Below are 264,466 nucleotides of genomic sequence, written 5' to 3'. Positions count from 1 at the left end.
CTAACAGCTGTAACAAAGATCTGCTGCTGGTTTTGTCCTATCTGTGTAGTAACTCATTGTATTTGTCCCTGCAGTATCACACAGTTGTTCAGTGGAGATGGTTGAGCTGTTCACTGTAAATAATGTTGGTTAACAATGCAGCCCCTTTTGGGTTAATAAATTAGGCTCAAACCACTCCTGAGCCTCTTTGATTGGTTTCTTGCAAGTCTGCAGTGAAGAGTTGGAACAAATCACTTTCCACAGTCTGCTCACTTTGAATATTTCTTCTTATTTTATTGAGCTGTAAAAATATATATATATAATAGCCAAATCCTGAAAATGCCCATCTTAACTCCTGTCACCTCATCCGGTCCTTGAAAATCATAATGGGATGCATGAGATGAAACACATCGGAAAATTAAACGTCATTGCTTAAAGGGGCAGAGGGCCCTGGTCAGCACCAGGCTAGGGAGTTAGTCCCCCTCCTTCGTGCTGGAGTTGCTGTTGGCGCTTGGGCTTTCTCCTAGGCTGAGGTTGCTGGCCGGAGCGGCGAGCTCACCTGCTACGCGATCCAGGAGGCTGCCGCAGCCCAGCCGATACCTGAGGCCGTGGCCTTGCCCTTCCGTGCACGCTGTGGCTCCGAGACTCTCTGACCTGTGGTTTTGCACAGTTGCAGCCAGAGGTAGTTAAAGCCTTCCTGAGGTCTGGTGAGCAAAGAGCAGCTTTGTGGCACGGAGCAATGATCAAGAAAACAGGCTGCGAGGAAGCGGCTGGGGTCCTTGGAGAGACGTCTCTGTGCATCCATGTGCGGACCTGTGACTCTGGGTGGGTCGTGTGGTTGCCCCGTGTGTTGGTTCCTTACCTGTGCGGTGGCGTAGTTACTCTGCCCTCCGTCCAGAGGGTTGTTGAGAAAGTAAATGCATTACGGGCTGGGAGGAGAGCAGGTGTAAAAGCGCAACAGAGCAACGCGGAGAAAGCTGGCTCCTGCATGAGGTGGAGAGGGCTGGGATGCGAGGGGAAGAGAGGCAGGCTGGGGCTGCCGACTTGCTCCCACACCAGCAGCCTTTGATGCGGGCCCGCTTCTGACAACGACGTTGAGGAGGAGACTGCACCAAGGTGCCTGCTTTCGTACAGGCAGCTCTGAGAGTTTGTGTGCAGAGACCAAGCCAGAGCATGCTGGCAAATCCAGCTCTTCCCCCAGCACGGCTTCTCGCTAGGGCTCTGCCCGGATTTCCCAGCAGAGAGCAGCAGAGCCTCATAGCTGCTCGCAGGGGCTCCGAGTGCATCCTCCAAGACCTTCTTGCAGTGCTTGCCTCCACAAAACACAGCAGTAAACCTTCACGGAGCTCGCAGGCGCATGTCAGACCTGTCAAGAGCATTGGTGTGGGCAAACAGAAAACGCGTGCTCGCAATCCCGAAGTTTTGGTGCTTTCCTGAAAACAGAGGCGTTTGCAGAGAACAGAGAGACCTTTCTTGAGGGGGGTGCTCTCCAGGTTGTCGTTGTGCACAGTGCCAAAAGGGAGTGCCTCAAGTATGGCTTCAGAAGGTGGGGAGATACCTGTAGCACGTTAAGCAAACCCCTTTCACAGATGACTGGCATGGACTAGGTAACCCCTTGAAGTCTCCTTCAGCCCCATCTTTGGCAATGCAGGAAAGAAACGTGCTATTAGCTTCTGTGTTTGGAAATATTTGCTTTGGGAACCTGTTTAGCCTACTTTAGATTTAACCCTTTCTATTAAAAATAAAGTTTCAGCTGTCTCTTTCTTGTTCCGTCCTCACTTTACAATGTTATTATGAATGTTACTGGTGATAAAAATGAATGAAAAATGTGAGACACTGCTTCTTTGCCAAGGTGTCAAAACTAATTAATCTGTGTCTAATTTAGAGAATGTTCTCCAGGAAAACGAGACTTTGTCCCCCGTTTGGAAACTTACCTGCTCTTCCTCGGGGATTTAAAGAAGCAAGATTTGGGATTATACTGGAAGGTCCTCAGTGATATTAACTGAGCCAGTTTCTGTCATTCCTTAATTGTCCCATTCTAATTCCTGAAGCTATCATGGTTTTATACTTTCCCTTGGGAAATAATCATAGACCTTCTGGGAGGCCAAACCCTTGTGAGGGACAAGGCTTCAGTTTTGTCTCACCGTCACGTGGCACCAGAGGGAGGGGATGCTCTGTTCTGACTGAAGTCCACAGTGAACCTTCATCCCATCCTCTCCCCATCAGCTGTGAAATCCCTGAAGGAAGGGAGAGTCCAGGTGTGATGTTCACCTGAGGGAGTGGTGCCTGTGGAGGATGCTGGGGATAAGGATAGCAGCTGGGTAGTGGGAAGACACAGGGTTGCCTCTTCACTCCACCCTGCGAACGCTGCCTTATTGCTGTGCTCCCCCCTGCTGTGAACCCATCTTTTGCCATGGGACAGGGAGGCAGGTGTGGTACAGGACAGGCTTTGGAAGGCAAATGTATCGCGCAGTGACAGCAAGACCCTGGATAACCCTGTCGGTAGGTCCCTCTTGAAGAGGCTGTAATCCACGAGTGGTTGTGAGTGGCTTTCTGCATTCCTCCAAGCCTTGTGGCCGGAGTGCCCCCTCCATCCTCGCTTCGCCACACCCCCTCATTTGGCCCGTATGCCAAGCTAATTTAAAATGTGATGCAAACCACCTCAGCCCTGGGGTCACTGAGCTGGTCTCCACAGCCTCCTGCCACTCACGCTACGTAGAATCTGTCCTTTATTCATGCAAATGATGCTTCGTCTCTGAATCATAGCTGTACATGGGAAAGGTGCAATTAGCTGCTGCAAGGAGCTGGGCCCGTCTGCCTTGCCTTGTTTAACAGAGGCTTTAATTAAAGACCCCCTGATGCTAGAAAGCCACATTAATTATTCATTTGAAAACATTTACATAGAGTCCCCCGTTTCCCTTCTTCAATAAATTATCAACTTCACGTCTCCATAATTCATCGAAATGACTAAAAATACATTGTCTCAGCCTCCATCACCTCCCTCCTCACTCTGGCTTTGTCTGTTCCAACTGTGATGGGTTCAGTATCTTAATGTGAAGGTCTCCTACTGCTCTTAAGTAAAAAGGGGGGATGGTGGAAAAGGGGGAGTGGGAGAGAGAAAGATTTGTCCCTGCATGGGAGTCATGCAGATGGCAGCAATTTTTCTGTTTTTCTTTCCCACACAACTGGCATGATCCTGAGGTTTGAAGAAGCTCACCGACTATTTCTAATGGGGAAAAATCCACTGAGGGGAGGAGAAAAGACGTTTCCAGGGGCAAAAGAGGCCTGGGTTTAGATAATTTCTATGCTCAGCTGCAGATATCCTGTGTGACCCAGAGCCCAGCAGTTAATCTCCCTGGATCACCTCTATACCCCCCACTGTAAACCTGGCCGGCAGTTTCCTACCTGCCTGGTAGAGGGATGCTGCTTTACTAATTATAAGCTATTCCAATATAGGTGTTTTAAAGAGGAAAAAAGCAGACAAGCTTCGGCAGAGGGAGAAGTTCTGCAGCAATTCACAACAAAGATGTCACTGCCGGCACAACTGAGGGAAAATTCACTGCAAATAGTTTTCTCCAACACATTTCACTTTGTGATAAAGTGAACTGTCACATGAGAGAGGAAAAAACCAGTCCTCTGAGGGCTTGTTTACATGGGGAGTTAAGACAAATTAGTGTGAAGTGTGAGTTAATGCGCAGAAGTCGAAGTGCATTAAACCTCTGCGTGGGTGCTCTGATACAGAAGGAAAATGGCCTCAGTTCACTATGGTGACAATTAAACAAAAGCAAAGCAAGGTCACTTTATCCCCGAATATCCATGCAGGGCTTAACATGCTTTAATTCATGTGCATTCATTTCACATCTTTGGTTAATTTACCTTAACTTTCATGAATGTCCTAACCTGCAGGGCTTGGACAAGTGCGTACTCCACCTGACTCTGAATAACTACTCTTCTCTGCAGAACCAGGAGCGCTCTGGTGCCTACAGAAATCAGACCTGATGTGCTTTCCTGGGAGCAGAGGGAGCCAGTGGCTAGGAAGGGGTGATCTTCTAAGATGGTGGGTGGAAGGGGGCAGGATGGACACTGGCAAATTTCTTAGGATGTGGTCAAAGAGGGCATTAGAGCATGATCCAGGAAAAGAGAGCGCTGACTCCAGAGGAGTTTGCCCACTGACTTTTAAAGACAGGGGTTCAATGTTTTCAGAAGGAAATAGGTTTCTATGTTTGGACCTGAGCACATATAGGGTCTGGAACTAAGACTAAAAATGGGGTTGAACTGATTACAAAGAGAGTGATAGACTTATCTGAAGCATTACGCTGTTGACTTCTGTGTTTTTTTCCCTTCCCTTGCCCTTGTTGCTGTTTTAGATGGACTGTCTTGGCTCAGCAGTGAATAGCATGGTGACAAAACCCTTGTCTGGCCATGAGAATGTGCCTAAATCTTGGGCACTGCTCTCTTGGAGCTGAGAGACTAGAAACTCTTCCCACATCCAGTTCCTGGAAGGCAGTCCACTGAGGTCTTTTTAAATATGAAGATGCTAGCTCTGGTTCAAGCTGTTTCTCATAAATTGGTGGAGGCTGAAGGGACATAGGAGGGAAGTACAGCCATACTCTGCTCTTCACCAAATACATGTTCCTGAAAGGTGTGAACAATTCTACAGTCCTTACTGTAGAATTAATGTAATGGAGAGGAATGTGTGTGGGGACATATGAAATACACAAATTTACATACACAGGAGCAGTAACTGTGGCATAGAGGACAGAGAGGGAGAAATAGGATTGTCAGCTGGAGGAGGTGCTGGCTTTTCAGAGGCTGACTTTTGGAAATGGGTCACTGTTTGAAAGGTCTCGTCTGCTTCACCATGAATGGCATGGAGTAGTACACTCTAGTTTGTTAGCCCCAGCCCAGCTCTTGAATTAAGAGTAGATTTTAGCTTGGTGTGCTGTTAGCTGTGGGTGTAACCTCTTCCCACTAACCTTTTCCTTGGAGACTGGAGGTACCATTTCATAGGATGTGCTGGAAAAGAACACCAATAGAGGTCATTCTGCTACTCAGGATATCTCTAGAGGATGCTAGGTAGCACTGAACTCAAAGCTTTCTAGCATTCAAACGAGTCAGATACTTAGGATTAAATTTACTAAGATATAAATATCATCTATTGCTTACCAATTAAATTATAGTTCAGACTATGTTATTAAGGGATCTGAATTAACATTCTTCTGGATTAAGAGAAACACATCTTTGCAGGCATTAGGAAAAAGCTCCCATCCTTCTCTTCCATCTAAGCAAATTGGATTAAAATTTTACACAGTGAAGTTTTTTAGCACTTTATACTGTCTATGGAGACCCCTTAAAAATTGTCCAGGCTGTGGCTTCCATCCAGATGTACGTAAGTATCAGTCTTTAGATACCTCACTCACAGTCCAGTGTTTACTGTTAAATTTGTATTATTGGCCTTAACATGCTTTGAAGTAATCGGTGCTGTGCCTCCTGGGGGATAGGACAATATGTAATTGGCTTAAACAGAAGGAAGGTCTAGTTAGACATTAAGAAGCCTTTGCTAATGGTACAGCAATAAAGCACAGGAATAAATGGCTCAGGGCCTTCTGCCTGTAGAGAAGTTTGGATGAACACACTGAAATGATATTGTCTTCTCCCAGAAGGAAAGCAGAGATCATTCTTTGCGGTTTCTTTCAACTTTACTTTCTATGATTCTGCATATGCCCGCAAAGTTTGCTTGCCAAAAGTGGCAGTAGCAGCATTTTCATTGCCACTGCATTTTCATTGAAAATGCTACCCCGTCAGTGCCCCAAAGGAAGAACAGGCTGAAATAACAGAATGCCAATGAGAGCATCCTTTCTTTCCAAGCTGGCAGGAGCAAGCCATTTTGGGAGGTGATGAACATCTCCCATAACCCATGCTCCAGCTTCCTTGGTTGAGCCAAATTGTCTTCCTGACTTGTCAAACAGGAGAAGTGTTACCACTGTAATTAGAAACATTAAAGCAATCAAAATGAGCATACAAGCATAATTAAGGCGCTATTGGTTTATGTCCCCTGCAGGCATTCTTTTAGAATAAATGACTTTTTGGTTTAATTTAAGCCTCTTCCAAAACATCACTAAAACAAAGGGGGAAAGGAATTTCTATCCATATATTTGCCAGTAAAACTACTTAGTTTTCAATCTCATAACCTAGTTTACAGCAGTAAAATTTCCCCACACTGACAAAATCTAGAGGGTATTGCTGAATAAAGAGTGTAGCTTTAAAAGAAAAAGTTGGATCTGGACAACAAGAATCAAAAAGGTGCAAGAGAGACTTCCCTGGCTCTGGATCAAGTCCTTCATAAAAGAGGAATCAGCTCTGCTGTGCCAGTGTCGGACATGATGTTATGAAAGTGCCTTCTTTCCCTGTGAAGGAAAGGTACACAGAATAATTAACAAGGCTGGAAGACTTTTTCCAACCTGGGTGGGTGGAAAAAGGGGAGAGGAAAATCAGGAACATCTAGTGAGTATTGGGGAGCTGCAACTCTTCTGCCCCTCTGTAAGACAGGAGTAGGGTTGCACTATGGAAGAGGTTGAGCCCCACTCATAGAGCTCACTGGGTTGAGCCTCGGAGAAGTAGATGTTCAGCTCTGACTTTCTGAGGCTGAGCGTCTGCAGAAAGTAGCCACAGCCTGTCTGCCTTGGGAAAGATGGGCTCAGCGCTGTGTGTGCACACATCTGGGGTGGTGGTTTGGGTGGTGACAAAGAAGCACACCTGCCACCTGTTAGAAAAGTGCTGCTTCTTGGCTCCTCGTTCTGCCAGAGGAGTACTTTTGCTTGTGAGCCTTGTAGTTATGATGGCCGATTAAGCCCAAGAAAAGATGCTCAGGGTTACCCACGGGCCAAGGCAGAGTTGCCATACAGTGGGTTGTCAAAGAGTGAGTATAGGCACATGCCAAAAATACACATCTTCTGACCTGGCTGCCTTCAGCTCACAGGAAGGTTGAACGACTGGAGAAAGGGCAAATGGACTTTATTTGAGGTTGATGTTAACCTCCCCACTGATGGGAGGTCAGGGTGTCTGCTGAGTATTCCCAGTGGTCTGGGAAGAAGCCTCAAATTTGACCATCTCTAACAGGGATTTGAGGCTACAATATGTTCTCACAGATGTCTTCCTCAGGGCCAGTCTTCTCTGTTTCGTTGTACTGAGGGTCTTCGATTTATCGTCTGATGAGATCCCGCACAAATACTCAGTCTGACTGGTACAGGCCTGTCGTAGTTTAACCCCAGCCACCAACTAAGCACCACGCAGCCCCTCACTCACTCCTCTCCCCCACCCCCTGTGGGATGGGGAGGAGAATCGAAAAAAAGTAAAACTCATGGGCTGAGATAAGAACAGTTTAATAATTGAAATAAGATATAATAATAATAGTAATAGTAATAATAATAATAATAATGGTAATGAAAAGGAAGATAACAAAAAAGAGGGAAACAAAACCCAAGAAAAAACAAGTGATGCACAATGCAATTGCTCACCACCTGCTGACTGATGCCCAGCCGGTCCCCGAGCAGCGATCCACCCCTCCCGGCCAACTCCCCCCAGTTTATATACTGACCATGACGTTCTATGGTATGGAATATCCCTTTGGCTAGTTTGGGTCAGCTGTCCTGGCTATGCTTCCTCCTAGCTTCTTGTGCACCTCCTCACTGGCAGAGCATGGGAAACTGAAAAATCCTTGACTTGGGATAAGCGCTACTTAGCAACAACTAAAACATCAGTGTGTTATCAACATTGTTCTCGTACTAAATCCAAAACACAGCACTGCACCAGCTACTACGAAGAGAGTAAACTCTGTCCCAGCCAAAACCAGGACAAGGCCAGAAACAATACAGAGCCAGCTGTTGGTGGTGCAGATGGGAGGACATGGGCACTTCCTTTGAGGACCTGCCTTTCCAGCAGGCCCCCGTTAGCACCGTAGGGTCACTGCCCCACTCATGGCTATTCCAGACTCAGCTGTTTGCCCACAAGCCAGAAGAGTGACAGCTCCACAGTCGGCATCTCCCACCGCCGGTGCCCTGACTTACTCAGCTGCTGTGAACTGCTGACTAAACTCGTCACACGTGTTCCTTCACTCGAATAACATGACGAAGAACAGGTACTGCTGGGTACTGCTGCAGCTTGCTGGTCCTAGCACTGCCCTCACAGGTGAAAAGTGCGATCCATCAGGATCTGAATGTCCTGGACAGCTGAGAAGAGATGGGCAGCCTAAGCCATGGAGGTAGATAACAGACACTGACTCTGAGTTTTCATTATAGTTCTTCATGCTAACAATAAGTCATGGTAAGAGTCAATGGGTGTACCCTCCCTCCCCAAAACTGACTCAGCAAGAGGTTCGGGGATGCAAGGGTAACTTTTTGGCTCAGATTCGATCATGCACGTGAAGGTGAGAACTGTGGAGATCACAGCTGCCTTTGCTCTCTCTAGCTCTGGCTAGGATCTGCAGCCTTAGAGTGACTGGAGCGAGCAGCTCCCTTACCCCAAAGCCTTGCCCTGTTAGTGAGGCTGCTGCTTCCCCTGGTTGCCTGGCTTAGGACTGCTGCAGCTCCTGGCCAGGGAAGGAAGCACAGGAGAACTCTTATGCTGGAGGATCTCCTGCAGCACCTCTGCAGAAGGGCACAAACACCACTCCTCTACCTCACTTGTTCTGGTTTTGTCCCCTGTCCCCATTGAGTGTTGCCACAGCTGATGTGCCATCTGTACAGAACAGACTGACAGCTCTTTCTCTCGCCCCACAACCTCTGCGGAGGAAAAGGGCTGGTGACTGGCTGTGACAGACGTGCAAAAGGACAAGGTGAACGTCACAGGCAGCACCAAGAAAATCCATCCAAAACCCTGCTCCATATGGGGAAGCACAGTTCCAGCTGTTCAGCCTTCAGAGTAAGCTGGCTTTGAAGCTGCTGCTACCCTGGCTTTAATGCTAGGCAAGCACAGACCCATCAGAGCTGGTGAATAGGGGGAAAGCAGCAGGGGTAGCAGCATCACACTGGTACAAGGAATCTCGTGATGCTATTGCTCCCCATGATTATGCTGTTAACAGCCAAGCAGGGTGGAGTTTAATGAGCAAAGGTAGATGAGAAAAGGAAAACAACCAAGACAAATGATGTTTAAATGTGATGGCTCATTAAACAAAAGCTCTCTGCTATGTTTCTTTCCTTGATGGCAACAAAAGGGACAATGGCCATAAGTAAGAGGCAACCCACTGACAATAGGAAGGATTTATAGAAAGTAATACGCTTAATTTAGCAGCTCTAGCACCAATGAGCAGAGATATTTTGCATCAAGTAACTCAAGTGAAGGGGTTTGCAATGTCTTTGCATGAGGCAGAGAGCTCTTCTCAGCCCAAACCCTAGGAGCTTGTCACTGTTTGAATATCAAGGACCAGTCCTGCTTTCCTGCACATCTGAACTCCTGCTGTCTCCAGCAGATGTTTTGGAATGCAGAAGTCAGTGCAGTGCAGGCCGCGGGTCTCATACTGATGCATCCACAATGCTGTCTGGGCTGGCTTACTGATGCTTGCTTGTGGGGCTTTGATCCTGACCAGATCCTGTAGTTTTTACTGAACTGTAGGCCTTAACAGACTTTGAGAAGTTATCCTAATCAATCCCCCTCCAAAAGGCAGGAGCAGCTTCACCGGTGTCCTTCCTGCCAGCTGTATAACCTGTTCCCAAAGCATCTGAGTGGTAGAGGCTCTGCACCCCCCAAACTGAGCAACTATTCCAGTGTTTCATTGTCATTATCCACCTTGTCAGTATATTGTCCTATCCAGCCAGGATATGGAGGACAGATTATTTCCTCCCTCTTCGCCGAAGCCTTAGTATTGATTTTGTAATAGACTGCCTTTCAGCTTTCCAACAACATGCGAGAAAAGATCTCCATAATGTTAATCTATCTTACAAGGCAGATGGCTACTCTGCATTTATATAAATCATGAAACTGGATGTGATCTTCTGCCTGAAAAAAAAGATGCAATCTGTCATACTGAAGTTTCTATTGTGTTATTTATGAGAATGGTAAAGGCAATAATCTTCAGACATAAAATACCTGATCCCTGAGGAACTTCCACCAGTAAGCTCTTGAGCTGAGAAGGTGGCCCTGCAATCCAGCAGGAGTGGAGGATGGGGCCCTGGACTTCTTTGCCAGTTCAGAATTTGTCAGGAATGAGAAAGACTGAGTACATGATTACTTCTGATGTTAGGACATCTTGGATGGCAAGAGAATAATATCTTTACTGCTCTTTTCTTGTTTTCTGCATGGGTAACCTAGCCTTATCAGAAATTACGTTGTCCAGGACTGGAAAATTTAGCCACTTAGATGCTGTAGAAAGTATGCTGCTAGCTCTCTCCATAAGAAAAAAATCTTAGGAGCAGATGCAGAAATATCAGATTTAAACACCCTATTCATTGGCCTTTTTGAAGGTCAGGCACCAAGGAACTAACCCAGATTCTAGGATTCCCACTGAAACAGTGGTGCACAGCAGCAGTGGCACAGGCCCTTTTGTCGGCTGTGTTCTGCACGTGACATCGTAAACCACAGTAAAACAAATAACTTCGTTCTAACTGCTGCAACAGAAGATCTTCTGTCTCCCAAACATCATTTGATCCAAGAGGGATTGAACTGACTTGAAAGCAGCTTTCATCAACACCCTCTCTGTTCGAAGTGAGGAGCTTGCACCGCTGGAACTGCCTATTCACAAAGCTGATGGGAAGACAGCCAGCAAAATACAGCATCCATATGGAAAGTGCTTATTGGTTGAGAGATGGCAACTCTGTGGACAGGAGAAATGTTGCTGAGACAACTTATCTACAGTGAGGAGTTTAAACATCCAGTTCTCACTTCCGTACCACTGTATCTCCTGTTTAGTGGATGTCAAAATGTTGCAGTTGAGCAACATCTCATTTTGTGCATACAAATCAATGGTCTGATTGATTGCCCTCAGACTGATTTTTGTTCAAAATTGCTGAAGCCCCATTACCTGGATGACATGAGTCAGAGAAATTAGTCTCACTGATTATGATGTTATAAAGCAACCTGAGTCTGCAAAAGAATAACCTACGTATTTGATATCAGGGCACGCTATGTTTGCAATTGACACTTTGAAGGCAGATACCTAATGTTAGTCAGAGCAACCTACAAGAAAAACAGGACACAATGGTAAGGCAAGACCAGCTGGACATGCAGTGACTGAAGCATGTTTCACCTTGGCTTCTGGCAGTGAGTGAATTTCCAAAACTTCTTACTGACAGCAGGATTTAGCTCCAACTCCATTGCTTAAATGTGGGTGTGTGGAAAGCTATGACATTGCAGTCAGCAGAGATCCAGTCAATGCAGGTGGTACAGTTTGGAGAGCTATGCCGCTCTTGCAGAAGTAGACACAGTTGGTGGGCTGAATGGCTCTCCAGACTCTGCAGCCTGCATTGACTTGGTTTTTGTTGGCTGTAAGCAGACATTTGGCCCCTAGTTCACATGTAGGTACCTACAGTCCAGACAACTGCTTCTCACACTGGCTGTAAGTGCACACAGTTTGACACGCCTGAGCTGCAAACCTCACCTTGGTGTGTGCCTTGTCAGTGAGTAACAGTAGCAAGCTCCTGTAAAAAGAAGTGGTTACCAAAGCATAATCTCCGATTCCCTGGGAATATCAGCTTAGTATTTAAGACCAGTCCTTCCACGTCATTTCACACCATGAGGATGTAGAAAGTATCTGGAAACTGAGTCCTGAGCTGGAATGTCTTCTGAATGGTGTGTTCACAAAACATTCAGTCCCAGAAGTCAAGAATATATAAATACATATTTCTCTCAAACTTTTCACCCACCTTGTCTATCTTATAAATTACTTCTTCTCCTGCTTTTGCTCTGATGGATTTCCTAGAGCTTTCTTAATTCTTTCCAGGTGGCGTCTCTCCAGTTTCACATCTACCGATGACCACATTTTCTTCCTGCATCTATTGAAAGCAATAACCACTGTATCTGTTCCAAAACACCTCCCCACGGACAGACCCAGGGGGCTTCTGATGACAAACAACAATTTGATGCTCATTCATGTTATGCTGACATGTAAACCCACCGAGGATGACCAGAACAAATGGGACCTGACTGTCCTCATAATTTCCTCGAGTGCCTTGTGGGAGGCAGAACATGCTCTTGCCAACGACCTCTGAGACTGCAGTATAAAAATAACCTAAAGCATTTAAAAAGCAACAAGAGGGGAAGGATGCATTTTATGTCAATTCAGTCAAAAAGTCCTCAGAATTAGTTGCCTGAAGTGTTTGGGAAAGCTGACAAAGTATAATAGCACAGAGACTATTTTCTTGCTTCTCAGCAAAGACAGCATTAATCGTCTGGGCTTAATATAGCCTTCCACATGGCAACTGGGTGCAAAATTACGGCTGGTATTAGAAAACCACTTACCATGTGGACAGGCTTAAAGTGCAATAAGCTGAGGGGTGCAGATGCAGATGGAGTATGCCTAAGGACATACAGTGACCTTGAGAATTATATGCTGTGTCTCCAGAGACATAGTGCCTCTTCATTATGGACCCTGACAGAGATGGAGCTCTTCATCAGTGGTGGGGCAAGGAAGGACTTGGATTTGGTGTCAGGCTTGAATTTTGTGATCCGGGTATATCTAGAGATGTCTGAGCACAAGAGATTTACCGGAAATTGGTTGTATACACCATTTTAATATCTGTATGCATAATACATAGACCAATATACATCAGGATTGTGCCACGGAGAGAATCCACAGCTCTGAGTGTCTGCAAGAACATCATATATAGAAAAAACACAGACCTGTAAGCATCTCCATCCTTTTCTATACCCAGCCTGGCTTGATTGGTGTACCTTCTGCCAAATAGCTACAATTATTTTGATAGAAAGGGAGCAGAAATGTGGCTGGATATCTCATCTTAGACTTTAACTTAGCTTTTGAAGAATGCAAAGTACAACAAATAAGGTCAAACCCTTTAACATCCTGTATTGTAACATCTGTACAACACAGCTTAGAGGTTGTTGTTCTAGTATTACTACCTAGTAAAGTGGGCTCAATTGCTCAGTGCTTATGTAACGCTCTTTTTTCTGTACATCAGTTGTGCTTCAATCCTGTTTTTCTCTCAGTAGATTTTCTCAAAAGTTATTAATAAACAGTTTTGACTAAGAAGTTACAGGTTTTGCAGTGAATTCTTTGACGTTCTCTCTATAGTTAGCCTCCTTGGTTATGCAGCGATCTCCCTCTGTGATCTCTAATGAGAGGATTAATTTTAAGAGCATGATAATAAATACATTGTTGGTGAAGTCTTTTGGACAAATATAAATCTTTGCTAAAATTAGGAGACATTCAGCCTAGCATTTCCTCGGTTATCCAGATACTGACATACAACGACATCATGCAGAGTGAGTCAAGCAGAAGGCTGATTCATGGATCAGGATTTTTGATAATCAACCAACACTAGTATTTAGGTAATTATATCTGTACAGGATGTTATGACATGGCTATCCTATATGTAGTGCCAGTTAGACACAGAGACAGCTTCTTTTTATTACTAAAATATACCTTTCCTGCCTTAAAACATTACGACAATCGTGGGAATTTCTCTTATTACTGAGCCACCTGCCGCCTTGGTGAAAGTGACAGGGCTCAACTTGTGTGAATTAATGCTGAGCTGGAAGCACAGAGGAGACTGCCTACGGCTCCTCGTCTGACTGCTGGAAGGATGAAAGGTTTGGCAGCAGGGCTGGAATTGAGAGAAGCGACTAAAAAGAAGGAGAAGTGAGAACATCCCAGGCATTTCTAATGGTCATCTCTGGTGTTAGTGACCAAACTGAGTGCCACCGAGACCCGCTAAGCTGAGGGGCTGATCCACGTCTCCCCTTCCAGCTGGGAAAGGGGCCCCAGGGAAATGGCTGGATACTGTGCCACCACTTGACTATTGCAGCTATCAGGAGGTATGAGCATCCTTTACCGCTGCACAAGCTCTTGTGCAAACCCCTCCCCTGGCTACAGTCAGGAAGGGAGAGTTGACTTCAGGAGAAGCAGCTGCTATGCACTTAACGTCTTGTGTTGTCACCACCAGCTGTGTTGGTTGTTAGTTATATTGGGGATCTACTTTCCTTCCCAGCCTGAGACTGGGAAGCATAGCTGTGCTTCTCAGCGCTAGGCCACTGTTTGGGCTGTGCATGGAGGGTCAACCCTGTTTCCAGAGCACAGACATGCATCAATCTCTGACCCTCTCACTGGGAATCTTCCAACAAACTCTGTCCCATGTTCAGATTTGGGGAGAAGTGGCCTTAATTGCCTGCTAGACCTTTGATGCACACATTGCAAAAACTAGTGGAGCCTGTCTGAAGGGCTAAATAACAAGGCACAAGGTGCTTGCTCTCAGGCTGGAGTGCCGTAGCCATGCTGGTGTTCATCTGAACCCTGCCAGTTCAAGGCTGCTCACTGTGCTCCTTCCGCTGGAAGATGTCTCACCGTTCCTGCTTCCTTCTCCCTTTTCCCCTCACCATGCCAGGAAAGGTTCCTTGGCTTTTAGGTGGGGGCACATCACGGCAGATGTGTGTTCTCCTTTGAGACTCGCCCACTGTTTGGCTTAATTAATCCTGACACGTTGCAGTTGCTGTTACGGAAGAAATGTCAAGAGAAATTAGACCAGCTGGTAGCATGAAAACCAGGGAAGCCAGGACTGCGTGCTGCCTCGCTTTCCTGGAGAAGTTTGATTTGCTTTCCCGTGGGGGCAATGGGGGACTGGACGGCTGTGAGCAGAACAGGCTGACCTGTGTCACCTGCTCTTGGCACAGTCCTCTTGCACTGAGATCCACCAAGGGGACAGCGAGGAACCGTTCCCCAAACAAGCCTAGCAGGAGATCTAGCCAGCAGCAACCTGCGTGGCTGGGCTTTCCTGAGAGCTAGGACAGCCCTGGGATTTGGCTTGGCTGGGGTCCCGGTACCCTGAAGCATAAGGCTGCGAGGAGCTCTGGAGCTTAGCTGAGCTCCTCGGGGAGGAGAGAAGCAGTGCTGAGTTACTTCTTTATCTGCTTTTATTCTATCATCTATGAGCATCTTCAGCTGCTGTTTCTCACTACTTCCTTCACCTTTATATCTACTGACTTGAATGATTTCATATACCAGTCAATTTTGTTGGATTTATCAGCAACGTTCATGCTTTTTTTTCTTAAAGCAAACAACCTTCATATTTTGACCATCGCATCTGAGCTCTTTCCTTTCTGCAGTGATCTGATTTAATAAAATGAGAAGCTAGTGTAATAATACACAATGCAGCTGCACAATGCGGATACATTGTAAATACATATTTCCCCCTATATGAACATCTCCTCCTCTGTGCTCTCCTGTGGGACATCTAGCTTGTAAGTCTGCAGATGCCACAAGCCTGGAATAGAATTGCACTTACAGAGACCTGACTTTGACACTTAAATATCACCCAAAGTTCAGGAGCGTATTTTGTGCTGTTTGTCTTGGGGATGCAAGCAAGTAAAATTTTGCTTCTACTTGATGCATTGGCAAAAAAAGCTCTTTGTTCTACCACAGCCAGGTACTTACTTGCCAGAGGGATGTTACTCATATGTAAATATTAAGAACAAGACCTTGCCATGGCATGGTATCTCTGGCTTGCCAACCTCAGAAGTAAGTTTGGCTTCTAGTAGTGTAGAAGGAATGTATTTCTTCTGTTTTGAACACACAGACTGCGCGCCCTGTTACAGGCGTTAGAGGCCTTGCTCCTGATGTCTGCACTGCGCTTCTCTGGGACTCCTCAAGGGAGTGGACCATGAGCTGCATTCCACCAAGAAGCAGAGAAGAGACCAGGGACTCAGAGAGAAGTGTGGAGAGGAGGAAGAAGGATGGTTTTGTGAGGGCCATGCCACTCCACAGGGGACAAAGGCCTGTCTGCAGCAGAGGCGCTGGCTTTGGTAGCTGTGATGGCAGTAGCTGTGATGGCAGTAGCTGCTCTGCACTGTCAGGCCTCTTCGCACTGCGCCAGCGAGCTCCAGGCCCTAGGGCTGCTCAGAGGTCGGTCTAGGCACAGGATTACCCAGGGCAGGAGGTTATAAGAGGCAGCAAGACAGTCATGGTCTCTTGCCCACTATACCTATGTGTGCAGAAGAAAGCTGGGCTATTGCTGGCCAGTGACAGCCCCTCTAATCTGTGGCAATCAGTGCATCCTGGTTTCTATGTGTCAGCCAAAGCTCACCTCACCCCTGTGAGAGCAGTCCCATGGTCTTGTGCATTGTGTCCCTGATCCCTGTCCCACTCCATGTTCCTCAAAAGATCACAGCATTGCTTATTCTCCCTCTGTTGTGGTCAGGGCAAAGAGAGGTGCTCTGTTGTGCTGTAGAAGACCTGGTTTGTGGGGACAAGCCCTCCTCTCTCACTTTGGGCTTGATGGGAACCTTACTGCACACATCCAAGGTGTAAGAGGGCAAAGGGAATGGGATATGGGGGCTATGAGAAACATGGCTCAGGTACCAGTCCCTGATCCCGCATCCATTCATTTCCCCCTTCACTCTACTCTCTTCCAGAGGTGCTGCTCTGCTAGATTGAATGTCATCAGGCTGCACAAAACACTTGCTGTCTGTGGTCACAGCAGGTCTGCCTGTCCTATGGGTGATGAGTTTCCAATGATTTTATAGAAGGAGACCTGAACCTGGTAGGCATCACTGCTCCCTGGATCCTAACGTCCATTTCCTTGCTGGGAGAGCTTCAGGAGCTGTGAGCATGGGGACCAGCCTCATAGACCTGTGTGAAGGGGTGTGTTTGTGTGGTGCTGATCATGCTGCGTGAGGTGGGAATGCACCTCTGCCTGTGTCTGTCTGTACACATCAGGCCACTGCCTGAGCCAGGGCTGCCTTGTGCTGCCCTGCCTGGGAGAGGTGCACACACCAGGGCTGCCATGCAAGACGGCTGCTTTGCTATGTTTTTTCACAGATCAGGTGTATTTCACTGACCAAAACTGCCCATGACTTAGAAAGGGGCTGCGCTAGACTAGAGCTGCCAATTTAAGGCATTTTAACACAAGCGCACACAGAGCCCCTTGGTGCTCTCCACCTGGGCTCCTTCTTGTGTATCAGAGTATTTTCCATCCAAGCAGGTGAGATGCACAAATCCTGGGAGCTCAGGAGCCTTTCTGTGCACTCAGAGCTATCTCAGGGCTTCTCAGCCATATCAGCAAGATTGACTGCTTCAGGGCGGAAGGACTGAGGCTAGGCCAGGACTTCTGGGAGGAGCTGCTGTTGGTGGACCATTGGAAGTGTTCCTCTTCTCGTGTCCTGCATGTCTACAAGTCCGTGTCCTACAAGTCCTCTGCCTGCTTGAGCACAGCAGTAGCCAGCCTGGCTCAATCATTTGGCTTAGGTGAAGCAGGCAGTGGGGTCATTGTCCCATACTTTGCATCCCTTGGTCTAGCCTACTTGGCTGAAGAGCTGGGCGCTGCACCTGATGGAAGCCCTCCTCCTTCACTGCTGTTGGGTTGGGCACAGCAGGCTACTGCTGCAAGTGGTGTGGGCTGCATTGGCATCCAAACAGGTTTTGGTCGGGGGGTGATGCCAGTTGCCTTTACCCTAAACCTCCACAGGCGAGCGGAGGTAGCTGTACTGATGGAAAAGGTGGCTGCCCCAGCTCACTGGCGCTGCTGCCCTGTTGGAAGTTGCCAGTCCTGCACAATCTGCTGGGGAAGCTGTGCAAGTTTCGTTCCCTCATCCAAGTTGTGCAAAATCCTCAAGCTTAGCTCACGTCAACCATTTTGAGGGCTTCAACTAATCTGTTTTTTTTTTTTCCATGGCTCAATTTGGGAAGGTTCCTGTGAACTGGTCTCCCAGCAGTGCTGTGTAAGCCCTCCATCCTCGCAGGGGCAGCGACAGTAAGCTGAGGCACATCTGCTTTTCCACTGGCATGGCTGAACCTGAGAGAAGGCCCCTGTCCATCGCCTGAGGCCTTTCTCGCTCACAGCCTTGCCCTGGGTTAGTTAAAGCGGCGCAATCTCCTCCCTGAGCTCTCTCATGTCAGTATGAAAGTGGCTTACATCTGCTTTTTAATTCATAATTTCCTTACAGACTTAACTTGGATCATCATAAGCTGTTTCCAATCCTATAGAGTGCGAGCGAAGGCGGGGGGCCTTCAACTAAATGCATGTAACACCAGCACAATTTTATGGGTGGGCAAGCTCCGAGCAACATGACTGAAGGCATGTGAATATTCACAGCCATTAAAGTCAAAATAAATACAGTGCGGATGGCCTAATAGATTCAAACAGTGAATGCAGTAGCAGGAACTGCTGTCAGTGTCCATGAGCAAAGAAAGACAAAGTTCATTCAAAGAAAAAAAAAAGTATATTCACTCTGCATTATTCACCCAACCACAGCTTCTCCTCAGGGGGACCAAGCTGTTAATGGCTGGAGCGGGGGAAGGCAAAGCAAAAAGTGCAACAGAAATGGCAATAGAAACCAAGCATTTTTTCATGTTTCACCTATTGGGGCTAAACTATTAAACGTGTTTGCTCAGGGTGGGAGGTTGTGGTCTCTCTGAGACGTAGAGCCCTCAGGCAGGAACAATGACACACAGAGATACCCCTGAGACTTTCCACATTGGCTCTGAAGGATGCTGCAAGGATGTTTTTTTGCTGGACCTGCTTGAAGGAAGGAGAGACACACACACACGCACCCCCCTTCACTGTGGGACTGCAAGGTAGTATGAATGGAAGGACTAGCACCTGGCTGAGTTGGGAGGGAAGACCTACTGATGGTTGTCCTGTCCTTATACCCATTCTCTTGAATAAACCACTAGAAGTTAGGTATCATTAGTGTCTCAACAAATTACGATAAGGTTTGGGGACCAGCTCCTCTGAGTGCTTTAGTAAACCTGGACCTTATTAGACATCTTCCAGAAAGTCAGCAGAGTCTTTGCACATTTGCTTCAATGTTATTAATTTACAAGGGTTACTCAATTAGGAGAGTCCGCTAACTTGTAAAACTTTACTTATTTACACGGTTTCTTGGAGAGGGGTTTACTCAAAGCATGATGATGATCAGCTTAGGCATTACAAATCCTCTTGCTGCTTTTGTCAACAGGCAGCCTGAGAGCATTAATCAGAGAGATGCACACTTCCCGGTGGTCGCTTCGCTCCAGCTTCCCGCTGCTGGGCACGGCCCTTCGAGGCACCGGCTTCCCCCCAAGTCTGGAGGAGCTCTGCACACCGGCATTAGCTCTTCCCAAGGCTGGAAACCCCATTTGAAAGGCAGCAGCAAATCAGAATGTTTCTCATGACCCCCTTTTTAGGCAACAGGCAAGACAAGGCTGTCTTTACCTCAAAAGCAAAGCACTCTCCCTAAAGCGTGCATTTCAGCTCAAGGCAATTTTCTCGCACCATACGTGTCTCTACTGCATGAAGGTTCAGCAGGGCAAGATGCGGGGTATGCTTGGGCTTCAAAGCACGCTCCGAATCACTTTCCAAACAAGTGAAAAATTGCAGTTCAAATTACTCCTGCAGAGAAGGGAAATGGAGCACAGGGTGAGGAGGACTGGGAGTGTTGTGACCTCCAAGCCCTCAAGACTGTCTTGATCACCTTAAGGGGTGTCCCAAATGCTCCTTGTTTGTCTAGGAGCCTCCAAGTGATTTCAGTCCAAGCCAGTTATGCAGCTCTGTGTTATTCACATGGTAAATGCGGTAGGTAAATGCTGCTGATCTGCTACTCCTGGGAGGTGCTGGTATACATTAATGGTATGAGGAACTTGGCATGATTTCTGGCCCAGCCCGAGGTGTTATTTATCCCTGTGTCACTGCTGCAAGTGAGATTTAACAAAGAGGAATTTCTCATTCCTGCTAATTACTGAGATTTTGCTCTGGGCACTTGGTGAATCCTCATCTCCCTGGTGTGCAGACACTGTTGGTGCATGAAGCGCAAAGCTTGAACCCACCCTGCAGACTGGGACAAGTCCTTCTTCCACGGTGGATTCACTGAGACGGTGCTGGCGAAGGTGAATCCATCCACTAGCTGGTTTGGGCAAGAAAGCCACTATCTCAGGCAGTGAGAAATAAGGGTAGCATCCAGCTGCCCAAACAGTCAGATATTAGACACATAGAGGGTTTGACACGGGTTGTGTAGAAGTGAATTATTGCTCCTTTTGACCCTTTGTCCAGTGTCTGCCTGTCTGGCTACTTGGACTTCTTTATGTGTTATTCAGAGCATTATACTGTGTATTGACATGTGCCTTCTTTGAAAGCTGCTGGGAGAGGATAACCCACGGGCTTCTTACATGGAAAATGCCAATAATGAAATCGGATGCAGCAGGTTCTTCCTTCACTAAGAACTCCATGGTTTCACAAACATCTTGAGACTGTGTCGGTAGCCTTTGCTGCCTTGAAGGGGTTTGCTTCTTGAAGCAAATTGATTTCTCCTCAGAGTCAACATGAAAGCAAAGTTTTTCAGCCCTGACTGTTCTACAGGTGCCTGTGCAAGATCTAATATATGTGTTAATGTGCATGCAAGGATGTTGCTAGGAAACTTGTGAGAGCTAAATGAGGCAATGCTGTTAAGAGGCAAGCAACAGGGCCTCAAAAATCTCCCTTTGCAGTCTTGCTGATGTTCATTATTATATAAACAGGGCCAACTGTGAAGCTAGCTTGGCTCATCCCCTGGTGTCAGTGGGCCTGCTTAAGTAGCAGCAAAAAAAGGCTTGGCTTGGCTTTTGTGGTGGGGTTTTGATGTTGTTCCATCCCAGATAAGCTTCACTACACCATCTGCTTCTGGAAAGGGGTAGGTAAGTGCCTTCTCTCTGGATTAGCTGGTGGGGACTCTGCTCTGCCTTATTTCACTGCACCTATTTGGCACTCACTGGTAACCAATTTGAACCAGCCTGTTGCAGACCTGTCTGAGCCCCAAGTTGGGGCAGTGCTTTCCCAGTCACCCTGAAAATGTTCTGTAGTGTCTAGAGCACTGACGGAAGTGACTTTTTGCCACTACTTTTGTCTGTCTCCAGTGGGCCTTTTAGAGTTTAATTCAGCTCAGAGGTGATCTTGAATGAGAGATTTTCCTCCCCTCTTTGTGGTCTAAGAGGCCTACAGAGCCCAAGGGATGCAAAGTTAGTAGGGACTGCTAGTATCTTCCATTTGGAAGAGGCCAAAAAACTTTTGGCTCAGGTTGCCTGTGGGTACACTTAATACATGATCTTCCCAAGTTAACTCCTCTTGCCTTCTCCTCCTAAAGCCATATTATTTCTGTAACAAGCGTTGCTCTTCCTGCCATTACTGACCCCAAGAAGCAACCCCTTTTGCTTCTCGCAAAGGCTTAGGGAGTGCTGAGCTTGCCTGCTTTTGGAGAAATGTTGTGTATGTCATGTGTTTTCCAACCACTGTAGAAGTTAGGGCTGGCAATGCTGGCTTGCTCCCAGCTGAAGCTGTGACATTCTGCTACTTTAGCTTCTTTTCTAACTTCTTCAGTACATAATACTTCCCTTCATGTCATCACTTGTTGCATTTCTTTTTTTTCGAAACAGCTAGGAAAAAAAAATCACACCAAACAAATTAACTAAACTCCAGCAATAAAGATTTTCTCTGGATATAAGCATTTGTTCTCTCAGCTAAGAGTGACCTGCAGGTGCCTGCTGTCAGCTGGAGAGGGAAAGTCTTTGCTGTGGTGGGATGTGTGGATGGGAGCAAGTTGCGTGCCAGATAAGCTTTTTTGGAATGAGTTGGGGATGGAGTTGTTCCTCATGTGTCCTGAAGTACATCTTCTTTATGTGGCTCATCCTGAAGGAGCCCTGATGATAACTTTTTAGCCCATTGCATGCCAACTGCTATTGCCAGAAAACCCACGGGAATAATTTAGTGAGCTTAAAATGTTTGTTAGAGGAATTCTCTCCTCCTTGGCTCCCTAGTGTTCAGATCCAGAGATTTATTTTTTTTAATCTTGAAGGGTTTGCATGCCTAAAAGATTGCCTGACTTTTTTCCATCTCTTAGCTGATCTAATAAAAATTAATTCCTTTCCCTACAAACTTTGTCTCAGCTACAGCCTAAAGCCTTCACAACTACAACAATACTACTACTGTGAACAAAGTTGCCTCCATTTCAATGAATCCAACTGTGCAGAACTCAAAAGGAATTAGCTGTGCAACCATTTAAAAATGACTCAAATGCATTTCTATGCACAAAAAGTCATAGCATTAAAATCTCGAGTCTTTTCAGGACATGTGTCCCCTTTGTGCAGCTGGGAATTGCCCTTCCCTAATAGCATGAAGCTCCCATTTCTATCCCTTCATGACCATCAGACACTAAAGATGAGAGGTTTTTTGTTGTACAGGGTTTTTATGCCTAGAAAAGCATCACTCGCCCAAGGCTGAATCTGAATCTTGTCTGTCCTGAGTGGGGATAGTTTGGGGAGAAATGCCTTTGAAACTGAGGAGTTATTTGTAACACTAGAATACATCTCACTGAAGATGGATTAATGGGTAGAGTACAGCTGAGCTGGTGAAAGGTACATGATTAATTCAGTTTTGACAGGACAGTATCATTTATAGCCTGGATCACACCTCCAATTAGGCATATCACATTCTTTATTTCTACAGCTGTAGTGTCTAGGAATACCATACCCGAATGTCAGTCGTAGCGTGCTTGGTGCTGTACAAACAGAAATAAAGATACAATGTGAGAGAGAGAGCACGCACCTGAAAAACGTTGAGACTATTTTGGAAGGCAATGCTGCTTACTAGTGAAATATAGACTATTGAAGCTTTCATGCTTAATGAATTCCTGACTATTTCCATAAATGTCCTAGTTTTTGTCTTTGCAGCCATTTCCTCGTGGAGGCCAAGTTTGATTCCAAGGAGAAATAAGCTGAGGAAGGCTATTTAAGGGGGCAGGAGAAGCATTGCAAAGGTGGATGTCTGGTGATGCTGTGGATGATGTGGGTTTTGGGTGCCAGGGTCACCAGAGGTTGAAGTTTTGCTCATGAGGGTTGTGTGGGTTCCTGCCTTCTGGTGGGCTGAAACTGTAACACAGGGCTATAGAAAAGAAGGGGAATTTGCCTGTAAAGGAAGCAGTCTGTCCCAGGCAGAAATGGGTCACTGTGCCTCATTATAGGCATGACCAAGGCGATGAGGAAAGATAGGTAGGCTGGAGCTCCTGGTTCCTGTAAGGGCGTTAGCTGCCCTTGCTGTGGGCCCATCTCTCAACATCAAGCAGCCTAGGGAAAGCAGGCTTAAACCGAACTGCTGCCCCTTTACACTGCGGGGAAAGACCCCCCCGCCAAATGATTGCGAAGTGGATGTCAGTCAAAACCCCATGTTGCTGTCGCTGCACTGAAGACCTTGCTGTTATACCTCTACCTGTAGGACTTGCGAGGCTGTTTTAGGAGCTCTGCCGTGCACCGCTGCGTCACACCTTGGGGCTACTGTTCACTGCACAGCTTGTGCTCCCTTTGTTAGTGATTTAGGAAGTATCGCTGCATAAATCAATATGCAGGGAAATAACTTAGCATCTCTGCCTGGTGTCTGTTTTCCTGTAGTCTTCCCCAGTATTTCAGACTGGATCAGTAATGAGCAAAGAGCTATATTTGTGTGGAAGTGAGATGCCAGCTCATTAAGGATTCATTTATTGGGCTGCAGGCCAAGGCATATTCTGGCCCTTGATTGCATGTTACTCGCTGCATTTACTTAATCCAATGGGGAAGGTTTTAAATTTTCAATCCAACAACATGAATGCATCGTTGCACAGTCCTCTGATTTTCTTACTAGCAACATATGAGTAATGAGGAATGGGGCTAAGGAGGAAAGAATCAACAGTGTTCTTTGTCTGAGGAGGGTCAAGATCTGCTCTATGGCTCTGGGCTCCTTCTGGTACAGGTAAGATAAGGACTGTGCTCTTGTCTTCACTACATCAAGATCTATTTTATGAGACACTTCTGAAAAATCTGGTTTGTAGCTGCTTGCCTTTGCCTTCCTAGAGAAAGCCAGCTGCTTTGTTCTCTTTTGGGAGAAGGATTCATCCTTGGAGATGACACCTCCTGGAAACCATTATAGAACATAGTATCCCTGGTAACTGGAGCTGATATTTCTATACTCAGAAGAAATCTGTGCCATCTTAAACTGGGAGTTGAATGGATGGGCGAGGATAACTTCAGAAAAAGCTGCCCTGAGCCACTGGGGGTAGGATTGGGGTCCATGCGAGGTGTCCAAATGTAACCTTACGCACAAGTGTAAACCCAGTCCAAAATTCAGTAGTACCTGCATCGTCTTTCAAATGGTGGTATGTCCAGGGAGGTCGCTTAGACCTTTCCTGTCCTACATACATTTTAAATTGTTAAACTATATTAGTGCAGATACCACTCTGAGAAAACTTGAGTTGGTTAGCATGCCCTGCTATCAGTATGAGCTTGCTGTTCTCTACTGATTAAATCAGATTGAGATCAAGTACTGTTGCAGTGATGTAGAGGCTTTGATTCACTACCACATGTGAAAACAAGGAGAAGCTGAGGAAACTGGGCTTCTTCAGCCTGGAGAAGAGCAGAGTCAGGGGAACAAACACCTGTCTTCCAAATGCATATGTGGAAGTCATCAAGAAGATGGAGGCAGGCCCTTTTTGCTGAGGGTAATTAATCACTGGAATAGTTAGCTCAGAGAAGTTGTGGAGTCTGTGTCCTTGGAGGTTTTGAAGAACTGACTGGTCAAAGCCCCAAGCAACTTAGTCTGAATTGAATGTTGACCCTGCTGAAATTGTTAATTTGCTAATTGTTTTTTGAAGTAAATTTTTTTTTAAAATTACTTTTTTTGCTCAAATTAGTTGCCTCATAGACAACAATTTTAATTCAAAGCTTTAAGAAAAAAAACTTTCAAACCTTTTCTGTATTTGAGAAGCTCAAACTGAAATCTTTTGACAAAAAGATGCAATATGAAGAAAAACACTTCTGGTAAAAAAATCAGTCGAAAAACTTGGATCTGGTCTATACTCAGTTTTAGATGTGTCTAGACAGAGTGAATAATAACACTGGAGGCGGTAACTAGGACTTCTCAGAATTATTTCATATTCATATTCCGGTTGCACCCAAGGGCCCACTGGTAATGAAGCCCCCCATAAGTTGGTCCAGCACATGCCTTTGAAGAACATGCAGATGAAGAAAAAAGTGAATTTATTATTAAGGGCTTAATTTAGCTAAATTGAGTTGAGTCCGTGCTACCAAACTGAAAACTCCAATTGGTTTCCTAAAAGTCTGATCCTCCGTAGTTCTCCATCTGGGTTTGAAGAACGGTGTGTTTCCCCCAGCAGAACATGCTCTCTCTGGCTGGCCAGCACTCAACTCCTATCTTTTCGGGAGCCCTCTGTTTTCAAAAGGACAGCCTCAGTGGAGGTCACACGCTCCCTGCTCCTCATACTGATAACGGTATAGAGAAATGCAGGGATGGTGTGATAACAGAGACCTTGAAAGAGAGGACAGAAGATGCAGTGCAGAGGAGAACAGGCATGGGGTGACGAGAAAAGAGGTGCAGGATACCAGTGTAGACCCCAGCTCTATAAACAGCTCACCAGTGATCAGATAAAGAAATGCAGACATGAGAGCTGGGCCAAACCAGTATTAAAGAGAAAAAAGAAAAAAATCCAATATATGTAAAAGTTCTCCATGTGTAGTAAATTTGGATGCGGTGTGGACTTCCAGACCAAGGAAGGAGGAGTGAGATGTGAAATGTTGCTAGAAAATGTATAAACTCAGCTCCATATGGACCTTAGATGGAGGAGGAAGAATACATCAGCATTGTGCTCCTCCCTGCAAAGAGAAAGATGGGATGTTTGCCAGGAAGCGTGGAAAACAATTTCAACTGTGTTATTACTCAGACTTTTCCCAGATAATAGTCTTTCTTTATTTTTTCCTCTAATAATTAGATCTAGGCAAATAATATTTCTTTGATTAGACTGTTAAGATTTCAATTATACTGATAGTAAATTCTTCGGTTTGCATATAAGTTGTGTTTCTGTATTGTCTATAGCAAGAATTTGAGTGCAACAGTGGCACTCAGCAGGTGAGTGATAGCCATGAAAAAATAAAAAAGAAACAATGACCAGAAGAGGTAATAACTTCCTTGGGCTCAGCTTTGTGCCCTCTGGCATGAGACATTCTCCTGCCCTTCCAACTTGCAGTACTCCATGAAACCAAGCTCCTCTTGTGATGTTTTCTGGAGAAACCAGCAAGTGAGCGATACCACAGGCTGCCGCCAACCGCAAGTCAGATGGCACTAGGGCAATATGTCAGATGCAGTTTTCCTCTAAGGCTGGGGGCAAGCAGACATTTAAATTACTGCCTCTGCTAGTCCAGTCCTGAACTCAGGGCTCTACCTGCTGCATCTTTATTTCCTTTCTCTTAACGTGAGAGGGACCCTGTTACGATTCCTGGAGACTTGGCTTCTGTGTGCAGTGGCTATGCTCAGTCTTGGCTGTGCTGCAGCAACAGCTACAACACTCAGAAGTGCTTTTGTCGGTGTGACCCATTCTGTCCCAGACCGTTTTGCTAAGATAAGCAAGAAGTAAGGCAACTGGTGTAGTGGGTTTTGTACTGCTGAGCGAGTCACCTTGCTGAGACTGCTGCTCTCATTTCTCATACTGTAACTGTATTGTTGTTGAAAGCATTCATTGCCATTCACCTTTAGGAGTTTAATTTGCATAATCGTTTTTCTTGCAAGGCTTCAGAATTGGCTGATCTGGACTCTCCACTTCAAAATATCTTAACTGTGCTTTTCAATATGCACACAATGCTGTGAGCTAGAACAAAACGATCTTGTTGTGTTACCATAGAGACATCCAGGGTCTAAGAAGGGTTCCTGCTTGAAATTGGACTGTTAAAGGGACAAGGGGCTGTTAAAATTTGATGGAGGGCTTAATCCTTGACCAGGCACTGGTATAAATCAGTGCCATCAGGGTGAAATGAACTGGCAGTCCCAATGTAGTGCTTTACAGACAGCACTCTTCAGTCCAGCTGGCCCGAAGGGGCTGTCGTCTTGGTAGATTCAGAGGGAAAAAAAAAAAAAAAAAAAAAAAAGAGGTGGAGGGAGGGGGGAAAGATCCAGCAAATTCACTTGAAAATGTTAAATCACTTTACGCTTTTCCTTCATTTCCCCCCCTTCTTTTGATTTGAGTGCTAATTAAGAGGCTTTCCTTTGCACTTAGATGACTCAACTTTGCTTTTTAAGCATACGTTTTTTAAGCACCACTAAATGAAGGCAGGGGTGAGAGAAGGTGCAGGGCTGACAACTCTGCTCTGGAGACTGAAGTCCTATGTTCACAATTAAAGGCAAATAGCGGGACTATAGCTGCTTTCCTGTGACCTGGAAAAAACATGATTTGGACTGAGAGGACACTACCTTCTATGAGCCTGTTGAGTTTTTAGTGTTGGTGCTGTAATTGCCAGCTATAATGATCATTTTGTGCAATGGAGGGAGAAAAAAAATGTCTTGCTGTATACATAAAGGGAAGCAAAAATTGGTTAGGAGTAGATTCAGCAACAAGACCTTCTGGCAGTTGGCATTGTCTTTGCTTCAGACTACAGTGTCTGGGCTACCTATGTGAGCGTCAAAAGGGTGCTTACAAATCCTACTTGCCAACTTATTTAAAAACCCTAGTGCAAAATGGAGAGAGGCTGTACTCTGCCCCATGTTAGTTAATTGACATGGACCCTGGAATTATAATCCCTAAATGGGCATTTGAAAGAGCATTGGTGAACATGTTTTGGAAATTCACCTTTTGTCATTGTGTGACTGTGGTGGGAGATGCAAATCTGCCTTGTGTTATACGTGGAGTTATTCCTCTCCCCCCAAGCAGTGGCTGCTGATTCAGGCTCTTGGGACGTCCTGGCTCTGGAATCTGGTGAGGGCAGAGTTTAGTCCTTCCCGCTGTCCTTAAGTCAGCCCTGATGACTTCTTCCTCTGGCTTAAATCCTGGCCCTGATGAACTCACCTGACAACTGTTTCATTATGTAGTGAGCATGGTAAGGTCTCTAAGAAAAGACAGTTCTGCTCTCTGTCTCTTCACTGTGAGACAAACCCTTTCTGGCCCAGGCTAACATGAATTACGCACACCCTGCCCTGCATAGGAAGCCATGGCATGTTGTGCCAAAGCAGTACGTTCAGCAGAGCTGAATTTGTGCATGTCCAAGATGCTATTAACTCCTCAGGTTCCATGTACTCTGACAACTACCACTAAGCAACGGCAGGCAATACTGTCAGTAATAGCTTGGAAACTTGCATTCCTGTCAGCAGTGATTTACAGGGTGGTTTAGACTCCTTCCAGAACAGGTGAAAGGAAGATCAGCTGGCATGGGCTCAGGGCCACTTCCCAGCAGCACTGCAAATGCCGATACAAGGAGAGATTTGAGTCTGAAGTGGAGCATGGGCAACTAGAAATGTTAACCAGCAGGTCGTGTCAAAGTGCAAGCTTATGTTTTGTTCTTATATTACTTTATTCTTATGTTGCTTCTAAACAGAAGACTTCATTTGTTGCCACATGGCTGCCTAGATTTTGGAGGAGTCACCCTTGGGACATGGTTGGCTCCCTGTGTTGGAGGATCGTCAGACCCAGAAGATGCTGAGCACTTGTCCCATGAAAGCACTGACAGACAGGGGTGAGGTTAATGCTCTCCAAAATTTAACAGTCACTTCAGTGTGGTGGTAATAAGTAGCATCATGCTTTATAGGTGGGAAACCTTGTCCAATTGACCTTTAGGCCAGTAATACATAACCCCCCCCATCACTGCATGGGCAACCTGTATCTCATCTATGGATACACTGCACTGTGGATACCAAAGATCTGAGCTCTCTCCTGCCTCAGTCCAACAGAGATGCTTTGCTCAGCTGCAGAGTAATGTAGACAATATTGTGGTCCCTGAGCCAAGCAACCCTCCTGAATAGGGAGCAGCCATGAGGGTGCTACAGAGATACCTGCATTGCTCTATGGGCTTGGCAAAGTTGGCGTTTGCTGAACGTGGAAGTCTTTGTCCTGTGTTCTCCAGACTGTCCTATATATCTCCAGGGTTTTCACCATTACCTGGGATGTCTCTGGTCTCTCTAGATAACTTACTGCATTAAAAGTTATTTCTGCAAGTTATTGATGCAGGCACCATTAGTGACACCAAAATTAATCCGAGTGGCCATATGTCCACTGGCACAAGGATTTTAGCCTCTTGTTTTCCTGGACTCTTTATTCATTTTTAGTCCTCATAAGAAAAAGCAAGTAAGTGGCTGAAAAACATTATGTGTGGTTACTAGTTGCCAATGAACATCAAACAGTTAGGAAATGCAGAAAGCTGCAATATCTTTTATTAGACCAGTGGATGTAATAAGGAAAAAACAGATGAGTTTTCAAGCGTGGAAGCCCTTCTTCAGGTCAATGCGCCCAAAAGCATGTTGGTATTTTTCAGCTACATCAGCTGGTCTAGTAAAAGTTATTGCTTCTCTGTAGAAGTTATTGCGTCTCACATATCTTTAGACAGTCACAGCCACAGCAACACTGCTACTAAACAAGATTCTTGAAGACCCATTTTGTATCACAACTGCAGGAATATGTCCACATGAGTCTTAACTTTAGTGTATTTCTTCTCAATTTTGTCATCTATTTATTTTCTGTCACAGCTGTGTGTAATAAATTCTTTCAGCAGTTCTGGAAAAAAAATGGAAGAGTGATTGATTTCCATTTTCTGAGCTTTATGGGGTGTGCTACTTAGAAGACTTGTCATTACCACCATTTGCTGGTGTTTAGTGGAAGATTTAATTCACCTACTGTAATGATTTGGGGAAATCTGTCGATGTACAATTTAGAAAGTTATTATGTAAATGGCAGCACTATGAAATGCTTTTATGTGGATGCAGCATCCACTGTTTGCTAACAGGGGTGGTAGCGTGTGTCTGACAGGGTACAATGGACAGTTGTTAACCACAGCAAGAACAGCGTGTCCAAAGAAAAGATTTAGTTGAAGCCTTGGGGAGCAATTTGTTCCAAACATGTCTGCGTGGACTGGGTTTAGGGGAGTGGAGTGAGAAAGAGATGAAGGATTTCAAAATGTTGAATAAAAAGCTTTGATTTTGTAGACATACACTGAAACAGAGGGGGGCTCTGGGCAGGAGGAGGGGAGAGAGAGGAGAGGATTTTGTAGCTGAGGAGGTTTGCTGCTTTTACTGTGGGAGCAGCCAAGGAAAACTCAGAAGATGTAGAAAAGATGGAGAGACTTGACAAGATTGTGGATTAGCTCAAAGCGCATTGGGATGCTCCAGGGTGGTCAGAAATCACAGGGGTGGGGTGCATAGAAATGCATGTATTCCCTGTGCTACCGAGGAAAGGAGCACCTTGCAGTGCACTAAGCAAAGTCGGTGTGTCGCAGGTACTACGTGCCTGTGATGAAGAAAGCAGACAAACCAGCGTGTCCACGAGGGTGGAAACGTCTAGGGAAAGCAGTGCCTCAGCCCAGCTCCTGGGTGCTTGCGAAGCTTGGCTGTATGGCTCCCTTCCCATGAAGTGGGGACAGGCAGGGAGCGGCTGCTCTCGAGGTGCGGGTCAAAGTGGTCTTGGAGAAAGAAACAGCACGGTGGCCTACTTCAGTGCCGAGAAGTTTGAAAGTACGCCTAATCCGCCCGGGTTTCCATGGACACATCCGCCTCTGCCATCTGGCATCGAAGGAGTGCGGAAATTTGCGTGTTATTTCGGGGCTGGTTTCACTCAGATATTCCCAAGGTCTCGCTATGTGGCCGACATGCAAGCAGAGGTCATTGCTGTGGCAGGGATCAGGTTATCCTGACTGGCACACGGGCAGCGCTTGCCCAAAAGCCTACGTTGGACTGCACCTGACTCTGGATAGTGAGGGCAGATGAGAGTAAACTAGTAAATATCCAGCTCTCCCAGGCCTGAGGCTCCTGCTGATTCTAGTATGCAGGCTTTCAGAAACACAAACCTTGGTACTTGGGAGAGTATTCCCACATAACCATCCCTGTGGCCAGGAGAAAAAAAAATCTGGGATAGATGAGTTGACAGGAGTATTACTGTTTCTTCTTCTGGTTAGAGACATCTGTTTTGTGTACACAGGTGTTCAGCAAAATAAATCTAGGGGTTTGTTTTAATTTTTTTTATTGAAAAGGTACAGAGATAGTTAATTGGGTGTATCTCTGAAGGTCTGTCATATTTCTTCTCAGATAGGATTAAAACAGTTCAATCTGCAAACTCTATTTCCTCTGTCAAAAGAAGATAACCAATTCCACAGACTGAAGTTATTAATGATCAACTGAGTGAATTTTATCCATCTCTTTATATCTTGCAAGGACACTTCACTGAAGCTGATTTTGATCAATTTGTAAGCAATGTCACCCTCAATAAATTCACATCTGACAATAGATAACCCAGTAACAAGCTGGGAGACAGCAAAGGTGATGTAAGACTTGGCATCTATTGCAGCTCTTGAACCCAGCTGCATCCCCACTGGTTTTTTTTAGAGCCACGTTAAGGGAAAAGAAAAAAACATCATCATCATCTTGGAAAAAAGCCTTCTTTTCAAATTTGATTCAGAAAGATGTTTTTCCCTGAGACATGAGAATTGCATTACTTATCATAATTCTTTCAAAAGAAAAAGCAGGTGGGAGTGGTTTCATTTTTCTCTTTCTGTCCTTGCCCAGCCTAGCACGTGAAGTCTTGGCAAATATCTTGGCCATTCAGTTTAAGGATCCCATGTCTGTTCTTGTGAGCAATGTAACACAACTGAGGACTGCAGTGGTCATCTGCCAGCATCTGATGCTTGGGGTATTGCAAACTTATCTCCTCTATCTATGACGTGCTATTCCATCAGTGCCAAGGAAGAGGTATAGACACTCACTGGTGGGAAAATAGGCTGCTGGAACAGCAAATATGTCTGCTCGTAGCTCTAGCATCCAACCAGCTGGACTGTGCTGCACTCACTGAATAAATGGTTGGCATAAGCCTCATATTTTGGGGAAGGCTCAAGGGCAACTCAAGAAGAAATTCAGAGTTCCAGGAACAATATCTCCTCATCCACGTCCTTTCTGTACAAACTGCAAGCTATTTTTGGAAGTGGTGGTAAGGTGGAGAGGGAGCCAGGGTGAGAGGACTGACGGGTGCATCTGAAGATTATTATTCCCTGTGGCTGCTCCATCCTTCTGGAGCATGGCCACAGATCGTTCTTGCAATTGCTGCAAGAAGCAGCTAAAGTCACTTGCTGCGTCACTGTGTTATGCAGGTATGACATAGTATCTGCTGTGGTGACCAGATCCTAAAGGTGATTAAAATACTCCCTGCTCCTACCAGTGTGGGTCAGAAGAGAGTCATTTGGGTCCATTTTGGGCAGAAGTGCTTTCTCTGACCACCAGGCTCTTGATTCACATTACGCTCACTGCGCTCTTTAGGGAGCACATTAATTCAGCCACTGTACAGGGCGAACTGATCCTCGCTGTTTACCTGCCAGCTGATGCACAGCAGGATGCAAGGAACAGTCCAAGGCGAGCTGGGATGGCATTTGCCAAATGCGGTGTGTCCTTATACTAAAAAACACACTTCCATTAGGTCAAGAGAGCTTCCAAGTCTTGGCAGATCAGGAAAGCAGTGCGGCAGCCCTAGGGAGAATATGAAATTTTTCTTTTTTTACTTGATTTGTCTTTGCATCTTTTCATCCCCAGAAGTTACCTGAAGGAGTAAGGGTAGTGGCAGGCCACTGTGCCCAACGTGCTCTGTGCTCTCTGCCCTTGACTTTGGTGAAGGAGGTTATGTTTGGCAAGAAACATTCATGGGCTTTCATTGTAGTTAGGAGCGTAGACATACCCATTGCATTCTTCCAGGTGGTCACTGTATGTACCCACAAGGATGGAGGTCTCCTGGAGCTGCTTCTGATCAATAAGAACGTCGTGTTCCTCTACCCTTTTTCTAGATGAAAAATACAGCAGGTCAGCTGAAGGAAAGAGAAGCAGTCTGAGGGAGTCCGAGAAAACTTCAGTCCCCATATTGCCGGAGAATGAGGGAAACAGCTGGGCTACGACTCTCCCTTTGGTGCTTTTCTGAAGTGTTATGCTTCAGCTGCTTGAGACTTTGCCAAGAGCTGGCTCCTTAATGGAGCAAAACTATCTCTTAGCCCGCCTGCCCGTGGCGGGGCTGGAGTGGAGTGTGTTTTGCAAGAGCACTAGACCTATGAGACTGTCCACGTTGTCAGGTTTGATGCCTGAGGACACGCAGCAGGCACTTGACAGACCTGGAAAGGGACTGGGGCTACATCCCCTGCATCACCGTGTGGTGCCTTCTCACCCCATTGTACCACCACTCATTGAATGAAATCCCAGCCCATGTGGGAGTCAGCAGGAGTTCTGCTGCCTGATAAGGGCAAGTCAACCATTGCTCCTCATAATTAGAGTTAGTGTTTTTTTTCCAGAACCAAGAAAATCAGTAAACCTGCACTGCTGGTGTGACATTTTTATGTAGTCCTCTGGTAGAAGGGTGCCAAAGCCTGATGCTGGGCAAGGCAGAGTTTAACCTAGGCTGGTTAGATGGTAGCTAGTTTCCCCACTTACTGTTTCCATGGGCACCAACTTACCTTTTTCATGTTGCTTAAAGTAATTTCTGTTCTGCTACCCCAGATGCTTTTCCTTGTCATCTTCACTCCCAGGTGCAGCTCCCCCCTTCTCAGTGGGAGTGCAGCCACGTAAAGGGTCAGTGCAGCTTTTGAGGCAACTGAGGAGGCAGAAACCTGAGAGGTGCTGAGCGACAGGGTAGGCTGGGCATGGGGACACTCCCGGGGCCTCTGGCTGGGAAGGAGGTAGGGAGAAGCTTCACAAGGTGGATTGGCTGCCTGCAGGATGCAAAGGCTGCACAGCTGTGCTTTGGTGGGGAGGGAACTTTGGGTAGGGGAATGAAGCAATCATACATTTTGCAGAATTGTTAGAAGATTTTCCTAGCCAAACCACATATTTTCACAAAGCAAAACTAACATGGTCAGACTTGGACAAGGAGCTGGCCATGTGCAAGGAGCTGGTCTGTGCGAGCTCTCTGCTTTGGTCCTTTCCCCGGATGACCACCCTAAATTTGTAAAGGGCTCCTTTCCTCCCTTCCCACCCTCTATGTGCACACTTTGTGTCTAGTGTGCTGGATTTTGATTGATTGATTGATTTTTCTGTGTAGCCTTAAGGACTGCAATTACTTAAGCTCATGACCCTAAATGACACAACTTGTTGGCGATTCTTGTGTTGCATAGTATTGAGGGGCCCTAACTCCAAGAACTGCCTTACTCCCTTCAGAGATATCTTGGTCTGATTTTCAGGTGTGCTGAACACTCCTGTCTCCCGCTCTCTTGAATAGCGGCGTTAGGGTGGCTCATACCTTTGAACAAGAAGCCAGCAATGTTTATACTGTGCGCTGCAGCAGTGCCCGGTCCCATGCAGCCCATCCCAAATAATTTGCTGCGTGCTGACACTCTCTTCTTCCATGCGGCTGTAGGCAGGCCCCGGAGAGAAGAAGCCCCCACGCTGCCGCGATGATCCGGAGAAGCCGTGGGGGTGCAATCTCCAGCCTGTACCGGACTGCAACTCCTCCTCACCCTGGCCCGTGTAGCATCCCTACGGATGCAGCGGCACCGGGTTGGCGGGGGCAGGGGCGGCGGGGGGGGGAACCCCCCAATTTGTGGGTGGCCCGCGCAGAGAAGGAGGGTGGTGGGATGTGCCGCTGTGTGCTGGGACGGGACGCGCCGGGGCTGACAGCCGCAGCCCGGCGGGTTGCGGGGGCGGTTCGGGGCCGCCAGGCTGCGCTCTCGGGCCGGCGGCCGCGCCTGCCGCCCTCCCCGGGCGACCGGGGCTTGGGGCACGGCGGAGCCTCGCCGCGAGCGGGCGGTCCCGGGACGGCGGCGGCGGCACCATCACCACCATCACCACCACCACCACCACCGGCACCTGCGGCTGCGGGGAAAGGCAGGGCTCGGCGGCCCGCTCTGCGCTCTTCGCCCGGCCCGGCATGACGCGGCGGCGCCCCGGTGGCGGCGGGAGGTGGGTGCCGGTAGCCCTGGCCGCGCTCCTGGCCCTGCGAGGTGAGTGCTGCACGGGTGGAGCCGGGCGCGGTACCCACGGACGGGGCATCGCCGTGGGGTGGGCGCCGGGGATGGGGCGGGCGGGTTCCCCGCCCGCCCCATCCCCGGCGCCCACCCCACGGCGATGCCCCGTCCGCCGAGCCGGTGGGGAAGTTTTGGTTGCGGTCCCGCCGGTGATGCTCGGAAATGCGGCGGCGGGTGAGTGCTTTTGCAGGCAGGCGTGGGGAAGGAGCGCTGCTCCGGTCGGCTCCTTTTGCTGCCTCCCCTGCACCATCCTTCTTACTATTATTATATATATATATTTTTTTTTTCTTACGGTGCTGTAAAACTTGCTTTAAACTGGGCTTCACATCATGTCCAGTTGTCTGGGCCTAGCCCCTTGATAAGCTCACCTGGGTGGAAAACTCTGGTCTATCCTTTAGGCCCTGAGGCAGCAGGGAACTTTCTGCAGAGATGGTGACAGGCTGCCCGGAGACCTCTGTGTCCCCCGGGGGTCTTCCCCCGGCCTCCTCTGCCTCCTCCTTCCAGGCACATGGCAGGCTCCTTCAGCTCTAAGATAAGTGCCTGCACCTGGGGATATGGAGGCACCCAGACCACTCCATCACCTCCCGCCCCCAGAAGCCCTTCCGAAATAAGATGCGTGCCCTGGTCCTCTGTGTGGAGAGGGAACAAATTGCATGTGACAGATGCTACTCACATCACTTGGTGCGTTGCTGGAGAGTGCTAGGAGATGCTATGATAAGGGCAACAGAAGAAACTACAAAATGTTCAAACTCATCTGTTGATCATGTGGCAATGCCTTCTTTCAAGTAATAGCAAACTTTAGAGCCAGCCTGCTCAGTTATGTTTTACTGAGGTCTACAAGGTAATTTTCTTAAGGTCTGCTCATTTATGCAGAGGTCCACTAAGTAGTTTTGCAGAGGTCTGCTCAGCAGTGAGCAGTGCACAGCTCTGCTGAGCCAGCTGGGCACTGCTGCTGACCACCTTTGCGGCTGGGAAACCTGCTGCAAGTGATCCCTGAGAGAGCGGGAGGACAGTAAGAAATGATGGGCTCTCCCACAAGAATACCAGAGATGTCTCAGCAAGGTCTGGATGAAACTTCCTCACAGTCTGGATCTGGATGGAGTCTGCTGCTTGGGTAGCAGTGCCTGGCTCTCACTGCCCTGCGAGGCGCAGCAGGCCATTCTTCTCTGCCTAGGACCCACCGAGAAGCAAGTGCTGTGATGGACAAGGTGAACTTTTCATGAATGCCTCAGCCCCAAAGGCTCCCTGAGCCCCGTCCTCAGAAAACATTTGGGAGTCTGAGTTGCGTGCATTAAATGGAAGTCACACCTGCTGACTTCAAAGAGATGAATTATGGAAAAAAAAAAGGTTTATTAGCGTTTAATTGAAAGAAATAATCTCGGCTGTTTCACACTTCATGCTATTTGTTTACTTTTTTAACTTTTTCCAGTTTGGAAAGTGAGTTGAATGACTTTCAGGTTCTCAATGCCACAATTTTTTGTCTGTAGACATTGCAAAGGTGTAACTGTCTAGAAAGTTACTGTGCCTACTGCAGTTGGAGGTATACAAGCGATGAAGTGTTTCTGTTATGTGATGTCCCTGCAAAAACATATAACAGTAACCAGATTTAAGGTTAAAATTAAAGGGGCGTTTAATTATCTCTTTAGGCAAAAAGATTGACTCAATATTTAATTTTCTTTTTTTGGATGAGGGCATGTGGGGACAATGACAATGGAGACAACTAGGCACAGAAACACACCTTTCCATGAAATATTTATCTGCAATAGTGTAATGCTTTTTCTTGCATTTTCCTTTAAAGCTTAAAGATTACCTGAATGAACCACCTGTGTCTCAAGCTTGTTTTTTTTTTTTTTCTTTTTGTCTTAGGAAAAGTCTTTAGAAGACGATGGTAGATGAAAACAGCTGTGGTACACGGTTACTTCTGTGTCACACAGTATGGCCATATTTTCAGTAGTTCTTGAATTTGAAAAGAAAACCCTGATAAGGTATAAGGAACAGACATACACTCATAAAAGCTGAAATAAAATTGGGAGAGATTTTTCTAAACAACATCTGCAGAAGATCAGTAAGTGTATTTCTGCTCTGGGTTGCCAAGTCTGGTTAGGAAGAATGAATTTTTTCCTTTTTGAGTCTTTAGATTAGTTCAGAGGATAGAGAAGAAAAACAACGGGGTCATATGTGAAGTGATACCTAAATGAAAGGCGAAAGGTTTAGAAGTTAAAGGATCAGAAACTGTAAGAGTGTATAATCAGAAAAACTGTAAGAGTGTATAATCGGAAGAAATACTTAATGTCAAACAAATGAAAAATGGTGGGGAAAAAAGGTCCCTGGAGGTCATTTCGTCATTCTCACACTTTATGCCTATGATAAAATACAGTCGGACTTTGTAGTGAAATGTCAATCAAGTATTATAGTCGCATTTTCTGACATTGCTATTCTACAAATTGCAAAACAATGATTCTTTTTAACTGGAGCTAGATGTCTGCTTTCTCTGGGCCTATAATACCCATGTTTAATGCTCCTGGGGCAGGGGCAGCGTCTATGTTTTCCCTCTAAAGCATTACGAGCGTAATAACTTTTGCAGAAATAATATTTTTCAGGCTCCCTAGAGAAGTTTAGGGAAAGATAGGAGGGAATTCTGTTTAGAGCTTTGAAACCAAACCTGTGATTGCAAATCAATCCTGCTATGTAGCCAGAAATAGCATACCGCAAATTGTCAAATGTGTCAGAAATCGCACATCGGGTACAGCTAAACTGCAGAACCAACTTTTTTTTTAACTGCATGGTGTTTGGATCCTGTGACATAGTATTGCAACAGGTGAGATATGAGCATGTTACAGTCTGTTGCAGCTGGATCTTGCAAGATCAGGGTGGGGGGTGTGTGCGTGCATGCCTGGCAGTATTGCATTAGTGCAACAGCTGGTCTGCAACTTTTCACACAGGTTGGTCTTTCCAGTCCTCACCTGAAGTCACCCTCCTGCCAGTCTGAGGTTATCACAACTGAAACTAAGTGTTGCATTTAAGTTTTGGCCTTGTAGCACCCTTGTGCTAGCCCACATATCCTTCCCAGCCCTGCAGCAGGTCCTCAGCCCCAGCAAGAGAGGACTGTGGCAGTCCCTCGCTCTTCCATGCTTATGCATTTTTTTTTGGAACAGATTGCCATTTGTGTCAAGCTGTGTGGTTTTGTGACGTGTAGATAAATCATTTTGCTCGCGACCTGACCTTGGTCCCCAGCGGTAGGCACAGATGCATTAACTACTTCTTGCATCTCTAAAGTGGGCATCCTTCCCTTATTTTGGAAACTGATTCTTTATCTCTGTTTCTTCAGTATTGCCTAAACCCCAATTTTCTTTCGTAAGATTCTCTTCTCTGAGGGATCTCAAAGTGCCTCAAGAACAGCTATATTTAGCTCTCAGTAGTGATATGGATATACAAAGTATGGTATAAACAACTCGTTACGAAACTTAAATAATTTTTCCTGCCTTCACTGGGGAGATGTGTTTTTATTAATATACCAATAATACAGATGGAGAAAGTGAGGCTCAGAGAGGCTTTGTGACTCACTGAAGGTCAGCGGATGCTGGTAGTAGTCTTGAGTGTCTTGGTCCAAACTGTAACCACAGGAGAATGCTTACATTTATGCAGCAGGTTAAGCAATACTGTAGTGGTACTCTTTAGGGATGTTCACTACTAAATTGTGGTGAGTCATCTATATTTAGCAGGATGCTACTATCATTGTGCTTTTTAAGTAAAGTGCTTTTAACGCAGTTTATTTTAAGGAAAAGTGCATGCACTGAAAATCTGTTCTTTGTAGTTTTCTCCTTGTGGAGCATTAATGCTGCCTTCCCTTTTGTAAATGTTCAGAGAGAAATTTAGCTCCTGGTTGTTTAACAGACAGTAGTGTAACAAAGACAGTTCCCTGGTTAATACCACCTTGTGTTTGCACAGTCATTTATGAACATTAACTAATTGAGAGTCTCCAAACTTACTTTGTGAGGGCGGCCAGTTTGATTTATAGCATGGAAAACTGAAGTGTACAGAGATGAAATGATTTGCTTGCTGTCAGGTAGGACATCTGCCCAGACTCTCCTTTAGAGAAGTCACAATTACAGGGTTCCTAGTCATATGCCACCCCACTTTTCTCCCACAAATGTTTTATGTCTTATGCACCAGGGAGAAAGCACAATATTATTAATTATGCACAGTGAACTGTTGTGGTTTTTTTCTTTTCCTTGTATGTTTTCCTCTCTTTGGTTTTGGAGGTCACTTGTGTCCATTCTAGCTTCTGCCTTTTTCTTCATTGCTTGAGCTGGGCTGAGGACAAATGCTCTGTTTCATCAGGATTGAGGAATTTGGCTTCGTTCTGAATGGAAATAGAAGTTAAATGCTTTGATGGTTTTGAAAGGAAATTTTTGAGAGAAATTCCATCTTAGGACAACCAATATTGTGTTTCTTTGTGGAACTGTATTATTATAATACAAGAAAATACCCTAAGCAAAAAAGATATTTTGACGTGAGAAGTCAAAACTTTTCATCCCAAAGATGCTTAAGTTGGATGTTTCTGTATTTCTGACAATTTTCCCCTGTTTTTCTTCTGAAACACAGTTATGATTTTACTAAACATCCCACGTTTGATAAGGTTTGGTTTAGTGGAAGTATCTACAGTAAAAGCCTTAGTGGTTGCTATTTTTTATTTCTACAGGGCATTTAAAAACAACAGTGATAAAAACCAACCTGCAGCAATTGGTGGTATCTGTGCACACTCTCTGTCCATTATTTTTGCCATCTTGACACAGATATGCAAACACCATGTACACGTACGTGGCATTACCCGTGTCCTTTCCTTATTCATCGTGCTGTAGAACACTGTTTGCACCAAAAGAAGCAGAATATGACGTACGAACTAAGACAAGTTTCTATTTAAGAAATACAGCCCTTTTGTTAATCTTTGTTTCCCCTTCTGGAGCAGTCGCTGGAGAAGTCAGAACAGGACTAGCAGATCAAGCTCAGTCTCTTATTACTCGTGCATGTGCAGAGCCAAAGCTCTCCTCCTGGCAGCACAGCAGTACTTGTGCATTTGCATATCTGCATGAAGTTCATTTCAAGTGTAATTTTGGTGTTAGGTTGATGAGATCGCTTACTTAGGGATATAAACTTGTGCATTTTTTTTTTCTCACATCCTCATGAGTCAACCTGGCTCCGAGAACGTGAGCTAGATTGTGTTTCACAAGCATCGGCAGGAGAAAGCCGATGTCTGAACTCCACTCGGTTACATCTGTGCTTCAGTTTTCCTCAAAATGCCAAAGCCAGGATGGGGGTGGGACGACACACTGTTTACAATGTGTGGTGCATTTCTGCAGCAGCCTGTCTAAGCAGCGCTGGGTCAGGTCAGACTGCTGGTCTGCGGCGGCATGGCCAATGCTGGATGCTTCAACGGGGGGTTCCAAAACCCCCACAGTGAGCAATTGGTACCAAACATTTAGCAAAGAGGAGTCTGCTGCCATGGCAGTGCTATAGGTTGCCCTAGGAGGAGGTCAGTGTACATATTGCTCTGGACTTCAAAGCCTACTCAAGCCAATTTTCTCTTAATTTCAGGGGGTGTCCACGCTCCACTTCCTTGCCATAAAATGAACTAAGTTATATGTATTCCTCCTACCAATGCAGAGCGAATAAAATGTCCATCCCCTCTCCTTTCCTCAGGGAAGCCCCCTCCGCTTACAAAGCGACAGATGCAAAACTTCCCCCCTTGCCAGGAGCAAGGCTGAGCTGGGGTAACCGAGCCCCCTCTTGCAGCCTCTTCAGTTATTGGTGGGGTTGGCGTGCAGTCCCACTGGGCACCCGGACCTCAGCCTCCTGAACAGCATGGGCTGTGGGTGGGCTGTCCAGGCTCAGCTCTTCCCCTGCCTGGTGTATTAACGGCGCCTGCCAGGAGCAAGTGGGTTGGTACACCCTCTCTGCATGCCCACTGGGGAGATTACTTCCTAATCCTTGTTAATTAGAAGTTGGCTAATGCCTGGAAGCATGAGGATGTAGTGCTGCTATGCTTTTTTCTCTTCCTCTCCCCCCCCCCCCCCCCATTCTACCTGACATATCTGTGGATGTTCCCAGTATCCTTATAAATGCACAGGCCTCTGTGATTTCTGCTGAGCTCTTGACTTTATGATAACATGGGCTAATCGTTCCTGGTAGTTAATTATGGGCTGTGTTTAGAATAAGCAGAAAAAGTAAAAACTGAAAAGGAAAGGAAAATCATAATAGTTTCCTTATGTCTGGTCACATTTCCTGCTCTTCAGTTGTATTGAACAACCTTTTGTCTTTCTCTTAAATAAACAAACCAAAAACATAGAAGCACCTGTTTCACTTCTTCGTACTCATTTGATAATTTCTTTCTATCTAACTCCTCTCCAGATTAAATTGTCCCAATTTTAACTGTGCTTGACCAGTAAGTGTTACAGACTGGTGAATGATGAAACCTTTCTATGCCTTCTGTATTTTCAGGTGTGCCATCCAGAAGTAACTGCAGCAATTCCAGCTGAGGGTGCACTGTCAGTGTTCACAGTGGCATTTTAATACTTCTAGCATCCTTTTCAGCCTCCGCCTTTAGACATCCTAACAGCTTGCTTGCTTTTTTGACCACCGTTATACATTGAACAGATGTTTTCATTGAGCCGTTCGCAGTGATACCAAGATATTTTCCTCAAGTGATTACATTTGAATTAGAGCCCCACGGTATATGAGTAGTTCAGATTATTCTGTCAAGTTCTTATTACTGTCTGTTTGGTAATGTTGAATTTCTTCTTGCATTATGCTGCCCACTTGCCGAGCTTTGTCAGATCCTTTGGAAGTCTCTCTCAATCTTCTTTTGTCTCAGCCAGCCCAAATCACTTTGCCAGCTCCCTGTCTGTCTTCCAGATATTAAGGAATAGATTAAACCACCCCAGAGCTGGTATGAAACCTGGGGGTAATCCCTTGTAATCAGGGCCAGAGCAAGGGCAGGGGGAGAGGGGCTCCCATGCTTCTGACCCTGGGCACCAAGCAGTGGGGCAGCAGCTCTGGACTCAGCCTGAACCCAGGTGGCATGAACCCCACCTAGGGGGGAGGCAAGGGGGATGGTTTCCCACCCCAGGCAAGCAGGGGACAGGGCTGGCACTGAACTGGCATCCTGCCCAGAATGGTTTAGCAGGTGCACTTTGAAGTGACTGAAAATGAACCACTTAGTCCTGTCCTTTTCCTTCCAAAATTCGAGTGGATTGAAGGGCCACAAGTTCCTCTGAGCAGAGATCAAGCTGGTTTGTCTCCTGTTGTGTGTGTACGTTTAGGGGCTTAGGGAATTTGACCGGTTTAACCAATCCCTGCTGCAACTTCCAGGTTAGCCTGTACCCTCTCTTAGGGAAAACATTGCTAACTTCAAGAAACACCTGACTTAGCAAGAGCTTGCATGTCTTTGCTAGCAGCACAGCCACTTCAGAAATGTCATTCTCCTACTGTTCAGCACTTCTGCACTTGTCCTTTGAATATATTGAAATGATTGTTTGTTTTTTGACTTTTGCAATTTGGCCTTCAATTTTATTCTCAGCCCTCCTAGCTACCGTCTTATGAATCAACTGCTTAGACTGAATGACTTCTTGTTCCTTTTGTTTGACCATACAATGTGCTTTCTTGCTTCTCAGCTGTTTTTTGTTCAGGGGCACCGAGTACCTTTGCAGTGACGATGCTGAGATTGCTTCAACACACCACAATACAGGGTGTAACAACTTTAACTCCCCTGCTTTTGGAGTTAGGCTGTTTTGACCATTTTTGCTTGTAATTGTCTTTTCTAACATTTAAGAGGCATGATGCAAAGTTCTGGTACTGTTTTTCTCACAGGGATGTTAAATTTGATTATGTAGCGGTCACCGTTACTTTGTGACTCAGGTTGCTCTTTGCATCAATTGCAGTGTTTTAGCTTCTGAGTGCCCTGGGACTGGTTGTTCCAAGCCCTACCTGTGCTCTTTAAGACGCTGCAAAATTGTAACCTGCTGTGACACCTAGCTAATTCCTGTTGCTGAAGCCACTGTTTTTCGCTGTTTTCTTTGACTTTGTTGTTCCTTTGCTTTCACTTCACGCTGTGCAGTAGATATTCTCTTCCTGATCAGGAGGCCAGTGGTAAATTCAGGTTGCTGTAGTGAGATTTGGTTTTTAGTTAACTTTTCTCCCTCTTCGGGCTTGGCTATCTAGGTGGGATCTGTGCATTACTCATCTTGCAGTTTGATGTCTCTGCCCTGTTGCCCACACTGGATTTCCAGGCAGGGCATTACTCTGTGATGAATTCTGCAGCTGCGGGCCCACGGGCTACGAAACATGTTGGACACCTTAACCATTGGTTAGCATGGCTATTTCATCCCTTTCCTGCACTGTATAAAGTGGTTATTGCATCATGTCATAGGGAATGGTTCACTGCAGGCTTCAGCATCAAACCTGAAGTGCTCCTTGGAACCTTTTGCTCCAGCTTCACACTGCCTGCTCCGACCTGTGTTCCCATGTGGTCTATCAGCATCAGTCGCACTCTATGAAATGTTTGGTTTTGAAGTGATATCTCAGAAAATACAAGGTCCCTGGGTGCTCCTGCAGGGAATGCTCTGGGTCCCTCCGGCTCCTGTGCATCGCTCGCACTGCTGCCTCTCGCCGCCTGTGCCAGTGAAGGGGGCCTGAACCTCCCTGTGACCCTTGGGGAGGGAGAGAAGGGTGGGTGGCAGACTGTTGTTTTAGTAAAGCCCTGCAAGAGAAGGTGCCAGAGGGCTTCTGCAGGGCACTGCTGGGCTTGTGTGGCTGCTGGGCTGCTTCCATAGCTGAGCGTGTGTTTGAACCTTGCTGTCTGATGAGGTTTGATATCTGAATGTCTCTGTTGGTTGTGGAGCTGCTAGGCTGCAAGCCTGCTTGGCTTTCTGGCTGTGTGTTGGGAGCTAGTGGCTTGAAGAGGTTGAGAGGACCTTGGCTACTTGGCAGAGGGACAGAATAGCCTCAATCTGTCTGCAGAATCATCATGTCCTTGGCTTGTCAAGGGCAGCCCTTCCTTTTGCCCCTGAAACAGCTGGTGTGCCCTGGGCCCCTATTATGGGACTCATCCGCAATCAGCGCCTCCCTCTGCTGCGCTGAAAATGCCTCTGACATAGAGTGTAGGCTTGTGTTTCTCAGCTGCATGGAGTTGCAGCAAGGCTGCATTTTGCTTGTTCTTTGGGGAATGCTTATGTGTTAGTTCTTCAGTAGCTTTTTTGCATAGTTGCATCTGTTCTCGCTGCTCTTGTCCCTATTCCCAGTGGCTGCTTTTTTTTTTTTTTTTTTTTTTTGATAAGACTGCATTTCGGCTGCCACATTGATGGCAGTTGTCTGTTTATCCACAGATTAGGTACAATGCAGGCAGGCTTCCCCCACATACCCTGGTCCCCATCCTCCAGCCCTCTTGCACTAACCCCCCCCTTCACCCTCACTGAGTGCTCCAGCCCTGAGCCAGAGGGCTGAAGTGGAGGGGACTGCTGCAGGTGAAGGCGGGGAGCTGAGGCATCCCACTGCCACCGGCTTGTGTTGCATCCTAATTGCAAATAGCCCTTCCGGCATCAGCAGTTTGTGAGAATAATTGACAGGAGGTGCCGGCGAGGTGCTGAGTCAGAGTGAGGTGCGCTTGCCAAGTCACTGCAGCAGAAGGAGCCCGCTCGCCTTGTGTGGAGGGAAGCCAATGGACAGTGGGTTTCCTAGCTGCCTTTTGGGCCTCTTTCTTTCCTTTTTCTGAGGCTGCAATTCAGCAGCAGCGATGGTATGCATGTAAGGAAGAAGCCAGGCACCGGGGTGTGGGGGGAGCTCTTTTTCTTTTTTCTTTTTTCTTTCTTTTGGCTGTGAGCACTGGGGATTAGGAGATGCGGGCTCCATTCCCACCTGCTGCCACTGGGTCTCTGTGCTACCATTTCCATGCTCTGAGCAAGTAGAAGGGGTAGGAAACACATGTTGGGGGTCAGGGACAAGTGAGTGGCCGTAGTGACAGATTGATGTCTCCTGGGTGAGGAAAAGGAGCATGTGACACCCTCAGCCAGGCAAGGGGGATAGCTTAGCAAGCCAAAAAAGCTGCAAAATAAAATGACTGAAAAGGTGTTTTGTCTTGTCCTTCCTGAGGGTTGCTTCTGCTGCAGTGTCCTACCATTTCTTTAGGGGTTTGAAATGAGTTGTTTGACAAGCAGGAAGATGAGTCCTTGTCCTATATACATCTAGCACCTGATGGACCTCCAGATCAGGCTTGTGAGAGCTTTGCTATTTCCTCCTGACCTTCTTGAGTGTGGCTAGCATCAGTGTTTATACCACAGCTGAATCTGTCCCAGACATCTGGATCCTTTCCTTTTCCTTGCTTCAGGGTGACTTCGGACGTATTTGTCTTTCTCCCCCTCTGTATCACAGGGTACCATTTTCCTGCCTTGGACAAAAGTAGGTAATTGTTTGCACAATGATCTAAATATATGTGTGTCTGATGTGTGCTGCCTTTGTAGGGAGGGTATATTATTTTTGCTTTGAATAACCACTTTGTAGAAGGAGATGAGGAGCGTGAAGAAGGAGGCCCACATATTTTTCAGAACCTTTCATATCTATGCTGCGCTCCACCCACCCACATTTTTAATGCTAATCTTTGCATAATCTTTCTCTCCGTTGACTTACGTAACAGCCATGTTATTTACATCATCATGCAGCTGATGGGGAAACTGAGGCCCAGAGATGGGAAATGCCTTGCCCACGGTCATGCAGGATTCCCATGGCCAGCCTGGGGCTGGAGCCTGCATCTCCTGACAGCCAGCCTGTGCCTTCTCCATGGGAGTGTGCTGCCTGCCTGCTGATCTAGGCAGTAGCCTGCTGAATACTTTCCCTCCTGAGTTTTCATGGCAGTGGCTCCTGGATGGTTATTGATGGTCTTTAAAGAAAATCTGCAGTGACTAAATTGGATGTGGTTTGTTCTCTCATCCTTGCCTTGGCCACCTCCACAATGAAAGTCATGCACGGGACTGCCGCAGAAGTGGCCCTGGGGGCACTGGGGAGGGGATTGTGTGTGCGTAATGTCTGTCCTCCTTGCCTCTGGCTTGCTGCCTGTTCATATGCTGGGTCCAGTCTGTGGTGCTGGTGGCAATCTTAAACCATCTGTGGCTTGAGGACATTTTGGAGGAAGCCTTGCTCCAGTGGGTTCTGCTGCGAGATCAGCAAGGGATAGCTTAGTGCTCAGGCTTGGTTCAAGAGGCCCAGGATGGTCTGCTGCACGACTGGCCTGCCTTCAATTTGTGCTTCTGTGTGAGTTTTGCCATGAATGGTGGAGATGTGCTAGCCAGGGCACTGCTATAGAGAAGAGTGGATCTCATCTTCCTGCATTTTGAAGAGTTGTCTTTGTTGCTCAAGGGAACCTTAGTCTCCATCTGGCTAAATGCAGCCCTTCCTCCTTATCCACTCTCTATGCATGCTGTGGCTTCACTCTGGAAATGGAAAAAAATAGAGCGTTGTCTGTTACAATTGGGACTTTATAAGGTACCTATGGGAATTAAGCACTCAATTCCCTCAGGTTCCTTTTAAACAGCCTGAGCTAATGTGAATTTATGTTGAAAATAAGCAAGGAGAGGAAGCAGTCCTGTCAGCAGTGCCATAGCTATTCTCCCCGTGTTTGATGTAGCAACTGCCGTGGTAAAGCTTATTTAGCTTTTAAGGTCTGTGGGTCAGGAGCTGGGACCGGAATCTTCAAGAGGTCTCCAATGTGAGTGGACCCTATGCCCTTGCCTTCTCTGACCCTGTGCTGAGGGTCTTTTAAAGCACTCATAAGTACTGTGGAAATACTAGTGTGTAATAACACTGTATGTAGCGACTCTGTGCTGTGCTGGGGCTTGATAAACGCACCTGACGTCCACTGGGCCAAGGACTAAGCCTGCTACGAGTCAGTCCAGGATGACGAAGCTCTGCAAAACCAACTTTTCTTTCATTTCCAAGGAGTAAAAATGTGTTTGGATGATAAGGTGTAGCATTTAATTGCAACCTGTTGCCAACAGCAGCGATAGCATTTACTCTGGAGACAACTGGGAGATTATTTTGACAACTGCAAGAACCTTTTTCCACTCTCTTCCTCCATAACCAAATAACCACAGTTTGCATCAGTTTTCCACAAACAGAGAAATTCAGTGACAATTATTATCATTTTAATTAAAAGTAAACAAATATGGTATTAAAAAAACCCCAACTGCTGAGAGACCAAACAAGTAGCGGAGTATGACTGTCACTTAGAACAAGTCAGGACACAAACAAGATGAAAAAGCTGCCTTCATCCTTGGTTATGAGTGAGAACCCTTTCTGGGATTTTGTTTTCATGGCTAAAAAGAATTGTATACTGTATTTTAAGTTTCTTTCTCGAATTTCTTCCTCTGGCCATATAGCCAGTGCACAGCTGGCAGCTTGTCTTGCAGCTGCAGGAGGGGAAAAGCGACTCGGGTGGGGATGCTGCTGACCCTGTGATCCAGTGCAGAGCCAGTGCATCTCAGAGAGCCACTGCCGTCCCCTGCCTGTGATCCGCTCCTAGCTCCCCCTCACCCCTTGGATCTCTAACACATGCCTCCTGCTTCTCTCATCTTTATGAAAATGTTAACTATGTGGCTTGATGGACACAAAAAAATATTCACTCCTCACTGTGAATTTATGTGAAATGGACCCAAATTGTGGGAATCTCATGAATTATCCAACTGTGTAAGATTTCCATTCGTTTTGGTTTTGCTCAGAGAACAGCTTGGATTCTTCTCTCAGATTTGAAGAGTTATTCAGCCTTGGAGCTCAAAATCAAATCACAGTCTAAAATCAGACCAGGTCTCCTCAGCTCAGCTTTTAAAACAGAAACGTATTACACTCAAAGTACATTAAAGACAAAAGGCTGTCTTAATGCAATAATATAACCGGACAGTCAAAATAAAGCAGCACTGGGAAATGCATAAGTTAATGATGCCTCGTTATGTATCCTGTATCTTTTATGGCATGAATTTTGTAGTCTAAGTGGTAGTAAGATTAGAGGTAGGTGAATAATTTATAGCAAATAATTTATTTAATGAATTCCTCTTCCATTTCTATTTGCAAATTGTTTGTGAATATCCTGTGGTTTCTTTGCATTTTACTTATTTGAAATTACTTACTGAGTAGCTTCTACAAATAATATTTGACATACCGCATGCTTATGAGCAGGGTTTTTTTTCTGTTTCCTTTGGTGGGGAGCAGCATTTCAGCTCCAGGTTTGGTTGCCCGGCACTGATACAGAGCAAAAGTTCACGCCATAGCATTTCACTATCCTGACAGCTTAAAGCAATTGTTAAATTAAGCTGTTTCTGAAAGGTATAAAAAATTAGCTATTACTTTTTAATAATTATTCAGTTTATTTATGTGGATAGGCAAGTTCAAATTTCACTTTTGCCAGTGTGTGCTAAAATTGCTTAAAATGTGTTACTTCCTTGTACATTCACATCACTAAATTAGAATAGTTGCAGAAATGAACAGAAAGATATAAGGTCCACAGTCAGCCATGTGCTGTGCATATGCTTGACTTCAGGCATATTCTTGAGTAGATGCATAAGTGATAGAGTGGCAAATGATGAACTTGAGCATATGTTTAAGTGGCTTGCTGAATTAGGGCCCAAAATATAGAACAAAGCAAATTTATCTTTCATGAAAGTGAACATATGAAAGAATTTTGTTTCCTCATCTGCAATTATGGGGTAGTGCATCTTTCAGATGGTGGGGGGGAGGCGATGATATAAATATTGCACTAGCTTGCAGTATTTCTGATTTCATCAAATACAAGACAGTTCATCTGAAGTTTCCCACACGTGTCATTCTGTGCTTTATTTCCCTTAAATATTGGGGGAAATAACATGAAGAATTGAAAAAAACCCCAGCTATTAGTTTTATATACTATTTTATTTATATCTTCATCTTTCAAGATTTCTCAGATTTCAGAATATTTTCCATGTGCTTTTATTGGCTTATCATCTCTCTAAAAAAAAAAGTTAATTCAGAGATATTAAATAATGCTTCACAGAAGTGACCCTCGCAGAAAGGAGAACTTTCTCTGGGTCTGCGGAATAGGTATGAGTTACTTTAGCATCTTAAAGGGCTGTTGTAACAGTATAAACTGGGAAAGGTCTACATTTTTCTGTGCATCTTTTGAAGGCTACACATTGTGGAAAGCAGCTTATGAAGTTATGTGATGTACCATTCAGCTCTGTAATGCAGGTGGTGTTTTCTTGGCCGGCTTGAAAGGCACAGTTAAATAATTAGTTTTGTGGGTTTGTGAACCAGTGAGACCTCATCTCCTTCCCATTTGTGCCTTCAGGCTGACCTGTGTGGAGTCTCTTATGTCTAGTAGAGGGTTGAGCATGGCCTAATCTTTTCCCCTAGCAGTGAGTATCGTCTCACCTGTACCTGCCCACCTAATTTCATGAACCTTACGGAAAGAAAAGTAACATCTTTGAGGCCTTTACTCTTCTGTCAGAGGAAGGATGGGTGCAGGGGCGTCGTGTCCCAAGGAAACAACTGTTTGTGGGCCACGATGCCTATAGGCATATTGAGTGGAGTAGCTAGCAGAAGACCACAGACAACTCAGGCCAGTGTGGTCTGGGAAGCTGGGAAGAGAAAAAGCCATCTCTGGGCGATGAATGATGTGTGGGAAGCAGCCACAGAAGTAGGCAGTGACTTTTGGGTGAGGAAGAGCAACTGTTCCTGCTGACTTGCAAGAGCTAAAATGACCTCTTTGGAGCAGAGACTCAAAGGAGTAAGATGTTGTTTCTCATGCCACAGTGATCAGAAATGCATCCAAGCCATGCTCTGTACCAAAACCCAGACCAGATATATCACAAGGACAAGCCTGCAAAATGTGGTCATCAGTGTCTATGAACTCCTTGTATGCAAGCGACTTACACAATGTACATGAGAGGAGGGCTTTTTCCAAAGGGAAGTTTTTTGACCTCTGGACGCATTTATTGCCCCTTAGGTGATGGCTTAGATCCGAATCTTGCACACATGAAAACCAATGGGGCAGTTTCAGCTCTGTGTGGTTGGGAAGGTGAGGGAACATTTGTCAGGCAGAAGAAAGGAGCGCTGGAGCTGGACTAGCAGTTTGTGCTGCAGGGAGGACTGGTGAGTCCCTGGACTGATGTGTTTCCCCATCTATATTCCTATTTATCAATCTGCACTCCTCGCCCACCTGTCCTCCTCCATGTCCTGCTGTGTGATTCCAGGTCAAGGGCTGGAGAGGACCCTGCAAGGAAAAGCTGGCGGTGGAACTCTGAACTTTGCACTGGAAGTCTTCTCTTCTCTTTGTAGGGCTTTCAGAACATTAATTGCATAAAATTTATCCAGGCTTACTGCTCATCCCCAGCACCTTTAATGACCCCAGCAGTGAACGTTGTGAAATTAAAAAGCAATCACCTATACCAAACAAGATAAACAGCAAATGGTCCAAATGGTCTGCCACGTGTCCTTACACACTACAGGGAAGCCTTTAGCAGCAAAATAAGTAGCACTGCATTAGGTTTACAGGGGCAATGATGGTATATCCTGCAAGGGCTGTGGGCACTCGTATCTATGACAGGAACAGCATCAAGAGACTACTTGAGGCAACTGCATCCTTGTTATTTTGGGACCAGAGCCTGGTCAGCTCAGGAAGGTGGGAGATCAAAGGCCACTTCTGAATTTAGCTTGGGCTCACTTTCATAGAGCCTTGGGATGAAAATGGCAGAACAGGTTAGTTTGAAAAGAAGCGTGGCTATGTCTCCATCCAGTGGCTAGTGCCACTGATGACGAGCTGGCATCCCACAGAAATTCAGCTTTATATGGGGAGATCTCCCAAAACGAGGATGTGGCAGAGAGGAGGCTGCCTTCTTAAAACTTTTACAGAGGTCTAAGATGAGTCTTATCTTGTCTTCTATCTTTCTGTGTTGCTCCCTCTTCAGTGTTACAAACATGGATTTGTTAATAGTAGCAATAAAAAAAATAATAATATAATAATTATTATTAACTGTTTTACGCTCCCTTGAGAAGGATCCTGGTTGTGCCAACTGGTTCTGCAGTGACTCCTATGGGATGGTGCACAGTTTCAAACCTAAATGACTGTGGCCATACATCAGGCTCTCTGTGTGTCTGTCACAGTCAGCCAGGACAAGTCGAAACAGGCAAAAGGAAAGAAAATAGACAAATTTCCGCATCCACAGCAGCTGGAGTGAATGTCAAACAGATGGGCTTTTCCACCCCGATTATCCTAACCTCCTAAATATAGAAATGTGGTTGGGTTTTTTTTCTTCTTTTTTCTCTTCTCCTCCTCTATTTTTTTTAATAAATTTAAATTACCTGAGGGGGTGGTGTTAGCTCATGCTAGGGCAGTGCTAACGAGTGCAAATAGAAGTCATCTGCTGACAGAGTCAGATCACGGCTTCTGCTCAGGACTATTCCCCCCCACCCTGCCCACACACGCTTCTTCCATTGGAAGTGTGGGGACTGATAGGGTCTGAAGCTGTTCTCTCTGTGGGGCTGGAGAATATGTATGTGTGCATGAGCAGGCTTTTATTTCAAATCCTGTCTGTGGTTATGCAGATAAACAGAGTAAATAAGCACCAAAGAAAATGGGTAAGAACTGCATGTCCTCGCCTCCTCCTGCAGATGGTTTGGTAAGTAGATGGGGCAGCTGTACTTCAAGTCACTGGAGGAGTTCGCAGCTATTTTGGTTATCATTGCACAAGCACACTGATAGGTGTGGGGTAGAAAGGTGCAGGGTCTGCTGTTATCCTGTCTCCACTCGTGTTTTTATGCAGCGTGCAGAGAGATCGAAGGGATGACTTCTGGCAGCGGGCTGGCTGGCTGTTCCTGAACACCCTTGTCCTTTTTGTCCTGCAGTGGTTGACACCAGTAAAGCAGCAGCAAGGCAGCTTTTTGTGTGATTTTTGGACTTCTTTTGCTGTACTGAGGACTTGGGTAGGGAAACTCTGCTGGTTTTTTTTTCCAGTGGGGAAACACAGTACCTCAGCAATGCTGTGTTTTCCATTCGTCTTCCAGATTACTTTTCTTCTGCTTTTTCTTGTCCTGGGACTGAATTTCATACCTGTTCTCAGGCTTTTGTTCCCTGACCAGCCATGGGAGCAGGAGGCAGGAGGAGGAGCTGCCTGGAGAATGTGGCAGAGGAGCGTGGAGTGAGCATGTGGCTGTGTGTCTCGCCCCTGCCCTGTTGGTTGCTTGCACCATGGTGGGTGCACATACCTGGGCCTTGCTCTACCTGCCTCTAGGAAGGGAATGACAGGGGCTTGTTTCTGAGGATGCTGGCAGGGAAAAACATTATCTTGGTGCTATATTACTATTACTGCTGTAAGCATGGCCTAAGATGTATAATGAGAATAAAGGTTTGCAGCAAAACTGCCCTGACTTGGGGCCCAGCCAAGCAGAACTGCAATGTTTTCCCCTTGTCATTATGTACAAGCGTGTGTTGTGCTCTGTGGATGTATCTACGCTAGCATCAGTGCAGATATACAAATAGACCATGAATAAGACTTCAGAGACTCTTTGAAGAGATTCTTTATCTTATGGGCTGCTCTCCATGTAAGGATAGTGCATGGTTTATTAAAGCTCCCAGCGCTCATTTTGCTTGTGAGCTCATGCTGTCCTGCAGACAGCCAAACAGTTGCAACCTTAATCCCAGGTGCCAGAGTGCTGTATGTGCCGTTGGCTTCTATAGGATCTGCATCTTCTTTGGAGGTCTCCTACGTGCAGGAGGGGTCGACAACCATTGGAGGAGGCTGGCTGGGGAAGATGTGGAGTTTCCACCACGGAAGAAGGCCTCTACGAATAGGTTCAGCCAGCAGCTGGCAGGGTGACAGAGCTATAGGAAATCCTGCCTTGGGGCAGAAGAATGAAGCAGCTGCTGAGGGTTGCTGCACAGGGAATTGTTACCCCTGGTCTTTTCAGGGTAGAGTGCTTCTCTTGTTACACTGACGTCATTCAGAGTAGCGTTGTCTGGACCATGAAGCACCCAGATGCTATAGATACTGGGTGGCACAGCAAAAGCAAATGCATCTGGAAGCTCCCCTTGGAAACTGTGTGTGTTTGGCATGGTGGGGGTCATTCCACCGATAATAAGCCCTACTGGGGCCATGCTCATGTTTGCACTGTGTTCCCTAGAGCCTGGGTCAGGAGAGGGCTTTGCAGCCTGGGTGCAGCACCAGACCTGAGCTGGCTTCCACGCATTTGCTTAGGACTCAGGATAAGCTCTCCCAGATACTGCGTATAAGGGATCACAGCGGAGAGACCCCTAATTGGCTTTGCAGGAGAGGAGCTTTGGCACGGTTTATTCGCTCTGCTTCACGAGTGGCTGTATCAAACCTGGCTGGCACAGCGCAGGGCCACTCAAGCATCTCTGCGCTGTGCACTTGAGTACTCCTGACCAGCAGCAGCTCAGGGGTGCAGGGACACCCGTGCTGGCTCCGTGTGCTGCCTGCTTGGCAGAGCTGCCTTGCTCAGGCTTCGAGCCACTGCGTGCTTGATCTGCCTCTCGCAGCAGCTTCGCCTCATTCATGCTGTGCAGGGCCAGGGCTAGTCGGCCAGCCGGACCTGCAGTAACCCTCACGGGAGCCACCACCGTATTTCTGCACCAACAGCATGGTTAATCTGCAACCTGGTTAGATCATCTCTGGAGACGATAACAGTATTTTTAGGATTTAAAAAAAAAAAATAATGCTGCAATCAAGGAGGCTGGTTGTGCTGCTTGTGCTGCTTGTGTTTAAGGACACCTAGTATTTTCAGTTATACTTTTCACCTTTTCTTGCCTCAGTTTCATTCTTGATAAATGGGGTTAACAATCCCCCTGATTACAGTTGTTGCCCCCTGAGTAACTGTGATGGTCATTATTGTTATCCTGTCTTTGCTTTGAGATACTTAACCATCTTGCCAGGTTTTAAAAAGATGGGCTGAAACTTTCTGGTCCCCAGATTCTAGCTCAGACTGACTTTGTATGGAAAATTTTAGCCACCTCTGTCCTATTTTTAAGAATAAGATTAGGGGGAAAAATAGGTTCCTGCATGTTTGAAAAAGAAAATGCTTTCTTTTGGATGCTGCCTTTCCACAGTGTTGTGCAGCCAGACCTTGAAACACAGCAGAAGGGTGGTCTGTGTGACACAGGTGTGCTTTCTGCCACCTTTGAGGAAATCTACCTGACTTTGGCTAGGTAAAGAGCCTTTGAAAAATCAAATCTGATTGTCCATGTGCTCAGCAGAAGCACTGTAGAATTTAGCAAGGAAAAAGCCCCTGAGTTTTCATCCCCTTGCAGCTGCTGTGTGTGACAGGGCTGTGCCTTGTGCTCCCCCCTCAGCATGCAGACCATGCTGAGCAGGTACCGGGACAAACCCAGACCTCCCCTGCAGATGCCATGAGCTGAGCTAGGGCTGGTCTCTGGCAGTAGGAGCGGGGTGCAGGTCTGTGTCTCCCTTACCTGCTCAGGGGACTTTCTTTGTCATACTTGGAGGTGACGGAGGAGCAAGCCATCCTGCTCATGTTGAAGGAGAGAGGGAGCTGGTCAGGGAGGTGACCAAGGCAGGGGGTGCCTGGGGACAAAAGAGCATGGTGAGAGTGGGACTGCGCCAAGGGATGGGGGGAGAGGGGAGGAAGTGGAGCCAAATGGGACTGGATGGAGAAGGGGACTCACTGGGTGTGAGCCACATTGATGGGGTGCCCTCCCAAGCCTTCTCTGCTTCAGGCTGTCCCAGCTCTCTCTGCCTCTCCTGTGGGACACAATGGTCGCACAGAGGGATAGAGACTGGGAGTGGGGCTGTGCTTTCCAAGGGACCCCGTGGCCTGATGAGGCTCGGAGGAGAGGGGCAGGATGAGTCTGGGACCAGCTGGGCAAGCAGACCAGCGTCCCATCCCAGAGGAACTGAAAAACCAGAAGAATTTGCTTCTGAAGGGTGTGGGATGCTACACCACTGAGCACCCTAAAAACCTCCACAGGGACTCAGTGATTCTATCTTCTGGCTGGGACTTGAAGGTATACCACAAATAAAAGCTGCAGTCACACATTTAGTGTAAAGTCAGTAAAATAGAGGATTAAATATATGCTCAGTTTCTGTCTATCCTGGAGGTTGAAAGAAGCAGGAACAAACAAAAGTATGTGATATTTTTATTTGTTTGTTTGTTTGCGTACATGGTCAGCTATATTTTAGCAGTGCCAGTGGATATGGTGTCCGGTGCTGTTGCTTTTCTGGCAGCACCTGGGCTGAATACTTGAGCTGTGTTGATACTTGAGTGGTTCGACAGTTTGCTTATAAACTGCCTTGGTGAAGGCTGGTACTCGCACAACGGGGGTTAAAAAGGAGATGAATTAACATGGTAATAACTATTAATAATTGTTATATTAGTAACAATAAATAGCAATGAATTTAAAAAATCCAGAGAGTTTAAATCTCTGCAAAGTAGATTGTTCCTTTTGTCCTTTCCCTGCAGGTATATTAGATTCCTGAAATTTCTCCTGTCACTTCTGTGCTGAGAACTCACTGGTGTGGTGGTCATTCACTGCCTGTTTGAGGTTTGCTGCTGTCCCATTTAACAGGAGAAGAGTTTTGGTGCAGTGACCATCCAGCAAAACATGTTGTGGGACTTCTGCAGTACAAGTATTTCATCATCGTTGCTGGCAGTATGGGCAGAGTCTGTTTCTTCCTTCAGTAAGAAAAATGGGAAGGAAAAGGAGAGAGGTGACTCTTGTGTAAAGTAAATGGCTTCAGCTGATGATTGAAAATGTGGAGAGGCTGGTGGATGTGAAAGGGATAGGCACTGAATTTCCCCAGGAGCTGCACATGGTGGGCAGAATATGTTTGTTAGTCGAGTGGAGGAATTGCACCTGGAGTCTCCGGCAGCAAAGACTGCCAAAAGTGGTGGGTGAGCTCACACATGCCGTGTTACCTGCACTTCTGGTCTCTCCCGCAGCATCTGGGGAAGAGGAGCCACCGAGTGAGGCGGGGACACCGCTTTCCCTGGCAGCGGTCGAAAGATGCTCTTTGGGCATTAGTGCTCTTCCCTGCTTCTGTTTTTATTCGGAAGAGTGGAAGTTGAGGACAGAATGGTCTCTTGGCTGGATGTGATGTGTATTTTGTGAAGGCTGTCTAACCCAGCCTTTTGCAAAGGTGGATGGTGGGACTCCTGCCAGTTCAATTAGGCCAAATAGACCACGCTTGGGTGCCTAAAGCTGGACACCTACATTCATATTGAGGCACATCAGGAACAGTCACTTCCTCTTCGAGGTGATGAGCTGCTTTCTTGGGAGGCTGAGGTTTAGTCCCAAAGCAGGTGCTGAAGATGTTGGGTCCTGCTGAAGACTAGACCTGGAGCCCCTAAGGGGCTGGGGGTCCCTTGCTTTATGACCTCAAAAACATGAAAGAGTTGGTCTGATTTGCATGGAAATGACTTCCACTACCTCAACTTAGGCCTCCAACCTACACTAACTTAGCAGGCTTTTGCTCAGAAGCCCTCGTTCAGAGGCAAGATAGACGGTGGTGTTTTTCAGGGTTTGGACAGAGAGCAATTTGTACAGCATGAGGGGGCAAACAGGAGGAAGACCGAAGTTTCCGGAGCACCTTCCTCCTGCCTCGTGTGGTGCCTGGGTCTGCAGCAGGTCCATTGGAAGTGAGAGGGGAAACTGATCAAACACAGTGCTGATAACAGTCACTGGCATGGTGTTCTCCCTCCATCCCCGCTCCCGCTTCTCCATTGTGGAGAAAAGGCGCTAAGGCCCGTGAAACACATGCTGAGATCACCGCACCTGATCAGCTCCCATGAGCTGGCCTCCTGCTGTTGAGTGGGGTTTGTAAATACTCCTCATTGTGCGGGGAAGCTGTGGGGTTTGGCTGTCCTCATCTGCCCGCTCCTAAGTCTTCGTAGAGACAGGTTCAGTTGCATGAGCATTTGGGAGATGGCTGTTCACTGCATGGGCACTCCTGGGAGCAAGCAAGAAAATTTTCTGTTTAGCTTTCCCGGTCTGTTGCTCTCAGACTGTGTCACGACCCAGCACCCTGTGATAGAGGTTACCAGTCGTAGCCAAAAAAGCTGGTGCAAGCAAACTCTCTCTCTCTCCCCGATGGAAAGCTCGCCCCCCCCACCTCCGGCACCCCCCCCTTAAATCATTCACCAAGTGATTGCGGATCGAGAGTAAATAATTTTCAAACTGATTGTGAATTGAGAGTAAATAATTTCTTAAACCATGTGTTGTGAAGGAATCATGGCTAAAATGGGCACCAGGCATTACCTGGAGAGTAACTGAACCACTTTTTCCTACAAAAACCAATGGCAACAAGAAAGCATACTTCTCTTCCATGCCCTCTGGTCTCCAGGTGTTTTAGCTGTGCGTGAGTCACTATTGAAAGTATGAGGGGGACTGGTGCTGTGAGTAACCCGTAGGTAGTGGCTTTTAATTCCTAGGGGCGATACACATCTGGAGAGAGGTTTCATTGCTCTGCAGAACAGGTTAGTCTTTCCTGACATGGAAGTGTAGCTTTTTAATCAAAGCAATCTCCCTCCTACCTCCGTGAGCCTTGAAAAGATGTATTTTTGTTGTGTCTGTCCATGGCGCTTTGTGCTTTCTCTTAATGGTTTAGAGAAAGGCTTTCTTACCTTCTGGGGAAGTTTGGAGACTGCCAGGTTTCTAGGCAAATGAAGCCTTCCCTGTGTTTCTCCATAGTTTTATTTCCAAGTATGTTCCTGTTGTCTATTAGGTAGTTAAGAAGCAGAGCAAATGAGAAACATTGGGAGCAATTACTTTCTAAAGTGAAGGGTGAAAGTGGGCAGGACACACACACGTTTCATTTGTTCCTTTGATTCCTGCTTTCTACTCTTCCCTTTTGAACACCTTTCCTGTGGATGACGCAGGGGGTTCCTGGCAAGCCCAGTTAAAGACTAAAGTTCAGTGTATCATTTCTTTTTTTCTTGTGGCCTGTGATTGTGTCCTATAATAATTGAACTTCGGAGTAAGTCCCAGCGAATTACTCTGAAACTGCCTCTCTGTTATCCCACTACCAACACTGAAGACAAAAAAAAAAACCAAACTCAACTTTTTGTATTTGCTCCTGCCCGAGAAAGGAATGTGCAAACTGAAGGTCATTTTCAGGCTCTGGTCTTTCCCAGTGCCCTGCCCAGAGAAACTGTGCATGGGAAAGGGGTGCCATTGAGACTGGGGGAAGAGATGTTTCCCTGCCTGGTCAAGACTGATCCAGGATGAAGACTGGGATAAGGAGAGAGATCTGGACCTCAGTTTTTGGGCTCTGTAGGGCAGCCACTGTCTTCCAGGCTGTTGTTGGGGTTGTTCAGCCTGGAGAACAGAAGGCTCCGGGGAGACCTTATAGCAGCCTTCTAGTACCTAAAGGGGGCCTACAAGAAAGCTGGAGAGAGACTTTTTACAACGGCATGTAGTGACAGGACAAGGGGTAATGGCTTTAAACTGAAAGAGGGTAGATTTAGATTAGATGTAAGGAAGAAGTTCTTCACTATGAGGGTGGTGAGGCACTGGGACACGTTGCCCAGAGAGGTTGTGGATGCCCCATCCCTGGAAGTGTTCAAGGCCAGGCTGGATGGGGCTTTGAGCAACCTGGTCTAGTGGAAGGTGTCCCTGCCCATGGCAGGGGGGTTGGAACTAGATGATCTTTAAGGTCCCTTCCAACCCAAACCATTCTATGATTCTACCTAGAATTAATTTAGACTGATAGCACCACAGGGTAGCACAAGCACAGCTGTGAAATTAAAGCCACAGGTCGGCTTGTAGAATTTCCCGTGATTGAAGTCATAATGTCTCCTCTTAATTAATTTAATTCAGGTTTAATTTATTGAGAGCTTGCCTTGATTTATTCCATTGCTGAATTGCTCGCTCGGATGGCTTGTGTGAAGAGCCACTGCGTTTTCTTGCAGCCTGGAAAGGCGTGTTATCATGTAATGATCCAGCACAAGTTACTGATGATACTACCCCCATCCTCTCGCCTTGTTCCACCCCTCCACCAGGGGGGGAAAAAAAAAAGTGAGAAGAAAGGGATGGATTCACAGATTCTGCTGTTTGAAGAAGAGAGAGAAATTTCTTAGGACTTGATAACAATTTTTGCAGGGGGTTATCAGCACATCTCTGCACCAGGTCTGCTACAAGTCCACGGGCACGCGGCCTTACTCCTTGGGGCTGTTATTTCTCCATGTGTAATGTGGGTCGTTTGTGTTTGAGATGTGCTTTTGGGATCACGAGCATGTTAGATGCCCAGCCTTACCGAATTTGCTTCTCACAGGGCAAGAGAGCCAAGCCGTTACACCCAGCACCTCCCTCACCCTCGCCAGGGAGGCTGGATTCCCTTTATACCCCCAAAGGGGTTTTGTTCTCTCCCCTTCCAGCATCCACTTGTGCAATGTGTGTGCTGGAGCATGTCTCCCCCTCCTCCGTCCCCTTTCCCCTTATCCTTTCCCCCATCCGAAGTCTCCCAGCACCCTTGTTGTTGTTCAGAAGAAGCCAGCGATCCTCCTCCTCCTCCTTCTGCCCCTGGCTGGGTGCAAGGCCTTGATTTCCATTTCAATAGCAGGCTTTCTGCTGAGGCTTCCCCACCGCCCAGGCAGGCGAACAAGGAGCCCACTGTTCGCGGACGGGATGTTCAGCCAGCCCTGACGTCCCCGCTGTCCTCAATGGGGCTTTTCAGCCCCCCCGCTGAAGCCCAGGGCGCCGGGCTGGTGGGGGGCAGGCTCCCGGCCCTGGGCAACATGCCACTCATTTTAAGCAGCCCCAGCCTGTCCCCACTTAAAGCTTTGTGGTCTATCAGAGGCTTGTTTGACTCGCAGCTGGTTTTCATGTGGCGCCGAGGTAATAAAAAAGGGAGGGATAAGTCAAACTGGAGTGGCAGCAAGGGATGGGGGATGAGATAGGGTCCTTTGCCAAAGGATTGAATGATGCGGGGGTGCGTGCACAGGGGTGAGCGTGCATTGTGCCCAGGGCTCCTGTCTCGTGAATTCACACTGATGCTTCAGGTCAGAGGCAGACCTGTGCCTCATTGCTGATGTTTTCTTCTAAAAAACACATCCTGCCACGCAGGTAGCTTTCTGTGTTGGTGTTTGTTTCCAGACATGCAGCTGCAGCTCCCAATCTCCAAGATTTCAGGGTAAAGGTAGGACAGAAGAGCAACATCTAACCCCCTGCCTTGGGACCTCTGACCCTGGCTAAACCAAACCCTCCTACCCCATCCTACGATGCTGAGTGTGTCTCCATGCAGGACCCCGCAGCGAGCCCGTTGGGTTTGAAGCACTGGAGTCTCATTACTGCAGCCAGATGCAGATGAAGGCTGACAGCCCCCTCTGCTAATTTTTTTGGAGTTTGCCCTCCAGATGATGCTGGTGCAGGTGTCATGACCAATTGGTCTCCACCATGGAGAAGCTCCTCTGCCCAGCGAGGTGTGGGAGAACTTGGCTACTTCTCCAGCTGCTTTCAGCTTCCAGGAGTTCTTGGTGGCATGAGGAATCCCAACTGGAAAGCCATGAAGGAGCTCCCGACGTTGTGATGTGCCAGGGTGACTGTAGGTGCTGCTTTTCTGAACTGTTTTCCTTGGGTTTTTTTTCTCTGTGGGTAGAGGTAAGGGACTCCAGGTTTGTTTGTGTTTTTCCCCAAATAGTGTCACACCGATGACATTTAAATTCTGCAGAGCAGGCACAGAAGGGGCAGCAGCAGAGCAGGCTTCCCTCTCTGCTGCTGTAGGAAGAGCCAGCTGGAGTGTGGGGACAGTGATGAGGCCAGTCAGACCTCTGCCAAGGCTGGCAGCAAACAAAGCCCACTAAAACTGGTTACAACGTGTTAAATCGCTAGTTCACAGCAGACAAGAATGAGAAACCTTTCTCTTCTGTCAGTATGGGTAAACTGCTGATAAGGAAAGGTAATGCTTGCTTCTGGTCACTTCTTAAAGTTTTAATTTAGCTGCACCTCTTTTTCTCTTTCTTGGTTTTTCCACTGAGTACTTTTCATTTGTCCTCCGCTGACGCCCTCTCATGTGCCGAGCTCTTGCTGTCCTGTTTTCCCCTTGCTAAAGGGGACATTAATTCAAGTGAGCTACACTCCTCTGCAGCATGCAAATGGTGGAGCGTGTGCAGGGGCCCGGAGGTCTTGCCTTCGCCCCCTCTGCCTCCACTCCAGCTCTGGCAGCAAAGTAGGACTGGTGGTGCGAGGGTGGCACTGAATCCTGCAAGCAGTATGGGGCTCATTCAGGTTGGTGGTGGAGGCTTGGAACAGATTGGCAACTGCTTCTCTACTGCCACCAGAAGCACTGGAAATCCAGCATTTCCTATTCCCCAGGCTCTGGGGGTAGGTGCCCTGAGTGACGCTCTTTGGTTACCCCAATGCTCTTGCCATGGAGCCAGCCCGGTGTGAAGGACAGGCTGTTGTGGCTGCCTGCCTGTGCCCAGCCTGCCTGTGCCCATGGGTAAAGGGGCAGAAGGGAGAGTAAGGGACAGACCTACAGAGGTGCGGAGGCTCCTAGCTGCTGTCCTAGCGTCCACTGACTTCGTCAGGAATTAGGCATTGAAATATTCCCGGCACCTGGACATAAACAATTAGCGGAGACTTTGAGCAAACTGGTGGCAGTACCTGGGAGAGGTACCAAGTCACCTTCCCAGCTTGGTGGCATAACTGCAGGATGATTCCTCCTCCTGCAAGCAGTCCTCTGGCTGCCTGTATCAGTGCTGGAAATCTCATTGCACTCTTAGCTTTCATACACCCGTGACTAGTAAGAAGGGCTTTGTTTTTGGGAAGGAGTCTCCCAGTTTGGTCTCAGCATAGAGGAGCGGATTTCCAGTTGTTGATTTGGCAATGTTTCATGTCTGCATGTGTCTTTATGATGGAGGGGCATCACTACACTCTGAGAAGAAGAAGGTGCTGTGGAGTTGTGAAGGATGGTGCCTTTATTTTGATATTTTGGGAGGGGTTATTTGTAATATGAAAGGGTGGAAATTAAAGTGTGTAGAAACTCCCAGTCACATTTTCTTTAGTAGAAGAGCCCTTCTTGCTCTTTCCCGTGAGGAAGAAAAAAGGATTAGAAAACAAACTGAACAAAAAATGTTTACAAATTAGCGTTAGTAGCAGCACGTTTCGAGGAAGCTAAGCACTGGGTGCTGTTTGAGGCTATAGGGGCTGGTGCACTGTTAGGCTCAGCACTTCAATGGAGCTGTGATAGCTGACAGCCCCTGCGGACGTGCCCAGGGAGCACTGTGGCTGCTCAGAGCCCAGCAGTATTAGACCTTATATTAACATTACCAACTGATGAAGTGCAAGGGGCCCAGAGGAAAATAAGTTTCTGAGTCCCACTGGAATTCTCAGGCTCCTATGACAACTATCAGTATGGAAACTTTAGGCAAGTTTTAAAACAGCCAACAGATTGTTGAAATCTTTGTACTTCTATGGGGTGTATTAACTCTGCAGGAGGGGACCTTCTTACCAGATAGCTTTTAAATGCTGCACTCCCTCTTACAGAGTTTATGCTGGTGAAGCCTGTGGAACTTGTTCAGGCTGAGCAGCTCTGGTTATACATAACTGGTAATACGTAACTTAGCTGATCCTTTGTTTTTGTTTAATAGTGGAGGTTGTGGGGAATTCAGGGAGAGAAAAATACAGATGTTTGTGTTACTGTAACATTAATGTCTCAGATGAATAGGTTTCCAAATTGTGACATTTGGGAAATGTCTTCTCTTTATTGCCCTTGGAGAAGATTGTATTTTCAGTATGAATGTTGCTTTGTGTTTTTTTCAAAGACCGTTTTGCTGGATGTTGGGTATGTAAAACGCTGAGATAATGTTACTATGAGAACCTTCAGCATTTCATTTCCCGATTAGGACTGTTTAGCTATGAGACTGTGATGATAGTTCAGCTTTTTGCGTTTCAGTTTTATGAACCAATCTGCACATGGTTATCACCTAGATGACTCACAATTAAGTAAAAGGTAATGCAGAAGTCACCCCCCAGAAAACTCAAACCCAACAGTAGCTCTAAATACTGTATAAAACCCTCTAAATCCAGCCATAAATATGGTCCTGGAAACAGCTCAGTGTTTTCTCTGACAGCTGCATTCTGAGTTCTTAGGACTTTGAATTTGCACTTCCCCTGCTGGGAAGGGAGCACCCTTTCACTAGCATCTCTGTAATTCAGCAGGACACATTCACTAAGAAAGGAAACCCTTCCCAAGAGGAGCAGACTCTTCAGCTGCACAGTGATGCTTCGGCACTTGAACTCAGGTTACTTACTTTTCTCCCTTTTTTAAAATTTTTTTTTTTTTAACTTTTTGTGACATTTGTATCTGATTTGCTCTGTTCTTTGGGGTTTTTTGTCCCTTTTGGACCCATAAAGGAAAAGGGTCCTGGGAACTGTTTGTTTGCCCTCTTTCGCTTTCCCGCGTGACTCGCAGTGACTACCATTGTGAGCGGGCGGCAAGGGGAGAACAAACTGCTTATGCTTGTTAGGATTTCGTGGTTTCGGTAACAGTGTGCCCCTTGTTTTAGATTCAGATATGTTTGTCTGAACAGCCTGGGAAGGAGAGGTGGGTTCCCACTGGCACAGCAGGTGTATTTCTCCAGCAAACCCGGGACCCTGGCAGCAGCTGCAGGCAGGCTGGCTCCCGGCTCACCCTGCCTGCCACGCTGGAGGGGGGACTGAGAAGCTCCGGTGGTCTCACACTTCCAAGTATTCATCAGCAAAGTAAATTATTCCAGTAGAAGCCATTTCCCTCCCCACGGCACCTTCCTGTCTCTTTTGCAGAGAGGATGCCACACTGCTGCATCTCGGCAAGTCTGTGCAGATAACTCACAGCAAGTCGCAGAGAAAATGTCTTCTTTCTGCAGGGGTTTAATTAGGCTGTGAATCACATTAGCGGAGAGGGCATACTTACTGTGCCATACGGTGGACATCACTCAAGCTGGGTGTGAAAGGGCAGGCACCACAGGGTGTGCAGAGAGACTGAGCCATCCTGACTTCGCTCCCCGAGACTTGCATAGGCTGAATAAAACGCAACGCTCGTAGTGGCGCATCTTGTTTGAGGCTGGTCGCAGGATGCGCTGCCAGAACTGTGCAGGACCTCCAGAGACGTGAGTGCTCTGGCAGAGCATCCCTGCAGAGTGGGATGTGGCTTGGGCAGTGTGCACGTGCCTGTGCTGCTGTGTGTACGTGTGTTGTGATCCTGCTCTGCTACTAGGTCAGGCTGTGTTTTAATGGTGTGTGAGGAAATGTGGTATTGGAAAGGTTGCTTTGATGCTGTGAGTGGGCTCCACATTGCCCTCCGAGCCCATGTTGGAAGACAGCTAAGCATTTTGTCATCTGTTCTTTAAATTGGCTCATGGGCAGGGCAGTGGGGATGCTGCGGGGCAGAAAGGGGGGACATTGGCTGAGCTGGGTCTCAGGAAATCTTTTCCTGCTCTTTCCTTTGTCATTCTTCACAAGGACTTAAAATTGGATTATGAAATAGGAAACAGATCCCCCCCAATATGCCATCCTCAAAACCAGTAGTGATTGGAAGGAAGAGAGTATGCATAAAGTTAGAGTGTGCAGGGAAGGGGCTGGGCTGGTTTATTCCGTGCCTGAAGCCTGAGCAAGCAGCTGGTGAGTGAAATCATATACACATGCGCATGTGTGCACACACACAAACATAGAGCTCTGCATTTGTCAGTAACAGTGTAGTAGCATGGCCTCTGTATATGAAAGATCAGGTCTGTGCTAAAGGGGCATCACTCAGGGAGATTCGTGCTTTCATGGACTGCAAAGGAGAAAATCATTGATACGTATTGCTGGAAGACCAAAAAGGTTGCAGAAGCAGAACTAACTGTGCTGTTTAGGCTTCTTTTTTACATTTTTATTTATTAAAATGCTCTAGATGCAGAGGAGCTCTGCTCATTATTTATAAGTGTCGCTACCGCCTTGAAATGGAATCTGCAGGCACTTTGATAAATGTGGTGAAAGCTTGTTTGGTGTCACTGCCACTTCTCTAAAGTGCCTCCTGCATCCTCTGCTGAATTGCTGTTTCATCAGTTTGGACAGCAGCGTTCCTCAGCGAATTGCAGTAAAAGTCTAGTTGCATCATCCCATGCTAATGGAAGGGGAGCAGGAGGGAGTGAGTGCCATGAGTGTCCTGTAAGTGCTAGGCAGAGCCGGGGCAGGAGGAAGGAAACAGCGCTGCTGAGCCCCACTCCCTTGTCCATCCTGGGGAGTTTGGTGGGGTAAAAGCTCCTGTTCAGTATTGCCATGAGCACACTTTTCTTTTGCCCTGTGCTGACAGCTAGGAATGGCATCCCTGTTTGAATCGCCTGTGCCAGAGAGCAGAAATTAAATTGTTCCAGCACCAGCCCCTCCTTCCCATCATCCCAATGCCCATGGTGGGGACAGGCAACTGATGGGCTGTACGTGGGGCTGTCCTGACAGCTGAGTGCAGGGAGCTTTTAAAGGGCTTAAAGAATGCAACTCCCCTGGGATCAGAGAAGACTGAAGTGTTGACATTGAAAAATCTAGTGACCAAAACACAAAGGGAGAAAGTTTGTTTAAAAAAAAAACCAACCACCAACCAAACCAACAAAAAACAATCAACAACAACAACAACAAAGCAACCTCGCAAAACCTTGTCTCCTCCTTTCGGCAGAGGGAGTTGCTCTTAGCTGATCTTGCTAAGCAGAAGCTGCATTTGTGCTGAAGCAGGTGCCTGTCAGGATGATGAGGCAATGGAAAGCTTGTCCTGCAAGAGGAGATTAGAAGAGCTTGGACTGTTTAGCCTGAGGAAAATGGTAGGGAGGGTATGAGAGTGCTCTGTAACTATGTCAGCAGGTAAACAGCATGATAGGGAAGAGCATTTTTAAGGCTAAGGGAAGGTGCTGGCAACAGTACAGGCTCCTATAAATCAGTTGTGGTAATCTAGTCTGGGAATTAAAGCAAAATTTTGAACTGTTAGGTCAGAGAAGTTTGGGAAGAAGCTTCCAAGCAGAGTAACAGGAGCAAAACACCCATGTAGTCTTTAAGATGAGTCTTGATCTGTCTGTGAAAGGGATTATATGACGGGGGCCAGGCTCTGTGTGCTAATAGATTCTGTCCTATGCCACTTCTTATGTTCCTAGTCCCATGTTAACCATGCAGGCTTTATGTATGAGATGTGCCTAAATAGAAATCACAGATGAAACTTTAAGTGGTTTGCAACTTTGAGCTCAATTCTTGTGTGTTCTTTTTTTTTTTTTTTTTTAAAAATGTCTCCTTTCAGGGTGTCCTTTTGACCTGAATATGCCGCAGCAGCATTTCACCCGGTGCCCAGGTTTCCCCTTCCCCCTCCTCGAGCCGTCTCACTTTCGTGCAAGCTGTTTCCACCAATGCGTAGCGCAGCTCAGCACTTTTGGGGGCTGAAAGCTATTTACCAGCTAAGAGGGCAAAAGTACAAAACTATTTTCAGCACCGTGACCCACCTCGGCCAATTGGATTGTGTCTGGCAATCCTATTTGGTGGAGATGGGGTCACGTAACCTGAAATAGTTTCTGCTCTTTGCCTTCACCTCCGGTTCTTGTGCCTACACAGTGACTGGGTTGCGGTGCCTGTGCTCTAATACCTGACCTCCAGAGGGGAGAAGGGCAGTGTGGAGTTTTGGGTTGAAGCTTCCACTCCCCGCCAGAAGGTTGCCCCTGTCTCCCTGCTGATGCCCCATGGAGCGGTGTCCTTGTGCCACGATGTGATGTTGCTCTCTGCCCCGGTGGAGTCAGGCACGGGTGTGTCTAGCTCTGACCTTCAGCTCACTAAGCCTCTGTCCTTCAGGTTTTTGCTTTGCTGAAAATCGGTGGGGCTTGCGAAGTGGCTGGGCATCGAGGAGTGGCTGCTGAGCAGCGTGGAGGAGTGGCATCAGGCTCCACACATTGGGTTACTGGCCTTCCTGGAGCACTTGGGTGCTTACCAAGGAATTACTGACACTTTGACCCCGAACCCCAGCTTATCCTGTGCAGGCCCCAGAACTGCAATGGAAGAAGCTTAAGCTTGCACGCTTTGTCTAGCCATCATGGGAGCTCATCCCTGGCTGTGTGGTGGCTGCTGGGGTGATCTGGCTTGCACCTAGGGTTTTGGTGGGGAGTGGTACCTGGGCATGCCACTGCAGCGTTTCCATTCTTGCCTGCACTCCCACATCCTAATGGTCGTGTGTAGGCGGGGATGGGCAGGAAGGGTTCAGGAGTTAAGTCAGGTAAAGAAAGGACATCAATAATCTCTTACACAGTTCACTTCAAATGTTGAAAGTATTTAAAAGTCCTGAAAAATCTATTGCCTAGATGAAGCCAAGAATGGAAAGGGCTGCTCAGCCCAAACCGTGCGTTTCAGGCAGGATTTGAGGCTCTTGAGTTTTTCTTGGCGCAGTAACTAAACAGTGCACTTGCAGGATCCATTTTTAGCCCAATGTTACTGAAAGGGAAGGACTGTGAAGTTGCACTGTCTGCTTCACCCTTATAGCTTTCTACCTTGTTGGCCAATTTCAGCCCTGTTTGACAGGAGTCTCTAAAATAATGCATTTGCCAGAATTCATCAAAACATACAACCAGATTAAGAAAGGAAACCAAATTAATAACCCCACTGAGGGAAAGAAGATCTGTAATGTGAACTTAGGTAGATTATTAGGCATGAGAAAACCCAAGCCAACAGGCTGCAGGAATCTAGGCTTCAGTCGTGCTACTCAGGGATTCCTTGAGTATTTGGGATGGGGGTGTGCGTGTAAAGCTTAAGGTCTCTCTCTGAGCTTGTACAAGACTACAAAGCAGGAATGTTGCTGAGTTTTGTAGTTACCACTTATAGCTCAGCTCAGCTGAGGCACTTTCTGGCTTTGATTGCTGCAACTTTCAGTCCTTTGATTGACAGAGGGTACCCTGCACGCTGAGCTGGGCTCACACGCCTGCCTTCTCTCTCATCAAAGATGAACAACTGTGGGCTAATCCGCTGGGCACCCTGACGGCAATAAGAGATCCTCTGCCCTCCTTTGAGGGGTAAGATGAGATGCTCCCTCTGGCCCCGGCACAGGTCCCGCAGGTGCTGCTCAGCTCATACCATGGGTTGATGCTGCTTCTGACTTGTGCCTGTGCTCAACGAAGCAATCCCATTTATTTCAAGGCATAAAACTTTGCACGGCAGAGGCATGTTCTCTGGAGGAGTGGGAGGAACAAGAAGGCTGTCTGAGGATAAGGTGTGGTCTGGTATGAAAGACTTTTGCATTTCCCTAGCTAAAGCAGGAACTGGAGTTTGTGCTGTGTCACTAAAACCAGTGTCAGCTCAGGCATGGGACTTTTGTTGCCATGGGTGCTGGACTGGGCTGAGCCTGAGTCTCGATGCTGTGTGTGGTGAGCCTTTGTCTGCCCTGCGATGCAGTAAAACAGTTGGCAAGTGTTGTCAGAAACCAGTGCATGCAGTACTTTGCACTGCTTTAGACAGCGCTTTTCATCATGGGCCATTGCAGATGCTGAGTTAAGCCTGGCAAGAAACCCAGGAGGTAGGTCAAGTATGCTACAAGCTAGGGCAAGCTGGGGGAGCATGTGTAGTCACACTTGTGGAGTCACGGGGTGGGCAGAGGAGGGGCAGACTCCAGGCAATCTCCCTCTCTTTGCAGCACTCAGACTACCGGCGTTCATTGCATGTTGGCTTGGCCACTCCAAGCTGCAGCTTCCTCCTCACCTGCCCCTCTGGCCCATGCAGCAACAGCTGCTGCATGGGAATGAAGCGCTTTTCCTGCTACACTAATATCCAGTGCTGCAAAATTAGGCTGGAGTTTCTCTCTTTCTCGCCCACCCCATTATCCTTGTTCCTCTGTGTCTTTGCAGGGATGACGTGAGGTCTCCCAGAGATATTCAGCAGTGGCATGTGATTTATCATGGTTTCTTTTTCCTGCCTTCTCACAAAGTAAAACCTTTTTCTTGTTTCAGCGTTGGCAACAGTAGGGGCATTGGAGTTGGATCCAGCATGAAGATGAGCAGCCAGCATAAATCCTGAGCGGGTTTTTTGAGTAAATAATACACCCCATTCATCTCACTGTGTCATTTGCACTAGGTGTCTTGGAAACCAGAGCCTCAGTTGGGTAGGAAAGCCTGCACCAACTGGAGATGAAAGGATCTTTCCAGCCTGAGTGCTGGCATCCCTGGAGGGACTTCCTTCTAGGCTTTCTCGGTTTACCTGGACAACACTCATAACCAACAGACTGTCTGTTGGTCATCTGTAGGATCAGAAGGGCATTTCTCCCTCTGATCAGCATGGCAGGATCTTCTGTAATCTGGCTGGTTTTTTTTCCCCTCCTGTGTACTTCGGGGCATGTTCCACTCTTTCAAATTTCTGGGCATTTTTGCCCAATAAATTCCTCCTGATGGTGAAGACGCACAGCAGAGCCTTGCAGGGTGTTAGTGGAGCACTTCATCTGCCCTCCTGTCCCTGGGCACTCTAGTTACAGCCTTGGATCTTCTGCTGTCAGGGGCACAGGGCATCGGGAGGAGGGTGAAGTTACTCTTTGTGGGACCTTTCCGTATCAAAATGTCCATGGCCAGACTGCCAGCAATTGCACGGCGCTACATTTGGTGACCTTGATGGTCTGTTCCAGTCTTTCCTTCCTAGTGACTGGGATGCAATTCATCCGAGGACTGGTGGGATGTTTGCAGTCCATGGTTGATATTGGACCTCCTCGGGGACTGCCGCCGTGTTTTCCTGCATCCTGCTCCAAGTGCAGCCTATGTCCTCGTCCTGCTCAGATCTGTGCACTGCTGGGCTCCCCCTCCCTCCCTCTCTCCCATTTGAATCTTTTTGTTCACTCATTTAGTTCTGAATTGCAGCAGTCAAGGTATAAAAAATTTTTTTTTAAAAATCTATCAATAATCTGGGTTTAGAAACAAGCCTTCAGGGTGTTTAATTAAACCCAGTGTGATGGAGGCAGCCAAAAGGCATGCATGGTGTGTGTGCACACAGAGAGCTGGCCATGGGGGAGCAGCAAGTGTGTATGTGTGGGTGAGAGAGGGAATAAAAGATCTGGTTAAATAGATCCTTTCTATCCATGCTCCAAATATAATGTTCTTAAATGTGTAACCCATGAGAAAACAACAATCCCCTTATGAAATATGCGGAGAGGCTTGTGCCAGGAAAAGGTCAGCAGCCCAGCTTCGCAGGGCTAGCACGGCCGTGGGCTGGGGCAGCAAAGGGTTTGGGAGGGGAAGAGATGTCCAAGCCAACCCTTTCCTGGCACAGGGGCTGGATTTTCCTGCTGGGATCAAGCTGGAAGGCTGACAACTCTCACCTAGTTTGAAAGAGAGACAAAAGGCAGGCCAGGGAGGGGATGTGCAGGCTGTTGCGTTACCTAGGCATTGGCTGCTGGCTGAGAAGACAGGAAAAGTGGAGTGGAAACAAAGCTCTGAGTTTCAACTCCTGTTTCATCCCTGGCTTCCATAACTTCCATGCCTCTTTCCATCATGAACTAATTACTACCTGGATTTCATAAAGAACAGATTTTATTTTGTCCTGAGTTATTTTGGAGGAGAGGAGCAGAGAAACCTGTGTGTGCCAGAAGGAAATACTTCGGTGCTAGTAGATGTGCCTTTTCGTTTTAAATTAATTTTCCTTTTGTCATCTTCACTCCTTGTCCAGTTTTTCTGCTCGTGTTTTTTATTTGCCAAAAATAGTTGGGTTCTGCTTCCCCTTTGCTGCCGTGCAGAGTCCCTCCTCACCTCCCTTCCTCTGCTGCCCCAGTAATGGGACGCACATGTCGGGGTGCCCAGCAGCTTTCCCCAGCGAACGGGCAGAAGCCCTCAAGGATATTTGCCCCTTCTGGGTGGCTGAGGGTGTAAATGGGGTTTGTGCCCCTGTAGCTAAGTGCCCACCGTAGTGGGTCCTGCAGCGAGCGGTTTTCCTGCTGCCGGTGGTACGGGGTGTGGGTGCTACAGCTGCGTGCAAAGCCGGCATCATTCTCACGTGCCTGGCACCCGTTTAAAAACAAAAGGGGGGGGGGCGGAAAAAGGCTTTTTGTTTTCCAACTGAAATAGCTTCGACAAGTCACAGGCACCACGTCCGTAAATGCAACTGTTGTGTGCGGCCCCGCGATGACCGGCTCCGTTGTGCTTGTCCCCACGCGGCTGTCAGGCCCACAGGGGCTCCTCTGAGCCGGGGGTTGGTGAAAGCCAGAAGATGTGGTGGTGGAGAAGAAGCAAAGGATGGCGATCCTTTGCAAATAACCTTGCAGCTGTGAGGGTTGCCGAGCGTGAGGTGTAGCTGCTGCTGCTGAGCTTTTCAGCTGTACGAGAGCAGCGAGCTGTCATGCTTGCAGCACTCACTGAAGTAAAAAGAATATTGCGGAAAGGTGTTACCTAACGATGGTTGCTTTGCAGTCTCTGAAGGCTACAATCCTCTGTCTTCCCTGAAATACAGGATGGTGAAAAGGATTAGGGTGGAAGGGCCCATCTAGCCCACCCGCAGGCAGAGCAGTGCAGCATGTAACTTTGCATTAAGGACTTTCAGCTGCATTTTTGCTGTCAGGCTTGGTGACTGCACTACCTTTCTCTCGCTTTCTAGCAGTCTCTTGACTGCCTGACTGCGTGCAGAGCCATTGCATGTGTTGGGCCATCAGGGGAGTGTGGCTGCTCTGTCAATCTCCTGGTTCAAGCCTTCTGCTGGAGTCGCTGCTCCTCCATGATGCCATTTTTGTGCCACAGCGGGTCATGCAGGTTCTCATCGGCTCTAATTAATGCTCCTGGCAGTGATGACAAGTGGCCCACAGAAGTGTGAATCTAGTTTAAGGAGACTAAGAAGCCAAAAAAAAAAAAGAAAGCCTTCTAATCTGATCATTATGCTCAGGCCAAGGGATCAACAAAATGATCAAGTGAGGATGAGAAACAACTTCTGGCTACTAGATTTTGCATCCCTATCCAGGCCAAGTGCTGAGGGTAACAATTAACGATTGTACCACAGTGAACATCAATCTTGTAACAAGCTCAGATAATACCCTCTGGTGAATTAACAAGAACCACTGATATCTAAGTGCTTTTCAGCTGCACATTGCCAGGAATAAGTTTCAGTTCTGGGGGGCCTGAGTCTCTCCTCAATCTGAGTTTAATTCCCTCCCATCTGCTGTCTGCACTTCCTGACAATCCTCGCCCAAGTAGGGCACGGCGTGTGTTTTGAGGGGAGCGGGGACACGCTGGGCTCTCGGTAGGCTGAAATTTCCCAGGGGGAGGATTTCTGCCGTGTGGGGATATCCAGGGTCTGTTGTAGTCTTCGTGCCCCCGCATATGCAACCAGGTGCTGCCTCAGCTGAAATGTCCTGGGAGCCTCCACAAAGGTGGCTCTGCTGGTAGAACAAAACCGCCTGAGCTGGTGCAGTCTGGAGCATGGGACAAAGGCAGTCTCATTCCCACCGTTGCTGGGAATAATGGGGATAATTATCTCATTATTCCTGCAGCCTCCACAGCTTCCAAAGAAAGAGTAACTGGTGTGCAACAATGCCTCTGCTGTAAATAACGCCCTCAGCACATTCCACTGAAGCAGAAGACAGAGGTATAAAACGCTGTCTGCCCTCAGACCGTGCTCAGATTCACCACTTGGATTTTGGTCCACTGAGCTTTAGGTGGTTTTTTTGAAAGTGGGGGGAGGGAGCACTGTGTGGGCTTTCTAGAGTTTTATTTATTCATTAAATCAAGGGCATGGGTGCATGTTCAGTTTGAAACTGCTTGGAATTGTGCAAGAAGCCTGTGCCACCCCTGTCCTGGATGTGACTGGCAACATCACGGAGTGGGCAGGAAGGGGAACCTGTGTCCTGGCTATGCCAGTGCAAAATTAGGGGGTGCCACTTATTCCTCCTGTACCTGTCAAAATACATATTCATCTGTAGGCCTCAAAAATGTCCCTGAGATCCTTGTTTGGCAGCAGGCAAGACTGGGGGTAGGAAAGGGAGAAGTTTTGCTGAGGTTCGCGCAGCCTGGAGAGAGCCAAGAGCAGAACCAAGTGCCGTGACTCAGGTTTGTTCGCTTTGCCTTGTTTTAAAGGTATCCCATAAAAAGAAAAATATACTCCCATTAGAAGCAGAGATGTTTCTTTTGTCAGATTTCGGCACGTTTCACTGATCCATTGCTGCTTTGTGGAGGTTACTGCAATGCTGCTGAGGACTGTGCCATTATCCATGGGTGTCTGAAATCCCCTGGAGTATGTTTTGGTTCTTTTCTCTACTTGTTATTCATATGAGAAATATCAGGAAGCTGTCTCCGAGGTTTTCCTGGAGGGCTTCTGGGAAGATTGGAAAGGTGTATCATGAATTTTCTTCATCCTTGTCTGAAAATTGCATTGGCTTTCAGGAAAATGTGCTTTCTCACGAGCATTTGTCAGGCAACTGGTTTAAATAAGTGTTAACATAAAGCAGAGGATGAGTTTTCAATGGTTCTTCCAGTTTCCTGGCTCAGGCTTCAGTTCTGTTGCTTGTGATATGACTATTTCATTAGCTCACTGGAGAAGTCTTTGGCAAAAATTAGGAAGCTGAGACCTAATGTTTCTAACGTGTCTTAAAAAGAATTAAAAAAGCAGATGTAAAAAACCCATCCATACATAAATTTTCACCTAAGCCCCAGGCTATTGCAAACTCATAAAAACAAAAATCCAAAGGCCGAAGCATCCTTCTCTTGCAGGCCCGCCGGGAGCAAGGCTGGTGCTAGCTGGCAACGTGACCTTTCTCCGTGCGACCGACTGCTGTGCCCTGGCTGGGCTGAGGGCAGGGGCAGAGCGAGATGGGTGTGGGTGCTTCTGGAGGGGAGCAGAGCAGGCTGCAGGGAGCCGGGGCAGCCCCCACCACTTTGCCCCAGGCTCTGCCACTGACTTGCTGCAAAACTTCGGTGCCTCGTTTTCCAGCAGGTAAAACTGGGAGGGGTGACAGTTGCTTGTGGTGCAGGGAGGCAGTGTGCAAATTAATGGGGGTTGCGCTCATGCCTCTGCAAAGTGCTGGATGGATGTAAAATATCCTTATTCCCCATCCAGTCCCAAACTGAAAGCCCTGTGAGGCTGTGCAGAGGAGGGATGTCTTTTCCTTGCAGCCCATCTGTAAATCTTCCTGCCAGCAGCCTCTGCTGTTCCTGCATTGAGCCAGCATCTCACTCGTACAGCGGGGCTGGCTGGCCCTGGGCGAGTGGCGGCTTACACAGAGGGTGGACCTTTCTGAAATCCTGGCTGTAACCTCAGGAAGTACAGGCTGCAGCCAAGCAATAAGACTTCTCCGTCTTTGCAACACCATCTGTCTCTAACTTTCTGTAATCCTTCAGCTGCTGGATTAGAAATTATCACTGGGCAGGGCTGGACTGAATCCGGAGCAGGGTTCCTCCTTCAAGTGACTCAGGAGAGGAAAGCCTCGCTGAAATGTGATGTCTTCCAGCTCCTCCTCAGGGCCCTACAGGGTCACTACCAGCCCAGCTTGGGGCTTCCTGGAGGGGTAGAGCTGGATTTCTGCTTTGCATCTTGCCATCTTCTTCCCGTGCCATGATGAGGTGTAGAGGGGATGGCACTGAGGGCTGAGCAGGACCAGTGCAGGGAGGGGAGTACAACCACTTGTTTCCCCTCTGGCCTTGGCTTGCCAAACAACATGCTTGATGCTGGTGTGCAAGTGGAGAAGTTCTGGGTCCTGCACTTGCTTGTTATCAGCCTGACTCCTGGGAATCAAAGGAGAAATTGATCTTTCCTGTGCCTTTTTGCAAGACCAAACATTTTGAGGAGGGAGACAAATTGCTTCCTTCCCATGCACCGTTTCCAACATCCATGTTATCGCTGTGACATGCCTACCATTGTCAGATGTTTCCTTGCTACTTAAAACCTCTCCCCCCTTTTTCTAGCACTGATGGTGGTCTTTCTGCAGGGGACACAAAATGGGGCAGCGAGGCTCAGTGCAGAGCGGTTGGTGCACAGCGCTGCCGGTGTTGCCCAGCCGCTGGAGCAGACTTAATGCCTTTGTGCCACCAACACATGCAGGGCTCTGAGATGCAAGAAAGCATCTTTCCTGCTCTCACCCCACTGCTGGTAATGCCAGTTTTAGCAGGGTGAGTGCTGCTAGCTTTTTCTTGACTTTTCCCAGTTGCATCTGGAAGAGGATTTAGGGACCTGTGGCTTAAGTGTCTGTCGGTGACACTGAGGTTATGACACTTGCCTACCCATAGAAGTGCTGCCACACCAAGGGGCACAGCACATGCCTGGGGTCCCTCAGGCTGGAGAAGTCGGCGTGCTGGTTGGGATGGTGGTGAAGGAGGCGGCGAGCCATTTCGGTTGGAGGACCCCAGGGAGATGCCTGGTTCCTCATGCCAGGGCATGAGCCAGCAGTATTGTATAAGGGGCTGGTGCTGCTGTTTATAGGCGTTATTTTAGGATGTGTTTCATTAATGTTGAAATTTGAACCAGAAGAGGAACAGCTCAGTTGGTTGTGTAGTACCAGCAGGAATAACGAGCCATTAAAATGTATCTGGGTGAGCAGAGCTGGGCGCGCGTGCGCACACAGAAGCAGCCGGTCTCAGCAGCGAGAAGGGGTCCTTCGGTAACAGTAATTTTTCTGATAGAAGCTGCACTTTTGTTGCCGCCCCCATGAGGTGCAGCAGGGAAAGGATGACTGCCCGGAGGGTGCTCCTGGGAGGTGGAGCTGTATGTGGTTTCCTTAGGGAAGCGGCGGTTTCTTTTGTGAACCATCCCTCTGTGTGTGTGCACGTTAGTGATGATGAGGTGCCACTCAGTGTCATCCGTCCCTGCCTCCCAAAAGAACCTGCACTACAGAAAGGGAATAAAGAGGGGAAAAAGGGAAGATGAGGAGCAGGGGATTTATAGGCTCACAGGGAGGTGATGTGGGCAATGTCTACATGATACATTGCTGGCAGAAGTAAGCTCCCTTGACCTTCCATCCGAGCCGGTGGATGCAAGCCAGCGCTGCTCTGAAAGCCATGAGACTGCTTCAGTGCAGCACTCAGTATGAGCTAATGTACCTTGCATCTCAGCATGCTAACCACAGCTATGCAGCTTTATCCGCTCAAAGGATGGTCAGGGCTTGCTTCTGTCTGCAATACACCAGGTAAATGTACCCGTGGCTTCACTATGGCATCTTCATATTATAACCCCTGCTTTTCCCAAAGTGCAACTCACCTCCAAGTGCATGTTTAAGGGAAGGATGCTCAGGCTGTCCCCTAAATAAGTAAAATGGCTCTAATATGCACCAGCTGGTCCCATCTCATTCAGATATAATTGTTTAATGTACACGTTGCATGTTAGTCTTAGCTTGGCAACTCAACAGTTATGTTGTAGTTTGATCCTGTGATGAGTTCACACAGGGATCTCAAATATCACAATGCAACATTGCAACATGACCGTTAGTCTTGAACTGTACCTTTAAAAATAGTAGTTAGTCTGAAGCTCCCAATTTCTGTTTCCCTGTAAGGCTGAATATTCCCATGCTGTGGACACCCTTGGTGTCCTAGCAGATGGTCTGCAGAGTGGCAGTGTTTGGGAAGTCACTTGCTACAGTGGTTGGAGGATTAAGCTGAGACGGGGCGGTTTTGCCCTGAGAAATGAACCCCAAAATGGGTAGTTTGGAGAGTCCCTTCAATACATCACAGTTGTTTGCACACAAACATATATTCATCTATTCTCCTCCTGGGATTTGCTGTTTCTGTGGAGGAGAGCAGAGGAAGACTTCTGCAATTTCATTGGAAGCCAGGGAGCTCTTGGGCAGGCAGAGCAGTGTCTGGCATCCCTGTCTCTCTACTGAAGAAGTGGGACAACTGCTAACAGAGATGTGAGGTGTCACTGTCCCTCTTCATCTGAGGGCCGAAAAGCAGTTCACAGGCATTTAAGCTTTACAAAATCCCCCTGCAAGGTGTAGAAGGAATTCTTTACAGATGGAGAAACTGAGACAAAATGCCTTGCTCCTGCTTGATCCATTTATCACTGAAAGAATTGGGGACAAGAGCTAGGACACCTATTCCTAGCCCTGTGCACCGACCACAGGGTCCTCCCTCCCCGTCACCTTGGGAGGGACATAGCCCACACAGTAGTGCTCCTGGGAGGACTTTCAGTGTCTGCTTTGGTCAGGAGACTACTTTGCAAATGCTTTTCCTCCATTCATGCAATGACACATTGTGTCTGACCTTTATTTCTTATGGATATATTGTTTAACTACCCCATTTCAGGTATGCCAGCCTTCAAGACCCATCCATATGTGCCTCCCATTCCCTATCCCTCCCTGCTTTCAATCTATGCCAGTGCACTGATTACTTGAATCACAAAGAAACCCACCTTGTGTGGGCTTTTGTTTATCTTCTAGTGGCTCTGTGCTTCTCTTTCCAGATTGCCTTGCCAGCCATGGGTGCAAAGAAAACCCGTCTGTGGGTGAAGGGAGCAGGTTGGGAATGCCTACCCTCTCGGGGACACGTCTGGTCCTGCATGTTGTGAATGGGAGCTGCTACTCCGTTCTCTCTTCCTCTTCCCTGCAGTGAGCTGACCATCTGCTTACCTTAATAGACTAGAGATTAGCCCAGGAGTTAAGTTATCAACATAATTAACCTAGATTTCTCCTCTATGGCTGAGGCAATTTTTACTTATCTACTGCTCAGGTGATGTTGTGAAATTCAGACGGCTCTCTAGGAACAACAGAAACTGGAGCAAGTGGAGGGGAAGACTTTCAAAGTTTGAAATTACCTGGAAGCCCTCAAGGCACAGACATGAGAGATGATGAAACTTGCACAGGGTCACATATGTTCTCAGCTATGAGAACGGTACTGCAGAGAAGTCTAATATATTATTAATACTGCCTGTTCCTTATGTGGAGGGTTTTTCAGCTCTGTGTCTCAAACCAGGCAAGACTCATTAGCTACATTTTATGGAAATTTGTTCCTGGAACATATGCAGAAAGCTAACAAATTGAAAATATATGACATCCCTGTGTTTCTGCCCAGTGGGCATAGTGCAGAAGACTATTGCAGGTCTACCTGTAGGACACTTCCCAGCCTGTGCCCTGGGTACAAGCAGTTCAGTGACAGGCTATCGTTCGATACTGTGGTCCTGTATGACCAGATACTCTTTTCATTCTGGCTTAGTATGCTAGAGCTAATGTGACTCTAAAGCCATGTGTGGGTGGCTTTTATGCTGCCTTTTCCTTGACAGTAAAAGGTTGCAGTTGCCACTTCAGAGCATCCCTAGCTGCCTTTCCTGCCCTAGATTCAGTCTGTGTTTGTGGATAGTGCTATCGGATGCGTGCACAGGCAGTCTTCCTTGGCAGGGCCAGCGATGGCAAGGCAGTGCCCTAAATTTCAGAGGGCACCAAGTTCCTGCATACGCCCCCTGAGGATCTCCTGCCTGTGGCCATGGCATTCAAGCCATGCATATTTGCTCTGGGCTTAGCTTGCCATGGGTGGAGATAGCTTGCAGAGGCTGTGAGTGTGGGAGCACTGTCTGACCCATCCCTGTGGGCAATTCCCGTGCCACAGGATGTGCCATGCAGAACTGGGGGACGTCTGGCGTGCCGTCAGGCTTCAGAGCTGGCACTCAAACGATCATTGTAATTACCGTCCTGAAAGCTTTTAATCCCTTGCTTAAATAAAACCAACAAATGATAGTGGGAGTAGGAAACTGCAGACGGCTGGAGGACAGTCGTGCCACGAGCAATGAGATGTGTGAATGAACAAACACTCGCATCCTGCCAGAGACACCTAATCTTGCTAATAATGAAATTAGCATGCAGCTTTGGTCAGGTCCCACCCGAACCTCCGTGCTCAGCTCCAAACATCTCATTGTCACAGAGGCAGGCAAGTTAGAAGGAGCTCAAAGAATAACAACAATGATTAGAGTGCTGGAGGGGAGCCGAGGTATGATGAAAGATTAAAGCAACTAAGTGCATTTATCACGGGTAATTGGTGATTAAGAGGGGAAACCTAACTGTTTTCCTGTAATTTCAAGGGTGTGAACTTCAGGGAGAGGAGCTGCTCAGAAGGGTAGCAGGAGGCATATAAGTAGGAGTGATGTGATAAAGCTCAGGGAAAGAAATGTAGGTGGAATATCAAGAAAAGCTCCTAGTAGACATTTTTTGGTCTGGCTTATGAGTGACAATGGTAAGAACATCACTGTTTGGGGCACATATATACAGACAGGAAAATGCTGGAGGAGAGAGCCCATAGTAGTAAATTATTCTGCACAGCCAGGGCTGGACTGCCTGAGACCACACACATGTTTTGTCCCCTTCTCCACATCTTTTTTGATACGAAGAAACAAACAGCACCAGTGCTTCTTGTGATTTTCAGCAGAGACGTGTTGCAAATGTTACATTTTCCAGTAACGCTTTACCCCACACTGTCACTGTTAAATATGTCTGCTGCCAAACTGTAGTGGAGTGTCAGTCCTCATGTCTCTTTGATAAGGCCTGGGAAGGATTTGGTGGACGTTGGCGGCACCACCAGCCCCCAGACTCTGCTGCGAGCAGCTGTCCTCGGTGAAATGGGGGGAGCCCTGGTGGTGCCGAGTTGCTTGGAGATAGAAAAGCCTCAGAGCGTGCCCATGTTGACTTTGTACGTGCTGCTTGGTTTGCACTGCCGAATCGGTGTGCCCATCTTGCTGCTGTGCTTGCACTCTGCCTTTCAATAAGGCTTAAAAATTGCAGACCCGTCCTTTTGGATGGCAGAGCCCCAGTCACAGTGTAGGGAGGTTCTCCCTTATCTCAGGCAGGAGGGATCCGAGTTTTCTTATGAGGGGTTTGTCACCCAGTCTGTGCTGTTGGAGACATTCAGAGGGACCGTGGATTGAGCACAGTGACAGCCATCTAAAACGTTAGTCCTTTGTTGTCCCACGATTGTGCCTGTGCAGAAAAGGCAGCATCACTCTCCTGACAGACAGACGAAATGTCTGCTTGAGTGCTTCTAGTGATGGCCATGCTGCAGCCTTCTTACTAGTTAAAAATATACCCCTCTACCCCTCCCAGTATTAAGCCTGCCTGTACACTGCTGGGGACTGCTTCCCGTATACAGTTGATCCCCTCCGTATGCGTACACATCCCCCCCAGCTGCCTGCATGTTTTCCACAGAGTTTGCAGAGTTTTTGCTGGCAGAAAGCATTGCCTAGAATGGGTTCCCATTGCAAGCATCTCACCTCATTAATCTCCAAAACATAATGCGTTTACCAAGTTTACAGCTGCCTGTGGGAACCTATCTGTAATGCACACAAATTCCTCACCTTGTACCTCATCTGTTCTCCTGCTCCTTTCTACCTTTCTCCCCAAACCTGCATGATGCCCCCCTAAATGCATTCCTGTTTTGCGCACCAGCTGTCCGAAGGCCGTGGCACCAAGTACTAGCGTGGCAAATGCTGTGACGTGGTGCCCGTACTCTGCCACAGCTCTTGCCTGGGGCAGCTGCTCCCCATCTTCATCATCCTAACACAGAGTGACTTGGCTCGAATGCCCCTGCAGTAACCTGCCTGGCCGTAAATTGGATACCTTTACGGCTGAAGGTTTGCCTCTAACATCTTTTTTTAGATTGCCTGTTATAATTCTCTCCTCTGTGAGTGCTTGCAGACACTATTGCAAGTTTTATTTCCAAAGCAGACTGCATTGTAATTAAAAGGCCCCAAAATGAACTCAGCCTAGCAATAACAAAACGTAATAAACTGAGCTCCTAACAAGACTGATAGGAGAGCAGTCAAGCTGCACTTGCCTGGGATGTTTCAGCATCCACATAGACATTTTACCTGACAGAATAATAGCAAGTTTCTTTCAACTGTTATGCTCACCTTCTCTGCTAGGGTCTCACAGCTGCTGTCACCTCGGAAATCACCAACGAAGGGGTGCATCCTTGTCTTTCCAGGGAGGTAACAGCACCAGCTAAGCAATAGAAGCTTTCATCCTGGAAAATTTCCAGACACCTCTAGAGAGGAAAATCCTGCCACTGACAGACACTGACCATAGAACCGAATAATGCAACCAACAGTAACTGCAGGATCGATCCTTTGCCTCCTTCCCACAGGCACGCAACTATGAATGACTGCAGTCTACGACAGAATGCAGAAAATCAGGGTCTGTAGCATGACATTGATGCAGACATCCAAGTTTTGAGTTCTGGTGTCTTGAGGAACTGAAGGTATCTTTCTGTCAAGTAGAGTTATATCAGCTATTTCACAGCCAATACATACTGGCTAGACACTGTAATGTTTGCTTGACTTGCAGCTAGTCTGTTGGGCTGGGAGGCTCCATCTCTCTGTGTTATGGCCCACTTCTGGTGCAGTCTGGTGTTAGTTTGCTTCAGGACATGCAACTGAGCTGCTGGTCCTGGCTCCAGCAATGCTCAATGAACCTCTCAATCAACTGGCCTGGATAAAATTTGGGTGGGTCTTGTTACTGGGTCTTGCCTTCTTTGTCTGGTAAGGTCTAGTGAAAAGCAGCTTGCTTGGCATCATGTCATGGTCATCATGTGTCTACGAGAGAAGGCAGATGGTTGTCTAAAGAGCAAAGGATCCTGGCACCCCACAGAAGTCTAAAGTTCTTGTCCAGGCAAAGGTCAAGACCCTTCCTTGAAGGTATCCCAAATCCACAAGATCTTGTGGGACAGTGGGAGACAGCAGCTTGTTGGCTGACAGATGGTACGGAACAAGAGTAGTCCTCCATCTCTGTGTCCAAGCCCATGTCAACTCAGGGAGTCATCGGCTGCATTCTTTGGTGATGCCAGTCAGGGCAATTGCACAGTGGTGAGGACATGTGTGCCAGCGGGGAGCAACACTGGACTGACTCTGCACCTGGGAACAAACCTGTGCACAGAGACGGTCCTGCTCTTCTTTCCACCTGCTCCCTGCCAGGGGATGAGGCAACTCCTTTGGCTGGGTCCTTCTCGCAGGCAGCTTCAGATACAGGGAGCAGGTCAGTGGCTGCTGTGCGGGTGGCTGGTGTCGGGCTGGAGGGAGGTGGCAGCGCTGGCAGGGGTGCCGGCACCAGGCGGGAGAGTTCTGTTGCAGGACGGTGCAGTTGTGCGAGCGGCTGTCAGTCTCCCAGTATCTCCAGTGGACTTGACAGCTGTGCAAACAGTGCAGGCAAACTTACCCGAGAGGAAGTGACAGTGAGGAAATGGAAGCGTCTGGAAGCATACCAGGGAGTGAAGCCTCATCATAATATACCCTGAGGCCAGATCAGAATTACTTTAGTGCAATGTTACATTATTTTTTTTTCCTCTGCTTTCCTCTCAGGGAGGAGACGCTACAGATCTTGACTGGTATTGCTGGATATGTAAAATGTCATGTTGCACAGTTGAAAGAGATGCTGGCCAAGGGAAATACGAGGCCTGCACAGAAGACCTAGCTTGAATGTGCATTTTCAGGATAGCAGAGCCTTGGCTTTCTGGAGTCAGCCTGTTTTAGAGTTCTCTTAATTTTGCAAAAGGAGCCCAAGTCCATTGGGGCTTCTGCTGGTCACCCACAAAGTCCAGGAAGGAGTTTTCCCTACCCCCTCTTCCCATGTATATTTACATTCGATATTGGAGGGGTGTGTGTGTTGTATTTTCACCAGGATCAGATTTACTTTGGTGTAACAGGGCAGGATGTTGCCCTCTCTTTTTATACAGTCTGGATGCCATGGAAATGTGGTAGACCATGTGGTGACCATGTCTCTCTTCCCCTTTTACCATAGTGGCAGAAAAACAGCATCTGGTCTTGATTTTCACCTTCCCCTGAAAGAGAAGAGAAGAAATGGGAGAAAATAGCACACTGGATGTGTGTGGTGGTGCCACAACTGTCATTAGGAAACCTCTGAGGCCAGCGGGCATCCCTGGCTGGTGGGTCATGTCATGATTGGGGACCGACATTTGCCCGCAGTGAGACTGTGACAACCAAACGCGTTTCAGCTTTTTTTTTTCCTCTGCGTTGCAATCTAAATAAATCTCAGAGAGTGAAAGGCGGTTATGATCGTTTATCATTTGATGAGCTTCAGCTTTGTCTCTGGCAGATACTAATAGAGAAAATGTTGTCATCCAAACCCAAGCAGCCTTCAGATGGAGTTAAATTACAGCACTGCTGAAGAGCGACAGATTTGGGAGAGAAAATAATAACAGGTGGGCAGATTATTAAAATACAATGCATACAATACCTGGAGGGTAAATATAATCAGCTTTGAGATGGCAATGAAATCCGAGGAGCATTTTGAAAGTGGAGAAGGCTGGTATATATGTGCCTTCACAGTGAGGACCCCTGGTTACACAGCTGGAGAGTTGATATCTTTATTTTAGCAACTTGCTTTCCATCATACAGGAGTGCTTCTTGTACCTGATAACTCCCAGGCAGCCTGGATGCATCTTATTTCGCTGTGTTTCACAGTAGGCTTCCTGCAGCATCCCAGAAACCAGAAATGTCTTGCTGCAAAAGCAAGTGCTTTGAGAGGCATTGCGGAGGCTAGCTGAAAGCCAGCCCTGGGTTGCATGGCTTGCCCTGGATCCTATGAACCACCACATGGCTCCGAGCACAAGCAACACCAGTGTTGCCCACCCCTAATCCCGGAGGAGCAGTTCCACAGCTTCTTTGGGTACAGGTGATGTCTCTCTTCTGCTCAAGTGTGCTTTCTTCTCCACCTCATGCACAACCTCACTCTCCCAGTCTCCTGCCCCATGTATCATGCAAGCTTTTTGCTCTGTAAGTCCTGCACACTTTCAGCTGTTTGTTCTACCGTACGTTTACTTCAGAAGGCAGTCTGGGGAAGACATATTCACGCCAATAAAATTGATAAACTGCCAGAGAGAGCGAGATACAGTTTTAGTAACTGGCATAACACTGCATTTGCTGACCTGGCACAGGGAGGGGAAAGGGAAAGGCTGGTGAATTAATTACAGTACTGAGGCAGTGTTGAGGAGAGCCTAGCTTATCTTGGCATGGGTTCAGTTACTCAGCTTGAGATAGGTGTCCAACTGTTATACACCCGAGGAGGTAACAAACACACGAGGTTGAGAGTCAGGGCTGCTCAAGGCATGGGTCTGTGGTTGGTGTAAGCTGTTTTGAGACCATGCTTCAACCCTCTGCCTGCCCATCCATGACTTCCCACCACCTCCCCTGTCCTGGCATTTTGCAATTGCACCCCTGAGCTGACTGTTTAGATAGCTGCACAGTCGCTGAGGCTGAGGTGAAGGAAGCGGTGGCAAGGTGCGGGCAAAGTCGGAACATCAGCAAAGCATGATTTCAGCCTGTTTTGATTCCTGTTGCCAGCTCAAATCCTGGTTCTAGCTCTGCCACTGACCTGGGTGAAGGCAGGTCACCTCTCCACGCCTCAGTGTGGTCTCCTTAGCCGAAGTGCTGCCTTCCTTGTACAGCCATCTGGAGGCACCCGGGGCTGCTTGTGACCATCCTGGAGGGAGGGGGAAAAGGCAAACTGCTGTTGTGGTCAGTATCACCTGTTGCGGTCGGTATCCCCAGATGCTTTCCAGTTGACTGCACAAACCTGGCACCTACCTTGTTTTGCAAAGCTGAAGCTGTCTCTGGAGCACCCCAGCCACGCTATGGTGCCCTGTCCCACTTCCAGGGTTGAAGGAGGAGGAGCAGCGCTCATCACTCAGCGTTGTTGCTTTCTCTCCTGCACCTCATCCTGGGCACCAGCTTGGGGAAAACAAATGGGAGGTTAGTATCTCTGGTGGAGTGTTGAATGAGGTGGCTCCAGTGCTTCCCAGTTTTCTGAGAAATTGCAGAGAAATGCACAGAGCGTGACCGAATTTGCTACCCATAAGAGGCTTGGAGGCTCAGGGGCTCAGCAGCGGGTGCCAGTTCAAAGAGAAAGGCAACATGTTGAACAAAATCTCCAGAGATTTAAAGTCTACTGTGAGTCTAGAAGGAAGAGTGTCCCTTGCAAAAGGTATATTCTCTCCAAAAGTGAAAAATAATTATTACTGTAGTGGTGTGATACTGTTACCCCTCATGTTTACGAATCCTTGTCGCAAAAGGAAAAAGATTTGAATACATTTTGAATACAAGTGGTCTCCTTAGGCATCATCTTATCTGTGATGTATGACTGATAACTTGGCCAGACAAAGGTTATTGCAAGAAATAGACTTGACCTTTTAAGCATACAACAGAGATTTGCAGCAGTAGTGAGCGCTGCACTTTCTAAATGAATGTGTTAGCAGGCAATGAAAGCAGAAGAGTGCATCTAATTAAAAATGTATGTCAAAGAAAATAGATGGAATAAAAAAGGGTAAACAAATATTAGAGAAGATAAATATATTGTCAGAACAGAAGTTAGAGCCAGACAGCACGGAGAGGGAAGGGTCCTACATGGAACAAAAGCAACCATTTTGAGAGCTGTGCTTAGCACTAAATTGCAAAGAAATACAAAAATAAAATGCAATTATGACTATACAGCTGGAGGACAAAGCTATTATGATGATGGTGCAGAGCCATCGGTAACTGTATGACGAGAAAATGCAAAAATCTTTCTGCCATCTGGTCAAGTCTAGTACTTACATAGTTCTCATTGCTAATGGTCCTCACATCAAGTATGTATTGTAAGGCTGCATCCTTAGCAATATTTTAAGGCTGGATCTATAGCAATAGGATGTATGATCAGACATGCAGTCAAATGCACACAAATCTCTAAATTTCTCATCAGCTTTTTAAGAGAGCATTCTGCCTGGTAGACAGTTAAAATACTTTTTTGCTTATCTGCACTTGTCAAAATCTCTTTGGCTTCAAATACCTCTGAACAGAGTCTTCCCTGAGCTTGGCTTGCTGGTTTTGCTGTGCCTCCTCTGTAAAATGAATGTAAGTTATTGAGCAAGTATTGGCTTGCTATTACTCCATGCAGTCAGACCTGTGGAGGGGCAGGGGGGGATTAAGATGGGGAGCATGTCATCACCTGAGCTGGAATTTAGCCATGACACTGGGCTTATCACTTTTAATCTTATAAAAAAAAGGACCACAGGATCTCTAATGGCTAGAAGTGGTCTGGTCCTCAGCTTTACCTCTGGCCTGAAAGCCCGGGTCTCCAACAGCACGGCTCTCCTGTGGGAGAGGCTGCTCTCCCAGCCTGGGCTTGGCAGAGAGAACAACCTGCTGACAACTCACCTTGGGCAGCATTTTATTTTTTCCCATGAAGGTCTCCTTGCTTTGCTATAGGCTTTTGCCTGTTCAGGCTCAGTGAGTATGGGAGCAGAGCCAGTGGGAGGCCTGGCTATATCAGGGCTGTTAAGGAAGGGTGGCTACAAGTTTCTTGTGTTTACAGGGATGATTGCTTTTGACATCTCTTTCGGTGCCTCTCTATTCGGGGAGGGCTGAAGCGAGACGCAATGTCAGAGAAGAGGGGACCGAGTATGGGTTGGAGCAAAGCAGCTCTGTAAACTTGGAGGTGGGATCACCCTTGCTGCTGTCATTAAGAGCTTTGGGGCAGAGCACTGGAGGATTTCAGTCACAGCATCTCTGTGTCTCCCAGTGAGATGCCCATTCACAGCGATGCGATTCCCCAGCATGGTCTGACCTCTGTGGGCCCCACTGAAGAGGGCTGAGGGATGCTCTAGGCTGTGTAAGCACTTTTGATTCAAAGTGATGGTTGCCCAGTGGTAGCTAGCACAAAGGACTACCTGGCATGAAACTCCCCATGGAAAATGCTCTCCGGCCACTGTTGGCTCGGCTATCCTTGGGGGTGCTGTGGAAGGAGGGTGACTGAAGTCATGCATTCAGTCCATGGGGACCTGCCCTTGGCCTCAGCGGGTGCCCCAGACCCCCCGGTATGGCAGGGACGCAGCCACTCTGAAAAGGTCGCTGCCTTCTACTGCTGCGCCAGCAGCTCTGCTGGCTGTGCACCGGGGACGCAGAAGGAAGACAAGCTAACGGTTTCAGTTGACAAGGCTGTCTTAATACCTGTGTAGATCTATAGGCAGAGTTGCCTGAGGAAAGATGAAAAATTAATGGGGACATTTTCACCCTGGCTGGCTCACATGCCATTTTAATCCTGCTGCCAACATGATGGGCGTTTCCGCCTGAGAAGAAGTGTTGAGTGAAATCCAAATCGTTTGACAAGGAGCAAAACCAGCTACTGATGGGGCCTGGGGCAATAGATCAGTTTGTAAACACTCTGCACTTTGAGGAAGGTCTATACACAGGTTTTGCTTCTACGATGGCTCGGGCCAAGGCCTAAGCACCTCTAAAGTGTGGACTGTCTTCAGCAGAAAGCAGTCGCTGCTGCAAATGGGGAGAAATGGGGTGGTGGTGGGGAACAGGCACAGCAAAGTGGGGAAGCCTGTTTTATTCCAGATGATTAAGGCTTGGTCTGTGTGCAGAGCAGCATCCGTGTAATGGAAGGCATGATTTGTTAAAGCGTGCAACTCTTTTGTCGGTTCCTTTGGTTGAAACTTAGCACCTCAATGTTTAGGTGGTAGGTAGCATGCACAGTGACAGCTAACGTGAAGGGAAGTAAGCAAGGGCTGCTGGATTTTAGACAGAAATGCTGTACAATGTGGTGAGCTCAAAACCTGGGATGAAATAGAGAATTAATTACTTCTGGGGAGATGGCAGTGGGATGTATAGGTGCAAGAAAGAGCAAGAATTGGGAAATGAAAGAGTATTCAAGGTTTGTCCAGACCACGTGGTTCAGGTTACAACACCAGCTCCCTGGGATCTCGACCTGGGAGCTGTGGGGTGAGCAACCAGTGAGTGCGCCCCAGGGCTCACGATGAGAAGGGACACGCTGCTCTCCATGTAGTCCTCCAGCAGTCACTGTGTTATCACAACTCATTCTTTGTAAGCCAGGCAAAAGGACTCATCCTCTTTCCAGAGAGATCAAGCCTGAAATGTAAAAATAGTCCGATTTGGACTGGAGCTTAAACCTAAAGTGATTACATGACTTCTATTAGAGCAAAAAGCAAACAAACAAACCCTGTTTCCCTCCGGTGATTACATAACTCACAAATCAGATGAATGGGCAGTCTTCAAAGCTATCGCCAGAGGAAAGCACCTGTACAACTCGAACCCAGCAGCCGCATGCTGCGGGGACTGGTGCTCCGGTGGAGGCTGAGCCTCGGAAGCGTGGCTCTCGCCCTGCGCGTACCTTGCAGCTTACTGCTCCTGCTTTGCAAGGGGATGTGTGCCTTTTCCAGCTATATTACGTGGCCTCATAACCTCTCCCTCAGCGTGGCATTTCTTGTTGCACTGCTGTCTCTGTGCTGCAGGGTATAGAGCTGCTCTGTTGGGCACTTGGGCTTTGGAGGACCGCTAGCCAACTGGTTTTGCCGGTATCTGTGCAGCAGTGCAGGCAGCAGGGAAGCTGTGTATTGTACTGGGAGATGTATGAACAGCAGAAGAGGTTACATTCCCAGATCCTGCCTACACACACAGTGCAACGTAAATAGTTCTGAAGAGCTGCATGGACAGTTGATCTGAATGGCAGACCAGGATTTCACTGCAAAAAACTTCAGTGAAAACTTGTGTAAATCAGTACCTGCTTGGGTCCTGCTATGGAGATTTCCCATAGTACAGGGAAGTTTACTTAAGTGAAGCTTACCTACCCCAAATGATGGTTTTCCTGAATCAACAGCAGTTCAGAGATGGCTGCATGTTGTGGCTTGTGCTCTGGGTGATTTCTCAGGTGCCTTTGTCCTCATTGCACATCATCAGCCAGTCTCTTAGCTGGAAGTTGCTGCTGAGTCTGCTACATGTTTTTGTAAACACTGAGGATGAAGGATATGATCTTTCATCTTTCTGATACGTAGCTTGAGGGCTTTGAATTTTTCCAGGCCTGAAATCCTGCTGGAAAGCTGGCTTGCACAAGGTCATCGTACAGTGGCAGATTTGAGTGCAAATCTCCGAACTCAAGGTCCTCCTGGTCATAGGCTGGCGGTCCAGCAGGTCCCTGGCCCCGACACGTGGTAAGGTGGTGGCAAGGTGGTGGCAGAGGAAGCGAATGATTTCCCATCAGCTTCCTTTGCCTGCTGCTCTGGAAGTGAAGCGTTGATGCAGGAGACAGCATGGCAAAATGTGGTCTTTAAAGGCTGGTCTGGGGAAGATAGGCTTGTAGGGGATAATGGATACATCGGGAGTGTGTAGGTAAGGCACGGAGGTGTTCTCTCGGTAGAGTTATGGGCAGGACCAGGAGGACCCCTTGCCCACACTGCTGAGTAGGTTGGGGTTATCTGCAGCAGTGGAACCAGCACTTAGGTTTTAACCTGGGCCTCTAGCAAGGGCTGAGCTCACATGCCAGGTCCCAAATGTGTGTGTGTGTGAGCCAGGGCAACAGCCATGGAAGAGTTGAGGATAACCCTGCAGTGAAGGTACTTGTTTGGGGGGAGGTAAGGAGCACTGGGCTCTCCTAAGCAGCTGGGCTGCTGAGCCTGAGGCACTGAAATAGGAAGCTGAGTAGTCCAACATGCAGCCTTGTGCTGCTATCCCTTTATAGGATCTCTTTCTTGCACTTCAGCCTCTTGGAGTCGTATCCTCGGGCTGTTTGCTTTGCACAAAGGTTATCAATATTTCACTCCCAAGAAAGGGGTACGACTGTCCCCTGTCTGGGCAGAGTTCACAGTCAGAACTGGGTGGAAACAGGGGCTTGTGCTCCTTTCTGTGAGAGCATTGGCCGTCCTGCCTCCAGCAAAATGGCCGGTGCCTGATACTTTGTAGGAAGGCCCCCCCGCCAGCCCCACTTGCCTACATGTCACAGGACAGACACAGGAGGGCAAAGCTTTCTTCGTCTGCCTTAGAGTGCGTTTTGAAGCAGCCCAAGATATGCAACAGTAAATTACTAAGGAATTTCCTCCGTACATTTGTGTGCGTGCATATATGTATGTGTTGATTTGTGCATGTCATCTTGTCCTGGTTTCGGCTGGGACAGAGTTAACTCTCTCCTTAGTAGCTGGTGCAGTGCTGTGTTTTGGATTTAGTGTGAGAATAACGTTGATAACACACTGATGTTGTAGTTGTTGCTAAGTAGCGCTTATCTTAAGCCAAGGATTTTTCAGTTTCCCATGCCCTGCCAGCAAGCAGGTGTGCAAGAAGCTGGGAGGAAGCATAACCGGGGCAGCTGACCCGAACTAGCCAAAGGGATATTCCATACCATGGAACGTTATGCCCCGTATACAAACAGGGGGGAGTTGGCCAGAAGGGGCGGATCGCGGCTCTGGCATTGGTCAGCAGGTGGTGAGCAATTGCATTGTGCCTCACTGGGGTTTTTTTCCTTTTTTTTTTCCCCCTCTTCTTTTTTTTTTTGTTATATTTGTTTTCATTACTATTATTATTATTATTATTATTATATTTCATTATTATTATTGTTAGTATTATATTTTACTTTAGTTATTAAACTGTTCTTATCTCAACCCACGAGTTTTACCTTCTTTCCCGATTCTCCTCCCCATCCCACTGGGAGCAGGGGCGGCGGAGTGAGGGAGCGGCTGCGTGGTGCTTGGCTGCTGGCTGGGGTTAAACCACGACACATCTATTTCCCATCATCAGTCCTCCCAGTTGGTTGCTGGCCCAGTTTGTTGCTGAAGTCTGGTGATTATTCTGTGGCCAGTGTGGGCTGAAGTTAGAAATGATTTTATTCAGAGAAACTCCTTTACCAAATACAGCATTTCTGCACACCTTTTCCAGGACATGTTTTTTTGTCTCCTTCTGTGAGGGTTTACCTTCACCTGTGCAGATGATATTTCCAGACAAGATCTGTTACTATATTCTGCGTTGTGCTCTGTTTTGCTCCTCTTTACCTCCTCTCAGAGCAGCTGTCGTCTTCTTTCCTCCCCTCCCATTAGGCCATTACCTGCTCTCCTCTCTCCTAGTGCTGCTGCCATCCTTATTGACCCTAGCTGCTGCCAGGCTCGCAGAATTTCAGCAATACTGACAAATCTCAGTTTCTGTTAGTTTTTAACCCTTCCTTTCAAGCATACCTTAGAGACAGAGCTGGATATTTGAGGATGTGGTGGGGGGCTCCTGAGTTTGCAGCAGGTTTTCTGCAATGAGTTGCCCAAGGCATTTGCAATGGTTGCTCTTGGAGGGGCGAGCAGACCAGTTAGTCCAGAGAGGGGTGACCTAAACCCAAAAATGTAACTGCTGGTGTAGTTAACTCCTTAATCACTGAGCAATAATATCCAGCAAATGTGTGAATACCACAACTCTTAACTGCCTCCAACATATTGCTGAAGTGTGAAGAGCCCTGTTGTCTCATGCTCAGCTGCTACAGCCTCCTGACAGCTACTCTGCTTCAGAGACTTCTTGCAAAGTCATTGATAGCTATGGCGGGGGGGGGGAGGAATATAGGAAGGAGCTGAATTAAAGCGCATTTTATGTAAGCGGTTAACATAGATACCGCATCCCTGAGTGTGTGACTCACATTGCATTCAATTTGCTAAAAACTTGCATGTGAGTGACACGGCTGCTGCCCCTGTCAGCATGTCAGTGTCTGGCTCTCAGTTGCTGCAGAGTACACTGGGTCTGCCCGATCCAGTTTGGCACCTCTAAGCCATAAGATTGGTGAAGCTTTGAAGCCGTCTGGGGAGAGGGAGGGAAGCCGCCCGTGCAGAGCGGCTGGTGAAATATAGACATAATCCTGCTTCCAGTAAATCTATCTATGAAAAGGGTGTGCCAAAGTAAGGCAGTGCCAGCAAACCAAGGTGCTCAGTCTAGGCACTAAAATTTCTTGTTCTTGAGGTATTTAAAGAATTCTGCATTATTGATCATGATATCCGTAGGTATCAGTTTCTCTAGACAACTTGATTGCTCCAGCAATCTCTATTGATTGTGTTTATTGCCACATTAGCAAAGGTTGGGTTTTTTTCCCTGAATAGCTCTACCTAAATATATACCTTCTTCTACCAAATGATGCATGTCTCATTCTCAGTGTCTCAGAGATGCACTGCACAAATGACACCTTGATTGTGCTGTTCCAGGTTACTGGCAGGCTTTGTCCTTCTCCTGTTACCTTGTATTTTTTGATCACTCTGTTACACATGTGAAAGTGCCTTCTGTTATGTTAGACGTGCACCAGCCACTAGGTAGTGGAGCAGATCCATTGCTCTGCTGAGTCTGGTACATCACACACAAATTATATCTAGAGTTACCTCCTCCTTATAAGCTTTCTCTTTTTTTTTTTTTTAATTTCTCTGTTCACTGTCTCATTGGATTTCTGCATCAGTGGTCTGTCCCATGGTAATGCAGAGCAGCTGGATCAAAAGGGCTGCAACCACAGGTGAGCTCTGTCTCTCGCAGAGCAGATGGAACATGGGATTCTGGTCTGAACCGTGATGGGGCATAGCACCATACTCAGAGCTCCCTGTGAAAGGTGAAGCACCGAAGCCCAGATCTGAGACTGAACTTCCCCAAGCCTCCTGGACTGAGGGCTCCAGCCCACCAAACTGGCCTCTTCACCAGCCCTCCCCAGTGTGTCAAATCTGATCGGTCTCATCACCTCTGTAGTCCTGCCACCTTGCACACTGTGCTACCAACCTGCCCGTGCCATGTGCCTTGCTCGTCATGGTGCCACGCCGTGCTGCGAGAGGTGCATGTAGGGTAGCCCTCTGACCTGTTCTTGGGTGCTCTGCACTAGAAATGCCTCATCTGCTCAGGCAGAGAGTGGGTTTCTTTTTTTTTCTAGTACATCATTGGTCTCATAAAACTCTAAGTGACTCAGTTCAGTGGTGCAGAAAAATGGAGTCTGTGCTTTCTGTCCAGTGGCTGTTGCTTCTTTTTAGTTTTCTCTGAGACTCATTTTTCCCCTGTGTCCCCTCGAGTCTCCCAGTTCGTCCCACTCCAAGCTGTGCACAACCAGGGGCTCTTACACTTGCTCCTGCATTTCTCCCGCAGCTTCCCTCCCTGCTCCTCCTTGGGCTTACATGCAGACCCGCTGGTCGCTTTGTCATGGGACTTTGCCCATTGTCTGGGGCAGGATGCTCGAGGACAGTGGCTCCTTTTCCAGCCGTGCCTCTCCGAGAAGCCTGGCCATCTTCCAGGCTTCATCATGTTCATCCACCAGCCCCAGGCTGCCCTCACCCTCCGTGAGCCCTGGACAGCTCTTCCCTCTCAGCAGTGGCTCCCGAGGTGCCCTGCAGATACCCAGCCTCTGAGCCCACATGGACCTGGCGGAGCCTGTACACTCAGTTTCACTTAACCTGTGATGTGGCACCAGTCTTACCCTTTGGGAGCCGTGTCCCAGGAGTAAAGCTGACTCTGCTGGTCTGGGGCCTGAGAGAAGCCCCTGCAGCAGGTCCAGGCCACCCACCCCGCGAGCGCACAGCAGGCAACGCGTGCGAGCAGTGCCTGCCAGTGCTGCTGAAAGGCTCCTGGCACGCTTGGCCTGACTTGCATGTTGTAGTTGAGTCCATATTGCCGTGTCTTTTGAAACCTTTCGGGAAGGGCTGAATGAAATTTGTTGGGTTTGGCGGCAAGCTCTCTCGGCCCTTCCTTTGCTCAGGACAGGGGTGAAGTCCGTGTATTTTTATCTCCACTTGTGTGCCGAATTCCATGTCTTTATTTGGCTCCCTGTCTTCGTCCCTCTGCCAGGATGCCTCTGGCTGTACCTGGTTATATCCAGCCCTTAGGCACGCATGTGGGGATTCTTGCGAGGGTGGTGGCCATCCCCTCCCTCTCCACCTGTTATGAAGACTTGGGGATGGGGTGGGGATAAGGACTCGGGCAGCAGTTGTGCCTGGTGGATAGAGTTAATCCCTGGAGTCTTGAGCGTCTCCTGTTTTGCTGGCCCGCCTGGTTTCCTGCCTCCAGCCCCTGCCCGGTGGGGTAGGGTTACTGAAGATGCAGGGGGGTGGGCGCCGTGAGGGGAGCGTGTCTATTCTGAGGAGCCGTGTTCTGTTACCACTCCAAACCCGCGGCATGCCAGAGACGCTCGGGTGTCGCTGGCAGGGAGCCGTTTGGTACCGGGGCAGCGGGGCGGGAGAGGATGGTCAAGGACTTGCAGGGCTGCCTGAGCCATTTTTTTAGCCCAGACGATTACAGAGATAAAATGTGTTAGTTCAAGACTAGGAAGTAGTGTCACTGAAAGAGCATAGAGCAGTTCATGTATTAACCTTAAATTATTCCTTCTCCTGAACTCCCCACTACTGTGCCTCCTTGGCAGTGAGGGAGAGGGTACAGATCTGTTTTTTGCACGGATAGCCATGGTGAAGTGACTTTTCTGAGGATATGGGGGGTTTGTGGCGCAGGGATGACCAAAGTCTCAGTCACAGATGGCCTGGTAGATCTGTAACTTATCCGCTAGATGGTAATGCATGTTGCAGAGGTTGCTTGTAGATACTCAGTTGCTCTGAATATCTCTACGGATAATGATCAGGTATCATTCAGATGCAAAGTGCTGTTCAACACACTTTATAAGCCCCTGAGGTACAGAAGCTTAGTTTGGAAATAGAGGCAAGAGACTTCATGACCTCAGGGACCGGGCGTGAGGCAGGGATGTGAAGAACAAGTGCATTCAGCTTGGGCTTGCTCTGATTTCTCTGTGCTTGCTGGCAACATTTGGGTGAATGAGGATGGTGCTGCATGTATATGTGTAACTGACATCACTGTGCAGTGTGTGGGCATGCCTAGAAGGAGCTTGCTTACACTGATTTGCATCTGTACCTACCTGGTACTTACCCCTCTTTTATAGACCTTTAAAGAAAATGGTATTTTCACCTGCTGACACAAAAAGAAAAGCTCATTTGGGAACTTGGCTGCCTGCAGGTTCCTGTCCTACATCCCCAGCACTCCTGCAATGCTATCTTGTTCCGCTGACATCCCCAGGATCAAGCACCACAGCATCTGCAGAGAGTCCACACATCTTCAGGCACCCCATGCCCTGCCAAAGCTTTCCATCCCCCCCAGCTGGTAACGCTCAGCTTCTTCCTACATCTCTTGTGACCTTTGGAAATATCCTTTACTTTCTCCTCTCCTTCCTATTTGCTTGACCAGGTACTGGTCTGGCAAGTACTTGGCTTTGGGATCTATGTGTGGTGATTGACTGCCTGGCAGGCAAAACCAGGCAGCTGTCTGTTGAGTTGTTACAACAGTTTGTCACAACACAAATTTACTCATCCCCTCAATGTCACAAAACTTACAGGAACCTAAAGCTTAGAGGTGTCTACTGCTTTGTTAAATTTTCTGACCAGCAGGTTTGAAAACTGTGTGGGTGACAAAATACTGACGTACACCCACACAAACTCACAGTGTGATCTCAATAAATGACATAAGTGTTGTATATATAGACAGTAATCATAGCTTTTTGGCTTAAAAGCAAGTCCACCTCTCTAATTTCATTACCAATCAAGTTTTGTCATTTTTCCTTCTGACTTATCCATGCAAACTCTCTTGATCTTTTCTGAGCTTCTCTGTGGTGGATATTTAGTGGGCAGTTATGCTTGGACCAGAGTCCCAGGTCTCAGTGCTGCTGTGGTCCTCTGGCTTGGAGAAGACCCCAGGCATCATGTCTGTACGTAGCTAGAGTCCCGATGGGCCAGCCCCCTACCCATCTCCCAGGCACATACCCTGTGTGTGGATACTCTGCAGTCCGTGGCAGAATATCTGTGCCTGCTTGTCTTTGTTCCCTGCTTGGCACTGCATGTGAAATTCCTGTTTGAGAGGGATGGAGGAGAGCCGTATGGGAAAGCATAGCACTGTTTCATGAATAAAAGGGTATTTACAAAACAACGGGGTTTGTTATAGCTACATGCAGACTTTATACCAGACAGTGATGCCAGCATTCCTAAGAATCAGCAAGCAGAAAGACTATTCACAGGCATAGTCAGCTGATTAATTTATTCACTGACAATAATTCATATGGACAAGCAGTCTGGAAAATAGTATTTAGGAAATAAAATCAATAGTCTTTTTTAAGAATTCCAGAGCTATTAGGGAAAGGAAGTAAAGTCGCTTCATACTTTTCATTATGTGATGCTTGATAAAGCACAGAGGAATCATATTCTCTCAGTATGAGCATTTTTGCATATATTGCTACAGTAACCAGAACTAGTGCCTGCTGTCTTGCAGCTATTACTGATTGTGCTGCTTCAACTGATATGTTTAGCTCTTACTACGTCTTTGCCTGCAGTCTATCAAAATTTCATATTTTTTCCTCCAGATTTTCACCTGTAACTCTATGACTGTACCCTCACTATGAGCTTTTTTCCTGCAGGATGCTCCTCTGGTGTCCCCTGTTCTCTCAAACTTCTGTCCTTAGTTTGAAAACTTTCTTACTTTAGCCCCTCATTCATGCTTTTACCTTTTTGTGTTCTTTCCCCCAAGCCTCCCACCAGCTCTCCATCCAAACATAGTTTATTACAGCCTCAGTCACTAGTTCTGCCTGTAGATATCTCCCTTTACAATTTCTTCTGTTTGTGGTGGGTTTTCTTTTCAGTCTTGATAGAACTGCTTCCATGCCCTCCTTTTTTCCCAGGTCTGTGCTACGGTTTCTTACACCAACTTGTTGTGCCCCGTTTTAGCTTGTTTAAGACCTCCTTGGAACCATCTTTTACTCTTAACGTTACCAAAGACAACGGCTCCCTGGGGTCTCTAAGTGCTACTGTAGTACACATACCTATATAAAATTCATCATCTTGCTAGGGCACATTCCTGATGTCCTAACCTAGCAATTTCCTTGCTCTTACTGTGTGGGTTTTTCAAATGATGTGATAGAGAAGTATATTGTAGTCACTTAGCAACCAGAACTGGCTTTTGAAAGCAAAAAACTTGGTTTTATTTTGTGATTTTGCTTTCTAGAGCCTTAAAATTAACAATTGCGTGCTCAGGAATACAATAAAGTGTTTGCAGGGTTGCAGAACGAAGATATGCCGTCGGTTTATATGCTCACTTGCATGCACGTGTGTGTGCATGCTTACTCGCTTGCTCTCCCTAGTTATAGATGGGACAGCGTATTTTCTTGTCCTCTTCTTTTGCACCTGATTTTCAGGAGTGTTGTTGCACTCCACTTACAGTCAGTGGGAACCTTGGCGCTCAAATATCTGGAAAAATCAGTTTCTCTGCTGCAGATGCAGGCTGCCTCCGATGCATCCCCAGCTGTGAAAAGTTCTAACTGCCCTTTATTCAACAGCCAGCGCTTCCAGCTTTGTCCCTTGCAAATTCTGCAATGCAGCTCCGAGTGATCAATGCAAAAATCTTTGGCATAGGAAAACTAGAAGTGTGGGGACAGCACAAAACAAATTGAATTGCAAAATAAAAGAGCACAGGCAATTCTCCTGATTGCATTATTCAGCTTCACATTTATTTAATTAAACCCCGGCATTTTCTAATTAAAACGCAGCCCCTGCAGAATTTCCCGGTTGCCGCCTGCGAGGGGGGAGGCGGCGGGGCAGGGCTCGCCGCAGTGGCCACCGGAGGGGGACCTGGGCTGAGGGCTAGAGGTGGCCCCCTCCTCGGGCGGCGATGCTGAGGGACAGCCGGGGGGACCCCCTGCCCGGGGGGGTGCCCGTGGCCCTGGCCCGGGGGTGGGGGAACACGCGTCCTGCTTTCAAGGCAGCGCACTGCCCTCTAATGCTGCTCCCTGGTAGTGGAGAGGGGGAAGCCCTCCGGAGGATGCCGGCTGAAGGAAGCCCCGTGGGCGTCCTGTCGAGACTTGGGGGAGAAAAGGGACTTTTTCGGTCCTGCCGGGGAGGGGGGAAGCAGGACACTGTTTTGGGGGACGCCCCGAGCCCAGCCCTGGTGCCAGACCTATGGTTTCGTCTCTCCATCCCTTTGGCGTGCCTGGCGCTGCATCTGAGGAGAGCCATAAGGCTCAGAGGGGCTGCTGCGATGCCTTCTGTACCCAGGTGACCTGTGCTTTTCTTTTTGGAAGTAAATCTCTCTGGAAATTTTCTGTAAATGAGCTTCAGGCCAGAAATATTGCCCTAGGGCTTTCTTTTTTAGCTGTGACCTGTCTTAGGTGAGGCTGTGGCTTGAGCTGCTGTGGAGGCAACGCTGCCCTTTTTCCTTTCCCTGTGCTTCAGAGAGGCACGTCCAAGCTGCGTATTGTAGCTATGTCAGAGATGTCCAAAATAACCATATCTTGCAGATCTGGGGGGGGAGCTTCCATTGCTTGAGCCTGTGTCTGAAGAGAGGAGCAAGATTTGCTCGTTCTGCTTCCTAGTAATGAATGCCTGGAGGTGGATTAGCCTTTGCTTTCTTCACCAGGGTGCCATTGGAAAGGGGCTTTGGGAGGTGCATGAAGGCTCTGGTGGCCCTGACTGTGGGATCACCTTTTCTAATCATAGCTCCCCATAGGGAAATCACTGCACCAGACAGTGCTGGTGTTTTAGACACTGGCCTGTGGAAGCCAGGCTGCAGCATGGTAGAGGCTGAGCCCAGCCACGGTGCTAGCAGGCAAGAGCTCGAGGAAGGCTGTGGAGGCGGGTGGCTGCTGCGTCTCGTGTGTGGGGTGACCTCTCTGTGCCCTGGGAAGGAGACCAGTGTGGGGCGGAAAGCTTCTGCCCGATAATGGAGTTCACTGTTTTCCTGACCTGAGGGCAATGGGGTAGGAAGCTTGGCTGGGAATGGCTCATCATAAGACTGTCATCAGTTGGTTTAAGTCAATACCAATTACAAGGTTATTAATTAAAAAAATGTGACTGCTGTGAATAATGATTGTAACCCTTTATTTTCCAGGCAGTCACATTGCATGCATCTAGTATGAATTAGAGCTCTCTACATGCACTGACCGATAAAGGCTGTGCTCCCTTAAACATGTCTTTTAAATGTCATAATAACATCTTTTTAAGTGTTAGGACTGATTTTTTCTTCAGAATTGGCTTTCTCCTGCCTTCAGGAATCTTCTCTGACTTGAGACTCCCTATTCATTCATCTTCTGCTGTCTGAGAAAACATTAAAAGTCTCTTAAATGCAGCCCATCATGAAAGGGTGAATGTTCAATCAGGCATGGAAACCCGCCTGATGTCACCTCTCATTCCTGAGAAAGTTTTCTGGTGTTCTGCTAAATGTTCCCATGCTTTCATCTGTAGGAAAGAGATACTGGAGTAGTCACCATCCTTTGCTGGCACTGAGATAAGATCTTGGTGCTCATATTATCAGATGTGAGTTGTCTTCTGGGGTCAGCCTCCTGACTGTCTGGTTGCCGCATCCTGGAGGAGGGAGCTCTGGGCTGGCTGGTCCACATGAGGACAGGAGTGTTTGCTGAACCAATTGCTGTGTTAGACCTGTGCCTCTGATGGGTTTCCAGGGTGGCCTGGTGGATCCCTTTCCATGTTTGCAGATGGGCACAGTCTGTGGGGGGAGAGAGGAGTAGAGGGAGACGGTGAAATGGCTACCTGTACGCTGTGGTTCTCCTTATGAAGCATAGCTTTAATCTGGTGGCACCTTATTTCTGTTCTGCACCTGAGGCACAAGAGCAAAGAGCTGCCTGGCTTTGGTTTATGGTTCATCAGCCAAACTTAGAGACAGCTCCAAAATGAGCATACCCCTGCCTCCAAACCTCCTGTCTCCCTATACCTCTAAGGCAAACTCTAAGCCTTACAGTGCTGTTCAGCTGTGCCCAGAAAAAGTGCAGTTCCCCCCTTGCTGACACACAACTTGATGGATTTGGGGGCATGAATCCTCCTCGGGGACGCACGTAGCCCTGGCTCCATCACCGCTGGGCAGGACAGATGTGAATCCACGTGCATCGGTGACGCAGGCAAACTGGATTTGGCCAGCTGCCGGGGCTTTGAATGTTCATTTTGGGGGAGGGAGGGAAGGAGGACAGAAGAGGGGAAAACCTGCCCACTGCCTGCTCCTGGGCTGAGGTGCCTGAGGAGGGAGGGGGGGCTGCAAGCAGAGGAGGAGCCGGGGCAGAGCTGCTGCTTTGCCAGGAGGTCCTTTCCCCATTTGATGGCAGAGATATAATATCGTGGGGCCAATGCACAGGAGCCCGGCTGGAGCTTTTTGTCCTTTTGCTGCACCCGATGGATTTGTGTGCGCCTGTGTGTGTGTGTGTTGCTTTGTTTTTCTACCCTGTGTTTTTTAGTAATAATCCCCTCCAAGGTTACAGAGATATCATTTGTCAGGCAAGCCGACAGAGCTCTTTCTTACTATGGGATTACATAAGAGAACACAAGCTTTATTACCATTTTAGGACATATTAGCATTGTGGATTATTTCCATAGAGACTGAGCACAGTGGCAGCCTTCACTCTGGGCTCCCTCATCCTTCCTCCCCACCACCTCTTACTTTTTAAAAATAATATTCAGTAGCAAACAAACAAGCAGGAAGCATCCTGTGAAGCCTGGTCCATGATCAATGGTGTATGTGGAGGGTTGACATGAGTGCCAAGAGTGCATCGCAAGACTGCAGACAGAAGGAGGGATTTTGAAAAGACGATGCAGAGCAGCAAGAAAGCAGATGTGCATTCTTTATTCCTGCTTGTCCTTGTGCCTTCTTGGGAGGCTAGGGAGAGCTGCTGCTTCTGCCTTGGTCATTCATTGCCTGTGGGATCATGGCAGGTCAGGTCAATGCTTCATGTCTCAATTCAACAGTCAGTAAATTGGGGGGTTTAATTATACTGGGGTATCCTGTTGGCCAGAGTAACTCACGAGCCTATGATTTATTCACAGCATCTTTTCTGTGACAAAGGCTGATCCCAAAACAGCTGTCTTGTGCTGGCTGTGCATCTTTTGAGCTGCCAGTAGAGTAGGAAAGGAGTGTGGAGCATTGCTGTAAATAAATGAAACTGCACATTCCTCCCTTGGAAAAGCATCTTGCCATACATTTAAGTCCTGCATTTCTGATGTGCGCTGTAACCAGGCTGTGGTGGGATCTCCTTCACGGATGGACTAGCAGGGGATATTTTAGGTCTTTCCCCTTTTCCATCAAAACTTGCAGAGAGCAGAGATGTTCTTCCTCAGCAGGTCTAGGGAATTGCTGAACTGTAAAATCTGGAAACCAGTTTCCTCTTCTTGGCTGTGCCTCTGCTACAGCACAAAGTATTGGCACGTCTCACGGCCTGGCAGACATGGTACGGGAAATTTTTGGCCTTAATCTGTGCTGGGGGTGTCCATTACATGAAGCGGTTCATTGTGAGTCTCAAGCTGCATCGTGCAGAGCTGATAGTGGAGTTGATAGACATGACTGCCAAGGCCGATGGCAGTTCACTGGTCAGTGACTAGTCTCCAGGTCTGGAAGGGAGTCTTTTGTTTCACCTCTTGCCTGGTCTTTTCAGGGCTCAGAAATAATCTGATTAGTGTTTCTTCTCCTGATGCTGCTCATATGTTACCTGTAACATGAAAGTTGTACTAGATCCTGAGTAACTCCCAGCTTAGGGAACACCTGCAATGTCTGCACTGCAGTCATATGTCACAACTATCCCCCAGGGCCAGTCTTACAAGAGAGCAATCAGGCAGCTAACCACATCCAAGAAAGAGCCTGCTGCTCTGTTTCTTGAATGCTTCTGTTCAGGCCTGTGCCCTGATGGGAGCTGCATGTGCACACGTCTTCCCTACCAGTGAAACCCACAGGCTCCAGGTAGCAAATCTGCTCCAGTGGCAAAACAGGTCTCTGCAGAAGAGACATTTCCTACAGGAAGAGCAAGAGCTAACCAAAAAGTCGCTGAGGATCAGTCATTCATGAGTAACTTGTTGAAGAAAGACAGGGAACTCGTGGTCATTGGAGATGGGGTGGGAAGGTGCTATTCAGTTCTGCAACAGCTGCAGTGGGAACTCAGATGAGTTACTGGACACCTGAGAAGCCACGTACCAGACAGTTGTAGGAAATCGAGCTTCAGGTATTCTGCTGCTCAAGAAGCTTTTTGTTCCTCTTTGAAAGAATAAGTTTAACCAGAGCGCTGAGGAAGTAGCTGTCCTGTTGCAACCCTGGCAATTCCATCATTCCTGTGATTTACCAGCACAATGCACGATCATTAATAGCATCCTTGCCTGGGATGGTAAACTGAAAACCTTGAGCTTTACCTGCTTTAATTGCACCTGAGTTTTGGCATCTTTGCTGCCATTTCAAAAAAATTAAGTATATTTCTTGCCCGTGAATATTCTCTTTGCTTTTCTAGACAAGTGGGTCGAAGAGAGGGGAAAAAAAAAAGTAAAGTTCTCATCTTTGTGACCTGCCTGGACTTACCATCCTTGTGTTCTCTCCTGTGCCAGTCTCACAGTTTCTTCTCGAGAAAAAGGCCTAAAAGCCTTTAAAGCCCTTGAGAGACGCAAGTTTCTAGCTAAAGACTTGCGACTGTGTAGATAACAGAATACTTTGCTCACACGTATAACGGGTTTGGATCTTCAAAGATTTTTAGCTGGATTCCTCATCCAGTCCTAGGACACTGGTTGGCCAACAGAAGGTGTCCTATGATCTTTACTTTCTATAGGGGAGACAAGGTGTGATGTTTTAAAGACTGATCTCAGTCCTTAGAGAGGTCCATTTACAGAAGTCTGCTGTAATCAAAGATGTCTTATCCTAGCCAAAGTGGGCTGCTACAGCAGACCCCAGTGATACGAGCCTGTTTGTGGGAAACAACCTAAGGAAAAGCTGTTCAGGCTGGAATAAAAATCCTTATGTGATTGAACTACTGAGACATATCTAAAATGTCGGCAATGTATGTCCTTACTGCCCACCCTGTTTACTGCTGCTTGTGGAGTTAACGTTGAAGGGATTCACGTGTGTCAGAACATAAAGCCATCACTCCTGGTGGCTGGAAATCTTACACAGAGATCTGACTTTCCCTCAGCTGAGAACAAGACAGCGAGGAAGAGCTTTCTTAGGTTAAATTTGCTACAGTTCAAAAAAGACTTGTTCTAGGATGTTTCTTATCAGCTTGCTGAAATCACTAGGGAATCCCTTAAACATCAGATCCTAGACACACTTGTTCTGCACGGCTTAGGGCATGCACTTTTCTTCCTGGCAGCTACACCAGCATCCATACACTACAATACCTTGGTCTGTTTCTTGAAGATTTTGGGTAATTGCAGGTGGATTGCAAGTGTTTGCGCCTTAGACTGATGACTGAATGAGCAAATCTGCAGGCCTATGCAAGCAGTGGGGCTGGCTGTATTTCTCACGCAAACACAGACAATATGCATTCTTCCAGGGGCCTCGGGGAAGGGCACACATCTGAATGCTGGACAGTGTGTGGCAATGATTAGTATCTGTTTATCACAGCTACTGTGAAAACAGGGTAGCAGATAAATAAAATGAAGAAGGACCTTCTTCACACCACATCACACACCACATCAGTTCCAGGAGTGCCTTCACCTCATACTTGCTCATTCATGTGGCACAAATCAATTTTCCTTGATGTTTAGCTGGATTGCATCTGCAGAACTACAGGGAGATGAGCAGGCATCATTTCTGTCTCTTGTGGTCCTCAAACCCCTCTTGAGCTAAGTTCTGACTGCAGATTCTCTAGTGTCCGCAGCTGCTGAAGATGCAGGAAGACATCCATCTAAAACCTTACTACCTTGTGTCTTGCCTGAGGCATCTGCAAACTTTGGTGCAGTGGGAACCCTGCAAAAATGTTTGTCAGTGATGGAGGGTGACCACTTGGGGGGGGCATTAACCTCTGTCAGAGCCTATCCTGCCCAGGAACGCTGTGCACATGAGCTACTGCCTTGGGAGCCAAAGGTGTAATTTAATTCTTGCTTCTCTGTGTTTCTGTTTGAGAAATCCCTCACCAAAGTAAGTGCGCATGAGGGCTTGGGGTGCATCAGACCTGCTGCACTGATGGCTGTTTCCTGTGTGGAAGTAGCACAGTAAAGCTGATGTGTCCTAGCTGCAAGCAACCTTGCACAGCATGTGGACAAAATTGTTCGTTTTTATAAGTGTCCTGGTTTTGTGTGGGACAGAGTTAACTCACTTCTTAGTAGCTGGTACAGTGCTGGGTTTTGGATTTAGTGTGAGAATACTGTTGATAACACGCTGATGTTTTAATTGTTACTAAGTAGCGCTTATCTTAAACCAAGGACTTTTCAGTTTCCCATGCTCTGCCAGCAAGCAGGTGTGCAAGAAGCTGGGAGGGAGCATAGCCAGGGCAGCTGACCTGAACTACCCAAAGGGGTATTCCATACCATGGAATGTCATGCCCAGTATACAAACAGGGGGGAGTTGGCCGGGAGGGGCGGATCGCGGCTCTGGCATTGGTCAGCCGGTGGTGAGCAATTGCATTGTGCATCACCGGTTTCTTTTCTTATTTCTTTTTTTGTGTTGTATTCTTTTTCATTGCAATTATTATTATTCTTAGTTCGTAGTGTATTTTTATTTTTACTTTAGTTATTAAACTGTTCTTATCTCAACCCACAAGTTTTACTTTTTTTTCCTTTCCTCCTCCCCACCCCACTGGGAGGGGGGAGGGGGAAGTGACGGCGTGGTGCTTAGTTGCTGGCTGGGGTTAAACCACAACAATAAGTCATCACACTGTTCCTGTACAGGGCTGATGAAGCTCTAAAAAGGCTACGGTAATAGCCAAATTTCTCTTTTTCTGCCCTCACAGTTTTACTAGATCAAAAAAAGAGAATTTGTTGCGGGGCACCCAGTCATGCAACAGTCTTGTTGGTATTGTGTTGGTGTGACCCCTGTGTGGCTCACGATGTACCCTGCAACCTGGGAGAAGCCTTGTCCAATATGAAATTCCTTATCTACTTACTCTGTGTGGTCCTGCCTTCCTCCACAGTGGGAGACCTCTCAGGGACCTTAGCAGCCAGCTGTGGAGCAGTTTTGCACATCTGTCCAAAGGACTGTGGTTGTGATACCAAACCCCTCATGCCTGCATTGTATTGAGAACCTGGTGTTCTTAAAAATTGTCTTTGTTAGACACCTGTCCTTATTTAGTGTAGGATTTGAGCATTGTATGTATGGTGTATTTATACTCACCATACCTCTAAAAGTTGCTTTATTGTCAGAAGTGTTTGTGCTTCAGTCTGTGAAATGAAGATTATTATTCACCTCTGGGCAAATTATATGGCATTCGGTGGTCTGAATTTCCCTCTGCATGGGCTTGCCTCTGTGTTGAGATCCTCTGAACTGTGCATGAGTTTGATGCCTTGAGTAGGCAGTGTGACTGCTCTTCCAAGTGACTTCCAGGGTCACGTATATTGCTTGTAGCATAGAAAGGAGGAACTAGAAGCTGAGCCTTCAATCTCGGAAAAGCACCCTCATTTCAGAGCTGTCCTCCCTTGCCAGGTATACTGACACCAACATTTCCATTTGTGGAACCCAGTTTGTCTTGCAGCAAGGAGAAAAACACCCTTTGACTTATAAATTGAGCACATTTAATGGGGAGCAGCACAGGAGGAGTCATTATTAATAATTATTTGCATAACAATAGCCTTTCTTCCATAGATCTCGCAAAGCTGGGCAAACATGAATTAATTCAACCTTAAACTACCCACATGGGAGGACGCAAAGTATCATTATCCACATGAACAGTTTCTCTGCATGATTTTACTAATTACAGTATAGCACTTAGGTGTTGTTATATGTGCTATATAAGATGGTAAATAACATTTTACAGAGAGGAAAAAAGGGCGTTTCTTACTCAATCAGACTCTCTTTCCAGCACTCACACTATACTGTCTCCAGCAATGGGGAGAATTATTCCAGCAGAAGGTGGAGGAAATGGGCCATCAACAGGCAGCATGGCCAGAGCTATAAATAGGTGAAATGCCTTGCCTAAGCCCCGCAGAAGTGGGCCTGTCAAAGAGCTGGATCTAGACAGTAACTCACATTGCACACCCTCCACCATGCCAGAACAGCTTTCGCCTTTCTCCGTTGCTTGGAGGAATCCCATTCCTGATCCTAGCAAAGCAGTGTCATGCAACCTTCCCAAAAAGGCTGAGCTGTTCCAGTAGCACTGCCTGAAGATGTTCCCGGGCTGGTCCAACGAGGTGTGGGAGCACCTTCTGCTTCATGATGCTTTGAGCATTAGGGAAACAGCTACTGCCTCAAAGCCCTGGGGAAGGGGCACTGAAACACTTCCAGCCACCTGGGAGCCTGTGGGTATTCCTCCTTCCTGGCATCTGAGACTTCCAGCAAGGCCTTTGCCATCCTTTTTCCCCTGCTAAGCTCATGGAAAAGAGCTGGCTCTAGGTTTTCCTGAGGACAGCCCAGCAACTGGGCATGGCAGTGTCTGAAATAAATATAGTTTTGGAGGAGAGTTCATTTCCCCTGAATTAATGCAGCCTGACACAGAGCGCAGGAGCGTGTGCCATCTGGTCAGATCTGCCTTGATTTTGTGAACAAGGGGGAGGGTAACCAATACTTTTATGAACTGCAGTTGCTGCACAGGCGAAAACAGTAATCCCCTAGGTACTGAAAATGCGAGATGCTAATCTGAAATTAAAATGGGTAAACGCGCACAGGCCCAGTAAGGTCGTGAAGGTCAAAACCTTGTTCTCTAAGGAAATGAACCTTTTTATCTTGAGAAGCCCTGGGCACAGCCATGTAGTCCATCAATTTAATAGGAGGTGGTGGGGTAGCATGCTGCTCTTTTATTTCAGAGCCAAGCTTGTTCCCTGTACGTGTAGAGCGTAATGTAATTTCCTTCCTTCATCCCACAGCGTATGTGTGTTTTCTGCAGAGATTTCACTCCTATATTACCTGTCCATGCCCCCTGCCCCACCTTGGGCCCTGCTTTGCCATTGCCTTCTGATGCCACTGTATAAATTGGGCCGGAGGGTGTCCCTCTCACTCCTCCTCAGCCAGAGAGCAGGCATCTAATTCCATTCTCGCCTGTAGTCCTGCTGAGCACATAATGAAATGGCCAAATTCCGCCGATTCTCCCCAGGAGGGAGTCAGAAACCGTCCAGCGGTATGTCGTAATGCGAGCTGTGATGGTGGGGAACCTGGGGGAGATCCTCATCTCTTTCCTCGCGCTGCCCGTGAGAGCAGGGCTTGCATGTTCGCGAGTGGCGGGCGAGGATTCTGCACAAGCTGCCGGAGAGTTCAAAACAGCCGCATGTGCCCCATGGCGATGGCTAGGAAGTCACGGTTGGCCGTGACTTTGGTGCAGGACGGGCTCTTAAGGCCAGCCGTGCTGGCCTTAATTTAGCAGATAATGGCTGAGTAACCCAGAGGCATGTGTAAAGCAGGAACAGACAGTGTTTGCCTTGTTTTCCTAACAAAATTGCTCTCTGGCCGCGTGCCTTCCAGATTTTCAGCCGTTGTCCTGTAGTACAAAATAGCAATGAAGGCTCTGAAGCTTCTCTGCAGATCAGGCGAGGCAGGCCTGCAGTGCCACCAATAGCAAAGGGGAGAGCAGGGAGGTGGTAAAAAGCTGCTTTCACGTGCAGCAAAGCAGTGCGGGAATCTGTCGGGGTGCTGGGTGAGATGCAGGTAATAAGTAATAACCTCCTCTTACCTCCCTGAGGTTTGTAGTGCCTGTGCTGCTCGGAGGTAAAACCTGCGATACTTTCACGTATGCTTGGGATGAAACAGAGTTGTGGGCTAACAGAGTGTAACAAAATCGGGGTGTGGGAACAACAGATGTGGTCATTGCATTTCTTCTGGGGGTGTTTGCACACATGCATGCCCAAAGCCTCTGTCATCCAGGAAATTCGTTTCCCCGAAACACAGCTCCGCACCTCCCACCTAAGGGGGCAATTTGTCTGCTGCAATTAGGTCTTCCCTTGCTGTTGTGGGTTCAGGCCCTCGGTGGGCAGTGGTCAGGTGCACAGAGCCAGCGTGCACCACTTGGTGTTGGGGTGAGCAGTGGTTCACGGGGAGGTGAGGGCTGCAGGAAGGACAAAAATCGAGAGGCGCGTTTTCTGTGTGGTTAGTTCAAGGAGAATATTGCAGCTCTTCTGGCTAGGAAAGATGCATGGGTAGAGGATGTTTCCCTGCGGTGGCTTGGTTGTCCTTTTCCCCTGACGAAAAGCAGGAGCAGTACCTTGATGCGCTCCTCCTGTTCTCAGATGGAGTAAAACTTGCCTGGCTTTTTAGGGGGAGGCACATTACAATGCTTGGGTGAAAGATGCTATAAAAAAGGGTGAAGGTTTATCTGGCCTGCAAAGCCCAGATAAAGGGTCAAGGTTTAGGTTTAATTCATGACAGGGAGATTCTGGCTCAGAAATTTCCATCAGTTTCAGGAGTGCTGAGCTCTGATCATCTGTGCAAGGGGCACATTTCTGTAAAGATACTGTATTTATTCCCTGCCCTCCATCTTTTCTCTTAGAAAGGTAATATCTCCAAAACCAGGGAACTTTAAATACCTCTTCTCTTTAACCTCTTTTCTTTTGCTCCCAACCTTCGTTTTGTTTCTGGACCAGACTGCCCAATAAAATCACGCAAAGGTCTTTTATTTATATTTGGCTAGGAGCTGACCAGATGCCCCAGCCTGTGAAATAATCACCATCTGTTGATTGTAATCGCAATGCAAAAGCCAAAAGCCTGGAAGGTTTTTTCAGTGATGTATTCAAAGAACTACGGCTTGACTTTTCTGAATAAAAACAAAAGCTTCTGCTTTGGGTCAGACTTTTTTTTTTTTAATACCTCCCCACATGCTGAATGCCTATGAATAGCTCGGCTGCTCATTCCCTCCTTATCAGAAGCAATTTGGCTTTGCACTTTCTTTTTTTTTTTTCATTGCCATCTGAGAAGGTGGCACCATTGCTGTGCCCTGGTGCATTGCGTCCATCTTCTGCAGCTTGGCACTTCAGCGGGGAACACGCTTGTCTGAGGTCCCGTACGCAATGAGTTTCTTCTCTCCCTCTCTTTGTCTCTCTGACATCTTGCCATTCTCACATCAGTCAAAGATGTCTCTGGGGAAGAAGGACAATGGCGAATACTGCAGGTGCAGTGAGAATCAATAATTCATTTAATCATAAATTAATAAATGATGCTGCTGCTTGGGGACAAGGGGAGGAAAAGAAAGAACATTAATAAAGTTGTTTCCAGATCAATTCCACAACTCTGAGAGACTGAAGAAAGGCTCCAGAGGTCCTGAACTTGATAATTGTCAAGGTCTGTAGGATTCCCTCACTACTGTCATTGCTGCTTCTTGGGTTTCATTCAGTGATACGGCTGTTATCTGCCCCCCTCTCCTGTGGAACTTGGAGGCTGCAGAACTTCGCTATTTGCAGGACGCAGAGCAAAATGCCTCTGGGTGGGGCAAGTGAGCTGTATAGAAGTTTTTATGCTTGCTGGATAAAAGCACTGCAGTTCCTGAAGTGCTTCTGCCAGGCATTGAGGAAGGCAGGTCTCCAGTCCTAGCCCCGAAAAGAGCTGAGCTTGCTTCTCTGGGACCATGGGGTGCAACTGGGTATTGTTGCCACTGGGTGACCTGAGAACACTCAACGCTGTGCTGCATCTGGCCCTGCCCAAAATACATAGTGGGGAATGCACATATGCATCCCATCTGCTTGAGACTACAGCATATGAAGGCAGGGCAAGCCAGGATTTAGCCATCAGAAAATGAGGAATGAATATAATAAGGATATTAAATGTATTAACCTCCAGAAGACACCTCTCAGGCAGGCGATGCCTCTTTATTTCAGTAAGTGGACAAAGACTCTGAAAGCCCCTGTTACAGCACTCCTTCATCCTGTGGTAATGGGCGTAACGGGTGGCCAAATTTGTCACATGAATTACCGCCAAGCAGAGGCGCTTTCCAGTACTTTTCTCTCCAGTGTGCTCTGTCCTTCCCTGTGCCTGCAGCAGCGCAGACCTTTTGCAGCAGCTTAGGTGAAGGTCCTCGGGGCTGCTGAGCACTATTACTCTTCTTTTCTCCTTCACTGGCTCTTAAGTAACAGACATGGACATCTCCTGACTTGGGGGTTGGATTGAAACATGAAAATATGTAGGACCCCGAGGACGTTCCTCCCTGGATTTCGTGCTCTGTGGGCGTACCTGCAGTTTGGGCTGACTTAAGTTTTGATGAGAGACAAGAATGTTCATTTTCGTCATTGTCCAGGAGAAGAGGTCAGGTCTGTTTATGCAGCATGGTAGTGCTTAGAGGAATTCAGAAACTGTGCCCCACTCCCAGCCCTTCTTGTGGTCAGCAGGCATCTGGAAACATGACCTCCCTAGGGACAGGAGGTCTTTATTATGTATTTGTACGTCACTGTATTAATAATGGTAATGAATAGTGGAATTAGAGCCTTAGTATCTCTTTTACGTAACTATGCATGTTGCTAATGGGCATAAGATTAGCCAGAGCTGCTGAAACACCCAGCAATGCTGTTTTGCCTCAGCAGTGGTTTGAATTCTGCCCAGTGCTCGTATACTCGGTAAAGTGTCTGCTTTTCCTAAAAGGAAGGAACAAATCAATGCAACCAAGAGTGCTGCTGGAGCTTGGGGGCTGAGAGCTCAGACAGCGCAAAGACTGGGAGAAAGGGAAAGGATCTCCAAAATTCTCTCTCTGGATGCGCTCGCAGTACCTATTTTCTCTGCCCCTTCTTTCCTTTCTGTTGAATTCTAATTTTCACTGATGCAGCAGCAGAACTAGGCCAACTTATTTCCTGATATAAGGTCTATTCTTTTTTTTACTTTTCTTTCTAGTTTAATCTCATAACTCCTAGTTATTACTTCCTCCCACTCTGCAGTATTCACATGCATCAAGTATATTTTACAGTTTACTTCCTTGGGGTTGTTCCTTAATAAGCTGTACGCATTTAACCCTTCTTAGCCTTCTTTAAAAATTCCTCCAGGTCTGTTTATCAATTATCTCTGATTTTTTTCTAGTTTGCTGCTCATTTATTGCCGATGAGGAAAAACTGATGGAATGAACAAAATTGAAACCTTGGGCTGGTTGCATTGAAATGGTGCAGAAACTCTTTCCTCCCTCCCTTTGCTGTGATGGGATGCCTCTCTGTTCACCACCCAAAATTGCAAATAGCCTGTTTGGCTAATATAGCACATTAAGATTTTTTATTTGCTATTTTCTGTAACCTCAAGTCTCAGAGAACAAAACAGCTTCTGTGCCTTCTCCCTCCCGCTGAGTATCCATCTTTTGGATTATTGCTCTCCAGGGACATTACCTGCATTTTTCTATTTTGTTGGGTTCAGCTTGTGGCTTTGATGAGTCTAGATTCAATCATCCTCTGTCCCACTCATGCTACTCTCTGCTTTAACTTTCGGACCATTGCCCACGCATGCTCAATTTTAAAGAGCTCTGTTTTCGTTGAGGGCCTGTTTCTTTGTCTTCCATTATATTTGCAATTTCTCTGTAGGGTGTCAGCTGCAAATTTCATGGACAGTTAGTGTTGGTTTCCTGTGACAATAGTTTAATAAGACCAACATGGATGCAAACCCTTTGGCATATCATTTGTCATTTCCCAGTCCAACAAACCGTATTTTCTTTTGGTACCTCTGGCCAGTTTTTTGATCCATGGGCTGTCGGTTCTGGTCAAACGGACACAGTGGGGTAATGTCAAATCCTTCAAATTCCTAAAGCTTCAAATTCCCTTTACTACCTTTCCTCTGGGTGCTAGTTGTGCATGTGTATTAAAAAGCAAAAGACTTTCACTTGTGTATTGCATGTGATTTTATTCTTTAGATTCTTAATGACCCTTCATATTTGTTTCATTATTTCACTAGGGATAGATATCGACTTGGAATTAAACATTGCCAGCTCTATTCCTTATTGAAAATCTTTATTATGTTTGCTTTTTGGTTGGTTTTGTGGAGCCTTCCTAGCTCAATGTAAATTGTCAGATTATTTGTCACTGAGATAATATGTTTGTCAATGCCTTGCCATAACAAATTAGGCTCCTGATCCTGCATACATTTATGCAGGTGCTTATATGTATAGATTGCTTAACATTCAGCCCTGTATTAATTCTGTTGAAGTGAAAAATACTTTAAAAAAAAAGTCTCTATCTTTTCTGGATTAAGTTCTAGGATGTCATTTGCTTTATTTGGTTTGTGGACATATCATTCTTCAAGTTCTTTTTGCTTCTGCTTTTTTTAAACTTGCTTTTTTTCTTCCTTTCTAGTCCAAACTTCCTCTCTTTATTCTTCTGGCTAAGGACAGATTTTAAAAAGCTGCTCAGCCATTTCTGAACCATTAATTTCATCCTCATCCTCATTTATTAATGAACCTACCTTCTTTCTGGTGCTTCTTCTCCTCTTGATGAATTTGTAAATCCCTTCTTATTCCCTTCAGTGCCTTAGGCAACATAAATTCATTTGCTTTTTTCCCCTTGCCCTTATCTTTTCCCTACAGCCTTAACTGACTCTGTATATTCTTGTTTAGTCACAATCTCCACTTCCATTTGCAGCACAGGACTTTTCTTGTGATTTTCTTAATGAAAAGGTATCAGTAGGAAAACACCGTGCTATACCATGCAATAAGATCTGAAGTGTTTCATTTAAAAGTTGTGTGTGGTGGAGCTTTCTCAGGGACAATTTATGTTAGGAAAGTCTCTGTGTGGCAAAGCCAGCATTTTAGTTTTAGCGTGTCTTTGGCTTAATTTTTAAAGCTCTCATCATGACTTGAGCAGGGCAAGATGGGCAGCTGAACAAATCGTAATTCCTCTTCTGGCTGAGAGGTTTTATCCACTGTGCTGTGCTGGCTGTTCATTATGAGAACTGCTCTCCTTCCCTGGTAGAAGATACAGAAAAAGCTCCCTTTTTAAGGGGAGTTCTAACCCAAAGAGGGTGGTGGGGGTCTGTGAGTGTTTCAGCCACTTGTTGCTCAGGCGAAGGCAGAGCACCAGGAGGAAACCTGGACTGAAAAAATGTGTGGCTGTAAGAGGGGAGAGGAGGCAGGAGGTCTTTCCATCCTTCCAGACTCGACTTCAAGACGGGTTGGCAACACTGCCATGCTTGAAGGCAGGTATAGTCTTTGAGCTCCATCAGCGTGTTAGGCAGGCAGAAATGTCCCATGACCACCGTGGCTGTTGCTAGCAGAGATGGCAAACCTACCCGTGGAGAGCAAGGCTGGAGACTGCCTGGTGGAGGAGTTGCTTCACAAGATCTGGAAACAAATAAACTTGGAGACTAAATTTGGAGGCTCATTAGAGAAGACCTATTCAGCCAAGGCTGATCTTGTTAGCTGGAAAAATGCCTGTAACTCAGCTCATGTGAATGGGGCTGTGCCACTGACCTGCCCTGTGACCTCAAAGAAGTCTCTCCTATGTTCATTTTCCCCATCTATAAAATGGGGACAGTGATACAGGGTTGTGGGGGTTTGGCCAACTACTGACTGCGAAATACTCCAAGAACCTGGGTTGAAATGGCAATGTTTCTTTCTTGTAGAGAGTCATCGTGAAGGTTTTGGTGGGGCAGGGCAGGAAGAAGTGGGTTGTGTTTAGTGGTTCCCACCACCTCTTTTGGGGATGCTCTTACCCACCTTTCTCCCTCCCTTCTTCCCTGTGTGGGTGCCATGGAGAGCAGCTATGGATGAGCAAAGCATAATGAGATCACAAGTTCTCATGTGCCTCTGGGACCAGAATAGTACCAGCCATTGCTTCTTCATCTTCCCACATCCCTCTTGCCATCCTTCCACACTTCCTGAAGATGGACAAGTCAGGAGTCATGCAAATTCCTGAGGAGGTGAAAGAAAGAGCACAAAATATGCTAAAAATAGAGGTTACCTCCATAGACCCGTACTTCCCCCCTGCTCCTGTGCCCCATAGTGTTGTGCCACATGAGGGCAGGGAGTCTGCCAGAGCTCTGGTCAGTACGTTGGATGTTTGCTCAGAGGAAATGTCTTTTTGTTTACATGGGGGAGAGAGAAGCTTAGAGAAGAAACCTGGCACAGACCAGTTGGGATTCGGTTAATCTGCTTAGAAATACATTAATCGGAGGATCAGATGCTGTCAACAATACTCTTCCCCCCTCACTCTCTTCCCTCTTTCAGTACCTTCCTCATCACTGCTCCCACTGGGTCCTACTCCTCACCCTCCTCACTGTGTCCCTCCTCTCCCCTGCTGTGAAGTCAGGGAGTAATGAGGGACAAGGAGATTAAAGCAAAATTAACAAATAAAATATAAATCCTAGATCTAAATGAAAATTAAAAATGGATCTTCAGCTGTTTATTTGTTTCTCTAAAAATAGCCTCGTACCCCAGCCAAACTAAATGTAGCCAGGATTTCCCTGGAAATTTCTGGGGAAAACAGGCAGGTCCCAAAAGATGAGCAAACAGTGGAAGCAGTGGCTGCCTGCTTCCCCCTGCATCAACTCCATCCATCTCCCCCCAGTTACACTGGAGCCTGCAGGAGAAGCTGTGGGGCCACACTGAGACATGGCATTATCACGGCATTATCACAGCAACTGGAGAAAGGACTACTCCAAACCACCAGCCCTCATTGCCTTCAGCAGGAACTGCACGTACTCGGATTCTGGCTAACATCTTTTGTCTAAAGATGGGCATTCGTAATTGTCAGCAGTCACAATTTTGTGGGTGCTCTGATTAAAACTGGAGTCAGGCAGTTCAGTTTCTCTTTTGTGCATTTGGGATAATAATACTCACAAGGCATTACCTGTATGGGGAGAGAAGCTCTGAAAGAAGGTGTCACTGTTAGTGGCTTATTCCTCAACATCTTGCTGCTTTCCTGCCTGGCCTCTGGTGAATTGGAAAGGAAGCTCAAAGGTGGCATCCTGTGGCTACATGGAGCTGAGGTTGAGGCCGACTTTGCTGTTCTCTGAGCTCTGTTGTTGTAGAATCACCGTTGTCAGAGAAGTACTTGTTCTACATGCACTGTCTTCTTCTAACATTTTTGTTTTATTAATTTTTCCAAGATGGGCACAACAACAAAAACCATTGCAGTGAACAAGGTATCAGTACCAACTGGGGGATAAAGAAAGAGGGTAGATAGTTACTGCTCTCTACTATTCATGTTTTCTTTGCATGCACAGTGTTTTATATTCCTGGGTTTTGTTCTCAGATGTGCAGCACTTGGTTTCATTCTCTGTATGAAGGTAAAATCACAGGCAATGCAGGATGTGCGGTGTGGCTTACTTAATTTCAAGGGAAACCTTTAACTTCAGGGATCTCCTGACCTTTGAGCCATTGTTTTAACAGCATTACAGTTGTATTAATTTTGGGGATTTTGCAATCCCATGTTAATCCAAATTCCATGGAAGTCAATAAAAAGACACCCATTGTCTTAAGCTGGTGTTGGTTCAGGTCATTACTCTTCAAATTGTGCTGAGGAAAGGATGGGGATAAAGGGGAGGATGCAGTGGTATGTCACAGCTCAGCTTCTTTTTGTGCTTTCATGGGTGAAGTAAAGGCTGGATAAGAAAGAAATTGAGATGCGTAAATGTTTTTACAGGAGGACTTTTTTTTGTGAGGGAGCAGGAGGCATGAGGGGAATACAAGGCTGCTGCCTAAGCGTGCAGCAGTACTTGGCCCAAATGGGAACGGAGTGTTTTGGCCAGAGAGTTCTCGGTGCATCATCCTTTCCACAGGATGATGTGTCCTTGTGCCAGTTCCCCTCCTTTGCTCCCTCCTGCTGGACCACTGCACCAAAGAAAAAGTGAGAACCCACCTCTGGTTCTCCTCAATCTGCTTTAGAGGAAGATCCAGAGGAAACAGTGCCGTTCCCCTGTTTATGCATATACATGAGCAGATGCATTCAGCTATTTGAGGACATGTGGACCCTTTTAATGTTGGTGCACCCCATCTCTGCTTGGCATGCCTCCCATATTCCCCCAGCCACTGTGGCGCGCTGTGACCCAGCTGTCCGGTGTCTACGTGTGGCTGCCCAGGTGGGCGGCGGTGCCTGCTAGCTGTGTCCTGAGAGTCCTTCACAGGCTTCCTTTACCTAAACAAATAAGTAGTGCTGATCTCATGACCCGTACTATAGCGTAAAGCCTTGATGTTCTGGGGCAACAACTTCAAAAGACCTGGGCTTGAGCATTGGCCCTGCAACCAACAAGTGGTCATAAGACTTTCCAGAAGGCTGTGTCCAGATGTTGTGCCAGCAATGCAGAAATGCTGAGTTAGCAAGTTCACAAATTCCTGCGTCTTGGCTTCCTCCCAGCAAGTGAGAGCTAGAGAGCCAATAAACCTCACAGAGTTGTGTGCCTTTGACAGCAGCCCCATGTACATGAACTGCTCTATTGCTCCTGGCCAGGAGCTGGGGCTCTGATATCTGCTGGACGAGGTTATAGCACTGAATCAGTGCATTTAGGGATTTTGTCTGCCTGGGCAAAGGAGAGTGTGATGGCATTGCTGCATCCATTCCGTTCAGCATGAGTAAGAGTCAGAGGGAGGATCTGGTCGCACAGATCTCGCTGTGAGCTGCTATCAGGAAAGTACACAATGTCCCTTCCAGCATGGTGTCCCTGCTGGTTTTAGCATGCTAGCTGGATTAAACCTAGTATAGACACATGTACTCATGCTGTGTCTGAGTTTTCCTTCCGCTGAGGACAAATACTTGTGGGTTTGGGGCTAGCCTGTATCTCCAAAATGTTGTGTGGAGCTGGACTAGGTTTTTCCTTCAGCTGTATGTGTTGATGAAAAATGGCTTTTTTAATCAAAGACTGTTTTTCACAGAAGCTTCCATTACGTTCTTGTCTTCATTTCATTTTTTCTATGGAAAATGGTCAGGGTAGGAGGAGGAAGTGGAACAGTTGGGTTTTAATTTTTTCTGACACAGATTTCAATTTTCACTGAGAGGAAAAGGGAGGGAAAAGAGGACTGGAAAGAAGTCAAGGGAGGAAAGGAAAGGAAACCTTTTTTGTTGCTTTTTCATCTAAGTTTGGTGCTGGAAAACTCTTATCTACCTTTCTCCTTGTTTTCCTCTTCATCCCTTTATTTCTTGTGTTCCTTTTTCATAGTTTCCCTCGTCCCAGGCAGTCACTTTCCTGAGAACATAAATAGCCACAAGTGCTGGTATTTGCGTGGAAGGTTGGAAAGGAAACTCGCAGGAAAACACAGTGACTCAGGTAGAAATGTGCCTTGGTATCAGCCCTGCAAGCTAAGCTGGTGACCTCTTCTTGAGCTCTGAAGCTGATCACCAGTCTGGCAAGCTGCTGAGCCAAGAGCTGGTGGATGGACTTTGTGCTGGTGTCAGCCTGGTAAGCCAAAGCTGGAGAGAGCATCACCCCCAGCTGCTCACGCCTTCGTGTAAGCAGGCAAGCTTGAGCAAGCAGAGCTGCCCCTCCTCTCCTGGAAGAAGCAGGAGATTTTCCCCTTTTTCTTCCTCCCTGCATGTGAAGGAAGGTGGTCTTCTTCTATCAAGTCTGCTGGCTTGAGAAGTGAGGAGGATTTTAAATGGGAATGGTGCCAGGCAGAGAAATTTAAGACCTCTTGTCGTGCTCCAGTGCTCCCAGCAGGAGGTTTTTTAGCCATGGTTGTTCCCTGCCCGAGATTAGCTGCTGCTTTTTCTGTTCTCTTAATAGCAGTGGCTTTGCTGGGTCTTGCCTCAGGTCCATCTAGCCCCATAACTGGGCTACTGGTTGGAATTTGGATTGCAGCAGATACTCAGAGAAAGAAGATGTTCAAGGAGGCATCTTTTCCCATGTACCTCCTCCCTGGAGTGTCATGAAGAGAGAGATGAAGGAAGAGTTGCTTGCCACCAACCCCTTCCCCTGCCCACGGTGTTGCCACCTTGCTCGTAGCCAAGATCTAAAATGACACAGTTCAGCCTCATGTGCTCCATCTCCAGGCTCAACGCTCTAAGTTGGTGTGGATGGTGGATAGTAGGTTGCTGGACTGAGAAGGGAGGTTGGAAGCACCGGCAAGATTGCACCTCCCGGTGTGGCTACATACAACACATGCACTATTGCTGAGCAAGCTGTAGGTCCCTGGGGGGAAGTGGGCTTCCCACACATCCCTTTTTTCTGTGGCCTCCTTCATCTCTCCTGGAGCCTGTCCCTGCAGCTGAAGCATGTACAAAGGTAGAGCTGCAGAAGCTTGAGAAGATCTCGGGGCATCTTTTTAGGCCAGTGATATGTGGACCGTGGTCTACGAAACTGAGATGAGCACTATCTAGGTAAATTGTATTAAATAGTAGCTTTTACAAACTCAGTGGTTTCATGCAGCTGCTCTCCAAAAATCAGATAGTGGATAGTGGGCCAAATGTTCAGGCACCACTGATCTGGTCTGTGCGCTGCTCAGGCAAAGAACCTGGCTAAGTTTCAGTCAGCCCTACACCCTGCCTTTAAAAACTGCCCGAGGTGGAGTTTTCACAGCCTCCCTGGAGCAGTTTGTTTCAGAGCTTTGCTGTTGTCATAGCTAGATAGCTAGTCTGAGATCTCGCTGCAAATTTTGTTGCTAATAAAGATGATCGGTGGGGAAAAGAGAACTATTTTTCTCATGCAAATTAAAAACATACTACATTTATCTTTTAGCATTTTTCTACCTATTTTTCTTCTGTTTCTTTTCTGTCTCTTTGATGTATCTCCCTATCTCTAGCTCATTTCCTACCTTCCTTCCTCCACGATGATCACTTTCTCCATTCACAGGGGGCAGAAAGAAGCATCTGCCGTGTTTTATGGGTTCCCACTTAATCCTGCCTGATCCCCCATTGTTAGAAGGCTCCTTCCCCTCTGGTACCTTTGTGTCTGGTACAGATGAGTATGGAAGATCCCTGTAGAGGGCCCTGTGCTTTTGGGATGCTTCTCAGCCAGCCAGCCAGCGCCTCCGGTCCCATCTCCCTCCTCTCTTAACCCAAACAGCTCGTGCTCAGGTGCTAATGTTATCATTCTTTTCTTCTAGCATGATGATGCCTGGCGTTTTCAAATATGTTCATTAATTAAGCCTCCTGGGGTGTATTCCCTGCTGGCCACTCTGTGTACGTACGTGGAGCCAGCGGAGGGGAGGAGAGGGGAGAGGGCATGCCTGGCGCTGGAGCATACGCTGTGCATCCTGCCGGTTCGCAGGCTTGCTTTAACAGTTGGTCATTCCTTAAAGCCTCAGCCCCCTGCAGAAGTTGAGAGGGCCTGGGATGCCTCGGAGGGGCAAAGAGACGCAATTGGGTTTGACAGGATTTGCACCACAAATTAAGTGCTGAGTGTTAACGTTTGACACTCCAGCTCCACGGAGCTTTTGAGTAGCCCTTCGCAGAGAAATCTGTCAGAAACCCAAGCATCCAGAAAGCAGGGGGAAAACCACCCTGCCACCTCCTGTTTTTCGCTTCTCGGAGGATGCAAAACACCGAATCGGTGCTGCATGGCCTTGTCAGCTCCAGTGAGCACCCCGACTCCATTGCCCTGGGGAGGAAGGTGCTGTCATGGCAGGGAGCTTGCGCACTGCCACCCCCTATCCCACACCCCCATGTTTGCTGTCTCGCTGGCACAGGGCTGGAGGTACAGCCTGCAAAGTGAGCGCAGGTCCTGGGGAGCGAGGATCCGTATGATGCCCTTCAACTCAGGGGCATGATTTTTCCCCTCAGCCCCTTCCTGTGGTTCTCACAGCCACAGCCAGTTGCGCTGTTGCGGTGGCAGGCACAACCACACTGCTTCGAACCATGTCCTCTTGGGTCTCGTTGGTGGGGGGCAATATTGGCATTGGAGAGGAGACTTGTAAGGGTCACTGACAGGGCTGAAGGAAAGAGGGTAGGTGAGCGGATGCCCAAGGGTCTTCTCTCCCTGCTAGGGAAGCGCTGAGCTGCTAGTCATCATTTTAGATGTAATGGGGGTGTGGAGGCAGCATCACCATTCCTCTTCATCAATTAAAAGTATGAACCAAACCCATTTAATTACTTTGAGCCAGGGATGTTCATGCCAAAAGACTAATGGAAGCTTGTTTTCATTTGTTGGACTTCCATTCTCCAAAGGTAGCTGTATTTTCTTAATCTGTCCTCTGTGGTTATGGATAGTTGCTGCATGTGCTGTCTGAAGAAATGCTGTCTTCCAGCCTAGCAGAAGTGCTTTCCTCCACTGCTGTATCGCTTCCTAGAGCTTGGAAAAGACTTTAACATTTTGTGACATGAGTGTAGAAATACAAATCAGTAGGTGCCACTATAATGAGAGCTGGGCAAGCAGTTATAAAAAGCTGTTCCTTTGATGAAAGTTGTCCCTGGATGGGCAGCAGCCTTGTGCCAGTCTCAGTACAGCACAGCCTCCCACAATACCACCTTGTCATTAGAGCTGAATTCCTTCCCTGTGGCCTGTGTTTACTGTGAACATAAATGGCATCCCTGTGGCAGCCTCAAAAGACAATTCCTTCTCAGCTTCTGTTGTTCTAGGATTTATCCAGTGTAGTGCTGGTCTTTCTCAAACTCTTGGTTCCTCCTGCTCAGAGACTACTCTTGTCCTGCTGTATTGTTCTTTAGCCATTCCACATCCTGCTTAGAGATAGCCAAAATATCTGTGGAGATACGGGGCTCTTGCAGAGGCATCCAGTGGGCAGCCTTTCCATCTATCTCTGTGCAGTGTGTGTGTTAAGCCATGCTGATTTAACTCCACGATCTCTCTCCAGCTGGCCATCAAGTTTATACTGTTGAGTTTATTCCTCTCTGCTTTACAAGAAATGTTTTTCCCAGGGTCATATTCTAGCTTGCAATCTATTGCTTTGAGTATTTATTACTTTCAACCTGCTTGTAGACCTCGGGGTATGGTTTCTGCTCCTTCCATCAGTCTCTCTGCTTGTTTACCTGCCTTCCCTCAATACCACGTGCCCAAGCAGCACAAAGTGCTGGTGGGGTGAGGGGACGCTGCCCCAGTTCACAGCCAGGCAAACGGAGGCAAGGAGCGAGGCTGCAGTCAGATGTACTGCCCTGACTGCCGCTGAGGTGGATGGAGAGGTCAGAGGCTGTCCCTGCTCCCCTTCCCTTGCCAGAGGTTACCGTCAGTTCAGGTTGCCAGCATGGCTACCTGCATTCTTGCTCTTTAACCTGATCCTCTCAGCATGACCTACGGTAGAAAAAAATTTGCTCTTACCCACTAACGAGGATCTTGTTGCCAGAGGTGTCTGGGAGAGCTATTACCCCAGTAGTTATGCTGGTAGATCTGAAGGGGAGACAGTGGGATGAGGAGCGGGAGGGATACTTACCTGCACTCCTGGGGGCAACCAGCCAGAGGAGCAGGCATAGCCTCAGCATTGGCGACTACACCTCTTCTCCCAGCAAGTCCAAACTGCAGAGCCCAGGATTCGAACCCACATACAGATTTTTCAGTGGTAGACCAGGCCTTGGTGCAGTAAGTTTTAGCCTTCTGACTTCAGGCTTGTTTATCTTAGCTGGTTTTTATGGAGTCTGAGAAGTAGCCTGCAACCCCTGAAAGGTCTGCACACCAGAGGCTGGAAATCCCTCCTCCACCAGCCGAAACCATCTTCGTGTTTACATGAGTGTGTGCAGCAGCCTCTCCCTGATGTCATCGTCTTTGAACAGGGGAGAGCTGGTGTGAGCACTTGCAGAAGGCAAGGAAACCAGGTCGGGTGAATACTGTCAAAGCAAATTCAGGCTTATTATTCAAACAGATGTTCATGAATATATTTCACCATACTTGCAGAGTCTTAATTGTAATCTGACTTGATGGGCACATGAGTTTAAAAGTAGAAGACTGAATTTATGGAAGGAGAGATGATCTGGGAGATGAAGTACCAAGCTGGGCTCTGGAGAGTGAGGGTTCATGTCTAGCTCTGCACAAGCATGGGCAAGTCACCTGGGCTTATTGCTCCTTGCCTCCCCTGGGTCCCATGGGTGCTCAGATCCTGCTGGGGGAACACATCTGCATCCTGAGCAGGACTGTTTGTGTGCTGGATTGCTTGTTCATTCATAATTGTTGCTTTTCTTACTTTCCACTCTTGGCAAATATAGTGGAAATTCGCCACCTTTTTTCCCTCCAGCCTATCACTCCCCTGTCCCCGAGACAAGGGCTCTCCTCCATTCTTCTTCTGTTTTCTCAGCTTCCATGGGAAGCTGTCAAAACCTTTCTTGGTGGGGCCCTCCTGCAAAACCAGGTCTCTATGAAGTGTTGGTGATACAATGACTTCACTGCCTGGTGAACAAGAGGAGAATCTGGGAAGGAAGCCAAAGCGTGATTCTACTACAGTGATTATTATTATTGCCATTAGCAAATATGGCAGGAAAAGTTATGATAAGCAAGGGAGAGAGAAGTGCAATTTGTACGTGTTTAATCTCTTCTGTGTGTTTTTTCTTTTCTTTCTTTTCCTCCCTGATGACAAGTACTGCTTTAAAGCTAGGGACAGATTGTATCGTTTTCGCCCAGAGTCTGGTGACATCGGGGTTGCCCATTGCGTGGTGCAGCGCAGCGTATTCGGTCTCACACAGTACCTTTCGCACAGCAGGTAGCAGTCTCGACCGCAGATGAGAGGTCCTCTCCTCCGATGGCATTCTGGAGGGTCAGAGAGGCATCGGCACGTCCCCAAGGAGGACACCCCCTCCAAGAGTTGTGCTCGCTGCCCCTGCACCTTTCTCGCCCGGGAGGTGTGTGGGCAGCGCTTGCCTCGCTGGAGTGGTGGTTCATCTGGCGTGGACCCAGCTGGCTGCAGGTGAAGGCAGCCTCCTGGGGATGGTCTCAGGTGGAGGATTTGGAAGGAAACGAGCCTGTGAGTGCAGGAAAGGGGGTAGTAGAGAGGCTGCTTCGTGATGGTAACGGCTAGCGCAACTGTGCTGAGGTGGCTGTTAAAAACATTGATGCTTAAAAAGAAAGTTTTACCCTTTACAGTAAACGGCATGGTACCACAGACTCTAGAGATGGAAACCTTCTGCTCAGCCGACTGCAGCTGGTAAGAGAGCAAATGGCTCCAAAAATACTTGTAAAAAACTGCAACACCTCTGCACATGCTGCCTGGTCCTTTGGTCCCCCCTCCCCAGGCAAATAAAAAGGTAGCACAAAAAAAGTAGAATTGAGGGCTCAGCCTTGTGCCTCGTGTTTCTAAATGAGAAACTTTATAGCAAGATGGCACAGGGCAGTTTGGGAACAATACTTCCTTCCATGATGCAAAATATTTTGGTGAGTCCCCTGGAAAAGGTCCTCTGCCACAGTGAGCTGTGGCAGCCTGGACCATGTCAGGCACAGACAGTTCTTTCCTTGGGGCTGTGCATCCCACATCACTTTTTGTTAAAACTGGGGGTGTTTGCGGGCGCCAGCAAGCTCAACACTGGGGCTGACCTGCAGAATTTGGTGCGAGTCCTCCCCAGCATTGCCAAGGCACTTGGACGAAAGTTGAGGCCAGTGATGTTTTTGATGCCTGCGGATAGGATCTGGCTTCAAAAAGGCACAACTGGGCAGGTTGAGTTAAGCCGTGACCTTGCATCACTGCTAACCCCTGCTAAACAGGGGAGTGCTGTTTGGAAGTGTGGTGCTTGTTCCTGCTGACTCTGGGTTTGCTCCCCAGGACCACAGAGTGAGTGGCAGTACTCTGAAACGGGACCTGGAGACCCCCAGAGCGAGCCTTTCCCAGCTCTTGGGAACCACAAAAAGGCTTCTCTGAGCTTAAAGGATAAATGGGGAGATCAGTGAGTACCTGCTCTTGGCTTCAAGAGAAAGGAAAGAGTTCGGAGAGACTTCTTTATGCAGGGTAGCACTGATCTGAGCTTTTAATAATGCAATGGACTTGTAAGTGTTCCAAACTGTGAGATTTTTGAATGAATTTTTAATCCAGGGTTTAACATTAAAGATTAACATGTGTTTTGAATTTCAAAAAGGGAATTTACCCCCGAAAGGCTAAGACTTCCTTCGGTGGCTTCTTATGGTTTTGTTCTGTTTTACTTCTCCCCCCCCCCCCGGGTGCATTAAAGCAAAAAACAAAGGAAAAGGAAAACCCAGCATCCAGGCTGTGGTTGGGGAATTTTCAACTTGTTGTTAAACTGGTGTCCAATTGGGCTCTTTCATATTAATGCTGCTCTGTGTGCTCTTAGACGTGGCAGGAACGACAACATCTGTGTGAAAAACTGAGCCAGCTGTGCAGAAAAAAATCTTTCTTACTTCAGAGCAGTTGTGTACTTTGCTGCTTGGGCATAAGCAGCTTCTTGCATCTGTTATGGAGGGAAAATTTGCAAAGTGTTTTCCTGAGACTCTAACTCTAAAAGACAAGGGAAGCCTGTAGCAGCTTCATGTTTGCAAAAGTTAGCAGCTCCTGTAAAAGGGAATTTAGGACATCAGGGGAAGGGAAGAAGAGAGGGCAAGCATAAAATCAGACAGAACTGTGAGGCTTGGTCACCCAAAGTTAACTTTCAGGACTTGGCATCAGAAAAGAAGGTGGTAAGGAGAGAGGCACATTGTCATGTACAATAACAGCAGCAGCTGCATTCACAGAGCCTCTTTCCTGCATTTCAAGCATGTTATGACGATACTCTATGTTTTTTTAAAACCTCCTTAAGAGGCTTAGAGCATTTTGTGAGCATCTGACGCTTCCTTGAGGGTGGTGCGGCGTGCCTCCCAGTCTGGAGCGCTTTGGGGCAGGGCCTCTTGCAGAAAGCATTTGCTCTTACAATCATGTTGGCCTCCAGCAGAGCTGAACGTAGTGAACCTTCTTGGTTATTTTTTTTCTCCTTGATAAGAAATGTGTGTGTTAATTTGAAATCAATACTAATACTTGGCATAGTGGCAGAGAGCGTGATTAATAGGCAGAGCAAGGCCCACGAATCAGGTGCCGAAGTCCTATTCTTGTCTTGCCATTGACCTGTTTCTTGGTGTTTGGGTGAATTATACCCTCTCTCCGTCTTGGTTTTCCTCACTGCAAAATGGAGACTCTCTGCATTGCCCCAGTGCCTTACCTGCTAGCATATTTTAGAGCTACTGGTGCAACTTTCTGCACTTGAGCTTCTCCAGCATGATGCTGGGTACCCGACTAGAGAGCAGGAGGGCTGGGACCGCTGGTGATGAGGATGCTCAGCATTTGTGACAAGTTAGGCCCAGTGATCTCAGCTTGGACACTTAGAGCTGCAGATGCCTCAACCCTGGGTACACTGTGAGCAGGGAGAACCTCTCAGCATTAGGACTTGTTTCCCTTTGCACCCTGTGCTGGCACATACCCGCATGTCAAAAAGGCACGCAGCAGACGGACAGCGGATCTGTATTAATCTGGCTGCGCACATTTTATGTATTGGTCCTGCTTCCACCATGCAATGTCAGAATGATTAACCCAAATGGCTGGAGACCAGGGAATTAATTTACGTTCAGCAACATTCACAGCAAAGCCTTGGGTTTCAGGGCAGGGAGGTGGGGAAAACAGCGCTCCCCGAGAACAGGGAACAGGGAGCAAGTCGCATTCAGGGAAAGGACAGCAAAGTGCTTAAGTAGATGTGTTCCTGTGGCTCAGGTGTGGAAGCGTCTGTGCCTGACACTGGCCACTTGAGCAACATCAGGACCAAACTTCACATGGAGACACCTACAGCTCCTGAACTCTGGGTGTTCCCATGAGAAGATGGGGCTGGAGTTGTTGTAGCTAAAGCTGGTAACAAACTGGTCATCTGTTCCAGGGAAGTCCTAATGTGTCCTCACTGTTTTGTTTCACATCACAGTGAGAGTCCAGATTTTCTAGTGGATGGAACAAAAATCAAGGGAAATTTCCATTTGGAAAAGATACTGTTCACATGATGTTGAAAGGCCATAGCGTATTAAGTATGTGTGTGTGTATAACACTGTACCATTACTGAATAAAATTATACAAAGTTAGAATTTATGTAATATCTAAATATATGGAAAAAGTTTAAATGGATTGAAATAAAGTGTTTTTACCTTATTGAACTGAAGTGTGCCAATATTACCATAATTAAATGGGAAAGTCAAAGCAATTCATTTTGTCTTCACTCACTGAAAATGTCATCAAAGTTGATATTCTTACAACCTATTTTGATTTTAATGAAAACTCTTTTTTTCCCAGTGGAAAATTGTCCTTTTACAACCTCTTTCAGACAGCTCAACTCATAATCTGAAACATTCAATTACTGACCTGACATTTGCCAGATCAGAAGACAAATTTGGGTTTTCCTGTCTTTTCAATTTAAATGAAAAAGACCTAGTCTTTTTTGTTTCTTTTCTGTTTGTTTGTTTTTAATAATTTTAATAATTTTACATCCAAAGTAGTTTGGGATTAACAAAGTTTAAGATATGGAAGTCTTATGTCTTTGAACATCCCCATGAAAGCTAGCTTCAATCTGACTGCTTTTGGAGATGGAAAGTTATGCTTTTATGCTTTTATCAGGCTTGTTTTCAGCATCATGTATGAGACAGCGAAGTTTCACTGTGGTTGTACGTGTTCTCACTTAAAGACTCTCTCTCATACCAAGCGGGCCACAGGAGTTTTGTTATCAAAATGGATGCAAACGTGATTAGACCTTTAAGCTCTGATTTGGCAAGATACTTCAACATGTGCTTAATTTTTAAACATCAAGTGTATTTCCAGTGACTTAACTGCCTTTAGTGGAATTGCTAGGGCATACCAAATCAGCCCGGGCATCAGTGTCTGGCCGAGCAGCCCCAGCTCCATGTGGGCACTCTGCTGGCCATGTAGGCAGCAGTGTAGGTGAAGTAGGACTCGCAGCTGAGTCACAGAGCAGGAAAATTTTTAGGGGAGCTCAAAGGCTCCAAATATCCTTTCACTTGCAAAGCTTGTGTACTCCATAGGATGAGAACATTTCATACATGAAACACTAAACTGGGGTGGAAAGCAGGTAGCCAACTTGCTGTCATTGCCTCAGCCAAAAGTTGTGGGTTGCTGGACCATATCCTTTAAGAATCTGATACTCATCCTGGTGACAGTCCTTCCTGACTTCAAGGAGAATGGGATCAGGCTAGTCTCTTCAAGGGCTGCTTTTATTTTAAATGATTTAATTTTATTTTGTTTTGTCTTAGGCACCCTTTTGTTGAGACACCAGCCCATCATAACCCGCCATGGGCCATCATAACCAACCATGGGGTGATGATGGTGCTGGAATATCCTGGTAATGGGGGAAGGCAGGTAAGGTAGGTAGCCCAGGAGGCATTGGGGGAGCTCCCCTGCATTTGGCTTGGAGACGTGGGGCTATTTCTTGGGGAATTATTTCCTACCCCCAGGCCCCACTGTTTGTGGTCCCCTGCACTTTCTTAACCCCAATCCCAGCTCCCACAGTGCAGCCCCTCATTCCTCTCCCCCAACCTCTCCCTCCTGAGGCTGCCCTCAGCCCCTCTGCAGCCTGATCCAGGTCTGGCCCAGCCTGGCCCAGCCTTCGCTCTACCCCTTGCAGGGAAGCTTTCTCACATAGGAAGTTCCAGCTCCTTGGAGCCCTCATTGCTGACCCAAGCCCTGCTGTGGCCTCAGTGGCTTTGCGTCATATGCGCACCCCTGCGTGCATGGGTTCGCTCCTGTTTGTGGTGGAGCCCATCAACATCTGGGTGGGTGGCTGCATTGTGTTCCTGTTATCTTGCTGCCTCATCATTTCTGGAAGATGCAGCAGCACCAACAAGGCCTGGGTTTCACGTGGCCAACTGAGGTTCCTGGAGGACTCCCAGAGGATGTCAGTGGTGTCTGCAGTGAGAGTGCCACGCAGGAGCGCGTCCCTGCATCTTCACCCAGCCTGTGCCTAATAGGGCAGTCGCTGCCTCTTTTCTGTCCATCATCCTCTGCTCTTCCTCCTTTGGAGGAGGATGGACATAGCTCTTGGTGCTTTGGGTAAAAGTAGTTGAACTGTAGGTTGGGACTATTTGCACTGGAGTTAGACCTAATGATGGTTGTGTCAGGGTAGGTGAAAAAGCTACTCAGGTGTGAGTTTGCAGTCTTGTGTTTCAATGGCATTTTTCCTGTAACAGGGGCAGGAGGTGGAGGGATATGCAGAACACATATCTCTTGATGCATTCTGTGTTAAAGTGTAAAAAGTCACTGATGAGCCGATTCTCCTTCCCTCATCCCCACCTCTTTTCCCATGCAGCTGCACCTTGCGTTCCTGCCTCTCCCCACCACACACAAGTCATATATTCCAGCCTGCCCACTCATTCATCCTGCCTTCCCCTGTGCCAGCTCCCCTTACTGGGCTTTAATCTTATTCCTTATGGGCTCTGTCCTTCCCACTCAATACACCATTGAACGTATTTAAACCTCGAGTTGTTTTCCCTTATTAAGCAGTTTATCACTATGTTGCGCCTTTTTTTTTTTTTTTTTTAAACCAGGAGAGAAGGAAGAAATTTATTCTTTTGACCATAAATCATTTACAAAGCTGCTGGGCCGTTAATGTATTTTTTATGGCTCGGCAAACAGAAAATAGGAGTGAGTGTCTTAGTAGAGCTTTGCCGACCTGTTTTAATTTCAGCTTCCTAACCCTCACTCTCTGTTCCCCAGTCTTGGGAGCAGATACATTTCTCTTGCAGAGGCACCAGTGTATACCTTCTCCTGAAGGAGGCAACTTTGCTGTGTCAGCAATGTCACGTGCTGTTGCCAGCACTTGGCACTGATCCGCAGCGTGACACATCTCTGCTGACTGGGCTGTGCTGGGAGAATACTAGCAAACAAATGGGATGGGTGGGGCGGAACTTGAGCCTATTTTTGCTTTTAGATCCTGGGAAAAGCTCTATTTAGACTCCTGCTCTGGGGTAAGCAAGTTACATACAGCTCTCATCTCCCCATGCAGCCTCATCCTGTACTTTGCATGTTGTGGGCTCAGCTGGCCTCAGGTGTGGCTACAGATAGCCATGGGGATGCTTGAGGATGCTATCAGAGACAGTGGCTGGCCATGGTGGTGCTTCCCAAATGTTAAGAGCTGGCTCCTGCGAGGTTTTGCAACCTGCTTCAGGAAAATTAAGCCAATGTATGCCTTCGCTGCTCTCAGTCAACTCTGTGCCTTTTCCCTCCTTTAGGAAACATAGATACAAATCTTTGCTGTAAAAGGTGCATTTTCCTTTCTGATGTGCTGTGACAAGCAGTGAGATAATTAAGAGGAAGGATGTGGAAGGTTTATGTTGGCATCTGAGCTGGATGAATGGGAAAGTCTGCAGCTCTGAGCTGTTGTTGCAGGCTCTTTGCAAACTCAAGCTGAGCTTCCGACCTTAAATGTGCTTGCATGAACATTTGATAATTCCCAAGTCACTTCAGCTAAAGTAACTGGCCATGGTCATTTAAAATGTTCCCACCCCTAGACATTCATTACTGTTTGACGATGCCTCCACTGTAGCAGTGAGCAGAACAGGACAGCGCGTCTGCAGTGCAGCTTTCCCCTTTCACAGCAAAGCAAGGTAGCCTGTCCTTACACCTTCCTCAGCAGCTTATGCTAATTAATGCCTGGCTGTGAGATGGACGCACAGCTTCCTTTCTGCTTTTGCTGGTTTTGGGGCAATAACCTTATGCTGAACGGCAAGGCAAACAGCAGAGGATGACAACATCTTAAGTTACTGCAGCAGGATTCCCCAGAGCTGATCTATCACAGGACTAGGGGTGAAGGAGGAGGGACGGTGTTTACCAGTCTCAGCTTTGTAGAAGACAAACGATAGGGAGATACCTTTCTGTGCCCAGCTAAACTATCACTTTCCTCCTTGCCTATGCCTGTGATTTGGAAAATGGTGCTTCAAGCATCTCTGGAGGACCTTAGGAGGGAAAGAAATGACTGGCACCCTGTTGCAAGGACACCCCCCCCCCCCCCCATTTGTACCTTTGGTATGCTGCCTCATCGTGGCCTTCAGCCATCTTCTGTAGACAGATTGCATGCTCCTGATTTGCCCACCTGAGTCCTGGGGGGATGAGTCATTGATGACTCCCATGCTGGGTGCAGCCAGGAATGGGCTAAGTTGACAACAAATGGTCCCACAGAGTGGGCTGAATTAGGCTTACCCACCTCTCCCCTCTTTCGATTCAGGGGAGCAATGAGTAAGCACTTGAGTAAGTTCCTGATCCCCTCTGGGTCCCCTCTGGTCTTGTTCATCTGCTAAAGCAAAAAATTCCCCAACCTCAGTAGTGCAGCTGCTCCTTGAGTCCTCTGCAAATGCTGTGAATTCAAGGACTGCCAGCTCAGATCGCAGCAGTCTCTGTTTCCAGCCAATGCCGCATGCATCGGAGGGAAGTGTTAAACTTTCCATAATGTACCTAATTGTGCAACACTATACCATGGAGAGGGGATTAACACATGCCCCAGCGCACAGCGATTGATTAGTTTTATCCTAGCTAATGTCATTGTAGATGCTATTTTTGTTCCTATCAATGTCCCTTCCTATTTTTATAATCTTGCTATAATACAATGCAGTTGTTTTTTTATCTCTAACTTGCATGCATACTGCATCCGAGGCAGCAGAGATGCAAAGCAACCATCCCAGCTAGCAGGAGCTGTGAAGACGGCAGCTCTCCTGGCAGCTCCAGCCAGGCTGGACAGAGACACAGAAGAGAAGCCAGTACTGGGAGCACAGCAGGAGTCCATAATTTGAAAGCACCATTTGGGTCATTGGGCCCCTGATCCTGCTATCACCAGGGCATCTGTAAAACAGATTTAGGTTCTTGTTCCCACTTTGTACATGTTAGCAAGCTACTCTAACACTATCCTCTTCTCACAGTTCAAAAACCACTTTTGCATTTCAAGACTGTGACTAATTAAACACAAGCATTAAGATCTGTTGGAAGAGCACCGTTCAGGTTACACAGAGAGCTTAACATAATGTGATCCCTGCTACATGGAAAGCACAGCCCCTCTTGATTTCCCTAGCAGGTTTGAATGCTCAGCAGTTCAGCAAATCAAACCCTTGAGGTCTAAACCTGAGCAAATGAGGATCTTACACTTATAGGGACCCTCTGAGAATACCTGGAGCTGGCTGACTTGCTCAGCAGGACCCAGGGAGTCTGTGCCAGAAATGGGGAAGGAATCAAATTCCTCAGTGTGTTATGAAAGCCTCTTTTCTACCCCTGCAAGAGCTAGTCCAGCGCCTCTGACAAGGACATGGGAGGGAACTGACACCATTCTTGAAGTATGTATAGCTGAAAGCTTTCCTGCCTTTTTTTGGTCTTAAAGTCCAGTTTTCATCCCCCCTACGGCTGCAGGTTGGGGAGGTCAGGGGCAGGGAGATGTGCTCCATGTCATCTCAATCAGACAGTTGTTTGAAATCCTCCTCCCAGCTGGCCTGCAGAGAAAGACCTATTTCTAAAAGGGAGGATGGCAGGGACTGTAGTGACCGCTATTCACCAGGCCAACAGCTGAGGCCAGAGCAGAGCGGGTCAGCAGGAAGTTTCACTGTTAGCTTTCTGTCTAGTTCAGATGAGGTTATAAATGGTAAGGGAGAAGGGTTGGTGGGATCAGCACAGATTTACAGGTAGGCAATGTCCCCGATCAGCTGGTCTAGTTCATGGCGAGAAACGCTGCAGGGCTTGAGTTCAAGACCCTGACATTGTGTTTTCTCCCTGGATTAGTGTCTGCTAGCCCACCTATCCTACAGGGTGGGCAGTAATCCTGAGATTGCTCTTACTGTGGTAAAATGGATCTATTACTTGGGAGGCTCCATGCTGGAGGGATGAGTAGATACCACCAGTTGTGTCTAATGATTTCTCCAGGGATAAAGGTGCTTAGAGGTTAACTTAGCTTTTGACCTGCATTTAACGGAGAGAGTAACACTGTATACACCTCAGAGGAAAAGTTAGCATCAGTGCAGGTTTAACACTTGTGTTGCAGAGGTCTTGCTCTAAAACCGTGCTAGATGTGATAGTTTTCCTGCTGTTTGTTCCAGTCTGTCCTGCAGAGCCAGCAAAGATAGGAAGGAAAGAGCTGGAAATTATTTTGCCTTATACACTGTCAGGTTACTATCCCATTGCTAGACCTGTGAGCCAGAAAGAGCCAGCATGAGCCTTATTTTGGGATATTGTCCCTGTTCAGATAAAGGGAATGGGCTTACTCCCAATAAATTCTCAGTCTGGTGTCTGAGATATTCAAAGTTTGATGCAGCTATTACAGAGAACAAAATGGCCAAACTTTGTCCAATTACAATTTCCCTTTTTAGCTCTGAGCTGTGTACTTGCCCATTGTGATGGGGACAGTGCAGAAGGAGCTGGACAGGGCGAGGGGAAGGGAGAAGGTTGGCAAGCGTGACTTGCATGGCTGGGTCGCAGAGAGGGAAGGGCAGGGGCCCAGAGGCACCACTGGTGAGAGCTCTGGGAGTTACAAGAAAGCAGGGGCTGCTGAGCACTGGACCAGACTGCTAAGCTGTGCTGCACAGTACAGACATTGTCTGGGGCTTTAAAGACTAAATTAGACAAACTTCTGTTGGGAGTGGCTTAGGCAATGTTGATTGTGTCTTGAGGACGAGCTATGCTAGAAAGTCCCTGTCCCTCTTTTCTGACAGAAGCATGACATTTTCTTGAGTGTCCTCAGTATGCCCCACAAGCTCTCTGGGAAGGCTCCTTGTAGCACCTATATAACATGTGCCCGCAAACTGGAGCACGGAGGCAATCACCCCACAGATGTCTCTGGACCAAAGTTTGCCTTCTCCTTTCTGTGAGCTGGCAGGAGGGCTACAGTGTGGTGGAGCCCTCCCTTCTCACCATTGCTCCCAGTATAATTGTTCCAAGGAGGTCTCTGCCAAGCATCCTCCCCAGGAAAGTTTGTTCTAGGACACATTGGCCCCAGGGTACAGTCTACTATGACAGTGTGCATCTGTCCCAGATGCCTGCCCTGCAGAATAACTTTGGAGGCTGGAAGTTCTTCCATGGTAGATTTTCCTTAGTGAACTGGAAATAATTCAGCCTAGCTGGGCATAACTCAGATCTGTGTTCCATTGGAGTGCTTGGTGACACTGGTTCCACAAACAGTGTGGAGTCTACTGCAAGCTGCCTCCAGATACTAGGCTGGGTAAATCCTGCTTTTGGTTAGATAGTTTCTGAACTAACAAGTGTAGCACATCTAGAATGACAGGAGGATACTCAGTCCCTGGTGAGAATGGGCAAGACCAGTATTCAGACAGCTTGTTGAGCAGCCTGTTTGGATGCTGTCATATCATGCTGGATAACTTTGATGTTTTCAGTGCTTGCAACTGCAAGTCAGTCTCCTTCAGGGGCTTTTGAATGGTTGCTGCACTAGCAGGTCTTGTGGCAGAAGTACTCCCTGCATCTGTTACTGTCTCCTCCAGCTGAGAGTCACTCCTTCCTGGGCTGTAGGTTTTGCTACTGCTCAGTGTGTTGAGATGGCAATGTACCTCAGCTCATTTGGGGTGGGAGACATTTCTCTTCTTTAGCACAGAAGGCAGCTTTGGTCCCAGACTCAGAGATGTGAGGCAGGCCAAAGGCACAGCGACTTGTGTTTTCCTTTCATCTCAGGAAAAAGACTGCTCTGCAATTTCTCCCTCCGTTGCCTGCAGTTGCCAGATCGAACATTGTGTTCCTACCCTGTTCTTGAAACTTTTGAGTGACCTCATCTTTGCCTCTCTAACGAGGGACCCAAAATGTCATCCTGCCAAAGGCATCGTCCCCAGCACGTGGCAAGAGGATTGCTAATTGCGCTGGGACGGGGGGGAGCCATTCCCAGGGTTTTGGATGCAAGCTGATACAGCTTGAAGCTTTATTCTCATTTTCCCCCCAGCCACACACATTTCTGCATGTTTTCCCTTGAGGTCTGGAGATGCAGAATGCACACAGCTGAGGTTTTTTTTCATCCCTTTCACACCTCCCTCCCTCCTTTCTCCCCTGGCCATTTGCTTCCCTGGCTTGCCAGCACTGCAGAATGAACCTGTACCCTGGACTCTGTGTATGCAAAGTCATGCTAGCCCAGCCTCCCACACCGCTGAGTATCAGGAGTTTGCTGCTAGCAGGTGCCAAATGCTGCTGACTTGCCAACAGTTCTTGGGGGTACTTGCAAGGTAGAGCATGTCCTCCAGAAGGCGAGGCAGGGCAGGAGCTTGACTTTCATGGTATGAATGACCCTCCAGAGAAACTTTGATTTTTCTGTGATTCTGGGAGATCAACACTCCTATGCTAAATACAGCGGGGGAAGACCCTCTCTGTGCACTATACTGCAACCCAGCCAGTGATACCCAGATATCTCGCTGAGCATGGTTGCCTCTGAAAACCAGGTACTGGGGATGATCCAGCAGTAGAGGAGGACATGCCCTTAGCACAACTTCAACAGCATGACCACAGTGCTTCCTGAAGGCACAGCCTCTGAGGCCCTTGTGGTCTGTGACCATCTGTGATATGGACTGGTGATTGTGCATTGGCTGTTCATGTTATCCTCTGGCCTATTGATGTGAAGTGATGGTGGTGGAAGTGTTCATTTCACTCACAGGGCTGTCAGCCAAGGTAATTTGCTGGTGATCTCACCTCTGGCAGAGAGGTGTGGCAGTGAGCAGGAGCTGGGAACTTTTTCAGTCAACTTAGTGTGAATCAAAGTGCTAAGATGTGCCCATGTCTTTCAGCTTCACTGCATCTGGTATATTCTGAAGCCTCTCAGGCTTGCAACCCTTGTAGGGCAGCTAGCAAACATGTGGCAGCATCTGCCTCCTCTTCATATCCAGCAGGGAGGCAAATGCTGGTTGTGGGACTGGGGCCTACATGCTTGTGTCATGCTGTATGAACTATCTACATGGACTCCTTCATGGATGCAGGGGAGGGAGCTGGGTGTGCTACTTGGAAAAGCAGCAGTGAGCCATCAAAAATTAAATCAGAGTGATCTGTTGCCAGAGTAATGACTTGGTCCTGGAAATATGAAGAAACTCTAAAAGAGCCTCTGTAGCCAAAACATTGTTCTGCTGGCTGGTTGCCTGATAGGGGACAAAAAAATGGAGCATCCGTTCTAATTAGTGATGGGAGCTTGCTGCATCAGGATCAAAGGAGAAAACCGTTTGCTGAATCAAGCTAAGATCAAAGTGTCCTATGTACAGGAAGGGCCCATTCCTCTTTCTGCTGACAGCAGTGTACCCTGCTCTTCCTCCAGGCATGCTACTTACAAGGATGCTTAATTACTAAGTGAGGAGGAGACTGCACATACAAGAGAGGGTGTAATGGCCATTGTAATCCAATTCTAAGAGACAATTTGGTGGTGATCAATTCTTGTTGTCTCTCACAAGTCATTAAACTTCTCTGAGTACTTAGAAAAGATCTGGATTGTGTACCTTTGCAAAAGGAGACCCTTTACAACATCCTTTGCTTGATTTTTCTGACCTCTTATGTGTAATTTGACTTAGTAGACTGGGCTGTATGTGTGTGCATATATCTATATTTGCATTTATATCTACGCAAGGGAATTCAAGTCCTCATTCCTTAGGCTGCATTGAAAAATCGTTATCCCAATAGATATGCTAAATTTGAAATCTCTTCCTCCCTCTCTCCCCTGCCTCCCTCCTTTTGCATTAATGCAAAGCCGCATTTTTGCAACTCCTAATTTTGAAATGTTTAAACATGTATTGTTTGGTTGAGTTTTCCTACTAGGTGTCTTCCTGGGCATACAGGTTTATAAGTGTATGTGTCTTTGTGTGCATCCACCTGTGTTTTGGGCCATGAGTATTGGTGTGGAAAGATGCAGTCACATAGATACTTGCATAGATGGGCAAATGCATGTGTAAGTGTGTTATATTTTCTAGTAGTCTGAGATACACAGAAAGATGCTGTAGCTTCTGAAGAGAATTTGATCTTTGCTCTTTCAGCCGTCTCCCTGGGAAAGGAGTTGCATTGTAGTAATGCCCGCCCGGTGCTGTGTTAACACACCAGCCTACCTCCCTGTTTATGGTGGTGGAAGAGAACTTTGCCTGCATTTGGTCTCCTGACTCTCCTGTCACCTTGTTTAAGCTTACTTGTCAGAAGTGGTTGTGTGTGTTTTCCCCAACTGTAGCCCTGCAGGTGCCATTTAGCTTAACAAAATGAGTCCTTGTCTTTAAGTGCCGCCTGCCTTGTATGCATCCTGGGCCAAAGAGTGGCTGACAGGCCCTGGGATGCGTGAGGCAAATGCAAGTCTGAGGAGCTGGCTTGCCTGGTGGTTTAACGAGACAGAGACAGGACAGCATGGTGTGTTGGGGGGTGCTCAACTTGCATGCCGGGTTCAAAGCAGCTCCCCTTGGCAAGAGAAATGGACGGGGACCTCGGCTCTTCCTTAGTGGACCCTCGCCCCCAGAAACCACTCAATGGCATTCAAATTAAAAGGGATGCTGTGGTGCCTTGAAAGGGGGAGGAGATTATGGGGGCTGTGGGGTGCTGCAGGGGGAGAGTGGGGTACTGGCAGAGCAAAGGGAATATTATGTGTTTTCTTTCCTTTTTTAAATTGTTCATAAGTAGTTTGGGAAATTCTCAAATGTATTGAAAATTATTTTTACAGTGAAGAAATTATGCATGTTCTATTTTAGTGTTTTTATTATTCTGCAGAATGTTTACAATCAACTAATAGTAAATATTAGGAGTAGCAAGAAGGTGGTTAGGTATGAAAATCACGTCATCTTGATGACTGAGTGATTGATGTAACTAACTGTCATGGTTCAACTCCAGCCAGCAACTAAGCACTACACAGCCGCTCTCTCACTTCCCCCCCCGCAATGGGATGAGGGAGAGAATTGGAAAAAAAAAGTAAAACTCATGGGCTGAGATAAAGACAGTTTAGTAGCACAGAAAAGGAAGGGAAAATAATAATAATAATAGAATATACAAAACAAGTTATGCACAATACAATTTCTCACCACCCACTGACCAGTGCCCAGCCAATCCCCGGGCCGCGGTGTTCCCTGGCCAACTGCCCCAGTTTATATACTGGGCATGATGTCATATAGTATGGAATACCCCTTTGGCTCGTTTGCATCAGCTGTCCTTGCTGTGTCCCCTCCCAGCTTCTTGTGCACTCCCAGCCTCTCCTGGCAGGGCAGTATGAGAAGCCGAGAAGTCCTTGACTTAGTATAAACACTGCTTAGCAACAACTGAAACATCAGTGTGTTATCAACATTATTCTCATCCTAAGCCCAAAACACAGCACTATACCAGCTACTAGGAAGAAAATTAACTTTATTCCAGCCAAAACCAGGACACTAACCCTGCAATGCAAACTGTAAACTCTAACTTTTCCAGTAAATTTGCTATTAACGAATACTCACACTTAAGTATTACTTTTTCTGAATGACAAGAATTTGAATGTGTGAGTTCTTCTTGGCAGGGAAAGTGGAGGGGATAAGGGATGGGGCTGAAGAACACATGTTGCTATTCCAAATCAGATGAGTAGTTGGTTTTCCTCTCATGGAGAGCATCTCATTAAATCTACGCTGAACATGGCAGAAGAACTTTCTGCACCATGTTGGAGAGAGAGGTTAATCCAATAAACGTCCAAATTATTGTGACTCACTGCACACTGTTTAGCACATGGATGATGCTAGACTGGATGAGTAGTCATGGCAAGGTAGCCTTCAAATTTAGGCCTGCAGAAAAGACAATCCCCTTGTTAGGGTCATATTCAGTAAGAGACATGTCCAAAGTTGACATGGATCACTTCTGGGTTTTGTGCTACTGCCACTGCCTGGTGAGCCATAAGCAAATGAGGAGCCCAAAACCATTCCCAGTCTGTTGACCACAGACACAACTGGAAGGCAGATGCCTTGTAACAAAGGTGACACTTATTACTGGCTCTTCAAATTATTTACTTCCTCTTGCTGCTGACAGCCCTGCATAGGAGATTGATGGATTAAGCTTTCACCAGCTGTTCCTCATCCAGGCACCTAATTCTCTGAGATTTTAGCACCAAAGATGAACTGTTTCCCTAGGAATTTCCAAAATGTTCCATATTTTTAAATATGTTCCAAGCCTGTGAGGAAAGTCAGACTTGGATTTTTTTCTGCGAAGTAAGAAACTCATGAATTTCACATGGAAAGATTAAAATGGCATTTTGTCTGGCTCTGTTCTGAAGCACTTCTGAGCCTCCCTGAACTACCTGGGGCTTTGGAGGTGGGAGATAGCGAGGAGGGAATGGAAGTCTGGAGGAGGTTGCTGAGGATTTGCAAGGTCCTGGGGTATTGCATCTCCAGAGCAGTCAGTCCAAACCCAGGAACTCATCATAGGCTGTTCAGGTGCTAGAACCTTTGGATCTGTAGCGTGTGAAGCTCAGCCCTTCCAGGTTCTGAGCACCCCATCTCTCCATTAGGTAGGTTGGGAAGGATCCCAGCAGCCAAGCATGTGGGAGACTACTCACCTTTTTCTCAGAAATTAGCCTGTTCAATTTCTTTGTAGCTCAGATAGAAACCTGTTCTCATGAAGCATTTAGCCTTCAGCAAACCAGTGTCTCTTGGCAGAAAATAGAAACTTTGCTGGCAGCCCTTCCTGGAGTCAGCAAGAGAATAGGGCGGTTTGCAGACTACACCTAGGTGCTAGCAATATGCTGATATTGCCTTGGAGCTTGAAAACTCCTTGCCTTCTCCTCCAGCAGCCTCCCACGTGCTTTGAACAAGAAGACAGTGAGCTGTCATATAGAGAGATGTTTTTTGTAGTCAATATTTTGATTTTGTGGGGAAAAATAGTTTAAAGAATTTTACTGCTACTCAAAATGGTGGTGGTGACTCCTTGGTTAGTTTCATTTGACAAGATTTTGGCAGTAGGAACAGAGATATTTCCCTGTGTGACTTGCAGTCTAAAAACTGCAGCCTTGAGCTGCTGCGCTAGGAAGCTGGGGCTTATCAGGCTTTGAGCCCTGTCCAGCCTGTGTGGAATGCAAAGAAGTGAATGGCAGAAATGCTGGAAAATAAATGAGATTTGATGAGATCCTCCATTATCAGTAGTCATTTTTTACCAGCTAGACAGAAATACCTAGACTGTAAAAGATTTAGATTTTTAACCCTTTAAATTAAAAATAGCACTAAAATGTTTCTGCTCATGCTGGACTTTATGAGGCATAGAAGTGGGGGAAGAACTGTATTTCTCTCTTCTTACCCCTTGGTGAAGGCTTTTGGACTGCAGTTTCCTTTTCTGTTTCAGTGATGTTGGGTATCATTAAGATTGATGGGTTTGAAAACATTTCATTATCTCTTAGACACAGCTTGGCTGCTCTTACGGCTCTTTCCCTGTCACCAAAACAAAACCTGTTGTTTTCAGAGGCTCTGAAACTAGAGTGCTCTCACTTAAAAGGGCCACCTATCTGCATTTGCCTGTGAAAAAGGTCTGCATGAGAGCAGCCTGATCTGTTGAGGGAGGAATATAGTTCTTTTTAGCCTGAAGTAGTTGGTAAGGTACAGTTCTGTAACAACAGGATGCTGCTGTCATGACCTGCAAGTGTATGGGGCCACCTGCAGTGCTTGAACTGGGTGTCCTTCTCCTGAAATGCTTGAACTGGGTGCCCTTCTCTTTCCAGGTCTGGTGCGTCCTCTGGAGGTGTCAGTCAGTTCAGGGAGTATCCAGGTTGCCCGGGGCCAGACAGCAGTATTGCCCTGCACCTTCACCACTAACGCTGCTCTCACTAACCTTAATGTCATCTGGATGGTCATTCCTCTTTCTAACGCCAACCAGCCTCAACAGGTAGGTCATTTCTTACTGGAGCATGTATTTCTTTGGGGCTTTCCTTTTCCTCACCCTTTTCATGCTGATCTGGATGTAGAGCCTTTACAATGCTGAGTCTCTGATTGTCCCAGAACTTCATTGTCCCTTCATTGCCCCTTCATTGCCGAACATGCCCTCTGGATCCTACATGAGTCTGATTTCTTCAATGCTTTGTTAACTGATGCACATTGTGTTCTTGGCTGCCTTGGCTGGATGTGCAATTGGGGCAGGTGTATGTGATACTGTATTGCTGCCCTGGATCTCTGGTGGTTTGTGTGTTCAAAAGAGCACAGGAGATGTAATCCAGATTTTGGTGCGCTGGATATGGGATTTGGAGGACCTGAGAGCAGCTGCAGGCTTAAACCTATGAAATCTATGTAAAATGTGCCATAACACATGGCCTCTCATAGACTCATTTCCCCTTTTACTTCCCTTCTTACTTTTTCACTGTCTGTTGCTTATGCGAGTCCATTCTTATGAACATTAGCAAATTAGTGTCTCTCGTGGTGGGCACAAGAATCGTAACCTGAGATCTGCTGGCCTGGATTTTGCCCACATACTCTGACAGCAGAAGAATGCCATTGGTCTGAAATGCATCTGTCTTGGGTCACACTGCCCCCATCACATTTGGTATTCAGATGTGAGAACCTGCACTGAAGAGTACTTGCTCCTCAGGAACTTGGTCTGAGTACAGACTGCTATATAATCCGTCTGACTGGTAGAGGCTGTGCAGGTTCAAGGGTTGCATTGCCTGTCATTCAGTTCATCCCAATGACCTTCAGTAAGCAGTGTCAAATCATGGCAGGATCTTACTGGCTGAGACTCAAAATGATACTGTCCACTGGGTGGATGCTTTCCAGCAAAGTACTCACTGACCTGCAGAGAGTCTCTGCTTCTCTACGTCGATCCTGTCCAGATGGGTAATGACTGTTACATGAAGCAGGCTGGTATTGCCAATCCAGCTATGCCAGAAGACTTGGGTATCTATCTGGTCTGTTACCTTTGTGAACATTTTTATTGACATATAGCAGGCTACAGAGTGTGTTCCTCTTTTAGAGAAAACACCTCTGCTAGGATGGGTCTGCCTGTATACAGACAGGGACAACTGTATATTGAGGTCTGGTTATTTAGAAATCCTTTAGGAACTGGTCCTTTTGGCTTTGGAAGCCCATGTTTTGCTTACTGTTCTTCCTCCTTGCTCAGCTCCTGCAGAGTGTTGTTTGAGCCTTCCTTTCTTTTCCAGGTTATTCTCTACCAAGGGGGTCAGATCTTTGGTGGTGCACCCCAGTTCTATGGGCGAGTGGGGTTTGCTGTGACAATGCCAACCACCAGTGCCTCCATCTTCATCAACAACACTCAGCTATCGGATACTGGCACATACCAGTGCTTGGTCAACAATCTTCCCGACCGAGGCGTCAGGAATATTGGAGTCATTGGACTTACTGTCTTGGGTGTGTTTATTGATTTTATGGGGGAGAGGGGAGGAACAGGGACAAGGGGATCCTCTGTGCATGACAGTGCATCATAGCAGAGCAATATGGTAGTGTATGCATTGGAGCCCACGGACATCCTGTGCTGAGGGATGGGCTGCCCTGTGGGTATTGTGGGAGTTTGTAGGGCACAGCCTTCATGTACAGGTAGCATATAATGGAGTTTTAAAATATGGTGGAGAGAAAGCTTTTCTGGCAGCATTGTGATGTGGAGTTGCAAAGAAGCATGAATAAAGTACGAGGGCATCCTGGAGAGCTGAAGGGACTATAAGAGTTTTGTGCATAGCAACAGAAGAAGAGCATGACTTTAGATCTTTGCTTCCTTTTCATGAAAGTAATTAGTACTGGATGCTCCCTAGGATGTTAAATACTCCAGAGTGTGTGCCATTAAAGGGATGTGAAAGCAAAACCCAACCACAGCAAATTCTGTCTGCAGCTCTGTTAGCTCTCACCACCCTTGCTGTCTCAAAGACAGAAATGTTCACCTTCTTTTTCTCTAGGGAGGGATCTAAGAGAACTGGGTCCTGTGAAAGTCAGCAGTAGTCTGTAACCTTGATGGGCTGGCGGGTCAGGAATCTTTGTGAATTGTCACCCCCCAACCCTTAATGGGTTCTTGTCTGCTGCCTCCCTCTTGTCCCCTTGTCAGCTCATGCCAGTGTCCTTGCTTTCCCCAGCAGCACATGTCCAGAAAGAGCCTGCACTCCACTGTTTGGTTATATTTCCTGATCTGCTGTCACCTTCCCCTCTTCTCTCGCAGTTCCTCCTTCTGCCCCGCTTTGCAGAATCCAGGGGTCCCTGGACGTGGGCAGCGATATCACACTGACCTGCAGCTCGGAAGAAGGCATCCCCCGGCCAACATACCTCTGGGAGAAACTGGACAATGTTCCCAAGTTGCCCCCAACTGCCACACAAGGTGCTCGTTCTATTGATTATCCTCTTACTTCCCAGGTGACAGTCTGGGCTTTCCTTTGCCTGAGCTGCCAGAGGTGGCATGGCTCACTGAGTGTCTGCCGTCACTTGCATGGTCACTTTATTGGAATGAAGATTCCTACAGCCCATGGTGGACTAGGTACCCTCCAGTGGCCACTTAAATTTTCATGTTTTTTTGGTACAGAAACATGGTCCCCATTGAGGAACAAGGGTCTCATTGAATGGGAGAGAGAGAACATGGTTGCCAGATGTTGGCATGTGGCTGGAGATTTCAGCTGCCAACTGACCTGCATTTTAAACCAAATTAAAGGCTCATAGTTTGGAAACTGGGAGAAGGGAGGCAGAATCATCCCAGGAAAATACTGCCAGCTTCTCACACTGAGGTCACTGTTCTCCAGTAAGTTACTGCCAGAGCTGCCTTTCAGATGTGTGTAAAAGCAAGACTCTGATCAGACTGGGTATTGCCCAGCCCCAAGTCCTATCCATAAGATTTCTTAGCCTAGGTGTCCTGACCAAGCAGTGATAGCTATACTTTTGCCCTTTAGCTTGCTGTATTTTAAGAATACGCAAGCATTTCAGTTTTACATAATTGAGGAATGAGGAAAATTGGCAGAGCAGGGGGAGGGGAGCCCAGGGATGGGAGAGCAGGGGTTCTGCAGCGCAGGATTGAGTTTAGCAGGTAGATCTGGCTATAGGTAATTGCACATCTCTTCTGTCCTCCCTTTTCTCACACAATGCTGAGAGTCCCAAGCTTTCATTTGCAGAAATTCATCTATAAGAAGAAAAAGAAACATCTAGTGTAAGCTCCTTAAGACCTAATCTTGTCTGTGTGTGTGTGTGTGTGTGCGCGCACACAATGCTTCCATCTCAAGGTTATTTCCTAATTTATTTCTCTCTTAAGAATCTCACACCAAAATTCTCTATTTGCTGGCTTTGCCTTTTTACGGTTTTCCTCAAGGGGGGGAGGGATTTAAATCCTTCTTTTCTCTCTGACTAGACCAAGTCCAGGGCACTGTCACTCTCCGAAATATCAGCACTGTGTCCTCAGGTCTTTACCAATGTGTGGCTTCAAATGCCATTGGAACCAGCACTTGCCTTCTGGACCTGCAAGTCATTGCACGTAAGTATTTTGCCAAGGGAGGCTTGGCCACCTGCTTCTGTCTTGTGACAGTAAAGTGTGTAACCATGTTTGCTGTGAGCCACCATGTGCCTCTCTATCAGAAGATCGTTGTGCCCTGGAATGGGGACGTTGCCTTTCCCCCCTCCCAAGCCACGGTAGCTTCAAATGCTCATGGACAGCCACAGCCCAGCCCTGATTTCTTCTCCATTCTCTGTTCAATCACCCCCACAGCCCACCCCCGGAGTATCGGCCTGATTGCAGGAGCAGTGGCCACAGGCGCCGTTGTGCTTGTTGTTTGCATTGTGTTGGTGGCCGTGGCACTGTTTTACTGGAAAAATAAACACAAAGAAGAAGAAGAGGAGGAGATTCCCAATGAGATAAGGTAAGGGTCAGAGAAAGCTGGTGGCAGGGGACCTCTGATCGCCCAGCAAAAGCAGCAGCTGGCAGGAAGGCAATCAGAAATTTCACTCTTGCTAATCCTGGGTGTGTTCCCCTGGGCTAGGGGAAGATGTCCATGTATGTCCAGAAAATGGAGGGAGCAAATGAAGAATGGTAACAACAGATTTTGTTTTCAGTATTGCCTTTACTGAGAGCTTTGACTTGATGTTGTTAGCTCCTTCGGAGAGTGACATGGTGGGGATCCTGACCCACAAAACTAGACAGTGATAGCTGAAAAGCTCTGGAGATACAACTGTGATCTTCTCTGGTGTTACAGCCACAGTGTTTTCCTCTGGTAGCTTCCTGCAGCTCCCCTGAGGATCAGCTTCATTGGTTGTACAGTCATACTGACTGCCTGCGAAGTACCAGTGGCTGTGACAACCACTGGTTTTGCCCCCCTAGACACATGAGCGTGGGTCGTTTGCCTCAGCGGTAGGCAATTAATGTGCACAGAGGTGGGTCCTGCAAAGAGGGATGAACAAATGGGCCAAGGAGCAATGCTGGTTCACGTTGGTACTGTCCTTCACCTTGAATTGATGGTGTTGACCCCAGCAGGGTGTGGCGGCGGGGGTGTTGGGCAAGCAGGGCAGCATCCTCCGTGTGCCCTCACACCCTCTCCTTCCCAGGGAGGACGACCTGCCGCCCAAATGCTCCTCCGCCGCCAAGACATTCCACGCCGACGCATCCTCATCGGAGAACGACACCCTCACCTCCTCCAACACCTACAACAGCCGCTACTGGAACGACCCCAAAGCCAATCACGCCACAGACTCCTTCACTCGCTTCAGCAACAGCAACGACGCCCACCAGCCCTCCTTCTCCCGCTCAGGGAGCACGAGCACCCGCCCTGTCTATGCCAACGGTGGCCACCCATCCCCGGCTCCCCCTAAGACGCTGGTGGTGACGGCCAGCACGGCGCCGTCCCCTCAGGAGGTGATCCGGAGCAACGGCTCGGTCAGCAGGAAGCCGCGGCTGCCGCACACCCGCTCCTACGCCATCAGCCAGGCCACACTAGAGCGGATCGGGGCTGTCCCCGTCATGGTGCCCGCCCAGAGCCGGGCCGGCTCCCTTGTGTAGGGCCATGCCAGTGGCCAAGAGCCGAGCAAGGGGCCTCTTGTACCTGGTGGGGCGAAGAGACCCTACTCCTTCCTGAAAGGCAGCGAGGCGGTGGGGGACACACACACTCACCTCTACCCCCTGCCCTCCCCTCCCGAGGCTGCTGCCGGCCGGTGGGACAGCCCCAGCCATGCCGTATCCCCCCCGGCTTTCGGGGCTCCTCGCGCCGGTGGACGCCGCAGATGTGCCAAGGCTGGGGGAACAGGGAGGTTGGGACGTGCTCCCTGGCTGGGGCGTGCGCCTGGCCCTGACCTCGGGGGGACTTTTGCTTTTGTTTCCCGTTGGTTTTGTTGGAGGTCGATCCCGTCCATTTGGGTCTTTCAGGGAGGTTTGGGGAGAGAGAGATATATATATTATTTTTTTTTTCCGTTGTTGTTGCTGTTTTATTTCCAAGAGGACGACAGTCTGCATTGGGGCAGGGAGGGCTGAGCAGGGAGGGGTGCTGACGCAGGGTATGCCTCAACATGGCGGCCCCAGCCCCCTCCCCGCGGCCCCGGCCCCGTTGCCGGATGAGGGAGGGCAGTGCACTGGGGCCGAGTGTGAGGAGACACGGGCCAGGCTGGAGGGGTGAGATGAAGGCACAGCCACCAGCCTGGCCAAGAGGATGGCTGGGTAAGGGCGTGGACAGCGGAGTGTTTGTCTTTATTTTTTGCAGTTCTTCCCCCACCCCAACACGCACACAGACACACAGAGACACAGACAGGTCCTCCTCAGACTGGGTGCTTTTCCTGCACTAGCTCGGGGCGCCACCAGAGCCCTGTTCATGGCTGCGGAGGAAGCAGCCATCTGAGCGTCTTTCCCCGAGACACTCCATGCAGGGCGAGGGTGTGTCGCTGCTGCTGCTGCTGCTACTGCTGCTATAGGGCTCATGGCTTTTCTTTTTTGGGTGTTGCTGGTTTTATTCAGGAGGCAGAGAGGAGCAGGGTGGTGTTGCAGAGCAGCAGGCAGGTCCAGAGGTGTCTGGTGCCCCTGGGCTGCTCTGGTTCGGGGCAAGTGGCTTCAAACCCCACAGCTTTGGTGTTTGCATGGTTGGTTTTCCTTATTGGGCTATCCAGGGCTGGCCAGCATGGCAGGGCACATGCTGTGCTTGGGGCCCTCACACGGAGGCATCACAGTTTTCATTCCCACTCTCCCTCACGCACAGACTTCCCAGATGCTGAGGTTGGCAGGGTTCGTTTCCAAGTCCCTTTCCTTAGAAAGAGTGAAAGCAGGGGCCTAATGAAGGGGGTAACCCTGTGGAAGCCCATGTGCTATCTCTCTGCCTCCTCTACTTCCCTCAATGTCTCGGGGCCAGGTACAGGTGGCATCTGCCAGTGGCTCTGCTATCTCCTTGCAGCAAGGGAGGTGGTTGTGGCTGGCACCTATCCTTTTTCTATTGCAACTAAATAGCCTTAATCAAAGCCAAGAGTTGAAACCACTGAAGGAACCTGGTGCCATTTGGAGGGCTGGACTGAGGGCTGGGACTTACCCTCCTGGAGAGCACTGGCACAAAGGGGCCATGCCTGGATGGGTGTCTCAGCCCTCCTGCATAACACCAACCCTTGCACATGTAAAGGCAGTGGTCACCTCCAAAGGCACCAGAGCCCTCCCAGGTTTGCTCTTGGAAAAGCAATGTGGGGAGTCACAGGTGACTTTCCGTAGCTCTCACATTGGAAAAAGGGTCTGTTTAAGCCAACAGACTCTTCCTCATCCCCACTTTCCTTGTCCCGGCACGGCTTTACTTTCCCTAGCAGGGCACAAACCTTGAGCAGGGCCTTCTGCCTGAGCGGTACCTTTCAAATGCAAGCATAGACTCTGAGGAAGAGGGGGAAGAGGTGAGGGCTGGGTTCCCACATGGACACACTGGCTTTCTGGGAGGTTGGGGGCTCCCAGGCAGCACTAGGTTTGAAGCTTGGCTGAGATTATGTGCCTTCTTTGCTTAAAATAGAAAAGAAAAAGGAGAAAAAAAATCCAGCCTCCCTTCCTTCCCCCTCTACACAACTCCATCCAGAATGGGTGCAAACCCCTGCGGCAGTGCAGGCAGGGAGTTGCTCTCTGCGTGTACACACGTTTCACTGGAGCAGTCCTCTTTCCTGCCTGTCTGCTCAATTTCCTGCTGGGTGGTAGGATTGACGGGGGAAGAAGAGTGGCTTTAGAAACCCTAATGTGGGAGGAAAAAAACCCCAAACAATCAAAGAAAAGCCCAGATACGTTCTCTCTGCTTTTGTAACAACCCCTGTGTAACATCTACAGGAACACTGCCCTCAGCAGGCCCCCTCCTCTACTGGGAAAGCTCTTCTGGTTCCTACCCTCCATGAGACTGTTCGCTTCTCTTTCTTTGTTCTTTCTAATTGTCTAAAATTCAATAAAACTTTATTCATATAAAAAAAGGACTTCTTACTGACTGACTGCTGCTTCCCCCCCCGCCCTCCCCCCAATTCTGTAACTACAACGAATTTGGCTGTTAATACTTATCCTTGATATGACTGGCAGTAAGCACCGACCATGCAACCAAGACCTGCATGTTACTAGGCCAACCAGTTTCGCAGTGAACCCTGGTACTATAGTCTGGTTGTTCTCATTCATAATAGTCTGACACATTGCCCTTGAAGGTACAATTTCCTAGGCTTGCAAGGTCTCTACTTCTCTAGACAAAGGTGAGTTTTATTTTCTGTCATTTGGTGGGGGAGATACTTTGCCGCTTTGAGTGATGTGGGAAAATGTTTTTAAAAATTGCCTAACTTTGCTCATGTATTGGTTTTCCAATCTGAAACATGGCACGCTCATCCCAGATTCAAAATCTAAGGCAGTCATCAGGAAGGTCCCCACTGACTTTCTTGGGCTTTTGAATAAGTTTGATGGGGGAAACTGTCAGGAAGTTAACAAAAGTGCTGATCCCCATAGACAGAGCAAGGGAAATTTCAGTGTCTGAGCATTCACACTTCCAGGGCATAAGGGGATGGGGAAGCACACACTTCTTAGTCCGTATCAACAGCTGCTAGCAGAAGGTTATTATTAGTTAGGGCAACCTGATGTTTTGCCAAAGGCTTTGCATTTTTCTCTCTGTGTTTCATTTTCCCTGCTTCTTCTCTAAAATCCCCCAGATATTCTGAGAATGATTATTAAAACCAGAAACCTACAGATCCAACAGCAGTGGTAATTCAGCCCCCTGCACATGCGTCATGTTCTCATTCCTTGGTATTTTTCAACACCTAGTTTAAAATACTCCTGTAAATGTCTTTTCAGCTATAGGCCTTACAGTAAATGAGAGGACTGCATTGCCATTTTCAGAAAGTTGTCACAGGAATCTTAATGTTTGCATTTTTCATCTTTTGCTTGTGCAACCTTGATGTGACATTAATAGCATCTTTGCATTTTATTCCCATGATAGCCCTGTCAGTATTCTGCTATACTATCCATTCCTTGCCACTGGCTTGCCCCTTACATCATTCTTCTGCACGTCTCTGTCTATTGATCTAGAGCAGAATTTCCTAAGATACGGATAGTTTACTAAGTTTGTGCAGCACCTAGTGTGCTGGGGTTTTGACCTCTAAATTGTACCTAGTGAGGCATTGCTGCAATATAAATGTCTAGCCAAAAATAATACCAGTTAGATGACTTGATAGTGCTCCAGAGTGACTATTTATCATTAAAAAACAAACAAAGGTTCAAGCTATTATAGTTGTAAGTGGAAGTCACTTCTGAAATGCTTGAGTTTGCGGACAGCCTTCAACCCCAGCTGTGTAGTAGAGATTGTCCACCACAGTGGGTGCCACGGATGTTACTTTAAATGTCAGTACCTATCGGTTATATTACCTTCCACCAAAGAATATCAGAATGAATCTTGTTCTAGCACAAGGATTAACTGTGCATTTGAGTGCTGAGACAGAGAAATAACCATGAGAAGATGCTTCACACTTTAGAAGTGGACATCTTTTTAGAGGTTGGTGTAGATGAGAGCTCAGTTTAAAATGTTTGGGAAATCTGGTCTGTAGACTGCCAGATTTTTTTTTAACTTACACAGCTTTTGGACCTGAATCTGCTGATTCATCTGAACTAAAAAAAATAAAATTACCCAGACGCATGCACTTCAACAAACTCTTGCCAGAACACAGATGAGTTTCCAGCGGAAGCCAGTCTACCAGATGGTGTCCTGTCCAAGACTGCCTGGCTTCCCCATGAGGACCTGGGATGCTCAGGAGATCAATCCTCCTTATGTCATGGTTTAGATCCTCATGAAGAGTACCTCAAATCAGGGTAGCCTCAGATGTCACCCAGGACCGAGGTAACTGGGTGATTGATTTGGTACTGGGCAGAGGAAATCAAACCGAAATTTTTTGATCCCCACCCCCCCAAAGGAAAGATATTGGGGGAATTTTCATGATAAATTTCTAGTTTCATCAAACACATTAGTAACTTTTTGCAGGCTACTGGATTTCTTTTGGAAGCAACATTTTGCATTCCAGCTTCATCTACTTTAGGCACGCAAGTGCCTTTCTGTGTCTGCACTCTAACCGTGATCTTCCCAGCCATGGTGCTGCTGGTTTGTGAGCAAGTGCATGAGTCTGTGCATGTGTGTGGCAGCACCAAGTGCACCCAAAATGGTTCAGCAGATTCTCTTAAGAGGGTCTTGAACATTTCTAAGACAGAGGGCAGGGAAAACTGAGGAAGCAGATCCCTTTCACATGTTCACTTCAGAGCAAACCCAACAGGCCCTCCTATTAACTCATGTGGCCTCTGTTAAAGGGAGGCCTGGAGCGGAGCTGTTGCAAGGTATCTTGATGACTGAGTTGCCCTTCTCCCTGTGCTTTTGCTAAGTGCTGCCAGCCATCCTGCCTGCAGCTTGTTCTCCTGATGCCAGCAAAGGAGGGGTTCCCCCACCTTGCCCTTGTTACAGGTCTGGTCTTGCAAGTAAGGTAAGATGTGCTGATGAGGATCAGGAATATGGGTGTTGAGAAAGGGAATTCAGTGTCACCGAGCTATGTCTCTCCTCATGTGGGGAGTAGGTGAACATCAGGGACAAAGCAAGCCTTGAAAGCAGGGACAGTGAAAGGCTATGGCTCTTTTTTTCAGACTGCTTTCTTCCATGTCTGCCTCTGCACGTTGCAAGTGCCGGGAGGGTGTTACCGAGAATTACCAGGTCTGCGACCTCCTAAGCAAGGGAGGGCACACGCAAGGCATTTCCTGAGCCTGGCACTAGCCCAGAGCTCTTGTTGCCTGCTGGTGGGCAGCACAGAGAAAGGATTCATGAGGTCACCTACACAGCCATGGAGGGGGAGTGGGAGATAATATGTGGCAAGAGCTTTGGGCATGGATTGGTGAATGCAGTTTTTTGGGGAGGAGAAACTTGGTAGCCTGGGGACTTACCGACTCCAGGGCTCTGGCATATTTTCTTTGATGAGTTTCCATAGACAACGACAGCTAAAAAAGCACTTTTCCTTTCCCTTTGGTAGAGGCTCCCTTGCTTTAGAGAGCACTGCTGATGTGTAGGAATGGGACAGTGCGCATGGCTAAAGATCAGGCTCTTCACTAAGCCTTCTAATGCCATTTTCTGCTGGTCATTTGTTCCTGATTTCCTCCTTCCCCCCACTTCCTCTGTAACATGTTTGAATGAGAAAGTGGGTTGGCAGGCAATTTAATCTATCCATGTAAAAAAAAACCAAAACCCCAAACAAAACCAACCCCCTGAAACAAATAGCAGCAAAGAAGAGAGGAGATTAAGACACAGCTTGCATGGCTGGCTGGCAAGTGATTCTTTAGCACTGGATGTAGTCTGGGTCAGCTCCTGGATTTGGACTTATTAAATCATACCTGGGGAGGGATGATGACTTGCTTCCAGTTGATATGCTTTAATGGGAAAACTGATGTGGTGCATACGCACAAAAACACTGGCTAAGGGACCTGATACAGTAAAGCCCAGAGGCTCTGTAGTTTACCTTGCTTGTATTTAAACCCACTGTGTTTGGTACAGGGGCTGAGCTACGCAGCCTGCCTTCCAGCTTCCTGCATACTAACAATAACTGCAGAATTTCTCTCAAGTAGTTATTTTTCTTGAAGGATCTCAAGATACTTTGGCAAGCTGAGTAGAGCAATCACCAGGTCATTGTCCACGTGGACATTTGAGATGGGAAAAGGTGCGTGATTTGGGTTGCAGCAGCAGTACTTTAAGCTGTGGCAGTTTCTAAGTTTGCACAGTAGCCTAGAGACTCTTTTTTAGTGCTCTGCATCACTGATACAGCATTTCCACTCGTGATCCTCTCCTGTCTTCTTAGACTGAGGCTTGTGGCGAAGGCATGTATGCCCCTGTGTCCCACATGAAGGACCAAAGGCAGCAGAGGCTAGAATTAGCTCAGTAGAAAAGCCAGTGTGGCTTTAGACTCTCAAAGTTAAGACATATCATTAGGGATAGAAACTATTACAGAAATGTGCCGTGAACTTCATTTGTGCTTCTTTCTTTTGGCTGTGGTTTGCTGCTGGGACAAATATGCACAAAACCAAAGACTACCTTTTTGTGACACAAACCACAGAAATGGGTGAACAGGGTGAACAAGCACGTAGACTTCCCACCAGCTCTTTCCTGGGTGCACTTGCTCCATGGCTGCAGAATGCAGTCTGTTCCTGCTATCTGCGAACAAAATCTCCATGTTCACAGATTTCTTTGCTCATCTTCCTTGTGTGTGAATGCATCCTCCACGCACCCATCCATGCTCAGGGACACCAAAAGAGGTTGAAAGCAGGCACAACTGTAAAGCATGTGAAAACCCCATGTCTTTGCTCAGCCCGGTCACCTAGAACATGCATCCCATTTGTTTTCCAGGCTAACCTGTTGCAGATCTCCCAAATCACGATGGGTTTTGCCGCTCCTCCTGCCCTTCCACAAATTGCACGCTGGCCTAGGGAAAGTTGGTTACTTCTCGGAAAGTAAACAGGGAGGTTTGGGGCTGTTGTCCGAAGAGCGGCTGAACACTAGGCATTTATTCACTCTCTCTCCAGATTTGGGTCACAACGCTTGCCTTTTTTGGTGGCTCTACGATGACATCCTCTGGAGGGATGAAGAACTACATCGGCTCCTGTTCACTTGTACAGCTTGTCTGCACCAGGCTTCACCTCCTTACTAGCTCATAGGTTGGTTTCTTTTCCTTGTGGTCCTGCAAAGAATAAAGTGCTCTGTGCCTTGAGTATGAACACCTCTTCCTTTTTTTCTCCTACGATTGTTACTTAGGATCTGCCCTCAGTAGTGTGGTGTCTGCTATGCTGTGGTGGGGAGGCTTGAGTGCTTTGTCTGTGTCCCAGAAGCAAATAGTTTTCACCATGGCCTGCCTTTAGCTTCCCAGCTCCTCCTCTTGTTATGATGGTCTGTGATTCAAAGGCATGGGGAATGGGCTAGTACATGTAAAATGCTAGGGAACAGATGGGACACAAATAGTTAGTGTAAAGAGCTGCTGCTTCCTTATTTAACTGTCTCCACCAGTGCAACTGACTCCTTATGGGCTCACAACTGACTAAAATTTGTCCTTCTGTCCTGCTGTTGAGGCTGAGAGGAGCTGCCTGGCTGAGTTTTTTAGCTCCTCCACACTGGAGCAATGCTTCAGAGCTTAGGAGAGCACCCAGCAGAAGAGCCACTGCAAACTAAGTCTTACATGCCTACCAGCTGGCTCTGGGGATCCAAGGCTTCAGTGACCTTGTGAAACCAGCGCCCTTGTCCATGCTCAGTAATGGGCTCAGATTAGTTGCAACATCAAGGACGTCTAGAGTTTGGGTTCAGATACGAGAGCAAAGTACTTGCTCAGGCAACTCTGATGAGGCTTTGGTTCAAAAGGCGAGGTGATTATGTGCAAACCTCCCAAGTCTGATTTTCTTTTCAGCTACGTATGGATGGGAAATAATAGGAAACATGACCCTAATAGATTTTGGATGTGACCAAGACTCCAAAGCTTTTCACTTTACACAGAGCCATCTCCAGCCCCAGGCAGTGGGCTGCTGGGATATTAGAAATCAGAGCTTGGTTCCAGATCTGTGTTTACCAAAAGCTGTTCTGTGAAATGATCCAAACCACAGTTCTAAGCCCAGCTACTAGACAAACACTGTTTGCCTTTGAAATGCAGCTTATAATCAGGATTTCCGTGTCATGCGCTCATTTCTATTCTTGTTGGTCAAGTCAAGAACATACAGCCCATGGGGCTTTTCTGGTAGCCTTTCAGCTGGGCTTTAATATAAACATTGTGCCCCCGTCTCTCCCCAGCACATACCAGATACATAGTAGGTCTAACCTTTCTTTCAACTGACACAAAGTTCCTTGTCCACTGGCTGGGAGGGAGCTGCAGTGCCTGATGGCTCTGTCATATTTCTGAGCATGGAGTTCAAGGTCTGCATTAAAATTGATCAAATCAGTCTCTGCCAGTTTTAAATGATTTTTGTTGGCCACAAAGGATTCTTGGGCTGCAGATTTTTGTTTTGTTTTCTTTTACAAAGGTTTTTGGAAGTTATCAGTGACTGTCTGTCTTGTAGATGTAATGGCCATGCATCTTTGCATCGTATTTCAGGCTTGCTACTGTCTGTGCTATTGAAGTCACTGGGAATGGCTCCACTCCTGCATTTCCCCCCCAGTCTTTATCAGCAATAGGATCAGGGACAAAATGAAATTGTGGTGTGACTTAGAGAAGTAAAGAGAAACCTCTGTTACCTTGTCTCCATCTGAGAGCGGCATGCAATGAGATGGAGCTGTTGTTAAGCTGATTGAGTTAACTTGGGGCAAAGCCTGATGTGTGCATGTGCACATTTGGGGCTGAGAGCAATGTAGTTCGATTTAGGTGAAATGAATGAAGGCAGTATTAAGTTAACTTGCAGCAAGGGTATTCACCCACAGTAACACCCCAGTGTACTGAACACTGGTTTGCAGGCCAGCTGGTATTGAAGCCATAAAACATCTTCATATAGTGAAGCCAAGTTATATTCACCAGCCAGTCACATCTCAGCCACTAGCGAGTTAAATTCAAACTCCTTTTTGAGCTTAAATATAAATGTTCTTTAAATAATTCTTTACTTTGTAGGTATGTGATTTATATCCTTTAAGGGAAGGAAATTACTCAAGAGGATAGGAAAAAAGCACATTAAATGAAGACAAATACATCGGGTGCTTGTGATGCAGCCAACGTGCTGCTGGGGTACTAGTCAGACCTGGGTTTCACTCTCAGCTTGTCATTGACTTGCAGCATGGCCTGAGGTAAGTAGGGATGCAGACGCCCATCCTGGGGGGCCACAGCTGGATGCTTGGAGTGCATGTCAGAGATAGACCCGTTGGTTAATCTGAACATAGGAGCCTGAGAGTGAAAATGTTAACTTTAGTCTCTCTGAAACGTTTGTTCCCCACCTGGAAAATTGATATAATCATAAAGAACAGGCTTGAGAATGACTTCAAAAAAATCATCTAATCTACACACACATGCACGCGTGCACGTGCACACACAGCCCCCACAGGGTCTGACCTAAGAGGCTGAACTATATTTAATCCCTTGCTGAAAGATGGTTACTGGTCTTACTAGGCACAGGGATAAAAGGGAATGCTTCCAATATTGGTTCTGACTGCCTGCCTTATAAGAGTTTTATTTTTTAAGGATAATCTACATATTTCTTCATATGCACATTGCCAGCCCTGTGTGTTAATTTTGCCAGATGCTGCAGAGAGGGTATGCTAGCAATATACAGATCTCTGTACTTCTTATTAATTTACTTGTAACCAGAGACTAGGATTTTCCTTAGTGCTAACCTGTGTTTTCAAGACTGCGTAGTTCTTTCATTCCTCTCTGTCAGGGTTGCAGCTCTTCGAAGTAGGTGACCAGCCACACTCAGACTAGCTCTTAAGAGATGCAAGAAGGGATTTAATTCAGTTGCAGTCACCTTTGGCAAACTTAGTAGCTTCATCCAGCGGACAGAAAAGCCATGGGGAGGCTGGTTTTATCTAGTATCAAGCAAACTCAATCCCAGGGGTGTTCCCTAAGCACAGGAGAGCTGTGTATTACCTGCACGGGCAGAGCTGTGGTTAGCGTACACCTGGCTAGCAGTCTTATCACTCCCAGCTATGGATGGGATCTGCGGGCTCCCAGCTAACCTCAGAGCCCTCCTCAGACCTGGATGGAAAGACAAATCTTTTTTGCTAATTGGAGAAAAAGAGGGAGCTATGGGTTTCATGTTTCTGGTGCTCCTTGTAGGAAATGGAGAGCTTTGGTTGCCATGTCACGTGGCCTTGAAATAGGGACCATCCACTGTGTTTAGGGAGCAGCAGATGGGTTTTAAGACTTGCCCTGCTGACTGAAGGAGCATTGCTGCTCTATGGAGTGGCGCAAAAGCCAGTCTTCACTGTAAACTGGTGTCAGGACCTTGTCAATGCTGCACTGTGTGGTGGTTCAGCTTTCCTTCAGGATACCAAGTAGAAGCATCAGCTCTGTTGCCCAGGCTGCTGCTGACAGGACAGCTGCAGCATTAACAGCTTCCCAGCATGTTGGTTACTTGCAATCAGGGAGTGTGCTCAGAGGTGAGCTGGTGAAAACAACTGTTTGCTGAGAAGTTGTTGAGAGCCTTCACAGTGAATACAGTTCCTTTGCACAGTGACAGCCACAGCACAGACAGGGGCAGCTGTGTCTTCCTCTGTGCTGTCCCTCCTCATATACCTCATCCCCAAGGCAGCTGTCTTTTCAAGCCAAGCCCCAAAGGCACAGTGTCCTACTCCCTCAGCCTCCTGCTTTCAGACCTAGGCCTCTCTGGCTTTCTCCATCACTTCCTCTCTTCCATCCATATATCCTCTCTGAGCTATTCTCTCCCTTGGTGTTTGCCTCAGAGAGGACTTTTCTCTTGTTCCCCACCTCTGCTTTGCCTCTCCGACTGCTGACAAGTCTGTTCCCTCTCTGTGGACTCTGCCATTCCTTCTCTTCCAATCCCTCCCCTTTCTTTTCCCTGTCCCCTACCCTCTTCAGTCCTGTCGCCCCAGTCCACGAGGCTGAAACCTCTTGTCCAGTTTCCTTTTTCTCACTCTCTGGCTTCCAACTCTGTGGGCTTTCCCTCACCCGTCCTTCCTCTGTTCATCCATCTTCTGCCTCCTCCCACTTACCTCCTTGTCTCCCGATTTTCCCAGTTTTGTGGTGAGGCCCAGTTAGCCCCAGCGTGAGTCTCTGAGGGAACCCAGGAGGCTGGCTGGCAGGTTGTAAAGATGGCAAGTCCAATGATTTCACCAGCACCCAATGACTTTGTTCTACCATCTCTTAAGAGAACAACTTAGTCTTGTCCACTCCTCCGTAAATCAATGGTGATGGCAGCACACCTCATAGTGAAAATAGTGCCTGTGTAATAGGCAGCTGCTTATCTCTTAGCGTTTGCCCTGCCTCCAAGGTGCAGAGCTTCTGTGTGAATGCTGGTGACAACCTCTGATGTCCCAAATGATGAGAGAATCTACATCCAAATTTCCCCACCCCTCCTCTAGAGAGTTGTAAATGGAGACATCAATAGCCTTCATGTCACCTGTCATTCATCAAGGATAGTAAATAAAAGGAGTAATGAGAACAGCCATCCTTGTTCCTGACCTCCCCTGCCAGCAGGCTTAGCAAGGAGGTCAGGCAGGCCATGGAGACTAGTTGCCCTTGTGATCTGCTACAGAGTGGTGTTGCTAGACAAAGAGTGTGAGCTGAGCTGGCCAGAGCCAGTGTCTGGGATAAGCTAGCCATAATACTATATGGACAGACTATATACTATGTGGATACCTTGTGGACAGAGGGCTTTGGTCTCCGGGGCTGCCAAGGTAGCAACTTCAACTATCAACACGTACCCTTGTCGCAAGGTATCAAAACCAGAGCTTGACGTTCAGCTGCCAGATGGAGCCTGCAGTTTGGGGGGAAAAAAAAAAAAAAAAAAGAACAACTTTGAACAGAAAATAAATCTCAGTGACAGGGAATAAATAGAGAGCACAGAGTCGTCATTTTTAATAGACTTTTTTTCCTCCAGACCATGACTGCACTTAAAACCTTTGAAAATGACGGTTTCTTTCAGGGTCACCTCTGCACCCCCCCGGTTCCCCTGGCCTGGCTGCTGTGACACTCAGCCGCCAGCGCTGGGGCTGGAGCCCCGCCGCAGCCCAGCAGCACGGCGTGCCAGCCCGGTTGGAGCCGCCGGAGCCGGGGCTGCACGCAGGCAGCTTGCTGGGAGGGACCGTCGGGGGGCAGCAGCATCAAGCGCTTCGGAAGCTGAGCTCCAAGAAACCTTCCAGCGTGCTCCTGACTGACAGTCTTTTGCACCTAATCTTCAGGACCCGGCTTCTTTCCAAATCCCAGTCGCATCGGGCTGCGTGGCGGTGACACTTTAACATGCAGCATATGCATCTCATTTCCCTATTCACCGGGCTATTTGTAAACCTAATTTAAGTGAAATCTCTCCCTACTCTTCATCGTTTTACGTAGCTCCAAAGGAAAGGGTGGGAGGGGAAAAATAAAATCAAGTGAGAGAGTTGCCAGCAATGCACCCTTTTTTTCCTCCCCTTCTAGTACAATAGCTTTGTAATCATTCATTTGCTGCGTAGGAAGGACCCGGCACCCTTCATTCGTATAACCTTGGGTGCAACCTTCATGTCTTGCAAGGCCAATGTCAGAGAGGAAAAATCCTCTAGGTTTCCTGGGAAGGGGTGAAGGAGACTGTCAGATGCGCTTCTAGCTGGGATCCATCATCCTTCTGCTTTCGCAGGGAGAAGGGCCTGCCTGGGTGAGGGGCAGTGCTGAGCCGATCCAAGGCTGGGGTGGCAGCAGGCAATACACAGAGGGAGGCAGTGGGATTTTGAGTGAGTGCACAATTTCTTCCAAGTTATTAGAAAATGTTATGTGTTTTGTTTGCAGATTAGTTTGGTTGGTTAGTTTTTGACAAGACTCACAGCTATGACCCACCCTCAAGGTGTCCCAGCAAGTAAAAAACATGAAATTTGATTAAAATTTACAGTTAGAAAGGTAAATTATTTCACTTCCATAAATTCCTACCAAAGTAGTTTTAATCAGGTACAGGCTTTTCCCTCTCATTCTTCGCTGCTGCAATGCAGCTTTGCTGTTCACTGTTTAACAGCTGCTGCTGCAAACCAGAAGGGGGTTTCATCTCCATCCTAGGTGAAGTACTGCTTAGGTTTTTTTATTTGTTGTTTTTGTTTGTTTCTTATCATGACAGAAGTGGTAGGAACTTTTAAAGATAGGAAAAGGCCATGGCAGTTGTTCCAAGGAGTTTAGAGTCTGCTGTACTGAAGGATGCAAGAAGGCTGACAGTAAGATGAATGAGCGGGCACATTTCGTGTGTGCCTTTGTAGTTTCATATTCAGTACTGTCTGTGTGTTTGGAGGAGCAGAGGAATGCTGGATTTGCTTGCAGGTGTCTGAGAGAAGACCTTGGAAAGCCAAATCTCATGTAGGGAGAGATTTGGAGAATGGCAAAACGGCTTCACAGAAGGGATCAGGGATGCATCTTTGGTCACAGGACTGTTTTGGAAGAGGTGAGAGAGTGACTACTCAAGAGGCTTCAGCAAAGGTGCTACTAGAAAGCTGAGTGAAGAAACAGGTGCAGAGAAGTGGGTGGAAGACGAGTTCTCAAGGTGAGGGCAAAACACTTCAAATGGACTGCAAAGGGGAAAGAGAATGGGTGAAGAAAGGGCTTGGAGGTGTTTTGAGCAGAAGGTGTTGGAGAGGGTAATGGCAGCAGGTCTTGAAAAGACTGAGGCTCAACATGTTTCATGGTCAAAGCTCAAGGTAATACAGGTCTAGAGAAGATTTTGTTATCTTGTATACATTCTGAAGGCTCTGTAATGGGGCTTTTCTTGTACAAAGAATAGAAATACCTTTCAAGTGTCAGCTTGGAGACATGTATAACTGTTATTCAGCCTGTTCTAGACCTCCTTCAAAACTGTCTGGCAAAAAAAGAAAGATGGTAAAAAGTTCATATGAAATTTCCGTGAAATATTTTCACACTAAATGTCTGCTTTTCATGGGAAGGAATAGAAATATTTTTCATCACAAAATGAAAAGCTTTCAGGTTTGGCAGTTGTTTACTGGATTTGAGTATTTTTTTGCTTTTTTCTCCCTCTCCCAACCACCTTGTTTTGTTTCTCCTGGCTTTGAGTTTCTCAACATAAAGTCAACGTTTTCTCCAGTTGGAGACATTTACTATTCTCTCCTAGCTGCTGATGTATTTATCTGAAATCTCAGCTGAGAAGGCCTTTGGATTTGCTTCTCCATCATGAAATAGCTACATGGAGCAATTCAAGCCTCAGAAATAAGAAGCCTCACAATTAGCAATGTTGCATCAGCCTATGAAATCTCTTCCTAAGGGCACACCAGTGGTGCTGAGAGACACACATAGCCCCTGTTGTTACCTGCCTGAGATTTTCAGGGTGTTGCTGCCCTGATGTGCTGCTGATGGAGAAGCAGGACCAGCAGGTGCAGCTGGTGGCTGTTCAGAGCCTCTGTGTGAGTAGCAGCTGGATTTGGCGGTACTGGCAGCAGCAGGGACTGCAACACAGTGATCTGATGTGAAGAACATCTGCTGGAGACAGATAACAGGACGAGAAGCCTGCAGGCCTGTTGAATGGTAACTCAAACTTCAAACTAGTGTTTACAACACATCATTATGTTCTACTTCATCTACTTTCCTCTCTAGAGAGGTGAAGGATGCTTACAAACACCCTGGAAACATGCTGAATGGATTAACCCACTGGAAAGCAGGTTGGCAAGAGGGAGCTAGGTCTGGCTGTGACTCAAAACTCACCCATGTTACTCCATTATGAGAATATTGAGTAAGGAGAAAACACCCATCATTCTTGGGTAACAGTAGAAAAGATATCCTTGTGCTACACAAGGAGATGCTGCACTGTGAATGTAGCCATCTTCCCAATTATGTCTGGTGGTCACCCTTCAGTGAAGAGTGAGGACTTCAACTCTGACACTTCACAACCATCCAGCGGAGTATTCTCGTCCTGCCTTTATACAGAACAATTTCAACTGGGAATCGCTTTGTTCCTTTTCCAGCCTGTTGTGTTGATCTGGACAGCTTAACCCATCCAGTTAGATTGAATAGGCTGATTTCTACCAGGGCTGAGTGAACAGAGGGAGAAATTCACTGCGAATATTGGTTCATATTTGAAAGTGAATTTTCATTCAGAACAGAGACACGTCCACATGACTGCTGCAGCTAAACCAACCAAGCATTGAATTGAGGCTATTCATAACAAGCTGTCCATGAATGGCCTGCAGGGCAAAAACTATCTGCAGGAGAAATTCATGGGCAATTTTGACTAATGAATGAATTTGGGAGTTTGGCTTTCAGTTTGCAGGCAGTTCACAAATAGAAAAAAAACCATATGAAACTTATTGAATAAATGATTTATAGTGAAGTATTTGTTCAGCTCTAATCTCTGTAACATGTATAGTTTATGGTGTTAGAAAGCACTTTAGGATTAGCTGTGGGAGCTATATGTCAATGAATAGTCTGTGAAAAACCATTCCTTTCTGAACAACTATATGGAGAAGTGTTAATGTCACCTGCTGCAGAGGGAGCCTGGTAAAGGGCTTGTGCTTGGGAAAGGACTGTTGGATTCCAGCAGTGCTCTTGGGCTCTTCAGAGCAGACGTTAAGGCTTGAAATCAGCCCTCCTTGCTGACTGCAGTAACTGAGGACAAAAAGGGTGAATACTAGGGCTTATACATGGGAAGGCTTGGCAGCTGCTTGAGAGAGTCATTTCGCTTCTGCAATGATATTCACTGAGAGACTGAGCTGTGATCGATTTTCACCAGGGCTGTAAGAAACATAACTCAAACCTTGTTATATAACAAGGGTATTTATATATTCGAGGTGCTAAATGTTCATCTGCCTGGAAGTGCCTCGCAGCTAGGCACAGCATGCCTTTATGCCTCTATTCCATAGCATTTTACATGGTCCTAATACTAACAAGTCCTCCTGGGAAAACAGTAACTACACCTTGAGTGAATATGCTTTCAGGTTCATGTAGAGATGTTCCTAACTATCCTCTTTTTGGTGGTCATCTAGGTGCTGTTCCACACTGCATTGCCCCATTTTAAGACCAGCTTGCCCCTTCTGTGCATGCCCTTTCCTACTGCAGGGTCACTTTGTCTGGCTCCTACCCATATATCCAAATGCTTATGAGCAGCCTTGAGTGCCTGTTTTCCCTGGCAAGTAGTATGGAGTGGGACCAGCTCAATGCTTCTACATGACACAGGCAACAGAAACTGCTCCATACCACTCCTTCGCAGCAGCAGGAACTGGCTTCGCTTTGGCAAAGCTGGAAGTGGAGCTGACTTTTGAAGCTTGTCTGACACTGAATCCAAGGAAAGGAGCCAACACTGAGTCCAAGGTAACTCAGAAAATGATGACCTAGAATGAAACTGAAAACGTTCCTGTTCTGTGTTGGTAACCCTGGACAGCACTTCTGCAAGCACTCTCAAGTGGTGCAATGAAGAGCATTTTGCAAAGCCCATCCTGCTCTTGCTCTTTTCCCCTAAATGCACTGAAAGCTTCTAAGCTGAGTCCAGCTGGGAGGAGGTACATGCTGCACCCAGCCATCATGTGAAGGAAAGCTATAGGAAAAGCTTGCCTGTGAGTGCGGTGGAGATTAATAACAAATATGGTGTGGCATTTCATTACAAGTGTCTACAGGGAGTAAACTGCATTGTACGGATGCTGGTTTGTGCTGCTCCTGTGTTTCTCGCAATATTATCAAAGATGGATCTCAACCTTCCTTCCCTTACAATCACTGGCCATAGTTGTCTCCATGTCCCCATTCTGTTGCTACTCCCTGCTCGCTCTTCCACCCCTTCATCTACCCATTGTGGCTCACTTGCCATATCTCCTCCTTGGCCTGCTCCAGATGCCAGCTTCATGCAGGGGTTAACTAATTCAGCATGTTCCATAGCAGACTTGTTTATGATAGCAGCAGAAATAGAAACAGAGACAGCAAGAGCAAAGGTATGTTGGCTCATACTCTTGTTCATCTTTGCTCTTAGTAATGTTGATGTTTCAGGAAATAAATGGCCCAGATTGGACTATGAAGGCATTTCCAAATGCATAAAGATTTTAAAGCATTACAAGGCATTTGACTTTAGAACAATTACTGTTGAATTCTATTAATTTTGTGGCATGTTTCAGATGTCAAAAAAAGAGAACTTACAGCAATGATAGTACTCTATTTTGGTACAAACAATGCATAGCAAAGCAACTTTCCTGGAAGTGCCCATCTTGCAAACATTTTGCTTGTAATTCTGACTCATCTAGAGGGATAGGGATGGGCGAAAACTATCCTGAAGCCACAGTGGGGAATTCTTAAGTTAAGTATGATCTTAATAACATTGTTCTATCTTTTTACGACTCACTTTCATTTATTGCAAATCTATGTTTTTAAGTGAACGTGTTCTTTTATCCTTAAAACTTACCTGGTGATAAAGCAAATTTCTGAATAATAGGACACACATTCGGACACTGCAATCTTTTAGGGCTGCCTTGCCATTATTTAAGCTTGGGCTGGCAAACCCTTGTTTCATCTACTGTCCAGCGTGTGGCACTGTAAAGGCATGGGGAAGTCCACCTTTGTGCTACAGCGAGCAGGGCCTAGGCAGGCAGTACAGGCTATTGCGTTGTGAAGAGGCAAGAATTATCATGAACATCTTTGGGAAGCGACAAAGGAGTAACAGGAGAGAAATCAAGAGAAAATAATCTGGTGAAAACATGGTGCTGACTTAGGATCAGTAGAAATGCAGTGAACCCAAACACCCATTCGCAGAAGTATGTGGGCATGCCTTTTTAAATGTTTTTTTTTCCCCAGCACTACTCTTAAAGAAAGCAGGAGCCTGAACAGAGAGTCCAAAGGACAGTAATGAGAGTAATCAGTGTTCTGACAAATACGACCTATGAAAAAAGAAAAAAGATTGAGTGTGTTTGGGTTAATTAGCCTACAGAAAAGAAGGCTGAAGGAGGAAGGTGGTAACAGTCTTCCAGTATATAAAAGTCTGCTGCAAGGAAAAAGACAATGAACTGTTCTTCTCATCCATGGTGGATAGGACAAGAAATAATGGGCTTAAATTGCAGCAAGGAAGATTCAGGCTAGAAATAAAATGGCCATGGTAGTGAAGGACTGAAATGGATTGCCTGGGGAGAGTGTGGAGACTCCATCACTGGAAAGCTTTTTAAGAGCAGATTAGGTGGCCATTTGCCAAGCATGGTTTAGTTCTAGTTCATCTTACCTCCTGGCAAGGGATGAGCTAGGTTGTTTCCTGAGGTTTCTCCATGCCTTTTTTCTTTGTGGTTCCAGATTGGAATTCAATCAACTCCATACATGGGTTGGAGCACTGGTGTCAAAGGCAAGAAGAATGATCCAATCACAAAGACTGTGATAAGAAGATTGATTCAGTGCTCCCTCAGGCTATGCTAAGTAATGCTCTCAAATGCCTATTGAAAATACACTCAGGTGGGTTCTCTTCCAGTCGTGGTGGGAGCTAGGTGTTAGGGGGAGGGCTGGAAGCATGGAGGGTTGAAACAAGAGGTGTCGTCTGTGGCAAGAGATGTCCCATCACGTTTATTTTTCAGGAATAGACGGAGATGGTTCAAGATAGTTCGGTCAAACTAAGGTGTTAAAATCATGCTCAAGCTTCAAACTGTTTTTCAGATTCATTCTTTAAACCTTCTTTGTCCTGATCCCTGTTACTGTTGTAGTAATTCCCGAAAGTCCTTTTCCCCAAGCTGGTTTCTGTTGTTCCTGATCTTTCTCCTTTTAACCCCAGAGGAATTAACCATCCAGTCCATCTGAAAGCCACACAATTCTTCCTCCTCTTTCACCCTCCCTCTGTCCTTTCAGCCTGCCACACAGAGACCACACTATTCTTAATGCTGTCAAATCCTGACAAAACCAAACAGAACAAATACTCTTTGGTTTGTGTGCATTCATGCCCCAGCCATTGCCTTTCCCCTCAGAGGAGGCGGACTGGGCATCTCTGACTGTTTCTTTGACCATATGGTGACACTATCTCTGTCTTTGTCAATTCATAACGTTCAGAAAACGTTCACTTTCTGCTCCCTCCCAGCCCCCAAGGTCTCTCCTGTGCTGTCCCAGATGTTATGCAAAATACAGCAGGCATTTATCACACCAGGCATGTTTAGATGATTTATAAGGCAGTACCACCTGCCCTTCAGTCTCCCAGAAACATGTGCTGCTGACATTCTACAAGGAAACGCTTGTTCCTCCAGTCTAAAGGCCCGGTGACAGGCTCTGCAAACCAGGTGGGCTGGCTTTCCTGAACTCAAAGGAAGAATTGTAAAGGAGGGAAGGAAGAAAGCAAGTAGTTTGCTAAAGCTTGTTACAGCAGACCAGCCCCTGTCCCCAGTGTTCCTGAAATCATGAGCCTCAATTTCCAGACCTTGTCACGCTGAGGCACAGATCACACATGCTTTCCTGACTGCTGCTGTGCCAGGAGAAGGGCGCACTGACTCCAGCTTTCTGGCATGGCCCCCCTGCCTGGGGTAAGTTTCTTTTCATACCTACCTCCTGAGGTGTTTTTTTTGTCAGGACCCCACAACTTGTTTTAGCCATCTGAACTAGGTTAGCAATGACCTGTTCAAATCTAATCCAGCTCCTTCTGCCTGAGATGGGGAAGGGATTGCTTGCAGGAGCATCTTGGTCAACAGATCTGACCAAGCAGTAATGTCTTCTTGGCTGCAGCTGGAAGAGGACATGGCATCCAGCCCTGATATTTGTGACTCTGGATGTGTCACCAAACCCATGCAAAGAGAGCTATGAGGCCTTACATTATCGTAAATAAGACCAATAATGTTTTTGCCTGATGTGAGAGGGACAGAAAATAAGGATAGAGAACTGTTATGCTGTCTCTACACAGTCTGGGAACATCTTCTATGCAAAGCTATCAACAGCCTAGGTGAGATATGTTGCAGTTCTTCTCGCAGGGAGCTCTGAAGGGAGATTTCCACTGGCCTCCTGAAGAGACAGGGCTGGTCATCCCTGCCCTGTAGAGCTGTCTTATTGCTGTAGTCACAATTATTTCAGGTGAGAAGCAGTGTTCTGCCAAGAAAAGCCAATCCCAGCTAGTGTCTAGCGGAAGTAAGTGGTAAGTCCTGCTTCTCACTCATACTGCTGTGGTATTGAAAGCCTAATGAAAATCTAAATCCAAATCTTCTCACTTCATGGTTTCTCATACTTGTGTGCCATCACAGCCATATTTTGCCTCTTCTGATCATAGCATCTATCTCTGTGGCCTCTATTTATTAGACAATATTTTGAAACGGGTGCTGGAAACATTCATGATGTCATAGGAGATGAAAACTGGAAGTTTGTTAATTCAAGCCCTGCTCCAGCCCCACATTTCTTGTGTTATCTGATGTGAAACTCAGTATATATTAGACCAAGGAGTGTAGAGCAGAGCAAAGCAGAATCTTGTACCATGGTGTATTCCCTTAAAATGCTTGAAGGTTAACGGGAGTTAACGGGAGCCCCACACATACAGTGAAGTCAGCCTCAACAAGCAGTGTGTATGCACTTCAGGTCAGGATACGTTGATTAAAGCAAATGAATAACAGTATGGCCTTAGAGTAGATTTCCTCCGAGTATGAGAACAAGCCCAAAGGGAGAGGTAAGTAGGTGTAGAAAACAGGCAACTCTCTCCCCAAACCATTGTGTTCCTTTGTCTTGGTGCTAGACAGAGGAGACTGAAGGTTAGAAACAGGTGGAAAAGTAATTTCTCCCAGTAGGAGACAGTGAGCACTTCAGAGGAGACAGGAGGTTATAATGACAACCCTTGCCAGTGTATGCGGAAAGTACTCTGTTTGGGGAGATGGGCAAAGATACAGACCCCATCCTGCAAGCGTGGGACGCAAGATACTCTGAGGCCTGGAGATCTATGAAGAAAGCCCTGCACAAAGTTGGTCTCGGCAATGCCTTTGACCTCTGCTCTCTACCTGTTCCATACAGATACTTAATTTCACATTTTAGACAAGCAGGTTTTGTCCAACACTCTGCATCCTTACTGAGTAAATCAATGAATGTTCAAAGAATGTGCTTTCTTCCACTGCCTGATGTAGGCGAATGCAGTGCACTTGGTTCCCTTATGTGCCAAGCCCAGACCATTTAGTTTCACTGCATTCAGCAGCAGGTGGTGGCTTGCAAGGTACTGGAGTGGGCTAAACCTATGCTCACCAGCTCTGTGTAGTGAAGCCTCCTTTATACACTGCAATGCCCTCTTCTCACAACTGCTGTATTTTTTCCTGCTTTCAGATAGCATTATTCTGAGCTCTGCCGTCACGACATTTTACAGCAAACACCCATCTGCAATATTTCCTTAGTGATAAGAAATGCTAGATTTCAGTCCCTTAGTTTTCTGACAGGAATAACAATGCCTCTTCCTCTAGAGTGAAGGGCTGGAGGCATTGTATATTATTACCATCGTGTTGTGTTTCTGGAGGTGGAGGTTTGGTTAGACTCTCCAGTGATACAGATTTGCCAGGTATCCCTTAGCTGTCATCAGAATTTACAAAGCAAAAACCCACCTGACCCCTAGTGACAGGCTACTGAGATGGGAAACCTCTGTTAGTCCACAGAAACCAAGTAAACAGGGCTGGAAAAACCTCCAGAGTCCACTGTTGTACCAGAGAATGATTGTCTCCCAGACAGCTCCGCATGAATGAAGCAACAGGCTTTCCTCAGGGAGACAGGTCAGCATCTCCATTATCGAGTGTGCCCATCAGAGGCTAAATCTCCACCCTTTAAATTTCACCCTATTCTTCATAGCTGTAAGACCTTTATTCCTCCCAGGACAATTATTCTTCCATCAAATACTTGTAGCATGTTAAATATGCACCTCTGGGTATAGCTAGGCAGCTATACATATTTAGCTCTCTTTCCCTCCCCAGGAATCAATTTCCCCAGCCCTTTAATCATGTTTACTGCTCTTCTCTGAATCTGTACAGTTGCTGGTACTTTGTGTGGGTTCCCATTCATCTCTGGGCTTTTTGACGAGCTGTGAGGCTTCATTTTTGCCTTTTTTCTACCAAAAGAGAGGCAATCTAGCGAAGCAGGTAACACTGAGCTAATGGCCTCCTGTGAGTATGATTCTATGCCTCCCTAAACTGCTGGGTGACCTTGGGAGTCCGTTGCTTGTTGCAGTCTTTCTCATTGGGTGAACTGAGACAACAACGGTTCCCTCTCCTGTGAAGTGCTTGGATATCTATGTGTGCAAACACGATAGAAACACTAAACAGTACAGCTGTTATTGCTGCCTAGAGGAGTGGCTGGCATTGGGAAAGGATGCCAGGTTCTCGGGCAGAGCCCTGCCCAACCTCCCTCACACACCCACACACCAGTAGGGATGCATTTGTGTTCACTGACATCCATCTCTGCTGTGCAGCTCACGTCTCTCTGAGCTGTGAAAGTCTCAAAGGAAAGAGGACAGCTTGAGCTCGAGCTGGGGGCAATTATGTTGCTTAACAATTTCACCTCCCTCTGATTCTTCCTTGTCAATGAGGGAGCAGGACATTAACTCTCAATAAATTAAGTCATTATATTGGGTTTTAATCTCTCTGTAATATTTCACTGTTGACTTTTCTAACAGAATCAAGACACTTCTTGGCAGCTTTTTCTTCTTACTCGCCCTGGTATTTGACCCCTACAGGAGCAGTTTGGTTTCTCCCAGGATCTTGGATGCCAGTAAAGAGCTCTGCTCACCTTTCTTCCCTGCCATCTGCCATCCTGGCGTTTCTTGGCCTCCGAACAGCAGATTAGATTTCACCTTGATCAAGCTGCAAAGCATTAAGGTAAGAGCCTTGGTCTCCAGGCACTGTGGCTTGGACTGAAAGTGGGATACCACAGTGGGCACGAGGTAGCAGATTCCAGCCAACGAGCCTCCTGGTGCCAGTGCAGAGAGCGTGGATACCTTCTGGACATGACCCGAAGGAAAAGGCAAAGCAGCTGAGAGCTGAGTGACTCTGCTTTGCCAGATATGTTCAGCAAACACTGCTGGCTGCCCAGCTGTAGGGAAGTGACTCCAAGCCTACTTACTACAGGCATCCTATCAAGGCCGATATGTGTCTGCTTGGCTGGAGAGGCATCATCAGCCAGTGGCAGAGACAGGGCAAATATGTGCCAATGGATGTGAGGCTGGAAAATGTGTCAGGCTGAATCCTACAAACATCTTTCTGTGTCAGGGGAGACGAATTGTACGGAAAGGGCTTTGGCTCCTTTTAGAATCAGGAGAGGGAGAGAGGTTTCTTCAGCGGGCTGTTCAGAGACATGTTATGGTCCACGTTATCTGATGCCCAGAGTAGGACCAAGGTGAAATTCTGGTCTTTTGTTTAGGATGTAGTCACTCTCCGATGTAGTCACAGCTACTGTCCAGCTCTTGCAGCTGTTGAGACCCATAGGTTACTCGATTTTTATTTATTCTGAAGCTTCCTAGATGCCTTTAAGTATCCTGGGCTGCATGCAAATAGCCACGGTCTGATGGCTCAGGCAAAGAGCTGAGTACCACCTGCCTAAACAGTGGTGGCACCTGAACAGGAGGGGCATCCTCACTTCTTGCCCTCTGCAGAGGCTCACAGAGCATGGCCTGTGACTTATGTCTGCTATTCTCCACAGCAGGCTGGCAGTAGGTTGCTGAGAGGTGAAGTGGCTGCACAGTGAACCTGTCTGAGACACGCAAGCAGTGGGGCACATTCAATTATGGAGGGCAAGCACAAGGGCATGGGTGCTTGAGAGCCAGGCTTGAGAGGAGAAGACGTAGTTACAGGTAACATCAAGAAAATAGGGCAGAGAAGTAGGGAAGTTTGGAATAGCGTTAAGGAGTAGGAAGGTCACTGGGGAGCAGTTTGGCCTTGACACTCAGCAATAACATTTATGTACTGCTACAGCTTTTAGCCAGACAGACAAAAGAAGAACAAAGGCCTTGAGACCTAGTCCCAGCCCCAGCCATGCACCCTCTGGCCAGGCCTTAGTTTCATGTAGGTTTTGGCTGGAATTGTGGTTAAGTAGCATTGAAGAGTGGATTACTTTTGCCTAGGCAGAGATGAAGGAGGTGGGTGCAAGAAGGAGGAAGAGCCAGTAAAATATGAAGCAGAAAGTGAGGCATCCTGAGTGAACAGTGAAAAGGCTCAGTGTTTTTTCAGCCATTTCCCAGGCCTGGAGAACTGCTGAGGGAGTTTCATGTGATGAAGAACACACCCCACTATACGCATTTATGGCTGCTCTTGGCACAAAACTGTTTCGAGGAAGCAGCAGGGGGAAAAGAGAGAACAGGAAGAAGATGTCAACGAGAACAACAGCTTGCTCTGAGAAAGGTGACCAGGTAAACTTCAGATTTGAGTCAAAAGTGATGTGCAGTATCAGTAAATACATTTTACACAAGAGCTGTTTGTACATGATCCTCACTGTGATGTGGCTGTCAGGATACTGTGCTGTAGAAAATGTGGCTGTTTTATACAGGATTCAGTCTCTGGGAAGTACTACCACCTTGTTTTTTAGAAACTTAAACTCTTCTCTGTTGAAAGAAGGTACAGTTTGGAAGGCAGAGAGGGGGCAAGGGACAAGCATAGCAAAAGGCAGATACAGTGCTGCTATGGGGCAAGGACGGGTGACCTCAATGGCATGTGCACCAGGGACTGCTCTCAGCATTCTCACCTCTGTGTTTTCTCCCTCCTGAATTTCTGAAAAAGGGATACGACACGTGTCCCTTTTCCCCATTGTGTGCTGCCCCCCTTCCCACTGCATGAGCTCACACTCCTCTCTGTGGTCTCCTCGTGGCTCCTCGACTAAGGGCGCATGTGATGTTTAGATGTGCAGTGTCATGGTACATCCAGACCAGTGGAGTTGCTTAAATGACACAGAGATATGTGAAAGGAGAAGTTGTGGACCATATGCCCTTGTTCTGCCTTTTAGTGTATAGATTATGGTCTATACAGGAACATTTTGTTTCAGGGAGGGTCTCTGTCCTTCAAGGTTACTATGTACAATGTTTATTTTTTCTCTTTGCTCAGAGTGACGGCTATTTTAGAAGCCATTTTAGATGCCACATTCTCCATTTATGCTGCAAAGGGCAAATCTAGGCACTTGCATGAACGTTTTGGATTGTAACTTGGCATGGGAAGGAAAGGTGAGGTGTTACAACGATTAAATCCTTGAATGGCATTAGTTGCATGTGACAGAGCTGGTAGTGAAAGCACAGGCAGATGTCTTTGGCAGACCTAGCTGGAGCAGAGTAAAAGGCTACAACTCCTTAGGCATGCTTAGATGAGTGTTTTTAGGTCTCAGTTGTGAGGGCAGTCCTCTTTGGCTGTAACAAACAGCAGGAACTGCTATCTTCTTAAACTATGTTGGCTCAATCTGTAAAAAGATGCTAGTGTGGCAGTAAAAGAGGAACTGTCTGCAGATGTACCATAAATCTGAATTTGTGATCACTTGGCTTCTGTATTACAGCAGTGTTCAGAATCTCTGACCCTGGGCACCATATAGGGGAATGTGCTGTCCACGCAGGCAGTTTGCAGTCGACCACTCAAGACAGATTATGAGAGAGGTAGGAACTGTGCTATCATCGTGTTTAACAGAAGAAGGCACAATTTTCAGTTGTCACCAGCTCTAAAATCGCCACTGAGGAAAAGGTACCATAGCTAAATGGCTGTTGAATGTCACAGTGAGGCTGCCCCTGGGAGCTGCGAGTTGGTGTGGCAATGGTGATGCTGCTTAATGCAGGTGAGGTCCTCACTTTGCTCCTTCACAAGATGTTTGCCCTGGCTTAAATGTGTCCTCAAGATAAGAGTAATGAAGACTGGAAGGTGTAAGCAGCTACTACTTGAGCAGAGAGGCTATCCTGAAGTAAAAAGCTGCTCAGAAAACTGCCAGGAATAGAAAATCTGAAGAAACCCATCATGCTCTAGTGCCTTGTACCATAGGTGAGAGTGCACTGGACCATGGGAGATACTATTCCCTCAAGGATACTGGCCCACTGAGGAGCATTGCCCTTCCAAAGTACTCCTAGGAGGCAATGGATCACTGTTGGGAAAGGTACTCAGCTTATTGGTTATCTGCTGTAAACTTATGAAGGGAGCTGTGCTTTCCCTCAGTACCTCTCACTTGAAATGTATCCAAAATTAATGACTTGAAATATGAGGCCATAATGTGTTCATAGGTGGAGTCTAGGCACAAGAGAGAGGCAAGGAGCACAGCATGTTAGCATGGATTACAGCCCAAAAAATACCAGTCACACAATCTATCTGATCTCATCTGAGAGAAGGGAGACAGGAGAGACAGATGTTTGACAACAGGTTTTATCTGAAGTGGTGAGGTGATGCTTACAAAGGGGTGCTTTTTAAAAAGGGGACTCCAACTATTTTCTTCTGTTCAGCACAGGCCATATCTCTTTGCCAGGAAGCGCAGAAGCTCCTTAGCTAGAGATATGAGCAACTCAGGGAAAAATCATCACTTGTTTTCCTATTTAAGCTAAGATGCTTTATCGTAATGACAACCAAAGCAGGAAGCAGCATCTTTTGGCAAACAAAGTGACATTAAAAGCATTTGCTGGAAATGCTTTCCATTTTGTTCCTGAAAAACGTTCAGAGTGTATTGACAGAATAGCAGAGGACTCAGTTGTGCAGCAGGGGCCCAGCTACTGTAATTTGAAGTTTGGGAGGGGAAGGACCAGAGGGGTGGTGAAGACCCTCTAGTGGGATCTAGGAGTTTCCTCCTCCAGGAAGCTTCTTATATTAAACCCACTAATCACTTGATGCCATCTGGCATAATCCAAAGACAGAAAATATGCTCTTCCAAAGCATGTTTAGAAGCTACTGGGATACGTCATCTCTGGCAGGGGGATGATTCACCAGCGTTGGAAAAGAAAACCACTGGGGAAATCATCCCTAGCATACAGATGAATCCGGGAATAGAGCCCAGCAATGTTCCTTTGAACACATTGCTACTCTGTACCTGTGGGATAAAGGCAGCAGCAAGGGCTGACACAGGCCATGTCTATTCCTCAGTAAAAGACAGTTGTGCAAAGAAGCACAAATGCTTTGCACCCCGCCTGGCTGTGGGCTCTGTGGCTCCTCCACAGTAAACCCAAGGGACTGCTTTGGAGGCTGTGCCTGGCAGCAAGGTATCATGTTGAGTATTGTGGGCTCCTGTGGTCCCACATATGGTGGGAATCATGGTTCAACTCTGTCTGAGGCTACAGTCACAGCTTACAGCGTGGAAGCTAGGCAAGGCTAATATCAAGGCTGTCCTCTAAGGCATCAGTGGCTGAAGGTGCAGACAGAGCCAGGATGCACACTGCTGGACAGGAATCGTTGACTCCAAGGCCTAAGTTTCTATCTGAAGGAAGCAAACGCTTTACAGGAGCTAGTCTGAGATGAACTGAACCCCTGCAGGAGCTGAGGCTTGTCTGTCATCCCACTGACCTCTCCTCAAAGTGCAAGTGTTCCTCCTCACACAGAAAAGTGCAGTAGACCTTAAGATACAAGCCCCAAATCCTGTTGAAACAGGAGGAGGAAAGAGGAAGAGAATAAACCAGAAGTGAATCCTAGTACTTCACATACTGCTCGGAAAGCTGTCAGCTATGATGGTACTTAGGGCAACTGAAAAAACAGTCTAAGAGTCAATGCAACTAACTTTGCCCACTGTCTTACAGTCACCCCAACTTGCTTGCATTCATTAAGTCTTACAGGAATTTATAAAATTGGAAAAGCTTCCTTGACTTGCGGATATCTTACAGAGCCTCAGCACAATGAGGGAAAGGCTTGCCTTCTGCCGCAGAGGCTTACGTGCAGATGGGACTCCATGGTAGTTACCTGTGTATCATCAAGGCCCTGAGTTGCACCTGTGTGGCTTAACAACCCTGACCAGCCTCACCTGGACCCTCCACCTATGCACCCTCCACCTATGCACCCTCCACCATCGGTCCAGGAACTGCTTTTAGGCTCCAACCCAGACTCTCAGTCCTGGCTTGAGCTATGTTGCAGGTAGCCTTATCTCCAGCTGCCTCAACTGACTGGACTTCCTGCATGAACTCTGGATCTGGCTCATTTCATTGCTGTTCATCACTGGACTGTCAGCTGAACCTGCCTGGGCCCTGTTTGGATACCATGGGGCTGTGCCTCTGGTTTGAGAGGACACTGTGGGTATCCTCAGTTCCTGACTTGTCTTCCCTTGTGGAGTAATTGTGCTTCTGTTGCCTCCTAATGTCAGGTGAGGGACCTCAGCCTGGAGGAAAAAGGGGTGGAAAAAGTGGAGTGTTTTGTTGGCTTCCTCAGCAGTTGCTGACCCAAAAAATTTATCTGTGCATTATTGCTTCTGTTACGGAAATCAAGGGATTCAGAGTAAGTGATCGCTGAAAGGAAATGACAGACAGATTTCCAGTTTTTCCCATGTGGAAAAGAAATGCCAGGCTTTCTTCTTTATTCACTTTTTTCTACTGTCTCTGGTGCCAATAGCTTAAAAAAGTCTCTTTCTTACAAATCAGGAGCTAGAATTTGACCTCTTAAAGAAAGAAGCTGAAATGAAGCATATACGTGAGCATTAAAATGTACAGGAAATCTGCATTGCCTAATCTGTGTTCCCTTCTAAGAAGGAAAAATAGGTACATTTAGAGTGTCATTAACCTGTGGAACTCACTGCCATGTGATAATGTTGGGGTCAGAAGCTCAGCAGAACCCAGAAATGGATGGGATGTTGAAATAGCCAGTGAGAGCATACACAATTACATTAGGTTAAAAATGCAGAAGGGATGCAAACCTTCATGCTTGAGGGTATCTGCTTACTAATAACCGATGGTATTAAGGAGGAAACCTCACCTATTGGCAGGTTGTTAATTGCATGATTGCACATGCTCTTTTGCAGCTTCTCATGCTGATCACAATGGAAGTCAGGACCCTGCACTGCACGGCCTGCAGACATGATCCAGTCTAGCAGTTGTTTTGCTTATTTCCTCATTCTGTGAGACTCCCAGAAACTAATGGCAGGGGATGCATTGAGAATACAGTAAGTGAGGTGGCAGCAGTTTAGTAGGAGGTGAAATTATTTGTACAGTGATGTGTTGACAGATGTGTGAATTGTACACAAACACAATGTATGACGCTGTGCAGCGAAGAAACAAGTGGCGTGCACTTCTAAACAGGGTTGTCTTTGCTGTGGAGTTCTTACTCCTGCTGCTTATTTTCTACCTCCAGTCTTAACAATAAAACTCAGCAGTCTGTAAAGTGCTGTGAAACCTGTCTCCAGGTTCTGGTTTAAGCTGCAAACCTGCTCTTCTGCTGGCTCTTTGGGGTTGCTGTACATGCAGGGTGGTGCCGTAGAAAGGAATGGTGGCCTGTGGCTGTGAAGCTAGACAATGCTCAGGGCTGTATGAGGAAGGTGCTGCATGAGACTAAAGATGATAAACAAGTGAAAACTCAAGGAACAAGTGTTCAGTCACTGTCAGAGCCAGGACAAGAAACTGAGTTCTCAATCCCCTTGCATGTGCCCCAGCCATTTGCCAAGAATGCTGGACTTACGAGACCTTTGTACTAGAGACCTAGAGGAGTGTAAATGAAAGGAGCAGGTTGATTATCTCTGTGGAGACAAAGAAACAAGTTTCCTCACATCTTTCCTTTCTAGGTTAAAAGAATGGTAGAGGAAAATATGTTTAGGGCTTTCTAGAATTTTCCTTGAGACAGTAGCAAGTCCTAAAAGGAATATTGTTATAACTTTTCTGTTCTTGTCTTCTGCTGCGGCAACAGGCTGTCCCCAAAATGCCCCATCTTGTCTCTATTTGTATTGTACTCGCATTTCCCAGCCATGTCTCAAATGGGATACAAAGAAGGAAAGTAGAACTTGCCCTGAAAGTGTCACCCCTAATTAATATCCTCCAAGGCAGCTCCCTAATTAGTATGCAGATCTGGTTTCAGTGCAGCTTGTTAATGGGCTCACTCCTCAGAGAATGGTAATTAGGTATGACACTGATATACTGTGGTGTTACAGGAATCTGCCACAAGGCTAGATCCATTGGATAGGTAAGTGGCAGCCACCATACCAGGAGAACAGGTCCTGCTTGGGCAAATCCATTTTTGGCTGAGAACAAAGTGAAGCAAGAAGGGGCAATCTGACATGGTGGAAGAAAGAAGCCCAAGGTATGATCAAAGATCTGTCTAGCAAACAGGGCAAGCAAAAGAACCTCACTAGCTCATGTCCTATGTTCTCCACACCTATGTCTGCTCATGCCCATCATTCATGTGCTACAGCACCTCTTCCTCACAGAAGTGTTCTGAATTTGCTCTGCCCAGCTCTGAAAAAGCTATCAGTTCTGTCCTTTAGTACTCCTATAGTCTCCTGTTCCTTGTCCTTTCATGACCAGAAAGTGTATATGTTTATTTGATAGTTTTGTGACAGTGGCAGTAAGGGACAGAATCATTCTGCAGAAGCAAAATCTGATTTCTATGGAAACATCCCTTGCAAAACCTTTAATGTCTCTCACTGGCCTCTTCTGCTTGGACATCTGTCCTGTTTTAGCTGGGATAAAGTTAATTTTCTTCTTAGTAGCTGGTATAGTGCTGTGTTTTGGATTTAGTGTGAGAATGATGTTGATAACACACTGATGTTTTAGTTGTTGCTAAGTAGCGCTTATCCTAAGTTAAGGATTTTTCAGTTTCCCATGTTCTGCCATCAAGCAGGTGTGCAAGAAGCTGGGAGGGAGCATAGCCGGGGCAGCTGACCTGAACTAGCCAAAGGGGTATTCCATACCATGGAACGTCATCCTCAGTGTATAAACAGGGGGGAGTTGGCCGGGAGGGGCGGATCGCTGCTCGGGCATCAGTCAGCGGGTGGTGAGCAGTTGCCTTGTGCGTCACTTGTATCTTTGGGGGTTTTATTTCTCTCTTTTTTGTTATATTCCTTTTGATTACTATTATTATATTTTTATTATTATTAGTTAGTATTTTATTTTACTTATTAAACTGTTCTTATCTCAACCCACGAGTTTTACTTTTTTTCCTGATCCTCCTCCCCAACTCCCTGGGAGGGGGAAGGGGTGAGTGGCTGCGTGGTGCTTAGTTGCTGGCTGGGGTTAAACCACGACAACATCATTTGAAATGTTGGAGATATTAGGAAATATTGGGGGGCGGGGGGGAATCCAGCAAAAATTCTCCAAGGCCTCCCACAGTCCTAGGCTCATGGAGCAAGAGGAGACAAACTGGGGAAAAAAGACCTCTTCTTCCAAGAGGTTAGACGAAAATGCTGGATTCCAACATGCTGAGCCATCAAGGGTCTCTTTGAATCTGTGAGTCAGCATTGACTTGAACAAATCTTTTCGTTTGAGCACCTCTTCAGCTTCCTGGAGTTGTTTGTATGTGCAGCTTCTCTATTGGTGGCACTAAGCAGGCTGCCAGACTCATCTCTTGCAGCAGTCTATCATGACCATGACCTCAGATGTACAGTATTTTATCTTCCATGATTCTGTGATCCTCTGAGTATATAGGCACCCTTGCCTTCTCTATGTACTCTTATAACCCTCTTTTTCTCTGCCATGCAGAGGCAGAAAGAGAGTTCAGCAGGCTTAACGCTCCCCCTCTGTCTTATAGCCAGGGCCCAGGACCACCATCTTTGGCCCAGAGAAATCCTTGGTGCAAGCCCTCAGTCAGTTCCCACAGACAAGCCTTGCAGTTTGTCGGATGCAGTTTTTATGTGATGCTGTATACTTGTGCGTGAAGTGGTGGTGATTCACCATGGCAGCTGATGACAATATGGCTCTTATCAAAGGAACATGAAGGAGGGAGTGAGCCAGTGTGTAGCATGAAGGCCAGAGACCTCCATCTGATAAAGACCTGGATTTTTTTCCCCAGTACCACTTTCCACATAGTCATAAACTGAACATGTTGGGTTTTTTCCCCACATTAGTCAAACCTTTCTAAGCAGCAAATGAGAGGAGCTTCTGGAAGCTGAAACTTGTCTAGGTAGAAATAATCCATTGTTACAAGCCTAAGGCTTAGAGTTTGTTTAGCAGATTTTTAGAAAACAGTCAATGAAAGGTCTGAGCCCAGGAAAGTTAGGAATTGAAAAGAAGCTGCATTAAGGAATAAGATTTACAGAGCATATATTCCCTTTAAAGCTGAGGTAAGCCAAGGCCAAACAACATGGAGCTGAGTAGATGAACCTTCTGTACCCCTGGGGATATTCAGGATTTCTTAGCAATAGGAGTCACAACTTTAAGGGTGCCTGCAAAAGAGGTTTGGTTTGCTTGTATATGAATTCCTTTTGTCTCCTGAATGATACACAGTGGAACTTTGATGGTTTTTTTTTTTTTTTCTGCTCTTTGAGCTTTACTTCAAAAATATGAGGACTATTGAGGCTGAACTTTCCTAATTTGCTGAAGGACTCACTGTTGGACTAATTAAAAGGTCCCTTTCCACATCTTAGCAAAGGTTTCCTACCCCTCTTACTAAACAAGGCACTAGAGTAAGGTGAGTTTCTGAAATGCTAGGATGTTCAACTCTGCTACAGCAAACTGGATAGGTTAGTGTTCAGGTCCTAAACAACTGGCTTAATTTTAACAACCCAAGCTGATTGCCATCCCTGATGCTTATTGAAGCATTGGGCACAGCCAAAGCAGTAGCTCTGTATCGTCTTCATCCTATTCTTGTCAATATGCCTTGGAGTGAATGAGTGCAGAGCAGTTAAGACTCCAGTCCCTCACTGGCATCTATGAAACAAATAACATTAAGATAGATGCTTGGTCTAAGTGCACAGCACTTGCTTTTCTCTGAGGAATGGATAGTCACCACAGCACTTTTCAAGTGGGTGCTTTGTAGCCATGAGGACTTGTGACCTTGCTTAGCCTGGATGGGACAGGATCAGATATCTGTGCACGTCCCCTCACGTCCTCTACGTCCTTGAACCGTGCCAGCCCTAAAACCTTTTCCCATGTCTCTTGTACAGATCTTTGGAGGAATTTGAAATGCTAACCTGACCTTTTGTCCCCTTAACACATTGTCCCAAGACAATTTGGTGGAAGAGACATTTCGGTTGCCCTCAGATATTTCATAACTTTAAATATTTTATAACAAATTAAATGTTAATTGTGTGCTGTCCAGGGGAGAAAATCATTGTAGTATTCAATTAACATTTAATATATTAGCCATCAAATATTTAAATAGCTCCTATTCGATGGCTGTATTTCTTCTGCATTATCTGTGTGGATCCCTGACTTAGCTTTCCACAGGACTTTTCACCAAGATGCTACAGCAGAATAACTTTAGAAGGGTAGAAAAAAGATCACATTTCTGCCCATGTTTTCTTGCTTTTGAAGTTTTCCAGCACAATATAAAAGCTCTGGATACTAGCATGAGGGAAAAGCAACAAGGTGATGGCCCCTGCAGTATTGCTTTGCTGTTCTGCTAGCTCACCCTGACTACAAGTCATGACATCTTTGAGAAGGTGCCTAGAGATCTCTTAATTATACAGTTGCCTCCTTAAGTCACTTCAGTGCCTCTTCATTGTGCTGTGCATCAAAATCAGCTTCTGTTCTCAGGGCTCTACATCTCATGGCTTCTGCTTATGTTTCCGATTTGGTTCACTCTTACAGCTTCTCCCCTTGATCTGTCCTCAGTGATCACTTCTTTCAACTTCTTCCTTCACTGACAGGTTTGTCTTCTTTCCTGTCACTCTCATGTGCTTTTAATACTTTCCTGTAAGGTCTGCTCATCAAGCTGCTATTTTATTTCTAAAACTAGCAGACCTTGTCCCCGTCCCCTAAAAAGAAATGGAAAAGTTCACTTTTTACAATAACAAAACAGATGTGTCTGGGGAAAAGATGACAAAATCACTGCTTGTGAAGCTTGCACATAGCAGAGATGGCATGTTAACTAACAGCAGGATGAGGCCAATTCTACGGAGCAATGTGTAAGCATTAGTAAGCAAGATGTATATTAATCCTGTGAAGTCAGGCATCGCAAAATAGAGACTGTGGGGCAGGCTGGGGGAACTGTCTCTTGTGCTGGACTGATTTGGTAAATGACTCTGGGGTTCTGGTATTAATGGGATGAACATGAGTACTTGGGACATTGTTCAGGGACATCAGAGTAGGAGACAAGTAGAAGGTTTGCCCCATGTCTTCTGTTTTGAGAGACGTTTCATCTCAGTGTGCTTCATCAAGTGTGCAACCATGCTTACAAATGTTGACCTTGGTACTTTGGCAGTGCAGCAGTCCCCTTGTGAAGTGGTGCTAGTGATTGCAGGGAGCTGGGTTACAGCAGGAGAACTGTTGTAGAGCCCTTCAAATGGAAAATCCTGTCTGGATCCTGACTACAAGCCAATTGTGTGGTCCTCACCAAGATCCCAGATATATTTCCCACATTCTTTGGAGAAATCTATTTCTTACCAGGTTTTCAGTCTCTCACTCTGTTCCAAGGTGTGATGCTTGCATGTGTTTCCTGGCTGGCCTGGCAGAGCTGAATGTGGTATATTGCTCCTTACTGCAGAGCCCTCATAAAATGGATTAAGTAGAGGTATATTGGTGTACTCATTCCAGGTCTTGTTTCAGTTTTGGGGTCCACACATCAAAGGCTGAAAATGGCTGTGAACTACAAGAAAGATTCAGGGTTGGGAATATTCTCATCTGCAGAGAAGGCATTGACATTTCTATCTATTTAGCTTATCAAAGTGAAGGATCTTGATCATGGAATAAAGCCAACGGGGGAAGAATTTGTCTGATCTAAGACAGCTTTTTAATCTAGTACTCAAAGGTGTGAAGAGATCTGAGAACTGGAGATGGAAGCTAGACAAACTGGGAGTGGAAATAAGGCACAGCAGAGTAATGAGCTGTCGGAAGAGCTCTGTCAGAAGCAGGAGAATTCACCAGCACTCAGGTCTTTGGTCCAGCCCTGGCAGCTTTCTGCATGGGCTGCGTGGTGTGAGCCAGAAGTTACAAGTGTGATGCAGGAACTATTGGTGGAGGCTATGCCCTGTGCTCTGCAGGAGGTCAGAGCAGCCCTGGTTGCTTTTGATGTCTGTATTTGGATAACAAATGATGATAGTCATAGTTCTGCGGCCTGCCTCTTCTGCTTCTGTCATGGTATTTTATCTTCAGGGCACGGAAGGGATTTCTGAGGCCATGGACCTTGGCATTTCTGAGATACTTCAGTACTCTGTATATTTGCCATGAGCATTTGCCAGCTTTCTTGCTGGTCAGGTGTGCCAAGTCGCTATAGCCAAATGGTACCTAATTTAGGCCATATCTATGTGGTCATGTCTTTAGGCAGTTATGCCTGAGGTCTGACATCCAGCACTAGAAACCTGTGCCCAAATGGTGGCATCCGCGCTATGGGGCAGAGTATTCTCTGTGCTTATCTTGGCCCTGTCGTGACTGTGAGGTTAGCTCTCCTGACTTCTTACTGCTGTGCCTGCCTTCCCTTCCAGAGGAAAGCAGGGTGCTGGGGAGGCAGGGGAGAACAGTGTGGGCTCTGGTCTCATTCCAAGAGTCCACAGTGTAAAACACTGTTGTGTAAACACAGCTAATCTGAGGTTAACTCCCATTGCCCCTCCTTCTCTTACCTCTACAATAAATTGGCCACATATCTTCCTGATGGCCTCTTTAAAGTAGAACAGATCAATTATATGGAAATATATATGTAGTACTCTAAAATAACAAGCCCTTAGAAACACCACAGAGTATGCAATGCTGTTTGCAGAGCATGGAGCTAATTGGTGTGAAACTGCTATTTACAAACAGTTTATCTCCTTGCCTGTAGGTTTCTGGGAGGGAAGGAATAGGGATGTCTGAAAGGAGGGGAGTGCTCTTAGCAAAAAGTGCTGTTTCTGTGAGAAATAGAATGGCAGTGGCTATTTCTCTGGCTTTCACGCAGTCAGGGATGCTTCTGCTCTGGACTTGAGTCCTAACTCTTTTCCCTATCTGTGCAGTACTAATGTATTATTACATTTCCTTGAGGGCCAGTACTTTGGTACATGTGTGTATGGAGAAGCCTTAAGGTGGCTTTTAGGAGCTCAAGAACTTCTTAAAGGCTTGAATAAACAGAACTTTAGTGTTTCATGTCTCCCTCCCTTCTCTGGTGGGACCTGTTTGGGACTGTCTCTGTCTCATCCCTTCTAGGGTGAAGTGGGAGAAGAGGTGGGAGGGATGGAAGATCATGGCATGTGCTCAGTACTCTTTCCCACCAGGAATGGGGGAGCAAGATTTGAGATTTGGTTGATAATCACAGAGCTGAGGAGCCTGAAACATTATTGGGAAGCTTGCTTGTTTGGAGAAGGTGCATATGTCTGTGTGGGGCACTTACAAGGAGTGCTGGCTGCCAGCTTTCCAGATGTCATCACTAAAGTTGGAGAAAACATTTCACATTGTTTTGGGGTAGAGGTCCAGGGGACAGGACCAGCTTGCCTAAGGAGCAGGCATGAGAACTGCTTTAACAAGTAATCAGTGTGTATTACGTCTGTATGTATTTGTGTGTTGGAAACAATGCAGGCCATTTCCTGGTAACACAGCAAATCTTTGGTACTTTTAGGAGCCACTGCCAGAATTTGGCCTCATTGAGGGGAAGTGCATTTGGTCCCTGGCTTTCCCCTCAGCTGTTCGTTCTCAGACTGTGGAAAGCAGGCTGGGAGAGCCTCTAGTCCGTTCTTGGTGGAGAAGTATCCAGTTCCCTTTAGTGTGCTTTCTTGCCTTGTGATTAAAAAGCCAAGATCTTTTTTAATGTTCACAGCCTTGAAAGAAGAGTCTTGCTGTAAAACCTCATCTGCTTTTTTGAGATTTGAGGGATATGAGAAGGAGTGCTTCCTGGGTAGACCATAGATCTATGCAGTGGGGAGAAAAAAGATGTCCACTCCTCCAAAGTGGACTATGGCTATAGCTAGAAGAAAGACTAAATAGCACATCCATATCTCTTGCAGGAATGCTAGCAAAACAGGTAGAACTGCAGCCAGGGTGCAGGGCAGGACAGTAAGCTGCTATCCCCAGTGTTCACAGCTTTTGGCCTGCATTTGCTTCTCTGGTCTCATCTGTGATCCTCTGAGGGTACTCTTGTCTTTGCTTTTTCCCTCATGCGTTTTCAGGCTGGCTGTCCACCTGATCACCTCTTCATTCTCTTTTGCCTTTGCAGTGGTGGTTCCAACCTTTTATTTCAGTGCCTTCACCCCTGAGGAAGGGGCCTAGGGTACTTTCCTCATGCATGCCACCACTCCCTTTGCTGGAGCTATGTTCATCTAAGACAGGCACTGGTTTGGCTCCTGCACTGCTTTTTGTTCTGCATCCTGCCCTGCTCCCCAAATCCATTCTCTCAGCCTCATGCCACCTCTTTTCCTTAAAAATCCCACAAAATTAGCGCAAACTTTCCTTCCAATGCTGTCAGGAAACCCACTCTTTCTTGTAGCAGGACTGCAGAAGGGGCCTGCCTATTTTCATCCCTCAACCTAGTTTCACAGCTGCATCCATATTCTAAGCCTGACCATATGCTCTGAGCTGTGAGGACACTTTGTCCCATCTTTGCTTTGTCTTTTAGACCGTCTGCTCCACAGGAGGAGAACTGTGCCTTTCCACTCTGTGGAGCATCTGGCAAACTGAAGGCACCTGGCATACTGTCAGTACTTAACAGAAATTAAATAGTAATAATACAAAGATACCTAGAGAGTTTAGAGACTTGGTACGAAAACAAATGAAGATTCAACTCGGCAAAAAAGAAAATTAATGCATCTGGTGGTGATGGAATGTGGAGAAATGTAGCCCTCTGAATATTTGAAGTGTGTAAACACCAAGTGGAGAAGGAATTAGTTAATGTGTGTTGGGCAGAGCTAGCAGTGATGGGAAGAAATAAGAATGAGAAAACCCTTATGGTGAAGTTCATTGAGCTATTAAATAGTTTCCAAAAGGAAAGGCTAGAAATTACTTTGTCTGAGATGCAATAAAAATACTATAACACACTGACTGAAATTCTGGGACCACTCAAGTCAGTGAGGAAATTTGCTCTGACACCGTTGAAGCCAAGATTCCCTCCCCAGATAAACATGAAAGTGAATTGGCAGAAAAATTGACCTGTGATTGAGTGTTTGCTGTTTTCAAAGCTGTTTTGATAGTTTCCCACCAATGCAATATATAAAGGTGGCTTATGAGAAAATATAAACATAAAATACCAAGTATGGCATTGTATATAAATAAGACCAGTATTTTACAGATTCAAGGCACTGTTATTCTACATAATCACAGCATGCAAACATCTGCAGAGTATGCAAATAATATATGGAGGTATTTAGTATCAGCACCATATAGATTCTTGGGGAGTTGACAGAGAACAGTGGTTTTCAATCTCTTTTAGTTTGCAAATACCTGCAAAATTTCCTGAGACTGAGGACCTCTGTATGGTGAATTAACATAACAGTCTCTCTTGTTTATTTTTATGGAAACTGTAAATATGTCTCATGGATTTCTAAGGGACCAGAATCAGAATGTGAAAACTCTGGCAGGAAGAAGTCTGGGTTGTATTCAGATGTGATAGATGTTTGTAAAGTGGTTACACTTAGCTATATTTTGATGTAATTACTATTTTTTTGGTTTTTAAAGGTAACTTTTTCATTGTTGGAAAGCCTTGGTTTGTATAAAGAGCTCAATGCGTGTTGAGCGAAACCTGCATGCGCTTGCATTTCTTTACATACTCCAGGCCAAGTGTCAACCTAGAGTTTACCTGCAATGGAAGAGTTAAATCAAAGCAGTACTCAGTCTTGGATGAAGGTTAGTGATCTCAGCTGATCATCACCAGAAGTTACCACCCTCTGTTGGCATAGCTACACTTCTTGACAAAACTGATAGGTGGTCTAAATAGGGAGTGATTATTCATGTGTCTGCAGGAGATCAGAGATGACAGTAAATTGTGGCAGTGGATGAGTCGTTGGCCTTGGTAACTTCTTACTCCCCAGGTGCAAGTCACGTAAGATGTGTGGGCACAGTCCCAGTTGAAGAAAGTTTGGTTTTTTTTTTTTCTCTGCCTGCTGAATAGGTCTTCAACATGTGGTGGTCTTGAGTGAGTTCTTCCTTCTCATGTGAAAGTGGGAATAACACGTAGGAAGTAGCAATTGAAAGCTCCTGACCTGGAGAGATCAGAGCAGTATGGTCTGCAGCTTTTGAGGGACATCATAACAGCTGGCGACAGAAGTGGAAATTTTGTCCTGAAGGTGGTTTTGACATTTCAAAATTTTATGTTGTCAAACTGGGATGAAAGCCCCAGTTGGGCTACTGGCTTAATTTGTGAAACGCACATTAAGTATTTTTAGTTTAATTGCTACATAAATATTTTAAAGGTATCTGAAATACTTTGTGAAATATATATTTACACTCAAAGGTGTTTTGATAACATTGAGTGATTCTTTTTATACAGTCAATATATTCATGCAGACACTACACAGCTCAGTTCTGTCAGATCACCATTTTCTGACAGAAGACTATACTGTTTTTAAAGATTTCAGCTAAGGAATATAAAGCTCCTGCTCCCCTGAGAAGAGGAATACCAAACCTAGTTACAAAATGAGAGGATTTAGCATGCCAACATCATACTTACCAGCTCAAAATGAGTGTCAATTTTTCTCTTTAATGCTACACTTATTCTTACTTTTTCATGTCAGTCTACTGCCTCAAAGTGTGAGTCCCTCTAATTTAAGGGGTAATGTCCTAAGAAATGCTAAAAGCTGAATATTGAAGTTAAAAAGAAAATTATACTGGAAATAGGAGGCAACTTTTTACAATGGCAATGCATCTGCCATGGAAGTTTACTGAGGAGACTGGTTAATTCATCTTCCTCTGGAGTTTTTCTGTTGAGCTTGGGTATCTTTCCAAGAGGTATTTTCTAGCATGTCCTCATGTATAAGCATGATAGTATTTGCTTGCATGTAGTGGTAGAGGAAAGTAAAGTCCCCTCACCACAGATATTACTGTCTGAAATTCAAATGTCTGTAATGTAGGAAGCCCATACTAACACTTAGGGGCCCAGTACCTGGTTCTGACAGCACAATGGTGATAAGCAGGATATAAACGGTTAACTGCTCTAATGCATGATCGTGGAGGCATGGGGTAGAGGTGAGGTTACCAGGAGAGCTTTTATGGTAAAAATGTCTTACTGCTGTGGAATTAATCTTAGGCTTGAAGTTGCGATATGGCTGTTCTGTGCAGAGCACAAAACAAGGTGGGGGGTGGTAAGGGGTTTTCTGGGCTGCCTGCCTAAATTTTTTTACAGCTGGAAGACCTGCATGGAGGTCTTCTCTTGCAGTGGGAATGATGGCAGCTCAGCTATTTGAACTCCAATTTCTTAATCATTACAGCTCAAGATCACATAAGTCTCTGAATTTTTCCAACCTAACAGAATATATTTTCTCTCTCTCTCCTGGAAAAGGTCAGGTAGCTACTTGGCCTTCTGTCCTTGGGATGACCTTCAAACTAAAACTGTATTACAAATTTCCACTGTTATATCTTTCCAACAACTCCAAATTACGTTGCTCTCAAATTAACTGAGTCCCTGCCCCTGTCCTTGCCCTCGGCTCCTGATGGATTTTATCATTTAATGAAGCCTGATTCATTTTTTCCCCAAGTTTTATCATTTATTATTAATTTTAAACTTTTTTGGGTTCGGAGAGATCGTGAGGTTGCACAGTAAGGCCATGCTGTATTTATAAACCTGCTAAAAATTTACAAACAGGAGATAATGTGTATATCCCTGTGGTACTAAGTCATTACATTAGGGAATCAGGAGACACAAATAGCACTATTAAATCATTGTATTGTGGATTATGAAGACACAATATTAACTTTTTAGCTGGGAATGGAAAGACAGTTCCCTTTGTACTAATCATTACTGTTATTTGCATTGTAGTTGAGCCCAAAACATGAGTTGGGCTCAGAGGCCCATTAGGTGAGGTGTTGTATAAATTGTGCAGAGGCAGAGGGAGAAGACTGCTGATGTGTTTTACTCCTAGGAAGTGCTGATGAATTGCAATCATGGAGACTAATTAAAGCATCTGGATGGATAGATAAAATGGACATAAAACAGATTTAATTGATGGAGAGCGGGGGAGGGTTTGACAGTTAATTAATGTTTTTAATCAGTTGTGAATTTACAGGAGGAAAGGGGAAGGAGGAGGCTGACGGGGTCTTAGCCCTTGCTGATGGCAATACCTTGTGTATGGGAGTGCCTGGGGTCACATGGAGCTAGAACATTCAGACATCCATCTTTTCCTCTGCACTCTCATCATGGATGCATTTGGCCTCAAAAAATGCTTTTTATGTACAGGCTTCCCCCACCTCTCAATTTGCTGATCCCTTATACTTTTGAAGGGATGTGCAGGCACCTCTAGGAAATTCCCATGTGCAGATCCTTGCAATGCACATCAGAGACAGAAATAGACCAAGGCCCTAGAGGTATGCAGACCACAGTTTCAAAAACTCTCATCTGGAAAATGGGAAGTATTATACATACACCGGATAGAGCCCTTAATGTGTTAATGTGTGTTATGAGTAAGTCCTAAAGATGTGTCCCTAGACTGAGGTCTGTTAAGGTGAAGGATATAGTCAGTAAGAATACACGTGGTCTCCAGGCTTCCAGTGAAAAAGTAGTTATTAATACTTGGCACCAGTGTGAATGGGGAGCTCTGTATTTTTAATGGGCTTTTCACAATGACAATTAATCTTCCCAGTCTTCAATAGGAGGGAAGGGGGAAACCATTGCAGCAGGTATTAATGCAAGAGGATTTAATCTTATCCTTCTAGAATTCATAAACCCAAATGGGTCTTACATATGCTAACATACTGCTGCTACTACCATGGTTTTTTGGATATATATACACTTGAGAACTTTTTCCACTGAAAATTAGTATTCTTTTCAATGTGACACAACGGGAAAAGCTCAGTGTCAATTCCAAAGAATACATATATCCAATAGCAACTGCAATATGGCAATTACATGCATGGCTTCAAGTCCTGGTACTGACATGGCCCTGAAGTGCTTGCTTTCATGAGGTTCTACAGTACTGCCATGCTATGAGGACCAATGGAGGGATAAAAATGGGAAATGACTCACCCAAAGCCACTCTTAAATGCAGGCTGATAGGAGGGACAAGATCCAAACAATGGCAACTGGAATGCACCAAGCATTTTAGAAAATCCTTGCTATTTAAACCTAGTATAGCTTGATCCTTCAGGGCTCCTCTGATGTGCAAAAGAGCAGTGCAGAGATGCTTGAGCGGGTACTAATCAAGCTAGCTCTGGACTGGAAAACAATGCATCTTGCTGACACAGGCTTGCTGGAGTCCTGTTGTAGAAACTGTATAACACTGTACCGAGTTGAAGTATCATATCAGCTGGAGGTATCTTGGGGAAGTCTAAGACTTCTGTGCAGAGAATAAGGGTAAGAGATACCATTAGATGTTTAGAGCCTATCCTATGACAATCAGCCTTTATTATTAAGGGAGAGCTATATATGGGTGGCACTTTACCCAGCAATTGTGCTTTTAATTTCTGCAGCTTTGTATAAAGACTTAATCTTGTGCCTGCTTTCACTGCAGAAGTTGCTTTGATTGTGTTTGGGACTGAATCAGTGACTCCAGCATCTTGCTCTGTAATTGGGCACTGCTCAAAGGTGATATAAATGATGCTGTGTGTTACCTGGCAGCAACTTAGTGTAACTTACAAGAGCGTACAGTCAGGAAATAAATGATGCAGGAGCAAAGGCAGCTTAGTGAAAGGTGTAAGACAAAGTGAGAGTGGGAGGTTCTTTATCTTAATTCTACTTGGTAGTTGCTTTTCTATCTACCCAGTTCTATTGGCCTGTAAATTACAACTACTTATCAACCAGAGGTAAAATGCAATATCATTTCAGTCACTTTGAGTTTGACCCAAAGTGTTTATATCCATGAAAAAAATGAATGATTGCCATTTATTTATTTTTACAAAAATGATAGGCCATTGTGCAGGAGAAATCAGCCTCAGCTGACATTCACAGCTGTTCTTTTATGTGGGAGGCAAGCAAAGTGAAAACAGTATGACACACATGTCTCTGCTGGACAGTATTTTGGAATCTGCAGTTAATCTGCTCAAGGGGGAAAAAACATGGGGAGAATGCACTGCTTAGCAATAAAATACATCAATACACCCAACATCACCACATCAATAAACAGTGATTAAATTTATAGCTCTAGCTTCACAGTTTTTCTGCCTGAAAACCCTCAGGGTGGCCTCAAAGTCCTCTGCTTCCAATCCAAACTGGTGAAGCCATGGTGCTTCTGTCATCCCCCAAAAATTTGCTTTATATAACAACAGATCTCTTACATATCCAAGTTAAATACAGAAACATCAGAATTCTTCCCAGGAAAGGCTCAATTAGGGAGGGTCTCCACCACTTAATGATCATCTAAGCAAATCTAAGAAAAGGATGAAATTGATTACAATGAGTAGCCTCAGCTGGAGAGAGGCAGGAGGAGCAGCTATTCTCTGCCTGTTGAGGCTTCCTCATTTCACTTACTGGGGCCTTAATACCTGCTTTGGAGACTGCAACCAACATCAACACCCTCAGCAAAGGCTCCTGCTTTTTTAGATACCTTCCATTTCTGGCTGCACTGGCTGAGGCACATGATGGCTACATTCAGGCCAACTGTTAAAATGCTTAAAAGGGACAGATGTGCCTGATACTGTGGGAACTCAGTTAAAAAAAAAAAATGGGTGGTGGATCAACAAATGGACCAAGTCTTTTCCAGGGCTACCAAAGTCTGGTTTACAATATTGTCCATGGAAGAGTCACATGCCTCGGTGCTCCAATTTTTTCTTCTAGGATGACTGTTTCTCTCCCTTGACTGTAGATGGAGCCTGGGTCTGACACCTGTGTATCCTAGGCAGTCTGACATTCACATCAGCCTCTTGAATTTAGATGTTATAATCAGTGAAGTCACTGTGGCCTCTGGTATGTAGCTGGGCACTCAAAATCAGGTTACTATAAAAAAAAAAAAGACTAACTTGAGATTTCACAGGGAGGAACATGTGTCAACATGGCAGTTCAAAAGCATTTGGGCTCTAGCTGAAATTGCAAGGAAAAGTAAGGAGGTGAGTGAATTACCTACACAGACTCTGACTGGGATGATAAATCTACCCTGTGAAGGGAGAGCTCTAGGACTCCATCCTGCATCTCTGTACATTACTCATTAAGTCTATGCTAGAACAACAGTTTAGAGGGAATGTGCTAGTTACCTTATCTGTGTCATGGCTCTTTCTTTGTGGTCTCCAGTTCAAGGCTGCCCCAAGTGTTCTTCAAGTGTCAGAATAGAAGATCATCCAGAGGTCCTTGATTTAAAAGCTTTAAAATTTTTTAAATTTAATGTAGTCAAAAAGGAGTTTTGTGCCTGTCATATATGAAAAGGAACAATTGATATATCTTCTGATCAAAGATGAGTGTGCCATAAATGGATTACAGCTGATTCTATCTATATTGACTTTTATAAAGCACCCACCACTGTAGAATGTAAGCAAGGAAAGATCTGATCTATAGATATACATTCATGCATTATTAAAAAAATTAAATACAAGCCAAAATAGATGTTCTGTGAGGCAGAGGCAAATTTTCTGCTTGAAAGCAGCAATGAGCTTCTTATTGTTTACTGAATACTTGTACTGGATTTTCAGCATACAGAGAGATCATAAGCAAGAGATATAAGCACAAAAACAAGAAAGTGAGAGCATACAACAGAAAGCAAAGCAAATCGGCGCATTACAGGATTTTCCAAAGCACAAATGATTTTCATGTAAAAAGCAAGTCCTATGCTGTATGAGATAAAGAAACATTTAGCATAAACGTGCGTCACTGACACTGATAGCAGAAATGGATATTAGAATGAGCTGACCAGATTTTTCTGCCTTTTTTCCACCCCTGGAATTTTTCCAGTAAATTGTTAAGAATTCTAAAGAAGTTTTGGTTGGGTGATGACTTATCAACCTTTTTGATGATGCTGAGCCAGAGTATGAGCTGGCATTCTCCCAGGTGGTTTAAGAGGTCTGTGGGGGAGGTGACTGAAGTCACCCTTCCCTCCCTGCCCTATGCAGGCTTGTAGCTGTGCCATTTTAAGTGCACTCCTTAGCATTGATTGCTTGTCTTACAATGCTTGATAGTCATTGTCCAGGCTGTGCATCAGTGGGTCTGCAGATTACCAGGCCTTAGGAAAATGGACTTGAAAACAGTGTGTTCGTCACAGTACTGTATATATATATGACTAGCTGTACCCAGCACACATGACTTTAATATCCTCAGCTGTCCCTTCTGCTCCTTTGCTGGAGATGACTGGAGAGTTGGCAGAATGAGACATATGCCTGTGCTCCAGTGGCTGCAGCTTTCATCTGATATATTAGCACAAACCCACCCTTCATTGGCAGTTTATGCTAATACACCAGCCTGAGCTAGAGCATTCAAGGTGCAGGCACATGTTTCTTCTGCTTTACCTGCTGTTGGGGCAGTAACTTCTGGCAGAGGGATAGGGCAGACAGCTGGGGAGAGGTAACATCTTAAATCACATCAGCTAGGCTCTTTGGAGCTCATCTGTCAAATACCTCTATACACTCAGAATGGGTGTAAATTGACTCTATTTTGCCTGGGACCATCAGTCATGCTAAGAAGGACAGCTTGGGACAAGGGCATGAAGCTTCATCATAGAGTATGCCTGCTTCCCTGTTGTGTGTGTTACCCCTTACCATCTTTCCTGCTCTTGAGAGAGAATGAAGTACCTAGGCTTGGTGACTTGCTGCATCCCTGCTAACCAGTGAGAGAGGGCTGGGATGTAAAGTCAAGCACTGGCCCACAGCAGTCCCTGCTGTTTAACTGTTAACATGTTTCCTGCCACTGTTTCAGAATATGTCAGCTAGCATTCCCACTGGCAATGCTGGGACATGATCTGGGAGATGGCAAACACAAAGCATGTAACGTGCTCCCTGAGGACTCGTTTCAACCTGGTGGCTGAGCAAAGGGGCTGTAGTGGGAGCTGCCTCTGGAGAGAGCGGGCATCGCTATCCCATTACCTCTCATACCAAAAGTATGGGTTCTGGGAACAGGGAGTCTGGGGTTCAGACGTGGCTGGTAAGATCGCTTCTCTTGTCTTCAGTTTTTACAATGTTTTCCTGATGGCATCTCACACCAACTTGTGCTGTAGCTTCCTAGATAAATTCATGCTCAATTCTATCTCTGCAATTTCCATATCATGTTTATTCAGAATAAGTTGTTTTTGCTTCTCTCAGCCCTGCGGGGTTAACCTGTTTTATGAAATTCAAATGTCCTCCTCTTGCTTTCTGTCTTGTAACACTTCTTTCTCTTCCTCCCAGCTCTTTGTTGGCTTCATGGACTATGCTAAGCTTGCAGGAGGTACCAGAGGGTTGAGAGGGAGACTTGCTGCCCTAGCCAGACCCAGAACCAACTCCAGCCCCTCCATATGGGCTGTGTTCTGGTGTATCGTGCAGTATTTTTGAGCATGAATATTACATAGCTGAATGCTCATTACTGAAAACCTTTTTTCCAATTCCACTCTGAGGAATAATATACCAGTGGGCCAAAGATCTAATACAAAAAGCATTAAGAAGATAGGAATTTCTCCATCAGCTCAGCGATTTTCAGTCTTACTAAAGGAAGCTTCCTATTTTAGGGAATATTTTATCTCTATGTTAATGCCTAATGTGTTGAACTGTTATACAGGGTTTTGCTATCACAAAATAAGATGATAATGACAATTCCTGCCTGTGTAGCCAATGATTCTTTGTGCTACTTATAGCTTCTTTCATTCAAGGATCTCAAAGCTCTTTATGCCTTAGCTCTTCAAAGGACCCTATTTGCTTAGATACCCAAATCCCACTGAACTGAGTGCTTAACTCATAGAAGATACTCTAACATTAAATATTTTAAAAATTCTAGCCTATGTCTATTAACAAATAAGTTAAAAATTGCATTATTCCCCCTCATAACAGCATGGGTGTTTAATAACACATGAAGATTCAGAGTTCCAGAATGTATTTGTGCTGATCTGCAAAGGGAAAGATGCTGGATTTGGGTTTTTTCCATGCTACTTTGTAACACATCGCATGTTAGAAGAGCATAAAGTGTCTTGCAGGAAGCAAGGTGGTAGGTGTGCTTTCATAAGCTATCATGCGTTGTGGGAGAGGTAGGCCAGCCAAGGAGTGTGACCCAGTGGGAAGAACAGTGGCCTTGAACCCCAGAGGCTGTGCAGCACTTGACAGAAATGCTGTGTTTGCTCCAAGCTTGGCTTGAAAAGAAATGTTTTGCTTTTTTTCCTGTTAAACAACCTTTCCCCCTCTCCTTTGGAATTTCTTCTTGCTGGTAACATCAGTGTTTTGACTTTTACTGGGCTGAAAGCAGGGAAAAGTTTTCTTCACAGTAGTAGATATGTCATCTCTTGCTCGGTTCCATTGGTGTGGTTTGAGCATGTAACATGCAAGCATTTTAAAAAGCAGTACAAACAAAGAGTTCGGAAGCTGAAGAGACAAGATTGAGTGTCTTAGCAAAATCATTTAAGTTCTTTGTCCTTTTTCCACTGTGGAGAGGCCTTGGCATAAGGCAAAACACAGCTGAACTTAGCTGCAAGTAGTTTTAGTCCATTGTGTGACTATAAAGAACCAGAATATTCCAAGCTTAAGCAGGGAGCTTTATTGCTTTATTTACAGTCATACATAGCACACAAATCCTCATTTACACAAACAGCATGCTGAAGGCAGTCTTTCCCTGTGCAGTAGGGCTGTGACCTTGCCAGATGCCGAGGTCAGGCAGCTGCTCTAGAAGGTATTTAGCAGCCTGCGAGGTTAAGTTTGACAATTCCACCTCATGCCCTGGTGTCTGAGTGCTCCTGCATGCTGCACTTGCCTGCCTCCACAGATAAACCTCATCTTCCCTGATTGTGAGATTTAAGTTTTTACCTGAAAAAGACCAAAGGTTAATGTGGTAACAAAGCAGCATGGTTATTATTTGGAGTAGATAACAAATAGTTCTGTGCCCTCTGGTGCATAGCTTAAACTCTTCAATGAAGGGGAAATGGTATTCTGTAGGAATGCAGTTTGAGCAGCACAGGAGTTATGTTTGAGTGGTTTACCTTAACGGGAGTTTTTACATTTCCAGGTTTTTTATATCCTGGCTTCTTAAAGAAGCAAGGGACAGGCAATCATTCTGTCTGCCTGCATGTCAGTCTCAGTCTTGCTCTTCTCTGGTATCAGTTGACTGATTTCAGCCAAATTTCCTGACAGGATAGGCGATTCAAAAAATATGAAGTTCCTATAAGTACCAAGAAAATTGGAGCCTGGGCTAGGGAGACAGACTTAAATGAGTGGCCTCACTGGGAGAAAAGATGATGGTGAGAGCTGAAGTGTGACTTGCCCAGTGTGGCCTGTCAGCTGGCTGATGAGCATGTGCATAGCTTAGAGCAAACACAGCATGTGCTGCCTCTTGTCCTAGCTTTGGTTAGGTGACCACGGAGATGCTGCATAGATGTATGTGTGGGGAGACAGGGCTGTTGCCATTTAGGACCAAGTGATACTGTAGAGACTAAATGGACTTAGATGCAAGAACACTTCAATCACAGATACATGCATTTTTATGAATTACACAACTTCTCTCTTCAGCAGGAGAGATAACGCAGGCCAGAAGAAAAGTTGGATGGGTCAGTGTAGCAGCTCCAGCTGTGCCATGCATAGTCCCAGTGCTGGGTGGTGGAGAGCCTTGGGTTATCTCCACAAGTGACTCCAAGTGCTGTCAGATATAGGTTTTGGTAGAGATTACCCAATGCTCAATTAGCCCATTTAAATTCCTTCAGTGCCCAACAACTATCTGTTGCCACTGCTGGTGCTCTCAGTCTGCTCATCTGGACAAGTGGTTCCTGACATGTTCTTGCTTAAGTTATTCTGCTATTCTTAAATCTAAGTTATTCCCTTATCCCATAAGGTTAACTAAAGTTCGTATGCTAACATCATTGTCAGCTAGGCCTAACTTACGCTAACTGCTACAAGGAAACACAGGGAGACAGTACAAGTAAAGTTTGTCCATAGGAGAGAGAACAGAATAGCTGGAGAAAAACCCTATGACATAGGACAGAAATACTTACGAAATGAGAATTGTTTTGTGCTGTTTCTTGCAAACAACTTGTTAACTCCAATGTTCTTGAGAGACAATACGCACTCAAACCACTGATATGTGCCCGCAACCTTAAAATCACCTTAGCAAAGTTCTTCTGTGTGCATTGGTTATTTATTACTGCTAGAGCACTGTGGATGCCCAGGGGATTTCAGTAGTATGGGGATATGATTACACTCAATAATAAAAATAATGTGCTGTAATAAATCTGTCATTTAGGGTAGAAAATATTGACTGTTAATAAAATTACCTGTAGTATGGACTAAATTATTTTAGTACTATTAAAAATTCCAATTGCCAGTTTCATGGAGATGCAGTTCCTTTTACTGTGGGTGCAGGAGCTGATGGGTGGATGGAATAAAGGAAGAGGACTGGAGAAAGGTAGATGACTGCAAGGCAGGGCCTGAAACTGTCACAAGGGAACCACAGGAAACAGCAGTGGCTATGTAGCAGAGATAAAAGGTTATATTCATGGTGGGGAGAATAATTACTAATTTTAGGAGGGCAGTGGCCAAAACTGGGCAAACTCCCAGGCATGGAGCATCCTTGGATGAGGAGCATTCTTACAGTGTGGTTGGGGAAGGAGCTGGAGGTTGTCTGCAGGGTTTGGTGGCAGAATTTGTCCTTTTAGGTCTCCACTGAGTTCCTTCACTGACTTTACTGGGAACAGGGGAACAGAGAATTTAAACCCAAGCTTTGTGGGGAGAGACCGCACAGGAGAGTAAAGCAAATGAGCGAACCAGAGGCATGGTGTAGGGCTGTGTGGGGAAAAGGATTTGGGTGGCCAAGAGGGTGTGAAGGTACTTGCAGTTGGTCTCAATGATCTTAAAGGTCTTTTCCAACCTAAATGATTCTATGATTCTACTTGTAGGGCTGCATGCTGCTTTCTGTTTCTGGGGGCTGGTGTTGCCAGAGATGAGGAGGGCATGTGAAAGTCCCATTGCCATCCCTACTGAGAACACTGGGGTGGCTGACAGAAGAGGAGATGTTGGAGAGCCTTCTAGGATGAGAACTGAGTTGGAGCAGGAGGTCACTGGTGATTTCTCAGCGGGGAAGACTGAACCATATGGCTCAAGGAGACTGAACTAAGCTGCAGTCAGGCATAAAGCATATTAATTGCTATTGAAGAAGCACCCAAAGGTGAGCAGGAGGTATGGTCTGACTATGTCTCTAGGTTTGTCTAGGACTAAGAAAAAGGGAAAGCAACCAAAAAGGAAAGTGAGGTTAAAGGGTGTTAGAGAAAATGGACAAAACTACTTCCTCAGTGTCTCAACACAAGAAATCTGGGAAATGACTAAGCAAGAACAGTAAGAAGTTTTCATGCGTGAAAACAATGATGATTTAGTTGGCATTACAGAAACCGGGTGGGATAACACATGTGACTAGAATACCAATAAAGGAAGATATGATCAACAGTAGAGGAAAAAAAAGCTAGGGCAGAAGAAAATGAGGTTGTATAATGATGGATCAAAAAGGTAATTCAAATTTTTTTCTAAGCCAAATTTTTTCCCTTGTGTAGAACTTCTGACCTGAGATTCCTATGTGAATCAGGCCCACTATACTTTAAGAGGAAAAAGCCAGGTTATCAAAAGAAGAGTTTATGGTTTTTTAAAAATGAGACTCATTAGAAACATGTTTCCTTTTTAAATGATCTTGTAAGCATGATCTCATAGTTACAGTGTGATGAACAGAGGGTCAGTGTGGTTCCAGCAGATACAGGGCAAAAAATTTGTGATCTCATTTGAAGCAGTGAGCTGGGGCTCCCTCTAACCTTTTGAAACAAGCAGAATAGGGCAAACTGCCTAGCTTAACCCCTCCTACGCAGACTGACCTGGGAGTGGGTAGGTATCAGGATACTTGCTTCGCTATCTTTCCACCTGTGCCACCAACTGACTGTGTGAGCCTGATCAAATCACTGCTGCTTTTTTCATTGATTGGATGGTTCAGATATAGCCCACAGTGAAGCTGATCAGCATTAAGGATTCATTAGCAAGTGCTTTGACATCCTGCGGTGATAATGGCTAGATAGACATGTCAAAACTTAACCTGACCCCTTCTAATAGGGTATGCGTTATGGGGTCAATTCCCATGTCCAGAGAGCTTGGACTTTGAATTACTGAGGGATTAAAGATCCAAGCATTGCTATAGATTTTAATTCAGAATGGTCTTCATACCAAACAAACAGAAACAAAACAGTGGGTCAAAATGTTAGAAGACTTTGTGAATGTTTGGCAAGACGGTCTTGTCTTTTTTTGTTGTTGTTTTGGGGAAAAAAAGGAAAAAATTGGGGGGTGGGTGAAACTAGAGGTATTCCTCCATCTAACTGAATTCTCTCTGGGCATCATCACAGTGAGAGTGGCTCACCTAGAGTAAGGCACATAGAGCTTTTATTTTCATTAGCACCCTGAGGGCCAAAAATAGTTGTGGCGGCAGAAGCTGGACTCTTCTCACTTCTGTGCAAAAGCATCAAAATGAGAGGTGCTCAGCTTCACTGACAGGTCCCAACCTATGTTTCCACAGTTGGTGATCAAAGTAAATATCTTTTGACATACCCGCACAATGAGTTTGGTTTGGATTTATTGAGAAACTAAAGTGCTATTTTTGGGACAATGACATTATGTATTCTGGTTTACCCCAAATGGAGTACGTTGGAGTTAAATGAGGCAAAGAAACAGGCTATTGTGACATGAATATAACAATTGCACCTGCACAAACAATGAACTTTCAGTACTGAAGTGTGGCAAAAATAAATAAGGAGATATTTTATATAGTGGTCATAGACACTGTAAAAAAAGTTCAAAACTGAGAAAAGCCAGATCAAACAGTTATGAAATAATTGAAAAGCTTTCAGGTATTTTAGAATCAAAGCATGAGGGTATTTTTATTATTATTACTGAAATATTTATTGGGGAAAACACACTGCTGGCAAAGAAATATTTCATCAGAGACACTCATACATTGAGTGGCCAGCAATATTCTTTTGCAAGAGATTTAAAAAAAAAAAAATAATGTAAGCAATGGGCTTCTGAGCTGGCTGTCAGTTGGATGTAAGAAAGGTTGGGGAGGGGCAGTTTCTGTGACGGGCTGAAAGTAGAGGTTGAAATTTACTTGGTCAGGCAAACACTGTCCACATAACCCAAGAGTCCACTCTTCAGGAGCGTGTGAGCTTCTGGAGGTATGGCCATATCCAAATGAGCATCCCAATCTACTTAATGTTGCCCATCGCAAACCAGAACTTGAATAGCCAAGTATGGATCTGGAAGCATTTTTGCTGTCTGGACTTTCAGTTCAGTTCATTATAGAGAGGAGGCCAACACCATAATTTCAAACAGTTTTTTGGATGCAGTGGCTTCAATCTGCCCTTGCAGGTGATAAATGATTCTTATTGCCTTGGTAGTTCTTCACTTTCTATTGCTGGGGAATCAGGCCCATGGTATTGGTTCTGACATATCTAATAAGGATGCTAAAACTTTCTGCAAACCAATTATGGAGTTGATAGAAAGGAATGCAAAGCTGTCCTCTAGTATGAGCTGGAGACGGGGCATAGAGAGGATGGGAAAGTATTAAAAACACGGTCTCGTAAGCCCAAAGGCTAACAATATCAAGACAACTTAAAATACAAGGTAGATTAAAAAAATCCATTTGGCTGAAGGGAGGGTGTGTAAATGAATTGTATAGAAAATGAACAAGCAGGGAGATGGAATTGAACAGATAGCCACCAGTGCACACCTCAAACCAGGGAGGGGAGGAAAGAGAAGCCAAATCAAATAGCACTTGCTCGGTGCAGGAAAGAAACAAGAAAAGGCTTTATCAAAACATCCAGAGAAAGCAAGGCATCTGAGAGAGTTTCCAAATGAGAAAGTGAGGTGGGGGGAGGACAGGAGAGTGGCAGAGATTTTCAAACACTCTTTTTGCTCAATTTTCTTTGCTCCAGATCACATAATTAATCCTCCTGCAGGGCTATTTTTCAATATCATTGACTGCTTAAGACATATGCACCTGCCTCAGCCCCCTCTCTCCCTACCACCAGTGGAGACCGTCTTGTGGATTAGCACCTCCTGAGAGAGTGCCCCATTTGAGCCACAGAGTATTTGTTGGGTTTTGGGCGCAGCAGTCACAAGGGGAAATGCCAGAAGGATGGACCTGACATCTGCAAGTAGCCCTTGTGCCAGTCCTCTGTAGTTTATGCCATTCCTCTGGGATCCAAACAGACCTTAAAGGATCAGCAGGGCTTCTGGGAAGATTCCCTTATTTCCTCTGTCAGCAGGGGGAGGGAGCAGGGGACAGGCACTACATCTCTTGATTAGGAGTACAGAGGGAACTCCCCTTTGGAGCATTTTCCTCTGTCCTTGTCCCCTCCATATACTCTTTTTTTTTTTTTTTTTTTTTTTTCCTCCACAGAGAGGCAGCAGGTGAGCTTTTACCTCCCCTTGCTGAACAAGGGTCTTGAGACTATCCCTCTAAATTTCAGTGCCTGACCTCGGTGAGACAATTCAGGTGAGCCTGGTGGCATTACCTTGCTGAATCAGAGCCTTAGTTAGATGATAAAAGCGAGTGCAGGAGATCTGTTATGCTTCGATTTCAGTGAGGCAGCTGAGATAATGCTGCATAATAGAAAGAAACGAGATGAATTCCTAGCTGATAAAACATGCCATCAGAGGGATTAGGTATGGCTTGACAGATGAGAAACAGAATGGAATTAATGGGTTAAAGTAGAATAAGAAAGGCTATTACAAACAGATCAGAGGAAAAAGTAGCAGTAGGGAGAAAGTAGGTCTATTAGTAAATGAGGATAGGAAAGAAATTAATGATGGCTCAAAAATGGCTGCAATTGTGAATTTGGCTCTCCCTCCCCCCAAAGCATCTTGAACAAGATAAAAAAGAAGAGTTTGAAAAGGAAAAACTGTAAAATAGCTGTTAAAGAGCAGGTATGGGAGGCTTGCAACAAGATGTGTTGTAGGTCAGCTCTTCCAGGCGAGATACTATACCAGAATGCTTTGGCCCTTTAGGACCCATCCAGCCCTAGTCAGACCCAGCTGGGATCGTCAAGCAGTCTCTATAAAGGGCTCAGAACAGAGCTGGCAAGTGACCACAGGAGATAATCCATTTTTGCAGGAATCACAGACCCTAAGAGATTTGAGAGGAGGGGGAGGTAGGCAGGAGCAGTAGCAGAATGGTTTTGGATAAAATGGAAAAAAAGATGTGTGCTGTGGAAGAGTGGAATTTATCAGCAGGTCCTCTCAGGACTGGAGGGACTGACCAGCTGCCTTACAGGCAAACAGCTGCATATACATGTGTGCTAGGATACTCAAATTTGCTAACTTTGCTGCAATACTGACAATTATTTCTGAAAAAGCAGGGAGATCTGAAGAGATACTGAAAGCTTTAAGAAAGTGAGTGACCTTCAGAAAAGAAGTGATCCTGTAAGTAACCATCTTTTCAGTCTAATTTCTGTCTTCAGCAAAATAATGGATAGAACATTTGGAAAATCACCAAAAAGCTCATAGATAATGGAACCATAAGCAATGGGAAGTATACAGAGAAACCCCATGGCCAGACTAATGCAAGTGCTTTGTGTATTGGAAGAGTGTAAATTTGGAAGACAAAGGGCAGATATAACACATGTGGATTGTAGCAAAATATTGGATAGCTTTACATTCTGTATTAGCTCAAGTGAATTTAGAGAGGAATATTGGAAAGTAGCGTGAAAACTGTCCTTGGGAGCTTGAAACCAAGGCTTTTCTAAACTGACAGCTCATGAGGCTTCAAGGGAGCCATCCTTTTCCTGGCCTGGCAACAGCTTTGGGGAATCTTCCTATCTCTGCCCCAAGATACAGAGGAAGACTTGAGGCTTGACTCTTTGGAAGATCCTCAGTGTTACCTGACAACTTTCTTCCTCTGTTCCACTCCTGGAAAAGTAGCACTGGAAGATCACTGAAGAGGTCACAAAGTCTACCTTCCCTAATATTTCAATGTTGCTCTTACTGTGCTTCTCTAGAGCAGAATCATGTAACAAGCGCTATGCTCTGGAGGCTGATCCCATATGGGGATTTTGAATGTGCGACTTTAGAAAATATTTTGACTTTCATATTCATATTCACAGATATTCCATGCAAAGCATGGTTGGCTGTGGCCACAATCCTTGGTTAGTTTGCCAACAGTGCATCTGGCACTCTGATCAGGATAATAGCACTAATGAACATAGTGAACTAAAGAGAGTTATCTCCTTTCTCTCTCCCTGCCTGGACAGGAGTGTTTTTCAGTTGAACTTGTCTTTGTAAATAATGCACTATTACACACAAATTCTATCCATCATTTTAATTTGTTTCCTTTCACCTCTCCTTCCCCCCCAACATGTTCCTCTCTCTGGACATTTCAGTTCACCTTCTCCTTCCCCCTCCAGAGTCTTCTGTCTAAAAAAGAAAAGGAGGGAAAAAAGGTTCAGCTGAAAGGCTGAAGTTATATTTTGTTTATCTGCAAGCTGTCTGCCTGCTGTCCAGATATGTTGCTATTTTGCCCCAAAGGGACAGAATAAATCTTTGCAGTGAAAGTCCAAAGCTATTGGAGCTGGGCAAAGCCATAAGTCCCTTCTCATGAAGGTGGAGCTTGGCAAAAGCCCTGCCAGCTGGGAAAGTCTCTGAGGCCCAGGCTCACATAAACACCCCAATGGGCAACTGCAAGGGACTGCTGAAGGAAAGGCTCGCTGAGATTTGTTTCTCTTCCTCAAGGCCCAAGCTCCAATGAAACGGAGGATGGGAGAGGGTTTCCCCTTCCCTTTGTTCTGGTGCCTACAGTAGCTCCTGGCTTTCTCTTTGGCCCACTGGAATATGAAACAAAAGGCCAGTTAGCTTTCTGATGAATTACAGCTCATTAATAACATGTCTGGAGTTTCATAGAAAACCAGTTTAAGAAGAATAGTCTAACCTGCATGGGGGAAAAAATGCTGCTCTGCCATTCAGGCAATGTGGGAAATGTGTCCAGCTCTTCCATGAGCATCCCAAAAGAGCTTGAGCACCTGATTAAGGATCTTAGAACCTCAGCTGCTCATCTATAGAATGACATTAATAATACCAAATACGTGTGTCTCTGTCTTTAATGGCCCAGGTGTGTCTCTCTGTGTGTGCTTATCCCATGCCTGGCACAACAGACCTGTGAGCACTGATGAATAATTAGAGAAACATTCTAGTAAAAGTAGGTTAGGGGTGGTGTGAAAGAATTTATGGTGGTTACAGAGCACTGGATAAAACTTGATCTATGGAAATATAAATACCTTTCAGACAAGACAGCTCAGTTCTGCCAGGGCAGAGGGAATGAATGCTAATATTTGCAGCTTGCATGGGCAGTCACCTCTCTTCCCTCTCCCTAAAAGAACAAAAGTACTGCTGTCAGTGCTGTCAGAAATTTGGTCCCTTGAGTCTTAGTTGCTCCCCAAAGCCAAAAGGCATTTTTAAGTACCTTGAGATGTGTTGGTTTAGCACAAAGATAATGTTGTAACCAGGGGAAACCTTCCATGACTTAGGCTGGAGCAGCTCTAAAAACTTATGTGTGTGGTAAGACCTGTTTGAAAATCTTCATAAGGAAATTCTTGTCCATTCAGGAAACGGTGGATCACTGGAACTGAGATGTTCTGCAGTGGGGTATGAGCTTTGTTGAAGCTTGCAGCAGAAAGAAGGCATAAATATGGTGCCTGGTCAGTATGGCTCAATGCATTGCATGTTGTCAGTGTCCCTAATAACTTCTCTTTTCACTACGGGTCTTCTGCTGAGCTGGGTGCTTCTGGCTTTCCAGGCCCAGCTAAACTGAGACTCTCAAGTCTTTGTAGGTAGATTTTTCTCTCTGCTTTGTGAGGTCACCAGCCCTTCAAACTTCTCAGCTGTCCAAGAACTCTTCTCTGCAAGTTACCCAGCTCCTCTTAGCTTCATGGGCAGATGGATAGCCCCAGGAGCCAAATACTTGGGAGAGAAGGTGGGATGTCCGACAATATTTCTGCTTTCTTCAAAATACTGAACCTCTCATGGTTTTACCCTGTGTCATATTAATTAAGGAAGATTTCTTACAAAAAAAGAAAAATCTTACAGTTCTTTTGGGGAATGGGTAGGGAGGGGAACTATCTTTTCTGGCTATCTCTAACCATGCCTTCTACTCAGTCATTTACCTATCTATTTATTTCTGAACTTCTTGTTGTTGGGCACACATACAAAACACTACCAGGCTAAAACACCTCATTGTCTGCACCAGTGGGAATGTTACATGTCCCCTTTGTCCTGATGTCAATATTTATGCCATGAGCAACTGGTCCAGTCAAATGCCACTTCCAACTACGGAAGGCCAGTCATCTTTTTGGAAGGGGACTATTGGTTAGGGAGTCCTTGGAGTTGCTTGAAGTGAAGCACAGAAGGTGCTAGGGGAGAGCATGGGAAAACCACCCCCTCGTTAGCTGCCTTCCTATTGAAACCTCAGTGCAAAATATCCCCTATGTGCCTGGCATTGCTGGGGTTGGGAGTGTATGTGACATCCAACCCAGGGAAGAGTTGCTTAGCAACTGTGTCCTGCCCTCAGGCTGCCTGCAGCTGCCTGTGATGTTCTGCTTTGATGATGGAAATTCTTCCATCTTGTGTTCTGGGGGCTTTCTATGTGTATCCCACTGGGTATATGTTGTGTGCATAGATTTTCTATCAAACTTGTCTGATCTTACCAGCTTAGATGCCAAACTCATCTGCTTTTGCAGTTTGAATTCATCTTTGCTAATTAAGGGCAAGGGTTGTTTTTCTATCACCTGGTTTGCACAAGAAACTTGTACCAGTTGAGTGCAAGTGATTTGCAGGCCGGTTGGATAAACTGGTTCTTTCCCCTCTTCTGTGGAAACTGCTTTTTTGTGTGCTCTTGGGGTGACCTTCCCATTAGAGGGCTAAGTGAGATAGTCTACACAAGAGGAGGGACTTGCACTGAGTCAACTCAGAGATAGCTAAAGCAATTCTTAAAAAATAGTTTAAATGACTCATACTAACAGGCTTGCTCAATGTGAAGTGATCAAGTTATTGCTGTGACACTTGTTTCAGTGAACACATTTTACTTGGCGGCTGGGCTGAGGACACAGAGCAATGGATGGTTCTGCAAACAGCTGAGTCAGCAGAAGATACTGTAGTTGCTGATAACTGCCCGCATAGTGCTGGTGGTGCCATCCCTCAAAGACTTGCCGGCTGAGCTGCTTGTCTCGTTGCTCCCCTCTGTTTCAGTCTAAATGAGCTAGTTTGGCTTGAAGAGTTAAAATAGCAAGTCCCAAAGCTGGCAGAGTGGACTAGGCAGCAACCTCTGGTGGAGGGCAATTCACATAGGATCCGCTTTCCTTGACTTGCTGGATACAGCAGAAGATCCTGTGTGCAGTCTTAATCTTGTATTTGGGCAGCTGCCATGTTAATGTTTGGTTACTCATTGAGCCCCAGTAACTTAAATGCTTTGGAGGATGGTACCATATTCCTCTGGCATAACTCACCTAGGAGTTGTTCAGAACAAAATAACTCTGTAAGAGTGCTGAGTTGGCCAAGTGTGTGGACAGACTTAGTTAAAAAAAACGTCTCCCTTGTGTGCTACCTCTGCTGACAGCTCTTTGCAGCAGTAGCAAGCAGAGGTGCTGAAGATCAGAGCGGAAAATGGAAATAGACAACTCTAGCTGTGTTTAGATGAGGACTTGTTTGCTTCCCATAGTGCTTTCTCAAGATCACTGTCAGAGCCTCCACAGGAAGAATTTTTCCCCTGTTCCTACTGTCTCTGGGGAACTGTTTGATAGGCACAATGGATTTGCTTGCAAGCACTTTAAATAATTTCCAGAGCTTTAAGTCCCAGAGGGGGTCTAATTCCAAGCTGAAGCTGCTCAGTGGTTCAGGTCAGACCCCTGGAGACAGCCTATCTGATGAACAGGTTCACCCTACAGGGCAGGGGATGTCTCAAGTACCTTAAAGGATAGTGTTGTTATTTGTAAACACACTTTAAGATAGCTTGCCTGCATTATGTTATTACCATAATCATTACTTTTACTACTACTTTGCAGGTTTTGCCTAACAGTTCTCATTTATACATCTCGAGGCCATTTCTGCTTCAAGAAATCATGAGATAAGAGAAAAACAGAGATAGTGAAGAGTGAAGTGACTTGTCCTGGTGCATCTAGTAGGCTTGTGGCAGTACCCACAGTTGCTCTCATCCAGAATCATCAAACCCACGCCCTGGGACTGCATCCCTCTTCTAATGAGATGTTCCTCTAAAGAGATGGAAATTGCTGAGCTCACAGCACTTTTGAACCATGGCTATTTCCTTTTAGTAAGTTCAAGTACCACTGTATGTTTTCTTCTTGTTTTATGTACAGTGTCTGATTTAACGCCAGAATCCCTCTTGTTCCCTCTGCCTTTAGTGGCAAAGGTAATGGTATGGATAACAAGTGGTGTGCAAAGACCTTGCATTGCAAGAAACCCAGGAAATTGGTGTGGTAAGGAAGAAGAGTTAGGAAGCAGCTGGGTGAGACACACACATTGTGGAAAGCATTCTGGTTGTTCTCTTGTTCTCTTCCAGCAGTACTCAAAATTCATATTTCCCTCATAGAGGAACTGCAGTCACAGAGATGCCCAAGTCCAGTCCTGCCCATACTATGGAGGAACTCTGCATGGTACACTTATTGCAGTGTCTAAGGACGGACAGTCACATATCAACAAAAAAAAAAGTCCTCTTCAAAACTAACCAGTCCTAATTGGAAACATCACTACTTCTAGGCCACACAAAATAGTGGTCTTCAGTCTTGGCAATGCAAGTTAGTGAACGCAGGAAAAAGAATAGGTGAAGCATGAATGATGTGGAAAAAGAACAGCAGAAAGGGACTGGAATTGAAAGAAAAGGAAGGATGTTACATAAAGTAAGAAAGGTAGCTTGTAGGAAGAGGCAAATTCTTTTGTTAGACCAAATGATACAGCTGGAAAAAAGTGTAGGGTTTTTGGCTGTTGTGCCAAAACCCCGATGTGGTCCCTGCTGGAGACCACAGGAGAAGGTGGCTACCACAGCATCTTGACTTTCCAAACTCTGGGCTCTTTTCAGACTTTTCTCTTCAGGCTTCTCTAATGTTGATTCCCATCGGTGACTGTTTAGGGCTTAGAACAGGACATATTCCCATTTGCCACGTTATGCATGGGGAAACGTCTCGTGCTGTGGGGGATCCCTAGCTGTCAGGAACTGCTCTGTGCAGATCCATGGTGGTGAAAAGGCTAGAATGTACCCAGCTGTAGGGCAGGAGTGGAGGTAGGTCATCTGCTGGAGAGACTCTAAGCCATTACAATTCATTGGTTTGTTGATACTGAAACCTCTTGTGGGATAGGGTGACTGAACACTAGCAACCCTACTCCTTACCCCCCCACTTCTCCTCAGCTTCAAATACTTCCAGGTGCTAGGGCAACTATACAGACGAAGCTATTAAGTTTGTCCAGGCAGTGTAACTACACTGGGAACTAGAAACTGAAGGGACCTGAAAGCTATGCAGCAGACATGGGAACAGTCTGACATAAGCATGAGTAAGTATCTAGAGCAGGGAGCTCGTTTTTATTCCTTGCAGCAGGCTCCATGTTCACCACAGCTACTCAGCTGTCTGAATGTGTATGTAAAGCAGTATTATAAATCTGTGGTGCTACATTCACGTTTTTATTCCTATTACACTATATACATATTTTATTATGTTTATCATTAATATTCAGCATGGGGTATTAGCAGAAGTCAGAAGCAGTCAGTTCTGCTATGGCTCCTCCAACGAGCTCTCAAAAGGGGTTTCTGAAAGCTGAGACCTCTTCATTTCTGCCTTGCCTCATATGAGCTCCCTCTAATGCTCAAGAGAATGTGCTGCATTTCCTCATCCCTCCCCATCCCATTAGCTTTAGATACAGTCAAGAGCAAATGCACAACCTTTTGGCATAAACCCAGACTTTGACTAGCAGATGAAAAGTGACTAGGATTATAATTAGTGTTGGTTTGGGTCTTTTGGTTGCAAAACTGGAAGCTGGCCCCCTCAGCCTTTTCCTCTTAATAATAATTAATTATTAATCACCCCAACAGAAGAGGAGGGAAAGGAGAATTAGTGGTACTGTGTGGAATAGACACGATGGGAAGAGGTAGAAAGTTGTCTGATAGGAAGCTGAGACTCTGGAGTCTGATTTGAGGAAATATTTGACTCTAATTATTGCATTTTAAACAGGCTCTGAAGCCCACTGGAGAAAGTAGTTCTCCCCCTCCTTTGCCTGTCATGTGCAAGCACATGCTGGAAATCTGTTTGCTCCCCTTTCCAACCTCAGCACCGCTCCAAGGCGGCTGGAAGCTACAAAGGCGTTCTGGTTAATGAGACAAGCAAAAAGTCCTCTGTGTCCCGCAGTGCTACAGAGAAGTCTGCATCATCCCGTGGGTCACCATGGCAGAACTCTTCTGTGGCTGAGATGGCAAAGCTCCCCTGGGGCTTTGATTCTTCCTTGCCAAAGTAAGGGATAGGCCCAAAGGCAGGGTCTAGGAAGAGACATATCTAAATGGGAGCCATTTGAAGAAAAAAGTTACAAAACCCAACCAAACCAAGACAAAAAAAAATCCAACAAAAAACCCACAGTGAATTTAAGGTGCTCACAAAGTTAAGGCAAGGTGTCGGAGTCTTTCTCAAAGTTCATACTTGACTGAGGTAGCTGTGCTTTGTGCTGATACCAGATAGGCCTTGCCCAGTGGAAATCAGAGTCTTTTGTAATGATCATACTGGTGCTTCAGTAACAGGCTGTCCATTTCCTTTTTTTCTTTCTTGTAAGATGAAACCCTCCTTCCCCCCCCCACTTATTTTCTGTGACCTATGGTTCTCAGTGCTGTTGATCAAGGCAGTCTTCCTCAGGTGTTCTCTCTCTCTTTTTACCTCCTGGTGTGAATTGTGCCTCACCAGCTGCTGCTGTTTGAGCCCTCTTTCCTCTTCTCTGCCTTTCAGGCAACTCCTGTCATTAGCACTGCTCCCTTTCCCCTGCCAGTGCTAGCTGTAAGGCTGGTGTTGTCATTCCTGTGTGAGCCACACTCAACTCTCACATCTCCTTCAGCTTACCCTTTCATCTCTCTTGTTTGTCTGCCTGGACTCTACCAAATCTCAGCTCCACTGTAACTTCCTACCTCTGCAGGCTTCACGCAAGGAACTGTCTGTGCCTGGGTGAAATGCTCTTCCTCCTTGTGTGGAGGCAGCATGGACCATTTTGCAAGGTACTCAACACAGAACCCAAGGCATTGATGTTATGCTCTTGGTTATGCTTCTTGGGCAAATGGCTTGTTTCTTCATGTCTCTGTTTTTCAAGGTGTAAAATAAAGAAGGTGATTCTGATCTGCCTTTTTAAAACATTTTGAGATCTGTGAGTGAAAACTGGCAGATAAGTGTGAGGGACAATTGTCAATATGCTTCTTCTAGTGCCACCTTTTACTGACATCTCACATTTACATTAGTCATGATTTCCTTATCAATATCTTCTGTCAGGTTCATGCTCCAGCATCCCAGGCGTGCACACACACAAGCTGCTTTTGCCGCATCCACTCCTTTGTTAAAATCCATCATCATTGACTCATCACACTCTGACCTATTCACAATTATCCCTTATGTTATTCTTCCCAAAGCCATGCTGGGCACGGCACCAGCAGTCAGGAATACTGCAATTCGAGGGGAGGTTGATTAGTGTTGAGGAGAGGTAATTCCCCAGTGAGGTGCCCAGATCTGAGTTGCTTTTCTGATTTTCCTGAGCCCTCTGTGAAGACCTGTGACGTGTGATTGTATCCGTTTCAATCAATGACACCCCCCGCAATTGCTGCTCCTTCCCAGCCTTCCCCCTTGCTGTCACACTTGACCCCAGGCACCTTCTCCTGATCGCTCTTTCCCTCTCCGTTCCCTGCTACCACTGCTTCCCTGCTCCATCACTGCCCCTTCTGTTTCCTCTCTGGGCCGTTCCCACCTTGTTTCCCCCACCACTCTACCTGCAAGCAGAAGCCCCATCTATGTGCTGTGCCTGCAATACTGTAGCTGGCTATGCAGACCTTTATCTGTTCTTTTACTCTCCTCTGTAATGAGATGCAGGATTCTCAGTGTGAAGGATGCTACACGGAAATAAATTGTTCCGTGTAGTTTTCCGTTATGAGAACTTACTGCTCCAAGAGAGCCGTTTGGCTGCTTTAATGTCGTCTTCCCTTCACCACTTGATGGTGCTCTTGGACATAGCAATTCTTTGTGATGCAAGAAGGGCCAGTGCAGCCAGTGTCTCCAAAATTGGCCACTATCTCCGAGGGGCTTGATCATCCCGGAGCTCAGTCCTAATCCAAAACTAAGTTCAAACCCATCTCTAAACAAGGTGCTACTTTTTTCTGCGATGTAGGAAGCAGCATCCTAAATTCTTACCTGTTAGGGTAAAAGCCTGCTTGCTTCTTTCTATTCCCTTTTCTCTTGACTGGCTTATTTTCTCCCTATTTGACCAAACTCTTCCATTTCCTACTTTCTTTTTTTTGTCTCACCTTTCAGGTTCCGTTTCCTTCATGTTGCTTTCACCTATCCTCTTCCCCCCAATGCCTCTCCCATGTCTCCCAAATAATCTTCCTGCTTCTATTAGTTTTTCTCTGCTTTCCTTTCCTCCCCTTTTCTCCTGTGGTGCTCTCTAGAGTTCACAATCTTAGCTGTAGAGTCAAGTCCCAGTAAGTCATAACAGAGCCTCAATATAATTTTCTTCCTCTTGCCTCTGAAATTCTCAGATCTTGCCTCTCTCAGCTTCTACTGCACTCTCAGTCACCTTGCATTAAAGAAACCTAAATAGTTCCAAACTCATCCTCTTTTCTGCATCCGTTTCCTCCCATGACTGACTTTCTAGTTGTGGTGTTGGGAGGAAAAGCATGCTCTGCAAGTTAAGAGGAGCCTCAGTACAGAGCACCTCAGAAATTCCCTGGGCATCTGCCAGAGCCATGGTGAGAAACATTTGAACTGCTGTGAAGAAATTCTCTTAAGAAGGTTCACAGTGATTCAAGTGCAGAGTTCATGTTATTGGGTATACATTCTCGGAAGCAGAGTAACATGTAGCTTTGGCCACTGCTGTTAGGGCTTGAGGGTCACCAATGCCATTGTAGCTTGAGTTAAATTTCATTTTTCACTCTAGATTAATGGTTAAAGTCTCCTGTGAAATGATAGCAGGCTGCTATCCAAGCCAGAGGCCATACAAGCACTTTAGCCACTCAGGAAAGACAACTTCGATGGGCCCTGAAAAAATAGGGAGGGTGTGTATGCATGTGAAAGAGAATGAAACTTCAACACAAATATGGAGAAAGGAGGGAGTTGAAGCACAGCCTGTTTAAGCAGCTGGTAGCCTGACCCTAAGGAAAAGCTTAGAGTTTGATGCTGTAAGCAAAGAAACTGTCTCTGGCTTGTTTGATTTCTCCTGCATGGAAGAAAATATGACTCCATGCATTCTTTGTAAATAAACAAGATATCATAAAAGAAAGACTTCTTTCCAACTCCCGATTCCCCTGGAATAACCCACAAACCCCTGAATTTTGGTTAGCGGAATGGAGGGCAGGAGGGAAAATGATGCTATGAATTTTTTAACAAAGAATCAGAGCTCTAGAAAATGTGTTTTATCTGTGAATCTCAAAGCAATGTATAAAGCAGGATTGTTTTCTTCTCCCCATTTTATGGAGACTAATACTGAGGTCACCCACAGAGGTGAGTGTTTTGACAAGGGACCTCTCGTAACTCTCCGAAATTGAATTCTTAACTCCCTATCCCTGCTTACAGCTATGTACCATGTTGCCTATTGCGCTGTCAGCAGTCCAAAACCACAGAGAGGGAAGGGTTATCTGTTGGTTAAAGGTGAGGACTCTCAGCTTTCACTCTGAGCGGTTTCACTGATATGACTGTGTGATCTTGAACAAGTTGTTTGGATTTTGTTGTCATTTGCAGTGATGTAAATGGGGAGTTCTGCATTAAGGTGTGAGCCACTGGGTCAGCTCCCAAGTCCTTATCTGAAAGAACCCCAGAACCATGCCTAGAATTGCCAAATCTCTCCTGTGAGACAGGACCTGTGCTGTAAAACATCGTGAAGGCAATGGAGCTGGTGGGCCAGACTTGCCATGTACACGAGGCAACATTACAGTCCTCTAATTCGGTCCCTTGTGGTCAAAGTTAGTTTATTTTCTGGAGTACAAGTTTCCAGCCTACGATGTTCCCATAGCTCTGAAATGCAAGAGACAACCCTCTAACTGGGATATGGTGGTGTGACTGAACCCACGTGAGTGAGATCAGAATCAGTCTCTCAGCACTTATGAAATCATTATAATAATATTGACTTAGTGGGGCATTGTGACGATTAGTGAAGGACTGTAATATATTTTGAAACCTGTGGATGACAGTGGGAGAACATAATGATAATTTTCCTCCTTTAGTTCTTCTGTATATGGATCTCAAAGTACCCTATTAGCGTTATTAAACTCCAGAGTTCTGTGTGAGGGCGTTAAGTAATTCAATGAATCCGTGGTCATAGGAATAATTTTTGGTTGTCTCTACACTGTACATCATGGTGACTCCTATCTTCATTGCAGCACCAGTGATGTAACTCAGGTTCTCTTGTTCCAAAAGAACAGGCACCTGCCACTTAAACCCATAGCATCTCCATTAATTATGATCAGTGTGGGGACTAAGCATCCTGTTTAGCAAATACTGGGTCTAACCAATAGGCAGGATGTGACAGTTTGCTGGTGCAGCCAGAGTGTCTTAGCAGTCTCCAGTGTCCACTGGAGCTCAGCAAGAACTAGACTTTCCTTACCTCAGAAGCAGCCCTGTGTGGGAGAAAGAAGAGACTTCTTGTTCCCTGGAATAGAGTCAAGGCCTCCGAGTTTGGCTTCTCTTAAGGAAGCAAAGCAAAAACAGAGGTATCTCTCAAACATGATCTTTTGGTTTGTGCTTACTATTACTGAGTTACAAAACATTTATGCAATTACTTCAGGAGTGCTGAATTCCTTTCTGGAGGCACCTGCTTCTCTCCTGTAATGAAATAGAGAGTAGACTCCTGGTTTTGGTCCTCTGGATCTCATCTATGTTAGTCACACAGTCTTTATAGAGCATCTGTCTCCCTTGTGTCCTACTTGGCAACCCACTTCAGTCAGAGACTGCCCCTACCCTAACCCCCTGCTTCCCCTCAGCTTAGATCCAGTTTCTCCAGAGCTCTTCTGCTAGAGCTGCCCAACCTCTACACTGGAACTGTCTTCAAAAGGACACCATCAAATTGTATCAACCCTCACATTGTGAGCACAGTGTAGGCTCCACTGCCTGCTCTTGTCAGCCTAAATATAGTTATATCCCTCACATGCTATGAGGAGAACAATGGGATAAAGGTAAATTGAGGGGATGTTCCTTCCACTCCCTTTTTCCCATGAACAGGCATGTCTATGTGTTCAAGGGCAATCAGAAAAAACTCTCTGAACTGGTTGGATCTGAGCTAGCAACCATCATTTCTGTGCAAATGGGGCACCAAGCATGAGATAATGTTTTAACGTGTCTGGAGGGCTGCTGGGTCCCACCAGGGCTGCCTCAGCAGGCAAGGAGAATATGTGGACTTCAATATGCCGATCTTATCACAGTTTACAATGCTGATATTTGAATAATCATGTCAGGGTGTTAAGCGGAAGACCTTGCTTGGGTGACAGTAGTAATTCTCTCTTCTCAGGGCTGTTCCTCACTGTTCTCTGGAGAGTCACATAAACATTTATTTCTGCATCTGTTGCATTCCTGCCAGTCACAACTGCTTGAAACAATATACATATATATATACACACACATATGCGTGTGTATATATGTATGTGCATAAATAGCACATACAGCTTTATAAAACAGGTGTGACTGTGGGATGAGAAAGTAGTTCTGTAGAGGTGCACAGTGAATGCCAAGAGCTTCCAGTACGACTAAAGTTTCCAGTCTGGGCCCCAGAAATCTTTTTTCTTTATTTCAGGGAAAGTCATATACTTCTCTAGCACAGCAGTTGCACTGTGCAGCACTAGAGTAACTGGGGAGGAAGGAGGAATTTTTCTCTTGTTTTGCTGTATACCTTTGCACATGATGACTGGTAGGCTAGGAATAGGGCTGTTTGAGCTATGAGGTCTAATCTGGGCCAGTGAGATTTATCTATACATGCTCAGAACTTCTCTGAATGAGCAGGCAGGGTTGCTGCTTGTCTTGCTGGGATCACTGCCGGGCTCAGCGCACCTCTTGCATCCCCCAGGGCTCCTGACAACTCAGGACTCGGGGGGGGGACACACTGCAACTGAAGAGGCAAGCAGGAGTAAGGCAGGTTGAAAGGAATAGGGACACCTAAACCATCAAGAGAGCTCATATCTAATCCCAGCTCTTCCACTGGTGCACTGTGAGGGCCCAAGCAAATCACTTCCTTTTGCTGTGCCTCAGTTTCCCTGTTAATTAAATGGACGTAATAATACACCTCTCACAGGAGCAATGCAGTGAGAGATCAGTCAATATCTTTAAAGTGCAGTGAGATCCATGGATAAAAGGTACTGTGGAAGAGCATTGTTAAAAGTCCACAGCGAAACCCCACAAAACCTTCTGAATTGAGCCCTCTTGTCAACCTGGATATTTTCACTGCACCTTTGAAGATGAAACTCTGCCGCTTACACTACTTTGCTCCAATTCAGTAGGTTTTAAGAGGCCACAGGGGAACCTGTTAGAGTTAAAATGGATTGAAATTGTCTTTGAGCCTCTAGAATAATGAGTATTTCCCTTTCTTTACGTTTTTGGATCCAGATGAGATGCCGTTCAGTTGCTGTCATTCTGCCAACGTACGCCTTTCCATTGCATTGAAACCTGAACTCCTAGGGTCAGGCATTTGCAAGCAGATGAATGTTTTTTTGGAAGTACATTAAGCAAAAGAAACTTAGGTAGGAAATTTTAATTACTTTTAAACTCTAAGCTACATCTTGTTCTCCCCATTATAAACCATTTTGATTCTGCATTACGCAGATGCTGCCTATTCCTATTATCTGCATTAAGGTGATGATCTTCTTAGTGTCTGGGCACATTTCATGATTATTATTATTTCATATCTCAGCAGTGCCAAAAGGAGAGGAGAGAACATTAAGATGCTCGACTAAGGCCTGATTCCCAGGCCTGGCACAGGCTTTCTGTGTGAACTTTGGCATGTCGCTATGCGGCCTGTCTTTCTGCTTCATTTTCTCATCTCTGAAATGACACTTCCCTGCTTTACGGGGTCAGTGCATTCATTGGCTTAAGTTGGGTCTTACAAATACTATACAGAGGGAAAGACTCTGATTCACGCCCAGTTGTGTTAGATGCTGTGCAGGTATCTGTGAGGCTGTGTCCCTGCCTTGCAGGGCTTGCAGATGAATGTGACTGTAACCTACCAAAGGTGCGTGAAGAAGAGGGAAAGATGCCATTCCTTTGTACTGCAGAAGGTGAGACTAAGTTAAAACACTGGGAAGCATTATGATAGGAAGGAGAATGAAGCACTGGAAAAGGCTGCTTGGAGGCACCATGGGGTCGGTCTCCCCACAGAGCTTGAAGGACAATTTCTATCTGAACTGCCACAGTTGCACGCAATTCTACTCCTGGACAGGGGGAGCGACTAGATATCTTCCTGAGTGCCTTCCAGCTCCGTTTTTAATGCTTGATGACCACAGGGGTTCCCTCTAGAAGTGGAACTAAGACAGCATTTTTTTCAATCTTTTTTTTGATTTGTGGAATCGTAAAATATTTTAGGGGGAGACGTGAGCTCCTTTAGGAACCACATGTTTCGCAGGCTGCCCAGTAGCATAAGTAAACCTTCTGAATAAAGGTGTCTTTCTTAGTCACCTTTGATAGGCCTTTGGAAATAGTCACTTATCTCTCCTCTGTCTGCTGTGGTGTTACCCAATCTAAGCTGGCCCTGCTTTGAGCAGTGTGTTGGACCAAATGACCTGCAACGGTCCCTTCCAACCCAAGTTATTCTATGAGCCTATGATTGACTTTACTGCTGGGAAGTCTGATGGGCAATGCAGACTCAGCCCTACCTCTTGTATGTATACAGAGAACCAAATCAAGGAGGCTATATCTGTGCTACAGAATCGTAGAAAGGCTGATTGGAAGGGAGCTCTGGAGATCACGTAATCCAGCTTCCCTGGGACCATCACCAACACTAGATCAGGTCAGCTACATCTTTGTCGAGCTGAGTTTTGAAAACCTCCAAGAACGGAGATCCCACAACCTGATCTGTTCTGCAACTTGGTTACTGGAAGAAGGGTTGCCAAAAGTCACTAAGCATGCTCTCTTTTTGACGCTTAACATGAACAAAGTCCACTGGTGGGAGCCTTCTCTTAGCCAAAAGCCCTCCTTCTTGCAACATCCCAGTGACTTCCCAGTTCAAATCTAAGATTACCCTTGATAATCCACGCTGAAGGGAATTATTGCTTCCTGGTGATAGTAACAGAAGCCCGTTTAAGACAGCTAGGCTCTTGCTCCCCTTGGGCTTGGAAAAGCCTGGCCAAAATGACAAAAAATGGGTGCTGCAGTCTTTTGCAATGGTCTTGATTTTTTTCCTACTTGCCCCAATGTCCAGTTTCTATATGAGCAAGCCGGTGCTTGTTGTCCCCGGGGAATGCAGATGCTGACATTTTCTGCCAGCCAAGTCTTCCCACTGCAATCTCATGAAACATGCCCTCATTGGCAGTGGGTTACAGGCTTCCACCTGTGAGCTGAGGGCTCATGGCAGATGGGTCTAAACCGCAAAGCCTGGTTTTGGATTCAGTTCTGGAACTAAACACTTTGAGTTGGAGTCAAAAGCAGAGTTTTTATTGGATCTTTCTTTTTTTTCTTCTGCTACACTTTCAACTGAACTTGGGCTAATTTAAAGCTTAGATCCCCATTGGCCGCATCTCTGGGTGAAATTTTTCAGGAAGCAACGTGAATCTGGGGAAAAATAATTTCCAAATCAAAGTCAGATGTAACTGAGTAGCTCCTAGATGAAGCTACTGAGAGCCTAAAGGAGATTCAGTTCAGACATACATGAACAGGTGAAATACTAAGCTTGCCTTTCTAATGTAGGTATCTTGAGTCTGTGCCTAAGCTTATGGGGGGGCTGAGGAATCTCACTGTATTGAAAACTCAAGACTTCTGTGTGCATCCTTACACTATGAAATATGCTATGGTTTGTACAGCTCCTCTCCATTCTTTCCAGTATCTGAGCATGTATGCCTTTTTTATTTCTTTTTCCTTTTTGCAAGGCACAGGAGAAAACAACACAGGCAAATTTTGCAAAATCTATTTCAAGTCAGTAATTTGCTAAGTGCTCAGAGCTTCTCTCTTCTATGTTAAGTAATTTATAAATAAAAATAAATTCACACTCACTCTAATATTTGCTTGTACTTGAATTCTATTGGTGAGATGTGTGAAAATTGCCTGATGGTTGAGATCACCAGCAAAAGCAAAGTTACAGGGAGTAATTACGGATAGTATTATAGAACAGAAGGATAATTTGATCTAAAAATTTGATCTAATGCTCTCGTGCAGGGACATATTTCTCTGGGAGAGGAGTTTGTAAAACAAAAGAGAAAAAAATAGCATGGATGTGAGCTGGGGAAAAGCAATTATTTTCTCATAATATGGGAACATGGTGTGCCTGGCTCAGGAGAGGTATGAAATACAGGAGAAAGAAGGGGCTGCAAAGAGCCTTTATGCATCCCAGCAGGGTTACTCAGGAAGGTTATTCAAAATGTGCAGGGAAGACACAAGCTCCTGAGCCCAGTGGGGCAAAACAGATGTGTGAGGAAGGAGGTACAACACTGTGTGTGAGGAAGGTGTGTTGAAGTTTTAATGGTAAGTGTGAAGGAGGTCTAGGATGCATCAGGCCTGCTTTTGAGGGCTCTGCCCTGTCCACAACACAGATCAGAGGGGACAAGAAGTTGCCAGGGTTGTGAGGCAGGGGCCAAGAGCGTCTGGCTTTCTGCATCCCTTAAGGCTCCCTGTAGGCATTTAAGAGAAATGCAGAAGAGCAGAATTTCCTAGCTTTGGTCTTCTAAGCACTTCTCTGGTCTGCAGAAATGCTGGCAGAGGATATGCCTTTCATTCAGGGTCCATATTGCCCTCTTGAGATTCACCAGGGATGGGTGAAGACCTCATGCTTTTCCCAACACGCTGACTGCAATTCCCTCCCCTTTCTGTGTGTAGCCTGAAAGTGACAGCAAGGCTGGCCTATGGTCTATGGAGCAAGCATCTCCTATCATCTGCCCTTGTCTCAGTTTCACACCTCCCACTTAAAAATGGCGATCTTGTGCTAGCCGTTGTCCCATGAAAACAGATGTGTACAAGGCATTGCAAAATGTGTAGTGCGAATGATTGTTACTACCAGTAAATACTTACCACTCTGCTGCTTGACATCCAGTGTTGAGGTCCCAGAGGGCTGCAGCTGTCCTGATGCACATCTATGCTTTAAACACCTAAAGAAGTGCCAGTTCCCCACAGGCACTCACCAGGTTAATGGCAATACACAGCTCTGCTCGCAGCTAACAAGATTTAAACACAGGCTAATGACTGCATGTTTTCACTTTAATCAACACACAAATCACCCTTTTATTATTATATTGGGTTTTTTTAACTCCAATTTAATTTATAATTGAATTATGCTCCAGACTGTAATTGTTGATATAATCCACATCTCAAATTCCATGTTCACTTAGTGCTTCACCCTAACCTTTTGGCGAGGGCCCCAAGTAGCGCAGTGAACAAGTAAGCGCACAGTGCTGGGTTCAACTCTTGGTCTGAACACTAGAGAAATGTATTTGATGGCTTCAGACTGATCTGCCTGGGGAGCCCTGTGCCATTTCTACAGGCTCCTTTCTCAATGCCCCGTGCTAGAAATCACATGCTGGGAACGGAAAAGATCATAGAAACATTTAGGTTGGAGGAGGCATTCAAGATCATGAGCTTTCGAGAATCCAATTTGGTAGTTGAACATGCTGACCACCCTCTCCCCCCACCTTAATTTTGTTCCCTTCATTAAATGTCACCATCCTGACAGCTGAGCTTTGGCAGGAGACTGTGCAAGCTCTCCTGACCCTGTTCAATGCAAAAGAAGTTAGCTAAGCTTAAATTACTTTTCAGCATAGAGGGCAATAATGCACAAATAGGTGGATTCATAAGACTTTGCCCATACCCTGAAGTTTAGATTGCTCGGAGGCCTGTGGGTGTCTGCCTCCTCCTGAAGTCCAGGGAAGTTGGACTTCAGTTCTAACTAACACTATCTTGAAGGCAATGTTCCCTTTAACATACATAAGGGCAGTGATATTTCTGAATACGCTGTTTTGTCAAGGCACCTTAACATTAGCCATGAGTAGCTAAAGTGTTGGAATATCATTTTTCTATATGAGGCATTGAGTGATACTCGAACATCACATTAGTGAAAATGTGTTAAGTAATGAGGTTTTGAGGATATTTTTTACCGGTGGAGACATAGCTGAGGCCAGCTCTCGGTGTGGCAGTGATTTAGCATTCTTAACAGAAAATGCAGAGCTGATATGGGGAGCCCTGGGCTGGGAGAGCTGGGGGGCTGCAAGGAAGGGGCAATGGCAGGGCTGGTTGTGGGCAGCCCAGGTCTTGGGTAACGAAATATGGATGTCTTGAATGTTCAGGCTTCCCAAATGGCAGTTTTGAACCATGAGTAAATTTTACCCAGATGTTGTCAAAGGCCAAAGAGTGCCATTCTTGGGAGGACCCCAAATTTCTTACTGTACTCAGACCCATCCTTTCTCAGCTGTGGTGGCAGCAGGCAGTGCCTTCCTGGCAGAGCTGGGATTGGTACTTGACTCCCTGCTGAGTATACCTTGATATAATTGTCTAGCAGATCTTGATAAAAATCATTTGAGGAGCATTTATAGCATATTTCTGTTCTTTAGGTAAAACTAGCAAATGTGAATACTCTTTAACTCTCATAGTCTGTAAATTCATACAAAGAAAAATATAAAGCAGAATCAAAGAGAAAGACAGACTCCCTGGGAAGTCTCCTAGCCAGGAGATCACTTCCCTTGCTCCCTGCAAATGATTGCTTTATGGGGTACATTGAAGTCTGATCAAGAGCTCTTGGCTGATACAAACTGATGCTGGGTACAAATGCTGTATTAATGTCTGACAAGAGAAGTGAACAGAAACTGCCCTAAGTATAGCCCCTGGCTGTATATGTGTGATGTTGGCTGCTCGATCCTTCTTGGGTACCAGCACAGATACAAAGCCCTATCTTCATTGAGTTGGCTGGTCAGCTGCTCTGGGGGGCCTGAAACACATTCTCCATCCTGATGCAGGGTTAGGAGGGATGGTTTTGGCAGTGCACATCTCCTGGGCATATCCCTATTCCCAAGAATAGGACAGCTTCCAATCCCTCACTCCTCAAGGCTCCACGACTTGTTTCAGGACCCAGATTGCAAGGACCAATGGGCCTGGAAAAATCTCCTACTATGGGAAAACATGAAGAATTATTCCACTAGAGCTGTCCCAGCCTTGGGACCTGCCTGGACTTCCCTGGGAGTGTCACTGGGGGAGTAGTTAGTGGTGGATTTTCAGCTCACTGGTGGACTTCCCCATGCTCCCTTATGAATACCCCTAGTGCACATTAATGCACAATAGTTTATTCCACTTTCAAACCTGCCTCACCTAAAGGCACTTGTGTTTTCTGGCAGGGTATCCATTAGGGAATGAATGAAGGGTAGTTAGTGTGCTATAAAAAATCACACCCTTGCTTATTGCACACTAACTTCACTTTATACGCGGAATATTCCAGAATGAAGAGTGTTTTCACTTTAATCAATGCACAAACTGCCATTTTATTATTATGCTTTATTTTTTTCTGATGTAATTTATGATTGAATTATGCTCCAGACTTGAGCATAAAAAATACTTTTATTCCAGTATAACTACTCCCCTTTGGAAGCAGAGTCATTATAATGGAATAAAGTCCATTTTATTCCAGAACAATGTAGTGCTCTCTACCGCCAGCAAAGGCCTGAGTGTTGTAATTTATAAAGAGGCAAAAGTAAGGGTGAGAACAGGGGGAAAATTAAAGCAAGGATAGTTAACTGATAAAGGTCTTGAGAATATCATGCATGTGAGGACTGAATATAGCCCATAGCGAGGAACACTAAACATCCACAAACTAAATAAAAATAATAAAAATGCCTCCCGCCTTCCCCTCATACATCTTACGAGGTGGTAGAAGGGGTTGCGGAGAAAGGATTGATGTCTCTTGCTGGGAAGTGAATTATTCAAACTCCTGGCTGCAGGGAGCTCTTACAGTTATGAATCCCAGTCGTCTTTGTGGCTGCCAAGGCAAAGGTAGCCTCTGGTTCTCCATGGGAGAAGGGCACCCTTGGCGCTGTGTTCCTCCTGGCTGCTGAAGGCCAGCTCCCTGTCTGCCAGCTCCTTGTCCTTCAGGTCTCAATGCCACCCCAGCCACCTGCAGCAGAGGCTCCCTGAGGCCGAGAGCTAGCTGCCCTGCTGCTCAGGGCTGGGCGGTACAAGCATACAGAGGATGCATCCCTCAAGCATCGATGCGCAAGCGGTCTCCTGGGCAGTCACAGATTCTGTGCTCCTTTCTGTAGGATCTGCTTTGGTCAATGCATTTAATATTTGTAATGGCAACTCAAAATCCCTCATCCAGGACTACCAAGATGCAATCAGGTCCAAGTGGCCTGCTGAAGTCACTAGCAAACCCCATATTCCAAGTTTAACGGGACCTAAACACATGCTTTTTACTCCTTAAAGCAGTGAAGCATTATTTTAACCAGAGGTCAGTTATAGTTTGCTAAATTCAACTACAAAAGGAAATGCAATCACCTTAAATGTGCTTGTTTGTTAGTAATGGGCCAAACTGTCGAATCTGTCACACCACTGCTGTGCTTTTGCACTTCTTGGATAAGGACTTGGTAAGCTTTTAGGATACAGCGATAGGAGAGGTGTTTTCTTTCTCTCCTGTCAATAATTCCCCATGTGGCAATCAATTTGATCTTACTGAGGGCCAGGACCTGTCTTTCAGAGATTTCACGTTATGATGAAAAGGAGTGAAAAATGCTTTTTCTCCCTTATACTGTGAGGGATGGTATCCTTATCTCATACCCCTTACCCGTACCTGCTCCAGGATCAGAGTGCACGAGACCACACTAATCCCAGACACATGGCTCTACTGTGCAGCTGGACTTGCCTGGAGAGAGGACGGAGAGCCGCTGGCCGGGGAAATACGAGGGGAAACACAGCCTGCCTTTCTGTTGTCCCGTTTTGAAACAGAGCTAGCCCTGGGGTGGGCTGGGACAGGGGAGCAGGTAGAGAGTCAAGGTTGTGCATAAGACTAATATCATGACACTGTACCGAGAGAGTACCTGTCATTTTTGGTAAACTCTGGTGTATGTTTCAAGTGGAAACATTTCAAGTGCTGGTGGGGTGTGAGCATATCTCCTGCTACTGCTGCACACACAGCTTGAAGAACAGCCCAGTCAGGCTACAGTGTCAAGACATCCCATCTCACAGCACCAGGGTGGGCTGTCCTCAAGCTGACCATGTGGCTCCCTCGCTGACACCACACATCTTCCAGAGGCGTGGAAAAGTCTGTCAAGATCATCATGCGTATCCTATCCTGGCAGTGCCACTAACACTGAAACCAAAACAGCAAGATCATCTGACAACAACCTGACTTGTTTCAGCTCAGCTTTTATTTCCAGGCGCGGGCATTCTGCACAGGCAGCATATGTGCAGAGTGATAAGGGCCTTTAGAGGAGCCCCAGAGAGGTATAGACTGGTGTTCACTCCATGGTGGCTGTATAACTAGAGGTGGGCATCAGGGTGGCAAAGGGAATTTATACGCTATGTCAGCTAGATACAATATCCTTCAAAATATATTGTTTGTTTCTTGAGCAAGGGTTAGTGTGTCTCATAAAACTTTTGGCTACACATAAGGAAAATAAGTATTAAAAGATTTAGGTATAAATTCTGGCAGGATCAAATAAATCCAGCTGCTTCTTATAGGTAGAATCTGCCATGTTTGGGGAAGAGCAGTCTGTGCGATGAGGCCTTAACAGACCTTTCTCTGCACTGTGAGTATATTAAGAGTGGTGACTCCAGTGGTGACCTGCTCCTCAGCCTGGGGCAGGCTGACCTCCTGCCTGCCAGGTCTGCTCCACCCCAGAGGTGGCAGCATCTGGCAGAGCTGTTTACAAGCTGCCTGGGGATCCTTCATACGACCTTTCAGGTCGGGCAGACAGTGTCATTCTCGGATGAAGTCTCCTTCCCGGGAACGTGTGGCAGCTTTGGAAGGCCAGCGAAGCTCCTGCCTGGCTGCAGGCACTGCTTCAGCTACTTGAGTCCAAGCGGGAAAGACCCTGCCAGTTTTGTCTGCTTTTGAGCACTCCTTTTTGGCTATTGTCGCTCCTATTTTCTTTATAAATCTATTAGCTTTACCAGGCCCATTAAATGGCTATTAGTCTGCCCATTAGCAGATGCTGTTGATGGTTTCACACAGAGGTCTCAGCATGGGCTCCTTCTTTGTAAAAGGCAAGGAGAGAGAGGTGGGGTTAGGGAGCCTGAACCAGGGCTGCTGTGTGAAAGAAAAGGGGAAAGGAGAAAAGCCACTGCCGCTACCAACTGCCCTTCACACAAAAGGGAGAGGGCTCTTGGAGGGGCAAGGTAATTGGAAATAAGGCTGAACTAAACCAGGTAAATCCTGGGTCGGGGCTGGTTGCTCACGCAGCAGTGGAAGGACCAGAGTCCCTCAAGTAATGGCTGCCATCAGGTTCTCTGCCTCACTTTGGCACCAACATCACCTCAGAAATGCAACTAAAAAAAAAGTAAACCAGAATAACTGCTTGTGGTACAGGAAGCTCCTGGAGAAACCAAGAGAAGCATCTGAAAGCTGGTACTCCAGATCGCAGGCTCTGCCCACCTGCCAGGCAACTGGCTTGACAGCTGCAGGGCCATGCTGGGCTCTTTGCAGCACTGGGACTAGTCCAAGCGCGCGTGGCCTAGGCTGGCGTTGGAACAGCTTTCATCATGAGCACAAATCACGCAATTATCCCAGCCTCCGTCTGCTCCATGCTGCCACCTCTTTGCATTTCAGATCACCTGGAATCAGCGGGGTCCTCCGTGCGGGCATCCTGGGAGGCAGAGCAAGCCCTCCTTCCTGACAGCCCAATTGCAAGGCAAGGCCCTCCATTGCCTAGGGGTGGAGATGCACGCTTGGGTGGGCTTATGAGGGGACAGCAGCAGTGTCCACAAGGGGGGGAGTAACAATTATGCTTCAAAAAGTGGTGGAAATTGGACAAGAGGTGGCCACATTGTAAAAGCAATAGTCCTGCACAGATACTTATGTATGACTGAGAAAATACCGAGTGGATTTATATTATAAAGCTCTGCCAATACCCCTGATCCTACCCTGCAGCGTCCTCTCCAATTCCAGTTCTTCTTATCTTTCCCTAATATGCATATGTGCACACACACACAGAGTTTTGCCAAAGCACCCTCTGTCCTGACCCTCTTCTCTGGCAGCTATAGTGGTTCTGGGTATCCCTGAAGTCTGAGCAGAGTCAGGCAATCATGCTGAATTGTGTTTAGTGGAGCCAGGTTATTGCGATGCTGAAAAATGAGGACAAGATTGAGGCCATCAAGCTCATTTTTATTGTTCGTTGGAACTCCAGATGTGAAAGCTAATGGATTTGGATTGGTTGCTAGCAGCAAAGCCTCATCAAAGATCTTTTTTTCCTAAGGGCATTCAGCACAATTCACTGATTGATTGGAGGCTTCAGACAGTTTGAATGTGGATCTGTGTTTGGGCTGGATCAGGCACTCAAGAGGAAATCCAGCCTGCTGCCTTCAGGCTTGTGCAGGAATACTGCAGCCTAGCAGGCTGGGAAGCTCTCAACGAAGAGAGATGGTTTTGCAGATTTGCTTTGTTACCTTGCTGGGTTTAGGCAATGAAGGGAAGAGGAAGACAGCCAAATCTCAGGACTAGCCAAAACGGCTTCCCCAACAGAAGCTTTTCTTACAGGACAGAGGTACAAAAATGGTCTTATGCAGAGGGACAGCATAGGCTTTGAGGAGAGGAGTACAGAAAGATACAGAGAAGTGTCCCCTGCTGGGAAGGTGGAGGTGGCTCTGAGGAGGAGATGCTGAGCTGTCTAGAAGGTGCTGAGGGCTCTGCAGAGGAGGCATAAAGGTTTAGGTAGGTCAGATGGGCCAGAGGTAGGTATCAAGATGGATTCTGTATGTGAGATGACAAGGGTTTGTGGGGGTCACAAAGGACCTAACTGACTCAGGTGAAACATATGCTATCAGAGTTTCTGATTGTAGTTTTACAACTTTTACTAAAAATTCTTCGCTCTCCATCAGGAAGCCAGATGAGTTACAGATCTGCGTGTGCCTGTCAGGTGCCTGCTGCTGCCACGCCAGCTTGTCTTCTGTTGGCATTCATTTGGGTAGTTTGCTTCTTTGTCTGCAGCACAAGTAGTTAATCACATGGAGAACCTAATTAGGTGGTAACGAACCCAGGTGTCTTACTTCTCTCAGTGTAATAGGACATCTGCCACTGCTCCAAGAGCACTTTACAATGACTGACTAACAATGGCTGTAATGTATGGTCATGAAGAGACAACAGCTTCCTTTAGTGCCTCAGCTAGGATGTGGTTAGCTGGGAAAGCCTGAATTCCCAGTCGCTTTGCCCTGTGCTGAAAACCGTGGGTGCCTGTCTGCCAGGCATGGGGAGCCCGATTCTGAATGGCACGGGTGAGAGAGACACAAGGAGCCACTGGGAAGCACAGGGTCTCTTACGGGACAGGACTGGTGAGTACTGGCTAAGTGCAAACTTACTGTGTCAAAATGCTTTGGAGAAATTTGTTCCAACAGGGTGAACTTATACCAGCTCAGCAGTTCACCTGACATGGCTGCAGAGCCTTTGATCCAGTCCTAATAGCCCCAGGATCAGATTTACTGCATAGTCCAACCATATCCTACAACTTCTATGTGCACAAAATGATCTGTTTTTTCTGCCTGGCACCCAGGTGGGCTGGTGTGGCTGTCACCAAATTCTGGCCTGCTACTTGCATAGGACTGCTGGATGCTGGCTGGTCCCGTGTTGTGGCCAAATCTTGCTATATGTACTGTGTTCTCAGTAAGATTGAGCAAATCGTTCACAGCTAATAATCTGGCAGATGCATTTCACTTCTCCCTCTGTCTGAGGAAGGAGATTATAATTTTCTCAAAGCAGTGCCTTCAGCCTTTATCTGCAAATGCATTAGTTCTCCAGCCTGCTGTTTAAATCGAGCCGTGTCACCGTGTTGTGGCTGGGTGACAGTTACATTAGGTTGCCTCTGCTCCCACCTTCTGTCTCCCTCCCCACTCAACTGGAGGAGTGCAAGTCTGGCTTCCAGGACGAGTGCTCACAGGAAGAAAATCAACAGTTCCATTTTGCATTTGTCTTTCCATACATTAAGGCAGCCTTTATATCCCCAGAGCAGTTCTGGGAGCTGAACCTTCCCTTGTGTGGTCACAAGAGGCCCTGTGTCCTACCCCAGCAAATAGCCAAAGCTAGTGGGTGAGAAGGAGACATCAATTCTAATTGTGTGGCATTACACCATGACAAGGTGTAGGATGTTTCTTCCTGACCCAAGCTGCTGATCGGCAAAAGCCCTGAAGCATGAGGATTAATAAGTCTACCAACATCTATCTTAACTAGCATAATTGAGAAAGCTGTTTCTATTCGTACTACCGTCTACTTCCATCTTTTTTGGAATGTGCTGAACCATGTCACTCTAACTGAACAGGATACAAATCCATTTAGCAAATCCATAGCTCCTTCCCTAACCACATGCAAATACTTTCTCCTTATCTTGCTGACAAAAGTGCTGTGGAAGGAGAAGTACAATGGGGTGTACTCGGTGTGTGTACCTCCCCCAGGCAAGAAAGGAATTTTGCAACATGCTTCAATGAGATGTTTGAAATCCCTCTTGTTTAAATTGTCCCAAATTTGTTGGTGCTTAATCAAAGTTAAGCCACATTCTAGGCTTTTCTCCTTCCTTTTCAGCAACTAAGGAAATTTCATGCTCATGAAGCTCAGTGACTAATAGCAGTTAATAGCGTAGTAGCAGATGGCATACGAGCTCTGTTAGCTTCTACGCTGGCTGCGCCAGTGCCCCCCACAAAGCAGTCCTGCTGTTTCCATCCAGAGCCCCACACTCAGCTCTTCCAGTGCCCCCTCCTGCCTTGCAGCACCCCAATATCTCCCAGCCCAGGGCTCCCCATGCCAACGCTGCCAGTGCCCCCTCGGGTCCCCCAGCTCCCGCAGCTCTCCCAGCCTGGAGCTCCCCCAACCAGCTCTGCCAGGGCCCCCCCTCCTGCCCTGCAGCACCCCTTGCTAATCTCCCTTTGTTTCCCTTAGCTCACTTACTACTTGCCAAGACGCCTCAGTTGTGTACATTGTGATTATACTGAAGATGCCGGCAAAGGCCCCTCATCAGCTATTCTGGCTTTGTGACTACAGAACCAGCAAATGATAAGGTCTCTCCTATTTCATAAACATAAATGTCACGGGTCTTACTCTGCAGCTCTTCTGAACTCCGCACTTACTTTGAAACCAATGGGAGCTCTGTGCACAAAGCAGCTCCCAAATAATCAGGGTCTGTCAGCTCTATAATGTCACAAAATATTCCATGTGTGCAAATATTTGGATTATTATTTATTGGGTGTCAACTAAGTGCAAATATCAACCTGCCCCAGAGATACATTATAACTTTCCAGGGGGGGAGGGTGGGGGAGAGCACTGCATGCTCATAAAATAGCCATGCGCCTGATACCAGCGCTGAATGCTTGTGATAATACCCACTGCTTTTCAAGTCCTTTCCGTCAAAGGATTTAGAAACTGTTCATGAATTAAGGCTGACATTTTCATTTAGAGGTGGCGAGTGGGTGGAGGCAATACATCTCTAATTTGAGGCACTCTGGATCTGATTTCCAGAAAGTTGCTCTCCATAGTTTCCATTTGAAATTGGAAGCCTTGGGCAAAATTAAGAAGATAACCCACAGACGCACTTCCTTGAGACCTGCAGGGACTTGTGCTCTAACCAGTTTGCTGCTCCTCCTGTCTCTTTTGTTGACCGGTGCTGTTTAACCACACCTTTCCAGAATGTTATAAAAGGCCACCGAGGTTTTGGCTGTGTATTGCTTGATGGAGTTGGATGCTGAAGCTACCTGAAGCTCTTGGTTCTGCTTCCTGCAACTAGTATTTGCCTCATGAGCATTGCTGGCTCTGTCTCAGAGTTTGAAAACTCACGACATCATTGCTAGAGAAAGTGATTTACAAGTCAGTGACAGATGCAGTTGGGCAACCCAATTGTCTTGGCTCACAGACTTGGACTCCCATCCCAGAACCTTCGTTCGTGGCAGGTGACGCTTGTTGATCCATGAGACTAGTTTTTCACTTCTTATTCTTGATGTGCAGCAATGAGATGTGAATATGAAAGCAAATACCGGCTATGCTGAGAAGAACTTGACCTTTCTATTCTTATCAGTTGCAAGCTGATTTTGAGATTGCTCTCTTTTTCTCTTTTTTAAAACTTCTGGCACTTTCTGTATCCAGAAGGAAATATTTTATTAGAAAGATTAGTGTCTTGGATGCCTTGTGGCACCCTCCAACCAGTAACAAAGCACACCACAAATTAAAAATGGAGAGGACCCCCCCAGGGAACAAAGAAATGGAACCAGTGGGAACTTTTTTTTAACTTCTTCAGGGTCTGCATGCTTTTTCAATGTCTGGACTGCTACCAATTCTTATAGCTCTATGTCTTCAGGCCCTGCTGTCTGTCATGTATAATACACATCATACACTGTTGGTGAGCAAACAGCTTCAGTTAATATTGGAAGCTCCCATAGACTTTTTTGCTAAACCCATAGCATCACAAGACTCGGAACTACTCAGCTGAAAGTCCAGGCATTTCAAAGGCGAGAGGAAGATCTCTAATGTATCTGCCCTGGAAGGTTAGAGATATAACAGCTTCCAGCTGTTATTCAGAGTTTATGCAGCAGAGCTCATGTGCACTTGTTACTGTTTCAGTGCAAAGTCAGGCAGCTTAAAGCTTTTCCTGTGCAGGATTTAGAGCAGAGGGACACCAATGACCAGTTCCCATGTCCCAGCTGAGGGGACTGTATCCTCTACTAAAAAGGAATAACAGAGCTAAACCTGGTAACTTGAACCACTCTACTAGATTTCATAGTGGATATTTGTACCTTCAGTACCACCTTATGTCCTCTTCAGATGAGGCCAAAACTAAACCCATCACTGTCAACTTCATGGTAACAGAAGAGTAGAATTAATGGAGGGATAAACTGAAAACTTGCCATAGCCTTATGCATTTCCTTCAACTTGATGCCTCAGTGAGTAAAGAGGTGAAAAATAATTCAATGCGGCTTGGAGTTTGCCCAGCCAAACAGACAGAAGACCCGAGAAGATAGATAATTGCACTGGGAGATACCAGAGGAAGAGATTTCCATGACTGGCTCTACTACCTCCCTTGCATCATGAGTCATGGTAAGTTTTCCCCTATCCCATCTTGTCTCATTGAGATGGGAAAAGGATTTTCACTGTACGTAAAATGTGCAGCATGACAAGTTTTGGATTTTGGTGGTGACTGAAAGGTAATGCTATTATGTAAGCAGTCATAATAATAATAATAATTAGTCTTATTATTCTGAGTGAAGAATAATTTTTTCTCAGCAGGGGGCAAGTCAGCCAAGCTAAATTCAATCTCTCCTGAGGGACTCCAGGAAATTGCCTCAAATTCCTTCACTCTTGCTTCCATTTTTGTATTGAACACTGCTCAGGTAGTACAAGATTGCGGCCATACCTGTATTTTTAACCCTTAGACTTAGAGGATGGCACACCGTATTCAGGGACAGGGCAAAGCAGTCTTTCCCTTCATGTGTGATTTCACTGCCTGCCCTCCCTCTGGACATGCTTTCCAGCTGCTCCATCCATTTCTTTACAGCTTCTATGCACACAGCTCTATTGTGGCTGGTAGATGGCCCCCTTCTTTCCGTCCAAGATTTCATGGTGATTTTTTTTATACCTTGAAGCACTGTAGCGCTGTCAGTCCATCGATTAGTAAAATGCCCACATGGCCCTGCCTATAAGCTCTGTTGGGAATGTTTTTGCTGTGAGATCTGCTCCCTGCTCTCATAGGCACCTGGCTGCCTTTTCCTCAGGGCTGCAGTCGGGAAGCGTCGAAGGTCTGGAGCAAATCTTCATTGCACATTGGCTACAGCCAGCCTCAAACCTGAGAGTGAGGTGGACACAAGGGGAAATGAGAGATAAGGCTTAGGCAAGAGTTTATGTGTATGTGTACAATGCTCTTTTGAAGCTGGTACCAACTCTACAAACTTTAAAGTTGTTATCCCCTGGGAACGTCACTGGGTGTGTTGTTGTGACTTGATCCAGGTATTTGAGAAAGCCATGAAAGAGAGTGATGCCATTATTTTTGAGCCACAACTAATCTATCAATAAAACAGAGATTGCTGAGGAAACTTCTTTTCAAGGAACAGCAATGATCATTCATTTAGGCACAACTAAGGACCTGAAACGGAACAACCTGAAACATGACATCTTAAAATAAAATATCTTTAAATAGAAAAAAACCAGATAAATAAGCCAGTAGCCAGTACCAATCTTTTCCAGGAAGCATATGAAAAACAGGCAAGTATAGAGAAAATATTTCTTTAGGATGTGCTTTTAGCCTCCAGGGATTGACAATTTATGGACTACCTGTGTCAGACATTGTTCAGCCCACTGAACAGATACTCCATATTGTTTAGCTCCACTTGAAGGGTTTGTCTAATCCCTTTTATGGTGGCTTTTCTGCCCAACATAGGATAAGATCCTTCCTCTGCAACATCACACTTCTCAATTTATTTGTTGTGGCTAGTTGACAGATTCTGGGTGTCTCAACAGCCTTGGGAAATAGACAAAACCAGAAAGTATTGTTTTCCTCCGGTGAAATGTAAACCTGATTAGCATTCTGAAAATCCAAGTTGGGGATTTTTTTTATTATCCCCAGCCTCTGCTACATGTGCCAGATACCTCTGGGGATGTTGCTGGACAACACTCTTTTCTTTCACTGGGCTATTGACTACATGCCAAATAAGATTTCTCTCCAATCGAACACTTCTGAAGATTTAGACACTGTCTCTATCACAATTGGTGGTGTCTGGTAAAACAACTCAGTTCATTTGCTACACCTTGCCTGGGTCACTGGGGAAGTCAACTTCGTGGGACTATTAACACCCCATAAAAATACTTTCTTAGCTTTAAAGCACTCTGCACTGAAACGTCAGCAGCACTGTGGTGATGGGCTGCCTGAAGGCTGCTGTTGTGAGCATAGTGTGCTGCTGACCCTTTGCAAAACAAAACAAAGAGATAGCGCCTAAAAAGCAAAGCTGCAGGGCAGTACTGAAAATCTCTTGTGGAGGCATGAGGAGCACGGTTCCCATGGCCTTGACAAACCACAGGCACACTAGCTACACCTGCACTTACAGAGAATAGCATGCTAAGCTCATCACCTCCTAAATTTTATGTCCTGATCTATCAAGTTTTATGACAGCAAAGATGATTATTTGCATAATAATGTGGCCTATAGAAATGAAGTAAGTCTCTGTCTACTGTAGGATGATACTCTTCCTTCATATTGTTCAATAAATATCTGGCTTTTGTTCTCCAGCACAGGCTGGGTTTGTGCTGCAAATAACATCTCGATCGAGTGCAGTGGAGCTTTGCTGAATTAAGTGACGTGGGCATCGGTTCCCAAGGCCATGAGAACTTGCATCGGTTTACCTGAAAGTTCGAGGGTTATTGTGTCTCCACAGAGATCTGACAGCTGCATGGTTAGCTCAGCTCATTAACAAACCATCTTTGGTACCAACAGCCATGGTACAGCATAGCCTTCAGTGCTGCCTTCTAAGCACTTGGGTATTTTGGTGGGTACTTGGCTCTCAATGAGCTCTATGTTGCACTGGCTTCATTATTCACTGAAAGCTAACATGGGCATGTCTGTATGTGCTGTTATTACACCTTCAGTGATGCGATAATGATGTAATCACACCTACAATGGAGTGTAGTTAAACCAACGCTGCTGTGGGTCGAGATTTTTCCATCATTTCACACCTGGTGTGGACTAGCTATGTTAATTAGCCAAAGGCCAAATCACCATTTCTGTGCAGAATGGGCTCTAAGCTGCAAGGTTGGGAAAGTGTATAGGTCATACTGACCACTGAACCAATTGCTCTAGCATGTAAAGTTCATAGAGGTGGGAACCGTCACTGCTGTGTTTAGGCTAATAAAGTCACTCATGAAGATGGGAGCCATGTTCCTTTGATTCTTTCCAACCTCATAAATTGAAACGGTATGTTTCTGAGTGTGACAGGAAGCCTTTATTCATACAGTTTGGAAGTCACCCAGTATCGGACAGTTTTGCTGGGTTCTAGGAAATGCTGCTTCTGTGGACAGTGATGGTGGCTGGAGGGGGATCTTTTTTCATTCCTATACTGACTACTGAAAGACTGCTGAGATATCAGATCAAGAGCCTTCACCTGACCTATTTTACCTGACGAGTTCCAGCAGCAGAACAATGGACCCAAAAGGTGTAGGAAAGGCAGAGGAAAGAGAGCACAGGAGTTTTAGGCTCCCTGATTTAGCTCTCCATCAATACTTTCTCCATTTGCATCATTTAGACTGCAAAAGCGTGTAAGGAGGTTATGAGTTGTTTCTCACTATGTACTAGTTAACACATGGTACTCACTTTTTTCCATAGTCTAGTATAAACAATACGTGAATGTGTGTTCCTGTCTCAAGTATTTGCTGTCAGTTGCACTTACATGACCAATTATGTGAGTCCTGTCTATGCAACAGTTAGCAATCTTGTTCCTTTAATGCCTGCTAATGAACACTGGTGAAAATAACCTCCAAAATGCTGAAAGGTGCTGCAAAACCAAAGGCAACTGTCTCCTCCTTGTCCTGTTGATAAGGACAAAAACTAGCGGATTTTTATTACAAGAGAGATTCACTGGGATAGATTCTGCAACGGTGAGGGCAGAGACTCTCTGGAGCAGATCTTGTAGGGAGGGAGCAGTCTCCACCACTGGTGTTTTCTTGAGAACATGGTTAGACAAGTATGGTGAGAATGGTTAGGACATCGGAAAGGACTATAATCTTGTGATGTCCCTTTCAGCCTCGTTATCCATGGCACTGTGTAGTGCTTCATCCCACTTCTCTGTTTATTCCTATTCTTTTTTTGTTTTCCTTTTATTGCTTCCTTGCGGTTCAGTCTGAGTCTGGCCAGCCCTGAAACTGGAGTTGTTTCCTGGGCTGAAGCCACGTTAGCAGCAAACTGTCCTTGTAATAGGAGAGAGCCAGTGGGACGGAGCAAGAGTGAGGAAGCCAGATGTTGTCTCAAGCCAGCAACATGAGCCAATATCCACTGGCTGAGAGCGTGAACTGTCCATGTGTCCTGCCTGCAGCATCAGGCAGAAGCTTCTGTTGTCTTCCACCCCCTTGGGCATGCTTGCCACGGCTGTCACAAATCCAGTGCAAATCTTAACACATACCACAGCAGAGCGGCTGTTCCAGACCGAACTGCCTCTTCTGTGCCCCCTCGGGGGCTATTTTGGGGGTGGATCCTCAGCTCCACTCCACCAGCTGTGGGTTTGTCCCTCAAGGGCAGTTACCAATAAACCTGGAAAGCTGGTTCTTTTTCTGCTGGGGGAGATGAAAACGGACTCGGCGCATGGAAACCAGCTAGGATGAGAGCAGAATTGGCCCAAACAGCTCTGGTTTAAAAGAGGCAGCAGCATGGAGAGAAAGTGGTGGGAGGGAGCAGGAGAGGGAAGGAGAACTGGAAAGGGGAGATAGTCGTGTATATAGAAGAGTGAGGAATGAGCGTCAGCTCCATCTCCTTCTTCTGAGTGGTTTTGACAGCGAGGTGCCATGGCCTTCACTGACCTCAGCTCTTATCGTCCTGGGGTTGATGTGACCTTCTTGCTTCCCTGGTTTAAAACATTTTTTATTCTATCAGTAGTCCATTCCTTCTCCCCACCCCCAGCTCATTTTTCCTTTTACAGCATGTTAATGAGCAAAGTGCTTATGCAAATGAGAGGCAGAAACAATCGCTTTGAATAAGGAAGAAAGTTGTCAGGGTAGAGACAGAATCCAACTTAACTCCAACGAGTGTGTCTCTACTTTGGCTCTCATGATGGCCCTCTTGCTTCACACTACACCTGAAACCACAATGTTTTTTTTTTAATTTATGTGCCATAATATTAACACTGATACCTGACTTTTTGATAATACTTTTATACCACTTCATATGCCTATAGAATTGTACAAGCATTAGCACCAATTTTCGTTTTCTTGCTGTACGAAGATAACCCAAAGGGGAGAAGGGTTTAATCTCTCCCTAGCTTGTTATCTCCATGCAAATTTTGTGTCCATTTCTAATTGTTCATTTAGAAAAGTGATTTTATGCTGTTCTGTCAGCCGCTCTTAGTGTGGATGCAGTCACACTAATGTAAAAGTGCTGGAAAGCTGTGTAGCTTAGTCAAACTGGACTATTACTTGTATGCAAATAGAAATGAGACTGCCTTAAGGGGCTGTTCTGTTTTTTCCAGCATTAAAGCAACGTTTATGCTAGTGTGAGCAAATATTTAGAAATGTCAGAGGTGTTCTGGCTAGTATTGCCCCATTTTGGTAGAGAAAAACCTCAAGGATGTTTACTGTAAGCATTGCAGGATACGGACGTGAATTCTTTAAGAAAGGTTTTCCTCTTACCAAGATGTTAACTAGCTCCTGAAATTAAATGTGATTTTGTCAATACTTGTTTAGGAAAAAGGGCAGGTAGAAAAAGTAAGATGTTTGTATGAAGCTGAGAAGAACTAGCAGAACACAGGGTAATGTATAGGTAAATCAAGGCCCATTTGTTTTCATTTGACTCCAGGAGTTAGCCATATAGCTCACAGCATGGATACAGGGACCTTTCTTTCTTCCAACAGTAGGATCTCTCAAGCACCTCCTGGCTGTGTAGAGGACAGAAACAGACTGAAGCTGGGAGGTAAGAACAGGCTTTACTTCAGGTCAAGAGAAATGTCTGTGTCATGAAGGCTGTAGTCTGGAGACCAAACTTATGGCAACTTCTTCAGCACTTTCCCATCCAGTATCTCGACAGCAAAATCTGGGGCAACCCAATGCATCTTTTATATGAGGGCTTGTGAAAAAAATTTAATGGCTGTCATGTAGCTCCTGTCCTCCCTGTCCTATAGCATCCAACACAGAACTATACCTATAGATGGGTATAAAAGGGCAGAAGTAATGACTTGGGGTTCATTCAGAGTCTCACCCTTGCCCAAAAATTCTTTCTTTATTGCTGTCATTTGAATTTTGCTTTATTGTCTCATATAAAAATGTAATTCATCCACTTCTTCAGCTTTCCAGGGCAGATGAGACCTGAATGTCTAATGTAAAAATGTAGTTCTGTGAAACTGAAGAAGCTTAGTCTCCTGCAGATTTGTGTCTCAAGACTCAGCCCCCGTGTAGGTCTTCCAGTGTTTGTTAAGTGGCAAGCACACACAACAGCTGTTCTATCCATAAAGACATTAAAAAGCCCTCCTCTACCTGTCTGGCTTTCTGCACAAAACTGTTCAGAGCTTAATATTTTTGAGACTTGTGCTCCTCTGCCAAACTGGGTTGAAACTGGACAATTGACTCAATGGCTATTAGGAGAGACTCACATACAGACAGTATGATCACACAATCCAAAGAAAATCAGGATAAAATTAAGCAGAAATAGGTGTTGTTTGCAGGTGAGCAGGATCATTTTTCATCAGTCACCTCTTCTGGTGGGGAGTGCCTTAGGATCTTTGGGATGGCAGCGTGGGGAGAGGTTGTGCAGGTAGGACACACAAGAGTGTAGAGGTTACACTGCAGGTTTATCTTGCAGTCCTCATTGCCCAGGAGACCATAGCCTCACACATGAAGTGGATGTTCATCAGTGGGTGATGCACACTGGATCTTGCCTGGAATTTAGGGTTTGTTTAATTAATTAATATATGGGAGCACTAGTTTTAGGGATAAGCTGTTTCATCCTGTTGCTCCCTACCAGGCTATGTACACTTGGTCTTTGTAGCCTATTCACCTCTGTGTCGTCCAGCTGATTTTACATGTCTCCAGTGGCGGCTAGGATTTTAAACATTTTCCTTTGGCTAGCTTAGTGAGGTTGCTGAAAAGGGTTGGTAAAGCTTCCGATAAGCCGCTTGATTTTTATTTTTATTTTCCAGGCCTTATGTGAATCAGCCCTTTTGAATTCAGCCACGAGCACCTGGAAGGAGGCCACCAGCGCTTGGGGGTTGACAACATTATTAATGCAAGTCATTATTTGTGAGAACACGCTCCTGGCTCACATGAAGCATGTGGATTCCCACTGTTTCAAAGGAGATGGAAATACCTGCTATATGCAGATAACCCACCCCCCTCCGCCCTTTCCTAACCAATAATGCCCACCCTTCAAACCTGGCCCTCTCCAGCAGCCCTCTTGATGAGCAATGTGAGCTTAAGGGCCCCTTTGTGAAACTCCTAAGGTTTTAGAGCAGTGTCAGGCTAACAATGTGTAGTATAATTTAGAGAGGAATGGGAAATTATTCATCTGGGTTGAATCATAATAAGAATTTCTCAGATTTGAGGGGGTGGCAAAGAGGGGTGAAACAATAACAAAAAAAAAAGAGAAAAATACCCTGATTCAGCTTGAAACTATTTTTTGGTCTGTTTTCAGTTATTTGGTGCTTTTTAAATTATTCTCCTTTTTAACAGTGTGCAGATGTCTATATCTCTGTAGGCCCATTTTTAAAAGAACTAAAGGAAGTTGTGAAGGTAAAAATAATTACAGGCAGGGAGGAAAGCGGGTCGAATGCAGTCCAGGTTTGCCAAAGCGGAACCATCAGAAACTAACCTGGTACTTTCCTTGGGGAAGAGAACCAGCTTTCTAGAGAGAAAAAAACTGTGTCAAATCTCATTTATTTTGGACTTCAGGAAGGTGATACCACGTGGGAAATTACTACCGAAGGCTGGAGAAGACAGGGATTAGGAATAAAATTGCAAAGAAGGAGTGTGCTGATGAAATTAGCTGATGAAACAAAACTGAGGGACTTTCAAGACAAGAGAGATATTGTGAAGAAAGCATTGGGTGACCTTGAGGATAATAGAAACAGGATGAAACTAGATAGTGCAGAGTGAAAGGTTACATTCTTGGGATTAACATGAGAATTTCTGCTATGTGCCAGAATAAATAAATTCATAAATTGGAAATGACAGAAGGGGGAAAGGACCAAGGTATTAGTCATCCTGTGATCAGCTAGCACAACCATGAGCCACCTCTGGGATGCAGGTGAGAAACAAGCAAATGCAATCTCAGGATGAGAAGGATTTCTGAGACAGACAGGGAATTTTTAATGTCATTGTATGAGGCTTTGCTGAGGCATTATCTGGAATATAGTCTTCAGCAGTCACGTGGCTAGCTGAGCTCCAGCAGGAACGGATGCTGAAGAAGGCTGTGGGGGTGTCCAGGAGAATGGAGAGCCTGTCATATGTGAGGAGACTACAAAAGTGCTCCACTTGTCTAACAAAACAAAGGCTGAGAAGGGATATGATTATTCTCTATAAACACGTTAAGGGGATAAACGTCAAGGAGGAAGAAGAGATATTTAAGCTAAAAGACAATGTTGGCACAAGAGCAAATGGGTATAAACTGGCCATGAATAAAAATAGACAGAAAATTAGAGGAGAGTGACTAACCACCAGAGGAACGGGGCTCTAGAGCAGCCTAGACAACTGGTATAGATGAGGCATATATTTACAAAGGTAGAAGGAGGCCTGAGGAGTGCCTATGCCCCCCGTTAGTAATGGGTGAGCACTCCCACAGCTTGAGACTGTGCTTGAGACTTCTTGTGCTTGAGAGACAGCTTCAGACTTCTCCCTCTTTCTCTCTGCCCCCACCCCGTTATGATTATGGCTTGACTCCTCTCGCTGCAGTGGAGGCAAATGCTCTAACTGCGTTTAGGGTGTTGTTTGACCAGTTGAGAAAGGTGTTTATCTAACATGGTGCCTGCAACAGGAGAGGATTGGCTTCTGTACCTCTGTAGTACGATGTTCTGAAGTCTTTTCCATCTCCAGGATGGAAATGAATTGTCAGTTTTTCTCTTTTAGTGCTACATTGCAACTTCATTACAGCAAATGTGAAGTTGCATGATGAAAGTAGCTATGTTTTGGAGGGATGTGTTTACTTCTATGCTTCCTCCTTTCCCCCCTGTTTACCTCTGAGCTGGTTTTAATCTTTTTTTTGACAATGGGGAGAACAACTCCGCTACTTAATGGATTTCTTGAGAGAGCTGTAGCTTCTTCATTGGCAAAGGAGTGTTAGGAGACAGGGATGGTAAGAAAAAGAGTGGGTGAATTGTTCTTTTTAATTTCCTGCTGACTCACTGGTCTCTGCATTGTGCTTGTGACATGGCTGAATCACCAGGAGAATCTAGGCAGGACTCCTCTGTTCTCATGTCGGCTAACTTGAATTAGGAAGAGAAGGAAAAAGAGAAAAGGAAAATGAAGAGGAATTTAACTGTCACAGCAGATTCCAGGTACATTCCTTGTGGTAAATAATCCCAGGTAAGGTGAGTCAAGTGGATCAGAAAGGCATACAGCATACATCTTCATTTCAGTTTGAGAGACGGAGGTCAAGATATTGCATGCTCATAAGCAGAGTATTGCTGAACTCTTAAGAATTGCTTTAACTAGTTCAGGCTCTATCTATCACATTTGACATTCACTAACACATTGGATTTTTTCAACTTTCATGCCTTTCAGCCACCAACCCTATTTAAATGTTGAATATTGCCTTCACTCTTCACTGCGAGGTAAGACCCTGTTTGTGAACATCTGTTGTCTTTGTGGTAGCAATGGAGCAATAGAAGAAGGGAAGGAGCGTGAAACCTGCTCGAGCTTCAGGCTTTGAGTATGGGGATGGTACTGATCAGGAGCACAGGGTGGTGAAATCAGCCTCTAACGTTAGACTCAACCTAAGGTGTAATTGCTTGTGTAATCATGCACGTATTCCAGTGCCCCAAACAAGATCTGAGAAGCAGACTAATATGATTATTTTAAAATACAAGTACAGGGAGGAAAGCAGATAGAAAGTCCCAGTGTGCTGCTATTCTGTCCTGTGTTGTGACTGTAGTACATTTAAAATACAGTTCAAAGTATCAGTTTGGCTTACTAGTATGTATGAGCCCATCCAGGCCTTAAAAAGTCCTTTGGTGAGTTATTTTATTTCATCTGAAGACTTGAAGAAGGCATTTGCCAGCCCAGGCTGCATCTCCCCTTGGATGGTGTGGGTACAGTCATTAAAAATGCAGAAAAATCTTTTAAAAGTGCTGACAAATCTGATAATGGTGGTGGTGCTGGCTTAAAGAGAGACTGGGGAAATAGCCGTCTGAAGCCTATGTGAGTTGGCTGAAGCCTACCTGATGTAGGGTAGGCTAATCTAATTTTAATTGAGATATGGCTGTAGCTCCTACAGCTGTACCTGAATTAGATATGCATTTGCCAGCTCACATACTGGTAGCTTGTAGCTGCTGCAACACAGAGGTCAGGCCAGGCTGCAAAACCTACCTGTGAAACTGCGTACACTCAACTCCGTACTGCCATGACTGCTACAGACAGCGGAGACAGAATTTAATCCACTGTGCACGTTGTATCAAATACTCAAGGGAATTTAGACTAAAAAGAGTTTTTGGCATTTCTGTCACTTAGTCATGCCAGAGTGGGTTTTTTGCTGAAGAACTAACTGCTTGCGTCTTGCCTACACTTCTCTATCCACAGCATCACAGAGTTAGGGCCAGAATGGACCATTGTGGTCCATCTCCTCTAGCCATGTTCAAAAATAGGCAGTCTTAAACCCCATCACCTCTCCCCTCAATCATTTAAAATTATATGCAGCTCTTGGAAAAATAACCAGTCTCAAGACATGATAGCTGCAGATGGAGAGTCTGCTATACCTTCTAAGTAATATATTAGTATAGTACGTGCAAGTACTTGGCCCTGGGCTTTTCTAGCTTTGCTTAACATGTCTTTTTTTAATCATGCACTCCTTCAAGGCTTTCCTACAGACCCGCAGTCACCTGCAAAGAGAATATATTATGCAGAGGCAGGGTAATTGGGAATGAGAGGAGAGGAAGAGCTTTATAAAACTAGGAGGCCTGGAACAATTAAATTCAACCGATTGACAGAGCAGGCGAGATGAGTTGACAGTAGAAAGATAACCTGTTTGTAAATGCAGCCCTATTTTATCTTCCCACCAATTAAATTAAGTTCTCTTTGGCCTTCAGATAAAAAAAACCAAACTAAATAAACACTGTTATGCTGCATACATCTTAATACTTCTAATCTTCTGACTAGCAGAGCAAAAAATTAATATCTTCCTGCCTTAGTAAGAGGGAAAACAGATGCCATGGGGAGGAGGAAATGGGAGAGGATGAGCAACCCTAGGTTTAAGTTTGTGTGTCTACACGTGCATGCACACACACACACGGAGTCAAAAATAGCTTTATGAAAGGATTTTTAAACCTCATTGTAATAACACACATGAGTATGCCAAAAAGGAAAGCAATGAAAATACAGCACTTTCACTTTACCTCAGTGACCCCAGGCAAAAACATCAGTCTAGCTTTGGCAGGTTTGTCCCACTGCAAAACTAAAGGCCTCTGCCTTTGTTGTGCTTAAGCTTGAGGATAAAGCATACATGTTGGCAGCCCCAAGGAAAATCTATGCCTGCCTTTCTCCGTGAAGACGTGGAGCAAATGAGTTGAGAACTATGCCCTTTCATACCACAGCTGCCTGCAGTCTCAGGCAGCTGAAGAAAAACCCTGAGCAATTCCAGTGGTGCTGGCAGAGCTGTCCGGTGCAACACTGCACACCTGTGGTCTGCGCCCAGCCGGAGTAACTCAGGGAAGCAGCCCATGTGATGAACCCGGCACAAGGCCACAGAGGAGAGATGCTCCAAAAGTCCCAGTGCAGAAGATGATACTGTGTCCTTAGCATGAAGGATGCCCTCAAAGTCTGGGCTTCTCCCAGTCCCCTCAGTTTTTGTCTCCCTTCCATATGCTGCCAAGCGAGTGCTCGGCAGGCCTCGGTGCTGGAGGAGTGTGTGATCGCGCTGCTGCTGTTGGAGCCCAACATCCCCACAGGCAGATGGGGAAAGGAAGCTGATGAATATTGCATGATCAGAGGGAGGGAGATGGGGCAGTGGCTGCTCTCCTAACAGCAGAGAGGCAAACACACACACATGCCCGGGAGATGCTTGCAACATCAGCAAATGTCTCTCTGGCCTCGTTTTCCCTCTCCCTATCCTGCCTCCTAACAGCATGTCCCAATGCTCTGCACTGCTGACCATGGCTCACTGGACACCAAGGCACTCAGGTTTTTCTTTTGGGAGGTCAGCAAATGCTTCCTGCTTTTCCCCGCTCTCATTCCCGGGCTTAGATCTCTGATGGGAGAGGTGAGATGTGTTTTCAGCTCGTCCCCTTTGCTTTGGAGGTGCCCTATTCCAATGCAGAGCTTGTATCACAAGGACACGTTGTCAAACAAGCCCCAGCGCCGTGGCCTGGCTTGGTCACTGCTGTGAACGCACAGCCACTGCTAATACACAGAACAGCATGTCAGGCTTGTAGGGCTGGGTCTGCGCTGCCCCGGACCCGTGCAGTCAGAGCGGCAGGGGCTTTTCCTCCTCCTGCATCAACACTGATGACAAGTGCAACTCACTGTCGTACCGCGGCCCCCAGCGCTGCTCAGGCAGCATAACGAGAGCTTACAATGAGAAGTAACCATCCCCTCAGGATGCTGCCTGTGCAAACAGAGCTGCGGGGCATTGGGGCAGGAGCGTACTGCAACAAAGCTGAGTTCCTCTTCTCAGGCACAAGCCTGGAAACCACTTTATCCTGTGCCTTACCTCTCCTCCACTGTGTCAGGCACAAGAATGCAGCAATTAAAAATCATAGTACCCCAGTACCAGTCTGTTCATGCAGGTCTGACAGGACCAAATGCCCTGCTCATTACTGGGAGCAGAAAAACACTGTGGACCTGGGATCTGGTTTAGACTGTTGGACATATAATTTCCCTTTTCTGTACCAGCTTTCTCAGACATAAAATAAGGAATTTACCATCATTCATAACATTCCTTTATTTTGTGCTGCTGAGCATCGTATCTCCTCTGCAAGCAGCTGGCACAGTTTAAAGCAACTCTGAGGCTCCTGCACACCGCAGCGGGTTGTTTGGTGATGCAGAATTGTAACTACAGATAATAAATGTTGTGCCACTCTCTTTGGATGCAACTGTCAAACTGGACAGAACTGTGTTTGTTTTACTCCTTGTAAAAAAAAGCTAGCTTACAAATTTCAGTGAGGGAAAGTTTGCCTTCATTCAGACTAAATGTCTTCTGGTTTCATTTTATCCTATTGTCCTTAACTAGTCTGTCTTGGCTCAAACTATTGCTACTTTAGCTTTTCATATGGAGACACTTTCTGTAGTTCTGAACAAAAACTTCGTTTCTTTTTGGTTTATGTACAATTCCTATATTTTTTTCTCCTTGAAAAGTATTTTCAACATGGACCTGAATTACAAATGTTACCTTTGTGTCCCAAATTCCTAAGCACCTCAGCAGGTTTGGTACATGCATCTTCACAGGTGCAAACCATGAGAAGAGGAAAATTATGTGTGGGAAGCTGATTTTTAGAAGCACTCTAGATCAGCTTTATTTTCTTTTCATTGCCATTGATGATAAAATGCCACTTCCTGACTTCAGGGGGAAACAGAACTGAGTTAATGTTAAAGTGTTTTGAAAATCCCACTCACTATGTAAAAATCTGTAGTAGCAGAACCCCAAGGTGAAGATTTTATTCACACAAGACAGGCAGTTCAGACACAAAATGAACTATTGAAATAAACAAAAGATATCTCAGATAACTAAAACTAGAAAGCTTTTTTAAAAAGCTAATTCCCGCTGTTTCCTATCTGTCATCTGTTTATTTGCTCTATTTCTCTCCTTTGGACAATATAACTAAACTAGTGATTTTTTTATTTGACTTTTCCATGCCCTTTCAATCTAAAATGCTTCTATTTTACATTAAAATAGCAAAAAAAAAAAAGTAAAAAGGTCTCAGTTGAAGAGATCAAAACATCTGTGTCCTCTGTGACATCTGCATGGCTCTGCCTCGGAGAATGACTGCGATTCTGTAGGCAGATACCTTGGAAACCCAACACATACCACGAGCAAGACAATTTCATAAGTTGGCTGTATAAGCAAGCACCTTTTTATATTTTCAATTCTTGCATGTAGTTGAGCTGGCTATGGAGTACATCAACAGAAATGAATCACTGTGTGGTAAGCTACGCCATGGATTTGCTGTATGTTAACTGCTCTGTGGCAGCTTTTTTTGTGCTTGCACTTACCTCATTGTAGATGTGATCCTGAAACTGAGGTAAGAGTGTGCGCTTGGGCGGCTACCACAGATTAGCTACTGCAGTGTTAATCCACTCCAGGTAGCTAGACTAGCTACCCATTGGATGGGAAGGGGTTGAGAAGCAACGCAACTTCTTCAGGGATGAAAGCAGTATTTATAGGCTGAGATCTTCTTTTTCTAGTTGCTTTCCCTTCCTCAAGCTTCTGTGTTATCTCAGGCTTTCTCTATTTTAGTTGTGTCTTTTTCGCATGGGACTATTCTTCTGTTCAGATGAGCTTTTAAAGTTTTAACCTGCTGCTCCGCTGCTGTGTTTTGTAAAGTCTGAGTCTCAAAGCATCCAAAGTCCCAGTGTGGTAACTACCTCCCTGTTGTGGTTTAACCCCAGCCGGCAACTAAGCACCACGCAGCCGCTCGCTCACTGCCCCCCCGCCCCTGGGATGGGGGAGAGAATCAGGAAAAAAAAATCTCGTGGGTTGAGATAAAGACAGTTTAATAGGACAGAAAGGAATGACAAACAATGATAATGATAATAATAATATGACATAGTAATACTAAAAGAATTAAACTATACAAAGCAAGTGGTGCACAATGCAATTGCTCACCACTTGTTGACCGACGCCCAGTTAGTTCCCAAGCCGTGATCCACCCCTCCCAGCCAACTCCCCCAGTTTATATACTGGGCATGATGTCATATGGTATGGAATAGCTCTTTGGCCAGTTTGGGTCAGCTGTCCTGGCTGTGTCCCCTCCCAACTTCTTGTGCCCCTCCAGCCTTCTTGCTAGCTGGGCATGAGAAGCTGAAAAATCCTTGACTTAGTATAAACACTACTTAGCAACAACTAAAACCATCAGTGTGTTATCAACATTATTTTCTTACTAAATCCAAAACACAGCACTATACCAGCTACTAGGAAGAAAATTAACTCTGTCCTAGCCGAAACCAGGACACTCCCTTTCTGTGCACCTCTTTGACCCAGGAGCCACAGAGGCTCGGAGGGGCTGTAGATGTTTGCCCGTGTGGCTGTGGTAGTGGAGTTACTTCCCAAATTCTTACAATGAATGCATCTGATTTCCTTATGCGTTGTGCTTCATGCCCATGTCTATGTATTCACACACACGCTGCAGTAAGTTCTTTTTGAGATGTGATCACAAATTGTTCTGTTTACACAGAAACCTAAAAATGCTGCACATACGTGCATATAAGATTATAGGAAGCATTTGCATTATTTGTCAAGTAGTATGTTTTATTGCTCAGCACTGTGTGAGCAGGCAATAAAAAACTTTGCCTTTTCTGTAATTCAGACCTTTCCCTTCCCTTTGCACACATTTATCTATTTTTTTTTTTGAGGAGGACGTAATATTTAATATTATTCTTACCCAGTAATGGTACTGGAGAGTATTTTTCAGATGCTGCCTCCTCTATTTCCATTCTGAAATCAGTTTATTTTTCTTTAGGAAATAGGGATGGGTTTAGGAAACTAATTTCAGAACAAATAGAAGTGGATAAATGTGGAGCAGATGCTGACACTTTAAACAGGGAGGAATGGCTGCAAGGTCCAAATAGATTTTCTCACTGCCCGTCCCATGGAAGATGTAGCAGCGTTACCTGAAACAGGCAGGACACAAGCCTTAGTTCTGTCCAATTGCAGCTCAATTAAGAGTATAAAAGTGTTCTCCTGAAAGCAGGTGGTTTTTTTTATGAACTGTTGGGCAGCAAGAACAGGATGGAGCTAGTAAAGTGGAAAGGTACTCCTTTGGGAAGTACATTTTGGATGCTCTGGTGATGCTCTTTTCTTTGATCCTAGGGCCTCCTAATAGTTTTAGAGATGTGATTATGCTGGGAGACCATTGCGTCCTTCGCTGCTGCTGGAAAAGCATGCCTCTCACCCTTCCCACAAACAGCATTGCAATGATTTCCCTTCTGAGTGCTGTGGGTAAGTGAATTACATGGAATAAGATTTCCTCTTGTCTCTAGATAAAGCTGGGTGACCGAGTGTAAAATTGAGAGAACTTTGCTTTCCCAATCTATCATTGCCCTCCGTTAGTCCTCTCTGTTGCGTACCTGTGGGGCCTGATTCACTGCAGTTTAAAATGGTGTGAAGACAGTGTAAGAGACTGCTAGCTCCTTAGTGTGAATCGTCTGTCCCATGGAGATGGCTGTTGTTTGCTAAAGCTGTGGCCCAAAGGGCCGCAGTTTTTTTCTGCCCTTGTTATTCTTTCTGTTTCACCGGTGCAGCAGGTCTCATTGTGCTTTGTCTAAGGGGAAGGCTGAGCCCATAATGCACGTGGACAAAGCTGTGAAGCATCTGGCTCCTTTTGCAAGGTCTGTGCGCTCTTGGTACCCACTTCACAGCTGTGTTCAGACTCCATGTCAGCAAACAGCCCCTCTCTGGTTAAAGCAGCTAAGCTTCTGATTGCTGTAAGCTTCTCTAAGACCTGATCCTACCTGCTCTTAAGGCCTGATCCTTTTCCTAAAAGAAGGGCAATTGGTGGGATGTACATTACATTAGCAGCTAGGAATAAAAGCTGGTTATCTCTCACCCAGTTACTCTGGAGGTCATTGAACCAGCATTAGAAATGGATGAGCTAAAGCTTATAAGGAAAGTGCCTATGATTGCTGTATGGCTGGAGGGAGGAGTAAACATACAGAAGCACTGGGCTCTGGAGTAGCGTGCCAGCTTGCTAAACTAAGCCTCTGCTTCCATTGTAGGTAAGTGGAGGTTTGTAACAAGTTTCTATATTATAGAGGCTTCAGTGGTAAAACCAACCTAACCATAGGGGTCAGAAATATGACCTCTTTCCAGTTCAGGACTGTAATATGATCTTTAGTTTGCCTGCGAAAACTCTCCTGAAACAAGTCTTACCCTCTCACTCCAGAGATCAGTTTTTGAGCACGGTGTGTGAGCAGTTAAAACTGGCATGATGGGGTAGCAGCTTGTGACCTATCTATCTGGGTGAAAGGAAGAAAGGTCTGGAACAAGCACAAGCTTCCTAAACCATCCTTGCTGTCTGACTGCACAGCATTTGTATGTGCAGGCTTTGGGCTTCTTCTGCAGGTATCTCTTCTGAGCTCACGTGGTAGAAATGATAAAACTGAAACCTGCAGTTGATGGTAAAGAACCTGCTCTCTGCATAGAGCTAGCTGATTGCGAAAACCTGAGTGAGAAACAGTAATTGCTTTCTAAAAAGATTATTAGATGTATGAAGTGGCTCTATAAGTGCTCCCCTTGAAACAAGGATGGGAAGGTGGATAACTTGGCTGTTGGCTTGTAGTCATCACCTGGGAGTCTGAGGCATTTTAACTGCGGCTTCTCTGCCTGGATGTTCTAGGACAGCCCCATCCTCTGCATAATGCTGCTGGTGGTCATCTGATCTCAGCAGCAGGAGGACTGTGATAGTTGCTGTTCCCCTTCCTACATGTTAAGTGACCTAGAAGGTAGACCTTTCCTTGAGCGAAGAGACCTTCTGCCACTGCCTAGTCTGACATGACACACTACTTGTTAGGTATTAGACTGTGAGATAGAAAGGAGAGGTGGCAGCTTCTGAAACTGAAGCAAAGCTTCAAGCCGCTATCAAAGTGTTTTCATCTTTCCTGCTTTTCAAGCTAGAGAAAATTATAACCTTTTCCTCATGACTACCAGGCTTGTACACTTAACTATCTCAAATACTTTGAATCCATTGACAATGGCTGGATGACAGTGTTTGGCAACGCTGACTTGAATTGTTCATGCTGCTTTGCCATCCTCTGAGCGTTGGGTTGGGGAGGATAAGTGATCGAGGTGTGGTGGCACAGGAGCTGCTTATGCTAGTCTTGCTGGCACCTATTGCCTCTTCCTAGAGCATTTGGATCAAAAGGAGACACAAGTCAAGCCCCTTAAGGTATAGAGAGAACAGGTGTTAAGAGTCTCCTTTGTGGGTCTGGCTCTTAACCTTCTGGCTGACTGTGTTGCTTGGTCACAGTTTAACTCCAGACTTATTTACATTGAAAATGAAAGCCTATAAACCATGGAATGATGGCTTTGGCTGTGTCATTTTTTTGCCTTGGAAACATGATGAATGTTATGATATAATGTTGCCTGGACAGTGGGACTCCTGAGAATCTCAACCAAAAAAAAAATTAAAAAAATTGAAAATGGTCTCAGCTGCTGTCAAGTAACTCACTGTTTCTCTGAAGATAAGAACTCAATAGCCCAGGGTGAGGGGATAGAAACCAGCTGTGGTCACTGGGAGCCAAAAGAGCTATGTATAACCCTGTCCTGGAGGAATGGAATTGATGGCAGCAATAAAAAGTGTTTGGCAGCTCCCTGGTCAGCACAAATACTTGTAGCGAGTAATTCTAGCTTTTCCTGTGCTCCCTGTTCTGGAAGAACAGAATTGCTGCTTCTTCCTCTGGATCAGTGTGGTAGCAGCATGACTGACTAGCTTCAGTGTAATTCTTGGTGTGTGAAGACAAGGTACTACCTCAGAGAAAAGCTGCCAACTCCTAAATTGAAGAGATGGCTGTAATGGTTCATGCAAGTGGAAAGCTCTGATGGAGAAAGGTACCTTCTTTGGGTTTAAATGGAGGTGGGTGGGGACACCTAGGCAACAAATGGCTCCAAAGCAGATAAAGGGTGGTAAAGGACTCTGAAGACTTGAGAAATGTTGCCATTGTAGATGGCAGCAGTATTGTCTTAGAAATAAGGTAAGGGTTAGGCAGGACACACAGTTGCCTTGATTTAGGTTTTTATCTCTTCTCTGGAATATCTTATGATAACCTTTTGGATCAAAGGAAAATATGCCTTTCCAAGAAGAGGAACTGAAATGCTTTCTGAGCTTACCATGTGCCATGTCATCTAGAACATCTGTAGCAGAGAAACACTTGCAAATGTTTTGAGGGACTTCTGTGGAGACCTCCTTTGCACTTGAGACAAAAAATGTAGATGCTTCTCAGGGTAAGCATGATAAGAACAAGGATGGTCTATAGTTCTCTGCAAACCCCAAGCATACTTCATAGTGGAAATCAAGCTGTTGTAACTCCTTGTTGCCTCTCTCTGGCTGTAGGTGCTGCAAAGACCAGCCTATGCAGTGCTGTTCTGGCCCAGACAAGCTGCCTTGCAGTGTGTTGTTTTTCCTCTTTGGCAGGATGTAAAGGAAAGGATTCTGGTGTGACCCAAGGGACTGGGTTTCTCTGGGTCACTATAGAAACACAGGTGGTTTGGAATGACAGTGGTAAGGACTGTCAGTAATGGGGAAGAACTGAATGGGTTTCATAGTTAGCTATTCATATGGTCCTGTGGAGCATGATACCAAGGCCTAACTATGAGAGATCTTCAGTCTTTGAAATAGTTCTACAGACATCTCGATGTACAGCTAATGTCACTTCAAGGGGAACATCTGGAGCTAACATTTGTGCCTAATTTAGTAGCATGTGCTATAAAAACAAAATGCCATTTACTCAAAAAGCCGTTCATAGTCTGTGTCCTTCATCATGAGAAGATCATGCCTAGATAGCTCTAGAACATCCCTAAAGAGTTCATGAATTAAACTGACTTGTTTGTACTGTTTCTGTGGTACAAGAAATCTTTTCTTTAAGACAACTGTGTGACCCTTGTGCTGGCTGCAGCTAGACAGTATTCATAACTAACTTTAAAAAAAAACCAAATCCCCTTCAGGATTAATTCCTAAAAGGCACATCCTGTATAGAAAGAAAACTACAGCTACTCATATGTTCTTTCCCCTCCTGCCCTAAGGAGGCTTGCAACTAGGATTTGAAACGCAGAGACCTCCTTTCCTGTGAACTTCATGTTGATTCAGGAAGTAGCTGGTTCGATATCCTCCTGGGAGGGAGGCAGTATTAAATATAATATCTAGTGATTGGAACTGTGCAAGAAAGCACTCTCCTATTCCCACAACTTGAGTGGAGTAATTTCAAGTCTCTCTAAAATGGGAAAGTAATAGAATAAACTGCTGGTTTTCAAAAAAAACCCCAAACCAACCCTGTACTTAAGTCACCTGCTGGCTATGGCCATTTCCAGAAAGGTCAGATAAGCAGCTGAGTGAGTTGTTCCCCTCATGTTGACCCCATAATGAAACAGTCCAGGCAGAAGACCTCTGGGCTTGCCTTTGCCATAAGGCAATGCTGCCTTACTGAATGTGTTAGTCTCAATGTCTTAGTTCTGAACTTGGTAGAGCAGGGGCTTAGGTCAGGGGCACTTAACTACAATACACAAAGTGCAATCCCTGGGGTGTTGGTTATTCTGGTGTGATCATCCCCAGTGCCCCCATCCTGCCTTCTAAACGACAGAAGTATTCTCCTGTCGAAACTGATGTATATTGTATACGCGATTCAGTATTTTTTGGCAAAAAACTTTGTCATCTTTCTGACAGCTTTCCAGCCCTTACTCCAGGATGTCATTAAATGAGACAATTTCATCAGAACCAGCTGTGATAGTCCTGATATCACCTCGCCCTTTGCTACTGGGCATTGGCAGCACCTGCAGACTTCAGGGATGATGAGCAAGAGATTTCTTTAACATGTGCCAGACTTGGCAGACTCAGTATGTTGTTGGCTACAGCTGCTAGTTAAACTCCTGGTCCTATGTTGTTTAACTTACCCTAATAGAACACAGTTTCTGTCCTGAAGAGCTGTGGGCAATTAACACTGCCTCTCTTGAAACCTACTATAGGAATGTAGCCTGATTGCTTGTTGGCTAGTAGTAGGAAACAATAAGTTGTCTGAGGGGAAGGGGCATACATGTAAAACAGGTCCTTGAGAAAGAGGGAAGCCAGAGTTGGCTCTGCTGTCCTTCTTCCTGACCAAAGGGAAGTATGAGGAGAGGACAGATGGCAGCTCTCCAATGATAACTTACAAGGACTGCCTGCTGTCCTCCTGTGACAATCTGGTGTACACCTGATGGTCACTTCTCTGTCGTCTCTAGAGGGGTGAATGTGCCACCACTAACCTGGAGTTGTTGCATCTAACCAGGAGGCATGGTAAGAGCTGCAGACCAGCCATCAAAAATAATGCCTTTGTTCAGTAACAATTCCCACTGTCTGCTGGTGGAACCATATTCTGGTTAGGAAGGGATTGGTGAAGGTTTTTCTACGAAATCTTAACTCTCATATTCAAGGTAATCTAGGATTGAGGTAAGTCATATAAAATACGATCAGCCTCCCTTGAGAAAGGCACTAAAATAGATTCTTGCCTCTTTCAGATATTTAAGATTAAAAAAATCAGATGAGTGAAAGAATCACAGTAGATTCATCGGCAGTAGAATCACCTTTATCTTTTGCAGCTGTACTTATTAACTTAAATGGGAATGAAAATTTTTCCTTAAGTCTGTGGCTTGGACTCCTCTAGTGAGACTGTCATGGAAGTGTCCCCTTTCATCTTTCTTCCCACACCCTCCCCATGTGACTAGACATTCAAGGATGGATGCTCATGAGGGGGTTTGAATTTCCATCTGAAGTCATGCCTTTTTGATGCTTCTGTAGTGCTTATTTCTGCTTCCTCCTGTGCAGGAGGCTGGAGACCACAGGGTATGAGAATCAGCTGGTGGCAGACAGCAATGTGAGAAGCCAGAACATTGGGACTGTTGCACAGCATAGCATTTTCAGATAACTTATTGGAAGACTTGTACAGGAGAGGCATTAAGGATAGATGATTCTGCCCTTCTGGGGATGTAAACAGTACAGGTGACTTGACAAACTCTTTTCTCTGCAAGTTTCTTCCGAAAAGTGCTTAATTGTTAGCACTTTGGCTTTGGTGGATTCTACCTTCCAGCAGGCTCTTAATGGACTGATAAGCTTCATCTAGTCTGAAGCTCCTCCACCACCTGCATAAGGCTTGCTGCTCTGATTGTAAAGAAAATCCATACAGAAACTGAGGGTGTTTAGTACAACCTCTCTGATATTTCTGTAGTAACTTTTTTTTTCTGGGGGAAGTGGCACAGCTCTAGACCTAAGCTCTTTGCTTTTGTGTCACTTTTATGATATCATAGAGGTGCACCAAACTCCTCTGCAGAAATTCTGTGGAGCTCTGGGTTGAAAACAGCCTGAGGTAGTTCCTGATTTTAAAATTGGATCTTTAAGACTATCCTTGAACTTCTATTTATTGATCCAGACCTTGCTGTTTTCACGTCAGTATTTCAAATGGCTAAAACCATCCTAGCTGCCCCCACAGTTTTAGTTCCTCCTGAGTTATCTGCTAAAGGTTAGGGCTCATTTGAGCTTTGGCAAATGATGAAATAATGTGCTATTTAAGTGTTAATGTGGGGCTAATAGCCCATGTGGATTCACTTCAGTTCCTTCTGCTTCGTTCCTCCTAGGTTTACTTTCACTGTAGTGCATCAGCCTGTGTCACAGACGCTATGAAATCCTGCATACCTCACCGACCTCCTGAGAGGTAAAATCTTTTCTTTTTTCTTTTTTTTTTTTTTTTTGAGGCAGTACAAAAATACGAGGCACCAACACTGTTTTCCTGTAGTGAAGGTGTGGCTTCAAATGCCTTGTGCCCTGAAGTTTAGGGTACCAGCTCAGACTGTGGATGTAGGTAAATCTGTGCAGGGATTTCTTAAGCCATACCGTGTCAAAAGTTGAAGGTTATCTATGTATCCGTGTGCTTGTACTAGCCTTCCAGGAAGCTTCTCTGAATTTTCTGGAGCCTCTGTGGTTGAAGACCAGAAGTGAGGTTGTACTGATTTTTAGGCAACCACTATATCCTTTGAGAATGAAATGGCATTAAAGGCCATTCAGTCTAAAATGTGAGATGGCATGGAAAGCTGTGAGCATTTGCAAAGGCTCATATATAAACAGGAGAACTTAACTAACTGGTGGGTTTAGTTGGTTCTTTTTGAGGATAGGTGCTCCTAACCAACTGACTGGAAGGAGAAGGAATGGCTGAGCCCATCTGTGTTCTGCCTCCTATTTCACATCAGGATCCAAGTCCATCTTGGAGAAACTCTGGCCTACCCTATCACTCAACACAGGATCACTTAATGATGTCTTCAATTTCTTGTGTTCCTTCTGAAGCTGCAGCAAGCTATGGATTTTGAAAAGCATTATAACTAGGATTAACTTGCAAGTTCCTTATTGTAAGTCTGCATGGGCTGTTATTACAAGAGTAAACTGTAGTACTCCTGCAGAGTCAAGTGAGTTAAGTAACCACAAGTCCTCCCATGTTAGAGTGTTGGCCTTAATACTGACTTCAGGGTGGATATTTACAAAGGGTTGACCTTGAGAGATAGCAACCAATATTTGTAACATCAGTGCTATCCTGAGGAGCAGAAGAATGATCCTCTGTCTCCTGTTGCAGTTCTGGCCTTCATTAGAAGGCTTCTGTTACCAGCTCTCGTAGTGGCTTATGTTGCTCTAGAGGTAAGCATTGCTTAAGCGTTGCTTTGCTTCTGGATTATCTGAAGCAATGGCTGTAGTTCCAATACTTGCGGTGCCTGGATCCTAACTCTGAATTACCAAAGCTCTGACAATCTTTGAATTGCTCTTGCTACCGTGTATGTGAAGTTTTTTGAAATTGTTTAGAACATTAAAAACATTTTTAGAGGACATGATGATTCTGTAGACAAAGTATGTTCATCTGATCTGTATGAATATTAAAAAAATTCTGGTGTTTTTCTCTTCCTGCCTCTCCTGTACCCGGATATTTTTGGCCCTGATTCTGTAGCCTCCCTCCTCTCTTCCTGCCCTGTTTCAAAACTCCTTCTCTCCTACATCCTTTAAAGTGCATTTTCATTCTACAGAGACTCTCACCCTCATCAGCTCTGACAGCCTCAGATCCTTGCTGGTCTATTAATTTAATATTCATGAATATAAGCAGAAAGGGCTCCAGTCTCTTACCACCAACCTGTTCCTTGGTCAGGACAAGGGGCAAAGTCTTGCCTGCTGTGATCATTAAGTATTTCTTCTAAGGCCTGGTTAAGTCCATAACAAGCCAACCATCTGCAGGGCATGATACCATTTACTTGTGTCTGGGAAATTTAAGACCCAGTGTGAAGTCTATTTGCATACTTTGAATATTGACCCCTGCTTATAAGATAGGACACAATTTTTATGAAGTGTTTTGGGGAGAATTAAATCTTTTCTTCTTCCATTTCACCCTTCCTCCCCTGTCCAGTCCTACTTCTTGGGGGATTATCTCAAAATGTAGCCTTGAAACAAGCACTGAAAAATGGAAAGGCTCCAGGTACTAACCTGGAACTTGCAGTCAAAGGCAGAATGGGAGGACTGTGTTATGCTTGTAGCTAGTGTTATTTTCTAATGTATAAGTCAAGGTAGTTACTAGGTGCAGTTGAGTTTGAACTGTTCCCTGTGTTATCGTAAAGGTATGGAGTATACTACAGACACTTACAGAAATGTGATGGAGACAAGGCAGGTCCCAGAACTGCTGAAGAGGAGTTGGAAAATAAGAGATCTCAGCTCCTGAGTATGAAGCAGGCGGGGAGAAAGGAGTAGCCCCTCTTAGAGCAATGCTGATGTTTGTCCCTGAAATTCATACTGCCTCCTAAGCACTTTTGCTGTCTGTTTTTTGGAAGCAGATGAGTTGTACATTTGTGTGAGTAGGTGACATAAAATATGTCTGTGTAACTGTGTAGACAGCCCCTACAATCTTTTGTAGCCCTTTGACCATGTGTTTGCTTCAACTTGGAAAGTCCAAGTACTGTTTCTCCCACAAGGTTAACCTCAATTTGAAAACAAAGTAACATTAATATTTAGAAACTACCTATAATAGCAACAAGATGTGTTGTTGTTTGTGTGCTAGCAGTTGAGCGTGATTCTTCCTTATCGCAACTCAAGCCACATGTGACTAGTTACGGTGACACTGTATGATGATCCTGTGGCCTAGTGATACTAGTTCCACTGCAGTGCAACCCTTCTCTATTCCTTCCATGCTAGTTTTAGAGTCTAGCACTACTTTGGCTAGCTGAGACTGACTGCAAGGGCTTGGGAAGATTGATTTGGAATTCAAAAGGATTTTGATCAAGTGGAGATACTGTCCAAAATGAACCAGATGGAATTCAAGACAAGTGTACAGATTTGCCCTTAGGAAGGAGAAATGAAATGCATGAATACAAATGGGGGATGACTCTCTCAGCAGCAGTGCTAAGGAAGACCTGTTGGATTAAATGATCTGCAAATGGCAAGTGTCTCATTCCATCTTCAAAGGAAAAAATGAGGGAGGAGAGAAAGTCCTGAAGGAAGGATTAGAATAATGCTTGTATATAGGGAAGGAGGGGAGTACTTCTAAGGAGGCTTTAGCTGGAGCATTTTGCTCAGCCTTGGTAAGAGTTTTGGAGAAACGGGCTCTAGGGAAAAGGAGCATTGTGAGGACAGCCTCTCAGATGAAGCACTGAAACACAGAGATGGGAATATAAAAGGGCTCATTTACTGGAGACTTGGGGGTAGGGGGGGAATGCTAAGTAACTTACCCTCTGTGTGGGTGAGGAGAGTATGAAGTAAGGGCAGACAGTTCACTCTAATAGATGCCTCAAGAAGGCGTTAGAATCATCCTCACTTTATTTTTTAAGTGGTTGGATAAGGATCTTCAGAAATAGCCAAGGTAGGGCTGTCTACTTCCTTAAGGAAGGATAGGAGGGGCTTTCCTGCCCTATGTTTTCATGATCTGTCAATGATTAGTCAGATTATGACTACTTGATTTAACCTCAAGAGAAGATATTCTTAATTTCTAAATCAAAACTGCTATTCAAGAAAAATGAGTAGTGGCTTTGGGACCTTCCTGTGCCAGCTTCTCATTTATTCCTTTCTATTTGCAAGTTGTGTTCGCTGGGTAGGGACCATACGGTTGCTGCGGTGCCAAGACTGTCCTCCAGGGTGCTAGTATTGGAGACATATCCAGAATTTACAGTCTCTGCCCATCTTTTTGCTTGTCTCCAGGATCAATGTAACTCAAACTTACTTGTAGGTCTCCCATTCAGGGTCAGGGTTCAAGAGTCATCTGCTTTCTGAACTCTACCCTGCTCTGTTATTCTGTTTTTTATATTGGAAGAGTTGTTACGAAGTGGATACTACAGGCGCTAGCTGACAAACTACAGGCTAGTAAAACACTGACCTGAGAGACAGCTAGCAACTGAGGCTAGGATATGAAAGTAGAAAATCCTGTAAACTACGGTTGTAAATGCACTGCAGATGAAATGGCCTTCCTTGCATTGCTGCAGCAAGACTAGGGACTTTATCAAAGGTAGCTTACAGGATATGTCAATCTTGTGTACAGCTGCAGTTAAAGAAAAGACAGGCCTTAATAAATCTCTTAACTGAAATATGCTTTCCTTCCCTCTCACCTCTGCTGTCAATGGCTTGCTTTCGGTTACCTAAAAGGAGTGGTTGTATGTGCAGAAGAATCTCAAGATTATTTTCCTGCCCTTCCTCTTTCCTTTAGTAACTTGCTCAGTCCTTCACTCTGTTCCTCGACAAAGGCTGTTTTCCCAGAGAAACTGGACAGTAGCCAAAAGGCCACAGTAGTTCAATGAAAGTATTGAGTGACTGAACTGAAGTGTTTGGAGTAATGCTTCAGAAATGTCCTGGTTAGAAGGAAAGGCATGGCCCAGGCAAGAGTGGCTGCTAATCTTGCTTTTCCCCATGGTTGTGTGAGCTCTGGGAGAATGATATACCATCACGTACAGCTCTCTTGTAGCAGATACACACCCTTGTTCCAGTGAATATGGAGATAATGTGGGCAACCTTCTTCCCTGTGAAGAGAGGGAGAGGGTCTTGCTGAGACAACAAAAAATTATGCAGGACACAAAGGCGGCAGTCTTCTCCTTTTGTGAAACGATCTTTCTGAATATCCTGGGCAACTTTTATCTGCAGCATCAAATATTGACTGTGGCTGTTCTTGAGGTAATCTCCAACTACTGCTGTGGCAAATGAAGTCCCAGGGACCCATGATCTGGGGGTGCTTCATACAGCAACCACCAGGAGCAGAATAGGTCACAGGGAGCTGCCTGCCATCCTGAGCAGGGAGCAGAGCAGCTGAACTGGATCGCTAACTCAGAATCCTAGCATGGAGTACTCTTGTAGTACATAGTAAGTTTTTTCCAAATTGTCCATATTCTGTTTTAATACTGTGCTGCTAATTGTAACAGCCATGTACTGTGGAATTTGCTCAAGATGCTCAGTAAAACATCTGCTGACACTTTCAAGCTTGTGCTCTTCCTGAATGGCTTAAGACTATTGCCCTACTACCTAGGTGTCCAGGAAATCTGGACTGTAGCTGCCCAAGGGTGGGGTAAAGGAGGATGGTGGTAGGGTTACAATTGCTGGTAGTTTCTAGTCTGGGTAGTTTCTGACTAGCAGCTACAGCTAATGCTGTGACCATGGGGGACTGTGACAAAAGGTACTTACTGGTTTTCCTTAAATGTATAGTGATAATATACAGTTGCTGATATGACTGCCTAAGGAGATCTTGGCGCTTTCTAATACAACATTAAGCCTTCTCCATGTACATCTTGCTGCATTCTAATGTGTCTCGCAAATGCTTCAGTAGGCAGAGACTACAGTGAAAAAGGTATCATATTCTGTTAATGCCAGTAGCTCAGTAACAACCTGTGTGAGATGCTTAGTCAGGCTGCAGCTGTCATGCTGAACATCTTTCCCATTGCAGGCGTTAACTTCATGCTATGTAGATACAACAGAGCTGTTCTCCTACCTGAGGAAATACACTGGGGGAAATGTGCATGTGTACATTAATAAACTGCCCCCCCCCCCATTTGCCTAATGAGGTACCTCAAAACGCTGAGGCTTTTTTTATTAATGTGCATAGCTAATTCACCCCCTGCTGGTGCAATGGAGAAATGAAGATATAGATTTGAGATGGTATCAAGTGACTGACAGCTCTGAGGTCTGGGCTTGTGTCCTCTGATTCCTCATCTGCACTGGCCATTAGTCAAGGTACTTTTTCCTTACACTCAGTGTCTGTCTTAGAATTTGATCATCAAATCCATTGTGAAATTCCAGAATTATTTTGGCAGTGGTAGACTACCAACAGGCAGTAGATGATCTCTCAGACATAAGGGAAAGTGTAGTGTAGCAGAAATGGAGGAAATCCAGCATTCGACCGATCAGTGAGGGTTTTATATCATCTGCCTTCTACCTACTTCTGTTACCAGATTCCTGCCTGTGACCTGATATGCCTCAAAACTCTTAAAATTATCACTGCTTGTGTAATTTGGGATAGTTACAGACCTAAATCAAAAGTCTTCATAGATGGACCTATAAGATCTTTAAATATGGGCTGCTTTCATTTGAAAAGCACTTTGACTGATCAGAAGCCAGAAAGCAAGATCTCTGTCCACATCTGAATACTAACACTCAAAACAGCCTCACTCCCAAACTCTTGGGGTTCAAGTGAGGCGTTTGATACTGGATTACTTTGAATGGAAAACTTCAAACTGGCTGCTAATCTTTTCTGAGTCAAATGTATCAAATCGTACAGTAACACTTACCTTTTTAAGATGCAAGTGCAATAAGGTGAAAGCCTTATAACTACAACTGATTTAATGAAAACCCTTTAATCCCATTAGTCAGTGAAGCACTATGAGAGCCCCTTCTGTCAAACCTGTGCTTCAGACATGCTGTGGCCTCAGGCTATGTTTTGGAATTGAAGTTTTAGCTTTCTGAATCCCAACCTGATCGGCAACTTAAGTGTAGTCATTAGAGTGGCGATTTTGAGCCTCTTTCCATTTGTGGGCACTGCAGATGTGTTCATTCCAGGGGTGGTATAGATCCCGGTGTGGTGAATTGGGCCCAACTGGTAATAAACTTAATTCTCAAAGTCACCTCTTCCAGATTCCCCCCAGGAACAGTTTATACCAGAGCTCCAAGGATAGAGCTGAAAAGTACTGTTAGACTATAGGCAGAGGTAATATATGGTCTTTCCACTCTGCCTTTCCCATCAGGGTGTTAAAGCTCTGCAACAAAAGGATCCATTCACTGTGGTGTGGATTGCTTTGATGTTTATATGTCCCCTAGTGCCAGGCTTATCTCTTTTAGGCAGAAATGCAGCTTGCTGTTTATTTACCTGTCCCAAATCCAGCTGCCTCTCCCAACCTTTTAACGCATCTCTTCATAGAGAGCAGGTCAGTAAATCTAGCCACAGAGCTGTGTGTGCTAATGCTGCTCTGTGTCCATACTGTCTGCTTTGTCCAGGAGCAAGACTTCATGCCTCAATTCACCACGCGCCTATCCAGCCACTCATGTGAGGGTGGCATCCCTCATAGTTTGGTATTCACAGACTTGTTTCAGCTAGCCCTCTTTGAAGGAAAATACTCTGTGTAGCTCTTCAGCTCTGGTGTTATTAAACCAGGAGGAACAGTGTGAAAATGCCTTTGGGCCTTGATACGTTGCAGATTATTAATATTAGGAGAGAGACTCTTAGATTGGTACTTTGCTTTCTTCTCTACCTGAGGAACTGGTTCCCCACTGCTTTCTGGGAAATTCTCAGTCTATCCCTGACAATGGCACTTGCCTTGTATGTCCTCACTGTGAACTTCCCTAGCTGTTTTGAGGGAACCAGGGGAGACTGGAAAGAGGAAGGCTAATAACGTGCATTTCTTGTGTTAGAATGGGAGGAGCTACAATAAAGGTGCATTAAAGGTAACATAACTGAAAAGGATGGAAGACAACTAATAGATGTGCCAAAACTGGTATGAAGGAAGAAGTAATGGGAAGGTCTGGGTGTGGAAAGACCAGAATGACCAGGAGAAGGTGGGCTGTAAGAGTGGCATATGGTATTGGCACCTGGAGTAGCAGGTCATTCAGATCCCAGCTCATTTACTTCCAGCCTCCCAGGATGCCTAGGTCAAGGGGAGACAAAAAGGAAAGCCTTCAATTTATGCAGAGATGGTGGCAGGAAGGTAAGTGGACAGACTAACTCCTGTCTTGGTGCCTGAATGCTGGACAGACCACTTCTACTCATGTACCTTAGTGCTTTGTGAACAGGTAGCAAAGACAGTGTGAGTAAAATCAGTTTTGGTTTTGAAACAGACACTCTCTCCTCTGAGGTCTCATCTTGTGCCTGTGATGTTGCAACTTCATTTGCTACCCCACCGTTCCCAAAGGCTGAGTCAACTGTGCCGATCTATATCCTCAGTGCCATCTCTAGCTAAGCAGCTTCAGTCTCCATCTATCCTTCCAGCAACAGAGCTTTTCCTAATATTTAAATCAAATCTCTTTTACTGCAATTATATCCTGGAGGTTCTTGCTTGGTCTACCACACATACAGAACGTATAATAATTCAACTTTTCAATGAAGTTTTACATGTCATCTTGCCCCTGTCTCTACTCTTTTGCTGAACAAGCCCAACCCTTGATCTTCATTCATACATTCATACCACTGGAGTAGTTGTAATTGATGTGTGTCTGTCTTGAGGCAGGATGTCACCAAACTAGGTGTAGTACTGCAAATGGCAATTTGAGAGCACTGAATATGGTGGAAAAGTTAGTATAAACTCACTAGTGAGGAGCCAGATCGTTAGAGAAAACAGAAACTAGTGAGATGACATTTAATTGATAAATACAAGCCATTGTAATTGATTAAGGCTGAATACAGTCTGCAAAAAGTCTATACTTTTCCTCTTTTTAAAGAAATTATTGGTCTTTTGAGAGAAGCTGATGAAAATTTCAGGGTTTGGGGGGGGATCACATTCTTTGGTTCTGAGTGAAATGATTTGTTTTGCTTTTAAAGTTCTGAGAAAATTTAGTAGAATTCTAAGTAAAATGTTGTTTCAAAGTACGTTATTCTGCTTTTAATACAAATTTCACCACATCTCACTTCATTGAAACTGCTTTTTAACTAGTACGCTTGGGTGAGCTGGACGTAAGTTCCAGAAATGTTCTGCTCCAAATCACTTCTTTTCAAATGTAGGAGGAATATATATATATGCATGTATAGGTGTGTGTAACATGTTTAGATAGATATATATAAACTTTACCTATCCCATCCAAAACATGCATTTACTTTGCACGAAGCAAAAAAGCAGCAGCTGGTGACGCTGAAAGTGGCTATGGAGGCTGCTAAGCAGAAGGTAAATCTAAGAGTGCTCCAATTTGGGACTTCATGTGTGAAAGTGTCATGGCATGGAGGTGGGAGGAACATCCTCTTTACATAGCTCTAGTGTAACCACTTTTAAAATGCAACATTGCAGTTTGGACACCTGACTTACAGAATATCTGGCAGGTTGAGTGGAGTGCAGAGCAAGAACGTAATCAAGGGTTGGAGTGACCTTATTTACAAGGACAGATTTAAATATGTACAGCTTGGCTAAGTTATGAAGAAAGGATTTGCACTAAATGTCTAGACATTTGGAGAGCTGTAAAGCCTGGAAAGCACAGGCCTGATTAAGCACAGGCCACCTAAGCTAAAATTTCACAATGGACGGCAGAAAACCGCATGATGGTGAGATGTCTTAACTTGCCAACTGGTCTCCTTGGTGAGACAGGAGGCATCCTGTGGCATGGGGCTTTTGCAATGTGCCTGAAAAAGAGCAGCAGCAAATGTGGGTACACATCCCTCCCTGTAGAAACTCTACTGCACTCGCCAAGGGTTCCAAGTGAGCCAATATTTCTTCTTCCAGATAAACATGCTGCATAATGGAAGAGCATAAGCAGAGCAAGCTGAGTCACTTTTCTGTTACAAGTCTTCAAAGAGAAGCTGTGGTTAAAGGCGTGAGTTTTGATGATTTCTTCAACTTGGAATCATTCTGAATTTGTTGAGACATCTCATTTTTAGGCTAAATGAAAAATTCTGGATTCCTAGTTCTCATCAGACTGTTCTGAAATCTGTCTGAAGAGTGGTCAGTGTTCAGACCTCCAGTCACAGAATGATTCAGGCTGGAAGGAGATTGTCTAGTCTTACTCCCCTACTGACTGCAGGGTCAAGTATAGCATGTAGCTCAAAGCTGTGTCTGGATGGGTTTTGAATAGCTGCCAGGCTAGAGACTCCACAGCCTCTCTGGGCAACTTGTTCCAGTGTTTGAGCACCCTCACTGTAAAAAGTTTCGGTTTTCTTATGTTTAAAGGGAATTTCCTGTATTTCAATTTGCACCTGCTGCCTCTTGCTCTTTCACTGGATACCACTAGCTAGAGTCTGACTCTGTCTTCTTTACTGCCTGCCATCAGGTATTTATATTGATGAGATTCACCCTAAGCCTTCTCTTCTTGAGGTTAGACAATCCCAACTCTGTCAGCCTCTCATATATTAGATGCTCTGAGTCCTTAATCATCTTAGTTGCCCATTGCTGGACTCACTCCAGTATGTCCATGTCTTTATTGCATTGGGGAGCCCAGATCAGGGCACAGCACCCCAAACATTGTATCTCCAGTGCTGGGTAGAGGGGAAGGATCACTTCCCTTGACCTGCTGTCAATGCTTTTCTTCACAGGAGGCTGCTGACTGCCTTTGCCACAAGGGCACATTGCTGGCTCGTCATCAGCTGCTTGTTTGACAGGACTCTGAGAGCCTCTTCTGCAGAGCTGCTTTCCCACCAGTCGGACCCCAGCATGTACTGGTGCATGAGGTTATGTCTCCCCTGGATGCAGGACTCTGTGTTTCCCTTTGGGCTTCTTGAGATTCCTGTCGTCTCAATTCTTTAGCCTGGCAAAGCCCCTCTGAATGGCAGCACAACCTTCTGGTGCATCAGCCACTCCTCCCAGTTTTGTATCTTCTGCAAATTTGCTGAGAATGCACTCTGCCCCATTGTCCAGGTCATTAATGAAGATGTTAAATAGTATTGGACTGCCTGGGGTACACCACTAGTGACCAACCTCCAGCCAGGCTTTGTGCCACTGATCACAACCCCTTAAGCCCAGCACTTCAGTCAGATTTCAGACTCACTTTCCACTTATCTAGTCTGTAGTTCATCAGTTTGCCATTGAGAATGTTATGGAAGACAGTTTTGAAAGCCTTGCTAAAGCCAAGATAAACAATATCTATTGCCCTTCCATCATCTTCTAGTCATTTCCTTGTAGAAGGGTATAAGGTTGGTCAGGCATGATTTCTACTTCGTAATCCATGCTAGATACTCCCAATTATTCTTTTTTTTATCCTTAATATATTTGGAAATGGTTTCCAGAAGTATTTGTTCCATCACCTTCCCAGGAATCGAGATAAGGCTGATGGGCCTGTAAGTGCCCAAATCTCCTTGCCTTTCTTGAAGATAGGAGTGGTATTTGCTGATCTGGAAATTATCAGTGGAAACCAAGTGCATCAATCCACTTCCCTTTTTTTACCTGGTTTGGGAAAATTTGTGTTTTACCTGGAAAAATATAACAAGTTTTAAAGCCATTTCTTGGGCTGGAAGAGATGCTTCCATAATGAAGCTTGGGCAAGTGTAAGGAAGTCAGTGAGTGGAGTCAGATCCTGCAAGTTGTAGTTGGGAGCCGATAAAACTTGCGCTCAAGAGCTCGATGCCACTGAACTGAGTGTTGCACCACTTCTTCCCTAAGAAGAGTGTTTCACTACTTCTTCCCTTTCTCATGCCAAAGGCAATTATCATCGAGTAACTGGCCACCACAGCCTCAGAGTGACACGAAGGGCTCCCTCTTTCAAACTGCAGGGCGGGAAGGGACCGCAGGACTGGCCTCTCCTCTCCTTGTTCTCCCTGCTGCTTTTGTTCTCTGCCTTAATTCCCTTTTGAAGGGCTGATATTTTATTCAGCAGCCCCTGCTGTGCTGGAGTCTGTGACAGAAGTTTCTCAGACAAAATGCTAACAGCTGGTCTTTGAAACTCCAGGAATGCTAGTCGGAGAGGTGAGGGTGGCAGGGAGCAATGCAGAGGGGGAGAAGAGAGAGGCAAGAGGGGGGGCAGGAAGTGCACTATTTGTTAGGAATAATGAGGCAAAAATATGACAGAGGTTTTTATTGCAAATAATAGTGAACTTCAAACAACAGCGGAGAGTCATTAAAAAAACCACAGCAACAGAGTTAAATAAAGGCATAATTAGCCAGCACCATGAAGGTGGAATTTACTGCTCCAGAGATTCTTAAGGGAGAGTCAATAAATTCACAGCTGGTTGGGGGTTTTTTGTTGGTTTTTTTTTTTCCTTCTTTCCCCTCAGGAACAGAAGAAAATGTGAATGAGCCCAGGGCTGTTCTCAAGGTTTTGGCGGGATTTCTCTCCTTGTTGGCACAAACCGCAGCCTCTGTCTCAGCAGAGACAAGGCTGCCAGATCTGCTCTCCTGAGGGGGCTGGGATGATTTGTGAGCGGCAGGACTGAACGCTATGTGTGTTTGGGATTAAACCGATGAGTAAGTGTGTCTGGTCCTAGGGCAATTCCAAGAAAATATAGGAAAAGGTGTTTCAAGTCCTGCATGCACCTTAGCATGGGTGTGTGTAAGTCTAGATATGTGTATATTAGGATATCAGGGTGTGTTACTCCTGTTCTTTGCTTTTGCATAGGTGGCTGAATCCTGCAAGTTTCTCTCTGTTGTGAGTTTGAGCTATCACAATGTGAGCTCTGACCCATGTGTGCATGTAGAAGCAGGCTGTTGCATGTGGATCCCTGCACAAGAGGTGGCATGTGGGTCCACTCTGCCATGCGTGGGCACAGAGTGGGGCTGATTTTAAAAAGTAACAAACCATACGTGTCATTACAGCAGCAGCAAAATTCTATAGAGGTATATCTACATGAGATACCCCTCCTGTTTTCCTTCCCTCCCCAGTGCCATCCATATGTTCCTCACAAACGCTCCCCCCCCCCGGAAAAAATGCAGGTTTGTTCTGAACTGATTCTGAACTGTGTTTCCCTGGGGTGCATTGCTTTCACAGATTGCCTTTCCAACACCCCCTTCTCCACTGTGTGCTAGGTACAACTGAAGACCTATAAAACCATAAGGCAATGCAGTGAGTTTTGTCTGGTCAACTTGAGGCAGCAACCTGTGTAAGCCCAGTGCCTCAGTGTGTTACTGGAGCCATAATCGGGCCAGGAAGCCATTCCTGTAAGCAGCTGTGTTAGAGGGACATTCAGTTTGTTGAAACAATTTAAAATAGAACATTTCATGCTACTTCTGTTAAACTAAATGCTTTGATTTTGAGATCATCAAAAAGCTTTGTTTTGATCAAAAATGTCAACATTCTGAATTGGAATTTCCATTCCATGGGGAAAAAAAAGGCATTTCAACTTTTCATCACCAGCTTATGATGAAAAAAATCTTTAGGTTTCCCAAGAGATGAAAAAAATCTTAATCTCACTAAGTTTTTCTCTGCATTACACAGTGACTTCCATCAAATTATCTACAGAAGAGAATTGTTTTCCTTCCCCACTTCTAACCAAAGTGCAGAAAAGGCTCCTGTGCTTGATGTCACTTGAAGCAGCCAGTTCTGTGCTCTAAAGCATCAGAGGTTCAAAACCAAAATCTGAGTGAAAGCAGTGTTGTCTTCTGTAGAGCTCTGCTCGTGCACCTAAGCATGCTACCAGTGGAGCAGACACCCGCTGTTGGGGCTGAGGGCATCTGTAACTCTGCCAACATCCAACCTGCCATGTGAAGGCAGATGACTTAGTCTAACAGGCAGTTAGGGAGCGTGAACTAAGGAATGTGACGCTTCTACTGCTTCTCCTACACCCAAAATTTTTATGCCAAGTCTGACTTTTTGTCTACATGTGCAAAAACACAGACCACAACTGGACGGGCAGAGCTGAAGTACAGTAGTGTAAGAAAGAAGAATGACTCTCTAAGATGAGAGGAGAGACTGAAACTGTGAGACACTTCCTACTCCCATGGCTAAAAGACAAATGATTTCAAGAAGGACCTTTCTCTCAGATTATCTGCTGTGATAAACGCTTTTCAGCAAAAAGGTAATGAGAAAAAGCAGTGCCTAACCCCAGGGGAAAGGAGAGAGACAACAGAGATCGCATCGTGCTATCCGTATGCCACCAAATCAGCAATTGATGCTAATGAAAAACAGACACGGGAGATAAAATCACAGCCGCGCATTGAAGCCTTGCTCTGAGAAGCCTGTACCTACCTCTGATGGAGACCTGGAGCTCTTCTTTCTCTTTACACCATAACATATGTGCAGCTTATCTCTCCCAGTAAAACGCTCTTGAGCGGAACTGCAGTGAGTGCTGCGTGGGGTGGGTGTGTGAACAGGTCTGCATGTGGGAGAACATTTGTGTGCTTGCCTGTGAGGGTATGAGAGCCCCATGAGCATCTCTGTACCTGTGGGAGGCATAGGACTGGGTGTATCAACCCCTTCGCACCTGCTGCTAGGAGTTAATAGGATTAGTCTGAGGTTTTGAAAGAGCTGCTGTTAAAGGCTTTTTGTGTTAGCTGAACATGTGGGTTACACATGGCACCTCGCTCTGCCTTGTAGGGGGTTTGGTGGAAGAAATCAGAAGGACCACGTGTACTGAGAAGCTGCTACAGGGTATTATCTTCACCACAGATGGTATTATTCCTGCAAGTGAAGCAACCAAGGGGAACCGGAATTGGATATTGAGGTCACGGAGGGAAACGGCATGAGGCATCACTTACATGCTGGGAGCAAATATTAAGGGATACTAGGGTTTGACTCATGAGGTTTTAAAGTAGTGCTCTGAAACCACCACATATCATATATGCCTGGCAGGGACAGAGAGAGGGAGGGTTGTGGGAATTAGGGGACAATCACAGGCGTATTCTGCCTGTCGTCCTGTAAGTTTCTAGAAGAATTATGGGAATGACTGGACCACCCAAGTGGGCGTCGTGCAGGGGCTGGGGTGGGCTGGGAGGTGTGTGGGTAAGGACAGCATGCTGCACCAAGGCAGCCAGGGCTGTCTCTCAGGATGTACTCTGTGCAAGGTACACCTGTACCATGTACTCTGTGCCATGAGCTCAGCATTTGCACGGCAAGTTTGTTTTCAGTCTGCTGCAAACATCTAGAGTTTGGCAGCAAACTGTTGTGAATTTGCGGAGAGTGGTAGCCTTTGCTTAACAAAGAAAAGTAGAAGAAACAGACATGCATGAAAATAGAGGTATATGTATATGAACACATGGTCCTAGCCACAAAAAGCGTTTGAAATGGTTGCGCTGACCCAGCTGGTGTGGGTTTAGATCTATAATTGCAGTGGTTCTCATGACACTTCCTCTTTCCAAAAGCTTTCTGGCAGAGACAACTTATCTGGCATGAACAACAGTGTGAAATGAAGATAAATGAAGAATATGGGCACATGAATCCCTTGTAGGCTGCGTTGATCTTATTCAGATGAAAGTTTTCAGGTACTGTTTTGTACTGTTTTTCCTCCTCTGTAACTAGAACAGCAGCAATGCAAGTAGCAACTGAAGTAATCAGTAGAGGAAAAAAGCAGACCTGCAGTTAGTATGTCACCTTAGGGTTTAAGAGAGCCCAGCTCATGTCCTCCTCCTGCTGTAAACTGGTGTATACCCACCTTGAAAAAGAAGAGGCATCACTTCACT

General features: G+C 46.0%; 1 protein-coding gene and 1 long non-coding RNA gene across 3 annotated transcripts; both read left to right on the top strand.

Annotated features, from left to right (window-relative positions):
• Positions 1-35,009: 35,009 nt before the first annotated feature.
• Positions 35,010-144,709, top strand: IGSF11 (immunoglobulin superfamily member 11). 2 transcript variants are annotated; one of them, XM_050909070.1, is made up of 7 exons: positions 35,010-35,059; positions 139,016-139,179; positions 140,444-140,651; positions 141,448-141,603; positions 142,618-142,740; positions 142,972-143,122; positions 143,805-144,709. In XM_050909070.1, exons 2-7 carry the CDS (start codon positions 139,141-139,143, stop codon positions 144,253-144,255), a joined length of 1,128 nt encoding a protein of 375 aa, XP_050765027.1. In that variant the 5' UTR covers positions 35,010-35,059; positions 139,016-139,140; the 3' UTR covers positions 144,256-144,709. The 2 variants fall into 2 exon arrangements, with proteins under 2 accessions (XP_050765027.1, XP_050765036.1); XM_050909079.1 differs by lacking the exon at positions 35,010-35,059 and adding an exon at positions 97,793-97,822.
• Positions 144,710-247,916: 103,207 nt separating this feature from the next.
• LOC127026588 (uncharacterized) lies at positions 247,917-260,092 on the top strand. The gene is made up of 4 exons (XR_007767761.1): positions 247,917-248,039; positions 249,374-249,450; positions 258,650-258,740; positions 259,456-260,092. It is a non-coding gene; the product is annotated as an uncharacterized LOC127026588 (long non-coding RNA).
• Positions 260,093-264,466: the final 4,374 nt, after the last annotated feature.

This window comes from Gymnogyps californianus, chromosome 1 (genome assembly GCF_018139145.2).
Source record: "Gymnogyps californianus isolate 813 chromosome 1, ASM1813914v2, whole genome shotgun sequence".
In the NCBI taxonomy this organism is placed as follows: Eukaryota; Metazoa; Chordata; class Aves; order Accipitriformes; family Cathartidae; genus Gymnogyps; species Gymnogyps californianus.
Note: the sequence above shows the minus strand (reverse complement) of the source record. Positions and strands in the feature narration are given on the sequence as shown.

What these genes read in the sequence shown, in the direction of transcription:
- IGSF11 (XM_050909070.1), top strand. Translation starts at nt 139,141, where the DNA reads ATGGTCATTCCTCTTTCTAACGCCAACCAGCCTCAACAG. An exon ending in GCCCCCAACTGCCACACAAG is followed by an intron (nt 141,604 to 142,617) that starts GTGCTCGTTCTA and finishes CTCTCTGACTAG; the next exon opens with ACCAAGTCCAGGGCACTGTC. An exon ending in GAGATTCCCAATGAGATAAG is followed by an intron (nt 143,123 to 143,804) that starts GTAAGGGTCAGA and finishes TCTCCTTCCCAG; the next exon opens with GGAGGACGACCTGCCGCCCA.